The sequence below is a fragment of the Tasmannia lanceolata genome, unplaced genomic scaffold, assembly GCF_043159265.1.
Source record: "Tasmannia lanceolata isolate RefF3 unplaced genomic scaffold, GAP_Taslan_0.1 ptg000002l, whole genome shotgun sequence".
In the NCBI taxonomy this organism is placed as follows: Eukaryota; Viridiplantae; Streptophyta; class Magnoliopsida; order Canellales; family Winteraceae; genus Tasmannia; species Tasmannia lanceolata.
This window is the reverse complement of record NW_027518679.1, coordinates 42,112,522-42,392,734: the sequence shown is the minus strand read 5'-3', so window position 1 is coordinate 42,392,734 and position 280,213 is coordinate 42,112,522. Positions and strand designations below refer to the sequence as shown.

Below are 280,213 nucleotides of genomic sequence, written 5' to 3'. Positions count from 1 at the left end.
ACTTCATCGTGTAATAGTAAATAACTCAATTCTAGGGTGATATTATCAAGAGACAATCAAAAAGGTGTTTAATAGAGTAAGGAGTGATATTATCAAAACAAGGGAATGAATATATGTGCTCCATCATTTTAATAACGACATTCCTTTCCTTGTCTCTCATATTACTAATAATTAGCTCAGGCTAAAAGATGTATACCTTGCTTTTAGGGCATTTCTTACTCTATAAGTATGACTTTTTGGATGTTTAGCAATGTTTTTGCAAAGCGAGCACATATATAAAGAACGAAAGTTGGCTTAGGTCGGGTCTCAGGAACCTCAGATCCGTTGCTAATAGTCTAATAGCAAGGGATGTGGAAATATCAGTTACTTCTGAAAATAAAAAGTAAGCATGGAATTCACACCTCTGCTATTACAGGGGTCTGAGTAACTTTACTCATACCCCGACCTGACCAAAGTTTTGTTCGGGCAAAAAACCCTTATTGGAATGCGAAATAAGCTTTATTAGAAGTAGAACTAAAACCCTAATACAGTAAAGATATCCTTGCAATACTATTTCAAAAATGTTCACTATTACAAGCTTTATTCAAAGTACAACTAAAACCCATATATGAAAGTTCTGGTAATGGGATTTGCTAAGATCCATCGCAAAAGGGTTTTCGCGGCTGGTCTGACGTGTGACCAACCACGAAAACCCTTTTGCGATGGACGCTAGCAATTCCCTCAAAATATTACAAGAAGCCATAGAAGTAAATAAACAACAAACCATTGAGCTTAATTTCCTCATACATAAATAGGGCTGTCAATGGATCCAGACGGTCCAATGGACCATCCGAATCCGAACTTTAATGAATGGGATATAATCATACCAAGAGGGTCCATGGGCATATTTCGGATTCCCAATCATATAATCCGAAAAATTTTGGATCAGATCCAGGCATGCTACGAAAGTCCTTAGGGACAATCACGATCCGAAATCATCTTACAGAAATACCCTCAAAATAATTACAACATCAATGTTAAGTGGGGATATTCTCGTCAAAATAGCCATATTCTTTTAGTAGTTATCAGCTTCCATCTTTATTGAACGAAATCTCCTTTTTCCTTTTCGAAATAAATCTCCTCTTCCTTCCCGTGTAAGTAACCCTTCCCCATTTGTAGAACGAACATCTCATCATCCTATCGGTAACCCTAACCCATCTACTCCACTGACATTAATGTTCTGTACCTAGTCATTGCTCTCACCCTCGCCATCGCCACAACTTTGCCTTCCCAGCATCCGAGCAGTAAGCACGGAAAACTCTTGCTAAGTTTTTGGTTTCTATTATCTTCTTAGAATACTAGATAGTGGATACATATTATTTTCCCTGTTTTTAGTCATTTCTTTGAAGTCGATCACTGCTTTTCATTATGGTGGACTGACATTCTAACTCTTTTTAAAAAACTTTAATTGTGTACTAAGCTTAGTAGGACATAATAGGACACCCGATGGACGGTCCTATTTAAAATGGATTTTGATCGTGACGTGGAAACTAGGATCCGAAGAACAATCCGAATCCGATCCGACCGAGAAGGAATTTGAATGGATCGGTAGATCCGAACCGAAGTGGATCCGTTGTCACCCCTATACAGAAACCTTAATTTCATCCAATGGCTTGCCACAACCTCCTTCCACTTGGGTTTTCTCGGCATCAAAATCCTCCAATATTTCAGACACACGCTCTGCCAAGCTCCACTTTGCCGCCGGCGAAACACCATCTCAGCCGATAATTGATTCCAAAACTGCCTCTGACAATGCTTTGTTCTCAATAATTGCATTGCCCCCTTCTGGTATGAAACTATCTTTGGAGAATGCAATCTAAAGGAGAAGAAAATTATAAGATTAGTGATATCTATGTTGGGGGTTCCACGTGAAAGCAAATATCCCACATCAGAAAGGTAATAAAAGAGATTTAGATGGGCTTATAAGGACTTGGGCACCCTCCCCTTAACGTCTAGCTCTCAGGAGTGAGTTCTACCCAAGTCCCAACAATCTACTTTTTTTATTTTTATTTTATAAAGATGGTATTAGCAGGGGCAACCTCATTGTAATACAATGAGGCACACCCAATATAATAGAGTGGGTATGATATTTCCGGTGCATCTCAGGCCGGGCTGAGGCGAACCATAGTCCAACCCAAAGACCCCAAAATCTAGGGGTGCAACTTGGGTCGGGCTCAACCCGAACCCGACGGCTTCAACAAGATTTTTGCTCGGGTTGGATTGGCATTTCCTTGGGTTGGGTAAGGGTTAGAGTTGGGAAAAGCCAACCCGATTTAATTTTTGGGTTGGGTTAGGGTTGAGGCCTTGGCGTTCCGAATCCGACCTCTGTCTAGTTTTATCTTGATTTTCTTTGGGTTGTGTTTTGTTCTTGAATTTTTCTGTTTGGTCCTAGGTGAACCCGGTCCTAGGTGAACCCGAACCAACCTGACCCCATTTCGGGTTAGATGGGTGGGGTTAGGGTTGAGAGATTTACAGGCGGCTTGGGTTAGGGTTGAGAGAATGGTAACTTGGGTTGGGTTAGGGTTGTCTCACCCCGATCCAATCCAACCCGAGTTGCATCCCTACCAAAATCTAAATCCTAACTTGACCCAATCCGAGCCTTAGAACACCCAAACCCAATTTGGCTTTAAATATCTCAAACCTAACACAACCCGATTTTCCAAATGGGGTTGGGTTGGAACGGATTGGGTTCAAGTTGGAGCGAGGAAAAAAGAGGGAAAAAATACAGAACAAAAAACCACAACATAAGGGTGTGTTCGGATCTCATCGATCTTTTCGATCGACAAGGGTTTTTTGTGATTCTTTCCCATTTAATTTAATTCTTTTCCATTCAAGAGAAGGGCGTGTTTCGATCTAGTCATTTTCTTTTCTAAGAAAAAACTTTATTAAATTAGTTTTTAATAATTTGGTTACCTCCTTAAACAAAGTTGTTCTTTTCTTGGAAAGAAGAATCTTCAATGAGAAATTATATGATGCCCGAGCGTGAAGTCCAGTGCAAGCGATATGACAAATTAAGGTACTGCTCTTGATATTTAATCGAACCAGTGTTTAAAAGCGCGGATGCAGCATGGAACATGGCATCAGAAAATCCTATTCGACTCAGTACGATGCGGTTGAGTACTTGGTTTACACAGTCATAATTCTGATGAGTCAAACGAGATTATATTGATTCTATAGGGCAAAACGCAGAACACAACGAAAAAAGAGACTGAACGTGACCTAGATAAAAAGGAGTCGACTCTTGGGAAGTCCACAGTGATGAGGGGGAGTTATCAAACAACAACCACCTTTTAAAAAGTGGGCTGTTGTTGGATCAAATATGAAGGGCGGGACGTCTTGCAGTCGGGCACCATATAAAATCCCACCTACTCAAATTTAATAAACAATGAAAGACGGAATACCTACTCATATTTAATATTACTAGACTTCACTCGGGCACCATATAAAATCCTACCGACTCAAATTTAATAAACAAGGAAAGACGAATACCTGCTCATATTTAATATTACTCACCGTCAATGCACCCGCAGGGGACTGTGTGAATAAGATGGATGCACCAGGAGGAAAGCTTTCTTCCTTGAACACTTGCTTGAACTTCTCCACAGCTTCACCTTCTGCTTCAGTGTAAATGCAAATGGCCTTCCAGGCCGCTACACAGTTCTGCCAAAACATCTTAAACCGTTGATTCTTCTAGTGCTTTTTATCTTATGCATGGGATGTCTGTTTGGAATGGAACAAGGGTCATGTGGGTCCCATCACGATGCTCTACTGAGTACTGACTACCGTGTATCTATGGTCTTCTTCTCAAATCCATGGAAAAGTTTTATCGGATGGGAAAAAAATTCTTCCAATCGATAAACTCATTTTCCTTGGAACAGTTTTTCCAAATTCAAAAAAATTCCCTTTTTTCAGGGAAAATTGCAAACCTACCGGACCCTGGAATTTTTTTTTCACATAAAGTTTTATTTTGGAAAAATTATTAAAAAAATGTAAAATTTTTGTTAAATTGTGAATGAAGGGTAGATATTTCAAAACAATGAAAGAGGGGCTGTCAGGTCTTGACAGGGACAGAAAATGACAAGAATACCCTTCTCTTTTAAAAACCTTCTTTTTACCCATCTCTCTCTCACATACTCATCTCTCACATACTCATTTGACCTTTTTGTTTTCTTCTTCCTTAAGCTTTTCTAACGTCAAAACTCCTTTGGCAAGTTACCCAAGCTCTATTGCCATTATAGTTTCAAAAAAAAAAACTCCATTGCTAACGTTTCCAAGCTCCATTGCCATTGTAGTGTTGAAAAAAAACTCCATTTGCAACGTGATAAAGCTCCATTGCCACTGTAGTTTTGAAAAAAAAACTCCATTGCCAACGTGATAAAGCTCCGTTTCTACTAGTTTCATTTGGATTTCCGACGTTTGTTTCGGACTTCTGACTCGGAAGTCCGAACCAACCTTCGGATCTCCGACGGAAACCAGTCGATTTGCCATTTCTACTGGCTTCCATTCGGAAGTCCGACCATTGGTTCGGACTTCCGACTCGGAGTTTAAGGCAGGGTTCCCTAGTGGTTCCAGGGTATAAAATGTGATTTCCTAGTGGTTCAAGGGCAGAAAATGTGTTTCCCTATTGGTTCCGAGGTATAAAATGTGGTTCCATATTGGTTCCAGGGTATAAAATGCGGTTCCCTAGTGGTTCCGGGGTAGAAAATGTCGTTCCCTAGTGGTTCCGGGGTAGAAAATGTCATTCCCTAGTAGTTCTGTGGTATAAGATGTGATTCCCTAGTGGTTCCGGGGTATAAAATGTGGTTCCCTAGTGGTTTCGAGGTATAGAATGTGGTTCCCTAGTGGTTCCGGGGTATAGAATGTGGTTCCTTAGTGGTTCCGAGGTAGAAAATGTGGCTCCCTAGTGGTTCCGTGGTCTAAGATGTGGTTCCCTAGTGATTCCAAGGTATAAAATGTGGTTCCCTAGTGGTTCCGTGGTATAAGATGTGGTTCCCTAGTGGTTTCCGGGTAGAAAATGTGGTTTCCTAGTGGTTCCGGGGTAGAAAATGAGGTTCCCTATTGGTTCCGGGATATAAAATGTGGTTCCCTGGTGGTTCCGGGGTAGAAAATGTTGTTCCCTAGTGGTTGCGGGGTATAAAATGTGGTTTCCTAGTAGTTTCGTGGTATAAAATGTGGTTCTCTAGTGGTTTCGAGGTATAAAATGTGGTTCCCTAGTGATTCCGGATTATAAAATGTGGTTCCCTAGTGGTTCCAGGGTATAAAATGTGGTTCCCTAGTGGTTTAAGGGCAGAAAATGTGGTTCCCTATTGGTTCCGAGGTATAAAATGTGGTTCCCTAGTGGTTCCGGGGTATAAAATGTGGTTCCTTATTGGTTCCGTGGTAGAAAATGTGGTTCCCTAGTGGTTCTGGGGTATAAAATGTGCTTCCCTAGTGGTTTCGGGGTATAAAATGTGCTTCCCTAGTGGTTCTGGGGTATAAAATGTGCTTCCGTAGTGGTTCCGAGGTATAAAATGTGGTTCCCTAGTGGTTCCGGGGTAGAAAATGTGGTTCTCTAGTGGTTCTGGGGTATAAAATGTGGTTCCCTAGTGGTTTATAAAGCCTCCCATTGGTCACTCTTTGTGGACCTGCAAAAGTGGACTCGATATACAAACCAATGGGAGGCTTTATAAGCCACTAATGCGCAAGTAAATCCCTGCGCAGCTGCGCAGGAACACTTTTCTCTTTCACAAATATCTACTTCACCCATTTATTTCATTAATAAGTTAAACCACAAGAAGCCAAGTATATACAACACAGTACAAAGTTTCATATGCATGTTTTCATTTGCTTTCCCCTTCATCTCAATCACATTTTTTTAAGGACTTTGATTCCCTTCCAACGTGATTCCATGTAGTAGGAAGGCGTCCTTTGTGAATAAACACCACATTTGAAGTAATGAGAGGTCCCCCCATGATCATTCGCCGCTTATTTTAGAACACCATTAATGAAAACACTAACTTTTCCGGCACCGACATCATGGATGACATTTAAGTGAAACCATTGATCGTAGATATGAGGAACCAAGACCGAGCTCAGGTAATATGAAAGTGTACCATTATATACCACCATGGCAAGTGTTGTGGCTTGGCCACTTGCACCAAAGTGTTGCATTCTGCACACGCTAGACGTCCCTTTGGGCACGTACCCGTGCCCTTCAAATTGCCACACTCCGGAAGAATAATCATTGCCCTATTACAAACAAATTATCAAAGAATTTTGAAGTAAAAATGATTAAATAACACCGACTCTTGCAGCTTAAGCAATTGTTTGTTTTAGATTGTGACAACCTATTGCAGAGTCCCCAATCGATTCTTGGACTCAAATTTAGTACAATATCGGTCCAATAATCAGTTGGGAGTCCACAATCGGTTGTCATAATCACAAACAGTGAGCTTTTGGAGTAATTGGTTGTTTCACATGGTATCAGAGCACTGCCTCACGGCAGGGCTGGGTTCAAAACCCACCAACTCGTTGTTAGTAAAAGATTCACATGTACGGCAAACCCAAAAAAGAGGAGCCACATATGAGAGGAAGTATTGAAGTATAAATGATTAATTAATACAACTCTATACATCAGCTTAAGCTTTTGGAGTAATTGGTTGTTTCACAAAGATCATGTAGTGCCATAAAATCTTCTCTACAAGATGATCATAACCCTCTGATTTGTCAAGGCTGTTTTTATGGGATCCATTCATTCTAACCCTCTATAATCCTAATGGTTCAGATCATCCTATGGGATCCATTCATTCTAACTACATTTTTTTACCCCGGAACCACTAGGGAACCACATTTTCTACCTCGAAACCACTGGGGAACCACATTTTATACCCCGGAACTACTAGGGAACCACATTTTCTACCTCGGAACCACTAGGGAACCACATTTTATAGCCCGAAACAACTAGGGAACCACATTTTATACCCTGGAACCACTTGGGAACCAAATTTTATACCCCAGAACCACTAGGGAACCACATTTTATACCTCGGAACCACTAAGCAATCACATTTTATACCCCGGAACCACTAGGGAACCACATTTTATACCCCGAACCACTAGCGAACCACATTTTATATGCCAGAATCACTAGCGAACCACGTTTTCTACCTCGGAACCCCTAGGGAACCACCTTTTTCTACCCCGAAACCACTAGGGAACCACATTTTCTACCTCGAAACCACTGGGGAACCACATTTTATACCCTGGAACTACTAGGGAACCACATTTTCTACCTCGGAACCACTAGGGAACCACATTTTATAGCCCGAAACAACTAGGGAACCACATTTTATACCCTGGAACCACTTGGGAACCAAATTTTATACCCCAGAACCACTAGGGAACCACATTTTATACCTCGGAACCACTAAGCAATCACATTTTATACCCCGGAACCACTAGGGAACCACATTTTATACCCCAGAACCACTAGCGAACCACATTTTATACGCCGGAACCACCAGCGAACCACGTTTTCTACCTCGGAACCACTAGGGAACCACCTTTTTCTACCCCGAAACCACTAGGGAACCACATTTTATACCCCAGAACCACTAGGGAACCACATTTTCTACACGGAACCACTTGGGAACCACATTTTCTACCCCGGAACTACTAGGGAACCACATTTTATACCCTTGAACTACTAGGGAACCACATCTTATACCATGGAACCACTAGGGAATAACATTTTATACCTCGGAACCACTAAGGAACCACATTTTTAACCTCGGAACCACTAGGGAACCACATTTTATACCCCGGAACCACTAGGGAACCACATTTTATACCCCGGAACCACTAGGGAACCACATTTTCTACCCCGAAACCACTAGGGAACCACATTTTATACCTCAAAACCACATGGGAACCACATTTTATACCTCGAAACCACTAGGGAACCACATCTTATACAACAGAACTACTAGGGAACCTCATTTTGTACCCCGTAACCACCAGGGAACAACATTTTCTACCCCGGAACCACTAGGGAACCACATTTTATATCTCGGAACCAATAGGGAACCACATTTTCTACCCCGGAACCACTACGGAACCACATTTTCTATCCTAAAACCACTAGCTAACCACATCTTATACCACGGAACCACTAGGAAACCACATTTTATACCCCGGAACTACTAGGGAATGACATTTTCTACCCCGGAACCATTAGGGAACCACATTTTATATCCTGGAACCATTAGGGAACCACATTTTATACCCCGGAACCACTAGGGAACCACATCTTATACCACGGAACTACTAGGGAATCACATTTTATATCCTGGAACCATTAGGAAACGACATTTTTTACCCCATAACCACTAGAGAACCACATTTTATATCCCAGAACCAATAGGGAACCAAATTTTCTACCCCGGAACTACTAGGGAACCACATTTTCTACCCCGGAACTACTAGGGAACCACATCTTATACCACGGAACCACTAGGGAACCACATTTTATACCCCGGAACCACTAGGGAACCACATTTTCTACCCCGGAACCACTAGGGAACCACATTTTATATCCCGGAACCAACAGGGAGCCACATTTTATACCCCAGAATCACTAGGGAACCACATTTTATACCCCGGAACCACTAGGGAAGCACATTATATAGCTTGGAACCACTAGGGAACCACATTTTATACCTCGAAACCACTAGAGAATTACATTTTATACCCCGGAACCACTAGGGAATCACATCTTATATAGCGGAACTACTAGGGAACCACATTTTCTACCCTTGGGACCACTAGGCAACCACATTTTCTACCCTGGAACCACTAGGGAACGATAATTTCTACACCGGAACCATTAGGGAACCACATTTTATACCCCGGAACCAATAGGGAACCACATTTTCTGCCCTTGAACCACTATGGAATCACATTTTATGCCTCGGAACCATAGGGAACCCTGCCTTCAACTCCGAGTCAGAAGTCCGAACCAATGGTCGGACTTCCGAATGGAAGCCAGTAGAAATGGCAAATCGACTGGTTTCCGTCGGAAATCCGAAGGTTGGTCGAAACAAACGTCTGAAATCCGAAGGAAACCAGTAGAAACGGAGCTTTATCACATTGGCATTGGAGTTTTTTTTTTAAAACTACAGTGGCAATGGAGCTTTATCACGTTGCAAATGGAGTTTTTTTCCAACACTACAATGGCAATGGAGCTTGGAAACGTTGGCAATGGAGTTTTTTTTTTTTTTTGAAACTACAATGGCAATGAAGCTTGGATAACTTGCCAAAGGAGTTTTCACGTTGGAAAAGCTTAGGGAAGAAGAAAACAAAAAGGTCAAATGGGTAGGTGAGAGAGATATGGATAAAAAGAAGGTTTTTAAAAAAGAAGGGTGTTCTTGTCATTTTCCGTCCCTGACAAGACCTAAGAGCCCCTCTTTCATTGTTTTGAAATGTCTACTCTTCATTCACAATTTAACAAAAACTTTGCATTTTTTTAATAATTTTTCCTTTTATTTTCCATAATTTTTCCCCAAGATCCAAACACACCCCTAGTCCCTACTCCAATCTTGGAAATCTTTGGCGAGAAAAAAAAAATCAGCATTAAAACCTTCTATGGGCATATTGGTCATTGTGGAGCAATTTGATTAGGATAATTTGATTCGACTGAGTTTTCATGGATTATTACAAGCTTTATTCGAACTAAAACTAAAACCCTTATATGAAAGTTCTGGAAATATTACAAGAAGCCATAGAAGTAAATAAACACCAAACAATTGAGCTTAATTTCCTCATACAGAAACCTTAATTTCATCCAATGGCTTGCCACAACCTCCTTCCACTTGGGTTTTCTCGGCATCAAAATCCTTCAATATTTCAGATACACGCTCTGCCAAGTTCCGCTTTGCCGCCGGCGAGACACCGTGTCGGCCGATAATTGACTCCAAAACTGCCTCTGACAGTGGTTTGTTCTCAATAACTGCATTGCCCACTTCTGGTATGGAACTATCTTTTGAGAATGCAATCTAAAAAGAGAAGTCAATTACAAGATTAGTGATATCTATGTTGGGGTTCCACGTGAAAGCAAAGATCCCACATCGGAAAGGTAAGAGAGATGCGGATGGGCTTATAAGGGCTTGGGCACCCTCCACTTAACGTCTTGCTCTTAGCTGAGTTCTACCCAAGTCCCAACAATCGATCTACACTCCTTTTATTTTATTTTATTATGAAGAAGGCATTAGTAGGGGCGGCCTCATTGTAATACAATGAGGCACACCCAATATTATATAGTGGGTATGATATTTCCACCCCTTTAATATTAAGGGTGCATCTAGGTGCGGGTTGAGACCAACTCTAGTTCAACCCGAGGACCCCAAAATCTAGGCATGCAACTTGGGCCGTGCTCAACCCGAACCCGATGGGTTCAAACCCGATTTTCGCTCGGGTTAGGTTGGCATTTCCTTGGGTTGGGTTAGGGTTAGGGTTGGGAAAAGCCAACCCAATTTAATTTCAGGCTGGGTTAGGGTTAAGGCCTTGGCGACTCGAATCCGACCTCAGTCTAATTTTATCTTGATTCTTTGGGTTGTGTTTTTTTCTTCTATTTTTCCTGTTTGGCCCTAGGTGAACTCAAATCAACACGGCTGAACCTGACCCGATTTCAGGTTAGATGATGGGTTGCGTTAGGTTGAGAGATTTACAGGCGGGTTGGGTTAGGGTTGACACTCCTCAATCCGATTCAACCTGGCCCGAGTTGCACCCCTACCAAAATCTCAACCCTAACGTGACCCAATCTGAACCTTAGGTCAAGAAGAAGGGTTAACCCAAACCCAATCTAGCTTTAAATCTCTCAAACCTAACGCAACCCAATTTTCAAATTGGGTTGGCTTGGAACGGATTGGGTTCAAGTTGGACTGAGGCAAAAAGAGAAAAAACAAAACAAAAACCGCAACATAAGCGTGTGTTTGCTTCTCATTGATCTTCTCGATTGCCAAGAGTTTCCCATGTTTCTTTCCCATTTAATTCTTTGCCACTAAAAAGGGGCTTGTTTAGATCTAGTCATTTTCTCTTCTAAGAAAAAACTTTAGTAAGTTAGTTTTTAATAATTTGGTTACGTCGAGGTTTTTTCTTTTTTGGAAAAGAACAATCTTTAAAGAAAAATGATATGATGGACGATCGTGAAATCCAGTGCAGGCGGTATGACAAAGGTACTGCACTCGATATTTGATCAAACCAGTGTTTAAAATCATGGATGCAATGAGGAATACGACAAAAGAAAAACCTAGTCGACTCGGCACGATGTGGTTGAGTACACGGTTGATGCTGTCATATTCGGAAGAGCGCACCAAACGAGGACGCAGAACACGACCCCAAAACACTGAACGTGGCAAAGGTAAAATGGAGTTGATTTGGGAGAGTTATCGAACAACAACCTTTTAAAAAGTGGGCTGCTGTTGGATCAAATTATCAAGGGCGGGTAAGTCTTGCATTGGACTTCGCACGGGGCACCATATAAAATCATCTCACCTACTAAAATTTAATAAACAAGGAAAGAAGAATACCTACTCATATTTAATATTACTTACTCACCGTCAATGAACCTAAAGGGGACTGTGTGAATAAGATGGAAGCACCAGGAGGAAAGGTTTCTTCCTTGAACACTTGCTTGAACTTCTCCACTGCTTCACCTTCTGCTTCAGTGTAAATGCCGATGGCCTTCCAGGCCGCCACACAGTTCTCGGCCACCTTCTCCGAGTATTGCTCACCGGTTAACGGTAAGATCATCGTCACCCTAGTGAACTTCTCGAAGGGACCTACATGAGTGTCATTATCAAAACAAGGTCAAATTTATTGTGATCACTGGAAAAAGGCCATTGATGGGTCTTACAACTCACAAGGGGCATAGGGTGTGTGTTCGTGAGATCAAGACCGTTGATTTTTTTTCTTGGCCAAGGGCGGGTGCCTAAGATCATGACTCATGATTCTGCCAAGAGATCATAAACCGTTGATTTTTTTAGGCCTTTTTATCCTACGCATGGGATGTCTGTTTGGAATGGAACAAGGGCCATGTGGGTCGTCCCATCATGATGCTCTAACCGCATCAATGGTCTTCATCTCAAATCCATGGAAAAGTTTTATCGGAAAACTTTTTCGTGGAAAAAATTTCTTCCAATCGGTAACCTCATTTTCCATGGAATAGTTTTTCCAAAATAAAAAAATTTCTCTTTTTTCAGGGAAAATTGCAAACCGACTATCTCTGGAATCTTTTTTCCAGAGAAAGTTTTATTTTCCATGGAAAATTGAAATAAAACCTTGGAAAGTCTTACTTGAAATAACTTTTACCTAAAAAATAAGGGGTTGGCAAACCTTGGGAAATTTATTCTTCAGAGGAAAAAATATTGTAGGTTGCCAAACATGGCTTTATGTTCACACACACATGATACTCACTAGATTTTTTTAAAGAGGTTTGCTAGCGTCCACCGCGAAAGGCATTTCCCAGAACATCTGTTACATGACAAATTATGACATTATTCATGACATGGCTGCTCTCTCGTGCAACAGACGTTGTGCGAAATGCCTTTTTTCGATTGACCCTAGCAAATCCCTTGTGTAATATTCTCCAAAGAATGGGTGAAGTTTGTTCATATTGGTAGTTGTGAGGGCAATTTGATTCCAAGGAGGATTTTTCGTTGGGTAATTTGATTGGAATGAGTTTTCATGGATTCACCTGTTACTATATCCCTGAAGAAGTCGACAGAATCCGTCAACTCCTCTGCCGTCTTCCCTTTCCACTTAAGGGCTAGGAATGGAATCGCTTCTCCTGCCATATAAACTCCGATGGCCGTGAATTTTATAAACTTCCCTTGAATTTCCATACCCCTCGCACCTGCGTGCAAAATAAATAAACAGGCGTATCATAACACAAATAATACATGTAATACCTAAAATGAGATTGAGCCTTGCGGACTCGTGGGGCGACCCTACGGGCATGCGGCGGCTGTCGCGCTTGTCCCGGGCCTGCACACCTTGGGCCGGAGCGTGACAATACATACATAAGAGGTATAGGTATAATTTATCTTCAATTTACTGATTCTTTGATTCCAGTTAGTAAGAGGGATCTTGAACTACGAATTGGCCCCTAGAAGCTAAAAGAGGGCATTCTGAGCAATTCCAATAATTGGGTTCATTGATATTCCTAGTATAGTAGATGCTATCACACATACGGTGTGATTTTTTCCTCGGAGGTTGATCCTTACGTATGGGATTTATAAAATTGGATTTAATTTGATCTAGTGGGGCTTTGATTATAAAATTGAATTTAGTATTATTAAACTTGACCAACATTAATCAATCTAAACCCAAATCAAGTGACCTTGGTCTCATCGACTCAACCCCTCCAAAAATCGATTCATACTAAGGAGCTAACAAATCACCATGACTTGATCGGTGAGACCCTTTAATAATAAGTACATGGGGTGCTAAGTTTAAGAGGGAATTATATTAACCTGTGCCCCCGAGGAAAAGCTTGCTGGAAGATCCCGGAGGCTTCACCGTCGAGGAGAAGACAAAGCTTTCAAGCTCGGATTCAGTCACGACCGGCAAAGGAGCCATTGTTTGATTGGCCGGAGAGATGGACGGTCTAGATTTCGTGAAAAAAGAGAAGTAAGAATTTGAAGACTTGGGGAAAGCATCGCTGTATCGGTCTTTTTTATACATGGAGACAGATAGAGAAACTGTTACCGTAAATTAAAATTGCCACATGTTATTGCTATAATTACTATAATGGCACTAGTATTTAGTTCACAGAGGTATGATATGAAGAATGAACAGAAAACAATGGTAGTGTAATCAAGTTTTATGACGGTGGTCGGTTTGGTAATTTAATCTTGAAAGCTTGGCAAAAGGAATGGAAACCATGGTAGGTGGTAGTTGAAACGTGGAAGGACAAGTACAACCTGTTTAGAGGATTGACTTTCAGGTAACCGAGAGAGGAGTTAGGAAGAAGCTTTTTTAACCCTTTATTTAGGTGAAATGATATATTCACCCCCTTTTTTTAACTCGGTTCTAGTGATAGATACGCCGGAGGGGGCTGTACCAGGTAAAAAGGGAAATAATATGTAGAGTTGGTGTTCTAATAATTAAGGCTCCGTAAATGTAGGGAAATGATATCAGCACAACCCTTCTTTAATAATTGCATAAACGCAGTATGTCTTTTTCTTTTTAATTGGTTTGTAAGAGTTTTTGGGGAACTGTTAACCTTTGACAGCTCTTTAAATACTAAAGGAAAAGATCGGTTAGTGCAATTATTAAACCATAATTGTGTTGATATCATTTCCGTAAATTTATTATCTCCTGTATCTTGTTGTTGAGGGTGTTCATTATTCGGTTTTAACCGAACCGAACCGAACCGAACCGAATTGATTCGGTCGGTTTGGTTCGGTTTCGGTTTCGGTTTTTATTTTCGGTTAATTCAGTTAATTTGGTTTGGTTTCAGTTATCCCGGAAAAAAATTCAGTTAACCGAATAACTGAAATTAATAAAAAATAAACATTATTTTTTCAAAAAATGGTGTATAGGCACTCGGTAGGATGATCCAAACCGTCTATTTGATTGATCACAACTTCAATAGGTTGTGCCTTAAAAACCTTTTCGATAGATTGATCATAGCCCTCCGATCAAACCGTCCAAATAGATTTTTTTTTTGTCTTTTTATCACTATTCGGTTATTCGGTTATAACCGAATAACTGAATTTTTAATTCGGTTTGGTTTTCCTAAAATTAAGTTCTGTTTCGGTTTCTGAAATTTGATAACCGAAATTATTTCGGTTATCAAATTTCGGTTATTTCGGTTCGGTTATAACCGATTAAACACCCCTAGCTGAGATAAGGAACCATTGGCCTCTCTCTTTTTTTTTTCCTTGGGACAGCCCACTCTAGTGTATTTATGACTCCTCTTTTACATTAGATGGGGCTGTCCTTACACTAGAGGAGGCTGTCCCAAGTAAAACAAAGATGCGCTATATCAGTATGAAGTATTTTTTCCAGAAAATATACATTATATGATGTCCTCGTACTCGCATAGGTGCATATCTATTTTTTTAAGGGATTTGTTAGTGTCCATCACAAAAGGCATTTCGCAAATGGTCTGCCCATGTCAGAGTAGCCACATACAATAATTAGGGGGGGAAAATCATATTTTGAGTGGATTTTTTTTTGTTTTCTTGTTTTCAAGGCTTTTCTTACCCACTCACTCAATCACTCTTGTGTCCATCCCTCTCCCACCCTTCCTCACCATTGGGTAAGCTATAGGAAAAAAATTTCATGCCAAACATGCCCTAAAATTATGACTTTTTGACAAATATGAAGCTTTTAACGACTGTTTAGCATTAACTAATTGGCAAAAATCCTTTGTTAGAATAAAGCCGAATAAGCTCTATCTATACTATCTATATAAAGCTGGATGTGGTACACTGAGGGTGTGCCACATGGCACCCCCTCTGCAAACCGCATTCAGCCCTTTCTTTTTTTTTAACACAAATCTATTCACAATGCAACCATTTTTTTTTTTTAACGCACCTATTCACTGTCCTTTCTTTTTTTAACACATCTATTCACAATGCAACCCTTTCTTTTTTTAACACATCAATTATTTTTTAACACATCAATTATTTTTTAACACATCTATTCACTGCAACTATTCAACCGGTTACTAATAACCGTTTTATTCTCAATCAGTAAGGGTGTCAATGGATCCAGACGGTCCGATGGATCGTCTGAATCTGAACGTTAATGAACGGGATCTAAACATATGAATGGGATCCATGGGCATATTTCGGATCATCAAATCTGGGATCCGAAAAATTTTGGATTGTGTATGGGCACGCTATAGATACCCATTGGATAGTCACGATCCGAAATGGTTTACAAAAATACCCTCCATATTTTGTTAGTACTAACCATTCTATGAAGGGTATTTTGGTCAAAACCTCTCTTATCACTTAATGATCGGATGGAAATGTGATTTCACTCATTTCAGTCGTTTCATTTCATACTTTTGCAAAGCAAAAGAGAGAGGGGTTTTGTTCTTTATGCATCATATTCTTTTATAATAGTTATACATTATATTTGTGTATGTAATTTTGATTAGTTTTATTGTTTACAAGCATTATTATACACATAGATTAAACATAGATAAATTTTTAATTTATGTGAAGAAAATGCATAGAGACACACTAATAGTGGACTGCCATTCTATCTCTTTTAAAAAAAATTAATTGTTTACTTAGCTTAGCGGGACATAATAGGACACTCCGATGGGCGGTCCGAATTAAAATGGATCGTGATCATGACGTGGAAAGTAGGATCCGAAGAACAATCCGACTCTGACCCGACCGATAAGGAATTTGAATGGATCGTGACTGTGACATAGGTGGATCCGACCCGAAGTGGGTCCGTTGACACCCCTATCAATCAGCCTTTTTTTCTCACGCATCTGTTCATTTCTATTTATTTTATTTTTTTGACGCATCTATTCATTTCTAATAACGCATCTTTCTGTGACTTTCCATTTGTGACTTTTCATAAATACCTCCTCACTTCCACCGAATTAACGCATCTATGCAGGTAGGTTTTGATGGGTTTATACCTAACGATACACCCCTTGGGTTGTATGTGAGTATATTCTGCCTCTAGAATTTTTATTTTTTATTCTTTTTGTTCCATGTTTTTGTATTTTAGAGATGGGTTTGTGTTGTTTTAGGATGGTGAATGCTATGTTCATGACTTTATTTTTTTTATCTCTTTTATTTGGGTAGTTTCTGATCAACTCATTTGCTTTTCAGATGCCTTCGATGGGTTAGCTTAAATTTTAGGGGGGTGAATGCTATGTGAACAGTACATTCTTTTGTCGTATTTTTTGCCATTGTTTTCTTCATTGTTTTTTGTTTCAGATTCTGGTAAGACAGTGAGATAGTTCATTTCCAAAATTTATGGCATTTTTTTTGTTCTTATTTTTCTATTGCAAAAGGCAACCAGATCTAATATCTAATAATATAATATTTTTAGGATTCTGTGCATTGTTTTTTACTCTAACAGATTTCTTTTGTTTGTTTCTCAAGGTGGGTTCAAAAATCTAATTTCTCTTTTCAAAAAATTCAACGGGGCATAGCTAACTAAATCCTAATCTTCTTTACAAAAACATCTTATCTTTAAAAAAAAAAAAAAAAAAAAAAATCTAGAAAAAGTAGATCCTCCTAAAATCTCTCTCAAATTTTTGCTACCGATTTCCTAATAACAACAAATAAAATTTCCAACTTATTCAAAGTTGCAATTTAAAAAGAGAACTTATTAGAAGTTCCCATGCAATCTATACCCCTTATTTCTAGAATAAGGGGTATATCCCATAATATATTCTAGAATCCTCGCCCCTAGAAAATTGGGTGTTTCTTTTTTTTTTTTTGCTATCTATCAGTCTAATCTAATCTAATATATCTAGTCCTTAACGTTTGGTATTCTATACCTATAAAAAAGGAATTCTACAGCATAACGTTTGGTATTCTACACCTACAAAAAATAAATTCTATATTTTAAAGTTAGATTTTAGCTCATCTCTCCTCGAAACTATTCCTTTCTATTTGAAGTCATGTTGTTATTGCTTGCAAAATTATTGGGGTTATCACGATTTTAGCACATCTCCATAACCATCACGATTTCATCAAGATCATAATTTTTTCTTCGCCCGTGCGAACTGCAACTAGTTAATAGTATGACTCGAAGTAGCTATCATGTTTCAAAAACCTTCACAACTACAAGCTTTAAGTAAAACTAAACCCCATATATGAAAGGTCTCAAAAGATTACAAGAAGTCATAGAAGTAAATAAACACCTAACAATTGAGCTTGATTTCTTCAGAAAGCTTAATTTCGTCCAATGGCTTTCCACAACCTCCTTCCACTTGGGGTTTCTCGGCATCAAAATCCTTCAATATTTCTGATACTTGCACTACCAAGCTCCGCTCTGCTGCCGGCGAAACACCATATCGGCCGATAATGGACTCCAAAATTGCCTCTGCCTCTAAAATACGAAACTTTATATTTTTTCAATCTCCATCCTTCATCAACCAAATCAAAGATTCAATACAATCTCATCCTCATTTCAGAACTTGGCTAAAATCTCATCATCTCGTTGAGAATGTAATCTAAAAAAGAGAAGAACAATAAAAGATTAATGATATATCTGCATTCCTTTCTTTTGATGGAGATGGCATTAGTAGGGGCTATTGAAAGTCATCACCAACCATGTGCCAAGCTGTAGAGTAGCATGCTTTACCACGTCATCTAAAGTTCGTTGAATAAAGAATCAGATTTTATCTCTGTTTCTGTTGCTATTTCCATGGAGAATTTATCTTCACTTTATGATTTGTTTGTTTCTATTTGTATGGAGTCAGTTTAGGTTGTTTGTTATTTCCAAGAAAGTGCTGTAAATCGTGGGACTACTATAGTCTATAAATGCAGACCTTTGTATAAAGAGAAGTATGCAAAATGCAATATATTGAATCAGTTCTATTTTTGCATTCAGTAAAATTGTGTCAGTTTCTTCAATTGGTATCAGAGCGTTGAGACTCTAAGAAAAAGGAGTTGCTTCAGAAAGAAGAGGATTTGTGTTGTTTGTATGCTTGAAAAACATGGATCTCGCTAATTCTGTAGGAAGGATCAAGAAGCTGAATAACTCCAACTATGACTACTGGAAGTCCTGTCTAGAGTCGTATCTCCAGGGACAAGATCTGTGGGAGGTCGTCAGTGGGACTGATGTCAACCCTCCAACCAATGCATCCGATGCTCAGGATGCCCTAAGGAAATGGGAGATCAAAGCAGGGAAAGCAATGTTTGTGCTAAAGGCCACGATTCAAAAAGAAATGATAGATCATATCCGTGAGGCCAAGACTCCGAAGGAGGTGTGGGATTCGTTTGTTACTTTGTTTGCCAAATCAAACGATGCGAGATTACAGATGCCCGAGAATGAGATCGGATCAATCTCTCAAGATAACATGACAATTTCCCAATACTTTATGAAAGTGAAGGGAATTTGTAATGAGATCACTCAGCTTGATGCCGAATCCAATATTACTGATGCACGCAAACGGCAAATAATTATTCGTGGCCTGAAACCAAAATACAACGGCTTTATCACAGCTATCCAAGGATGGCATGTTCAGCCGTCATTGCTCGAATTGGAGAGTTTGTTGGCAAATCAAGAAATCCTTGCTATGCAGATAGCAGGAATGTCTCTAAAGGCAAATGAGAAGTTTTGTTTACTGGGAAAGGGTACAAACAGAAATCAAGAACATGGCAAGGGAGTTCTCAAGGAAGGGAAGCTTCCAAGAATGATGAATCAGAGAAACAATCTCAAGGGTGGAATTCAAAGAAGACGTGGGCTTGCTATAATTGTGGCAAGCCTGGACACTTAGCCAGGGACTGTCGTGCACCAAAGAAAAAATCTGAAGAAGGTAACTCTGCTAACTCTTGTGGTGTTCAACAGATTGTGGTCAGTGAGGATGACTGGAGTGCTCTCGTTTCAATTGTTGAGGATCAGACATTGATGCCAGAAGAAGGCAGAGCTAAGATGGCTCTTTCTGCCAAAACGGTGGAAGCAGACCAACCCAACTATGCAAAGGATTGGATAGTAGACTCGGGATGCTCAAACCACATGATGGGAGATGAGGACAAGTTTATCACAAAAGTTGAGTACACGGGAAAAAGAATGGTAGTGACTGCCAATAATGCCAAATTACCGATTGCTCATATAGGAGATGCTACTTACAATCCAAAGTGTAGCAGTGAGAGCATCCTGCTCAAAGATGTTTTCCATGTCCCAAGTATGAAAAAGAACCTAATGTCTGTGTCTCAAATAACAAACTCAGGTAACTTTGTCTTATTTGGTCCAGATAATGTGAAAATATACAAAGAGCTACAGATATCTGGAACGCCTTGCATGGAAGGAAGATGAGTAGACTCAATATATGTGATGTCTGCACAGGAAGCATATGTTAGCAAGACTTGGAAAAATGATACTGTAGATCTGTGGCATTATCATCTTGCCCATGTTGGGTACATGAAGTTGAAAGCCATGATGAAGAAGCAACTGGTCAAAGGGCTTCCTGAACTCGAGGTTCGTCCTGACATAATATGTTCTGGGTGTCAATACGGGAAGGCTCATCAGCTACCATACACCAAGTCCACATTTCAAGCAAAAGAGCCTCTTGAACTAGTGCACTCGGATGTCTTTGGCAAAGTGCAAGTACCATCCATTGGAGAAAAGAGGTACATGCTTACTTTTATAGATGATTTTTCAAGATATGTTTGGATATAATTTTTGAAAGACAAATTTGAAGTATTTAAAAAATTTGTGGAGTTTCATAAGAAGGTAGAAAATGAACTTGGATACAAGCTCAAATGCTTGAGATCCGACAATGGTGGTGAATTTTCATCAAAGGAGTTTACATTATATATGCAATAACATGGGATACGCAGACAGTTCACGTGTCCCCACACACCCCAACAAAATGGGGTAGCAGAACGGAAGAATAGGCACTTAATTGAAGCATGTAGAAGTATGATGCACGCCAAAAATGTTCCAACTAAGTTTTGGGCAAAATGTATGGACACAGCAGCATATGTCATTAATCGTCTTCCTCAAAAAAAGGCTCAACTTTATCTCTCCTATGGAAAAGTTGTTCTGAATTCAACCCAATGTAAGTCATTTACGTGTATTTGGATCAGTTTGTTATGTTTTTGTGCCTGACTATTTACGCAGTAAATTTGAGAAGAAAGCTCTCCGATGTATTTTTACCGGATATGATTCAAAAAGGAAGGGTTGGAGATGTGTAGATCCAATTACAGAACGTGTCCATGTCTCAAGAAATGTAGTATTTGATGAAGGCTCTTCATGGTGGTCAGGAGACCATGCAATTCTTCCTGACACTAAAGAGCTCGAAGCAGAATTGCAAGAAAAGATGAGTTCAAGTGTTATGCTTGGACCAATAAGTGAAGAATCAGTTGAATCATGTCAAGAGGAGACACTAAATGGGGTAAATCAAGAAATTAGTCCTTCTAACCCATGGCATTTCGATTTGCATCAAGAAGGAACTGCAAAAGAAGAGAGACCATCTCAGTTGAATGAACCAGAAATTGATGAAGACAGTGCAAAACCCAGAAGGTCAGATCATGTTCCAAAGCCTAATCCAAGATACGCTAATTCTGTCCTAACCGCAGCTTGGATTGCCACAGCAGTTGATAAAGTTCATATCAGTGAACCAGCCTTATTTGAAGAAGCTCAAGGAATAGAAGAATGGGAAAAGGCTATGGCTGAAGAAATCCAGGCCCTCAAGCAAAATGAAACTTGGGATCTTGTACCTAGACCAAGTGGAATAAAACCCATCTCATGTAAGTGGGTGTACAAAGTCAAGGTGAGAGCAAATGGATCGATTGAGAGGTATAAAGCTCGACTTGTAGCTCGAGGCTTTTCTCAACAATTTGGTCATGACTATGACGAAACCTTCAGTCCTGTTGCCAAGATCACCACTGTCCGAGTCCTCATTTCTCTTGCTGCAAGTCATTCATGAAAAATGTGGCAACTAGATGTGAAGAATGCATTTTTGCACGGAGAGGTGGATCGTGAAATTTTTATGGATCAGCCAAAAGGGTTTGAAGGAGACCCACAATATGTTTGCAAACTTAGGAAAGCCATATATGGGTTGAAACAAGCTCCAAGAGCCAGGTACGGTAAAGTTGTTGAATTTTTACAAGCAAATGGGTATCTTCTAGCTCCATCTGACTCTAGCTTGTTTGTAAAAATCACAAATGGTAGAACTTCAATCATCCTTGTTTATGTTGATGACTTGATAGTCACAGGAAGTGATATTACAGAAATTACCAGAATCAGAACAAATCTTGGAATTCGCTTTCAAATGAAAGAACTGGGGGAGTTCAATCACTTTTTAGGACTCGAGGTAGACCGAACCAAGCAAGGGATATTTTTGGGACAACAGAACTATGCAAGAAGGATGCTTGAACGGTTTGGGATGGCAAACTGCAATGAAATAGCTACACCAGTAGAAGTAAATGCAAACCTTCAACTAGACCAAGGAGAAGAACTTGAAGATCCAGTTATGTACAGGCAACTAGTGGGGAGTTTAATTTATCTACCTCTAACTAGACCTGACATAGCTCAAGGAGTTGGTGTCATAAGTCGATTCATGCAAAAACCAAGGTCACACCTTGATGCAGCCCGTAGAATCTTAAGGTATGTTCAAGGAACCTTGAATCTTGGCATATTCTATGAAGTAGGGAAGAAATGTGAGATAACTGGGTTTTGTGATGCGGATTATGCTGGAGATGTGTCAACTAGAAGATCAACAACAGGCTATGTATTTAGCCTAGGGTCTGGTGCCGTTTCATGGTGTAGCGAAAGGCAACCAACAGTGTCTTTATCTACAACTGAAGCTGAATATCGAGCAGCTGCAATGGCAGCTCAAGAGAGTGTTTGGCTAGTACAGTTGATGAAGGACTTGAATCAAGTCACATGCGGGGTGGTCACTATTCACTGTGATAATGAAAGTGCAATTAAATTAGCAGAAAATCCTGTATTTCATGCTAGGACAAAACATATCGAAGTTCATTATCACCTTATCAGAGAGAAGGTTTTGCGTCAAGAAATCTCTCTCGTATCAGTTCACATAGATGCACAACTAGCTGACATACTAACGAAGGGCCTATGCTGGAAGAAGTTTGCTAAATTTAGGAAGGAGCTTGGAGTCATTGAAAGAGAGTTGGTGCTGAAGGGAAGTGTTGAAAGTCATCACCAACCATGTGCCAAGCTGTAGAGCAGCATGCTTTACTACGTCATCTAAAGTTCGTTGAATAAAGAATAAGATTTTATCTCTCTTTCTGTTGCTATTTCCATGGAGAGTTTATCTTCACTTCATGATTTGTTTGTTTCTATTTTTATGGAGTCAATTTAGGTTGTTTGTTATTTCCAAGAAAGTTCTGTAAATCGTGGGACTACTATAGTATGCAAACCTTTGTATAAAGAGAAGTATGCAAAATGCAATATATTGAATCAGTTCTATTTTTGCATTCAATAAAATTGTGTCAGTTTCTTCAGGGGCGACCTCATTGTAATATAATGAGGCACGCCCAATATTACATTAGGGGGTATGATATTTCCACTCCATTTTTCAGCACTTCCACCCCTTTAATATTAAGGGTGCAGCTCCAGCCGGGTTGGGTTGGGTTGATGGTACCTAGCTCAACCTGAGGACCCATAACTAGGGTTGGAACTTGGGTTGGGCTCAACCGGAACCCGTCCCGATTTTGGCTCAGGTTCGGTTGGCATTTCCTCAGGTTGGGTTGGGTTCGGAAAAGCCAAGCCGATTTAATTTCGGGTTGGGTTAGGGTTGAGGCCTTGGCAACTCGACCCGAACCCAACCTCCATCCTCTAATTATATCTTGATTTTCTTTGGGTTATTGTATTTTTGTGTTTGGCCCAAGGTGTATCTAAACCAACCCGACCCGATTTCGGGTCAGATGGGTTGGGTTAGAATTGAGAGATTTAGAGGCGGGTTGGGTTGGGTTATGGTTGACCATCCTCAACCTGAGGCTTGGGTTGGGTTGGGTTAGGGTTGAGGGAATGCTATCCCAGGTTGTGTTAGGGTTGGCCTCAACCCGACCGAATTGCACCCTGACTCACAACCTCAACCCTAACCCAAGGGTCATCCCATACTCAACATGCCTTTAAATCCCTAACCAACCCGATGTGAGATCTTTGATTTTGAGGGTTGCTAGGAAAACGGGATCCCGTGCTGAAAAAACGCATGGGATCCTTTATCCTGACACGTGCGCCTACACTGAAAAGAGAGAAGCACGCATCTAGAGATATGCAAAGAGAGAAGCACGAAAAGTGCCAATAGCCTTGACGTCTGCTTCTACTCCATTTCCCATCTTAATGGTTCGCTCCCCTTTCTTGAGTCTCCGTCTCTCTTGAAATCCCTGCAAGGAATTCGAAATGTGAATAGTTGAACCTGTATCATCCCACCGGTCAAGCCCTGAGCCGAACCACTTGCTACCTTCTTCTTGCCTTTCCCAAAGCCCTTTCCTTTGGTTTTCTTCTTGAAGTGACCCTTCGATGTTCCCTCTGTGGTGTAACGAGCACTTTCAGGTTGCTCGGTCTTCAACCTCTCTTCTTCTTGAACACACATGGCTATGAGTTCACTCATTTCCCACTTCTCTTTCTGCGTATTGTAATTAATTTTAAACGGAGTAAACTGCGCAGGAAGAGATGTCACCATGAAATGAACAAGGAAACCCTCAGAGATCTCCATGTTCATTTTCTTTAGCTGGGAGGCCATGTCATTCATTCGCATAATGTGCTCTCTCACACCACTACTATCATTGTACTTCATAGTGATCATCTTCATCATCAGTGTACTGGTAAGAGCCTTAGACGATCCCTTAAACTGATCCTCTACTGCCTGTAGGTACTCGCTAGCAGTAAATTCCTCATTTTCTTCTGAGTCGGGAATGCCTCCTCGGATAGAGGTAGAGATCGTGCTTTTCATAATCATAAGGCTCATGCGGTTTGACCGTTCCCATTTTTCATAGGTAGCCAAATCCGCAGCAGTACTCTCATTAGAAGGCACTTCAGGTTTGTCATTCCTAAGTGCATAATCTAGGTCCAAACACCCTAAGACTATGTGAATATGATCCTTCCATTTTCCGAAATTAGTCCCACTCAAAACCTCGATTCTGGACAAATAACTAGAGATAGAACTAGGGTTCAATGCTGTAGACGAAAAAGACAGACAGTTACAATTTTGCTCACTATCTAAGACACCATTTAAATCCACAAAAGGAGTTTATTCATTAAAATCCACGATTTAATGTAATCCAACTTTAAAATAAATGACTAAAGTAAACAGAAACACAAAATACGTAAGTGTGTTCTTGATGGAACACCCGATGTGTCACCGTGGGATGTCCGTTGGGCCATGCCACGATACACATTTGGTTCCATTTTTAAGTCAATTTATCTTTAGGGAAGTCAGTTGGATTGCCTAGAATCACAGAAACATATAAATGTGATTCTAGGGAGACACCAGCGTATCATCATGGGTCGTCCGTTGGGCCGTGCCACGACACACATTTGACTCTCATCCATGAGACTAACTAGGACCAAATAACTCTATACTTAAGGTACACATCACCGTTGGGCAGAAGCGCAACCCCAAACCAAGTTATCCAGGCCTAGCCCTCTCACACCGCATATTTGTGCAAAGCAACAGTCATCCGTTGGGCTAAGTGTTGCTCTTGGACAAATGGACGGAATTTAAAGTGGTTTTGTAGTTCATAATGTATCACTATATGCGACACTGTTCTTTATTTAAACCACTAATCCTAAGCGATTCTGTTTCCCAGTCGGAATCACAATTCTTTGTTCATTCATTTAGTGTTTGAGATTTAAACCAAACACAAAACCCACCTTTTTTATATAAAAAAAAAAAAAAACCAACCCAAAAAAAAAAAAAAAATGTTCAAAAGTTTACATTGTAACGGAAGCCAAAACAGACACCAAATTTGGGTTCAGAGGGGTGGAAATCCCCTAAATCCGGATTTACCTGGCCCAAAAACCAAAAAAAATTGACTCAAAATCAAACAAATAAAACCAAATTTTATTGAATTTACACTGTAACCATATAATACAGTGCTCAAATGTAAAAACTGACTCCAAAAATGGGTTCAGGAGGGTTCCAAACCCCTAGAACTAATATTAGCCAGACCCAAAACCCCAAAAAATGGCAGAAATGGCCCAAAAATGGTCCCTGGGCCGGTTTGGGTTGGGTCTGGTGGGCCCAGACGGGTTCTGTGGGCCTAATCGGTCAACTGGGCCTTTCAAAAAATCACGGATCCTTGATGGATCCTTAACGGGCCTGTGCGGCCCATCGGCCCATCACTATTCATCATCTTCTCCAACAGCAGAATAAATTCCAGAAAAATCCGAAAAAAACAACAATTTTCGATTTCATTTTCTGGGTTCGTTTGACATCGGATTTAGGCACCGTTTGTTGCATTGGACTCGTCTCTCGACGAACTTCACATCCATGCCGGAAAATCACCGGTCGGAGCAACCGTTTTCCGCCGAAGTCAAAAAATCCAAAAAAAATAAAATTTTCTCGCCGTTTTCTCTCTAGAACCGTGGCTCTGATACCACATGTAAGTGCTCATGATCAATATGAACACCGGCAACAGATCTTGGCGATTCAACATTGAGAAAATTACAAAACAATAGGGATTGAATTGAAATGAGAAAAAAATAATACCGGAAGCCATGAATTGGGTTTTTCTTTTTCTCTGAGTTTCTCTTCGCTACACAACCGTCGGTGATGGGGACTGGTTTCTTTCTCTTCAAGCGTGGATTCTCAAAGATTGAAACGAATTTGTTGTGAGCAAATAGGACCTAAGAGTTCCCTTTTATAAGCGTTTGTGGGAAGAGATGCGACTCCTCATCGCGCCGATCCCTCTCCCCAAACGTCTCTTTTTTTCAAACGTTTATACCTTTTCACACTAAATGATCTTGACCGTCGATCTTGCAACAGCCATATCCACCGTTAGGATTATTTCCTAACAAAAATCGCTAAAATGGAGATAAATAAAGGGCATTCTTTCACAAGATGGAAAAATGCTAGGCTATGTTGCATCAGTACGGATATGAGTGTCGGAATCTGACACGGGTATCGAGTGTCGAATTTGGCAAACCTCAAAAAGAATGATTTGTGGAGTCACCAAAATATTTTAATCAATTCGCAAATTATTTTCACTAAATAATATGGCTATAAGAAGTAATAAATTGAATATTTTAATCGGTTAAGTTTCCATTTAAGAAACTTAATATTAGGTTGGGTAAAACTCAAAACATGTGGTAATTGTAATGTTGTGGTAGTAGTATTCAGAAACAACGGATAAAAGAGATCTAGAAGTGTCTTAGGGTCTGTTCAGTTGCGCCTGGAAAACGGAAACGGAAAAGAAAGTAGCCCTAGTTTCCATGGAATCCCAGTAATTTGGTCGTTTTGTTGCCCCGAAACGGAAAGCGCTAAGAAAGCATTAGTCTTACGTGGAATCCCACTAGTCCACCGCGTTGGCTTCATTTCTGTGAGTGAAAATCGGTGACCAACCCTCGGATTTGTGCTATTTTCCTCGAACATCACCTCTGTAGATGGAAGGAAAGATCGATCAACGCCTCATGAGAAAAAAAAATATGCCCTAATTCAGTGCTCTACCATCTTCGACCTCGCGATCTTAGTTGCAGTCTCTCGGTGCTCTCTCTCCCTTGAAATAAATGTGCTATAGTAGGGACTTTCAAAGATAATAGTAATCTAAGAAATGAGTATATATATATATATATATATATTTTTTTTTTTATGGGTCTGACTAGCAATATTTTTCAGAGTTTTCTACTAGGATTTCGATGTCATCAGCGACAAGTGCAAAGCCCTTCCATTGGGTGTTAGTGAACGCAATTTTGTCGAGCCGGTTAATAGTTGTAGACGTCTCTTTTGGGGCCATCACTAGACAAATTAACATGCCCATAAGACTACAACTGTCTAAACGACAAAGAAACCTATAAAATAGATGTATGACGATCAAAACAACAGGATTAAATAATAGGATTATCAATGTATTGAAACTAAGCCTTAGCTTCTTTCTCTTCTAGGAAAAAGTTCTTATATAAACACCATCACCCATGTAGTAATCCATGCGAGGGAGAGAGATGAAGAAGGGCGTTTGTGCATCTCTTTTCCTCTTCTTTCTTCTCCTTGTTGAAGCCCAATCGCAGTCTTGCAAGCCGAGCGGCGTACTAAGGGGCAAGAAACCACCAAAGGGGAGATGCAACACAGAAAATGACTCTGATTGTTGTACACAGGGCAAACTTTATACTACTTACAAGTGTTCTCCCCCAACATCAACCCATACAAAGGCGCTGATGACCCTCAACAGCTTCGAAAAAGGCGGAGACGGTGGTGGCCCGTCGGAATGTGACAAGCAATACCATTCAGACGACACACCTGTGGTTGCACTCTCGAGCGGATGGTACTGTGAAACCAATTAACAATTACTCCAAAAGTTTAAGCTATTAGAGATGTTGTTATTTAATCATTTATAATTCAACACTCTCCCTCACGTGTGGCCCCTCTCTTTTTTTGGGTTGGTTGTACATGTGGATTTTTAATTTCAAGGAGTTTGTTGGCCCATGTTGGGTTTTGAACCCAAGACCTGCCCTTGGGTAATTGCTTTGATACCATGTGAAACAACCAATTACACCAAAAGCTTAAGTTGTTAGAGATGTTGTCATTTAATCATTTATACTTCAACAGGTACAACTGTAACAAACAAAAGAGGTGCCTTAACAACATCACCATTAGTGCTAATGGGAAGAGTGTGTTAGCCATGGTGGTGGATGAGTGTGACTCAAAGAAGGGGTGCGATGAAGACCACGATTACCAGCCACCATGCTCCAATAACATTGTCGATGCGTCCAAGGCCGTTTGGAAAGCCTTGGGTGTGCCCCGTAGTAAACGGGGTGGGTTGGACATCCTATGGTCCGATGCATAATCCCAAGATCCCTTGTGTGCAATATTCAATGACAAGGGAGTTGGTGCATTGGCGATTAAATGCATGCATGTGTGTTTTGTTTGTTTATTTTATTTATTTGTATGTTTGGTCAGCGAAGGGGCAAATATAGGTGATGCTTCCCTATTGTATTCTTGGTTGTAACTTGATAAGGAAAATATTTTCACTAATCTTAGGTGATTACAATTAATTCAAAATACTGCTGAGTCCTTGTTCATTTAAGGTTATGACAACTGCACTGTGAGTCCAAAATCAATTATTGGACTCAATCGATTATCATAATCTTAAACGAACAAGGCCTAATATAGAGCACATAGGGAATAATCAAGGAAAGATGAAGATAAACACGGAAATCTAAGTTGCCGAATCTAACCTTACTACATAATCTACCACCCAAACAATCTAACAGTAAGATCTTATGAGATCTCATTTATTCTAACATGCCCTTCAAATATATGTGAATGAAAATTCATATATAATAAAATGTCCCAGTAAAATATATAATAAGAAGAGATCGATTTGCTAGCGTCCATTGCAAAAGGCATTTCGCGGATGGCCTGTTGCATGTGAGAGCCAGCCACCTCGTGAATGAAGACAAAATCTGCTGAAAAGTGAGCCTCTGTGGCTGCTCTCACATGCAACAGACCATCCGCAAAATGCCTTTTGTGGGCCCTTCGAAATGTTTGATGATGCATACTGTTTGAAGGTTGACGATAAATGTTCGTTAATGAGACTAATGTAATAATTTCATCAGTGTAAGGTCCTTTAAAAAAATGAAGTATCAAAATTAATTCCATCAGTTTGGATACTTTTGTGAGACAACACCTTTAATTATATACCCGTGCTAAATAATTTTCCTAGAATCATACCATGAATTATGCGTAAATTTTAACATGATAATTGACTATATCCTGATATAATTGATATAAATATAAGGGAAATGATAAATGCACCCCTTTTCATTACTTGGGACAACTGCAAAGGGGCTGATATCATTTGAAGGAATGAAGTGACCTGATTATATCATCAAGAATGATGTAATGGAAGAGTGCAATTAAAGAGAGAGAGGTTAACCAGACGGGTTTACCTTTGCCTTCTATATCATCAAGAATGATGTAATAATGTAAAAGTTCGATTAAAGAGAAAAGGTTAGACAAAGATCTAAAGACAACCTTCAAGACCCTTATACCCATGGAGTAAGGGGTAAGGAAGGTGAAAGACTTTTGGCAAACAAGCCTTTGTAGAAGCATGTATAAAACAATTGGTAAGGCCTTAGCTAGGAGTCTCAAGAAGGTGATGGGGATGCTCCTTTTTCGTGGGGCCTTTGCTGAAGGTCTGCAATCCTTATACAGATTGTTTGATTGCCAACGAATGTCTTGACTCGTGGAAGGAGGGCACCCAAGGAGTGGTGTCTATAGTGGATATGGAGAAAGCATACGACAATATGGAGTAGGATTTTGAGGATTACTTGTGGTTTAGAATGGGGATTAGGTAACAAACGGAGGTCTTGTGTCTCAGACCTGATTTTCTCCATTTGAACGGATGCCCAAAAGCTTTCTTTGAGAGCTCTAGGGGCCTCATATAGGGAGACCCCCTCTCTCCCTTCCTTTTCACTTCGAACGGAGAAGGTCTAAATAAGGTGGTAGTCATCGCATGAGAGAACAACCTTTTTGGTTGAAGGTGAATGGTAATGGATCCATAACACATTTGTTATTCACAAATGATGCATTTGTTTTCTATTTCTATCGTGTTCTACCAAAGGAGGTCAGAAACCTGAAAATGTGCCAATGTGGTTTCAGATGATCTTATGGTGACATTGGTGAGGGATTAAAATTCTCAATGGATGGGTGCGATGTGGAAAAAGACGTCATGGGGTAGTTTTTTTTTTTTTTTGAAAATTAACAGTGAATTTTATTAAAATAATAAAAGAGACAAGGTGTCCCAGTACATCAGTAAAAGGGGGAAAAACTGATATAGGCCTATTCATGGGGTAGTTGGTAAGTGTATTTGGATGTGGGACAGTCTCTCCCCATCTCATATCTTGGTCTACCCCTCCAGTTTGGAATCCCAACCATAAGTTATAATCTCCAATTCTTCACGCTGGTTTTTTTTTTGGATGACATAGGGTATCCCCACCCCATTTTAGGGCGGGCTCCCTATGGATGCACGCAGCTCCCTATGTATCCGCGCAATCACCCGTAAACCATATGCTGACTAATGGTTTCTTCTTATTTAAATTTACCAACTCTGAGGCCGGCATTCAAATTCTTGAATCCTCAACGCACAGTTAAGGAGGAAGAATGCTAGTCCTACAAAAATGGTCCTATGATTCCTCTCTCGAGCGCCTAAAACTCACCTCCATCCCAGTATGGGTCAGGTTTCTAAGCCTCCATCTTAAATTTTGGATGAAATAGTGGCTAAGCAAACTTGCCCTATACATGGATTCCTCAACAGCTGATGCCATTAGGCTGAGCTACGAGAGAGTCTGCATCGAGATCCAAATCCAAACACCGATGGGAACTCTTATTCAATCAGTGGAATATGATTGGAAACCTTCAGCATACTGTACGAGGATTTTAGCCATCCCACCGAAAGATGCAAGCTCAAGGTTTCCGCCATGGAAAGTAAAGACAAGGCGGCATGGAGACCGATTAAAAAGAGCCATCCCATCAAATTCATGGGATCCTTAGGCTAACCTTGCTGAGCAGATACCCTCAAGTGACTGTAGGAGCCAGAAAATCACTCTAGAGGTCTGGATTCGAGCAACAGTTCCTCTAACCAACAATTTCAATATTCTCGAAAACTCATATGGTGATGAAGACGATCAAACCACAGAAGAGAGCAGCAGCTCAGAGGATGAAAGCATAATAAATGGAATATCTGCAAAATCAAGAGAACATCTACAATATGGAAGATACAGAGAATAAAGAAAGCGCAGAAAAACAAGTCAAATTATACTTGTAACAATGAAGACAATTTATCTAACGAAGCAGATTCTGACACAAAGGAAAGGCAAGAAACATATTCCGACACAGATCCTGTTGAAGATGAGTAGGGAGGAGACAAAGAGCCTAGGTAAGAAGCTTGAAAGAAGAAAGTATTATTGGTGGATGAACATCATCTAGTCTGAGTTGATCCTTGTTGAGCAAGAGGACAGTGAAGGAGAGGGCCCAGAACTGGCGGAATCAAATATATCATGATTCATGACAAAGGTTCCAAAGAAGAATTGCATGAAACACTCCCAAAGATCCCAACATGCTCCCATGAAACTAGCAGATTATGTAACTCGAGTATTGAGCTGTTTGAAGTCTTAGGTTTAATGTTTTGTTTTGTCTATCCCGAGATTTTGGATCTCCCTCTCTCGTGTGTTTCCAAGTTAGGAATGTTAACTTGTACCTATGACCGATTTGATATCACCCCTCAATTAGAATTAGCAAAAGTAATGTCCCCTTGCATAATATGTATTCCAAACATTCATGATCTGAATGTGAATGAGTCGAATTACTTATCCCTAGGTCTATTAGTGAACTATCTCTCCAGAGATTGTGAAAGATGTTCCACTAGAAATATTCTTGTTATTGCTTCGCCACATATTCCCCAAAAAGTGGATCCATGAATGTAACATATTTCTCTTATCTAACAAACCGAAAGGGTTCCCCGGCTTATCCATCAAAACAAAAACCTACCCAATCCATCCTATTTTGGTAAATCAGGTTGGATTAGGGTTGAGAGATTTAAAGGCAAGTTGGTTAGACTTGATCCTCTTGACTAACTGGAAAGCATCTCTATAGAGTTATCTCAGCATTTTCAAAAATAGAGCACAGGGAGGACTCCCCTCAACGTCCCCCCCATCTTGGCACATGTAGTTGTTTTCCTTGGGCACTGTTTATTTTGGATTTTGAGAATCGATTGCAAGTCCCAAACAGATTATTGGACTCAAAATTTCCAATAATCGGGTTGAAACACAATTGGTTGGCAAATTTCAAAATAAACAGGGCCTTTCCAAACAACAATCCATCATTTACATTAAAATATTGTATTATTTCTTCTTTGTGCTTATCACCAAGGCTCTATTTGGTTGCACAAAAGCCTGGCTTTTGCAGGGGTTTTACTTGGATTTTGGTTGCCATAGAAGGGAATACATGTTGCTCAATGTTGTTAAACCACTAATTAATGCTATCAGGAAATATTTCTAGAAATCTTCATCTCTTTTTGTCATCCTTTATCCTTCAAAGGTGATTTATCTTTCATCTTTTCTGAATCTGTGTTCATAAATTTGTTTTTGACAAGAGAGGCACCTTTCCCTACCGAGGATCAGGCTTCCCCAAGGGCCTGTTTGTATGGCAGGAATTTTCTATTTTTCCATTGATTAAAAGTGAAAAATGAAACTTCAAACTACTGCAGTTGCAAGTTTTATATCTCCGGGGACCTTCAATTTCATAGTTCCCTCTGAATCATACAAATTTAAAAAAGGGAGAAATACACTTAGACCCCCCGTGGTTTCTGACACATTCAACTTAACCCCTATGGAGCTGATTTTTTGGGCACACCCTATCTATGTCATGGCCCATCAAATGAAAGCTTTGGATCATCCAAACAATGTGGGCCCGCTGTGTTTTTGGTAGTGGGCCCAAACACCATACCTGAATCCAAACACTACCAAAAACACAGTGGGCCCACATTGTTTGGATGATCCAAAGCATTCATTTGATGGCCCTGACATAGATATGGTGTGCCCAAAAAATCAGCTCCATATGATCATCCTAACCCTTCAATCTGTGGACGAACTGTCAACTGAGGGGTCTACCTTACATAAATTGAAACCACAGGAGATCTACTTGTAACTTTTTAAACATTAGGGGTGCGTTTGGATACCAAGAATCAAGAATGGGTATGGAAATCAAATTCCATTCTTATTCCATTTCCCAATGTAAAGGGAATTTGGATTCCAATTCTTGTAATTGGTTACCATTATAATGAAGAATCGTTATTAAAGAAGCATTTTCAGAAAAAATAGCATGTTTAGGGTCTCACTTAGCATTTGCCATAGAGAGAGAGAGAGAGATTTTCTCCCTTAAATCATGGAGAGAGAGAGAGAGAGATTTTCTCCATTAAATCATGGAGATTTTTCCTCCCTAATTTTGTCAACCAAATCGAGTTATTTTGTGTTGGGAATGAGAATACCACCTACCTAGGGCGGTATCAAAATCCACCCATTATTCCACCTAAAATTCCGGCCAGGCATTCCCTTTGCACCAAGTAAAATCACCCAAACGCAAGAATTGTAGGGATAGAATCAAACACCGATTCCTTAATTCCGATTCCATCAATCCAAACGCACCCCAAGAGTCAAGTTGAATGTGTCAGAAACCACAGGGGGTCTAAGTGTAATTTTTCCCTAAATAAAAAATCATAGAAAGAAATTTTCAAAAGAAATATTTATCATGAAATCCAAAGACGGCATGGAAAACTTTTTCCAAGGAAATTTTTTGTTTGCATGATTTATAGGATAATGATAAATTATATATTAAAGGACAGTAAATAAAAATAGATAAAACTACATCTGTAGTGCTTCTGGTTACTTTTTGGGAAACATAGAGATACACCGCGCCCTAACTTCCCACCATCCATGAAGTAGAACCCCCTACCTTTTACCCTATAGTTCAACATTTATCAAAGACACCTCTTGACAACATTATTGAAAACTATAAAAATAAACTGATCTAACACCAGATTATTTTCCTTGTTTCTACGATGCAACTGATACGCTCTGCATTTGTGTATTAGGGTCAAAACAAAGCCACCCAAAATAAAGAAACTTGGCGCACAAATGCCACCCCAGTTGTAGAGATGAGTTGGTAAAACTTTCCTTCAGCTTAGTTTCCACAGGGCATAGATAGATACTGAGAAAAGTAGGCACCTAGGACCTTAAGATCTAGCCAACAATGAAGCAGAAATCAACTCTAGGTTCTCTCACATATGGATATGTATCTGCAATCAAGACCGATTAACTAGTAGAGCATTGATATTTTAAATTGTTGCTAGTAAAAAGATACACAACTGCAACTCGTCTACACAAGGGTTGATCTATATACAGAAAAGAGAAGATGTATTATTTATTACATATAATCACCATTGACACAATCCCAGATCTTTTGCTTTTGTTGGGCCTTTCATCGACTTCTGTCTGACTGCTGTGAAGCCAATTGAATACAACAATATAATCAATCAGAACAATAGGACAGCAACCAGATTATAATCAAGATGAACTATTTAGTTGCATGCAAATTACCTCAAAATTCTTGGATAAATCCTTAATTTGCTCTGCTAATTCATTTCTTTTCTGTGTAGCTGCATAAACACCAGTAATCTTGACTATGAGTTTTAGACAGCAATTACCCAAAAAGATAGAGCGGTTACAATAGCAAAAGAATACTAGTACTAACCCTTGGTTGAAATATCTTCAATTCTTTTAGATGTCCTCACTGCAAACCTCTGAAAAGCAGGACTGAAAACACACAAATTCTGCTATTCAAATCTTACAACAAAACCAAATAAAATTTCCCAGTACAATAAATCAATTTTAAAGATGTAGTTCCCCGACGTCCAAATGCAGCATAAATTGAAACATTGGATAGCGAGGGGAACATTTATCTAGCTTCACTCAAGTATAGCCGCTGGAGTTGGAACCACTCAAGCAGCCAAAGAATAAACAATGGAAGCACAATATTCATCAAAATCACTGAAAAGTGACACCCAAAACCCCAATTAAAGAATGAAGGAAACAGACAGGAGGGCGGCAGAACTCCTACTGAAAGTACAATAAAATGCCTCAGCCCCTTAGATGTTCATTATTTGCGATCATATTCGCATTCGGTACAGGTCTATGGAGTCATCATGGGCATATTACAAAATGAAATAAGTATGCATGCATGCAAAGACAGGATTTTCTAAAGAAGTTACAATGTAACCCAAGTGAAAAGTATTAAAATGAAAGAAAAATGACTTGGAATGTATCATTCAAAAAATATGACTTGGGATGAAAGTAGCATCAGTATGACAATTCAGTCCCTTAGATGTTCTTTGATGCGATCACATTCGCAAATCACTACAGGTCTGTAAAATCATCATTGTTGTAAGATAATTCCAAAACATCTCAAAGCCCATTAACAACATTCCAAGTAGAAATAAAACTAGCCACAAAAGATCAATATATAGCTGTAAATTGAATAATTCAAAAATGCATGTCAGCAAGCTACATGATGTAGCCTACACCCTCAACAAAGCAAACAATAAACACTTCCGGGCAGAAATGTAACTGGATCATTGCACATTTCCCCTTTTTTAACTGTTCATTTACAGGAATACAATAAAAATTAAAAATCAAATGCAACTTGTGGAACATGAAAAACTGAATAATAGACCTTCGAATACATCGGATTCAAACAATGTATGTATGTCATATGTGTGGTAATTGAAGGTACAATAGAGAGACTCTCAATCAAAAAAACAAAATAATCATGTACTCAACCTCCCATCTCCACAGGGCCATAAAACTACCACAGAGGAGAGAAGTAGAGGGGAAATGTTGAGAGATAACAAGAATATACTATCGCTTCAAGGGAACGAGTCGATCGGGAATTAGTAAATCCCGTCAACCAGATTAAGAAGCCTCAAACCACTATCATAATCGTTCCAAGACAACATAAAAAATAAACACAGAAAGGCACATAAAAAACCAGAAGAAACAAATACGAATATATAGAAAATCTGCAGAGAGGGCCGAAAGTACCTGTTTGCAAGACCATTGACGACCACTTCATTTACAACGTAATAAATAATCCTATTCAGGAAGCCCCCTCCTCCCGCCATAACCTTTTAGTTTTTTCAAGAGACTGAGAGGTCCAAACATAAATTAAATCAGTGAGTGATAAAATATAAAATTCAACCGCAAAAATTTGCCATTTAAATGTGCTACTGCATATCAAATCCACAGATTAGGTGTACCATTTGAAGGTGTTACCAAATATCAAATCCAAATTCAACCTCAAAAGTTACCAGTTCAATGTATTAAAAAAATCCACAGATTAGATGTGTACTATCCCATGAATTAATAAATATAGTGGATCCATTAAAGCAGCCAAACTGATTCGCAGAACGGAGATCAACAAAAAGGAAAAAGAAAAAAAAAATCGATCTAAAAATCCTAGGGTTACACAAGGGAAAGAAATGAGACCAGGTGATTCAAGAAAAAATAATCGATCGACTTCAAATCATTTAGGATGGAGAAAGAATAGATTTTCAAGAGAAAGAGATGACTAGCCAAACCCTAACCCTAGCTCATGATGGAAAATCAAAAATCGAAAATCGAAAGACACCCTCTTAATAACTCATGATGGAAAGAAAAGCATAAACCCAAACCCTAACTCCTCTGGAGAAAAATAACTAACCCAAATACCCTAGATCTTACACAAATTGCAAAAAATCAAAACTCTAGCTCATGACGGAAAATAGAAACACACCCTCTTACTAACTCATGATGGAAAGAAAAAGCATAAACCCAAACCCTAACCCTAACTCCACCGGAGAAAAATAACTAAGCCAAATACCCTAGATCTTACACAAATTGCAAAAAATCAAAACCCTAGCTCATGACAGAACATCGAGAATTGAAAGACACCCTCTTCATAACTCATGATGTAAACCAGAGCATAAACCCTAAACCTAACCCTAGCTCCACCGGAGAAAAATAACTAAGCCAAATACCCTATATCTTACACAAATTGCAAAAAATCAAAACCCTAACTCATGACGGAAAATCAAAAATCGAAAGACACCCTCTTCATAACTCCTGATGTAAATCAAAGCATAAACCCAAACCCTAACCCTAGCTCCACCGCATAAAGTTAACTAAGCCAAATACCCTAGATCTTACACAAATTGCAAAAAATCAAAACAAGGGATAAGAAGAAATAGAAAGAAAGAATCAGTACCTGGCCTTTGGTTTTTCTCAGATCACACAACGAGATAGAAATGATCAAAGAGAAGAAAAAGAGAGTAAAGCCTTCAAACCCTAAAATAAGGCTCTAGCCGCAAGTAAGAAGAAAATGAGAAAGCTCTTCAGTGGATTTATAGATACTCTCAATTTATGGGAACGGTCAAGATTTAGGGTTTTGTGTCTTTTGTGGTGAGAGATCCGACGGTTGGAATTGCATTGGACGGATTAGATCTGTTGCAAATTGTAATTTAATGATTAAAAAAAGATGGCGTCTGATATTTGCACTACTATGTTTTGATAATGAGACAAACTCACCTTGTCCTTTTCTTCTTAATTTTCTGCTTAGAGCTTTTTGGGAATTGTAATAGCTTTTGAGGCTAAATAATTAAAGCCAAGGGGAGGGTTTGTCTCATTATTAAAGCATAGTAGTGGGAATATAAGTAGGCAAAACCCTTTAGATTTGCTAGGAATTTTGCGGCTGGCTTTTGCAAGAGAAAACAGCCACCTCAGGTAAACTAAATGAATAAGACGAAATCCGGTGAAAAGTGTGCCTTTGTAGCTGTTCTCTCATGCAAAAGAAGTCAGCAGTGAAATGCCTTTCCACAGGATTCCCAAGCAAATCGCTAGTTAATAAAGAAACATTTTCAAAAAATAATAATAATGGAAAAAAAAACAAAATTACAAAACCACGAAAAATTCTCTCCCACTCCACAAAGAAGAATCCCCACCAATGGCGGGTCAGGAAAGAGGACAAACCCACCAGAAACAAAGGACATAACACTAAAGTTAAACCACCAGAAGTTGAGGAAGAGCCAGAGAATGAGGAAGTAGAGTCGTAGGATGATAGATGTCCCGAAACATTAGGAGCATCAACTTCACCTAAGCTATCCATCATTCCCATCGGAATCATTCATGAAGGGTAGCAGGAAATTAATCTCAATGAACTTGATTTCTGTTTCTTCACCATCGGTTTGCTCATAGGTCTCTAGTATCTTTGGATCATTTGAATCATTTGTTTTCCCTATCTAGTATGTCTCAAGGATAGGGATGACGGTTTTCATTCTTAAATGTATCATCTTTCTTTTCATTTAACAAAACAGTAGCAGTCCCCGCCAAACCCCAGCTTACCTACCAAAAAAACAAATTGTAGAATGGATAGCTCACAAATAGAAATTGAATGAAATTTCATTGAAAAAAAAAAGAAATTGGTTGAAATTGTTTCTCTCGGAATAAGGGATAGCAAACAGTCAGGGAAATGAATGAGCTTGTTTGACACATGGCATGTAGAAATTGGTTCTCCAAGCTAGCCGTATCACAATATATAGTTATATTCTAAGTGAGGGTGATGCCTCACTTTCTCATTGCTTTTGATTGAAAGATTAAACTTGTCTTTTGCCCTACTTTTTTTTAGTAGGTAAGCTGGGTTTTGGTGGGGATTCCTACCAGTTTATTAGATAAAGAGAAAGATGTTACATTCATGGAAACAAGACACTATCCCTAACTCGGAACGCATGAGAGAGGAAGATCTAAAAACTCGGATAGACAAAAATAGAACACAAAACCTAAGAGTTCAAATTGCTCGATACTCTTGAGTTGCGTAATCGGCTAGCTTGATGGGAGCATGTTGGAATCTTTGGAAGCGTCATAGGCAATTATTCTTTGGGACCTGCCATGGTTCACCTTCATAGTCGTTCTGGTTTATCAATAATGCATCATCTAAAGCTTCACCCCCTTAGTTTCCCCTTCAAAACCTGCTTGGGAGGGTGACTCACTCCTCCTTTCTTTTGCCCTCCTATCTTCTCTCAAATTATCAATTTTTTAAACAAGAAGTTTATTGCGAATATAAAGATTACACAACTGTTTGCATCTAGCAACTCCTCTAAAATCCTTTGGGAAGCTAGTCCAGTTTTAAGTGATTGAGTTACTGAATGTGTCACAAGCATAATTTGTTAAGGTGTATGCAACAAGGTTACCTTTACTGTATGTGGGGGTTGACAAATTCCATATAAGCTAAATAATATTTTTCTTGTTTATTTTAATATATAATGAATATGTCATAGGAATCCATCTTTTCCTTTAGGAGCCGTTTGGATATGAATATTTTAAAATCTTGGATTTCCTCAAAATCCTGGATGGGAGACGAGAGAAGGAGAATGCCCGTTGTTTTCTAATTTCTCGCCCCTCTTCTCGTCAAGCAAGAGATTAGGAGATCGTTCCGTGTTTTCAAATTTTAGAAATATCAGGCTGGAGGAGAGATTTCTAAAACTTGGATTTCTTACTTAAATCCCAGGATAAAGGATTGTAAAATCCAGAATTTTACGCCGCTTTCAAACAAAAACCTGGAATCTAAAATCCCGTTTCTAACAGCCCCTTAATGATATTTACAAGGACAAGGCTGTCAGATTCAATCAATCGTCTTTTAATACGAAGGATCGCATTATAGAGAAGGCCATCTATCACTCCTCTTTTGATAAATAGTTGTAAACCCATTAAAGGGAGTTTTGATTTTATTATATAGTTGGGAGTGTTAGGATAAATCCTGGCCTTAGGTAGCCTGGGCAAAGATCAACGTCCAGGATCACGCACCCAGGGAGCTAATAACTAATGCTCGATAAACTTATAATTTCTTTTATCTAATTGCTCACACTGGACACCCTTCCTATGCAAACAGTGCATACTATCTTATTTCTAACATTTGGGTTCTATTTGTTTCGAATTTTGAGAACTGATTGTGAGTCCAAGATTGATTATTAGATTCAAAATTATACGTAAATCCGTTCCCAAAATCCAAAACAAACTAAGGCCTTAATATATAAAACAATCCAGTGACAACATACAAGGGAGTTCCTTCTCAGGAAACGTTCTTCAAAGAATCAAAGTACATGTATGGTCTTTTACATGCTCTATGTAGGTGCATATTGTACATAGGAACATAGCAAAGATAGGACGATGATGCTATGTTGTGGTGTATCATCCTCAAATCACTAAGTTATGACTTCTGGGCTCATGAGAAAAGGGCCTAACAGCCACCTGTCTGTTTAGTATTTTCAATGCTAATTTATCAATGACAAAAGTTCCTTATTGTCAAGTAGTTAGGATCATCCATTTGGTGAGGAACAGTTCAATCCCCTAAGACATCATGGTGGCCCACGAGATTAACAGTCCAGATTACCTGCCCACATTCAATGAAAAATGTTAGGAATTAACAACGCAGCAGAATAACGATGCACAGATAAACGAAAGATTCACACACAGAACACACAGATTTACGTGGTTCACCCAACCAGTTTGGTGTAGACTACGTCTACGGCAGAGCGACAGGCCAATGGTTTCACTATTTTGAAGAAAAGATTACAAACCCTCACGCCTCTCCGTAGCGTCTCCTGATATTACATCCCTTTTATATGGCGTTCAGAAACGCATTACAATAAAGAAAAACCCTAATTCATGAAAGTACAAAACTACCCCCAGTATAAAAATACCTTAAAAAATTCAGGTCGGGGGCGGTAGCCCCCCCCCCCCCCCCCCCCCAACCTCCCGTCTCGCTCCCAATCAGGGTCAAGTGTACAGTACTTTTCAAATTAAACTGAGATCAGGCTTCACCAATAACAATCTCCCACTTGAAGACTGATATCTGCACTTCCACTGAATAGCTTCGCTCCTCATGACGTATCGCTCTCGCACCCATCAATCATACATGAAGATCAATCAAAGTTGAGCAAAGGCTCAACTTTTTCCTATCAATCACCTTTGTCAACATATCTGCAAGATTTTTGCTGTCATCAATCTTGCCAAGCTTCAGTTGTCCATCCTCCAAAACTGACCGAATGAAGTGATACATCAACTGAATATGCTTAGTCCTCGAATGAAATGTTGAGTTCCTTGCTAGATGAATAGCACTTTGACTGTCGTTCCACAGTATGCTGTTCTCTTGCTTTCTACCCAACTCTTCCATAAATCTTTGAAGCCAAATCATCTATTTACTAGCCTCAGTAATAGCAACATATTCTGCTTCTGTTGATGAGAGAGCAACCACCTTCTATAAATTTGAAATACAGCTAACTGTTGTTCCACCTACAGTGAAAACATATCCGTGGTGCTTCTTCCTATGCCTCTATCACCTGAATGATCTAAGTCAACATATCCTTACACATCTGTGTCAGCTCCCCCAAAACATAAGCAATAATTGGATGTACCTCTGAGATATCTGAGTATCCACTGAACTGTCTTCCAATGCTCTTTTCCTGGGTTCTGCATATACCTGCTGGCAACTCCCACTGCATGTACGATGTCCGGTCTCGTGCTTACCATTACATACATCAAACTTCCAACTGGTGAAGAATATGGCACTTTTGTCATGTACTCTTTTTCTTCCCTTGTTGACGGACACTGATTCTTTGAAAGTTTAAAGTGACCTGCCAATGGAGTAGCTACTGGCTTCGCCTTATCCATGTTGAACCTCTTCAATACTTTCTCGACATAAGCTTCTTGAGATAACCACAGTTTCTTCTGCTTTCTGTCTCTCCTTATCTGTATGCCAAGAATTTGCTCCGCCTCACCCAAATCTTTCATATCAAAAACTTTGGGCAGATTCTTCTTGAGTTCATTAATTCTTTGCTTATTTAATCCTGCAACAACCATATCATCTACATACAATGCAAGAATTATGAAATCTCAATTTTCAAATCTTTGAAAATAAACACAGTGATCAGACTGACATCTAGTAAAATTTGAAACCTGCAAAAACTTGTCAAAGTTCAAATACCACTGCCTTGGAGCTCGTTTGAGGCCATAGAGGCCATACAAACTTTTATTTAATTTCCAAACCAGATTCTCATTTCCCTTGTCTTCAAACCCTTCAGGTTTATGCATGTAGATCTCTTCTTCCAAATCACCATGGAGAAAAGCAGTTTTAACATTTAACTACTCAAGATGTAAATTTTCTACAGCCACGATACTCAACAAAATACGAATTGAAGTCATTTTAACAACAGGAGAAAATATTTCTTTGAAGTCAATATCTTTCTTTTGTGCAAACCCTTTTACCACAAGCCTTGCTTTGTACCTCTTCATTCCCCTGATTTCATCTTTCACCCTGTATACTCATTTGTTGTACAATGCTTTCTTTCCGGCTGGCAGCTTCACCAAATCCCAAGTTTTATTTTGTTTCAATGAGGCCATCTCCTCATTCATGGCTTGCTCCCACTTTATTCTGGAATCATCTTGCATTGCTTCCTGAAAACATTTTGGCTCACCCGAATCGGTATACAAAACATAATTTAAAGCAGGAGAATACCTTTCAGGAGGTTTAATCTGTCTTGAAGATCTTCTAAGAACAGAAGTTTCTGGTTCCTGCACTTGAAGATTATCACCATAACTGCTTGCAGACTCAACATCTGAATTTCCAAAATCAGCATCTAAGCTTTCTGAAATTTCTTGCACACTAGGTCTGACCCCACTTGCAATCTCATCGAGTTCTAAAAACTCTGATTCATCTTTTTTACTTTCCTGTTGTCTATCTTTGTACATGCAATTTTCATTGAATATAACATCTCTACTCCTGATGATTTTGTTATGTTCATAATCTCATAAACGATAACCAAAAGCATCACCACCATATCCAACAAATGCACATTTAATAGACTTAGGATCAAGTTTCTTTCTATTTTCATTATCAACATGAGCATAAGCAATGCAACCAAAAGTTCTCAAAAAAGGAGTAATTTACCTGGTTTCCTGTCCAAACCTCCTCTGGAATCCCTCCATCTAATGCGTTAGATGGACTCTGATTTATCAGAAAAACAGCAGTGTCAACTGCTGCTGCCCAAAACTGTTGAGGTAACCCCAAATGAATCCTCATGCTCATCGCACGCTCCAGGATGGTTCTTTTCATTCTCTCTGCAACCCCATTCTGTTGTGGTGTCCTTGGAACTGCTTCCAATCTTCTGATTCCATTGAGTGAACAGAAGCTTTTAAAGCTTCCATCATCATACTCTTTGCCATTGTCCGTCTTAAGACATTTGACTTTGTTTCCGGTTTCAGTTTCTACAAGAGCTTTCCAGTTCTTGAAAACATCAAACACATCACATTTATTTTTAATTGCAAAAACCCATGTTTTTCTACTTGCACCATCTATAAACGAAACAAAGTAAGATTTTCCACCGAAAGAATTTACCTGAGCTGGTCCCCAAACATCTGAATGTACCAGTTCTAACCTTTTGTTTTCTTCTTGTTCCCTCCTTTCAGAAAGCTAACTCTCTTCTGCTTTCCATACACACAATCTTCACAGAACTCAAAATCAACCCCCTTCAAACCAGGTAACAGATTTCTTGAGTGTAGATTCTTCATGTTAGTCGCACTCAAATGCCCAAGCCTGTGATGCCAAAGTGTAGTATTCCCATCTGTAGAAGCTACTGAAATAGTATAATCATTAGTGCCAGTAAACATGTACAAAGTACCAAGTAGATTACCCTTGGCCACTACCAGAGACCCTTTTGTAATCTTCCATTGACCATTACAGAAACCAACAAAATACCCATCACTGTCCAATTTGCTTGTTGAGATAAGATTCTTCTTTTAGTCGGGAACAGGCATGCCCCTTCCAACTTCAAGTGGCCACCATTAGACAATTTTAACAAAATTGTACCTATTCTTATAATCTTACATTCTTGTCCGTTTCCCACAGTTAAATATCCATAATTACCATGAACATAATCATGAAAATAATGCTTATGAGAAGTACAATGAAAAGAAGCAGCAGAATCTATAAACCAAACTTCAGATTTAACATCTACTGATGCAGATAAACACAAATCATCGTATACCTCATCATTCGTAGACACCATGTTTGCTTCGTCATCACTATTCCGCTGACCTTTTTCACCTTTGTTCTTCTCGTTCCAGCAATCTTTCCTCATGTGTCCAGTCTTGCCGCAATTCCAACATTTTCCTTTGATTTTTCCTTCAGTTTTCCCTTTTCCACTTGACTTTGATCTGCCTCTGGATTGTGACTTTCTGCCCTTCGAAGTACTTCCTCTATGTTGTTGTCTGCCCCTTGTTTCAACTGACAAAACAGTGCCAGATGAGACCTCTAAACTTTTTCTACGCATCTCATCACTCAGTATACAACTGACAACATCGTTGAATACTAACTTTCCTGTGATTGTATTACTTACAGCCATAATCAAGTTATTCCAACTTTCTAGCAAAGAATACAAGAACAACAGAGCCACAACTTCATCATCAAAAGTCAAATCAACAGATTGTAATTGACCAATAATCATATTAAACTCATTTAAATGATCGGCTACGGAAATGCTATCAGACATCGTCATATTAAATAACTTTTTCATGAGGAGAGACGCAGAGGGTTTTTCGTATAACTTAGCTGGGGTTTTCATGACTCCAGCGGTTGTGGTTTTTTTGGAGATATTGAAGGTCACCTGCGACGTGAGAGAGAACCTCACCGTAGCCAACGCCTTTCTGTCCAAAATCTTCCAATCTCCAACTTTCATCGCTTCCGGCTTCTTGTCCAACAGAAGATATAGATCTTTCTGATAAAGGCAGTCCTCAATCTGCATCTTCCACCATTGAAAGTTCTGCCTGTTAAATTTCTCCACTTTCGATTTTCCATCTTCTGCCATCGCTCCCACTCAAGCGAAAAATCCTGTCAGATTCGCTTTTCAACCTCGACTTTGATACCAGTTGTTAGGAATTAACAACGCAACAGAATAACGATGCAAAGATAAACGAAAGATTCACACACAAATTTACGTGGTTCACCCAACCATTTTGGTATGGGCTACGTCCACGGCAGAGCGACAAGCCAACGATTCCACTATTCTGAAGAAAAGATTACAAACCCTCACGCCTCTCCGTAGCGTCTCCTGATATCACATCTCTTTTATATGGCGTTCAGAAACGCGTTACAATAAAGAAAAATCCTAATTCATGAAAGTAAAAAACTACCCCCAGTATAAAAATACCTTAAAAAATTTAGGTCGGGGGCGGTAGCCCCCAAACCCCTGCCTTCCGCAGTCAGGGTAAAGTGTACAGTACTTTCCTGAGATCAGGCTTCACCAATAACAAAATATATGATGGGCCAAGACTAGAAAAACTAAGACTAGTCCAGCTAATATTCTTCAGGATTTCTTGTATCAACCAATGTGTCAAACCAGTGTTAATTTCAGTTACTGATTTCCATCAAATGATGAATGAATCACCTTGCCCCTTCAACTAAACCCAGAAGGAACATGCGAACTCTCACATCTCTACAGAGCAATTTACAAATAAAACCAAACACAGCTTTAATTTAAAGAGAAGAATTAACATCCACAAAACTGTAGTTTATCACATTCTACAAAAATAAGACAATGTGCAAAAATTTGAGAGCGCAGCTCTTGTTTCTTATAGCTTGCCAAGTTGGCTACAATGCTAGAAAGAAATGCACATATGGTGGCGACAAGGACAACTTTATTAAGAATCGAGGTACAACATTACCACTATGACCAAATTAATTTAAACCTCTCAAAGGTGATCGCAAACTGCGTTCGTAAAATCAGTTGTCGATGAAGAACCGCCAAGGTCAACTGTTCTATACTTCCCTTCAGCGATGGTTTTTAGAATTGCATTGTGGATCTGATCTGCCTTGTCGTGGAGCTCCAAATGCCTCAACATTGTTACCGCACTCAACATTAGAGCGGTTGGATTTGCGAGATTCTAGAAAAATTAGGCAAAGGAATAAAAATAATTAACCAGAGAATCGAAATGGGCTACACTGAGAATAGTGCATTTGTGCATAAATGTACTCATTGAGTAAACATGTAATGACCCTGTGCGCATGAGCATATGTAGTTAATAGATTACATTAGTATAAACCAAGTTTCTAACATGCGGGACCGAGAGGCCTAAAGAAACGGATGGTGGATGAAATGCTGGCCCGTATGTTATAAATTAGAAGACAAAACATAATAAGAATGGATCACCTTGCCCGCAATATCAGGAGCTGAACCATGAACGGCCTCAGCCAGAGCAATGCCACCCTCGCCAATATTACAGCTGGATAAAAAGGGTAATATGATGAAACATAATATTACATATATTTACACACACACGCACGTGTGCGTGTGTGTGTGTGTTAAAAAAGATTCTGAAGCAAAAGATTGATACCTAGGTGTTAATCCCAAACCCCCAATCAAACCAGCACAGAGGTCGCTGATAATGTCTCCATAGAGGTTAGGCATCACCAGTACATCAAAGAGAGTGGGATTTTTTACGAGCTGTTCAGGGAAAGCCACAAAGTGAATATTGACAGTTCCAAATCCTGAATGTTTACTTCAGAACATACTGCATCTCTAATTAGAAGACTGCAATGAAACTCTACTCACAAGAAGAAATTTTCGGTTGTTTGTAGAATTTATAAAAACTCCCTGGGAACTAGTTTTTTCTTTTTAATTCATTTTTATCAGGAGCATGACCTCCAATGGTTAACATACTATCATTAAGGCCTACTTAATAAAAACGTTAGTTGTCAATTCCATTCCAGAGGCCGTTTGGTTTTTCTGTCGGATTGGAACAGTCCAGCATTCCACCCATTGCAGTGTTCCATTCCGGAAAAGATGCTCCCAGTTGTCGAATAGTGTGTTAGAAGAAACTTTGAAAGCAAGTGCAAATAAAATGACCGTAAAAGGTCGTCTCCAACCTCGGTTTAGAATTTTGGGAAATAAAAGAAACCCCTGATGCGACCAAAAGATGGTTTTTTTTTTTTTTTAGATTTTAACCTTCCCACTCTATTGGGAAGGGTGTAACATCTTAAAGGCCCCCCACATCCCTTGAAAAACCTGCCAAAATTGGCCAAAACATAAAGAAAAACAAAAGCCTGCGACTGTAAGTTCCACCACATTTTTGGACAGTTCCCAGTGGAATTTTCGAAAATTCCAACCAAAATGTTCCATGAAAATCTGTTCTGGATTCCAGTCCAGAATGGAATTTTTCAGAACTTGCACCCGAAACGAAATGGAATTGACACCTAAGATGAAAAAACATTAGTGTCAATCATTGACTTGCCCTAGTCTACTCAGTTTTTTACGATGGATTAATCAATAAAGAACTAATACAACTCACCCAAGTCAATGAAAAACTTGCCAGGTCCACCATTTACTCAACCAAACCAAGTTTTTCCTCAGGCCAGTTCTTGATCAAGTACAAGTTTTAAACATTGATGTAAATTATCCAACACTAAAAAATAGTGTTCAAACATACCATCATACAGCAATTATCAATGATGACTTCCTCATATTGTATCTCAGGATACTTCTCTGCAACCTCACGGCAGCACTACAGACAAAGACAATGTCAACTTATTATATCAAAGCTGAAAGAAAAATAGCATTATCAGTTCATAAGCTGGCATCTAAGCTCTTATCTAAGCATACCTTGAGAAAAAGACCGTCAGTTTTCCTCATTATATTGGCCTTGTGAATCGCAGACACCCTTTGCCGACCATGAGCCTTAGCATAGTGAAAAGCATACTCTGCCACCCTTAAGCTCGCTTGGCGGGTAATAATCTTGAGACTTTCAACAACACCTCTAACCACCTAATAAAACACACGAAACTCCTTTAACAATGGGGTATTTAACAGAGGAGAAATAATAGAACGAAGGGCGACCTTGCAAAAAAAATCAGCTTCAAGGGCTCCCCTATTGGTTAATTTCTGCAAAGTGTGGCGCCGAAAAAGTGGATGACTGGATGGCGCCTAAAAAAGTGGAAACCGTGTTGACTTTGCAGAAATCAACCAATAAGGGCGCCCTTGAAGCTGATTTTTGCAAGGGCACCCTTCATTCTATCATTCCTCATAACAGAGAATACACAATTAATTCAGAAAAAAGGAGAAAGATGAACAGGTAGTAGATCACTCACTTGGTGTTCAAGGCCACTATACTCCCCTTCTGTGTTCTCACGAATTGTTACAAGATTGACATCATCATATCTAGTTTTGTAGCCAGGGAGGCTGTAGCAAGGTCTGACGTTGGCATACAAGCCGAGTTCCTTTCTAAGGGTCAGGTTCAAAGACCTATGCCCCTTTCCAATAGGTGTAGCCATAGGCCCTTTCAAGCCCACACCATTTCTTCGCACAGATTCCAGGCTTTCCCATGTGAGAAAGCTCTGAGTCCTGGGGTCTACTTTGTCCCCTACAAAATGTTCTTCCCATTCAATTGGCACTTCAGCTGCATTGAATACCTGCATTGACACAGAAATGGGTTGAAGTCTTGAGGGTGCATTGGACAGCTAGAATTAATTCAAATTGATGAAAATATCATACAAATACAAGAAAATTGAAAAACAAAATAGTTGACCCAACTAAAGATGGAGTGATGAAGGAACCCTAGCACCGGCCATCCTAAGAAAGAATAGAATCTCCCATCAACAAAAGGGCAGGAACATGATGCTGACAAAGGTTGTATCATTTTTTTTTTTTTAATGGCGATAAAAGGCTACAAAGGCTATGTGTCAAGATAACTATACATCCTTACTGCCATAAGGGCATGTCTGATAGTGACACTCAGATTATGTGCAATTGGACTTCTTTGGGTTTTTATACGCAGAATAGGAACACACAGATTCCAACTTGGCATGCATATCGTTGAGGTAGTCTGGGAGACAGTGATTAGGTCTAGCCTAGGGTTTCCAAATCCTAAGGCATTCAACCAAACCGAGGGGTTTGTGGAAGATTCTGCTTAATGTAACAATAGTTGGTCCAAACAACCCAAGCAAAGATGCAACAAATGTGCAGGGAGGAGAGCCTGACCTACTGCTAGTCACACTCTCATTGGGGGCCCTAGGCAGCTCCCATGTTTTTGTGGCTGAATAGATATCCGTTTGGAACCTAATAAGGGGCTAGGAGGCCACAGCATCCCAAACCCCACTATAAAAAGGAATTAGGAAACATTATGTAAGTTGAACAAATCAAATAGGCAGTTGTTTGACCAATGCTTCGGTAAACTATCCTTGGAGGACAATTTTTTTCTTGAATTTTATTGATGCAACCAAAGTCAATGACTACTTGTCAAGGCACTGGAGGTTGGAGAGGAGAGTGTAGGCACTAGGCAGGCATTGGATGTAACTGTAGTACCTATGCGCCAGTCAGACATTTAGGGCACGTTTGGCTACCATGATTTTTTTCATAATAAATCGGTGTTTCCAAGTGGAGATGAGAGTTAAGTGGCTAAAAATCAGGAAACAAAAAACTCTACACTAAATAGGATCGACTTTTTCCTGATTTTTAGCCACTTCTCAGGGTCATCTCAATCGTGCCCTCTCAAATCTCTCTCGCTCAAATCCCTCTCCCTCTCCCACTGCCCTACGCCTCTCTCACCACTTGGACACACTGATTTATAAAAGGGCGGCCCAGTGCACAAGGCTCCCACCATTGCGGGGTCTGGGTTGGACACTTCGAAAAAAAATCCGATTTATGATGAAAAAAAATTCCTGGCTGCCAGACATGGCCTTATTCATGGACAATAGATGTTGCTTTTGGACCCCACTATAGCCAGTTGGTTTGACCTAACATTGGAAGACATCGGGAAGGTGATGCCACAAAGGCTGTGTCGGCTAAGGAAAAGCAGTGACAAGCTTCACTAATAAGCACATTCCTTTACGCAAAATGATGAGAAAGTGTACGAAGGGAAAGGAACTGGTAAAGTCCAAGACTACGGACTTCTTGACATACTGCTGTGCACTCCAAAGCTTATACAACCATAACAATGCTATGAGTAGTGTTCAAATTTCAGACCTAGAATACATCACCTGTAATGCAGTCAAGTAGGGGAGGAATAAAATTCAACAGTAAAATATGCAGGAAAAAAGAAGGAAAACGAAGTGATGAGCAGTGCCTGAACTGGACTGTTCGTGCAGCAACACTAGCATAACTAAAGTAATTAACAGCCGCAGCTAAAAGCAGACTGAAATTTCATTCAATAATAATGCTGAAATTCTTCCTCTAATTATTATTTTTTTAATAATTACATTGTTACATGATTGTTAATTTGATATTTGTATGCTCTGATGACCTGGATATTTGTATTCTTTCTTTTTTGTTTGTGTGTGTGTGTGTGTGTGTGTGTGTGTGTGTGTGTGTGTGAGAGAGAGAGAGAGAGAGAGAGAGAGAGAGAGAGAGAGAGAGGAAATGGTTTGTGAGCAGCTGCTATAACTTAGACTCAAAATCAGACATATTTCCAAGCAAGATTCAACTTGTAAACACAGAAAGCAAATGTAAACATCAAACTACAACTCAAATACTCTAAACTGGAGTCACATCCTACTTAGAAACAAAGATAACTCCAAACTTAACCCTAACAATCCTTTTTCCTAAAGATAGTTCTTAGTGTAAGCTAACTTTCCATAGTTTAGTCCACAATACACATTGTACAAGAGAAGCACCAAAGAGTTTAAAAGCCCAGCGCTTTCGAACTTTCTAACACCCTACTTGATGATGAAGTGAAAGACGTGCAAGATTACATGAACACGAACAGAAAAGGCCAGGTGCTTTCGAACTTTCTAACACCCTACTCAATGATGAAGTGAAAGATGTGCAAGAAAACATGAATACGAACAATAAAGTAATGGAGATGACAAGTTTCACCATCATTTGCGATGGTTGCACCAGCTCAAAAGATTGTTAACAATCTTCTTAGTGTACCAGTACAGAAGCATTGAGTTCCACAAGCTTGTGGATGCATCTGACGAAATTACAGATACATAGTACATGTTTTATCTCATGAATAAAATTGAGTATGAAGTCAGTGAGGCAAATGCAATTCAAGATGTGAAACCCATCCTTCTTTTACCTTCATGTGTCAAGAACTATATTGATGTGAGGCTAGAAGATATTGGGGCCGTAAATTCAATGCAAACATATAAATGAGAATTGAACATACAGCTTATTAATAACCATGTTTACTTAGCACACTGCGCACATGGTGAAGAGGTAAGTGAGTCATACTGTACTACTAAGGCAAGGGATTGCATGTTTCCCGGCTAACTTTGTGGCTTCAAAGAGACTTTCCCAAGAGAAGTGTGCAATGAGGAAACTGTTCATCTCTAAAGTGTTGGCATCCTCCAATTATGGAAGTCTATAAATGGCATAGCGAAAACGAGGAGAATTAGTGTATTTGGATGAGTACTTCAGAAACGCAGCTCAAAATTTTATAAAGTTTCCTACATCAAGGTTCACATGATGTATCCCTACTTTGAAACTTGGTGATTAGGCCACCAATGTTTTCAGGGGTCCTCCGGGCAAAAGTTGCAAGGTGATGTGACTTAATGTAGCAACAACAACTCCAGAATCATCAAAGCCCTTCTTTCTATGTTGACTTAATGTAGTACTGTTGGGATAGGCTGAGCTAATAGCACAACTACAGAGTAGCTATTTTGGGATACACCAAGTAGCTAATTGAGAGGGAGCTGGAAGTATTTAAATCCATGGAATAGTAAGTTCACGAGCTCTACCAAGTAGCTAATCGTTAGTCATTGACATAAATATGATTGACGGAAGGATTTCCTTGCTTGCAAAGGCACAGGCACACCAACACATAAACAGAGTTCTCACAAGAATATCTTCAAACAGTGGGCATGCCATCCCAATTCACATAGCAATCAAGAGTAAAACCGAGAGGCATGAGTTTCAGATTTCTTGAAAGCTTATAACTCCAATAAATTACAATTAACTCGTATAAGGCTAAGAGTGTGAGCTTCTAGCTTCCCAATTCAAGCATTAAACAACCCAAGGCCCCAACCCCTCTAGTTCCGAACAGTATGGGCGATTGATTCAACCAGAACATGATTCCCATTTAATTTTTACTTCAGTAGCTGTTCTTCCTAAAGCCAAATCTGCTATGAGGAGATGATCCCCAATAATCACGCAATTTCAGCACTCACATGAACAGTCTATGACGCAAGCATTCATTTACTACATCAACTTCAAAGGATATTGCAAAGTTAACAGCAGAATTCAAAAGATATCTGAGAATTGGGTTGATCAAATGAGATTTTACATTCAATAAAATAAAAGGATAGAATCGAGACTAGGCAGTTTCTTTCCAGTTGAGAGGTCAATTAGATCTTACCGATCTCATCAAGAACATGCAAAAAATCTACTTGCAACATGGAAGATAAGAGTCCAAGATGCACAAATTTCACTTGGAAATTCGCTCCTAAAATACTCCAAAGAGAGCACAATCTGCTGGAATTCTCTCAAAGAAGAAAGCCTAGTTCTCCAATTCTCCAATTCAATGTTAAGTAGAAGTCCCCTAAAATGAAAAGAAACCCCTATTTAAACTAGCCCTAGCTAACATAAAGGACAAGAATGCCCCTCATATGGGTTATTATGTACACCACAATACAAACTCCTTCAAACAAAAATGAAAGAAAACTCCATCCACCCTAGGCTAATTGAAACCCATATTCTTTGGACGGGACCCGCTCTACGTCACTACCTCAATGGCTGGGTTAAAATAAACATCTTAGCACCAATGAGTTGCTTATCGAACTCTTAACTTGCTTAAGGACTGGTTGTAATACTTATAAATTTGAAGATTAATCCATTGAGCTCCAAAAAGTTGTAGGTTTGCACCACAAGGGTTGCAAAAAAGAATAAAAAAACATCAAGTACTTTCTATGAGTATTAAACTGCCTATGAGAACTAAGCAATAACTAACCGAATCTTGAACCAAAATATTAACTCCCTTCCACTTCACAAATTTCATCATGGTCAAACACCTCTTTCATTTTATTTTCTTTTTTGGGCATGTCAGGAGAGAGGAGATTAATTGCTGTTACTAATCTTAGGGCTTTGGAATACTTTCATATGAATTATTATTGAGTTCACTCTCTTCTACAGATTATGTTGAGAACCAAAATACATATCTTTATGCAAATTTTGAGCAAACATTCATGCTTTCAATAAAATCAAATAACACTCCATATTTTCCCAAGAAAAACCAAACCCTAATCAAAATTCTCTATCATCAACCTCACATTCATCATTTAGATTCCTTTCCGAGCCATATATTATTCGTTCGAATAGGGCCCCGTCTGGATGCCGAGAAGATTTTGATTTGGATTTCTCACATTTACAGCCCTTTTTGTGTTGTGATTTGGATCCGGATCAAATCCTTTGATTTCCAAATCAGCCACTGACAGTGAAAGAAATCAGATTTCCAAATATGCTGTGGAAAAAAGTAATTGGAAATTAACTGGAAGTTTCCTTCCCTCCACTAGGAAGTACCTCCTTCCCTCTCTCTCTCTCTCTCTCGACATGAGCTGGTGGATCTATTCATTTTGTATTTAAAACTCAATTCCAAATCCAAATACAAAATACGAGGTATCCAAAGGGACTCTTACTGATATCATGAGATGAGAGTTGAAGAATTTGAAGAAATAGAGAGATGATAGAGATTGAAGAAACTGACCTGCTTTACGGATTCTGCGATTTCAGGGCCGATTCCGTCACCGGGGAAGAGCGTAGCTGTGATCGGATTACTGGGAGAAGCAGCCACAGTAGAGAGAGATCGATTAGGGATTGAAATCGAAGATAAGTGGTCAATCGAACGGGTTCGAAGGATGCGTCTCAGCATTTGAGACGCCATGAGAGAGAGAGAGAGACGAAGATGTGCGTTTTCTTTCTTTTCGTTAAATTTCTAGTCCGCGACTTTTTCTTGATGCGGAACTTTCGTGGTCTATGCAGCGGCGGGGCCAGATTTATCAACTTTCATGGGCCACTCAATTCTGTAAAAAGAGGAATCGATGAATTTTGTGAATCCTTCGCATCAAAGTTACATGAACACAATTTTAAATTTCAACATAAGAAATACCCGAAATGTCCCCTTTAGTATTATGAAATATTTATTAAAAATTTGAGTCCATGCCCATGTTGGCATGGATTAGACACCCAACCCATACGGGTCCGGGTCGTACGGCCGGGTAAAAAATGACCCCGAATTTTATTGGTGAATCCGTCCCCACCCGTACGGGCTGGGTAAACCCTCGGGTCACCCCTTTTTCTTTTTTTTTGCTGTTTTTATTCCCACACTATAATAGGATGATCCAAACTGTTCATGTGATGGAACATAATGTAAATAGGTTGTGCCCAAAAAATCATTTCCATAAGATGATCCTAGTCCTCTAATCCATGGAGGAATTGCTTATTATTATTTATGGAAACCTCTATGGATCGGAGGACTAAGATCATCCCATGGAAAAGATTTTTGTTGGGTGACCTATTTACGATGTGTTCCATCACATGGACAGTTTAGATCATCCTATGATGTGATTAGTACAGTACTTTACACCATATAAAATCTTGATCATTTGGGTTTTTACGGGCACCCGCGGATCCACCCGGCCTGGCCTAGTTTTGACGTGACCCGTACGGGGCGGGTCAAATTTCTATGGGTTGCTAATTCAATGACCCGGTCCCGGCCCAGACGGCGGGCCGGGTGGACCCACGGGTCCAGGTAATTTTTTGCCTGGTCTAGTATGGATGTTATCAAACACTAGAATCGGATTTTCACAACTGATTTCGTAGATAAATTCAAATGCTTGCACAAAACACTATAATTGGAAGAGGAATAAGATTGTACGCTCGACCGTACCTAAAGTTAGGTACGGTAGAGTGCCAAATCACATGGGTCCCCCATTTTTGGTGGGCATCTAAACCATTCATTTGAAAGGCCCCATCATAGATAGGGTGCATACCAAAAATCAGCACCATTGAATCATCCTAACCCCTCTAAAACTGGAGGCCAAAATGGGCAGATTTGTGGACAAACACTGTCTGTCCATTTTGGCCTCCACAAATGGATGGGTTAGGATGATCCTATGGAGCTAATTTTTGGTATGCACCCTATCTATGATGGGGCCTTGCAAATGAATAGTTTAGATGCCCACCAAAAATGGGGGACCCATGTGATTTGGCACTCTACCGTACCTAACTCTAGGTACGGTCGAGCGTACAATCCTTTTCCTCTAATTGGAATTGTTCTCCTGTTTACTGTAGAAATTAGAAGTGGATTAGAATGTGATACTGATTCCGATTTCCGATTCCGGAGTGTAATAGCAGAGTGTCATATTAGTATGTATTGCATAAGGGGTTTTCTAGGGCCTTTCGTATAAAACCATTTCGCAATGGCTGTTGCATGAGAGAGCAGCCACGCAGGCTCACTTTTTCAGCAGATTGTCTGATTCATTCAATTTGTTCTAAGTGACTTTCTCATGCAACAGCCCTACAAAATGCCTTTTTACGAAAGTTCCTAGCAAATCCCATTACATTCACTATATTCATACAAATCTCATGCCAAATGTGGTGCAAGTATTATGAATATTTATATAAGGGATTTGGTAGGGACTTTCGCAGAAAGGCATTTTGTGGCTGGCTATTGCATGAGATGCCACCTCGGATGAATAAATGAATCGGACAAAATTTGCTGAAATGTGAGCCTATGTGGCTGCTCTCTCATGCAACAGCGAACCACGAAATGCCTTTATGCAAAAGTCCCTGGCAAATCTCTTTATATAAATTACATGTGGAGCTTTTGTCGGTGTATTCTCCGACCTCAAGGTTGAAAAGCAAAGCCTTGACCATTGAGCTAGAGGCTTAATTCCAATTAGCGATAGATTGACCAGGATAGGAGCCTTGGGGATTCCTTGTATGTTGGGCAAGCTTGGCTCACCATTTCAATCTTTTCTCACTTTCAAAAGGGAAATGATATCAGCCCAATATTTTCACAAAAAAATTGTCTTTTAGTATTCAAAGAGCTGCCAAAAGGTTATTACATTAACTTGTACGGGTGTGGCTCTTTGGCTTAAAGTCACAGGTGATTGCCTAGATCCATAGGGAATAGTCCCGCCCTGAAATTTGGATGGGGATACCCTATGTCAAAAAAAAAAAAGAAAAAAAGGTCATTACATTTCCCAAAAAGCTCTCACGAGCCAAGTAAAGAAGTAGAGATAGCTTGTTTGTGCAAATATCAAAATATGGTTGTGGTGGTAGCATTTCCCTTTTTAATATACTAGTAAAAAATGCACGTGCCACTAAGGTATTTTACAATTTGTTTATTTCAATATAAATTTCAATACATTTTGGTAGCCAAGATAATTTATAACTCAATTTCTTCCTAGTAGGCTAGCTTTCATTAATCAACATAGAGCTCCATACAATGAACTTTTTGGAGAGGCATAATATTGTTGTTTTCCATACAAATATTTTTCCTACTATAACCAACAATACCGTATGATTCTCCACAAACAAGGGTTTCCTATAGTAATCAACAATACCGTATGATTTTGCACAAATGAGAGTGCGCTATTTGGAACTCATCCATAACAAAAGGATGATGTGAATGAAGTGGTTGGTGGTCCAATATTTGGTGGGGATGGTTATAATCTATCATCCACTCTCGTTGCCAAGATCACATGCTAGCTGCTGGAGAAGGTGTAGCAAAACACCTTGAGTGAGAGGAAGAGGAACCATAGACAACATGTTTCTTATAAGTATGAAATGAAAAAATAACATAGCAAGGAACATAACCAGGATAAAATGGAGACATCGCTTCTTGGAAGAGCTGGAATAAATGCATCCTCTCAAAGTTTGTAGCTGTTTTGTTGGATCCACAACCTGTTGCACAGAGTACCGCATGGGATCTCAGTTGCATGGGATTTCAGTGCATAAATCCAACCGTAGCTCACACTATCACTAAACTACTCTCTCCGCATAGAGAATACGCTGCAGAAAAGAAAAATTAGCATTGTTAGTTATGTTCAAAAAATCACCCAAGTCACACATGTATTTACAAACAATGCAGGGACTGCCTGTGGCATTTCAATGCTTCAATGGAAGACCCTTTATCGAAAATATTCCTTCCCTTGCTTCTGTTCTACTGACTAATGATCAAGAGGGTGTTTTCTCAAACTACATAGGAAAAAAAACCATAAAACTAATTCTTTCACCATTCCACCATTTGTGGTATCCTTTTTTTTCTGAATGGTAACCATTTGCGGTATCCTAAATCCACATTTGAACCAAAAGCAGACCAATCAAAAGAACCAATCAAAAGCACACAAGATGCAGATTTCTCTAAGGCCACATTTGGATACCCACAAGATTTAGGTTTGGATTTCTCACTTTTGCAGTTGAGATTTGGAATTGGATTAGATCCTTAGATTTCCAAATTAGCTACAACAGTGAAAAAAATCCGATTTTCAAATCTGTTCTGCAAGACATTATTTGGAAATCAATATTTGTGGTAATTACCTTTACAATTACTGCTCCTTGACCTTGCTGCAGCAGCAGCCCACCCTCCCTCCCTCGTACAACATGTGCATGAGGAAGATTGATGTATTTTGTATCCAAAACTGAAATCCAAATCGAAATACAAAACCATGAGGTATCCAAACGTGGCCTAGTAAAACTCCTCAGAACGACTTGTCCATTATAGTTATTTTCTTGGCAGATCCATTTACATTAGTAAGGCATTGATACTTCTATATGTACTTTGACTCAAAACAGTAAGGTATTTTACAACATCTAAATGAACCATCATCTTTTAATTTCCCTCTAAATTGGGGAGAGAAAATTTTCTGCCAACAATGCTTTTCTTGAAATCCAAATGGGGCCTTAAGAAAAAATAGCATGAAGAAATAAGATCATTCTACATCAGATGTTGATCTTACCGCCATTGACACTGAGGAAATCATCATCACAATCAGAGTCCAAGCAGGCTTGGTTATCAAAGAATGCCTCTTCTTTACTGCCTGTGAAGGCATAGACACATATAAATAAATAAAACAACACAGCACGAATTTAGAGAACCGGCCAAAAGTGAAAATGACAGGCATAAGACAGAGAGAATATTTGTGCTAGGACATAGAAACAATTAAGATGAAAATGGTAAGAAACAAAAAAAAAATGGTCAAACCAAGACTATTGCATAACTGGCAAAAGATTGACCATTTTTCACTCATATTTTGATTAGCATAGGAATAGTGAGAGTCTCAAACCAAGTGTATACGATTAATGGAAAAATGGATTATGAATCACACATTACATATGGCCCTGTTGATTTTAGATTGTGACCACCGATTGAAAGAATCATTAGTGCAGTACCTTGGTTCAAAGGAAGATTTAAGATATATTACAGCTGATGATGCAAAATAGAATTTTTTTTTGAAAAGATACACTCTCGATGTATGGTACAAGGAGTGTGTTGATGCATAGTTATTGGAAACTACAGTACCAAATGGGAAACCATTCTCCAGAGAAACCATTACGTGGACCAAATTCCTATATGACCCACAACATGTCCCTCCCTCCCCAAACCCCTATTTTGCCACTGAATTAGACTCCCTATGAACATGATAAAATGAGACCTCAATATTAGAGCAATGATCTAAATCTCCTGAATGAAGACATCAACCCTTCAAGATGACATGTCATCTCTACTACTCCTTTGTTCGAATCCTAGCTCCCCAAGGAAACAGGAAATACCTTGTGAATGGTGTCATTTGCATATGCATTAAAATTTTGTCAATATATCCGAAAAAAACTTGTAAAATATTTCCCAAATACATTCCTCATTTCCCATAATCTGCCTTTTCCAATGTAGGTGTCCCCTATTTTGCTCAACACGATGTCTTCAGCCTTCTCCCAAACAAGCTACAATGGTAGTGCAGACCAGTACATGTATTGGATGTTGTCATTTGGTTAGTAAAATCAGAATTTTGCTGGAAATCTGAAATGGTCGTAGGAATTGAAGACCAAAAAAAAATTCTGAATTGATAAACAAACTCACAAATATACACAAAACTTGCATTTGTATAAATTTCCATACATTTGCTAGCCAAGATAATTTACAACTCGCTTTCTTCCTAGTTGGCTTAGCCTTCATTAATCAATATAGAACTCCAGACAGTGAATACGTGAATAAGTGAAATTATGAAAAAGAAGATGAGGAAAACAAAAGAGAGGAAAAAAGGATGAATAAGTGAAAACCTGAGAAGAAAGAGGAGAGGTCTCTACCAAATGCACATACATAGCTTATCCTTACCCTTGGAAGAGAGCCAAAGGCATCATGGTAACCTGTGGACCCCGATCCGAGATAGGCGGCGAGGGAACTGGTCTCTAACACCCTCTGGATCATCCACGTGTGAAGGAGAGCTCTACCAAGGAACTCTCAAAACGGATGCCACCCTCATAGCATAGCACGAGTGGCGATATAAAAAGAAAGAGATATGTCTCGATCCGGAGCTAAGGCTCGAAACCAAGACATACCTGAAATAAACTCAGAGTCGCCATCCATGGATATGCCATGGAACCCTAAAATCAAATCCTCTGTGCAATGGATAACCAGAAATATATATGGGTTCGTGCTTGGTTACGAATGGGGAAGGTCTGAGAGCACCCCCAATTCGTCCGAGTGCAAGCACTTGGTCTCTTATGCCATTTTTAGTAACTCCAAAGAAGTTTGAATAAAAATCATGTGAAATGGGAACAATCCTCAGGACTCGTCTACCTAAGCATGCATTTTCTGAGGATAAAAATAATAAACACATATAAAATAAAATGAAAGATGTGCCACCTAAGCATAGCTAGGTTATGAGTGACAAGCCTAATGGGTGTCTAAGTTCCGATGTGCAAACACATGCAAGCTATAGCTAAAGGTATGAGATCAGTACAAAAAAAATGAGAAAACATATCAAATCATACAATAACTACACAACAAATCCTAAGACTCTAAATTATTAGCCTGAGTCCTCGGATGATCTGGTATTCATCCAAAGAAGCCTACGTATCCCCGCCTCCACGAGAATCAAGGCAACGTAGTTCTTCGCGCCTATTCTAAGCTATGATGCCTAAGACACCTAGACCTCTATCCTAGACTCGATCTAAAAGACCGGACTAGTTATTAAAGTTTATTATATGATTATTTAAATTCCAGTGAATTGTGGATTTTAGGACACCCTATATGCCCTAACTAAATGCAGATTAGCCCTAGGCTAATGCAGGTGGTTCCTACAACCTATGTGTAACTAGGCTGTATTTCCTAATAAAAACCAAAGGTGGACTAGCGTATCCTACTCTAGTCATCACTCGGCGATGTGTATCGCCGACTGACCGGACGGAGGCGCTCCTATAACTCTAGGATAGACCCCTAACTCTAAAACAAGCACACGGCAAACAAACAATCAAACAACCTATCAAAAGAAAAACCCTAACTCTAAAACTCTCTATCTAGGAGAAACTCCTAACTCTAGAGGAAGATCTTTTGAAAATAAGATTTTAAAGGTTTTTGAAGAAGGTTTAAAACGTTTATTTACAAAAAAGTTTGGCTGGACTTGGGATGTAAATCCCAAGCTGCGCTACGTACCTCGTGTGAGAGGATCAAGCCAACGTAGTTCGAAACGAACTCTCTAACTACTAATTCTAAAACACTCAACACTTTAGGCTTTTTAAGGTTTTTCAGATGTTTTTTCGTATTTTTAAAGTTTTCAAAAGTTTTTGAAGTAAAGAGTTTTCACCCTTTTGGTCAAAGACCTAAGGGAAAATACAAAGCAAAACCTTAGGGCCAAACCCTAGGGCAAATAGGGGAAACCCCTAAACAAGGCAAACTAAGCTATCGATGACAACAAAAAGATCTACGATCTCAAAAGGCAAAGCTATAATGAGACTGGGCTAGTCTCCAAAGAAGAAGGAATGACAACAAGACTAAGAAGAAACTCCTTACTAACAGTATCAAAGAAGACAAATGAGCCACAGACTCTCTAATACTACAACTTAGAGGAGGAATGAGTCAAAGACTCCCAAATAACGCCAACGGAAGAACCAATGAGTCAAAGACTCCCTAGTAATACCACAAAAGAACGAATGAGTCAAAGACTCTCTAATAATACTAACTAAGAAAACGAAGTGAGTCAAAGACTCTCTAAAAGAAATAGAAATATGAGTCAAAGACTCCAATAATACCAACTAAAGGATAAATGAGTCAAAGACTCTCTAAAAGAGAATGAAACACGAGTCAAGGACTCCACTAACACCAACTAAAAGATAGATGAGTCAAAGACTCTCTAAAAGAGAAGGAAACATGAGTCAAAGACTCCACTAACACCAACTAAAGGATAGATGAATCTAAGACTCTCTAAAAGAAAAGGAAACACGAGTCAAAGACTCCACTAACACCAACTAAAGGATAGATGAGTCAAAGACTCTCTAGAAAAAACCAATAAGAGAAAGATTGAGTCAGAACTCTTTAATAACACCACCTGAAAGACAAATGAATCAAAGACTCTTCTATAACACCACCGAAAAGGCAAATGAGTCAAAGACTCTCCTATAACACCACCTAAAAAGCAAATGAGTCAAAGACTCTCCTACAACACCACCTAAAAGGCGAATGAGTCAAAGACTCTCTAATAACACTATCTAAAGGATGAATGAGTCAAAGACTCTCTAATCAAGGCTGACTCCTATGCGAATGGACTATCGACTAAGGAGAAGCTTACAAGCAAAAGGAATAAGAGACCTTGTACATATTTGGCAAAGGTAAAACACCCAGCCGGGCCAGACAGCTACCTAGCCCTAGGGTGCAACAAATGTGCAACCCAATACCCATAAGGGTAGGGGTATGAAGCCAAGCCGAGTAGGGTGTTCTTCCAAAACCAAACGAAGCACAAAGAGGAGAACTAGCGAGAGAATGAGACCGGGCGGGTCTCCCAAACACACACAAAGATGGGCTCTAAGCAACCTTATCATTGCCCTTGCAAGGGGGAAGCAAGGCTAAGACAACTAATTGACCAAATTGGTCTCTAATTAACAGAGGCACTAATTGAGGTGTAACCTCAGAGAGGATTCTACAAATGAGGCCAAGCATGCCTTCTAAAGGTACACCATTTATCAAAATCAAAGCAACCTCCCTGAGGTTAAGCTAAAAAATGAGGCTTGCCTCCAAAGGAGGATTTTCTAATGAGACAGAATATGCCTCCTAGTACAGGTTCTAGTATCTAAAGAAGTCTAGAAGACTGCGCTAGTCTATCCAAAGAGAGAGGAAAAAGGATACCAGATAATCTCAAATTTTCAATCAATTATTATAAAAACAAATCAAATGTCAGCAAAATATGACCTACAACTAAGAGTGCACAACCTGTAGCAATCATAAAATGATAAACAACATTAATTAGTCCAGACCAGCCGTTGGATAGCCTAATAAAGCAAAAACAATATCAAACACTTCTATGCCCAAACACAAACACCACCCCAATATGGGGATGAAATCAGATGATGCTAAAGTAATCATCTGATATCATAATACACATGATAATATTTCTAATCCCGCCTTGAGATCAGACAGTACTTATGTCGATAATATCGAATAGAGCAGTCATCTGATCTCCTTCTTCCCTAAACAATTTAAAATAAAAAGGAAGGAATATAATAAACTTCTAGATAGTCTCACCTGAATAATTCATTTATCACCATCTTCCAACCTAACTCAAATGCTTAATATAAGAAGAATATTAGATTTTCAATATATTCAATGATATTCCCCATTTGTAAAAAAAAAAAAAATTTAGTGCATAAGAAGGGGCATGAAACAGGAACTTATGCGGTGTCAAACAAACACTTGTGTTGTGCCACAATACACTTCTTTAATGTTCTACCTGATTCATTTATTTAACACAATAGCATCCTAAACTAGTGAAAGATCGAACCAGTGAACAATCAAATAGATCAGTGAAAATGAATCAGTGAAGTGTATATCAACCAGTGAAACTGAACCAGTAGAAATGAACTAGTGAAAATGAACTAGATTCTGTGCTAAACAGTGAGGGTGAAATGTGGACAAATCTGTGCAAAAGAGTGGAGCTGAAAATAGACAAATTTTAGTGCATAAAAGGGGCCGCCAACATATGTGCAGGTTTTAATGCCAACAGGGGCTGATACAGGAACATACAATTCAACCATGGTCATTTCATTTCAGCACAATGCTCATATGATTAATCAACTATGGCTATTCTCAGACCTTTATAATTACATCTACTCACTTTGTCCTTAAATTGCTTAGAATTTTCACAAAGTTATTGAAAATACAAGGCAAGCTTATGACTTTGACCCATGCTATGACATTCTGATGAAAAGATACTTGAAGAATATTTACATCAAAACTATATATCATTTACATAAGCCATAAGACTTAAGAAAATCCGATGGATAATATTATCAGTATCAACAACCATGCCACCTAACTAGAATATCCAAGCTTCTGCCTTAACTTAGCTCAAATATGCATATCCAGAATCAAAATGATAAAAGAAATAACACTAAACACTTCATCTGAGGTCTGCAATGTTTGGGTAAACACATCAAAATCATAAAATTAGAACAAGCCGGGGGGGGTGAAGAATCAACCTAGTTGAAGCTTCATATAAACAAATAAGTGAACTACCACCAAAATGAGTATCCATATTCTGACACTGTATGCTCTAAGTACAACTACAAATAAGACCCTGCATACTAAAAAAAATTTAGCTATAAGCCAGATACTCATATTCACATTAGCAAGGTTAATATACCAAGATTAGGACAAAATCTTAAAACGAGTCATCTCTAGGCAGACATCAAGAACCAAAGAAAAATCAAGATGTAATAATAATCAAATGCTATAACCCGATGAGCGAGATGAACAAGGAATTTTAAGAAATTAGAAGCCATGACAACATTTTCAAAACCATAAGAAGCATTAATCAAAAGAAAAGTACCTGCAAAAATGGATCCACTTATCTGAACACCAAGCAGATTCGAGCTTCTTCTTTTCTTACTCTAATCCCATTCTTCACTGCACCTTAGAATCAACAAATCTCAAGTTTCGGTCATATCAGAGCTTGAGAAAGCCAGTGGAAAGAGCTGATCTCTTCAATTCTTGTAAAATATACTAATTCAAATCCTCGGAATTTTCAGGAACTAAATTCCTTCGCCGACGATGGCCGGCGAAGTGGCCGAAAAAAATGGAGTTTGATCGGGAAGATGATCGGAGACTAGTGTGGGACCCGATCCCGCGAGAGGGGTGGTGGCGCGAGAGCCGCCACGCACTATCTCTTGGTCTCTCGTACCCACGCGATTGGCGTGTGCCTTTTATTATTAATTTTAATTCATCTTTTATGTGAACTTGGGATCACTAAGGCAATCCGAATTCCACACAAAAGAGACTGACAGAGTCGCCACCTAGATGTGGGATCTAGGACCCATAATTAACCAGAAATCTAGACTCGCTACCTGGTTACAAGAACGGAAGGTATGGGGATTTATCCACCACATGCACCATTCCTGCCCGATAATCGGTCTTCAATTCCAAAAGTTAACTCTTTTAAATTCATTTTTAATGGCTCATTCAACTCTCTGTTAATGTGCTATCTATGTGACATGCATCCTATGATCTAATTTCAATGTGAATCCTAAATGTGTATCTTGATTTCTTAATTGGTTTGGATTCAATCTAAGTGAAAGTTCTCCTAAAATTCTAATTTCATGGAAAATCCTAAGTGATTTGATTGTTTCAACAGTTTTAAAAGTGATTAGCCCGAGTCCTCAGATGATCTGGTATTCATCCAAAGAAGCCTACGTATCCCCGCCTCCACGAGAATCAAGGCAACGTAGTTCTTCGCGCCTATTCTAAGCTAGGATGCCTAAGACACCTAGACTTCTATCCTAGACTCGATCTAAAAGACCGAACCGGTTATTAAAGTTTCTTGTACGATTATTTAAATTTCAGTGAATTGTGGATTTTATGACACCCTATATGCCCTAACTAAATGCAGATTAGCCCTAAGCTAATGCAGGTGGTTCTTACAACCTATGTGTGACTAGGCTGTATTTCCTAAGGAAAACCAAGGGTGGACTAGCGTATCCTACTCTAGTCATCACTCGGCGATATGGATCGCCGACTGACCGGACGGAGGCGCTCCTATAACTCTAGGACAGACCCCTAACTCTAAAAACAAGCACACAACAAACAAACAATCAAACTACCTATCAAAAGAAAAACCCTAACTCTAAAACTCTCTATCTAGGAGAAACTCCTAACTCTAGAGGAAGATCTTTTGAAAATAAGATTTTAAAGGTTTTTGAAGAAAGTTTAAGATATTATTTACAAAAAAGGTTTGGCTGGACTTGGGATATAAATCCCAAGCTGCACTACGTACCTCGGAAGAGGATCAAGCCAACGTAGTTCGAAAACGAACTCTCAAACTACGCTTCTAAAAGAAACACTCACACTTCAGATTTTTTAAGGTTTTTTTATATTTTCAAATGTTTTTGATATTTTTAAAGTTTTCAAATGTTTTTGAGTTTTAAATTTCTAATGTTTTTGGATTTTAAAGCTTTTCCAATGCTCAGGACCTTTAGATGTTTTCAATCTTAAAGGGAACACGCAAGAACAACCACAAACTAGGGCAAAGCCCTAAATCCAAAAGGGGAAACCCCGAACAAACAACTAACGTCTCAAAGAGACGAACCATAACAAGAAAGATAGCGTCCCAAGAAGAGAGAAAATGATCCAAGATCCCAAGCAAGCAAAGCTCTAATAAGACTGAGTTAGCCTCTAATTAAAGCGAAGTAATCAACAACTCTAAAGGAGAAACTCCTAACTAAAAATATTAAAGAAGGGTACAAATGAGCAAATGAGTCAATGACTCTCTAATAGCGGTGGAAAAACGAGTCAAAGACTCCACTGATAACAACTAAAGGATAGACGAGTCAAAGACTCCCTAAAAGAGATGGAAACACAAGTCAAAGACTCACTGACAACAACATCACACAAACAAATGAGTCAAAGACTTTTATATGAGGCAAAGCATGCCTCCTATGGGTACACCAATTTCGGCCCAGAATGGCATCCAAGGGAGGGAATCGTGCGCTCTTTCCTTGCGCAATTTAATACTTAGGTTATAGCATCTTATTGCCTGGCAGATCTCAGGATTTCCGTGGACAGTAACCTCGGAGCCAATAACATGTTATAGCTTAAATATCTAAATTGTCAAAGATTGGTTGCAATTGGGATACGATTATGGATGCACTGGCCATTTTTCGAGGGAAATCTAAAGACCCTAAGATTTCTGTTTCAATGGATTAATGAGTTAACATGTGACAGAGATTTAAGGTTCTTTAGAAATTTTCAGATGATTTTCAATTAATTTCGGATTTTCAATGGATTTTATCAATTTTAAACATATGAGTGTTTTTACAAGTGAAACTGTAGCAAACGAATTCGAAATGAATCAAAATTTCTACAGCAGTAAGATGGGTATCCATGCAGCTTACGGGATGAATTTTGTGGATTTGTACATTAAGCTCATATTTAATTTTGATTTAACAACAATAAGACCAGATTGCAAAAATAACACAGAAACTACTAGAAATAGAAATCTAAATTCCATGAAATTTCTACATTAGTAAGATATAAGTGAAAATAGCATGCTGTAAGATTTACATGAATTTAGAAAACTATTTACTATCAGTTTCGGATTTTTTAAATTTCAAACCAGATTATGAATTAACACTACAGCTCATATGAAACAAGATCAAAATCACTTGAAAATTTTACAGAAGCAAGAAGTATAGAATTTAAGACTACTGTAAAAATTTGGAGAATTGTATCTGTGATTTGACATCAGTAACAATTCTCCCAAAATCTGATAATTTTCAAAGAATGCATAAAATAATATACCAAACAAAATCCAAAAATTCTCACAAATTCATGGTAGAATGTATCATTATCATATTATTTTCCCACGAAATTTCATTATTTGTGGAATCTGTTTAGTATATCTTTTAGTTTTCTTTGTTAAAAATCATGCAAAAATCCGAAAATATACCAAATAATTCTAAAAAATTCTGAAAACAGTGTACCTACCTGTGATGAGTTCCTCGCCGAATCCAAGAGCCGAAGAAATCCAAAAATCCGGCCGACGTGCGATCCGCTCCGCTTCCTTCTTTGTTTTTATATTTTCCTCTCTCTCTTTCTCTCTTTTTTTTTCTCTTCTTTTTTTTTCCTTCTCCTCTTTTTTTTTCTCTTCTTTTTTTTCTCCCCTCTTCCTTCTCTCCTCCTTTTTTTTCTCCTCATCACCTCTCTTTATATAGTGAAAAACTTAGTGGAGAGGTGGAAATAAATAATGAGAATGGTGGGTGTGGTGGAGAATAATGGAATATATAATGGTAATGGTGGGAATGGTGGTGGGAATAATGGAATATATAATGGTAATGGTGGGAATGGTGGTGGGGATAATGGAATATATAATGGTAATGGTGGGAATGGTGGTGGGGATAATGGAATATATAATGGTAATGGTGGGAATGGTGGTGGGAATAATGGAATATATAATGGTAATGGTGGGAATGGTGGTGGGGATAATGGAATATATAATGGTAATGGAGATAATGATGTTATTTTAAAGGGAAAAATGAAGTTAGTGGAAATGGTAGAGAAAGTTAAGTCATGCTAATGGTGAGTCCCACTTTGTGGGTTCCGCACAAGCGGGTCCCACATCAGCGGGTCCCACACAAGCGGGTCCCACACAAACGGGTCCCACACCAGCGGGTCCCATATCAGCGGGTCCCACACAAACGGGTCCCACACTAGCGGGTCCCACACAAATGGGTCCCACACCAGCGGGTCCCACATTCTCTTTTGCTCGGATTCTCATGAATAACCCTTCTCAATATTCAACAGAAAAATACGAAACATGGCGGAAACGACCAAAAATATTTAGAAATGTAACAAACGGACGCGGAAAGGAAAGACATTGGAAAACCGATGGAAAAACCCTAATTTCTTAAGGCAGAGCAAAATGGGGTGTCTACACGTCCAAGCATAGCGAACTTGGGTCCGGTCAAAATGGGGTGTCTACAGATGCCCCTCTTTGGCAAAGCGTGTGTAACACGCGAATGGCAAAGCTGAACAGACGACACATTTTGACTGACCCGAAAGCAAAGCAAATTTTTGGGTTTTCAGTTTTAAAACGATATTCACAGAGATAAAACTCTACCAACAATAGGGAGATAGCCTCTCACCGACTCTTAACTCGGCAACGACAACTCAAAGAGATAGTCTCTCCCTAATACTCATGACTCAACTGTTTAAATCAATACGCAAAGACTCTATTAAAGCAAACACAAACATACTCTGTTAAAACAAAGCTTTTAAGAAAACGAACCCAATAAAATTACCTCAAAGAAAGCAGACCACTATCGATGCAGACGTAAATCAACCCTTCAAAGAATATCAAATCAAATTACTCAAAGAGTATGTAACACTCATAGAGTCTCAAATCAAACACTCAGAGAGCTTCAAACACATAGAAATCTTTATACTCAAAGAGCCTCAACCACCCGAAGAGTCTGTAACACTCAAAGGGTCTCAACTACTCAAAGAGTCTCAAACACATGCAAAAACCTTTATACTCGAAAGAGTCTCAACTACATAGAGAAACCTTTATACTCAAAGAGCCTCAACTACCCGAAGAGTCTGTAACACTCAAAGGGTCTCAACTACTCAAAGAGTCTCAAACACATCAAAGAAATTATTTATACTCAAAGAGTCTCAACTACCCGAAGAGTCTGTAACACTCAAAGGGTCTCAACTACTCAAAGAGTCTCAAACCAACACAAAACATTTATACTCAAGGAGTCTCAACTACCCGAAGAGTCTATAACACTCAAAGGGTCTCAACTACTCAAAGAGTCTCAAATCAACACAAAAACATTTATACTCAAAGAGTCTCAACTACCCGAAGAGTCTGTAACACTCAAAGGGTCTCAACTACTCAAAGAGTCTCAAATACACACAAAAAACCTTTATACTCAAAAAGTCTCAACTACCCGAAGAGTCTGTAACACTCAAAGGGTCTTAACTACTCAAAGAGTCTCAAACCGACACGAAAATATTTATACTCAAAGAGTCTCAACTACCCGAAGAGTCTGTAACACTCAAAGGGTCTCAACTACTCAAAGAGTCTCAAACCAACACAAAAACATTTATACTCAAAGAGTCTCAACTACCCGAAGAGTCTGTAACACTCAAAGGGTCTCAACTACTCAAAGAGTCTTAAATACACCAAAAAAAACATTTATACTCAAAGAGTCTCAACTTCCCGAAGAGTCTGTAACACTCAAAGGGTCTCAACTTCTCAAAGAGTCTCAAATTACAACATAAAAACATTTATACTCAAAGAGTCTCAACTACCCGAAGAGTCTGTAACACTCAAAGGGTCTCAACTACTCAAAGAGTCTCAAATCAACACAAAACATTTATACTCAAAGAGTCTCAACTACCCGAAGAATCTGTAACACTCGAAGGGTCTCAACTACTCAAAGAGTCTCAAATCAACACCAAACATTTATACTCAAAGAGTCTCAATTACCCGAAGAGTCTGCAACACTCGAAGGGTCTCAACTACTCAAAGAGTCTCAAATCAACACAAAACATTTATACTCAAAGAGTCTCAACGACCCGAAGAATCTGTAACACTCGAAGGGTCTCAACTACTCAAAGAGTCTCAAATCAACACCAAACATTTATACTCAAAGAGTCTCAATTACCCGAAGAGTCTGTAACACTCGAAGGGTCTCAACTACTCAAAGAGTCTCAAATCAACACAAAACATTTAATACTCAAAGAGTCTCAACTACCCGAAGAGTCTGTAACACTCGAAGGGTCTCAACTACTCAAAGAGTCTCAAATCAACACAAAACATTTATACTCAAAGAGTCTCAACTACCCGAAGAGTCTGTAACACTCGAAGGGTCTCAACTACTCAAAGAGTCTCACATCAACAAAGGAATTGCTAAATTATCTCATAAGACCCCAGATTTATATGCCCGTGGTGTAACACGGTTCCATATAAATCCAGATTTGTATGCCCGTCATGCAACACGGATCCATACAAACCCCCTCGCAGGTATGCCTGACTCCCAACTTGTTAGGTAGGGACACGCTGCGGACACTTAAAAAGTCCCAAATGCCACACTCAAAGAGTCATTCTTATTATTATTATTATTTTTTATTATTTTTATTTTATTTTTTATTTTTAGAGATTGAAGCTTTACCAAAGCAACACGAGCCAAATACTCGACAGGAGAGCTTGAACAAAAAGAGCGTGTTCAAACTCTCTAGTCTCTATTTGAGGAGAATGTCCATTTCAAATATCAATGTGTATTTGACATCTTTTATGACGTGAGTCATAAAAGATGCCCCTAGTATGATTACTTCCATAACAAAATTCATTTGGAGAGCAACACAAGAAAAATGGGCCAAAGGCTTTCATTAATGTACACTTGGGGTTACAAACTTTTCTGATGAACACTTGGGCTTATAAGGCTCTTAAAAATACAAGAACATGGTTCTGCTCAAAATCCTGCTTCATCACTACCATCTGCTAATGCTGGAATTGGGCTGAAAGCCTATCAACCTCTGAATTGCTCTGCTTTGCACTTGTTCACAGGGGCCATAAATTCTCTGCTTCTCTGAGAGTTCTGCTTTCCCTCCTCTCTCTTTTTTTTTTTTTTTTTTTTTTGCCACCCCGGCTTGGGGAGGAACAGGACTCTGAAGAATTGAACTCGACTTGACAAAGGAAAGACTTTGACAAACAACGAACGAGGACATTGACGGACACCTGACTCAAATACCAAGATAGACTGAAATCTGCTTCTTAGTCTGATAGGGTTTTTTTTTTTTTTTTTTTTTTTAAACAAAAAAAATGGTAAAAGCCACTCTCTTAGAGTCTTTTGAATACCGTGTTTAAAGGTGTTTCAACCCTCTTTTCAGGATTTCTGCCATGGTTATCCTCCCTTCAGATTGCTCGATTTCAACTTCTCTGGCTCAAAGAGTACCAAAAGAAGTCTTGATGGTGCTTACTTAGACTTTGAGAAGGTGCCAGAGAAAATCGAAAGTTTAGCTGGCTTTTTAAAGCCTTGTCCTCTCTCCATGAAGTCACTGCCATGACCAAATCGCCTTTTCAGGTTTTCGATTCGGCGGACCATATGCCTTAATTTTTGCCTGGACTGTCTGCCCTTGCAGATTTTCCATCCAGCAGGCTCAGCACCCTGATTTTTGCCTAAGCCGCCCTTTCGGGTTTTCAGCTTAGCGGGTGAATGACCCTAACTTTTGCCTAGACCGCCCTTGCGGGTTTTCAGTCTAGCGGGTCTAAGACTCCATCATTTTTCTTTCTTTCTGTTTCTCTACAAACTTGGGCCTGAGTACACCAGAAGGACTTTCGAGTGGGCTTAGGTTCAAACCGGTTAGACTTTGGTATGTTTGCATGTATCTGGACCGAATCTGGATCCTCCAGACTGCCTACGTATCCTTAAAGAAATTGGGAATCAGGTCACGCGTAGTTCGGGTTTAAAATCTTTTATGACGAAAGTCATAAAAGATGCCCCTGGTTTAAGTTTAACAAAGAAATTTTGATTTTGCTTTTGGCTCACAGGTTCTTTTAGCGGAAAGGGGTTTCATTATTCATTTTTTTCTAGGCCCAACGGGTTTGCAAATAGTTTAAAACATTTGGGTATTGGCTTGAAGCTCAAATCGTCCAAGGATGGCCTCCTGGTGTACTTAAGCATAATATTTTTTTAATTGATCCAGGTTTGTAGGTTCATTTAATTTTTCTCCATTTTCATTGAGCAGTCTTACGGCTTTTCCAGGCAGGACTTCATCAACAATGTAAGGACCAGACCAGTTTGGCCTGAACTTTCCTCTTGGGTCAAATACCGGTGCCCTGTAGGACTTCAATACAAGATCTCCAGGCTTCAAATCTCGGACACGAACCTTCTTATTGAAAGCTCTCTCAATCCGTCTCTGATATCCTTGGATATGATATAAGGCTCTCAGCCTCTTCTCATCTATCATCTGTAGCTCATTGTGTCTGGCCTTCGCCCATTCTGACTCTGGCAGATCGGCCTCCACCATCACTCTCAAAGAGGGGATTCTTAACTCAACAGGGAGAACAGCCTCCATTCCGTACACCAAAGAATACGGAGTCACGCCTGTTGAAGACCTGATCGATGTTCTATAAGCCCATAAGGCATAAGGAAGTTTGTTCGACCAGTCCTTATATGTCTCAGTCATCTTACTGATAATGACTTTGATGTTCTTATTTGCTGCTTCAACGGCCCCATTCGTCTGCGGCCTGTAAGGAGACGACTTGTGATGCCTTATCCTGAACTCTTCACACAGGTGTAACACTTCTTTCTTGAAATGTGATCCATTATCTGAAATCAACTCGTGAGGTACTCCGTATCTGCAAATTATATTGGTACGGATGAACTTCGCAACTGTGTTCGAAGTGATGGAAGCATAAGATGCAGCCTCTATCCACTTTGTGAAATAATCAATAGCCACCAGAATGTACTCATGTCCGCTCGAGGATCTCGGATAAATCTTCCCAATGATGTCTATTCCCCATACCGAAAACGGCCACGGCGAAGTCAGGGAGTGCAACTCCGAAGGAGGAACATGAATAAGATTCGCATAGACTTGACACTTATGGCATTTTCTTACAAATGCGAAGCAGTATTCCCCATACCGAAAACGGCCACGGCGAAGTCAGGGAGTGCAACTCCGAAGGAGGAACATGAATAAGATTCGCATAGACTTGACACTTATGGCATTTTCTTACAAATGCGAAGCAGTCTGTTTCCATTGTAGGCCAATAGAATCCAAGTCTAAGGATCTTTCTAGATAGCATCTTCCCGTTCATATGAGGTCCACAAACACCCTCATGAGTCTGCTCAATAAGTTCTGCAGCTTTATCTTCATCAACACAAAGGAGTTGTATGCCATCAAATGACCTTCTATATAGCTCTCCACCGCAAATGATGAAATTCGCAGATAACTTCTGGAGAGTTTTCCTTTCCTTGCTTGAAGCTTCCGGAGGATGACCCTTGCCTGAAATGAGGTTTCTGATATCTGTGTACCAAGGCTTCCCATCTGGACATCTAGCTGAAATCTCTATAGCATTTACGTGCGCAGGGGCCCATTGCAGTCTGATGGCTAACGGTTGAACTTCCATTGTAGCGGAGATATCTAACATCGAGGCCAAAGTGGCCAAAGCATCAGCAAAATGATTTCTGGTCCTTGATAAGTGAGTAAATGTGACGCTCTTGAATTTTTGGACTAGAGATTCCAAATACATATTATAAGGGATCAATCTATCTTCTCGAGTTTTCCATTGCCCATTAATCTGGTAAATGATCAGGATGGAATCCCCGAACACATCAATATCTTGAATCTGCAATGCTAAGGCTGCTTCAAGTCCGGCAATACAGGCTTCGTACTCTGCCATGTTGTTGGTGCACTCGAACTGCAACTTGATGGGGATAGGAATGTATTCTTTCTTCGGAGAGACCAAGACTGCACCTACTCCTTGCCCACGACTGTTTACGGCTCCATCAAAGTACATTAACCACTTGGTACTGAGAACCTCTTCTTCTTCGATATCCATAATTTCTTCATCAGGGAATTCGGCTCTTAGAACAGCATTCTCCTCAACTGGAGCATCGGCCAATTGTTCAGCTATAACCCGCCCCTTAACTGATTTCTGAGTGACATAACTGATGTCGAACTCAGACAATAACAATAACCACCTTGCAGTCCTTCCTGTAAGGGCAGGTTTCTCAAACAAGTACTTTAGAGGGTCCATTCGTGAAAGCAGAAGAACCTTGTTTGAAAGCAAATAATGTCTAAGCCTCTGGGTTGCCCAAACTAATGCGAGACAAGTCTTCTCCAAAACAGTGTATTTTAATTCATACTCTAGCATCTTCTTGCTGATGTAGTAAATGGGTCTTTCTTTCTTAGACTCAAGATCCTGCTGAGCAAGCATGCAACCCATCGCTGTATCCGTGATAGATAAGTACAACAGCAACGGCTGGCCTGGAATAACTGGTGAAAGAACAGGGGGCAAGGATAGGCATTGCTTAACCTTTTCAAAAGCCTCCTGACACTCTTCATTCCACTTCTTCGAGGAATTCTTCTTCAGAAGCTTGAAAATGGGTTCACACGTCATCGTCAGATGTGCTATGAACCGTCTCAGATACTGAACTTTGCCAAGGAAACCTCGGATCTGCCTTTCTGTCGTCGGCGGCTGCATTTCTTGAATCGCCTTGATCTTTTGCGGGTCCACTTCGATCCCTCTTTCGCTGACCATAAACCCCAAGAGTTTCCCTGACGTAACGCCAAATACACATTTACTCGGGTTCAGACGAAGCTGATACTTCCTGATCCGCTCAAAAAACTTTCTCAGGGCAACAGTGTGCTCAGGCCGAGTCTTCCCCTTTACGATCATGTCATCAACGTAAACTTCAACCTCTTTGTGAATCATATCATGAAGAAGAGTCGTGGCGGCTCTCTGATATGTAGCACCAGCATTTTTCAAGCCAAACGGCATCACTCTGTAGCAATATGTACCCCACTGAGTGATGAACGCTGTCTTCAACATGTCTTCAGGTGCCATTTTAATCTGATTGTACCCTGAGAATCCATCCATAAAGGATAAAAGAGCATGCCCAGCAGTGTTATCCACCAGGAGATCAATGCTTGGAAGAGGAAAGTCATCTTTAGGACTTGCTTTATTTAAATCTCTAAAATCAACACACATTCTGACTTTCCCGTCCTTTTTGGGCACCGGTACTATGTTAGCGAGCCATTCAGGATATTCCACCACCTGGATGAATTTTACTTCTAACAATTTCTTCACTTCTTCATAGACTTTCAACTCCCATTCTGTTTTGAGCTTTCGGAGTTTTTGCTTCTTTGGCTTAGCACCAAGGATTAAGGGTAATCTGTGCTGGACGATTTCCTCACTTAATCCTGGCATATCATCGTAAGACCAAGCAAAAACTTCTTTGAACTCTTTAAGCAGGGTGATCAATTCCTCGCGTTCTTCAGGGGATAAAGTTTTGCCAATCTTTATTTCCTTAATTGAGGTTTCATCACCAATATTCACAGTTTCAACTTCCTCATCAAGTGGTTTTGCTCGGCGACTCTCCTCCTGTTGGATCATATGTCTGATTTCAGGGGGAGTTTTGTCGGCATCCTCATCAGAGGGGGAGTCTTGATTGTTATTATTAAGATTATCAGATTTTATAGCAGATTCAGCAGATGAAATAGAGACAGGAATGTACTCAAAAGAAGAATCCTTCATTTCATTGGAATTTGAATCATATACATCAACAGACGAATTACCCTCATCGGGGGGTACAATGAACTTTGGACTCATTTTTACAGACTCGATGGAAATGTTGACACCTGCGTCAACTGACTCAGAACTATAAAAGGAAACAGCAACAGATGCTTTATTATGAACAGACTCCAACTCAATCTCGCTTGAAAAGGAAGAAACGTCGCCGATCTCAGGTGAATGGTCCTCTATGGTACCTGCATCAAAAGACTCATTAGAAGATATAGACTCTGAATCAAACCCGGAGACTGACACGTATTTATGGACGACTGACTCTTCTGAAGGGATTCGTTTGTACTGGAAAATAACCTGGGGTAGGACTTGAGAAGTCCAGTTAGTCAGAGGTTCCTCAGCCGGGGTGATAAGACGAGTTGGGTCAAGTATCAGCGGGCTCCTGCCAATCACGGCCACAGTCTGTGACCCTTCTTGGAAAAGTGAATTCAGAAGACTCGGCTCTATGTGCTCTGTCCAATCAGCCTCAGACTCTGTCTCTACAATCTGCATACCCACTGGCTCATCTTCTAGCTCAAGATCGAAGAAAATCTCAAACCCCGGAAGCATCTGACCTGTGCTCTCATCCAACCAAAACTCTGCAAAGCCACAGAAAGGAAAGGCTGCGCCTTCTTTTCGGAATCGACCGTTCATTTTCAAATCAATGGGTGCCATTGGTAGCCCCAAGCCCCGACGACGGTTTTCTGCCCATTTCAGCATCAACTGCTTCATCTCTACAATTTCCTTCTTTGTAGGCTTGTAACCCAGTCCGAACAAACCATTGAATGTTTTGAACACAGGAAACTCGGTCAAACCTTGATGATATTTGCCTAACCCGGCGCCTGGCATATAGCCCTGTCGGCGAATCATTCTGATGACATTCGAATTCGTACTGGTCAGGAAACAAATTTCCTCATTCAAAGCCTCTTTGAAAGTGATCGTAGTTACCTCTAGTGAAAACCCCGTCAAATTGACATCTTTGGATCTTTCCCCAGTTATGTCCGGAGTGATCTGCCCTATCTCGAGATCAGGATCCCCCTTTACTGTTATCACTCTGTTCCTGCGAATGAACTTCAGTTTTTGGTGGAGAGTAGACGGAACAACCCCGACCTTGTGCATCCAAGGACGGCCAAGCAACAGTAAGAATGAAGCCTTAATATCTAAGACTTGAAATTCTACCTCAAAGTCTTCTCCGCCAATCTGTATCTCAGTGACCAAAGTCCCGATTACATCTCGGCGAGTGCCATCATATGCTAGAATACCCTGCTCGGATGGAATAAAATTCTCAGGACTGAACCCCAGGGTTGCTGCGGTGCTTAATGGGCAAACATTCAGTGCAGAGCCGTTGTCAACCAACACCTCTGGCACCTTCTTCTTGTTACAGAAGACTGTGATTTTAAGAGGCTTAGTATGGTCTCGGCCCTCAGGAGGTAAATCGTCATCAGCGAATGACAATGTTTTCGCAGCTCTGGCCATGGCTACGAGACTGACAAGCTCGTCAGGTGAGGTATTAACAGAAACTTGTGCTGCATTAAGCTCTTGAAGGACTAGCTTTCTGTGCTTCGATGAGGCCATTAGTAAACCCCATACCGAGATATTAGCCTGAGTCTTCTTCAGCTGCTTTAACAGGCTCTCATCTTCTTCGTCTGCGCTCACTTTATTCTGCCTCTGATTTTCTGAGTTTCTTGCAACCCCTGCCGGGTTTTCTACACTCAATTCTGGTGGTTTGAACACTCGCCCACCTCGGGTCATGTGACGCATCTCGTTACACTGATCATCCAGCAATAGCAGTTCGTCTTCGTCCGTTCTGAAAACATAAGGTGCATTACTGACATCCTCTTCAAAGTCCTCCATCCTTAGAACATAGGTGGCTTCCTTTGCTTCTTTCAGACCAACATTCTGAAGCGCATATGACTGGGCTGAAGATGACTCAGCGAGTTCAGCATCGTCAAACGACAGCACATAAGGTTCTTTTTCTCTGAATTCTCTGAGCTCTTCATCGTCAAAGTTCAAAACATATGTTTTATCAGATGTAATAGCGCAAATGAGAGCAGAGGGATCAAGGATGGGCTCATCTACAAAGATAGCGTTTGTAGTGGGAGGAGCAACAGCACGGTGGTTGGGGAGAGGATTCTGAGTGATATTCGGCCTTTCAACTGCAAGCTCATCTTTATCGATCATGTTCTGAATCGCGTGCTTCAAGGCCAAACAGTTCTCAGTCATGTGTCCCGGGCCCCTGTGATATTCACAGTATTGATCCCTTCTCCAGTTTCCGGGCAGCGGATTAGGTACAGGTTTGACATCCGGAAGTCTGATCTTCTTGTCTCTGATCAACTTCTTAAGTATCATGGGCAGTGGAAATGGTAATGGGTCAAACTGCCTGAACTGCTTCGTCACCATTGGTCTAACAACTTCATCAACAGGCTTGGCCACTGGTCTGGTATAACTGACTGCTTGTACTTCCTTCGGTTGGATCATAGGCCTCTTCCCCTCTCGGACATCAGATAGCGTTTTGGCTCGGAGGCCCTTAGCAATAGCATCCTCGATCTGGGTGCCGGTCTTAATCAAATGATCGAAATTCTGATAGTGCTGCGGCGCCATGAAGTGAAAGTACTGCGGGGACAAGCTCTTGAGGACCAACTTTATCTGGTCTTCCTCTGACATTCTATGGCTCAGTTGGGCAGACTTGCGCCTCCAGCGCCTAATGAAAGATGTGAATGTCTCCTGAGGATTCTGCTTCAACAGCTTCAGATCTCTTTTAGTGACCTCGATCCCTTCCTCCATGGAGAATTGTTCTACGAATCGGTTAGAGATTTCTTCTAATGTCCTAATCTCTTCTGGTTTCAACCTCAAAAACCATCTTTTGGCTACCCCTATAAGAGACATAGGAAACAAATGAGCCATCTGCTCTCGACTTAAGCCATGCTGCTGGGAAAGAGTGATGAACCATCTGACGTGGTTTCTCGGACACCCAGTTCCATCATATTTGTCATAGTCTGGTGCCTTGAACTTAGGCGGGAATATGGCATTAGGGGACATCAGAAATTCAGAAATATCGAATCCCTTGGACGCTTGAACCTTCATGCTCTCAATGTCACGAGCCATCTTCTCATACTTATCGAACAACTCATTCTCCTTGTTAACCGGAGGGACAAAGTATTCCCCAGCATATTGCTCATCTTTTAGATCGATCTCTACGGGAGAGATGACTGGTCTGGTGAGGTTAGGAGATGTGGCCGGAGGAGGCTGAATGGCGGGATCTTTAGAAGTAGAGACCTTTTGAGTACTCTGGTCTTTTAGATGAGTCACCTCATCTTTCAACCCTGCTATATCTCGACACATATTTCTCAACATTTCCTGTATAGTTATCATGGGGTCCACTGGATCATTAGCCATTTGGTTGACTTCAAAAGAACCTGACAACTCTGGTGAAGATGGTAAAGGTGCTGTTGGTGACACAGTGGGATCAAAGTGACGAACAAGTCTAGATATTGAGGTAGGTCTAGACCAGGTAGGTTTAGCTTGGGTGCCCTTTTTTGAAGCGATGGTTGCTATCTTTCAGAATCCTGATTGGAAGTTAACATACTAGATCAATAATCATGAGATAAAGATTCTGAACAAATAGAGAAAAGAGTAATCTTGAAATACATCAACGGGTATGTTAATTTGGAAAGAATCCTCAATCTATTCCTTAAGGGTATAACCGTTCTTCTTTTGGGAATGAAAGAGTCAGGAACGATAAACATCCCTAATCAAAATAAGTTTCGATCTCAGCAACGATCATGCACTCAAAGAATACAGGTGAGATCAAACTTTTTCATCAATGATTTCGATATGATCCAGAGGTAAAAGATATATGATAGGTAAACATTGATCAATGAAAAATCAATGGCTCAGATAATAGACCATGGCCATAAGAATGACAAAAGTCGGGTCAAGGACCAGATCTAAAATCTGAATGATGGATATCAACAACAAGATGAGATCAAGATGAGATGAGATAGCATAAGATTGCTTTCAACAGATGGATCATGAATGACTAATCCTATGAGATCTTTGGAAATGAATGGGATTTACATCCTAACCCCAAAGGAAAAGTTTTTTAATTTTCGCACATTTTATCAGTGTTACCTGAAGGCATCAACCCTAACCCTAATCTAGCGGAGTGGAGAGAGGATCTCGACTCATGACTTTGTTTGTGTACCTAGGACCGATCGTAGCCATTGAAAGATGGACTACGGCCTAATCTAGACACAAATGGGTAGGATATCCTAAACTAGGCTCACACACACAATTGGGTAAGATATCCTAAACTAGGCTCACACACGTGATGCACATGTGTTCGTATACTACATGCATGTGTGGGTTAATCTAGGGGTAAGGCCAAGAGTTCCCTTAGCGCGAATCCATGTTCGATATACTGTACCAGTGTCCGGCGTATCAGTACGTGAACAAGAGATCCGTTTACGTACCATAAAGGTACTAGGCTAAGGGTGGAATGCTTCTCTAGCACAGAGGCACCAGGTGATGAAATCCCAGTCAACCATGCTAGATAACACTCCGGGTTCCTAAAATAGGACGTGTGTGCATGTGAGATGCAGGGGTTTAGATGAAAGTGATGTAAGTGTGTGCAATAAGTTCGCGCAATCTATGATGCCTTCAGGTTTTGTTAGATTAAGTTTGAGTAAATGTGATGAGAAAATAAAGCATACAAACTAATCTAACAAGCATAAAAGAGATAGAGTTTTCATGAGCCAGTTGAAATAGATTCAAATGAGTTATCCTTTGGAATTGTAATGAAGTTAGGTGGTCCCCAGCAGAGTCGCCAGTCTGTGGGACCCGATCCCGCGAGAGGGGTGGTGGCGCGAGAGCCGCCACGCACTATCTCTTGGTCTCTCGTACCCACGCGATTGGCGTGTGCCTTTTATTATTAATTTTAATTCATCTTTTATGTGAACTTGGGATCACTAAGGCAATCCGAATTCCACACAAAAGAGACTGACAGAGTCGCCACCTAGATGTGGGATCTAGGACCCATAATTAACCAGAAATCTAGACTCGCTACCTGGTTACAAGAACGGAAGGTATGGGGATTTATCCACCACATGCACCATTCCTGCCCGATAATCGGTCTTCAATTCCAAAAGTTAACTCTTTTAAATTCATTTTTAATGGCTCATTCAACTCTCTGTTAATGTGCTATCTATGTGACATGCATCCTATGATCTAATTTCAATGTGAATCCTAAATGTGTATCTTGATTTCTTAATTGGTTTGGATTCAATCTAAGTGAAAGTTCTCCTAAAATTCTAATTTCATGGAAAATCCTAAGTGATTTGATTGTTTCAACAGTTTTAAAAGTGATTAGCCCGAGTCCTCAGATGATCTGGTATTCATCCAAAGAAGCCTACGTATCCCCGCCTCCACGAGAATCAAGGCAACGTAGTTCTTCGCGCCTATTCTAAGCTAGGATGCCTAAGACACCTAGACTTCTATCCTAGACTCGATCTAAAAGACCGAACCGGTTATTAAAGTTTCTTGTACGATTATTTAAATTTCAGTGAATTGTGGATTTTATGACACCCTATATGCCCTAACTAAATGCAGATTAGCCCTAAGCTAATGCAGGTGGTTCTTACAACCTATGTGTGACTAGGCTGTATTTCCTAAGGAAAACCAAGGGTGGACTAGCGTATCCTACTCTAGTCATCACTCGGCGATATGGATCGCCGACTGACCGGACGGAGGCGCTCCTATAACTCTAGGACAGACCCCTAACTCTAAAAACAAGCACACAACAAACAAACAATCAAACTACCTATCAAAAGAAAAACCCTAACTCTAAAACTCTCTATCTAGGAGAAACTCCTAACTCTAGAGGAAGATCTTTTGAAAATAAGATTTTAAAGGTTTTTGAAGAAAGTTTAAGATATTATTTACAAAAAAGGTTTGGCTGGACTTGGGATATAAATCCCAAGCTGCACTACGTACCTCGGAAGAGGATCAAGCCAACGTAGTTCGAAAACGAACTCTCAAACTACGCTTCTAAAAGAAACACTCACACTTCAGATTTTTTAAGGTTTTTTTATATTTTCAAATGTTTTTGATATTTTTAAAGTTTTCAAATGTTTTTGAGTTTTAAATTTCTAATGTTTTTGGATTTTAAAGCTTTTCCAATGCTCAGGACCTTTAGATGTTTTCAATCTTAAAGGGAACACGCAAGAACAACCACAAACTAGGGCAAAGCCCTAAATCCAAAAGGGGAAACCCCGAACAAACAACTAACGTCTCAAAGAGACGAACCATAACAAGAAAGATAGCGTCCCAAGAAGAGAGAAAATGATCCAAGATCCCAAGCAAGCAAAGCTCTAATAAGACTGAGTTAGCCTCTAATTAAAGCGAAGTAATCAACAACTCTAAAGGAGAAACTCCTAACTAAAAATATTAAAGAAGGGTACAAATGAGCAAATGAGTCAATGACTCTCTAATAGCGGTGGAAAAACGAGTCAAAGACTCCACTGATAACAACTAAAGGATAGACGAGTCAAAGACTCCCTAAAAGAGATGGAAACACAAGTCAAAGACTCACTGACAACAACATCACACAAACAAATGAGTCAAAGACTTTTATATGAGGCAAAGCATGCCTCCTATGGGTACACCAATTTCGGCCCAGAATGGCATCCAAGGGAGGGAATCGTGCGCTCTTTCCTTGCGCAATTTAATACTTAGGTTATAGCATCTTATTGCCTGGCAGATCTCAGGATTTCCGTGGACAGTAACCTCGGAGCCAATAACATGTTATAGCTTAAATATCTAAATTGTCAAAGATTGGTTGCAATTGGGATACGATTATGGATGCACTGGCCATTTTTCGAGGGAAATCTAAAGACCCTAAGATTTCTGTTTCAATGGATTAATGAGTTAACATGTGACAGAGATTTAAGGTTCTTTAGAAATTTTCAGATGATTTTCAATTAATTTCGGATTTTCAATGGATTTTATCAATTTTAAACATATGAGTGTTTTTACAAGTGAAACTGTAGCAAACGAATTCGAAATGAATCAAAATTTCTACAGCAGTAAGATGGGTATCCATGCAGCTTACGGGATGAATTTTGTGGATTTGTACATTAAGCTCATATTTAATTTTGATTTAACAACAATAAGACCAGATTGCAAAAATAACACAGAAACTACTAGAAATAGAAATCTAAATTCCATGAAATTTCTACATTAGTAAGATATAAGTGAAAATAGCATGCTGTAAGATTTACATGAATTTAGAAAACTATTTACTATCAGTTTCGGATTTTTTAAATTTCAAACCAGATTATGAATTAACACTACAGCTCATATGAAACAAGATCAAAATCACTTGAAAATTTTACAGAAGCAAGAAGTATAGAATTTAAGACTACTGTAAAAATTTGGAGAATTGTATCTGTGATTTGACATCAGTAACAATTCTCCCAAAATCTGATAATTTTCAAAGAATGCATAAAATAATATACCAAACAAAATCCAAAAATTCTCACAAATTCATGGTAGAATGTATCATTATCATATTATTTTCCCACGAAATTTCATTATTTGTGGAATCTGTTTAGTATATCTTTTAGTTTTCTTTGTTAAAAATCATGCAAAAATCCGAAAATATACCAAATAATTCTAAAAAATTCTGAAAACAGTGTACCTACCTGTGATGAGTTCCTCGCCGAATCCAAGAGCCGAAGAAATCCAAAAATCCGGCCGACGTGCGATCCGCTCCGCTTCCTTCTTTGTTTTTATATTTTCCTCTCTCTCTTTCTCTCTTTTTTTTTCTCTTCTTTTTTTTTCCTTCTCCTCTTTTTTTTTCTCTTCTTTTTTTTCTCCCCTCTTCCTTCTCTCCTCCTTTTTTTTCTCCTCATCACCTCTCTTTATATAGTGAAAAACTTAGTGGAGAGGTGGAAATAAATAATGAGAATGGTGGGTGTGGTGGAGAATAATGGAATATATAATGGTAATGGTGGGAATGGTGGTGGGAATAATGGAATATATAATGGTAATGGTGGGAATGGTGGTGGGGATAATGGAATATATAATGGTAATGGTGGGAATGGTGGTGGGGATAATGGAATATATAATGGTAATGGTGGGAATGGTGGTGGGAATAATGGAATATATAATGGTAATGGTGGGAATGGTGGTGGGGATAATGGAATATATAATGGTAATGGAGATAATGATGTTATTTTAAAGGGAAAAATGAAGTTAGTGGAAATGGTAGAGAAAGTTAAGTCATGCTAATGGTGAGTCCCACTTTGTGGGTTCCGCACAAGCGGGTCCCACATCAGCGGGTCCCACACAAGCGGGTCCCACACAAACGGGTCCCACACCAGCGGGTCCCATATCAGCGGGTCCCACACAAACGGGTCCCACACTAGCGGGTCCCACACAAATGGGTCCCACACCAGCGGGTCCCACATTCTCTTTTGCTCGGATTCTCATGAATAACCCTTCTCAATATTCAACAGAAAAATACGAAACATGGCGGAAACGACCAAAAATATTTAGAAATGTAACAAACGGACGCGGAAAGGAAAGACATTGGAAAACCGATGGAAAAACCCTAATTTCTTAAGGCAGAGCAAAATGGGGTGTCTACACGTCCAAGCATAGCGAACTTGGGTCCGGTCAAAATGGGGTGTCTACAACTAGTAAGATCCACCGGAGTTGCAACCGGAGAAGATGAATCAACCGAAAAAAGTGAGATCACCGGAGCAGATGGAGGTTGCCGGAGACGAAGGAGTGGAGTTGGAGCACGGCCGGAAGATTAGAGAAGATCGGAGAGGGATCGGAGCAGAAAAAGTTGCCGGAAAAGGATCAAAGAAGGTGGATCGATGATCGGAGAGATTGCCGGAGAAGGATCTTTGCCGGAGAAGAATCGGAGAGATCGCCGGAGGAAGAAAACCCTAATCTTTCTCTCTTTCTCTCTCTCTGCGAATTTTCGTGCCTCCTCTCTACTGTGATTTACAAAATGGAGATGGAAAATGGGTTTGGGTGGTAGTGGTGGTGAGGATCGGAATTAGCAACAGATCTTAGGGAAAAATAAAAGGGGTTTGGGGTTTTGGGGTTTTGGGGTTTTGCAGAGAAGAAAAAGAGGGTGGGGTTGCTGGTGGTCGGAGGTGGTAGTAGGTTTGGGGAAGAAGAAGAAGTGGAGGTGGCGGTGGTCGATCGGAGCTCGGTGGATAAGGATTACTGAGAAATGGAGGTGGTGATGGTGATGTTTGGAGGAGTTGGGTTGTAGAAATTGGATGGAGGTGGAGATGATGCAGTTGAGATGGAGCCGGAGGGGAGAAGATGGTGGGGCCGGAGAAAAGGAGATGGCCGGCGGGCATGGGGTTGATGGCCGGCGGGAAGGATTTTCCCCTTCTTCTTTCCCTCTGCTTTTTTTCCAGCAATCTTGCCTCCTCCCCCCGAAAAATCAAGAAAAACATCTCTTATTTCTGAAAATCTCAGATCCAGATCTGAGATTTTCCCCAAAATCTCCTTCTTCTTCTCCATTTCTCTCTGAAAAAATCGAAGAAAACGAATTCTCACCCTTTTTTACAAAAATTGATATATTTCCCCCCTTTTTCCGTGGACAACCCCCTCAGCAGATAATTCACTCCCCCTTTTGATTTGCATTGCGCACACTGCCCTGGCTCATTCACTGAGCAAACGCACTTGGATCTCGACGAAATTTTACGGAGACCTAAGGGAGACCTCAAGCTACTCCAGGGTTCAATTTGGGACCCCAGCTCACTGATTTGACGAGGTTTTGCACAATCGGCACGAACTTGGGTCCAGTCAAAATGGGGTGTCTACATAACCGCTTGTACCTTCTGATAGTTCCAATATTTCACCTGCATCAAGAAACATCATAAACAAAATTTCCAATTCAGTCATTACCACGGTTTGATATGAAGTCAAAATATTTTAAGATAGTTGTCTATGGCTATGAAATGGAGACCTGAGGATTCTTGAAGGGATGAAAGACTTGTAGGAGAAACCCCGAATCCTCTTTCCCCTTCCAATATTGCTTTATTGGACTGCACCCATTGCTCTACTCCGAAGCAAGAATAACATTCAACTAAGGTCCTTGAACATTCAAATAAATATGTAGATCTAAAACTCCTAAAAGACATGATCGTTTAGTTAGTTTGGTCAGGTAAACCATGTTGGACTCACATTGAAAGGGAGTGTGGCAAGAAACAACAACATTGGATCAACACCTGATCATTATTATGCATTATTCATTGAAGAGATAATTATGATGTAGGTAAAGCATCATAGCCCACTGCTTTATCAGTTAGTACCCGAGGGAAGAAATTTTAACCTTAATGAATTATTACTTTAATGGAGATGAAAGATAAGAAGATACTTGTGCTTACAAGGAGGCAAGTAACGTTATATTTAACAGTAAACGTACATTGATATTAGCACTACTATGTACATAAAAGTAAACGTACATTGATATTAGCACTACTATGTACATAAAACTCCTATATTACATTCACGATAATCATATTTACATATAAACTGAGTTTAAGGTAAGGAAGATGCAAATTAAACCCAAAAGTTCCCTAAAAGATCAGCAAGTCCTTTGTTCGTCTTCCCTTAACTCCATTTTAGATACCCTGAAATAAATCATTTAAAAATATTAAATAAATGAGTATCAACTGAATATAGTTAATATGAATTTAAAATAGAAGTTTTACCTTTTGTCCAAAAAAAAACAGTAAGTTCTTCAGCCACCTATAACTTCATTTGAGTTTTGATATTATGAAATAGATCACTTGAAAATAATAAATGAATAATAAGAATATTTAAAGACAAATAAGAATACAAATTAAAAATAGGAGTTGAAAGAAGGAAAAGAAAAAATATATATGAGTTACAAACAAATACAATTTGCCTATCTAGCAGAATTGCGGCTATTTCTGTTGGCGTCTTTTCCCAATCTTCTCCATCTATTTTTTCTATTCGAATGCATGTGTATTGTTGTGAAGATTCACCCTTAACTTGTCTTTCATAAATCTTTATGGTGAACGTATACGCAGTCCACATGCATTCTTTTATACGACTAATGAACTTGACACTGTTCGGTTCCTGCATTATTAAGAAGATAGAATATGTGGAAATAATAACTTAAATTTTTTTTGACAAGTTACGTTAGGTTTCAAACCTTGAGTTTTTTCATTTCACTTGCTTCACAAGCAAATAACTTTTCAACTTCCTTATCAAACAGTGTGATCCAAAATGAGCCAGTTTTATCTCCAACCTTGATCTTGAATAAATATCTGTTGAATAAAAACATGTAAGTATCATAATTATATTCGTTTTTCATAATAGTGTAAACTAAGCTTACCGATTAACAACCTTAAACTTGTTAGAATGACAGCTCTCATGGATACCACGGATCTTGTTGAATAAAAACATGTAAGTATAATAATTATAATTATTTTCATAATAGTGTAAACTAAGCTTACCGATCAACAACCTCAAACTTGTTGGAATGACACCTCTCACATTTTTTAGCATTAATAGATTTTTCAACTTTTTTCTTACAAAGCGTGCATGATGGATACCATGGATCTTGTTGGTTATTGATTTCTACAATCCATGCTTGTACTTTGCACAATTGAACCTACAATAAAGAGAGATTAATTTATAATGGAGACATTTTTTTTTTTTTAAATAGAGTAATATTGACATTGTCAATTTTATTATATTACTTGTCTGTGAGGTAGCTGTTTATCATTGATAATTGCACTGATGTTGGTAGTTTCAGTGGAAGAAATTATAGATGGGATGGAACTTTGTTGGTTTTTTTTGTGCTCCTCAACTATCATTTGATTAGTGTTGGCCCTGTCAAGGAATATAAAGTTAGTTATAGCATATAAATTAATCTCAAATAATACATAAACAATATTTGCAAATAAATGAGCAATAATACCATTCTCTTAAGACTTGAGCTTCCTCTATGTCTGGATTTATCTTTATCATTGTATTTCCAGTTGTGCAAAATGACATGCCTATATTCAAAATAAATAAAGAGTATTATATTTCAAAACAAAATGAAATATATAACCATGTGACTACAAACGTCAAATATGTATACAAATATTTATATATATGAAATTTACCTTGAAAATCTTGAACTTTGATACATGTTAAAACTATTACTGGATTTTCACCCACTTTTGCTGCTATAATTTCCCCTTCTTCATTTGCAAGTCGCTCCCACAATGTTAATTGCATAGGCGTCGTGCATCTACAATAACTAAAGAAATCAACATATTTGATAATCTTACTATAAATATGACATACGTACTCTGAGTCAATGATTTGAAGCTGCCATTGAGTTAATGTTGTTTGATCGTTTCTTCGAATACTATTTAAAGGTGGGCCAGCACCAACCACAAGTACAACAATATCTGTAAAAATAAAATATTAAGGTAGATATCAAATCTATTCTTTAATAATAATTTGTTAAATATTTATGCATTTGCTTACCTATATAATAATGTGATTGAAGATATGGACGAGTCATCTTCAAAGGAACAAAGTTATACTTTATTGTCCCACCAATTTGTTGCTCATTTATAGCTTCTCGAACGGTAGACTTTTGTTGAAACTGATTTCCTTGCAAGAACGATAGTATTTGATGAAACCATTTGAAATATAATACGTTTTACCTTGAAGTAGCTTGTCATCAAATAACTCTATCAATTCATTGAACAGAGTAGCTGATATTGTTGTACCCTGAAAATACGAATAATGAAATGTAAATATACATATATTATTTATTTACTAATAATGATTTCGTAAAAGAATGTAGATTAATATGGCTTTATTATAATACATACATCTTCATCTACGAAAGTTACATTCTTCCTAGATCCATATCCTTTTATGTTGTTATAAAAAATGGTGTCCCCTTTTTGCAACACGGAACATTTGATTGTCCATTTGTTGTCTCCAGGATTTAAACTCGCAATAGATTGAAGATCGGGAAGAGATAAATCTTTTTCTTTATCCATAGGATTTAAGCTTGCAATAGATTCTTTGTCCATATTGAGCATTTATCTGCATCATATTAGTAGTTTGTTCAACATATATAAATTTGCAATGTAGATAAAATACGGCAAACATATGCAATGAATAGAAAGTCATATCATAATACTTGATATATTTATGACAAAGAAAGGTCTGTGTCTCATATAAGCATATCATTTACAAAATATTTCTTTGTAAACAATATTTTTTGTATACATCAAAGGCGTCGATATGCTTGCTGTTGGCTTTATTAATACCTTTGTTGTATGCCTTCATATGCCTCTAGATAATGCGACATAGAGTTGCCCCTAAGAGAATACTGGCTCTGGTAAATATACCCCAACATGCTGAATTGTTTGTCCTTGAGCTTTGTTGATTGGCATTGCAAATGCAAGGCGTATTGGAAATTATTTCCGCTTAAATTGAAATGGATAAGTTTCATTTTCAGCCGGACATAGAGGTATTCTTGGTAGTAGAACTTTTGTCCCTTTGTGTTGCCCAAAAGAAATTTCAGCAAATATAACATTAGGCTTGAAGCTCAAGCATATTAACTTTGTGCCATTGCATAGTCCATTTCGTGGATCTAAGTTTTGCAGTAACATAATTGGACAATATGTTTTTAACTCCAATTTGTGTGGGGGCAATCCATTTGGAGTAAGCAAATTAAGAAATTCTTTTGGGTAATAGGTATTTGTATCATCTGTGGCAGTGTCATAACTGTAGTATATAACTTCTTCGCCTCTACAATTTTCAATAATACTTTTATTTATATCATCAACATATTCATTCTTTGTAGTTAATATACCTCTTTCTGCAAGGTAATCACTACTCAACATTTGCTTATCCAAATCTGGAAAAATCATATCAATCAATTTTTTCTTATTGTCCTCATTTTCTTTGTACTCGATTAACATGTCAACCGGAATTTGGACAAGATTACCAAGAATTGTATCTTCATCACCATTACCTATCCGTAGTAAGTAATCACTGAATTCAAAATCATTCTTTGCCCGCATATTTTGGGTTAGCATCAAAATTTCCATTTTCTTCCATAAATAAGATCTTACCAAACTTGAATCAATTGTTTTTTCACGTGTGGCTCATGGTACAACTGGAAGAACTTGTCTAAAATCGCCTCCAAGAACGATAATTTTACCACCAAATGGTAGTGACGATTCCATAATATCTTGAAGTGTGCGATCTAATGCCTCTACCGCATATTTCTTGGACATTGGTGCCTCATCCCATATGATTATTGCAGCTTTTACTAATAATTTTGCCGTACCACATTGTTTGGGAATTCCACATACGGTAGTTATTTTTACATCAATTGGTATCTTGAATCGTGAATGTGCGGTACGACCACCTGGAATAATGGATGCTGCAACACCAGATGTAGCTGTGGCAATAGCAATGATATTTGATGCTCTGATTTTAGCAAGCAAGGCTCTGTATAGAAATGTTTTGCATGTTCGACCTGGTCCATCAATAAAAAAAATTCCATGTTTACCTTCATTGATACGTTTCATTATTGTTTCAAAAGCATACTTTTGATTAACATTCAACTGTGAAATAGCCTCTACATCTTCAAGAGGAGTTACAATAGATTGCTCTTCAAGGATTTCTTCAAGTTACTCAGCATCTGCCATACATTCTTTTGATAGTTTAGGCAAATCATATTTTGACAGTTTCTTTCCCATACTTTTAAGGATGCCTTTTAGTTTCTTTAATACATAAGTAGCCCTTATGTTGGTATGATACTCTGAAATGGTTCTCAAATCTTCAGCCATATGTGGAAATATTGCATCCCACAGTAGTCTGACATTGTTTGGTTCACAGAAAACCAAAATTGTAGCAAATAGCCTTCGTAGAGATGATGGCATTGTAAAGGTTGATGCTTCTTGTAAACAAAAGAGAATGTCGTTGTCGTCTTCGAGAAGCCCATTTTTCTGTGCCGCCTCTTTGAATGTTGTACATAAATTCCCATTTACTGTCAATAGACTGGTAAAGGATGTAGCTCCACGAATGTGATTTAATAACAATCTTAAGTATTATGTATCACCTTCAGATGGATTTACAGCCCGTATTCGCCCAATAGCTCTTTGTTTCTTTCTTTTGGTCCAAAAACGACCTGTTCCATCCCAAACATAATGTTCGGGAAATTCACGATAAAGATACTTCTTCGCATCTGCATCCACAACATTCATGTTCAAATATTCCGTCAACATAGTCTGAGTAAGATGGACTTGTTGTAGAAGTTGTGATAGTTTCTGATTGTTCCAATAAGTAACGAATTGTTGATTAGGCAAATGAAGCTGTAAATTTGTGACTGACGGATAGATTTTACATAAATCAAATCCGTAGATTCTCCAAAGAGCTTCAGGTGGAGATACCCATCGAGCATTCTGGAAAGCATGTATTTCGTCAACCGTAATTTCCACTTCATTCTGAATGATTTGCATTGCAACTCTATCATGCCCTTTGTATATGTATTTATACAAATATTTAATTGCTTTGATACTGGAACAAATCTCTACATTTGTATGGCAATTATACCGCCTAAGCAAATAAGGATTATATGGAACAACCCATCGATTATCCAAATAGCTATTTCGTATATATACTTGCCAACCATTGCATCTTCTACGATAAGTAGCGTAACCATCTTTCTCTTGTTTGGTTGTCTCAGAGAATGCTCTTGGATAGTGGAATTTGCAGCCATCATTTACCATACATGGTGAAGAAGTTCTTAAATTTCCACATGGACCATGCATCATGTGTTTGACAACCCTTTCGAACAATAGAGGTTCATTATTTTCATCTGGGAGTTCGGCACACACGATGTTATCATACTCATCAGGATTTAACAGCTTGCTTTCTTTTTGCATTACAAGTAACATATGAGCATGTGGTAATCCTCTTTTTTGGAATTCGATAACATGTACATGAGCTACTATAGGACCGAGAACATGTTTTTCAAATAACTGTTTCTTGAGATCCTCAAGTTTTCCTCTAAATATCTGTGTTGTAAGATCAGGCCTATTGTACGCTTCTTCTCCTGGTTTTAATTGTGATACTATCTCTTCCCATTATGGATTACACGTCATTATCAAAAAAAGATCAGGCTTACCGTACCGTTGTACCAAAGCCATTGAATCTAAATATCTGCGCTCATATCTCGGGGACCTCCAATAAACGATGCTGGTAACACTATTCGTTTGCCAATTTTGCACCCATGCGTCTCCCCAGCAACAACACTGTCCACAATACCTTGATACAAATCCCCACGAATGGTACTTTGATGTGTATAAAAATAATTTAGCCGTCCTGTTTCCACTTTTACATACATATCAACTGAGTACTGCTGAAATAATCGACCACTCTGGATAATATTCCATCTATTGTTATCCCTCATCTGAAACATAAAAGCATAATATTCTCGACAAGTAACATCTTTTGTGTTGGCTCTTTTGCTGGTTGTTACTGCACATTGATTCTTAAAATATGATTACAATATATATAATTTTCTAAAGAATAATATTACAAAGTTAAGAAGGTATTTAAATATATTTTACCATTTTCATGGGATAGCAATGTTTCGAATTCTGCAAAATTGTCACGAGGGACAATTGATATCTCGTTGTTGGTGTTGAATTGATTAGATCTCCTTATGCCTTTATGCCAGCCTGTTTCTCCGTGTGGGAATAGTAATGGATATTGCAATGGATCGTAACAGCCAAAGTAAGATTGGATTTTATAACTAACACTTGAATGTGATTGAACGACGATGTCTCTTGTATGTAAGCTTTCGTTGTTGGTTCCTTCGATCCATATTGCAGCGACCTATGACGCTGTTGGAGCATTATATACCCGTTGGTCCAATCCAGAGTCTTCTCTGATTATAATGGTGCAATCTTCTAGAGACCCATGATGTCTTAAATTCCTTAGGAATTGAGAATAAGGGTTTATTTCTAAAACAGAAATAAGCCTATCAACGATGTCTTGACAAAGATCAGGTATATGACGCAAACGATTACGAGTCTCATGTTCCGTATCATAGAAATACAACTGTAAAAATTTGCACAGTCGTCGATTGGCATTAAGGACGGCATGTAGTGGTGTAATTGTCCGTGAACTTTGAATGTGTATACACCTTTCTTCAAATTTGTAATATGATTATCCACTTGTACGCCCATCGAAGTGAAGGCAAAAAAACTATTATATCCACGAATAAGTTTTTGAAAATCTTTGGAGTCTCTTGTTTGGCCAGTATATAGTTGATACAATTCCTCTGGTATTTCATTAACATGTAAAGAAACCTGTCCATTTTGACAACATAGCGTTGGGGGCTCTCCTTTGAATCGTTTAGCTTTACAATATGCACAATAGACATCCTGCTTTAGTTTATGTAGATTCACCAATTCTGCAAATATACAGATGCGGATTAATCATACTTTTATTACATCATATTATTATATTACTTATAATGTAGAAGCAAAAATATAGGTTTTACATATTTTTATGTGTGTATATATATATATATATATATATATATATATATATATATATATATGTGTGTGTGTGTGTGTGTGTGTGTGTGTGTGTGTGTGTGTGTGTGTGTGTGTGTGTGTGTGTATACGAACCTGTTGGTCCATTTTGATTTTCTTCATTTTGGTTCCTTTTTTTTTTTGCATATGCCTCTCTTCTTCTTCTCCGTAGCTCTTCTTTTTTTTCATTTGACAAGTTTGCATATCTTTGACGTTCTTTATTACAATGATGTAACTTCTCATTATATGTTTCTTCATGAGTAGCATGCTTTTTTCCATAATCCTTTGTCATATTATTTTATGTACATAAATGTAAGCAACAAATTTAATTTAGACTATTTGGGTAAGCTTTTTCTCAATACGTACAATCATAAATACATCAAAACTGATATTCATATCTAAACTATCAAATGAGCAATTCCTTTACTTGTGGAGTCATTATGCAAAGAAATCAATTTAATAAATACTAAGGCTGTATTTATTACTCTTACTTGTTTTGTAGCTTAAATATGTCAATCAAAGAAGGCAAAAGTTCTATTACTTGATCAAAATAAAAAAAGGCAGACAAACATATAAAATTTCACATAATTTGGAATACTCTACTTAGAACTTGTAGATAGTGGAGAAGTTTACCTTCATCTTGGAAATTGTGCTAGACAGTAGTACCACAAGACAAAATCAAAATGCCTTCAAGAAATAACCCCAATGCTATAAGAGGTGGAAGAAACCAACCCTAAAAAGAGCAATAAGAACTTAGAAAATGATAGTGGGATGGAAAATGGAAAAAAATGTGATTGCAAATATTATAGTAGTTCTACACCATTATAAAGCATCTAAGAGGAGCACTCATTTTCATGTTTAGAATAGTTAAAAGAAAAGCTATCTGCTTTTTATTTTTTTGATATTGTCAACTTATAAGAAAGAATTCCTAATTTTATTAGCGATAGAAAAACACTTGCCATTGGCTGCAGTGGAGAGTGGGTCAGACTCGGCACCCATATCAATGCCTCCACGTTGGAGGGTTCCCGAAGGGGAAACCCCAGAGGTCGACCCACCATTGGCAAATGACTAACCGAGGAGAGACGAGACGTTGGACATGTTCCCAAGCAAGTTCATGTTATTATTGTACTGTGAATGTGGGGAGAGGAGTGATGGAAAAGCGGATTTTGAAGGGATAGAAGCACCATTTTGTGCTCCCAAAAATGCCAGAGTTTGTACACAGGAGAGAAGGAGAAACAGACTGGGCACCACCGACGGGTGCCGGAGGCCCCGACGGCACCATCCTCCCAAAGGCTCAAGTTAACAAAAAAATATAAAGTTAGCATTCACTAAAACCACATGGACTATGAATTCAAAACTAGAACATCTGAACGGTGGATTTCTCACTCAACCAAACAGGCACTTTGCTCCCATATCCAAAGCTTGAAACCTCATAGCTTTCACAATACATCAATTCCATCAAAGAAGCCTTCTGCCCAAGGACTGGACTAAGAAAAAGGCAAACTAAAGCCAAGAAAAAAACGCCCAATCTTAGCATTGTAAAACTACCCAACTATTTGTCAAGAAGGAATGGACAATCTTTGCCCAGCGGCTACAAATTTGAAGAATCTCTCTATAGCAAGCAAAAAAAGGTAACTTGATCTCTAGAACCCGAAACCCACAAACCGTCTCAGCAATCAAACATAGTATATCAAATCTATATAAAACAATAATGTGCTTAACTTAGTAAAGATCAAACAATGCAGCATCCGGGAACCAAAAATGAAGAAATTCACAAAGAAATCACAAAAATGAAGAAATTCACAAAGAAAGTAGGAACTAAACATACATACAATATAATATTTATATAAAATGAGGAACAATACCGTATGAAGTAGGCATGCACTCCAGATTAAGAAAGTGTAAATTAAAGAGAAAGATCAGATGATATTAAAATAAGGGAATGAGTTCGTTTTCAACTTCTATCCAAGCATTTCCACCCCCTTTTGTTAGTCTCCTTTTGACAATGAAAAGTTTTCTGAAAATTACAAGAATACCCTTCAGTTTCTCCTATTCTATTTATTTTCAGATTTTTTTCCGAGCACAGTAAATTTCTATAGTAGAATCTAGAATGTAATCTTCAGAATCCTTGAAAGACCAACAAAAAAACTCTTATTTCTCAGGGGAACACTAACACTAAAGGAGGGCAGGGTCACAAAAGAATCAGAGATAGATCATATTGTTTTAACCATTTATTCGAAGATTTTCCTAAATGAAGGCACAGACAGGCATCTTACTCTGTTAGCAAATGCAGAAAAGAAGAACTAAATACAAATGGATTCCATGATTGGGATTTCAAAAATCTATAACCCATCATCTTTCATTCATTTCAAAATAGAAACATTAATTTCTAAGGAGAAAATGGCAACAAAGTGATCTTCACAAATATAGAGGATTAAAATCCACACATCATCCCCATTAGTAGATGAAAAAAGAAAAGCGACAAAGAGATTCAGATAAGTTACAATGACAGAATCAAGTCATTCAGGGTATTGAAAGCATCAGTTGTAGACTCAAGATTCATCCAACTATTGAAATCTTTTTCCTCTTAAATGATTCATTACTTTCAAGGCGGGAATCAACAGACATATGAGGGTTAAATCAATTCGTGATTAGTGTTTTAAACTCCTCAATTAACAGCAAAATCCAACAGAAAGAAGATAAAAAATCAAAAGGGAGGAGATAGAATCGAACAAAGGAGCATACCTTTCTTGAAACCCTTTGTAGATAGTGCAGTTGCTGAAGAAAAGAAAAATCAGATTAGTAACAACAGAGAATAGACCAAGCAGGAAATGAAAATCAAACAAAAGAAGAAACGGTCGTGACCAAAAGAAAAAACCCAGGAAAAAAATATCCCAACCCACCAAAATCCTCTCCCACAAAACCCTGATTTGCAGATATGATGTGAAAAATTACCTTATCCAACAAGAAATTGATTCGAAGGTGGGGAATCCTCTTCTTTAATGGCAGCTCCGTGCGATTTTCGTGAGGAATGAGAGATTTTCGTGAGGAATGAGAGCAGGAAGGGTTTTGGAACTATGGGGACGAACATAAAGTAGACTAAGACGACATAACTCTTGCAGATGGAAACGCATGGCCGGGAAAGGTAAGGTCAAGATCACATGCCGTGGGATTTTTTACACCTGCCTTGAGGGGCGAAATGACAAAAAAGCCCAGGGAAATGGGACCGAACAGAAAGATTTACAAAGCAAGGGTATGTAATTTCGGAAAAAGACGCAGACGAACATTCATGCGTTTTCCCTTTTAGTAGTAAAGGATTTATTTTTTTGCTCAAAAGAGAAAAGTTTGCTCCTGACCTAGTGGTCACAGGTTCGAGTAACGGAAACAGCCTCCAAAGCAAGCGTAACGCTGTGTACATCTAGGCATCTAGCCCTCCCCAGACCCCGCAATGGCCGGGGCCCCCGGGCCACCCCTTTTTTATCTTTTGCTAAAAAAAGTAAAATAAAAGTGATTAGTGTAGGTATCAATATATGCTAGTGCCGGTATCAATATGTGGTGGTGATATATATATATATATATATATATATATAGAGGAAAGTGTCTCTAGTCTCTCCCCTAGATAAGCTTATCTACTCCTCCCTTTAAAAAAACACAGTGGGCCCACGCTGTTTGGATGATCCAAAGCATTCATTTGATAGGTCCTAACATAGATAGGGTGTGCCCAAAAAATCAACACCAAAGGGTCATCCTAGAACTTCGTTTTGTGGTGCCTTGTGGTACCCAGAATGGACACATATAAACGTCCACGTTTATATGCGTCCATTTTAGACACGGTGTGCCCCACAAAACGAAGTTCTAGGATGACCCTTTGGTGCTGATTTTTTGGGCACACCCTATCTATGTTAGGACCTATCAAATGAATGCTTTGGATCATCCACACAGCGTGGGCCCACTATATATATATGAGGAAAGTGTCTCTAGTCTCTCCCCTAGATAAGCTTATCTACTCCTCCCTTTAAAAAAACACAGTGGGCCCACGCTGTTTGGATGATCCAAAGCATTCATTTGATAGGTCCTAACATAGATAGGGTGTGCCCAAAAAATCAGCACCAAAGGGTCATCCTAGAACTTCGTTTTGTGGGGCACACCGTGTCCAAAATGGACGCATATAAACGTGGACGTTTATATGTGTCCATTCTGGGTACCACAAGGCATCACAAAACGAAGTTCTAGGATGACCCTTTGGTGCTGATTTTTTGGGCACACCCTATCTATGTTAGGACCTATCAAATGAATGCTTTGGATTATCCAAATTGCGTGGGCCCACTGTGTTTTTTTAAAGGGAGGAGTAGATAAGCTTATTTAGGGGAGAGACTAGAGACACTTTCCTCATATATATATATATATATGAGGAAAGTGTTTCTAGTCCGGCCGACTAGAGATCTTTCTCTAGTCCGCCGCCCAAAAACACATGGGTCCCACATATTTGGGTGATGCAAAGCATTCATTTGATGGGCCCTGACATAGAGACGGTGTCCACAAGAAATTAGCTTCATAGGATCATCCCAACCCTATGATTTGTGGAGCTTAAAATGGACGGCTATAAACCGCCACAAATCTGTCCATTTTTTAACTCCACAAATCGAAGGGTTAAGAAGATCCTATGAAGCTGAATTTTTGTGAACATCCTATCTATGATGAGGCCTATCAAATGAATGCTTTAGATCACCCAAATATGTGGGACCCATGTGTTTTTGGGTGGCGGACTAGAGAATGATTTCTAGTCGGCCGGACTAGAAACACTTTCCTCTCTCTCTCTCTCTCTCTCTCTATATATATATATATATATATATATATATATATATATATATATATATATATATGAGGAAAATGATTGTGAGCTTGAAGCTCATATAGCTTATATGAGCTTGAGGGCCCAAACACATGGGTCCCACATTTTTGTGGTGATCCAAACCATTCATTTGCAAGGCCCAATCATAGATAGAGTGTGTATCAAAAATTAGCTCCATTGGATCATCCTAACCCCTCCAAAAGCGGAGGGCAAAAATGGGCAGATTTGTGGCAAACAGTGTCTGTCCATTTTGCCCTCCACCTTTGGATGGGTTAGGATGATCCTATGGAGCTGATTTTTTGTACACACCCTATCTATGTAAAGGCCTTTCAAATGAATGCTTTGGATCATCCTAACAATGTGGGCCCACATGTGTTTGGGCCCTCAAGCTCATATAAGCTATATGAGCTTCAAGCTCACAATCATTTTCCTATATATATATATATATATATGAGAGAACATTTCCTACACACTTGTGTAGGTAAGTTTACCTACACACTACCTTAAAATACAGTGGGGGCCCACATTGTTTGGGTGATCCAAACCATTCATTTGAATGGTCCTCACATAGATAGGTATGTCCACAAAAAATCAGATCCATAGGATCATCCTAACCATTCAAACTATGGAGGCAAAAAATGGACTAATATGTGAAGGTTTATACACGTCCATTTTACCTCCACAAATCGTAGGGTTGAGATGATCCTATGGATCTGATTTTTTGTGGACACCCTATCTATGTGAGGACCATTCAAATGAATTGTTTGGATCACCCAAACAATGTGGGCCCCCACTGTATTTTAAGGTAGTGTGTAGGTAACTTACCTACACAAGTGTAGGAAATGTTCTCTCTCTTTCTCTCTCTCTCTCTCTATATATATATATATATATATATATATATATATAGAGGAATAAGATTGTATGCTCGACCGTACCTAAAGTTAGGTACGGTAGAGTGCCAAATCACGTGGGTCCCACATTTTTGGTGAGCATCTAAACCATTCATTTGCAAGGCCCCATCATAGATATGGTGCATACCAAAAATCAGCTCCATAGGATCATCCTAATCCATCCATTTGTGGAGGCCAAAATGGACAGATAGTGTTTGTCCACAAATCTGCCCATTTTGGTCTCCAGTTTTGGAGGGGTTAGGATGATTCAATGGTGCTGATTTTTGGTATGCACCCTATCTATGATGGGGCCTTGCAAATGAATGGTTTAGATGCCCACCAAAAATGGGGGACCCATGTGATTTGGCACTCTACCGTACCTAACTCGAGCTTACAATCCTTTTCCTCACATATATATATATATATATATATATATATATATATATATATATATATATATATATTTTCATGCTCAGATCATTTTTTTCTCCCCGTCCTAATCTTCAAACTTGTTGAAAAAAACGATTAACAACAAAGTTTATAATTAGGGCATCCGAGATATAGGGCAAGACGGAGTGAAACCAACTCAAACCCTCAAAAGATGAGGTTCCGAAGACACGACACGTTGACCTCTTCCCCCCTTCCACCATTACTCACGCACATACAGCAAAACCATTTCCAAACCCACTTTCACACTAATTGAAAAAACAATCCAAACAAGGAGATCCCCTTCTCTCTCTCTCTCTCTCTCTCTGTTCGTTGTTCTTCGTCTGCTCTGAAAATCAATGTCGTGGTTAAGATCTGCGGTGAATAAGGCCGTGGAGGTCGGCGGCAAGAATAATCTCACACGCACAGTCAGGAACTATGCGGATTCCGTCGGCCATGCCGTTGCCGAGGGCGCCAAGATCTTGCAAGATCGCATGGTAATTTAATTTAATTCCATAGCATTCTCGTTCTGATCTGAATGTTGATTGCGTAATTCGCAGTTCGATCTATCATTCGACTTTTCAGTTTTTCGTTTTTTGTGTGTTTTTATAGCTCGATGTTTCTGCATGTTAGATTCCACTGTTATTGTTGTTTTAGACAGTGAAGGAACTTCTTTAATATAGTATGTTCATAGACAACAATACTAAATAGATTGAGAGGGATCATTCAACACTTCGCTTAAACCACTGTTAGGCACCTATAGGCACCTAGATGCATGGTCAATCTCTAATCAGATTGATTGTTGAATACAAATAACTGGAATTAAGGAAATAGCCTTTATTTAGGAAGGGAGACTGGTGGAGAAGGAGGGGATTTATGCTAAGGGTTTGGGGCCAGAGGATCCCCAAACCCTAAAGGTACCCTCAACCTGTTTTTGTGAATGAAAGTGCAAAAAGGTGTAAAAGTATCCGGTTTAGGGTTGGTGCTCCTCAGAATTTCAGTAGAACTTCGACGTCCGGTGGTATATCTAAGGGAATTTCGGCAGAACTTCGATACGCGGTGATACAACATAAGAGATTTTAGCTGAAATTGGTTCTAAAAATACTCAAAGCTTCTCTCACTTTCTCTCACTTACTCTCTCCAGGGGTTTCTAAAACCAAGGGGGAAAGGTAGTGTGAATACCAAAGAGGGAGGGGTGCTAAAAACTAAAAGGGGTGTACTAACCAAAATGGGGGTACTAATGCTAAAAGGGGTGTCTCAACCAAAAGGGGTGTGTGAAAATAAGAGCAAAAGCAAGTGGGGAAGAAAAGGGATGAGAAATGAGAAGGGGGTGCTCCCCTTTTATAGATTTTCTAACCAAAACCGTAGGGGGTCTACCCTTGCGCTTTTGGACGCTCCAAAATCGCAATAGTCCCCCTCCAAAATTGCAAGGTAGGTGGGTCCCACCACCAGTTTTGGTTTTCGGGGCTCCGGTCAGTGGTTTTCTTGGTACAGAAGGGCTGGTACACTTCAAAACAGTTGTTTCGGTGACCCAACTGATCTCCAGTTGCCAGAAAATAGTTCCGAGCAGTGAAAAAGTAACTTTTGGTAGTTAATGGTTTTTGTTGACCGAAACACTGTAATTTGCTATGGTTTGCCGATAAATGATTTCTGGTTTCCAATGAATTGTCTTTGGTAGCCAAATGTGATCTTTGGTTCCTAAGGAGTATTTCTTTGTAACCGATGGTGGTTTTCGGTTCCCAGAAAGTGGTTTCGGGTGACCAAAAGTGGTTTATGGATCCTGAAAATGGGTTCCGGGTTCCCGAATTTTGGCTTAGGCTTGTGGGTGGCTTGATAAGTGGTTTTTGACTCTAGGAGTGTTGTTCCTAGTAGCCAAAGTGGTTTGTGGTTCCCAAAAGGTTGTTTATAGTGACCGAAAGGTGGTTCCGGTCCCCAAAAATGGTTTCCTGTAGAGCTTTTGCTGAGTTTTGGTGTTTGGATCTTTAGGATGTTGTGTTTGCTGTAAAAGCGGGTGCCGACCTATCGGGCTTTATCCTTGGGACCTTTGTTTCACCATTTCAGGGCTCTTTCAGAAGGTTTTGGTTAACTCAGAGGGTTTTAGATGCAAGCTTGGTTGCAGATTGTCTTGGGTATTGGGTGTCTGGGTTGTTTGGGTATCATTATGTTTTGGAAAAGCCTAGAGAAATACTGAGAGGGATATCGAGAGAAAGACCAGAGAAGCTTCAGGACTCATCATAGGATCCGTCATCGCAACAACCTATCATTAGTGCGATCTTGACAAAATGGGGTGTCTACAATTGGACACACATATGTATATGTATGTATACACACATATGTTGCGCATATATATATATATATATATATATATATATATATATATATATATATATAGAGGAAAGTGTTTCTAGTCCGGCCGACTAGAGATCATTCTCTAGTCCGCCACCCAAAAACACATGGGTCCCACATATTTGGGTGATCTAAAGCATTCATTTGATAGGCCTCATCATAGATAGGATGTCCACAAAAATTCAGCTTCATAGGATCTTCTTAACCCTTCGATTTGTGGAGTTAAAAAATGGACAGATTTGGGTGATGCAAAGCCGTCCATTTTAAGCTCCACAAATCATAGGGTTGGGATGATCCTATGAAGCTAATTTCTTGTGGACACCGTCTCTATGCCAGGGCCCATCAAATGAATGCTTTGCATCACCCAAATATGTGGGACCCATGTGTTTTTGGGTGGCGGACTAGAGAATGATCTCTAGTCGGCCGGACTAGAAACACTTTTCTCATATATATATATATATATATATATATATATATATATAGAGAGAGAGAGAGAGAGAGAGAGAGAGAGAGAGAGAGAGAGAGAGAGAAGTGTCTCTAGTCGGTCGACTAGAGAACCTTCTTTAGTCCGCCGACCAAAAACACAGTGGACCCACATTGTTTGGATGATCCAAAGCACTCATTTGATAGGCCCTGACATGGATAGGGTGTGCCCAAAAAAATAGCTTTATAGGATCATCCCAACCCTACGATTTGTGGAGCTAAAAAATGGACTGGCAATAGCCAATCAAGTAGCCAAAGCAGAAGCCAAGCCAGGACACCGGGCAAGGAATCCCTCCCTCACTTGTTCGGCTGGCGGATGCAGATGCAGTATAATACGAGAATGTATAAGCCAAGTTCGGTACACCAAGCCGGTACACAAATCTCTTTGTTTCAAATAGGTTATCCCATATCGGCCGGCCAATCAACAAAGATCTGAAGAATGACCACTTTTGAGCCTACGAAAAGGAGGAAGGAAATTCCGTTAGAACATATACAGAGGCGTGAATGGGGGAATATGATACCATAAGGAGGAATTAATATAACTTCATATTCTACTCCCGAAGGAGGAGGTATATGGCAATAGCAAAGTTTACGATGAAAGAATAGGACAAGCGTAAATACTCGAAGTCTGAAGTCAAGGTAGCAAGATGATATGAAGTTGTTACACGAGCAAGCTAAGTCCATTAGAGCTCATTTAGTTGAGCCTCTTAGCTCCACAAATCGTAGGGTTGGGATGTTACTATGGAGCTATTTTTTTGGGCACACCCTATCCATGCCAGGGCCTATCAGATGAATGCTTTGGATCACCCAAAAAAATGTACCCAAAAAAATGTGGTCCCCCACTGTTTTTTTGGCCGACGGACTAGAAACAATTTCCTCATGTGTGTGTGTGTACACACACACACATATGAGGAAAGTGTTCCTGAGCTTGAGCTCAGATAAGCTTATCTGAGCTCGAGCTCAAAAACACATATGACCCCACATTTTTTGGGGGATCCAAAGCGTTCATTTGGAAGGCCCTTCCATGGATAGGGTGTGTACCAAAAATCAGCCCCATAGGATCATCCTAATCCTGCCATTTGTGGAGGGAAAAAATGGGCAGAAACATGGACACACAGTGTCTGTCCATTTCCCCCTCCACCTTTGATTGGGTTAGGATGATCCTATGGGGCTGATTTTTGGTACACACCCTATCCATGGAAGTGCCTTCCAAATGAATGCTTTGGATCCCCCAAAAAATGTGGGGCCACATATTTTTTGAGCTCTAGCTTAGATAAGCTTATCTGAGCTCGAGCTTAGGAACACTTTCCTCTCTATATATATGGGAAAAGTGTTTGTGAGCTAGAGCTCATATATATGAGCTAGAGCTCACAAACACGGGGGGCCGTCATTGTTTGGATGATGATCCAAAGCATTCATTTGATAGGCCCAACAGTTAGATAGGGTGTGCCCAAAAAATCAGCTTCATAGGACCATCCTAACCCTTCCATTTGTGGAGGTTAAATGGACGGGTATAAACCTCCTTAAATCTGCCCATTTTTAACCTCCACAAATGGAAGGGTTGGATGGTCTTATGAAGCTGATTTTTTGGGCACAACCTATCTTTGTGAGGGCTTATCAAATGAATGCTTTGGATCATCCAAACAATGTGCCCCCCCCCCCCCCCCCCCCCCGTGTTTGTGAGCTCTAGCTCATATAAGCTTATATGAGCTCTAGCTCACGAACACTTTTCCACACACACACACGTTCCTGCGCTCGAGCTCAGATAGTTATCTGCGCTCAAATGCAGGAAACAAGGGTGGGCCCACATTTTTTGGGTGTCCTAAGCATTCATTTGAAAGGCCCCCCATCATGGATGTGGTGTGTACCAAAACTCAGCTCCATTGGATCATCTTAGGGTGTCCATTTGTGGATGAGAAAATGGACAGATAATGTTTGCCCACAAATCTGCCCATTTTTTCACCCCACAAATGGAATGGTTAGGTTGATCCAATGTAGCTGATTTTTGGTACACACCCCATACATGATGGGGCCTATCAAATGAATGCTTAGGATCACCCAAAAAATTATGGGCCCACCATGTTTCCTGCGCTCGAGTGCAGATAAGCTTATCTGCGCTCGAGCGTAGGAACTGTTTCCTCATATATATATATATATATATATACACACACTAGTAAAAAACCTCGCGGTCAAAGAACTGTACGGACCACATCACGGGTTGATCCAAACCGTCCATGTGATGGAACACAACATAAATAGGTTGTGCCCCAAAACTCATTTCCATAGGCTGATCCTGGCCCTCCAATCTATAGAGGTTTCCATAATATGTTGTTCCTCTTAAATCGGATGGTTAAGATCACCCTATAGATTTTTTATTAAAAAAGCATAAAGGAGGGGGGTAGGATTGAAAATATGTGTGTTGAATGGGTGCCTTTGTTAAAAAAAGTCAAAAAGAGTGATGTGTAATTCTACAAAAAATTCCCTTATTTTCTCTTCTACTATATATATATATATAGAGAGAGAGAGAGAGAGAGAGAGAGAGAGAGAGAGATGTTATCAGCACTACTGTATTTTGATGAGGGCACTCCTCACTTTATTAAAAGTACGGTATGGCCCGCACCATAGGATGATCTAAACCGTCCATTAGATGGGCCACAGCCTAAATAGATTGTGCCTCAAAAATCATTTCCGTGGGTTGATCCTAACCCTCCGATCTGAATGTTAGAGGGTTGATCCTAACCCATGGAAATAAGTTTTTGGGCACTACCTATTTAGGCTGTGGCCCATCTAATGGACATCCTATGGTGCGGGCCATACCGTACTTTTAATAAAGGGTGGAGTGCCCTCATCAAAGTACGGTAGTGCTGATAACATTTCCCTATATATATATGGGAAAGGTCAGCGTACTCGGTCGAGTAGATAAGCTTATCTACTCGGTCGGGTTAAAAACAGTGGGGGCCCACATTCTTGGGGTGATCCAAACCATTCATTTGAAAGGCCCTTACCTAGATAGGGTGTCCACAAAAAATCAGCCCCATAGGATCATCCTAACCCATCTAACAGTGGAGGAAAAAATGGGCAGATTTGTGGACAAGCTGTGTTTGTCCATTTTTCCCCATTTTTCCCTCCACTGTTGCATGGGTTAGGATGATCCTATGGGGCTTATTTTTTGTGGACACCCTATCTAGGTAAGGGCCTTTCAAATGAATGGTTTGGATCACCCCAAAAATGTGGGCCCCCACTGTTTTTAACCCGACCGAGTAGATAAGCTTATCTACTCGACCGAGTACTCTCACCTTTCCCACATATATATATATATATATATATATATATATATATATATACACTAGTAAAAAACCACGTGCGATGCACGGGCTGACAAAGAACTGTACGGACACATCATAGGTTGATCCAAACCGTCCATGTGATGGAACACAACAGAAATAAGTTGTGCCCTCCATAGGCTGATCCTAGCCCTCCAATCTATAGAGGTTTCCATAATATGTTGTTCCTCTTAAGGTGCTCGGAATTCGTCAATATTTTGAAAGGCGTCATGAATCCGTAGTATTATGTAATATGTTCACAAAAATTCGTAGTATTATGTAACATATGTACCCAATCTGTAATTTTGCAAAGAAAAAACGTCACTATGTTGACTTTGTCCACTTTTTTTATTATAAAAGCATAAATGAGGGGGCTAGGATTGCAATTATGTGGCTTTAATGGGTGCCTTTGTTAAAAAGCATAAAGGAGGGGGTAGGATTGAAAATATGTGGGTTGAATGGGTGCCTTTGTTAAAAAAAGTCAAAAAAAAGTGATGTGTAATTCTATTAGAAATTTGGGAGAAATTCAAATAATTCTCTCATTTTCTCTTCTGCTATATATATATATATATATATATATATATATATATATATATATATGAGGAATATGTTGGTGCGCTTAAGTGGTTATAACGCCTCCCATTCGTTTAAATGTTTGGGTCCAGCTTAAGCGAACCAATGGGAGGCGTTATAACCACTTAAGCGCACCAAAAAAATGGTGCGCTCACTTCTCTCTCTCTCTCTCTCTCTCTATATATATATATATATATATATATATATATATATATATATATAGGCTTACTGTTCCTGCGCTCGAGTGCAAAAAATAGGAGGGGTCCACATTTTAGGGTGATCCAAAGCATTCATTTGGAGGGCCCTGACCTAGATAGGGTGTCCACAAAAAATCAGATCCATAGGATCATCCTAACCCATTCAAAAGTGGAGGGGAAAATGGGCAGCTCCACTTTTGGATGGGTTAGGATGTTCCTATGGATCTGATTTTTGGTATACACCCTATCTATGGAAGGGCCTTCCAAATGAAAGCTTTGGATCACCCCTAAAATGTGGGCCCACATGTTCACTGGGCTTCTCTGTGAGTGTGTCTATATATATATATATATTTATATGTATACATATATGTGTATATATATAATATGGTTTCCGCATGTAGTTGCGCATATTTTTTTTAAAATACTGTGGGGCCCACCTTGTTCAAAGATCCAAACCTTTAATTTGTTGGGCCCCAATACAAATAGGTCGTGCCCCGAAAATCATCTCCATAGGATGATCCTAACCGTCCAATCTATAATTCTATATAGGTTTCTATAATGTGTTGTTCCTCTACAGATCGGAGGTTATGATCATCTTTTGGTGATGGTATTCAAGGCACAACCTATTTACGTTGGGTGTAACCATGGTTTCAAATTTCGGTTTCAGAATGCGTTTCGGTCGAAATCCGACGAAACCAATTAATTATTATTTTATTCCATACAAAATTTCGGCCAAAATTACCAAAATTTTGGTATTTTTGGTCGAAATTTCGGACAAATATTAAATAATTAATAAAAGGGAATTGCTAGGGTCCATCGCAAAAGGCATTTCTCAGCTGGTCTGTCGCATATCAGATCAACCACACAGTGAATGAAGACAACAGCTTTTGTCTTCATTAACTGTGTGTCTGGTCTAACATGCGACAGACCAGCTGAGAAATGCCTTTAGTGATGGACCCTAGCAAATCCCTTAATAAAAATCTGGATTTTTGGTGAATTTCCTGAAATTTTGAAATTCCGAAAAAGCAAAATTTCGAAATTTTGGTTGAAAAAATGGAACGTTTCGGGTATCACTAATTCCCGAAATTTTGGTCGAAATTTGAAACCATGGGTGTAACGAATGAATGCTTTCGATCTTCGAACAAGGTGGGCCCCACTGTATTTTTTAAAAATACGCGCTAAGTGCGGACAACATATAATAACTTATGCGTGTGACAGTTGTCTCTCTCTCTCTCTCTATCTATCTATATATATATATATATATATATATATATATATATATATATTTAAACCATTTTTTATTGAATTTGAGTGCTTCAAGCTTTTCAAATTTATCTTCTGAATGGATATTTAATATTTTATTTGTTTTATGTAACGGCATAATTTTGCAGGGTGCTCGTAATTTAAAAAGCTTTAAGCTTACCGTGAAAAGATTGGAAGAAGTTGCTGTTTCTTGTAGGGGACTGGAAAGAATTCAATTATTGAGGAGGTGGTTGGTTGCTCTGAAAGAAATTGAAAGAGTAACTGCAAGTTTTTCGGACAATGGGGAAAAAGTTGTAGAACAACCACATGCTATTGATGAATCCAACGTATCTCCAAGGAAAGCTTCAATAGTGAGTAAATCCAATGATTTTTTGTTGTCCATCATTAGTGGATTTTAAATCTAAATGGGAGTCATCCAATCATATTACTATCTGTTATTTTTTTTATTCTTTGCTTTTGTTTGGCCTTTTAAGTGAGAATTTCTCTCCCAGGCTTGATTTGTGTTAATCTGGGTAGAAGTGTTTTTATCTATAATTGGTTGACTCAGATCAAATGCATCTTTGGAGTGTCACATTGCTCCTATGGCTGAAAAATATGGCAAAACAGCTCAATGGCAATTTGCAGAGCCCTTTTCTCTTCATGGTTATCTTGGTTATTTTTGGCGATTAGGACATGCGTAAACACTATCAATAATACAATTTTGTGTTCTTACAGGACGCTCATCGTCGCATGGCTTATGTTATGAACTGTTGTGTTAAATTTTTTTTTGGGACACTAGCTACAGTGCGATTTTGGAAAATAAGCACCTTTTTATATAAATTCTCCATAGTTACCAATGGAATCAACACAAGAAGATACTACATATGATTCTCTGCCTCAAAGAAACTTGATTAAGATCAGAATTCATGCTATGTTTTATATTGTAAAACTGCTGTTTACTATTCAGAAACTCTATCCATCACCAAGTTGGGTGATTGTCTGACTGCATATTATTTGCAACGGTGTGCATGTTTTCTAAACGGTTCTTTGACAAATATGCTTAAGATAAAACAAAAAAAAACCTGAGCACGAGATTCTTCATTTGGAAAAGGTCTCGTATGAAAAGCATTTGGGTGTGAAATTTTAATAATGAGAGAACCATACTGTTTTTGAGGAAAAAGTGTGTATCCTCTGAGTGACATATAGGGGTATTTATACACACAACTGATGTAGGAGGTATGGAGACACAATTTCAGCAGAAACCAACTCAAAAACTTGAAGAATTTTTTTGAACAGTACCTGTTGGTGTTCATTCGAGAAAAATATATCAAAAGAACTATTTTTTTAATGGTTGAACTCATTAAAAGAAACGGAGACCGAGAAGGTCCTAGAATATACAAGAGAGAGGACCAAAGATCCCAGTAAAAAGATAAATACAAAACAGCTAAGGGGGAAGAAAGTCGAAGAACTCGACTCTCTCCCTAAGAATTCCATCTCTAGAAAGTTTGTCAGCCTCTCCGTTTGCTAAACGCCTTATATGGGAGAATGAAACCGAGACGGATCCAATTCTATCCTGAATCTCATCAAATAATGCAGCAAACCTCCAAGGTGCAATGAGAGAGCCTCTAAGCCATCTGATGACATTAAGAGAATCCCCTTCTACCACCACCCGATTCAGATCTTCATTTTGAAGCAACTTGATTCCATGATGAATGGCTCAAGCCTCCGGCTCGTTCGAATCTGCTACTCCTATTGGATCACTGAATGCCCATAACACAACCCCTTCCTCATTCCTCAACAAACCTCCAATACTTGAGGGACCCTGATTCCCCAAACTCGAGCCCTCAAAATTTAATTTGAGAATCCCTTGAGAAGGCGGGGACCAAACTTGAATTACTTTGGGATCATTATTGTATGCGCTACATATCTCCTTCCAACCATTCCACAAATCATAGGTTGAAACAGATCTAAAGCTTTCTAAAGTTTTCACCCAAGAAATAGTTAAAGCAATCACCTTGTCGAGCAAGAATTGGTCTCCTTTAGTGAATCCCTTGAAAATCCTCACATTGCGTTCCTTCCAAGGCACCCGAATAGTAGCTAAAAAGGAAACATGCCATAAAATTTTGCCTTTTTGCTTCCAAGGTGCCAATGCCCAACTTTCAAAGAGTTCCAGGAAAGTTGCCAAGAGTACCCATGCGATCCCAAATCTGCTCAATAATCTGCCCCATACTTCTGATGCCAATTTATAATGAAGTAATAGGTGGTCCACTGACTCCCCCACCTCTATACATAGGACACAATAATCGATAAGCATCATTTTCCTCTGTCGAAGAAAATCGATGGTCAAAATTCTTTCGAGGATTGCTGTCTATCCAAAGAAGCAAACTCTTGGCGAAGCTTGGATGTCCCACGCTTTGGCTACTAAGGAGGTACTGGGGTAAGATAGGAGATGGTGATAGAAGGATTTGACTGAGAATTCTCCATTTGAGTTCCAGACCCAAATTCTTTTATCTTCTCCATCAAGCTTGATGTAACATCTTTCCAATGTCTTCAGAAGCCTACCCACCACTTCCAATTCCCTGTCAAAAAAGTTCCTTCTAAAAACCAGACACCATACCACCCTGCTTTCTACTCTGCTACCAATGTCTGCATAAGCCTTCCCACACTTCCAATTCCTTGTCAAAAAAGTTCCTTTTAAAAGCTGGACACCATACCACCCTGCTCTCTACCTTGCTAAAACAGTCTTTTACCATAGCCGCCTTATCAGATGCTACGACAAACAACTGAGGAAAAGACTCCTTCAACGGTATGTCAATACACCACTTATCCGACCGTATGCCAGAACTAATATCTGACTTAAAAAATAAGCAGAAATACTTCATTTTCTCTCTTTAGGTACATATAGATTTGAAACTCAAACCGTACCCTAAACTGCTAAGTTTAGATACCATTAAAAAAACTGCAAAGGTTGGACTCCTTTTCTAACCCATAAATATGCTGCCCAAACTGTTTAGAAGTTATTAATTCAAATCTAGAAACAATGAAACTAGGAAATAGACCCTTGTAGCAACCCTTCTAGAAACTTCCCTAAAATTAAATTAAGTTTTTCATAAATCTTCATTAATAAATGTGAAACAACCAGTTACTTCAAAAGCTTAAGCTGTTGGAGAAGGCGTTATTTAATCTTTTTTACTTTAACACTCCCCCTCACGTGTGGCCCCTCTTTTTTAGGGTTGGCCTACACGTGGCACATGTGGCCCCTCTTTTGGGTTTTAGCCATTGTATGTGGATTTTGCTATCAAGGATGTTTGAACCCAAGCATTTGCTTTGATACCATGTGAAACAACCAGTTACTCCAAAAGCTCAAGTTGTTGGAGAAGGCGTTATTTAATCTTTTATACTTTTAACAATGCAAATTCCTCTTGGGTTTTCCCTTCTTGGGGCCCCCCTTTTATTCAATATTATTCGCCATTTCAAAAAAAAAAAAAACAATGCAAATTCCAAAGTCCCTAAGTTCGATCTCGAATTTGCTCAACTTCTAATGTATTTTGTTCTTCTTTGATAGAAAACGACCCATAATATTCAAAGGGATCGAAAATATTACATATTGGCTAGGCATTCATGTTTTTTTTGAATGGCAAGACTCTCTGCACTACCCATTCAACATCCTATCGAAGCTTGAGCCGATGGTATTTATTAGAAAAAATCTCATAATAGGTCTTGTCTCATCCAAAATTACATCCCAAGCCACCAACATGCACCTCACAGATGATCCTCTCCATCATCAAATAACTAGGAATGAACAATTGGAATCTGTGACGTATGACCCACCCCACTGTATAAATATTGTCCGGTTCTGGGTCTTCTACCCTCCCCGGCTTTGTTTTCCAGTACAACTAACCGTGCCTGACCCACTCCGCAGGGCCCTCGCCTTGGAGATTGTGAAAACGTGTCTATAGGGAGTGGGAGGGTTCACATATATAGCCCAGGAACTTTCTATCCTTGTCCGATGTGGGATCTTACAATCCACCCTCCTTCGGGCCCAATGTCCTCACTGGAACACCGTACTGCGGGAGGTATAGCTCTAATACCATTTTGTCATGCCTCGACCCCACTGTGTAAATATTGTCTGGTTCTGGGTCTTCTACCCTCCCCATTTTTGTTTTCTAGCAGCACTAACCGTGCCCGACCCACTCCGCGGGCCTGACCCTTGGAGATGCTGAAAACACATCTACCCAGGGAGAGGGATGGTTCACATATATAGCCCATGAACTTTCTCTCCCTTTCCAATGTGGGATCTTACAGTTTCCTTTGAAATGAAAATCATTGTGTAATTTAGTCACCTGCCACCCTTAGAGGATCAGCAGCTAATGCGTTCTCTAAAGCCCATATCAAGAAATGGCTGCAAAGTATTGTGAGCAAGGTGTGTATTAGTGTTATCAATGCCACAACTTGAGGGGACTGTTGGAATGGATTTTATTGTGTTGTATGAGCGCATTTCTTGTAATTGTTGTTTCTGTCGTTATTACATATTAGGATTACTTGGTCATTGTCCAGTTATTCTTGTAAATGTTGTAATTCAAGATATGTACTTCCTTTCATGCATTTGCAGGTTGTTTCAGATCACCAAACTAGTCATATCTGTAAATTTTTCATGTCAAATTTGTTCTATGCTTGTTTATTGATGGCTGCTGGTTAGTTGGATTTTGAAATTGGAAGACTATTGACCCACGTTATTATTCTTTTGATTAACTCACGTCTGTTGCTATGGATAGGTCCTGTTTTATGACCCTGATATGGGAGGTGAACCCATAAACTTTCGCGATTTGTTTCTTTATAGCCAAGCCCTCGAAGGTGTGACATTGTCTATGGTGAGTTATGGAATGCTGATAGTCTATGTCATCTTTCTTTGGTTTGTGAATGTTGATCTGGAATGTCCATGCATTTGTTGACTGAAATAGTAGCTATTATTAATATTCATAGAAAAACCGAATAAACAGTAGTTTACTAGTTTCTTTTGGAATCCATAGGAATTAGGTTTTTGGCAATGGTGACAATACTATTTCTTTCATTCTGGCCATCTCTTATATTTTGATAATTCACTATGCAATCCCTTAGGTGCAGCAAGTAAATTTTGCAGCTCATTTGAAGAACTTTTATTAGTTGATATATGTTTAGTTTAGACATTTATCATATGTTTTATGGATAGCTTAGTCTTTTTGAATGCTTAACCTTTTAATTTATCAAATATCAATATTATTCTTTTGAATGGTTATCAAATATTATTTATATGACCAATTATATGCTAACATGAATCATGTTAGTTCCTTCAACATCACATGTCAGTTCCGCTGTTACTATGTCATCTTTTTAAAGTGCCGATCTTATTGGTCATCCTCCGAATTTCTGTTACTCTTTGTTTCTTGCTTTCATATTTATCTATGATTTTACTGTATGACCTGGTTCCCGTCTGGCACTTGTGCTTTTAACGGTTCTTCTTGCTTTGAGAGTATTAATGAAACCAGTATTGCGTGCTGCTATTTATCTTTTCCTCATTTTATGGTTTTGTTTATAGGTTCCTTGTACAATTTATAATTTCTGTTCACATGTATACATTTTTATGTCATGTTCTACTTATGTTTAATCTTGGTGTAGATATATAATTATTACCATAGTTGTAAATTCCGTTTCGGTCGCCATTTCGTTTTGGCCACCGAAACGAAATTTCGGTGGGATTTCGGTCATTTCGGTCGAAACTTTTCGTTCACACAAAAAATATATTAAAAAATATGAGAAAAATCCAAAAAAATAAAAAATCAATAGAAAAAGATGAAAAACTAATAAATAGTCCAAAATATGTGTCCCAAAAGGCATATTCATTACTTAAACACATAAAGTCTTGCACAAGTCCAACTGATAGTCTGATACATAGAAAAACATAAAAAAAAAGAGATACATGAAAGTGAAACATAGACAATAGCTAGTAGCAACAACTCTCAGTCATCAGAACCCGGATGATCATACTCAATGTCTTCTTTGTCGTCGTCGTCGCCGCCGTCATCACCACCTGGACCACCAGTAGGGACATCTTCTTCAAGAGGCATGAGAAAGTCTTCGTCGTCGTCCCCGGCCCCAACCACAGCAGTAGGTGCTTCAAGATTTTCCCACCCAATGTCTTCCGGCGTGAATTTGACATCTTCCTCTTCTGCAACTCAATCCATCATGACATCCAGATGGTCTATGCTCAAAAGGTCACTAGTGGTAGATGATTTCCTCAACAAGTCCCTGAAAAGGAAAACATTAAGTTTAATGTCAAAGGTTAAACTTAAAAGCTTAAAGTAATGAGGTGAGAGTTGAAAACATTATATTACGTTGTATACCTTTCTCGAAACTTAAGATTGTAATGGACAAACACCAAGTCATCTAATCTCTGGTGCTCCAACCTATTTCTCTTTGCAGAGTGAATGTGTTCGAAGGTGTTCCAATTCCTTTCACACCTAGTCGCACTGCAGGTCTGACTGAGGATTCTGATCGCAAAGGTCTGTAATTCTTCCACGTCACCTCCGAATTGATTCCACCATGCAACTGTAAAGTAACAAATAGTAAAGCATTATTTGTTGAGAAACTGAAAGTTAAAATGAATTATACTTAATTAAACAAACAACTCAAATATACCTGGTCCCAACTTCGTTTGGTTGCGGATTGCAAGCTTCATTCCAAACATACCCTTAGCCTCTCTATAATCCTCAATCTGATTGGTGATGAAGTCTTGTGTAGCTTCATCAGGTACCAGTCGAGTGATGCATGCCAACAAGCCTCTGGTTACTTCACTGTGCCTAGAGAAGGTAGGAGTGAAAAAGAGAGCAGGGTTAAGAAAATATCCTGCTGCATGGAGGGGACTGTGGAGTTGCCTATCCCATCTTTGGTCGATGATCCTCCAGATGGGCATGTAATCTGATTTTCTCTTCAACCTCTCCTTGATGTTCTCTTTGGCCTTATCCATGGCCTCATATAGGTAACCCATCGCCGGTTTGTCCTGCCGATCTACTAAACGCAGCACTCTCACTAAAGGCTCGCTGATGTTTAGAATGTACTTGCATTGGTCCCAAAAAGATTTATCCAACACAGTACTAACTACCCCTTCACTCAGTGGGTGTTGGACAAACCTACTAGTACTATACTCATCAGACACAAACATCTGCTGAAGTGCTTTCCGATTCAACACCAGACTTTGTATGCTAATGAAATTTGTAGCAAATCTGGTTGCAGCAGGGCGGCACAACTCCTTCCCACATTTGAACTTCTTCCTCATCAAATTCAAGAGGCTTCCATGGTTGTAGATGAACTTTGTAATTGTCCAACTTCTTTCATTGTGGTTGCTATGTGAGGAAATACAGTCGGTTTGCACAGATGCTCCAAGATGAGATCTAAGCAATGAGCTGCGCACGGAGTCCAGAAGAATGTACCAAACGCGGCTTCTAGTCTTTTCCCAGCAGCTTTGTAACTTGGCTCACTGTCAGTTACAAATTGCACCACATATTCCGGATTCACCTTTCCGACAATCTTTTCAAAGATATTGTATAATTCCTCGGCATTCTTCACTATGCCAGATGCATCAACGGATTTGAGGAATATGACTCCTTTAGGGCAGTACACCAAAAAGTTGATTAGGGAACGTTGTTTGGTGTCTGTCCATCCATCTGCCATAATGCTACAGCCAGTGTATCTCCATGACATCTTAATCTCCTCCAAGTAGTTGTTTACCTCATCCACTGTATTCTTCAAAATGGAACCCCTTAAAGCATGATAAGTAGGTGCCTTATAACCCGAACCCACGGCATTCACAGCATCAAACATAGGTTGCCAGAAAGGTGAATTGGCAACGTTGAAAGGGAGATTGGCATCGTAGCAAAGCATGCCAACCGCCATGTCTGCTCTATCCATTGTTTCTTTGGTAGCCAAAGCACTTTTAATGCTTGACTGGGCTCCAGGGGTTGTTCGTGGTGCAAAGAAATTCCTGATCCCTCCTGTGATTCCCTTCTTCTTCCTTTTTGTACCACTCGGTTCTGCAAGAACTTCCTTACCTCTTTGTTGAGGCAATTGTGTGCCAATGTCTTCTTCATCCTGCTCTTCTTCTTCTTCGTCTGGTGTGCCATAAAAACCTCCAACCTCTGCTCTGGATAGGCTCATCCTAGCCCTTTCTTTTCTCTTTGCATCTAAAAGTTGCTTCATTCGATATTTTACATCTTCGGTCACTTTTTTGCATGATGCTACTTCACCAGGAACAGCCGCTAAATGTTCTTTCAAGCGGGTTATACCTCCACCCAATATGACTTTGCCACAGAATATGCAAGTTACTTTATTTTTTTTGACCCGAAACCAATGTACTGTAAGCCCATGCCGGGTCATCCGATCTAGCGGGTGCCGAACCAATAGAGGATGCTCCTGCAGAAGGTTCCGAGCCCGACCCACTCATTCTGAAATGAAGTAGAAGAAGGGGAAAAATGAATTAGAAGAAAGAAAATTGAAACAAATTACAAAAAAATGAAGTACAAGGGGACAAATGAAGAAATAAAAGAAAGGAAATGGAAAGAAATAAAGAGAACCTTGAGGTTGAACTTGATTTGAAGAGAATAAGATAATATTAGCCTTCCCTCACTTGAAATTTGTAGTGTAACTTGTAAGCCTTCACTTGAAATTTGTAGTGTAACTTGTAATTTGCAAGCCTTAGGAAATAGTTCTTGTAGTTGTAAGTTGAAGGTAGGCCTTCCCTTTGCTCCAAAATGGACTTGGATTGAGTTGAAGAAGAGTGTAGACTTGTAGGAAATTTATTAGAATAGATAGTGTAAGTGAAAGTAGAAAAGAGAAGGAGAATCACTTATGTGAAGGTGGAGGAGAAGAAGGTAGGGAAAATGCTATTTATAGAGTTTTTTTATTGTTTGTGCAAGTAAAAATGACTAGAATACCCTTCCCAACAGCTATAAACGGTCACATTTGAAGGCTAAAATGGTCAAAAACCCAAAAGAGCCATTACAGGGGCATTGATGTAATTTCTGCAAAACAGTCAAACTAGCCGTTATAGCCAATTTCGGACGAAATTCAAAATTTCGTCCATTTTGGACGAAATCCGAAATTTCGGTCAATTTCAAACGAAATGACCGAAATTTCGGACGAAACGAAATTTTGAAGATTTCGTTTCGTTTTCGGAACGAAAACGAAATGTTTCGTCCATTTCGGACGAAACGAAACGAAATTTATAACCTTGATTATTACACAACTTTACAACCTCTCCGGCTTCTTGGGGCCACTTTGTTTGACACCATATGTATGTGTGTGCAACTTTTCTTGGGATCGAGGTTGCTCAATCTTACACGGACATCTCTATATCCTGAATCAAGCATGTTGTATATCTTCTAGAGTAGAAATGCAAGCTTAGAGGTTAACCAATGTATACATGCTCATGATTCCAACTTGTATTTTATTGTTGGGCGGAGAAAGGCACTTATGGATCTAGTGAAAAATACTTAGAGATATTGGGCAGAGTAGCCTTCAAAAAGTGATGCTTCCCGGGAATGGAAGGTATCTGGCCTTCCATTTCTCTAATATGGCTTCTATTCTTTCCCCTAGAGGGTCACAGTCGTCAGCACCAAGGTTTTAAATTTTGGTTTCGGTTTCGGTCATCAGCGAAATGGAAACATTTTGTTTTTGGTGCAAAATTTCGGCCAAAATCTTGTAAAATCATGGAAACTTTTCGGTTGAAGTCACAGCTGAAATCCATGTAAGATTCTTTGCCATTGGTTTTTCTTTTTGTTTTTGTCTTTTTCTTCGAAATATCTTAAAGGAATCTTGTTGTCCTTCTCTTTTTCGTTAGTGAAGTTGATTTTTGCCAGGGTTTCTATTGAAAATTTATATGAAAACTTGCATGCTTCGTATATTTCGACCGAAACATTAACGAAATTCCGAAATTTAGGGCGAGATTCCGAAACCAAGTGGATTTTGTTTTGGTAGCAGCCAAAATTGAATTATTTCGGCCGAAACAAAATGTTTCGGTTGAAATTTAAAACCATGACAAGGTTTTGGGCACGTTCGGCAAGGCTTCTCATTCTCGTCCGATTAAACGGGCTAGAAACGGAGTGATGAGAATCTTTAGAAACCAATACTTTTCACTTCGTAGAATCCTATTTTTTAGTCGAAAAAGTAGCTAACATTTTGAAAACAGACCCTAGAGGGTCACACAACCGAACAAGATTTTTGAGATTTTTTTGGCTTTTTGCATTCTCGATCCCTAAAAGGGGAGAAATCACGTCAAAGAATAGTTGCCGAACACGCCCTTTAATTTCGATTTTAGTTTCGGTCGGCACACAAATGGAAACATTTCGGTTTCGGTTGGAAATTTCGGAGGAAATCTTGTAAAATCATGGAAACATATGTAAATGATGAAATTTTAAGATAAAACTTTGGGAAATGCTAGAATAAGCCCAAATACATACTTAGAAGCCATCACATAAGCTAGAAAGCTATCCATAATGTCTTAATCACATCAAACACCTAGTGACATGCGTTATCGGACATGTCTGGAACAGTAAAGTTAAAAAAGAAGTACAATGTAATTAAGTATAAGAAAGTACCAAGGACCCCAACTCTATGCCAATACCACATATGAGGTATTATTGGTCCCATGCCAATCTGACGTCCCATGCATAAGATATGGTAACTTTGATGTGCAGTTCAATGATGCTGCCTGCCAATTTTCATTATTGAAATGAAATGCTGTGCTTAGTTAGAGAATCCAGTGACTCATTAGTCTTCACATTGAAATAAAAGTAGGTCCACCTTCGATCCAACCGGGATGGGTCCACAAAACATGTTGACAAATATTCAAAATCTTAACTATTTTTCTACCTTTGCAATTGGTATTGACACCACTATTTACACCATTTACATCTGAATGATAATTTATATATAAATGCAGTCAAAGGTTGAAAAAAGGGCCTTAGTAAAAACTGGAAATGTTCAAAATGGAAAAATAGGGCCTCAGTAAAGGCAAGTCAAGGAAATGCTTTTTTGAGGAAAAAATTCCAGAACTTTTTAGGGTTTTCCAAAATAAGATCTTTCAGACAAAATTCCAATCTTTTTAGGATTTTTCAAAACAGGATTTTTCAGAAAAAAAATCCATTGAAAAGCAGGAAAAACCAGTTCTTTGATTTACATTAGATTAGGGTAGGATTTTTTTGGTTTTGAGAAAAATAGTTTCATATGCTGTAAATCATAACATCTTTCCATTTTATTTGTTGTTTCGACGATTTCGGTCGAATTTCGGGAATTTTGGTTGAAATTTCGACGGAAATAATGAAGTGGATTTTTTGCTTATCATTTGTGGCACATGCAACTTCGTACTCTATGTACTCTTTACCTTGTCACATTCTTGTGCAAGTTCAAAAATTCTGCCTGAAATTCATTTTTGTTGGCTTGCATTTTTTTTGTTAAGGATTTATTGATCTATGCTTTGTTTCTTCATGACTTGGCCATCGTAATTTTTTAACTTTTATAGTATGATTGTTATCTTGAATTTGAATGCTTGGATTTGTTTTTACCATGAAAGGATGAATTTGTTTAGATTATTTTCTTGGTTTCTTTCTTCAATATTGATAGAGAAAACAACATGAGTTTTTGGTGACATATCTTAATAATTCAATATGAAGAATGGAAACTTTGATTCATGGTTTTAAATTTCGACCGAAACCGAAATATGCCGAAATTCATTATTTCGCCATTTACCAAATTTCGGCCGAAATTTCGGTAATTTTGGTCCGAAATTTCGATTATATGGCTTTTTTAATTAAAAAAAAAAGTGTTACAAAATTTCGGCCTAAATTTCGGAATTTTGGAAATTTGGTCCGGAATTTCGAACCAAATTACAAAATTTCGGTTTTCGGTGGGGTCCGAAACGGTTACCGAAACCGAAATTTTAAATCATGCTTTGATTGAGTTTCATATTTCATTTAAGTTTGGCTCTAATTGAATGTTAAGTAACTAGTATTTGCTGATCATGGAGGTTAACCGCAGGTTAACTCTTTTGTATGACTCAGATTCTTGAAGCACCAAACGAGGAAGAAGTTTCTCTACTTCTGGAGATATTTGGGTGAGTTTGCTTGAAATTAAGAATGCTATTTTCTCATCCTGCTGAGTCTTTCATTGATATTTCTTTGCTCCACATCGAATGTGATGTCAAATCCTGTGTTTGTCTAAATTTCGGTATTCCAAGTTACTACTTTATGTGACTACTTTATGTGTTGCTCATTATGGGCTTCATACTCAACTTGTAGAATTGTGTAATGGATGGGAAAGTGGCCTTACCAATCCTTGTTTGAATACTTTGAATTTGTTTTGTCCTTCCCTTGGAGCTAATAGTCTTTTGAAAACAATTTAATCTCCCACTTCTAACCATAGAGGCTAGATCCCTTGGATAATTTTTCTTTTCTATCCAAAATAACCATATCACACTAAATTTGAATTTTTGGAATGATAAGGTACTGAAAATTTTCTCATTCCAGTTCTGAAGCTCTAACATTAAGGCTTTCCCGTGCTGGAGGTCCCTTTGATTCAAGAAAGCAAATACATTTGATCCTTTGGTTTAGGAGTAGAAATCATGAAGAGGAACCTTCTATCTAATTAGGCTTTACCGTGCTTTAATACCATTTAAGCATTCTTGAAAGAGTGAATGGGAGATAAGAAAGAAGTAAGAAAAAGTAGTTCAGAAGAGATTAGAGTTGACTCCACACCTCAATTTTTTGTTAAGCCCACTAATGGGCTTCAAGATAACAAGATATGCTAGGATGATGCACAGCCAGCACATGTGGCAAAAACATGATAGGGCAGTCCAGTGGAGTGTGCTTTATTGGGGACACGTCCTCCTATAATTTTTCTATCATAATTACAAAATACCAAAGTAACCAAACTAGTGCTACTCTGCTACCTGAAAATGCCAACCTCTCCTTGTTCATCGCACTGCACCGGCTGCGATCCTATTTTTGTGCTGTTTTTTATTTTGATTACTTAAAATAGTGATGCAAATATTGAGGCGATCACAGCCCACTACTTAGTTGGACCGGGCCCCACTTTTTTTGGGTCGTGGCCCCACTCTGGTTGGGCTGGAACTGCCATCTTTTATTTTTCTTTGGGCTTTTATGGTTTTTCAAGCATGTAGGTATGAAAGGAAAGATGCCAACTCATAAAGAGAAATTAAGAAATAGTAAAAAGCAACTAGCAAATTCTACATACAACTTGAAAAGCACAAAATTAATAAAAAGAAGTAGAAAAAAAGAGAGCTAAAAATGTCCTAAAGTGTTATATATTAAGTTATATTTCTACTTTAAGTGTTCAGATTGTTATGCACCGTTTAGCTAATGTAAATTAAGTTGTATTGCATGCAAAAGTTTCTGTGCGTGTGAGTGCATGGGTGCATGCGTGTGTTGATAGTTTGTAACAGCTTTTGATTGCTACTTAGAAAAAGTGTAGAACAAATAGAGTAGTGCCATTATTGAAACGAAGGAGTGCAGATATCATTTCCCTATATATTTGTATGTAGGGAAGTGATATTTCCTCCTCTTTTTAATCGATCCACCCTCCTTCATTTGTTTTTTGCATTATTAATTTATTTTCAATAAAAATTAAAGTGACTTTATTACCCTTTGACTTGTGTGCAAAATCTCTTCCATTCTATCTCAGCTAGTCGAAAATCCAATTCCCTTGTTCTCTCTTTCTCTATGTTTTGATACCTCCAATACTTCCCTTTGTGCAGTGGGGATTTTACTTTTAAAAGATGAAAGAAAGGAAGAAAAAGAAACTAGAAATATCTCACAACACCATGTCTTCACTGCCTGCCAAGGTCTCCAGCGATGTTTCAAACAGCGGCTCATGGAACAAGGAGCTGTCATTCTACAACTGGTTTTGTCCAGACCCCAACTTCTTTGAAACCCGAAACTCCAATACCTAGAGACGAGGGGAAATGCAAACAGGATGAAAACAACAATAACATCATCCTTTCATTAGGGGACCTATGTAATACTTGGAGCTCCATCCAATCGCTATGCACCACGAGTCGGATTCCCATTGAACCAAAATAGAGTTTCTACATTTCCCTCTCTCCAGCTGCACTTCCTTGATGCTGAGCAGTAAGATCTTGGAATTGTGCACAGTGAATTTGGGATGCGAGATGGGACCTTGCATTTCCCAAAGAAGCCCTTCTTCTTCTTCTTCTTCTTCTTGTAGTATCAAATCTCTGGTCGTGGGGGACAGGGGAGGAGTAAAATAGAAAGCATACGAAGTTCCAAAGGGATATTAATTTATCATTTCCACTCCCTTGACATCCATTGAATGCCAGGATTGCATCCAAGTGAAGTTCCCATAGGGAAGGTGGGTGATTGGTTCTGTAGCAGTTACCCTTCATAGTTCATACACCTACTTCCATTGCCTGCCACCCTTCGAAGTTTGTACACCTACTTCCACTGCCTGCCACCCTTCGAAGTTCGTACACCTACTTCCACTGCCTGCCACCCTTTGAAGTTCGTACGCCTACTTCAAAGATGAAAGAAGCAGAGTCTTCCTTAGGCTTTGCTTTTCACACCAATATATCTCTCTCTCTCTCTCTCCTCTTCTTCTTCTTCTTCTTCTTCTTCTTCTTCTTCTTCCACCCACCACCATTCGTTTAAAATCCTGCAGGATTTTTGTCTCATGGAAATAAGTCCATTCTCCAAATTCATAGATCCTACCCAAATTTCGGTGCTCCACGATGGTGGGCCACTTGTCCGACACCTGCTTTATCCTGCTTGACGATGATGGCGTTCTCTCGGGCCTTCTAGAAGACAGGTGGTTGTGGATTCCACAAGCAGCGATTGGACTTTCCTTCGAGTTTGTTTTCACGGCGTGGACAGACCTTTCTCTCTCTCTCTCTCTCTCTCTCTCCTGTTTTTATGGTTTGTATATATGGTTTGTATAACCAAACCTTTTGCGTATTTGGTTATTTTAGTTAAAACCTCTGTTGTTAAAATTTGGTTATTCAAATTGATTCGTGGGTTGAACGATTCAAGTTGGACGAAGAATCTTTTCTCGTAATAATCTTACGATTCAAGTATGATTCGACTTTGTATCGTGCGATTTTTACGATTCTGTCTGTTTTGGATTTTGATAACTGATTGTGATTTCAAATGCTTTGTTTATTGCTAACATTTCTTTGTATGATGATTATTATAGATTTGAGTATGTGCCTTATTTACTGTTGTGATAAATTATATAATGATTTATTATATGATGAATATAGTTTGTGTTTTGTTTAGTAATTTATTGTGCGATGAATATGGTTTATGCATCGGATTACTAATCATGGAATTTTATATTTAATTTAATAGTTTCAAATGGTTTATTCTTATTTTTTTTTCGGTGAATAAGAATAGTTAGAGGACTGGTTTTGTGAAAGCTTCAAGGAGAGAATGTCGGTTCGCGACTTCTTTAACCGACGACATTTTGACCCTCAGGTGAGCTATGACAGCATCCCCAACCGATGTTTTTGTTGTTCTAGCCTTGATTGGGTAGTTCCGACGTTTTTGGATTTGCTCGATAGTGGTTACTCTACCCAGGAAGCCTTCTTTTCGTATGGGGTTTTCAATAGCTGTTGTAAGAGATCCTTGATAATACTAAGCCAAAAGGGAAGTAGAGTCGGCAATTCTTGGCACCCTCCTAGATCCTTTCCTCGATCGCTAAGAAGCCAAGAAGATTTGGAATCATTGACAAGTCTTTTGGACTTCAGAAATGGCCAGGCTCGCGGTAATCAGTTTGTCCCACACAAGAATGCGAGCGACTGGAGGTGCTCAAAGTGTAGTTACAATAATTTCGGATCAAGGTGAATTTGTAGAAAATGTCTGGAGCCGAAGCAAAGCGTAAAGGTAGATACTGGAAGAAAGGTAGATTCTGGCAAGGTATGGGTTCAAAAAATGCCTCACAACATCATCCCTGTACCTTCTAGTGAAGGTAACCCTGTGATATCTATACCTATTGAAGTGGTCAATGATAGGAAGAAGGCTCTGAAAAGTTGCTTAATTGGCACTTTGAGGAGCAGAGCTCTAGTGGAGCAGCTTTGGTTTTGGGCTAAAAGACAATGGGATTTGCCACAGCTTAGCAAACCTTTTTGCTTGAGCCCCCTATTTGTGTTATTTACATTTGAATCCCAAAGTCAAGCTACTTCCATTCTTCGAAAAGGGGGAGATGCTCTGGGAGGCTATCTTGTTTCCCTCCAGCCATGGTTTCCAATTTTAAATACTGGTGCAAGAACGATGAGATTGAGTTTCTCTAATATTCCCCTTCATGCCTGGTCCCTCTCCACAGTGTAGTCTCTGGGCTAGCATTTTGGCCAGATATTAGATTCCCAATTGTTAGTAGCCATGACCACTATATGGAATTTGCTTCTGTCAAAGTTTTAACAGCTTTATGGAACTGCTTGCCATCCTTCATAAATATCATGGTAGATTCCATGATTTATCCCATTGGAGTTAGGTTGGTGGAGGAGCCTTTAAAGCCCTTTGAGGATCCTTTGAAAGAAGGCCCCCCATCGGTCTCGGAGGCAGGGGTCCCCGTTGACTTCTCTCCGGTGGGGGAAATGCCTGAGGATGGGTCCACTCCGGTAGCTTCTGGGGGTAACTTGGTCGTTTCCAGTGGAAACAAGACATTGGTCTCACCTACCCCTGATTTTGAATTGTCTGCAACCTCGGGAATGGCCATCCAGGCTGACGCTTTGAAAAGTTTAGACCCATCATTGAAAGGGATCGTGGTCAGACCAAAAGAAAGATCTGGTCAGAAGTCTTTAAAAGCTAAATCAAGTATTCTTATGGGAAAGGGTCGAGGAAAGATATATCTGACGGTAGCTTCCATCCGGTGTCAGTTGAAAAGGCTGTCAAGATAAAAAACCGCTTCTTTAGAAGGAAAAAGAACAACTCAGCCTCGAAATATGCCTCGAAGAATTCTAATAGTCGGTCGAAAGCGCCTGGTGCCTTTATTACTAACTCTTGGCTCCAAAAAGCAAATTCTTGTCATCAGGGGCGGGGGGCGATGTTCGAGAAAAAGTATATAATAGCCACAAAGGGCGGTTGGTCTCTTTTCAAAAGGAACCTGCTGGGTTTTCGTAAGAGAGAGGAACCAAAAAGCCACACCCTAACTTCTAAGTTCAACACTCTTTTGAAGGACTTTGATAAACCATTTAGGCCTCCGCTCCCTTCTATGGCTTCTTCCTCCTCCCTAAAGAAAAGGAAGGCGGTCTCGTTCGAGGTGGGTGATTTGCAGTTCCTCCGAGAATCGGAATACAATGAACAATTGGCGTCCGAAGAGTGTCCGACACCTAAGGAAATCTCAATGAAAATCTTGCAGCAGTAATGGAAGCAGTTTAAGCGGGAAGCTTTGGATAACAAAGAAAGATTTTTTCAGATGTGAGGAAAGTTAGACCCTAAAGAAGTTTTCGTTCAGATTTATAAGATGGATTTTTTTTCAGAAGGCTCTAGAGAGGAGCGCCAAGCGCGTCGCTAGTGATGGGAGGAGATTAAGGCGGCAGAGATAGAACGGTTAGAAAAAATGATAAAACCCTCAGAAGGTGTGTCTCAGGAGTCCAGGGATTCTCTTGACCGGGAAGTTAGTTTAGAGGTCTGGAAGCGGATAGGCATTGTTGAGGATAAGCAGGAGGTGGACTCAAACTTAATGGAATCTTTGGGACCAGAAGAGGATGAAGTTGTTCCTCGCGAGGGAATGGACGAACTATTGGCAATAGGAGATGTTTTTGGAATAGGTTATGATGACGATTTGGAAGCCACAAAAAAATTATTTCGTTCTATGGCTATCAGAAACTTGAAGGAGAGCAAAGAGGTTAGGAAGGAGAAGGACGTTAAAGGGGCTGAGGGTAACAACCCTGTATAAAAGCCTTCCTGTCCAAAAAAGAAAAAAAAAAGAAAAAGAAAAAAGGAGAAAGGTGGGGGAAAGAATATAGATAAGGAAGAAGGAAATGAAGTTGATGATATTGCAGAATTCAGGAAATGGTATTTTGGCTGGAAGTTGACTCCTCCAGGCTTGAGAGGCCTTAGTGCCTTTCGCTCAAGGTTGATTCCTTAGTTTATTTCCTGAACATGGTAGTGTTTTCTTTGAAGTTGGTATGTAGGATGCTAGTAGTCAATTTTTGATATTCGGTTTTCTAGCTTTGATGATGGTGATTTTTGACAATTAGCCAAGCTAGTTTTTACGTTTAAATAGCAAAGGGAAATGCTTGTCTATATCCAGAAGTATACAATCACCAATAGTCATGGCTTGAGAGACTCTGTCTTTTGCTTTGACTTATTCTTGCTGGATACTTTCGCCTTGCTATTTTTTCTTCTTGGAGAATTACGTCTGCTTCAGGGTTTCAGATCTTCAGCTTGAGCTCTGTTATGAGAACAGACTGATGCGCAGTTTTTTGAAGGGCACTAGTGAAGGTGTACGAAGGTTCCTTTTGTATTTGCAAAGAAAGCTTGCTGATGGAAGGAAAAAAGAGGGTGCTGACGGATTTTTCTCTTGTGAATGCTACGCAGTATTTACTAATTGGCTTCGGGTATGCCCGTGCCAGTACTCTTTAATATTTTGTATCGCAGGATGGGACTCTTGGTCCCGAATGCTACCTTAATATTAATGAAATATGTCAATTTTCAAAAAAAATTCTTATTTTTTACCTTTTTATATTTTTAATTTTATTTTCTCATTTTTATATATAAATATGAAAAAATCTTAGGACTTACGATCCGATTTACGGTTCGATACGATTCGAACCCTGTTACGATTTACGATTCGATTCCAATTTTCAGAACCTTGGTTGAAACAACTTTTAATAATAAAAATAAAAGAAAAAGGGGTGGAGAAAGCAACAGGCTAAATCACATTTTTAATAGGACCTATGCAAGCCTTCCATTAAAATAAAAAAATAAAAAAATAAAAAAGGACCTAGGCAAGCCCGATTCAACTGACCATGTGCTGGACACTAAAATCTCTTTCAGCACCCAAACAGTAGCTATATCTATAATGCCACCTTATTTATTTGTCGTCGAAAGTTTCATACAGGCATTAGAATAAGAGTTTTCTTGGAGCAACTCTTTCCTAGGACTAATGAATCAATGTTTGAGAGTGGATTGTGATTAATCTGACTGGAGGAGACTTATTGATATTAGAGTCCACTCCTTTTGAACTCCAAAAGTTTAGGAAGATAATCCTAAAGGCTTACTGAATGGGTCGTAACTCGTATTAAACCAAGTTGAGTTGCCTGAGATCATAGATATGGTGTACAATGATATAAAAAATGAATAAATTGTATCTCATAAATATGGATTTCTATTGTTTATATAAATTAAGAAAATCCTAGGTGTTCGGTCCAGTGCTTAGTGAATCTGAATGTCTTTTTTGGTTATTTGCAGACTTTGTTTGACAGGTGGGAAGGAAGTTCATAACGCTATTGTGAGCAGTATACAGGACTTGGCAAAAGCGTTCTCGAGCTACCAAGAAGAAGTGTTGGTACATATATAATTACTCATTTCTTTTCCTTTCATCAGTGGGTAGAGACGTCATTGGTGGTTGCATACAACCAGTTTAACTGTTTGTATCTTGTTTGTTGCAGTGAAACTGGAATGTTGATATACCTTTCAGCGTATTACCATGAATTTTATGTTTATGCACATGTTTATATACAGATAAAGCATAAAAACCTGCAACTCCCTCCATGGTATTTGGGATGGTGCATTTAGCCGTGGTTTTAAATCTCAGTTTCAGTTTCAGACTCAGCCGAAACCAAAATTTCGGACGAAATTTGGTAAAAAAATATTAATTTTCAGTTCTTTGGGCGGAAATTTCACTAATTTCGGTCGAAATTCGGTAACAAAAATTAAAAAAAGGCATTTTATCGAAATTTCGGCCGAAATTGGTAAATTTGGTAAATTTCGGTTTCAGTTGTTTCGGTCTTGATCGAAATTTCGGATTTCAGATGAAATTTAAAACCATGCATTTAGCTTCTGCTGCTCCAAAAATACCTCTCCCACTAAACTACCAACATACATACTATCACAGTATCACCAATATAAAATGCATCTCGCTTCTCAAACGCGTACTAATAAAATTTTGGATGGACAACTTTCTCTTATCTTAATTATGACCGACTAATGTTATTAGTTATAGCATTGGAGAACTACTTTGGAATCCAGAGGTTTTAGACTGAGCAGGACTAAGACAGAGTATATGGAGTGCAACTTTAGTAATGTAAGGAGGCGAGGCAAGGATGTAGTAAATATGACTGGACAGGAGGTACCTAAGAGGGATATCTTTTGCTATCTTGGTTCAATCCTACGTAAGGAAGGAGAGTTTGAAGAGGATGTTAACCACAGAATAAGAGCAGGTTGGTTGAAGTGGAAGCATGCTTAAGGAGTTCTGTGAGATCGTAAAATACCTACCAAATTGAAGCGAAAGTTTTATAAGACAGCTGTGAGGCCAGCCATGGTGTACGGCTAAGAATGTTTGGCCACCAAGAAGCAGCATGTGCATAAGATGAGTGTAGCAAAGATGCGAATGCTTAGATGGATGTGCGGCCACACAAGGTTAGATCGAATTAAAAATGAAGACATCCGTAAAAAGGTGGGGGTGGCACCAATTGAGGAGAAGATGAGAGAGCACTGCTTAAGCTGGTTTGGGCATATCCATGGTTAGCAAGGCTAGATGATGTAACTACACCCGATTAGACTCTATCTTGTTCTCCTTCTAAGTTTATCATTCTATGTTTATCCTTTTGAGTGTTCTATATAAACTTTCATTAGGTTTCATCGTAAATTAGTAATCAATCAAGCATTAGTAAATCGTTACCTTCTTCAAACTCTATAAAAAAGAAACCCCAAATGTGCATAGATCAAGGGCAATGGACAGAGGTATGAATCAAGGTTTCCCTGGCCAGCCACAAAAGGATCATTCATGGTCAGCACTGATCTTCCTCTTGGATACCTGATTACCGCTCAAAATCTTACCATGTATGTTACACCATAGGAAGGCCATACATCCCTCTAGGTGAAGCTGTAGAATCCCAAATGTTAGGAAATCTAGGCCTACTATTAGAGGGGGAGATTAAGGCATGGATTATTTGACAATGAATTGTCTTAACTGTTCAAGGCACCAAATACTTTTGTTCGAAATGTTATTGGCGGGAAAATAGAGAGATTCGCGTCTTTTATCCAAATCTAAAAAATCATTAACGGACCTTAGAGAGGGTCCTTCTCTAAGAATAGAGGTGATGGTAGTGACATTACTAGTCTTTTTGCATATAGGTGGCAACAATCACCTTAGAATTTATAGATGTAGCAAAAAAATGCTTCTTAATGTTGATATGAACTAGGTGGTGGTGGAAGGGAACTCCCTCAATGTTATTAGATGGCTTAGAGGTACTAAGGTGGTTCCTTGGAGATTCGCCGCCGCCTTTGATGAAATTCACGATAGAATTGGGAGGGCATCGGTCTCTTTTTCACCTATAAGTCGATCAGCCAATGGCGAGGCAAATAGATTAGCTCGAGAAGGGGTCTCCAAAGAAGTATCGAGTTCTTCGACTTTCTTCCTCCATACTGTGTTCACTTTTGTAGTTTGGCTCCATGGTCGTAATTGTTCTTCTGTATCTCTCTTCTGGGACTTCCTCGGTCTCGTTTTTTTTAAATGAAATCTATTTCGCCATTCAAAAAAAAAATGTTGAGTTTCTTCACAATTTGTTAAGCCAGAAGAGGTTGTCAGATCCGTTGCCAACAATAAAAGACAAGTAACCAGAAAATTTAGCAATTTCTTGCTTCCAAGAGCTCCATGTAGGGGGGCCATCTGGTTTCCATTGACCCAATCTTAAGCTTTCATTTGCCTTTTGGGATTTAGAGAGGATCACCCTTGCCCATAGGACATCTTTACTATTTATGCCGTCTTTAGGATGGACCTGCACCATTAGTTATGGCGTAGACAATAGTAATGCATAGTTTAAAACGAACTTGCACCATTTCATGTGGCTTCAAGATTAGTGAAAATCATGTGGGCTTCAAGATTGTGATGAAATATTCTCCTTAGAAAATTCCTATAGTCAGGTGGATATTGCATGAGTCAGAGATGTCCGATATAGAGCCAGAGAGTCCAGTGATTGCTTAGGCCGACGTCGACGAGCATGACGATTCAGAGATTTCCCTAGCACCAGTTGCCGACCATCCAGAGAGACAGCTTCACACTTCCGAGGCAGATATTGTAGCAGGACCATGTGAGGCTGATCCATTGACAGAGTCGACCGAGCACCGTCATGTATCAGAGGCGAGTGACCTGATTGGTGAGTCAGTACCTGAGATGGATGATCGAGAGCATATTGTTGAGGATTGCCCTATATTTGAGCCGATTGAGCATATTGTTGAGCTTTGTGCTGACACAGAGGAGCTTGTTACGCAGATTGATCAGGGGGTCTTAGCATTTGCACAGATTGGTTCAGCTGGGCTAGATAAGACTACAAAGCAGAGTATAATTAAAAAGTTTTGCCGAGGCTTGCTAGATATTGACCTTATAGAGCATGGATTGATGCTACCCATGGCCATCACTCCAGTGTAGGAGGAGTACGTTACTATATTCCTTGCCACATTACTTGTCAGGAGATGTTAGTTTCTTTATGGTTCTCCATGGATGATGTCTTCTATATCACTACGCTCGCGTTCCATACAACTTTCACAGACATCACGAGCGTTGTACAGTATTCCAGATTTCGACAGATTACGACTCATACTGCTTCAGTGGATCGTGTACATATTTGATCTAAGAGGACTAGAACCCGAGGTCGAGTTCTTCTCAAGCTGGGGAGAATGATGCATATAGTAGGCCAATAAGTGGCATATTTGCCCATTAGAATTTATTTCCATGTTATTTAGATTTAGGGCTTTTATTTTCCATGGAATTTTATTTCCATCCCATTGCCTATATATAGGCCTCATTGTATTAAGAATTATTAACTTTTGGATGATTAATTGAATTCAGAGCTTCTCTCCCAGATTTCTTTCTTCCACTATTCTCCCCTCTCTTCTCCTCTATCCTATTCTTCTTCTGCTTCTTCCTAAATTCTTCTCTTCTACTTCTAATCTTCTCTTCTTTCTCTCCTTTCTTCTATTTCTCTTCCCATCCTACATCACAGCCTGAGCCAGATATGGTTCCAGCGGATGCCTTTATTGTTGATTTCATTGAGCCAGATGAGATTTCAGAGAAGAATATTACTGAGAAATATTGCCGAGGTTTGCTAGAGGACGCACTTACAGAGCAGGGATTGATACCACCTATGACCTTCATGCCGGACCAGAAGGAGTATGTTGCTATCTTCCCTGCCGCATTACTTGTCAGGAGAGGTTCATGTCTTTATGATTATATACGGGAGATTTCTTCCTTATCGCTCCGCCGGCATTTCAGACGATTCTCATGGTTGTCATGAGCATTAAACATCAGGAGTGCCTCTGGCGGATTACGACTGCTATTGCTTCAGTTGATCGTATACATATTTGATCCAGGCGGACTACAACTCGAGGGTGAGTTCTTTTCAAGAGGGGGAAAACGATGCAGATTGTAGGCCAAATAAGTGGCATATTTGCCCATTAGGATTTATAGGATTTTTATTTACATGTTATTTAGTTTCTAGGATTTTATTTCCAAGTTTTAGTTTAGGGTTTTTATTTTCCATGGAATTTCATTTCAATTGCCTATAAATAGGCCTCATGTATTAGGGTTTTTTAGTTTTTTTAATGAATAAAGATTGATTGGCTTCTCCCCTCTACAAGTTTCTTGTTCTCTTTCTCCTCTAATTCTTCATCTTCTCTTCTTCCTCAATTCTTCTTCTACTCTTCTCCTCTTCCTAATCTTCTCTTCCCTTCCTCTTCACTCTTTCTTCTATTTCTCTTCCCGGTCTTACATCAGGATGACATTCAACTAATCTCCTTCTACCACCACCTTAATCAATTTTTTTTTGTTGAAAAGTTCTAGTCCTTGATAAGCTGCATGCATCTCTGCCTCCTAGGCATCTGCCGTTCCAATAGGCCCCGCAAAAGCCCAAAGAACCTCGCCATATTCATTCCTTATAACCTTCTCCAACCCCCCGGCAAAACCCCAGCTAGACCTGGGTCCCTAAGCTAGAACCATCACTTTAATAAATCAGGCGGAGGTGGTTCCCAAACTTGAACAATTATTTGATTCCTCTCAACACTAACACAAATATCCCTCCATCTTTCCCATAGGTCGTGTGCGGAAACAAACTTGAATGAAGATAGAGTTTAACCCAAGAAATAGTTAAAGCAATCACTTTAACGAATGAATATGTTGAACTCTTGGATTTACCTTTAAAGACCCCTGCATTTCTCTCCTTCCAAATTACCCATAAAGTTGCAAGGAAAGAAACATTCTAAAGTATTTTACCTCTTTCCTTCCTAGGACCAGATGACCATTCAAATAATAGTTCAAGAAGAGATTCTGGAAAACCTAATAGATGCCGAATCTGCTTATCAGTTTACTCCAGATGTTTCTAACGTACTTACAGTTAATGAATAGGTGATTGACATATTCCCCTCCCTCTAAACATAGTGCGTTATGATCAATAATAAGAATCTTCCTCTTCCTGAGGAAATCAACCATCTGGATTCTTTCTCTTAAGGCCGTCCAACAAAAAATGCATACCCTAGGAGGAGCCTGAATAGTCCACACTCTAGCCACCCTGGAGGACACTGGACTAGTGACTAGATGATGATAGAATGATTTTACTGTGAATTCGCATGATGTATTCCAAATCCAAACTCTTTTTATCTTCTCCATCCTGTTTTATGTAGCCCCCTTCAAGTAACTCCTTAAACCTTGCAACAGACGGAAGTTCACTCTCAAAGAAATTTCTTCTGAACTGCGGATTCCAAACTACTCTGCCATTTCTTCTCTCCATGTTTCCTACCACAAAACTATCCTTCCCTGTGCCTGCTAAGAATAGATCTGAGAACATCTCTTTTAGAGGTCTAGCTGAGCACCATATATCATGCCAAAACCGGATTCTGTCACCAGAATAAACCCTAAACTTAATTTTCTTAATAAATAATTGTTACGGATAAAGGAAAATAAAACTTTTTTTTTTTTTTTTTGAATAGGAAAATAAAACTGATTAGTTTGTGAATCATTTGAGATGGCGATTGTTTTAGTGTTAACAAGTTTAACTGTGGATTTTTAAAAATCATAGTAAATATCATAAACAATTTTGTGGCAAATGAAAATTGTGAGTTTTTTGACATTTGGATTTATTTTCAGGTGAAGCGGGAAGAATTGCTCCAATTTGCACAAGGTGCCATTACAGGGTTGAAATTAAATGCTGATCTCGCAAGGTGGTTAAGTCACCTTTGTTTATAAAATCATTCTTGAAATGCTAACATAGCTTATCTGCATTTTGTTGCGATCTCAAATTTCATATATTCCATTAAGCACATATGGAATAGATTATCTTTTTGAATTTGTTTTGCAGATAGCAATTTCTTAGTTGTACAGGGTATCTTTCTTTTAATTCTCATTTATCTGATTAACTTCAAAAATAAAATAAAAAATCTCATTGATCTGATTGCAGTCGGTGATTAATGAAGTCCGAATCAATTTTCTGCTTGATCCTCTGTTTCTTTGTGCCACTCTGGTGTTAAATTCCTTATCTGAATGGATTATTTCGAGGCATGGCCTATTTAAATCGGGGCCCACTAAATGATTTTCTAGGCGCGACCTATTGCGGTAACTTCTACCTATTGCAATGTTACACTCTACAATAGGGCCTGGATAGGATAGAAACCTAGGAGTTAGAATCGGAGACGGAGAAAGCTCTCCCTTGAACGTAAGTATAAGTAAGACATGGTAAGAATGTAAACAAATCTTATAAATGTAAGGAACCTAGTTGTTAGAATCAGAGAAAATTCTCCAATGAAAGTAAGTATAAGAAAGACATATGGTAAGAATGTAAAACACATTATAAATGTAAATTTTCCTTTAATTATCAAGTATCATAGTAATTGTAAATTTCTTTAGAATTATAAATGTAAATCTCTTTAGATAATAAGTCTTCTTATGTGGGATTGATACTCTGTGGTATTGATGTAGAGTTTGGGGTCCTTGTAGGGATGAGTGGTCATTGTATTTTCTTTAAGTTGTGCTACTTCATCTTCATATGGTACTGCTTTATTATATTGTACCTTCTTTATAATATTAATTAATGAAGTGGTTTCCTACCTTTTGGTTTTTCTACATTTTATGTTGTTTGATACATTTTGAGTTTGAATGAATCTTATTGGTCCCGACATCCAGTCTTCCAGACATGTGCCACATCTCATGTCATTAGGTATTTGATGTCGTTAAACCATTATGAAGGTTGTCTTGATTATGTGCTGGTTTCTAAGTGTGTAATTGTGCTTTTTTCTACCATTTCATGAAGTTCCATCTTAAATTTCTATCATTTGCATAGGTTTCCATATATTTCCATGATTTTACAAGATTTTCAACAAAATTTCCAGCTGAAACTGACACTTTTCCATTTTCATGTTGACCTAAACACATGTCAAAACCGAAACCTGAAACCTTGATTTATAAGACTCAACTACTTAATTAGAACTCGAACTACACAATACTAACATATAAGCAAAGAGCAGGATAGTAATTCGGAGAGAGATATTTTTGGAAGATAATAGTTATTTTGACCAACAAAAGTATCCATATAGTATATGGTGCGAGGATTGGTATTGTATTATGTCGGAGATGGTAGGTTGGGCCTAAACAAGTATCCTACTATCATAGTTGTGGGCCATCTGAAGGGTTCTGGTAGCAGCCTTCTCATATGCCTTCTCATGCATGGTGAACTTTCAATTTTGCAGTTCTGCATATTTTGGAGAAAGTTTAAGGGGCCATCATAATTTATCTCTACATAAATGTTAATATGTTAATACAATTCAATGCCATCTGCTGTTGCTTTTCCGAGACACAAGTTTTACATCATCTTTCCTTTTACACTTTCGTGATTTTTGTAGACACTAATTGTCCTATAGGTTTGCATTGGTAATTTACGAGCAAGTTGGGGCCTTTGTGACAAAAGTAGGCTGTTTGTATAAATCTTCACTTTTCTGTTTTTGTGATCTTTTTGGTGACAGAATAGATGCCGAGGCCTCATCTCTGCAGCAAAAACTTGATGGAATGAAAGCATCAAATATTTCTTCAAGTGAATCTCAAGAAAAAAAATCCGAAATAACAACTCTTGCAACATTAGAGGTGAACCTGGTGTTCATGTTCATATTATTATTTCATGCAATTACGCAGATGCAGATAATTGTTAGATTTTGTAGACTGTCAAAAAGTAAAATTGTTTCGGCCCTGTTCGTTTGAGATTGTGACAACCTATTGTGAGCCCCAAGTCTGTCAACATTACTCTTGTGTCTTTTGCCTCTACTTGATTTTTTTTAATTTGACATAAGGTTAGGGTACCGTAGAAATCTTGATTTGAATCATTTCCTTTTCTTTGACTCTTGCCCTTTCTTTACTTTATCTGGGAAATGTTCCCAAATGCACAGGAGCATTGGTTTATACATTCCTGTTAATCTCGACTCTAGGGACAATTTTTTTCAAGTATTGGTCCGTACAGTTATTGAAGGGAGGCTTATTTTTTTGCAGGGTTTTCTTTTTATTCTCATCAACGGAATATAATTTAACATATGACACACCATTTGACACATAATCTAACTATCTGTCATGTATAATTTGTCAGCTTGCAATACTTCTAGGTGCACAATAATGGTTCTTGCTTTTGTCGCATAAAGCATGTGCCGGTTATCTTATTGTCATCTGGTCATAAAGTCTGCTATATTTCTACAATTTGATGTGGATTATACTTTTAAGTTTTAACCTTTCCTGTTCGAATGATCCATGTGATTTTTAAGACTTCATTATGAAATTGGGGTTAAGATATGGTTATTTGTAAATGAAGTAAAGGTAAATGGCATGTGTAGCTATTTTTTCCAAAACTATAAATTTAGGGAAGTGATATTTACGCCCCTTTTGATCACCAGGGACACCCAGTGTCAGTGTATCAATGACAAAAAGAGGGCTAATGTACTTGATGTTAGAAAAATCCAGGGGCTTTGATTGCAACGTACACTGTCAATGGGTGTCCCTGGTGATCAAAAGGGGCGTAAATATCATTTCCCTAAATTTATGTCATAAAATTTGAACATTTATTCTGAAATCTGATTTTGCAATTCTTGAATCGTGCCGTATCAAACATATAAAGTAGTTTACTCTTCAAAAAGGAAAAAAAAAACATAAGAAGTATAAATTTCCAAGCTTCTTTTTACTGTTGCAAACAATAGTTCGATTTGACTTCACACAATCATGTAAAACCTCTAGTAATTGATATGCTGAAATAGGTTTGGAGATTTTTATGATGCTTTGGTGGATTTTTGGCAAAAAGTTGTGGTAAGTCCATTAGTGTCCATGTAGAGGCAACAAAATGAATCCGCTGATGGAGTTTCTTGACTTGGATTTTTTCCAAAAGATGAGAAAATAAGATGCTGAAATCTCAAAAAATGCCCCGAAAAATAATAAAAATAACCAAGAAAATGCCATTTTGAACCAAAGAATTCCTCACTTGTGCTTTTTTCGTCAGTGGACCTCACTTTAAAATCCACTCTCCTCTATGCATCCCTTCATTTTTTTTAATTCTTTTGAAGACTGGATCAAAGGTTTTCTCAAAATTTATAAAAAAAACATTGAAGATGTTAAGGACAAATAAGCAATTGTCTTTCCCTCACATATTGAGACCAACACCACTTTGCCAGCACTAATAATAGATTAATGTGGAGAATGAAAGATAAGAAAAACGAAAAGAGAAAAATATAATTTATCCACATCATCTTGTTCAGTCCAAGACCTATTTTTGTCATGTTATTGTTTTTCAGGATTCCTTCCCAAATTCCTAGTGTATAGTTTGTTAGATGACATCCCTCCTTTTTTTGCAAGACAATAGTTTGATTCTCCTTGACCCACCAAAGCATTAAATCTTTCCAAATTCAATCCACTTCTTATACTCAAAGCTATTCTGTCTCTCTTCTTTTTCGGTTGGGATGCCATTGTGGTGATATGTAGTGTAAGGAACATATCTGGGCAGCATGGTCTTCATCTTCATCTTTCCTTTTTTCGTCCTTCTAAAATCCCTCTTTCGGGCGCTGAAGCCTTCTTAAGATTTTCTTTTCTTTTTCTGTGTAGAATCAAAAGGAGAGCGGGGGAGGGGCGGGGGGTCATTTCCTTTGTGTATATATTATATGTATACTTATGTGACCATCAATCTTATGTTTAACACTAAATTGTTTATGCATTTTAAATCTATGTTTTAATGTCTAGGCTCTAAAAGCCGCACTTGCAGAAGTTCGGCTTTGTTCCAGAATGGAAGCACTCTTACTAAAGAAAAAATCCCTTAACAGTGGAGACTCACAAGAGATTCATTCTCAAAAGGTATGCTTTACTCTCTTTCTTCTCTATGGATGGGGTTTGAGGACATGCTAAGTATTTTCTTCACATTCTTTTGCTGTTACTGTCTTCTATGCCATATTGAAATCCCAATTTTAAGTGTTGGGGTGGCTTGGGGGTTCATGAGTTCATCTATATCTTATCTGTGTCATATTAATGTCATCTACAAACCATACCTGTTTCAGACCTAGACAACATGCATTGTCTTTAGATTGGGTGCCATCGTGCCTGAGGAGATGCATGGGTCTTGTTATTTAAGTGCAAATTGATTCTCTTTAGTCTATTGTTCGATTATAAAAAGTTATTTAATAATAACAACTTCCCTGGTGATCATTATACTGCTCTCATTTTGACCCTTGTATTACAAGTGGAGGATTTTTCCCTGGTGTAAAAAAAAAACCCAAAAAACACCACAAAACCAATAGATCAAGATTTATCTAAATCTGGTCTTCCCGATTTGACCAGATCTGGTCATCCTTTCCTTGACTTCCGCATATATCCCACAGGTGTGACCGTGTGAGTAGTCCCAATTCCGATTAGCAGGGAAAAAGAAACTAAAAAAGGGAAGAATTTCTAAAGGGATTTACAGCTGACCTTGACTTGAGCTTTTATACCATATAAAGTTTGGTGAAACCATGAATTGTATAAGTCAGAAGAAGACAATTATGTGAAATGGCTTGGGCTAACCATGTCACCAGATTTGATTAATATTGTACTAGAGTCACCCCTAAATATATACAACTGTAGAGTTGTAAAAGAAGAAACATATAATATAATTATATAACAGTAATATAATGTATCCTCCTGGATTTTAGGGGTGGGTTCTCCATTTGTCAGTTATATGTGTTTTCCTCTTCTAACCCTCACTTGTTCACGCTTGTTATGCCTCATATAATCCCTTCAATTAATTGTAATTTAATCTAATTTGGGTTGCTTGATGAAATTTTTGATCGGATTGGTTCATCGTCCATTGCATTTCTGCATGTGAGGCGATCTGCGAACTCGGTGGCGGATAGTTTGGCTAGGGGGAGGGTGTATCTAAAGCATCCTTAGCTCTTTTTGATTCCCTCCCCCCTTGATTTGTTGTTAATGTTTGGAATAATTGTTTCCTTTTCTCTTATTCTGTAAGCTGACCGTCTCGGTCTTTTCTTTTTAAATAAAGTTTTGGCTACTATTCAAAAAAAAAGAGGGAAAAATACACTTAGACCCCCTGTGGTTTCTGACACATTCAACTTAACCCCTAATGTTTAAAAAGTTACAAGTAGACCCCCTGTGGTTTCAATTTGTGTAAGGTAGACCCCCTCAGTTGATGGTTCGTCCACAGATTGAAGGGTTAGGATGATCCGATGGAGCTGATTTTTTAGGCACACCCTATCTATGTCAGCCCATCAAATGAACGCTTTGGATCATCCAAACAATGTGGGCCCACTGTGTTTTTGGTAGTGTTTGGATTTGGATATGGGCCCACATTGTTTGGATGATCCAAAGCTTTCATTTGATGGGCCCTGACATAGATAGGGTGTGCCCAAAAAATCAGCTCCATCGGATCATCCTAACCCTTCAATCTGTGGACTAACCGTCAACTAAGGGGGCCTACCTTATACAAATTGAAACCACAGGGGTTCTACTTGTAACTTTTTAAACATTAGGGGTTAAGTTGAATGTGTCAGAAACCACAGGGGGTCTAAGTGTATTTTTCCCCAAAAAAAAAAACATTAGGCAACGCCCTTTCCTCAACACAGTTATCTTGTAGGGCTAAAACTTACAGCTTAAATCCTTGCAGTGGATCTTCTTTTCAAAATTGTATGGAGATTCAAATATTACTCTCATGGAAAACATTTCCATTTTTGATGGATTTATGGACCCATTAGTTAAATGTCTTCATTGAGTGTCTCCTTGTCGGAATGGGATATAGAAGAAATGGGAGACCTCCAAATGGATCCATTTTTTTGTAGTGGAGATGGATAATGTATTTGGCTCTATTGTCAATACCTTTGTTAAGATTGCTAGGCTTTTCATACCATGTGGAAAAATTAAATGCTTTTTAAATGTATCTCGTGTGAGGCTTTATGGCATTGTAAAAGGGTAGTAAGGCATGTAGTAATATCAAATTCTCTTAATTATTTTCATATAATGTGGGATTTCTTTTACCTTAAGCAATGGTCCCTATTCTTGTCTCTTCTTGTTTGAATGAAATATGGAATGATTGGGTGACCTTAATGCTAAAATTACCAAAGGGGATTCATTTTTGTAGGTTGCTGAATCCATGGTCAACACTTTTCTCTCTGCTCTCTTTTGGCCCAAGTATAAAGTTTATCTTTCCAAATTACAAATGTTACTCGACCTAAGCACCCATGCACTCAACGTGTCAGTGGCTCCTTACAGAAAGATTACCAAGTACCAATTTTTCAGCTGTCCTTTTTCTTGTCCCTTCATTACTAATCTCCTATAGAAGTGAAGTTATAATCATGTATTTAGGTTTCCAGGCAAAGTCTTAGATTATGGGTGATACTGTTTATCTGCCGGACCATGGGTGTATTAATTTCTTACCAGTTACCTAATCAGACAGGGAGATGATATTTCCGCCCCCTATTCCCCCCTCTCGCTCGTTTGACTTACTTTACATGTTAAATTTCGGCCGAAATTACCGAAATTTGGTAAATAATAAAATATTGCTCTCTTTTTTTACCGGATTTCAGCCGAAATTTCGGGAGGTTTTCGGTTTCGGTCAAGGCCGATTTCAGGATTTCACCCGAAATTTCGGTTTCGGCCAAGGCTGAAATTTAAACCCAAACCGAAATTTAAATCCATGCCTACAAGCAATATATGCAAAAGTCTACTGGTCAATTGTCTCTCTCTCTCTCTCTGTCTCTCTCTCTCTCTCTCTCTCTCTCTCTCTATTAAGATATCTATCATGCACTAGATCTGGTTATTTGAGCTCATACACTAGGAAAGCAATTCAGAGGCATCATTTATGATTGAGGATGTTCTTAAGAAATGTTTCGTTGTTGCTGAGGAAATCATAGATGATTGTTCAGGCTCTTTGGCTGAAAGTCAGATTGTCTCTGTGCATGCATGCTTGTAGCGTGGATGTGGGTGGGGGTTTGTTGGGTCATGCAAAAGCCTTACTTCTTTCCGCCCAAGAAAAGAACGCTAAGCATCCCAAATCACCGTGCCCAATGCAAGTGTTGTTGATTTACCATGTGAGAGCTTTGATGACTTGCCAAAGCTCCTATGTAGCGTGGAATGAAATCCATATGAGAAGAATGGTAGAGTTCTTATTTAGAAAGAAAAGGGGCTGTAAATGACGGCAGAATTCTTCATTTGTAGAAGTTGACCAATGAAACACCAGAATGACCATAAGTGGTTGTTGAGGTGAAACTTCTAGCAAAGATTGGTGAGGTCATTAGATGGATTCTTTGCGACTCCGACAACTAGAAGATGGGTAGGATGAAATTTCCAGTGAGAAAAAAAGCAAATGAGAAAGGTGAATTCAGCCTAGAACATTGGTAATTCTAGAATATATATATATATATATATATATATATATATATATATATATATATATACATCTATTTACCAGGAATTAAATTCAATGGATGGATCCTGTTATTGGTTCTCATCTTATGTTTAAGGTCTTGCTGATGATAGGATATAGGAATAGTAGAGCAGTAGAAAGAAGAGGGAAGCTTGAGCAGGAAGGATTGGGGTGTTTTGGTGATGTTGATAAGTGTTTAAAATCAACAAAATGACAAAAGGGCTGGTTGGAGTAGTATCACCATCCAACCTCTCTGTTCTCCTTAGCGACGACATTTGCATTGCTGACGATGATATCTAAGCGTCACATCGCAGTATCAGCATCCACGAATTCAACACCTGGTCTCTTAAAACTTTTCTCCTCGACATCGATATCGTCTGATCCCGTTCGTATGACGACGATATTTAAGCGTCACACCGCAGTATCAGCATCCACGAATTCAACACCTGGTCTCATAAAACTTTTCTCCTCGACATCGATATCGTTTGATCCCGTTCGTAACAACTTAAGAAACATGGGAAAAAATCGATCTCTTTCAAAAATGAAAAACAGGGGAAACGATTGATCACCAAGACATATTTTGAAAATTTGCTTTGAGACAGTGAGAGGAGAGCGGTGGTGTTCTAGTGGTGAGAAGATGAAGAGATAGGTGGTGAGAAGATGCACGTTGATTAAGGAGAGAGGGGACTGTATGTGGTGAGATGAATAGACGGATAAAGAAAGCTTTAACCCAAAAGAGCCACCGAGGAAAGAGAAAGTGAGGAGTCTACCGTCTCAACCGATAAAGGGGCAAATTTATCATTCCCCAATCCGAAATTTTATTTTCAAATTATAAAAGCAGATGCAAGTTAGAAGAATGGCTTTAGGAACGATGTTTCTTCCCACCCCGGTTTTATAAAACTGAACTTTGATGGTTGCAACCTAAGTTTAAAATTCGTTTTGTTTCAGTTCATCCGGAATGGACAAAAAATGTCATTCCATAACGGAATGACCATATATTCCATTTCGTTCTGGATTTCGGTCCATTCTGGACGAAATTCTGAATTTAAGATGAAATGGGCAAAGTGCCCAATTTCGTCTAAAATCTGTCATTGTAGTTGTTTTTCTTCTTGTCTCTTCTTGCTTTTCTTCTCTTCTTCTTTCCTCTTCTTAGTATTTACATGTAAACTCTTTTAATTACTTAAGATTTTCATGTAAATATGGGAATACCCCATTTGAATTCATTTGGATTCATTAAAAATAGTTTCAAGACCCAATTCTAAGAGGATAAAATGTCAATTTTCCAGTTATAGTACAAAATTTGAAAAAATCATGCCGGGTCAAAATCTTAGCTTCCAAACGATGGGGTATTTTTCCAATTTTAAAAATTCATAAATTCTATCATGTCAAAATATTATTAAATCCGGAAAGTCCGGTAAAAAAAATCTCATAATTTGGTCTATAAATATTTTATCTTGTCAGGCATTGGTCAACACAGGCATTTCAACTGATATTGATTTTCCTTTAAGTAAATGTTGGATATTTTACATATTTGGTTCATTTAATTGTTTATTATATTTTTAACAATTTCTGATTTTTTTTGGACTCTTTATATTTTTAACTATTAAAAAAAAAATTCGGTCGTCGTAGTGGAACGAAAAGTTTTGAACAAAATGACCGAAATACCCCGAAACATTATGTCCTAGTCGCCAAAACGAAACGATGAACGAAACGAAATTTACAACTTAGGTTGCAACAAAGGAAGCTAGATGGGAACTAAAGGGATGTCGTGTTTCGAGTGTGTTGTTATTTTTTTTTCAGTGGTTAGTCACTGTATGTTTCCTTGTGGATTTGAGGGTTTCCACCACAACTATGCTCTGCCATTTTTTCCTAGCTTTCGTTCATTTGGGGATCGTGGTGCTTGCATCATTGATCTAAGGGTGTGCCTTGAGCCCTTGACCTTAACTAGATGCATTGGAGATGTAGATTTTCATGAGAAGCTACCATTGAACGTATTTAGAACCTTTTCTACAATGAGGAAATATCACTTTCTAACAATTCCTATAGTTGATCATCGACTCGTCTGAGTTGACATGGTTTTGATCCTGCAGAGTCAATAAAAAACTCATTCGATTTGCCTAAGCCGACTCAGTTTTACATGGGACGAGTTCTTGTCCAGATACAGGTGGAGACTCTTAGCACTGGGAAATATGGTAACCCACAGATGGCATACTGTCAAAACATTTCAGTGCCAAGTAGAAATGTTATTGTTGATTCTGTAAGCTTTCGTTCATTTGGAGATCGTGGTGCTTGCATCATTGATCTAAGGGTGTGCTTTGAGCCCTTGACCTTAACTAGATGCATTGGAGATGTAGATTTTCATGAGAAGCTACCATTGAAGGTATTTAGAACCTTCTCTACAATGAGGAAATATCACCTTCTAACAATTCCTATAAGCTGTTCATCGAGTCATCTGAGTTGACATGGTTTTGATCCTACAGAGTCAATAAAAAACTCATTCGACTGGCCTAAGTCATCATGTCAATCATTGGTTCACACATGCGGACTTGGTTTTACGTGGGACGAGTTCTTGTCCAGATACAAGTATATTAGCACTGGGAAATATGGTAACCCACAGATGGCATACTGTCAAAACATTTCAGTGCCAAGTAGAAATGTTATTGTTGATTCTGTAAGCTTCACTGTTTTTTCTTGAAGAATTGTATGCAGTTATGCACCAGCTTCATGCTTGATTTTTAGGTTAGGAGAACATGGTTTTTTCAGATTTTTATTTGTAAATTTTGGATGGGGTTAGCGTGGCTGGTCATGTAGCCTCTATGGTTTAACATTGCATTGGTAACTACTATAACTGCAGAGTAGTTTGAGCCACATTCAGTTAGCTGCACATGTCTTACTGCTCTTAATTTCATATTGTTAGAGTATAGAAGATTAAGGGAAATGATTTTAGCACTCCAATCTTATGATACGTGGCGAAAGTGTGTTGTTGTTTTGTTTTCAATTGGCCTTGTCAGAGCTCTTTTGGAACTGTAAATAATCTTTTTTTTTTTAAAGTGACTATTTTATTCATACCATGAAATATACATGGGGACCAGTAGTCCCACTAGAAATTACATTGTATGATAATCCAGGAGCCTATGTTTGGAACCCAAAGCAAAAACATAAAAGATTGTATACAAACTCCAACATCTGACAAAACTCCAACATCTGAACTTTCTTGCTTATCAAGTTTTCCTGCAACCTTCAACTATGCGTTCCAAAAACGTCCAGTCAGCAAAAAGAAACAAACTCAGATCTCTTTAGAAGTAACCACCAATTTGATTGACCCTGCTTTCTTTTAGCTACATATTGTATTACAAGAAACCGTTTGAAGAAAAGACCCAGGATTCTCAGGGAATTCGATACCAATCCTATAGGTATGGTTTAAAATTCTGATGACAACAAAGGAGCCTGAGACAATCCTTTGGGAAGCAAGGACTTTGACCGAGACAAAGCTTATACAGTGTTGATGATTACCTTCCAACTTAGTTTCAAGAACTCTGCCAAGCAAACCGCCTATAGCCTCCACCGTTGATATTGCCCAAGCATGTGACGAGATACCGTAAAGATTGACCCACATAGGTTCTTCCCCTTGAACGAATTCCTTTTTCCATAGTGAAAGCGAATTCAGATAGGGTGCTAAAGATTCAAAACTAGAAGAAAAAACCTTGAGAGCTTGCCTTTCAAAGTCGAACATAAGCAGAACTTTGTCTTCCGACAAAATACATGGGCATTGCAACGATGGAATGTTCCAAGAAGTTTTTGCCCAGAGCCAAAGGTCTTCTAAAGCTCCGATAGGGTTCTTCCTTTTCCCAATCAAACAAGACTTTAGGGATTCCATCCGAACCTCCACTTCCTTACCAGTGATGCACAATCTCGGGGATCCTCCAATCTGGTGAGTAATAGTGCTCGTATCGGGCCATGGGTCATCGTCCAACTGGGTTAAAACCAGGCTGGCTGAGGGGCGGGATAAGGGGCGAGGAACCCACTTGGAAGGGGTTCTACTTCGGCGACACCAATGACAATTCTTTCGCCACTCGAAATTAAGGTACCGGCAAGGGGTACAATGCCAGTTCCCCTTTTCATTCTTTCGATGACGAGCTCCCCCTTTCCCTAACGCAGCCAGATGCATCCCAAGGCGATTGCAAATTCTACAGATCTTCCGCCAACTGCAATTATGATACTGACAATGCTGGCATTGCCAATCTTCATACCCAAAACCCATTCTTCCCCTCGTCATCCGTAAATAATCTTTTGACTCCCGTTTAAAAACAAAACGACATGCTACTTTCGCTACCTATCAAAATATTGGATTGCTAAAATCATTTACCAAGATTAAATAACGATTTCTCCAACAGCTTAAGGTTTTGGAGTAATTGGTTGTTTAACATGGTATCAGAGCAAAGGTCATGGTTTCAAAACTCCTTGATATTAAAAATCCACATGTAATGACCAACCCAAAAGAGGGGCCACATGTGCCGCGAGTAGACCAACCCTAAAAAGAGGGGTCACACGTGAAGAAAGAAAGAGGGTGGGGGGGATGTGGGGGTGGTTGTTAAAGTATGAAAAGATTAAATAACGGCTTCGCCTACAGCTTAAGCTTTTGGAGTCCTGGGTTGTTTAACACATATCAAGACAGAAAATGACCTTGTAATAGAGTACAATTAGCAGAAATCTTAACTCACATGCTTTCTTGGTTATGTTTGTTGCTGATATGATATATTTAATTATTGTGCAGGTTGATAAGTTGAAGATCTTGGCAGAATCTCTGGCTAGTTCCACCGTGAAGGCAGAAAAAAGAATTTCAGATCACAGGTCTTATAGAGCATTCCCGATAGCTTATTATTCTACACTTTTCTTGTCTTTTAAGGTTTCCATTTATTGCTTTAAAAAAAAAACTCACCAGATCATTGACTCACTTGATTTGATCTGATTTTAGCCGTACTGAGCCTATCGAAGTCTTGTTCGACTTGGACAATTTAATCAAAGAACTTATTGGTTCAATCACTGACTCTCACATATCAAGTTATCAACCCAGTTTTGCCCATATATGAGTTTCTAAATATTAGTTTCTTCTGTTGTGATGGTATTATGGGCAGAAGATCAGTCCTCTGTCCATCTCATTGGGCGAGTATTGGGACTTTCATGACATGATATGTCACACCTCCCTTGTTTTGTCATTGGTTCCATTGTTTGCTCTGATAGGAAGGATGGAAGTCATTTTGGACCTCTCTCTGTTGGCTGAAGCGGGGCTGTAGTATTATTGTGTTCTCAAGGATCTGATGCATAACTAGGAATGACCTATAAGTTATCTCAAATCATATAAATATTGATGACCTTACTATTAACATATTTCTCCTTCCAAGTTATCTTAAATTTGTCCCAAACAACTTCAGTCTTGAATTTGTTAAGTGTGGATGCAAGCATATGAGGTTGTGTGAGCTAGCTTTGCATAATATTCTCTGTCATTTGTTTAATTCTTTATGCCCGTCTGTGGCATATGAAACCAAATGCAAGTAAATGAGTGAAAGTACTGTTAACTCCTGTTGGAAAGCAGGTTTATTCTCAGGATTCCATTCTTTATCTTCTATCTTCATCCTTTTCTTTTGTCTTTTGAAAATGAGATTCTAAAGGGACTGGAAATAGCCCAGCCTAATACGATATTTTTCTATTTTTTCTTAATTTATATATTTTTAAATAATCTTATTTTATCATTTTTTCCTATATAAACCCGAAAAAATGAAAATATTAATATATCCTTAGATTTTACCTTGCTAAGAAATTCCCGAGAACGATATTTGTGACATAGATATGTACTAGAAGAATGGCTATTGAAGAGACTCATTCAACTAGTAAGACAACTGTTTGTACATATTGGTTTGTGCAATGCTTATCAATAAGATAGAGGAAGGTCATTGCAGCCTAATCCACATTTTGTTTTTTGTATAAAATTTTGTTTGTTGCTTACATGAGTGTTGGATTGTATTGATTCTCATATTTTATTGATTTTTGTAAGCAATGTTGAATCTTAAATGATAGGAAAGTATGTGCTGATGACTTGACTTTGCCACTTTAGAGAAATTGTACCTTGCCTTCTGACTTGTTCAACTTCTCTAATATTTAACTTCCGCCTTAAAATTTTTACTTCTTTCTTCTAATTTTTGGACTTACAATATAAGACTTTTCTAATGCTTCCCTTCATATTTTAAGCAGGCATCAAAAAGAAGAGGCACTTAACTTCCGTGTGGCCAAAGCCAATGAAGTTGGTGAGATTGAGAAGGTATGCTGCTTCGAGCTGTTAACAAAGCCATGATTTTTTGTCTAGTTAACTATCTCTTGAATTGTTTAGAACAGCCGTAAGCATAACACAGAGAAGAAAGAACTTGTGGGAGTAGATCCATTCCCATGTCCATTTTTTCAGTATTTAACAATAGAATAAATTACAACTGAAAAAGGCCCCTACCATAAGGTTATGATAGTGAATAATTAACAATCCAGTAGTTAAACTGCCTTTCGTCTGTACTCCTCCGAGGGTAATTGTAGATACAAGTACTTTGTGACTCTCACCTTGATCAAGTCTGTCACCATTCTTGAGCCAGCCCTCATGAGAGCAGGACTACCTGCTATTGGGACGCACCCCCCAAACCTCAAACAGTTGGCTTCAGTGGGCAAATTGGAACCTTTCCCAGCCAAACGAGCATCCTCCCAAATAGGTGCACCTGACTGCCTGTCGGGTCCTGCTTGCTCGGTTCCTCAAAACTTAGGTCAGCTCCTGGTCTCATGCCTGAGTAGCCTACATCGATTTGGGAGTAGGGTTTGGCGCTTCTCAGACCAAGCACATATCAGGGTACGTGAATGCCCTTTTTTGGTCATCTCTCTGGCCCCACCCTTTACCTGGACCGGTATACCGGTCCTCCCTGTCTTGGGAACTAAAGTATACACCATCACCGCCTTGGGTAGTGTTAAGCTTCTTAACATCAGTTGTTAGTTTGCTCTGTCGAGTCCTGCTCGCTCGGTTCCCCTAAACTTAGGTCAGCTCCTTGTCTCACGCCTGAGTAGCCTCCATCCATTTGGGAGTAGGGTTTGGCGCTTCTCAGACCAAGCACATATGACGGTACGTGAATGCCCTTTTTTGGTCATCTCTCTGGCCCCACCCTTTACCTGGACCAGTATACCGGTCCTCCCTGTCTTGGGAACTAAAGTATACACCATCACCGCCTTGGGGTAGTGTTTTCAAAATAGCATGTAAATGTCTAAAGGGTATTTAAGCTTCTTAACATCAGTTGTTAGTTTACCTCTTATCTTCAGGCTTTTCACTTAATCACAGTTTTTTTTTTTTTTTTTTGAATGGGTTAATTGCAGTTTTATTATAGTTATAAATAAATAGGTATTTCATCCACCATGCTGATTAGCAAATTGAAATCCCTAAAATTCTTCTTGCATGTTTTCAGTTTTGCAGTGCTCTGATAACTAGTTGAAAAGAAAGGAGAGAAATATCGTTTTGGAGAAGAATCAATCTCACGCTCTTTTCTATTTTCAGTTTTTAACAACAAAATAATTTATGAATGAGAAAAAATCCTTGCTTGATAGGGTATCAATAATAAAGAATAGAATGACTGGTGTTTGTCTGTGTCTCTATCTGGGCTCCTATCTGCATGAGACAACTTGTTCATCTTATTGATACACCCTGAAGACATTGCTCTAGTCCCTTCTGTATTTGTATAAAAAATCATGATTTATAATAGGTCCTATTGTTTCATTTCTAAATCCATTTAGTACGGTACTGGGTAAGTATTTTTATTATCACAATTACCCTTTGCTTTATTAACTGACTTGATATTTGGATGTTCCAAGTGAGATGTAGTCTAAAGATGCTATTCTGTAATATTTATTCATTAGTGTGCAAGCTCCTCTCTCTTTTTCAGAATTCCTTTATTTTTTTGGGAATGACGATTAATTTAGAAAGAAAGGGAATTAAAAAATTACAGAAAGGTAACAATTTATTTCTGGTTCAGGATTTCTCTGTAATTCTGCTTCATTTATGTGTGTGAAGAGGCCACGATCTATTTGTTATTCTTGATCCAAAGCAAACTATACTTACGCCATTTTTGCTATGTCATTCTTACAGGAGTTGGCAGCTGAGATTGCAGTACTTGAGAAACAAAGAGATCAACTGGAGGCTGAATTGAAGAAGGTATTTCTACTCACTTTATATCTAGCAATAAAAACCTCCATGCCTCTGTTTGAAACTCCATCTTTAACCTGTGCATATAAATTTATATTTACCCTTTTATTTTCATCAGGTGTACTGTATAATTTTATTCTCAGCTGCTGTTTACTGTTACTGCCATAATAACTGGTATCCTTTAATTTTCGTTGTGGTGTTTGGTTACCGACTCATCGCGACTATACCTACTCAAAGAAACATCTGGGACCTCATTCAGTCACAATTATTGCACATCAGCCATAACTGTTGTTGTACTCTTATTTTGAGTGGTTATGGATCTGGTTGCTGACATGGCATTACAGTCTAATACTCGATAACCAACACTACCACACTTATGCCCCATCAGAAACACTTCACCAAATCTGCACATCAATGGCACCTACTTAAACCCAAGTGAGATTTGTGCTGGTTTAGGCATGAACTTGTATGGATGGGAGGTTGCATCACCTAAGCTCAATGTCTTTTCTAGGGCTGGCTTACTTATGCTTATAAAGATCTACATGTTTTCAATGCAAAATGGTGGGATAACCTTATAAAAGTTCCCACATCAATTTCTCTCACAACACATTTCTATTGTATATATTACTCTCAAACTGATAAATTACATAACCACAAATATTTCTTATATACTATGCAAGATTCGGGCATCTTTTTCCACTATAAGATACAATAATGAATAATTGTTAACATGGTATAGGATGCCATAAAGTTGGTTCAAAGGCATAAAGTTGCTGGATAAAAATAGCCTTGATAATGTGGTGGTTGTAGACTTGTAGGAGATTCCTTGAATGTGATTCGTTGGCTCAAAGGCCTTCATCCTTATCCTTGGAGATTTGCCAGATTCTTTGATGAGATTCAAGATTGGGTGGGGTCCGAATGTATTGTCTTTAAACGTGTGCGTCGTTCCGCTAATGGGGTGGCCGATGGGCTCACTAGGGAAGGGATGGAGAAGGAAGATTTGAAGCTTTTTGATTTTTTGCCGCCTTGATTTTCTCCTTTTTGTTTTTATCGCTGTTGTTTCGCCTCTATTCTTTCTCTGTAATTGACCATCTCAGTCCTTTTTTAATGAAATCAGCTGCCATTCAAAAAAAAGAGAGAGTATAGGATTCCATATGACACAATATGTTAGTCTAAAATGGCTTTCCATAGTTGATGACATGGTTGCACTACATTTATGCCACATGCTGCCTTTGGACAAGGCAGCATGTCTACTTGAAGCTGCTATTTTTCCACAATAAATTTTTAAAATGAAATGACATTACATATCCCTTAATTTTCATCTTATTTGTGTCTAGAAAGTGCCATGGGTATTTATTGGTTCTATTGAAAAATCAAATTTTATTCAAAAGAGAATGAGTATGATGGGGAGCAAAATGGTTGAAATAACAGAACAAATTACAATTTAACAAATTACAATTTAGGAAGATGAATCCAAAATTTACTATAACTTATCAACCACATTGGTGTGGTGGAAGAGCATCATTTCCAACCATTGACCTGCATCCAGTCCCATCAAATCATCGAAGGAGAAGTGTCCATAAGAAGCATAATCCTGTTAAACCATTATAATGTGTTGCCTTGCTTATGTGATGTTTTCAAAGTGTGTATTTGTGCTTATTCTAGCATATCTTTAGTTTTATCTTAAATTTCCATCATTTGCATATGTTTCCATATGCTTTTGTGATTTTACAGTATTTACGGTGAAATATCCAACCAAAAATGACATGTTTCCATTTCCATGGCAATCGACACGCATACTGAAACCGACATTTTTTTTTTTCTTTTCTATATAATGGAAGCAACTTCATGATTGAGCTATATCTTTGGGGGGAGAAGTTTACTCATGAGGGTAGGAAGCTGCGTCCCTCTGTTCCCCGTTTTCCATTTGTCCTAGTTCTACTCTAGAGCTTTGAAAGAATGACTCCTTGGGAAAGCACCTCTGTTTCTCACTTGTGAGCATGGATATATCTATGACAAAAGTTAGGCAAATACATTGAGCCAGCAATGAGAGACCAAGGATCAGTAAGCTGACTTGTTCACCGGAATTCTTGGGCGTGATCACATTTTAGCAAGACGGGCATGATTTTCACTTTTCAGACACACCAGTTTGAGAGGGAGATTTATAGAATGCAAAAGGGCAGCCTTGTTAGCTGTTATGTTCTTAGTGTTTATAATTAGCTGTGTTAGTTAAGGAAAACAATTCATTTTACATTAGATTGTGACTGAGGAGTAATAAAGGATTATCTTGGCTCAATTGGAACTGGTTTTCCCCATTATTTTCTTCTCTTCTCTTCCTCCACACCAATAAACTAAACCGCCCTTGCTTTGAAAAACATAAAAGTCCTGACTGTCTATACAGTATAACTACGGACATTTCCCAGTTGTAGAGGAATGGCAAAATCACCTTCAATACACAATAAAGGTACATATCCTTCATTTTATTTCCAAAAAATCAGTATTCACATAATGTTAAGTGACGTTTAAACAAAGTTTCTTGATGTGCTAGTTCTAGGCTTCTAGCATGGTTTTTAATTTTATGACTTTGAATGTGTGTCTTCAAGTTTGGTTATGTTTTATCTCTGGAAAGATGAATGCTTCACATTTCTTTGCTAAAAAGTTGATCCAAGTGCTGAGTTTCGAATTTATTCCATATGGGATAGTGGATGTTAAGTCTGTATCTCAATCTGAAGACACTTGATGAAGTTCCCATTTCCCTATGCCTTTTAACTGATAAAAAACAATTAGACATTGTCCTTGCATCTAACAATTTTCCATGATGGAAACTAAAGGCTCTGCACTTATATCGTTTAAGGTTATTCTATAATCTTTATGACCGGATCATCCATTGTAGGTCAATGTCTCCTTGACAGCTGCTCTGGCACGCCTTCACAATACCAGGGAGGAGAGAGAACAATTTGATGAAGCAAGCAATCAAATTGTTACCCACTTGAAAGCAAAGGTCTGAATATTGCTCACTGTAGTTTCATTGTTCATAACTAATTACGATATCTGCAAAAAAAAAAAAACACTAATTACGATATCTTAAGATGATTTTACAGCTTAGGGTGTTGCTTTCATCTTTCAAATGTCTGAAACCTGCCTCTCCTTTTTATATCTATTTAAATTATAGGAAGACGAGCTTTCAAGGTCTGTGGCTTCATGTAATGTAGAGGCAGATGTTGTCCATACTTGGATCAATTTCTTGGAAGATACATGGGTTCTCCAATCATCATATACAGAGCATAAGGAGAAACAGATCAAGTATGTATGTCTGTTTTCTTTTTAGGCATATTATGGCTTGCAATCAAGATTTGAAATTTCGGTTTCGGTGGAAATTTTGGCGTAAATCTTGAACTTTAAATTTCGGTATAAATTTCGGTTTCGGTCCCGGCTGAAATCCAAAATTTCGGTGGAAATTTTGGTATTTTGGCCGAAATTTAAAACCATGCTTGATGGCCGAAACTTGATGAATATGTTGCTTCTAATTCCTAAATGGAGATACCTCTCCCTTGATTTATCTCCTGGTTCTAAATTTTGCTTTCTCATGCCAGTGAGTTTTGTATCACCAATTATAGTTGCCTTAGTCCTTTGTAGTTATTAATTGTTTTTTCTGTCTATGTTCAAGTGAGGAATTGGAGAAATATGGAAATTATTTTGCCAAGTTAGTCATTCATCACCTTTCTGCATACAAGGTATTGCTTATTACAATGGTTCATTTGAAATGATCAAAGGCATATGTTTTAGCACAGAAGAATGTGATCTATAATGGCCTCACTATACAATGAATGCAACTCTTATATTGGTGTATTTTGAATTTGTTATTAGGAAGAGTTGGGGCCTTCTCTCAATAATATCAAGAAACTTGTGGATAACTTAAAGAACTTTAGTGAAAGGTAATGAAATTAGGTGGGAGTGTAATCTTTATTATGAAGTAATGCTAATAACTTAGAGATTGACTCTAATTTGTTTCTTCGTGTCATGTACCAGGTCAGAAATGGATTCCAGTATGCAAAGTGAAATTCCAAACCAACAAAAAAATCTTGAAGAGGAATATCTGGAATGCGAAGCAAAGGTATATATTCACTTGCTTCATACCCACTTTTCTACCTTTTGATTTTCACATTGAGGTTTTGAATTTTGCAACAACCAGGTCGCCTGTTTTTAGGCATCGTGATAGTTTTTGTATGCAAAAGGACCCTTTGAAATTGCGTATATTGAAGATCCACACCCCTCCCCCTCCCCCTTCCATTTTCTCATTCCATGCACTAAAAAGCACATCTTCATGGAAGGTTCTCATGAAGAGAAATGATTATTTTTCCCAATGTTAGGCATAACATGTTTTAGCTTTTATGAGCAAAATATATCCAACAAGCATGCAACAAGCAAAAGTATAACCTTGTCACATGTAGTGCTTAGATGATTAATAAAAAAAAGAGACCCATATATGAACGTATTATGGTGCAAACCGATGAGAGTAGCTCCTCCCCAAACCTTTCCAACCATTCAAGTGGAAATGATCTTTAAAATGATAAATTTCTTCCTACCACTCTGTGCTATGATAGATACTTTCGGGGATAGATTGATATGGACATGCATATGCACACGAGTACATGCTTGAGGAACCTTCTAACTTATACCCAATGGCAATATTTGTGCCAAATCTATTTTTTTCAAAATAGCAAGTGTTCCAGATAATATTATTATTTCAGATATATAAATATATCGAGTGTATTACGATTTTTACAAAAAATGGAAGTGTAACACATATGGGGAATACGTGTGGCATGCGTGTATCAATTTGCTTATACTTACCAAACAGCTAATGAGAGCAATCAACTTAAAAGAGGAAAATAAATTTTGTTCTGGATGAAGATTGAAATTTGTATGCAGATTGAAATGCTCAGTAAGAATTGAATTAAGGAGGCAAAAGCCTACAAAAACACACCAAAAAGGCTATGATATCCCAAGATTACTATGCTGGAATTTCATGCTAAACAATCAATTATGTACAAGTAATACCAAGATTTGCTAGGGTGTCAGCTCCGGCATTTCCTTCTCGGTTATATGAGAGAAGAATGCTCCAAAGTTGAAATAAGATCCTTCATCACTCTAAATAGGCATCCGAATCTCCTTGGAGGAAAGGATTACTCCTTAACCATTGGATTGTATTGAGCGAGTCACATTCAATTGAAATTGAGATATTACTTTAATCCTACTCAACATTGCTTTAACCTTTGCTTTTGAGGCATCATCTTCACGATAACCTACATAAGCCAAGCCTTGGCATTAGAGTCAGTAAATATCCCCACAAGGCTCGTAGATCTGACATCAATCCATCCTTGTACAAAGATTTACTACTATCATCAAAATCAAACTTTACACACACAAACGACGCCCTTACTAATAGTAATCCAATCTTTGTTAATATTTTCCACAAACATGTGAGTCTGTTATTTCCTATGGACTTACACAACGAAGACCAAAACAATCTTATGGATGATAGGTTGAAAGAGTCACGAAGGACATTGAATAATCTAAACTAGTAGGTCCAGTAATAAGCAAGGTTTTAAATTTCGGTTTCGGTACCGATTTCGGACCCCACCGAAATCCGAAATTTCGGCCGAATTTTTGTAACATTTCTTTTTAAAAAAATAAATTATATTTTCTCGAAATTTCAGACTGAAATTCTCAACATTCCGAAATTTGGTAAATTCCGGATTTCGCCAAATTTCAGTTTCGGTCTCCACCGAAATTTAAAACCATGGTTATAAGTGACCCTAGGACGATGAATGAAGATGCGGTTAGGAGCCTCGCCTGTTATGCGCCAAGAAACAACAATCCTACAATCACTAATATCCCGTTTAGTAAGTTGGTTCCTAGTGAGGATTTTACCATGCAGAACACACCAAGAGAATGCAATCTCTGTAGGAGATGCCATCGATTTTCAAACATTAGGGAAAGAGAAGCTCTCCCGTTTCTATTGAGTTTTGAATATTGTTTTGAATCGTCTTAATTCATACTACTCTTTGAAAACTGTCGGTTTTATTTTTAAAAACAATCAAATGTTAAAGTTAGTAACTTTTTGAAGTGTGTTCTGCTATTTTCACTTCCCTAAATGATCATAAGGTCGAGAGCCGTTTATCCTTTTGAAGATATTTGAAATTTCTACTTGCCTAAATGATCATAAGGTCGGAGAGCCGTTTATCCTTTTGAAGATATTTGATATTTCTACTTGCTTTCAGATATCACATTCATGGCATGGCTTTTGTTTTCTTCTCAGATTGTCACTACCTTCAGCGTAGTGGACCACATGAAACAGCTGTTTTATGATCAATATGGAACTATTTCCAGGTTTATTTCTTTGGACATGCCATTATTCCCTTTCATTCAATGTTTGTTTTTGTTACTTTTGTATGCATGTATTTTGTTTTTCCTGGAAAAAAAACCAATGGTCCTTTCTGATGCAGGCAAGATGATCCCAAAGTCAAAGAACTATTTGATGCTATTGAACAAACAAAAAAGGAGTTTGAATCTATTGGAAGACCGACATTAGACATTGAGACTCCGTCTCCGAAAGGAGAGACACTATCCGAGGAGATATCAGAGAAGAGTTCATCCATTGCAACACAGATTGTCGAGACACCTCCACTGAAAAGAGAAGGGCCCACAAAACCAACTTCTTCCACAGTAGATCAATCCTTAGATACTGAAGCAGAATTGGCAAAGCTGGAGTCAGAATTTGGGAAGGTGAACCGAGATTACTCAACAGAGGAGATTGGAGGGTGGGAGTTTGATGAACTTGAGCAAGAATTGAGATCAGGTGAGTCTGGCAAATAACTAAATAGCCCTCCTGTGATTTTAATAACCCAGATAGCTTTTGTATACAGTATAAATATCCATTAAACTGAACTGCATTTAATGGAGAGTCATCTTTCAAATGTTGAATCAGACATGTATTCATCTATTGGATGTAAATCTCTTGAATTTACAATGTAATTATATCTATAATGGATACACACTTTTCCACTGTATTCTTTGATACACACCAACTGCATTTTTGATATTTTCTGTTCATTCCATTTCTGGTAGGTTGGTTTTGTGAAGTAGACTCCCAACTTGTGGGGATGCTGCTATATATTTGTCTATTTTGAATTTGGACCACCACATTCACAGTATTAACTTAAATATAAGGGATTTGGTGGGGACCATCGCAGAAGACATTTCGCAGATGGGCTGTTGCATGAGAGAGCAGCCACATGGGCTCAGATTTTGTCATATTCATTTAATTCATCTTAGGTGGCAGCTCTCTCATGCAACACACCTTATGCGATTGTCCCTAGCAAATAGGGGTGCAGCTTGGGTCGGGCTCAACTCGAACCCGACAGATTCAAGCCGATTTTGGCTAGTGTTGGGTTGGGAAAAGCCAACCCCCATTTAATTTTGGGTTCGGTTAGGGTTGAGGCCATGGCAACCCAACCCTGTCCTCCGTCCTCTTGATTTTCTTTGGGTTGTTGTGTTTTCCTGTTTGGCCCAAGGTGAACCCAGACCAACCCGACCCGATTTCGGGTTAGATGAGTTGGGTTAGTGTTGAGTGATCTAGAGGGGGGAGGCTCACGTTGGGTTGGGTTAGGGTTGAGGGAATGCTCTCTCAGTTTGGGTACCCTATCCAACCGGACTCGGGTTGCACCCCTACTAGCAAATCCCTTATATTTAATTACACGTAACTCAAAAACACAAATTCAAATATAGTTTACCACACCCACCACTAACTGTATTCCCTGCATTTTCGGATTCAAACTTGCGTTTTCTGAGAATCCAAATCTGTGGAGTAACAGCGTTTTGATGGTGAAACTTCAGGCACGCACAAAGGTCAGACATAACAGTGTTGCTTGCTGTGCTTCTGTGGCATATGACTATATATGTATTGTATCTTGTTTTCAAAGTGGGTAGGGCTGGGTTACTTGATGCTCAAAGGTACTGGGCTTTTCCTTTGGAATAGTTTCTCATTTTTAAGGGCAACATCATTATACAAGGCCTTCAATGCTTACATGATAAGAAACAATAGCAAGTGGGCTTAATTCCCCAAAACGATAACCCAAATTGACTTCCAAAAGAGCCATGAGTCTCATTTAAAAAAAAACTAAAAAGAAAAAGAAAAACAAGGGCCATGGGTCTGTTGAAAAAAAGGGTTGCAAGATTTACACCGAAGTTCGGTGTATAAATGATCTCTGCCCACAATCAGTGCATAGGACCATTATTCTGAATCAGCCATTGTATGGCCTATACACAAAACTGATCAGATGACCCCGTTCAGCTGTTAAAACAAAATTAGGTTCAATGTTCCCAGTCCACCGAACAGATGGTTGGGTTCATTCTCAGTCTATGGCCCGTCCAAAAGATGGTGTATTGATCCGATGGCTAGGATTGATGGGCATGTACTGGACATTGCTAGAGTCTTTTATGCAACACATTTTGGTGAAACACAAGACCATCTCTCTTCTCTTTCAATTTTATGATTCGTAAGCTGTGAGTGAATCTGCGACATTGAATGTCATGTCCCCAAAACCAATGGCTAAGATTTGACTAGTAAATTTTCATGCATATTTGAGTCTTACAATGTGTCTATGCAATTAGAATGGAAACCTGCACTCTAGTTTTACTCGGCAACTTGTGCTGATAAAAAAGGAAAAAATAGTGATATTACACCAAACACATGGTATGTGCACCCTTAAAAGAACCACATAGTCCCTTATTATAGTGAGATATTCTATGGTGGCAGCATGGAAATACATTTGCATGTCAACAGCCACAGAAAAAAGAAAAGCCCATAATAATAATTCCCAAACACAAAGCAAAGACAACTCCTCCAACAGTTTTCCTCTTTGGACAAGTCAAAGGAAGATGATAAGAGCACCCCAACAGAAGAAGTTAAAAGAAAAGCAAAGCCAGGAATTCAGTAAGAGTGAAAAGAAAATTTCATAGAATTGATGGAGACTCTTTTATTATTATTTTATTGTCTCTGGTAAATATAAATATTTTTATAGTTGCAGACATAAAGAAGACGAAAGGGACTTAGTATCTGAGGTGCTATTCTCCATAGATTTACATAATTTTTTTGTGGGTGCACAGAAAACCAGGTTTTGAGACATGGGCTCCCTTCAAATTCAAATTACTTGCAGAGGAGTTGTGGGTGTTGCAGAAAATATCTACATTTTCTTTTTCTTTTGGTATAGACTGAGTGAGTGAGAGTGAGAGAGAGAGAGAGAGAGAGAGAGAGAGAGAGACCCTTGTTAGTTGGTCCTATCCAATGTGTATAAAACTAAAGACAAATAAATGAAGAGAAGCTGAATGGGGTAAAATGCTTTAAATTGAGGGTGTCAATACCAAATTTCTGTGTGTGTATAGTATTAGAAAAAAAATATTCTCACCCTCTTTCTTACCATTTCCACCCCTTTTATTTGTCTTTAACTTAAAGTAACTTTATTTTCTGAAAACAAAAAGGTGGAGATAGAGTCATGTTTAGGAAAATATAAGCAAGAGGATATATGACATGCTGGGTGGAAATATCAATCCCCATAATGTTATTATATCAAGAAGAAAAATGAGGATAAATGGTACCTGATAAGAGCTGTGGGTGTATCCATTGAGGACTTTCACATAGATACACTGTCTTCGCTAACGAATTTTTTCTTGAATCTTATATGCAAAATCTGTTTTTTTACTGACATTATAAGTTGCAGAATGACAGACTTGTTGTGTAGCATAAAATCGGATATTAAAAGGGAATATTCTAGTTTATAGTGTATACACAATACTTTCAATGTATGCATATTGGTCAACAGTCAATGGTGATGACTGGAGCCCACCATTTGCTGTGGTGGTGGGACCCAGCAAAGTAGAGAGAACGTGTCTCCTTCTGGTGAATAGCTCATAAACTGAGTTTTGGGTCTGTACTCCATTCTTCCATTGTACAAAGCTTTCTTCTATAGGATGCTTAAGTAAGTAATAAGTTCACCACCTTTGGGTACTTTAACAAAAATTGACCAGAGAGTGTTTAGTATAAAATGATTAAATAACACCAACTCTTTGGATTAATTGGTTGTTTCGCATGCAGAATTTCGGTGTAAATTTCGTTGGAAGTTTCGCCAATTTTGGTGGAAATTTTGTAAAAAAAATGCTAAAAAATGTTTCGGTGAAATTTCGCTGAAATTTTGTAAAGAAACGACTTCATGTAAATTTCTTCCATTTTGTTTCATTTTGGCCGAAATTTAAAACCATGATGGGAGCTATTTCCCCAGGCATGACATGGGTAAAAGAGGGGCCTTCGTGAGGGGGAAGTGTTGGAGTGTAAAATGATTAAATAACAAACTCTAACAGCTTAAGCTTTTGGATTAGTTGGTTGTGTGTGTGTGAGAGAGAGAGAGACCCAAAAAAAAATCCCCAGAGAATGCAAAAAGAGTGGCCCATAAAAAAACTCCCCTACAATTGAATTTTCTTTTTGGAGGGATTTCAAAATTCTGACACTAAATATTAGTCTTTTATGATTTGGCTCCATCTCCACTTTAAAGGATGCTCTCCCCTTCTTCTCTTTCTTCAAGCCTTCCTCCAAAGCCCTCTTTCTAACACCATCTGTTCACATGAGATGGCAAGAAACATCCCTTCATATGACCCAACAGAGGAAGATTACATAGACATTGACATTAGCTCCACAACTTTCTTATGCTACTCAATCAACTCTCCCCCACATTCAACAGAGTTCGAGTTCGAATTCCAAATGTCTTCAAACCCACTTGAAAAATGTTCCACTCCCTCCCCTGCTGATGAACTCTTCTACAAAGGAAAGCTCCTTCCACTCCATCTTCCCCCACGTCTACAAATGGTTGAAAACCTCCTCCAAAACCCCAATATCACCCATGACACACTAACAGAGTCCTCTGTAGAAAATTTTGAACTTACAAATTTCACCACCATTACCACTACCCCATTTAAATCTTGCAACATCTCACCTTCTGATTCTTGCCAAATCAGCAGAGAGCTGAACCCAGATGAGTACTTCTACGAATGCCCAAGCAGGGATTCGAGCTTCATCGATAACCCGAAAAAGTCATGGTCTAAGAAGCTCAAATTGATGAAGCAATCCACATTGGGTCTAAAGCTTAAGGCATCTAGAGCTTATCTTAAGTCTCTTTTCAGTAAATCCAGTTCTTCAGACGAATCTGGCACAGACCGCGGAGGCGAATTTGGTGTTTCAAAAGCTAAGGAGTGCTTGAACAAGTACATGAATGTAGTGAAAAAGAACCCATTTGGTCAAATTCATAGGGAAAGATATCAAGTCATGAGTAGAATTGGCAAAGAGGAGAAGATAGAAGAGAGTGGATGTCATAGGAAGTCATTTTCGGGCACGATCAAACCTAAATCTTCACCATCTTTGATGATGGCAAACTCTTCTTGTTCTTCTTTTTTGAGTGCAAATTCAAATGAGTTTTATGGGTTACATTTGTTGAAGAGAAGCAACAGCGCGAGTTCGGAGTTGGAGAGTTCAATTCAGGGAGCCATTGCTCACTGTAAAGAGTCTCAATAGTTGTTTCCAACAAGAAAAAGTGTTAGTGAAGTTGGGTTTTGTTCATTGTCTGCTTCTAGAATTGCTGCTTGTGATAATCAAGAGAGGCCTGGAATGTGTAGGGGATGAAGATGAAGAGGACCCATTAGAAGAAACATAAAATTAAAGAGGAATGATACAAGCATTTGGTTGGATTAAGAGATTCATTTAGTCTATCTGATCTCTCTCTCTCTCTCTCTCTCTCTCTCTCTCTCTCTCTCAGCCACTACATTTTCTAGGAAAATGATACCTACACACCCTTGTTTTGATATTAGCATTTACAATTTCTAGTTGAATCTGTCTATTGTACAGTCATATGTAAGATTTGTCTAGTCAATTTGACTCTTGTATGTAGTGTTGGAAATGGTATCTTGTTTCCACCCAAGTAGAAGAGGGAGAATCTTGGACCACCTAGTTCCTTATTGTAGAGTGTCATTATCAAAATAAGGAGCACTAACGGTGTCAGTACCAATATAGACATATAAGAGTGAGAGAGAGTAGAGTGTTAAGTCCCAAGACTATGCAAGGAAAAAAACCCATCTTTTTCAAGTTTGTGAAGTGATTCAGGATTGATTTGAAATGGCGACGGATGGATAAACCTCAAAATTTGAGATTAATAAATCAAATTATATATAAGTAAAGCTGAATGTTGCACAACGTGGTGCTGCCATGCACCCCTCTATACACGCAATTTCTGTGTATAGCCCCTTTTAAGATAAATATAGTATACACGCAACCAATTAAATAAGGAATTCTACAACTTCCTTATTTCTCTTCATAGCAACCAATAAATCTAATTATATATAAGTAAAGCTGAATACCACGTGGCACCCGTACTATACACGCAACTTCTGTGTATAGCTCCCTTAAGATAAAGATAATATACGCGCATCCAAATAAATAAGGAATTCTACAACTTCCTTATTTCTCTCCATAGCAACCAATTAAATCTTTATTAGTTACGTTTTAAAGAGAAAACAACCCCTCTTTCTAGCGTCTACTTGGAAAGGATTTCTACAACTTCCTTATTTCTCTCCATAGGATTTCTACAACTTCCATAGGGCCCGTTTGGATGCCGAGAAGATTTTGATTTGGAATTCTCACATTTGCAGCCCTTTTTGCGTTGACATTTGGATCCCAATCAAATCCTTGAATTTCCAATTCAGCGACCGACAGTGAAAAAAATCAGATTTCCAAATAAGCTGTGGAAATAAGAAATTGGAAATCCACAGATGTGGCAGTTTCCTTCACCCTCTTGGCTCCTCAACCTCTCCCCCGCAGCAGGAAGTACCCCCTTCCCTCTCTGTCTCCCTCAACATGAGCTGGCAGATCTATTCATTTTGTACTGAAAACTTAATTCCAAATCCAAATACAAAATCTGAGGTATCCAAACGGGCCCTTATTTCTCTCCATAGCAACCAATTAAATCTCCTTTAATCTCTCTCCCTCTTTTTTAGTTAAGTTTTAAAGAGCAATTTTCGGAAGAAATTTCGGAAGATATAGTGTTTCGGGTATTGCCGATTTTGGTTTCCCAAAGTTGAAATTTAAAACCATGGCAGTAAACCTTCTTTTATTATAGCTTTTTTCTTTTAAATTTCTGATTTCCTATTACTTTCCCTAAAAATCAGGGGTTTTCCCCCCTTTTATGCCTTCAGTTTAACCTCTTTCAAATCTTTAATTTTTACTTTATAAGAATTATCATTATTTTTTCCATATTGGATCTTCTTAACAAATGCATTTTCTTTTCTTTAAAATAATTTTGAATCTTACCGTCTTTTTTCGCCCCGTGCATTGCACGGGTCTGCAACTAGTTTAAAGGTAAAAGGCAGTTTCACTCTATGGACAAGGAGAGTGAAAGACATCATAATTCAACATGGTCTTACCAAGATGTTGAAGAGGAGGAAGGGTGGCAAACTAGAAAAGATTGAGTTATTTTTAAGTCATAAAAAGATGTTATGTTTAAGTTACGAAGGAAAATTTTGTATTGTAATTATGAGAGAAGCTAGAGGCTTTATATGTTAAAAAGATTGGTCAACTAATTTGTATTGAGAATAATAGTCGTGTGAGCTGAGAATTTATATGATGTGTGCATATGAAGTCCATTATTGTTTAGAAAGTAAAGTAGGGCCCGCTTCTTACAATGATCCAAACCGTTCATTTGATGGGCCACAACATAAATAGGATATACTCCATAGGATTAGGGCTGGCAATTTCACCCGTGAAAATGGGATCCGCCTACGATGACTGGGCGGGGATGGGTATGGAGCTGGGCCCGGCCTGCCCCGTTTCAATATGCAATCCGTTGTCAGTATCATACTGTTTTAGTGTTTTTTTTGTAAAAGTAAACATTTCTTTTAGGCTAGTGATATTGGCACTACAAGATTTTGATAAGTGCACAAATAGAGCTTGCCTTTTTTCCTTCATGGGCATTAAAAAGTCTTTTCTTGGTGTCGTGCGGGGCGGGGAGGGGGATTCCCCGTCATCCCCGACACGGGGACGGGGAATTTCCCTTCCGGCAGGGACGGGGACGGGGACGGGGAATACAACATCCAGCCCCGCCCTGCCCTACATAGGATGATCCTAGCCCTCCAATATTTAGAGGTTTCTAATGTACAGTCCCCATTACAGGTCGGAGGGTTAAGATCATCCCAGGGAGAAGATTTACGGGGTACAACCGATTTACATTGTGGCTCATCAAATGAACGGTTTGGATCATCATAAGAAGTGGGTCTCATTGTACTTTTCAAATGATAATATGAGCTAAAGATGTAAGAGTAAGAGAATATTTTGAAACACATAAACGTTGTTGAATGGACTTGTGGATCGTTTAATAAAAAATTAGTCACTCTCTTTAAAATATTACAACATAACATACGATGAAGGCCGACACATGAAAACTTTAGCCTTGTTCTCTTTAAAATATTACAATATAACATATGATGAAGGCCCCACACATGAAAACTTTGCCCTTGTTGGTGTTGGGAGGTGGGATCCTCTCATGTTCGGTATGGTCCCACTGCATGCACTAACATAAGCACGACTGAACACTTACCATTTCGAGTACTTCAGAACAGGGGGGTCGTATTTCCACCCATAAATTTAGGCATTTCCACTGTTGAATACTACTTTTACCCTTTTTTCCACAGGATAAAATTGACTTGCGTGGGTGGAAATACTTTGGTGAGTCGGTTAACAAAAAGAAATTTTCTTTCGGGAAATGATACCTGCACTCCGTTCTTTATTAGGTGGATCCATTGACATCCCTACTCTGAATTAGTTGCTGAGAGGAACTTGGAAATTGCAAGAGCCTTTAAAATCTGATTAGGTAAGAAATAAGTCAAGGAGTGGAGTGGAGTGGAGTGGAATTATTGAAACAAAGGAGTGGGGTTTCAATTCCCTTTCTTTTTATGAAAAATCAATCGAGAAATTATATGGTGCCCGACCGTGAATTAGCATCAAGGTGGTACTTCAAAAGGAGAATTTATATGATGGGTGGCCGTGAAAACACGTGAAGTCTAAAAAAGTAGGTGCGGCTCACTCTTTTTGATGATCCAAACCGTTCATCTGTTTGGGCACAGCGTAAATAGGTTGTGCCTTAAAAATCATTTCCATAGGATGATCCTAACCCTCCGATCTGAACTGATCTGAAAATGGAGATTTCCAAAAATCATTTATGGAATCTTCTACATATCGGAGGGTTAGGATCATCGTATGGAAATGATTTTGGAGCATGAACGGTTTGGATCATAAAAAAAAAGTGGGCCGTACCTACTTTTTTTAGACTTCACGTGTTTTCACGGCCACCCATCATATGAATTCTCCTTCAAAAGTACCTGTGGACCCCGATCCCGAGGACGGTGCCGAGGGACGCGAGATCCCTCCTGCAATCCTCTAAGATCTCCACAATGGAAGAGGAGAGCTCTGCCAGGGAACTCTCGAAACGGATGCCACCCTCACAGCATAGCATGAGTGGCGATATAAAAGAAAGAGATACATCCTGATCCGGAGCCACGGCTCGAAACCGAGATGTACCTAAAAATAACTCAGAGTCGCCATCCATGGACAAGCCATGGAACCAAAACAAATGCTCTGTTTGCAATGGATAACCAGAGATACAAAAGGTCCGTGCCTGGTGACGAATGGAGAAGGTCCGAAGAGCGCCCCCAATTCGCCCGAGTGCGAACACTTGGTCTCTTATGCCATTTATTATTAACCTCGAAGAGTTTTGGACGAAAATCATATGAAATGGGAACACACATCTCCGAGAAAACGTCTATCTAATCATGCATGTCTCGGAGAGGAAAATAAGCACACACAAAAGAACCGAAATAAATGTCACCTAATGACAACTAGGTTATGAGTGACATGCCTAGCAGGTGTCTAAGTTCTGGTGGACGAACGCATGCATGCTACAGCTAAAGGTATAGGTCTGCACAAGAAAGTAAGAAAACACAACAAAACACACAACATAACAAAACAACAAATCCTAAGACTCTAAACGATCTAGCCCGAGTCCTCGGATGGTCTGGTATTCATCCAAAGAAGCCTACGTATCCCCGCCTCCACGAGAATCAAGGCAACGTAGTTCTTCGCACCTATTCTAAGCTAGGATGCCTAAGACACCTAGACCTCTATCCTAGACTCGATCTAAAAGACCGGACTATTTATTAAAGTTTATTGCGCGATTATTTAAATTCCAAATGGATTGTATATTTTAGGACACCCTATATGCCCTAACTAAATGCAAGTTAGCCCTAAGCTAATGCAGGTAGTTCCTACAACCTATGAGTAACTAGGCTGTGTGTCCTAAGGAAAACAATGGGATCAACTAACGCATCATAGACCTAGTCATCAGTCGGCGATGTGAATCGCCAACTGACCGGACGGAGGCGCTCCTATAACTCTAGGACAAACCCCTAACTCTAAAACAAACACAAACAAGCACACAACAAATCCAAGACAAACTCCCTAACTATAAAACTCTCTATCTAGGACAAACTCCTAACTCTAGAGGAAGATCTTGTTGAAAACAAGGCTTTGAAGAAAAAAAAAGGGTTAAAGCATTTATTTACAAAGTTTGGCTGGACCTGAGATAAGAATCTCAAGCTGCACTACGTACCTCGTGGAAGAGGATCAAGCCAACGTAGTTCGAAACGAACTCTCAAACTACGCTTCTAAAAGAAACACTCACACTTCAGATTTTTTTAAGGTTTTTATATTTACAAATGTTTTTGATATTTTTAAAGTTTTCAAATGTTTTTGAGTTTTAAATTTCTAATGTTTTTGGATTTTAAAGCTTTTCCAATGCTCAGGACCTTTAGATGAATTCACTCTTACAGAGAACAAACAAGCATAACCATGAACTAGGGCAAAGCCCTAAAGCAAAAAGGGGAAACCCCAAACAAGCAACTAACGCCTCAAAGAGACAAACCACAACAAGAAAGATAGCGTCCCAAGAAGAGAGAAAACGATCCAAGATCCCAAGCAAGCAAAGCTCTAATAAGACTGAGTTAGCCTCTAATCAAAGCGAAGTAATCAACAACTCTAAAGGAGAAACTCCGAACTAACAACACTAAAGAGGGGAACAAATGAGTCGGAGACTCTCTAATAACACTACCGAGTCAAAGACTCACTCTAAAGAGGAGACCACTCTAACATGAGGCTAGGTAAGCCTCCTAAAGGGGAAACTCTCTACATGAGACGAGGCTTGTCTCCGAGACACAAATGACGTAAAAAGGAAATAAGAGACCCTGTGCATATTTGGCAAAGGTAAAACACCCAGCCGAGCCGGACAGCTGCCTAGCCCTAGGGTGCAACAAATGTGCAACCCAATACCCATAAGGGTAGGGGTATGCTGCCAAGCCGAGTAGGGTGTTCTCCCAAAACCAAACGACGAACAAAGAAGAGGTTTAGCAAGAGAATGAGACTGGGCAAGTCTCCTATATACAAATGAGGGGTATGCTACTTGGACTGAGCAAGTCCCCTAAGGATGGGCTTGGGCTAGCGCCTTCATCGCCCTCGCAATGAGAGGGGATTCTAGTATCTAAAGAAATTTAACAGAAATCTATAAGACTGTGTTAGTCTATCAAAAAGAGAAGAAAAGGCTACCAGATAATCGCAAATTCCATTTTATTCCTATAAAAATAAATCAAGTGCTAAGCAAAGAAGAATTTTCAATAGAAGAAATACACAATCTATAGTAATCATAAAATGATAAACAACATTAATTAGTCCAGACCAGCCGCTGGATAGCCTAATAAAGTAAAAGAAAACAACATCAAACACTTCTATGCCCAACCACAAACACCACCCCAATATGGGGATGAAATCAGATGATGCTAAAGTAATCATCTGATATCATAATACACATGATAATATTCCTACAAACCGCCTTGAAATCAAACAGTACTCATGTCGATAACATCGAATAGAGTAGTCATCTGATTTCCTTCTTCAATTAAACAATTTATTTAAATAAAAAATAATTAGCCCAGACCAGCCGCTGGGTAGCCTAATGAAATAATAAAAAAAATGATAAGCTTTCAAGATAGTCTCACCTGAACAAGTCCATTCATCTTCAGAACCTAACTCAAAACTTAACATAAAAGAAGAATGTTAAATTTTCAACAAATTATACAAATGCATGCAATGATATTTCTGATTTTTATAAATTTTGGTGCATAATTCAAGTGCAAAAACGGTGAGCCACAAAACACAAAGACGGGCTCCAAGTAACCTCATCATTGCCCAGAGAAGGGTTCTTTAAAAAAAATGGTTAAAAGAAATCCAAAAGGTTGGGTAGGCCTACTAAACAAAAGAGGGGAGCGCTACTTGGATTGAGCGAGTCCCCTAAAGATGGGCTTGGGCTATCGCCTGGACCCGGTGGAAGTTCTCAACAATCAATGAAAAAATCAGATACTAGCGAAAAGATAAGATACTAGTAAATAACACCGAACTCTAATGAAAATCCCGATGATAAGAGGATTCAAAATCAGGATAGGTTGGTATAGGTACTACTCCTTTTCAACGATCATATCAGGATCATAGGCCAAAGAGACAAGACAACTTCGCGGAAACATCGAATTCCGAATATTGCCAATACCAACAAATAAAGGCTGACGTATACACTCTAATATTCTTATAAAGGCACCACTGTCCTTGCATGTATTCAAAACCAAATGTCAACACCATTCTCAAATTATTCGATTCCAATCCTGAGTCTAAAGAAAGCGGTTACAGAACAAAGTTCACAGAATGACAAGCAAGTGTCCCTGTCATCTAACAAATCTGCATGGGTAATGTATGCTTATCCATTTCCTCCGCTTTGACAAGAATTACTTGAGGGGACAAGCAGTGCGCTACTAACATGGACTCTTTCATTTGACATTCCGAAACCATATAGAGAACCACTAGGATGATATTCACAAGGAAAAGGAAATGGAACAACAGATGCAAATCGACAAGATCTGGCCACTTTATCTGCCCCTCCTTTGGGTCCTCATACATCTTTATTTTGACATTTTAAAATAGGGTAGAGGTTTCCCCGAACCGAATGAAGAGAATAGAGAATAGCTATGGTAGGAGTGCCTTTATTAAAGCGGAAAAATGCAGACATCACCCCCCATAATCACCTTCGGAAATCGACATTAGTATACCCATGATTCAATATTCCTTCAACCCACCTTCAAGCTCACGGAACCGATGAAATGGAGTACACAGGTTCAAATCTTGTATTGAAATAACCATGGAAAACAACTATGCCTAACCTCAAAATTCGACAGACTGAATGAGCATTATGAAAACTTCGATGAAATAGGGACTGAGTTGGGGTAAAAGATATACAGCACTAGCAAATATTGGCAACTATTAAACAGGAAGAAAAAACAGGACAATTAACAGGACAATTAACAATCATAGGAAATGAATAGGAGCAAGATATGCTACCTGATTGCAGATATCAAGAGCCGGCTGGGTCGCTTCTGCACTTCCTTAGATCGCGAAAACGCCGCGAAATTTCGCCCAAAATCTGCGGCGCTTGCAAATGGGGGTCGGATTTTGAGGTTGAGGATGGGGCAAAAGCAGGGGAGAGGGTATTAGATGGGAAATGGGTTTCGGTGGAATGGGGGTTCGGTGGAGAGGAAGGGGATTTGGAGAAGTGGGTTTGATGGTAGAAATTAAAGTGGCGGATGTGAGGGGTGAAATAGGTTTAATGATGGTGGAGAGATGGGGAAGGTGATGTAGAGAGGGTAGCTAGGGCCGGATTCTTGCCGGATTCCGGCTTGGATGGCCGGAGAAGATGATGGGGGTTGGGTCGGTGGTGGTTGAGATCAAGAAGTGATGGAAGTGGTGGCTAGAATGGTGGCGATGGGGCAGCAGAAATGGTGAAGAGGTCTTGGAGGTGGAGGCTGCAAATGGAAAAAGGGTTTGGGAGAAGACGGAGGTCGGTTTTGAAGTGGGTTTCAAAAGAAATGGTGGCTGGAGATGGTGATGGTGGTGGTGGTGGTGGAAAGGATGTTGACCGGCGGCTGGAGGTGGCTCGGCTGGCGGTGGGAAGAAGGAGAAGAAGAAGAAGAAGAAGAGGAAGATGGTGGTGATGATGGTGGGTGACCGGCCGGATGAGATGGCCGGAGAAGACGAGTCCAACACCCTTTTTTCCCTTCTCTCTCTCTCCTTCTCTCTCTCTCTCTCTCTCTCTCTCTCTCTCTCTCTCTCTCTCTCTCTCTCTCTCTCTCTGTTTTGCAGAGAAATGGGTTTTCCCCTCTTTTTTTTTAGAAGGGTTTTGAAAGGGAGGCTGAGGGTGGTGGTTGTTTGGAGAAGATGATGGTGGTGATCGAGGCTTGCTGGCGACGGCGGCGAGGTGCAGCCGTGGGGGAGAAAATGGTGGCCAGCTCCAAAACCCTCATTCCTCTGCCATTCTTGCGGTTGCCCTTTTTCTCAAACCCTAACTCGTTTTTCCCTTTTTAAAGAGGAAACGAGTCATTCGACTCCCCCCCATTTCTTACTCGGACAACCCTCTAGTGTACTTGACCATTCTTTTAACCTCAGAGGGGGGTGCCTGGGTAGAACAGACCCCTGAGAGAAATGATATATTTGACCCATTTATTCCTCGGGCACTCCTATGCATCTGATTCGCCCCACCCTGCATTTCTTTAATTAAGCTCGAATTAAACCCAAGACATGGGTTGGGGTATGACTTGAGTTAATTCACAGGGTTCGGATCCTTCGGTCTCCATGAAGGCTTTAACAATGATATGCAAATGGACACTTTCAGGTTATTTTTCATTTTGGTGCGATTCTTCAGAAATCTGGGCTTCGATTCTCGAATTTTCACAGTCAGGGCTCAGTTTCAGGGTTCAAGGATTGATTTCGGGGCTTCGACTCAACTTTGGGACTATGCTCAATTTCAAAATTTTATTTGATTTTGCGGAAAAGGGTCCGGTCAAAATGGGGTGTCTACAGTACCACCCTTGATATTTAATCCAACAACAGCCTCTTAAAAAGTGGGCAGCTGTTGGATCAAATATCAAGGGCGGTACCTTTTTTACGGTACTCGACGGTCGGGCATCATATAAAAACTCAAATCAATCAATCAATCAACAACAACAAGAAAAAGAACAGAAAGAAAACACTTCCCATAAAGCCTTTGAAGCATTGCTTAAGGCAAGCCTAGTTTGGCAATCAACAGGTGACATCATGCACCTTTCCATCCCAGTCTGGTGACACTTTCTAAGATTAGTGGGTCTCTTTTGGTAAAGATCACTTGTAGAACTATCCTTGTCTTCATATGGGTCTGAAGTTATTAGAGAACAGAAGAATAGAGGATGACAGATAGATACTCTAAAGCATCACACACCTGATTATCTAGTCACATTCATCCATGTCAGTTTGCCTCGTTTAAAGTACTTTTCCATTTTAAACCAAATTGACTTGATTTTTGTGGTAGAAACACTAATTTTAGGGGAAAATGAGAAAATGACCAAAGTTATCTTATAGTTGTTTTGTTCTCAAAACAAGGATCCATGACCTGAGTGATGAATTGATGATTTGTTGTCCTAAATAAGGTTATCGCAGGGTTTGGAGGGGTTCTTAATCCAATAAAACTAGTAAAGGAGCTGATTAAAGAGGGAAATCTTAAAGTGTTACTAGCTAATGCTATTGGCACTTTTTTGTGACATGATCAAACAGGAGGCAAATGGGTCATCGGCCCATCTCAAGACTAATATTTCAGTAAAATGTAGAGAGATAATCAAAGTGATAATGATAGTGGTTAGAAGAAAAAAAAGATGCTTGTCTGCCTCTACTAGAATTTATGCATACATTAAGCATGCTGATAGAAACTGACTTAAAGACTACATTATCCCTTAATTATATAATAAAAAGCAGGTGGAAATCTTGGGAATGCAGGCTAACAGCCATTTAAGTGCCTTTTGGTTTTGGGGGCTTTTGTAAAGCAAACCTTAAACTAATTGAACATGTCAATGAAAAGTTTGACAGGATTAGTGACAAACCGAAAACAAACCTCTTCATGTTGTTTTGATAAGTGGTAAGTATAAAGCAACCTCACCTTTGCTTAGAAGGAGAAACAAGGGGAACCATGCTTCATTTATCTAGTTGATTTTTTGTTAAGCTAACATGAAAAATGCAGAAAAGTAACACCATTCAATGTATTTGAGTCAGACAATCTATATGATTAGGAGAGATTTCTGACATGGAATAATTCCTGTCTTATAAACACTTTATTAATAGAGTAATGGCACAAGGAATTAACTAATGCTTTGGAGAAAAACTGAATTACAACAACAATCCAGTACAGAGAGCAACTAATCATCAACCAGGACAAATCAGAGATTTTGCCCCCCAGAAACTCACCTTTTAAGCTTTTAATTAAACAATATAGTTACGAAATGACAGAGATTACATAAATTGTAAAGTCGTTCTTTTGCAGCATATAACAGATGGGGCTAGCCTGAAAATTGCCTAGATGTCTGTTTGGTTGCCCAATACTACATATTTTGTAGGGGTTTTGGTGGTTTTTTATTTCCATGTTGGCAAAATATTGTGTCTTGTATGTAGAGTTTCAATGTACCAGGAAACTACTTGGCTTGCCTCATTCTTGTCTCCTTGCCTGGTGGCGTGGCATACCAACAAACTACTAGCGAAATACATGCGAAAAGGTGGTTTTTTGCTTGTAACATATTGGGATTGATGCTTCTCTCTCTCTCTCTCTCTCTCTCTCTCTCTCTCTCTCTCTCTCTCTCTCTCTATATATATATATATATATATATATATATATATATATATATATATATATATGAGAACCAAACACGACTACCACTACTTAAATGTTGGCAAAATATAGTGTCTTGATTGTACGCCCTACTACCACTCTACAGAGGTTGACAACCAAACACAACTACCACTACTCAGTGAGGTAATGACAAGGAGACTACTTGGCTTGTCTCCTCCCTGTTGACTACTTAAATTTTAATTCACCACTACTCTACGAGATAACTATCTGCAACCAAACTAAATAGGAGAAAAGCGATCCCTTGTTACCTTAGTAGAACACAATGACAATAGGTGGCAATGAACTGATTGTAACTGATGCCAATTACAACTGGAGAATTAAAGAATATTACAGATAAATAAATCTCCAGACCTTTTATACCTTACACTCCAAATAACCCAAGATATCTATGGTACAGCATAGAGCATGTGGGTGATGTCAGAAGAGAGGCAGTGGAGTTTATTTTTTCTCATGGTCATGGCTACCAAAACTTTTCAGTAGGGACCTTGTCGTGTTCTAAAACTTTATTCTACTGCATGTCCTTTCATAGTGAACATTTGCAAGAAGGGTAAAGGAAGAAGAAAAGGAAGGAAACAGATTTCATTTCCTATTAAAATCTTCCCGTCCTTTCTAACCTTCAGGAGTACTTTAAGTGAGATATCAGAAAGACATGGAGAAAACTTTCATTCCGGGAAATTTTTTTACTGTAATCATGTGAACCAATGGAATACACTTAAGATCTAAGTGTGTCCAAACATATCCATACCATGTATGCTCTAAATATAATCTATGGTAAACATCTTCACAATAACCTCCTTTCTTTTGTGGATTTAATTTTTGAAAGTACACCTGAAAAATCTTAATAAAGTACTGAATTATTGATATTCTCTATAAAAGCAAGGGTTATTCAGGAGATAACTTGTTGCAGATATTAGGAACTCCTTGAAATTGGGATTATAAGAACCTTCATTTCACGCATGACAAACACAAAAGTACATCTTCATTCTACCCTGAGGGTTTGTCTTGTCCTACAAAAAAGAAAACGAAGGTAATAAAATAAATACTAACATGGAATGAATACATATTAATGTTACAAAGGCATGTGCTAATGGGTGCAGAAACCATGTGACAGGATTTTTAGACATTTGATTGGAACAAACCTATTTTGCTTTCAGCTGATTCAACTTGTGGCCGGCTACTTTTAGGTTATGATACCTTGAATAAGAGAAACATGAAAAATGTAATTAATTGCAGGTGGTTACTGTTTCATGGAATCAGAAGGCTTACAAGAACACCAACATGCCAAAAAAATTGCACAGAGTACAAATATCGAGCGTTGTATACTAATTTTGATAGCATGGATAAATCAGGCAATAACTTAACAGTGTTGTGGTGAACCCAACACAGGTGAATGCAACTTTAACTGTAGTCTGTGATTAATTGAAAAGTCCATAATAGAAATAGATGACCACCTAAAAGGATGAAGCACTATGATGACATGAAATAATGCTACTTTTGTTTTCTCATTTTTACCAACATAATCATTTTCTTATTTTTACCGACATAATCACTTTCTCAGTTTTCCAACATAATCACATAATCATTTATCCCTCATGAGTTCTTTCCCCGCTTACAAAAGTTGGGTCACATCTTCATTCAAGAATTCCATGTTGGGGAAACACAAGTGAATGAGCATATTAAGGTATAAGTAAGTGTGAAACTAATATTTCCATCATGATTGAGCATCAAGTGTAAAGAAGTAAACTTTTTTGCACCCCAAACAAAGAAAGCCAAAGAGATGATATATACTACAAGGAAAGATATTGGGGGTGATGGGTGACAACACATGACTTCTTTATAAAGTGAAAAGGTAAAATTGCAAATGGGGGTGAAGTGTGAGAAGTTGATTGCTATTCTTTGGCAAGTCTGGCCCCAGGAGTAGGTGTGTGGAGATGATAAAGGATAGGACATTTCAGGTCCTCTTCGGATTATGGGCTCGAATGAATCTCAGGCCAGTTTTATAGTAAGACATAAAAACAAAGACTACTGATATTGGCACTACCATGTTTTGATAATGAAACGAACTGACCTTGTCTTTCTTTTTTTTAATTTGCTTCTGAGTGCAATTTGGGAATTGTAATAACCTTTGACAGAAGGCTAAATAATTAAGGACAAGGTGAGTTCCACCATTATCAAAACTTGGTAGTGTAAATATTAGTAGCCAAAATGAAAATACCCAAAAACCCTTACCGGGTAAATAGGCCTACAATCACATCAAAACCATGATGTAAATCTAAAACTATATGTACTCCTAAAAAGGACAATGCTTCCCCTTATTATGGATATGATATAGACACAGTAACAGAAGTCTGTGTTGCATGAATTCTTTTGCCCCCCTATGCTGAACCTACGTTGACACGTTTCGACACTCTAATCATGCATGGATTCGCGTGGGACACATTAAGATTCGTTTTACAGCCGTGTCCAACATGATTACTGTTTTTTCAGACGAACCAGAGATACATCGTTGACTCTTTTAAAATGAGAATTCTATATATTTTCCCTTTAAACATGTTTTCTTAACTCTTTTTTTTTAATAAACCCACAACTCTTCCTCTCTTAATAAAAACCCTAGCACCTTGACCCACCACTCTCGAACATTGACCCCCTTCCCTTTTCTTCTTCGATTCTCTTAGTAAAAATCCTAACATCTAGACCCTCCACCCCCAAAATTTTCAAGAATATATATATATATATATGAGAAAAGAGTTCCTGTGCTTGAGCACAGAAACAGGAGTGTGCCACATTTGGCGGGGGAGGGAATTCAAAGCATTCATTTGAAGGGCCCTTTCATGAATAGGGTGTCCACCAAAAATCAGCTCCATTGGATCACCGTAGGGTGTCCATTTGTGGGGTGAAAAATGGGCAGATTTGTGGACAAACAGTATCTGTCCATTTTCTCCCCAAGACCCTAAGATGGTCTAGTGAAGCTGATTTTTGGTAGACCCTCCATCCATGATGGGGCCTGTCAAATGAATGCTTAGGATCACAACCCCCCCCCCCCCCCCCCCAATGTGGCCCCACCCCTGTTTCCAGCACTCGAGTGCAAATAAGCTATCTGACCCTTCTCTCTCTCTCTCTCTCTCTCTCTCTCTCTCTCTCTCTCTCTCTCTCTCTATATATATATATATATATATATATATATATATATATATATATATATATATATATATATATTGAAATTTTAAATTATTTTTATTTTCTTTAGTAAAAATGCCGAATCCACGAATCCTACTTTTTGGGGTCTGAATCCGATACCCCGAATCCGTGTCGCATCCCCTGAAAAGTGAATCTGAATCCATGGAAGACAGATGAAAGGATTTGGATCACTCCATCCACCTTCGCCAAAGATAGGACAAGATTTCTATTCCAATGGGAGCATCCTTGTTAGATTTTCCAAGAAAATGCTCTAGGGAATCTACAATTGCAACTCTCCACAATAATATCATCTGCCCATAGGTCTTAAACCGTTCTTATTCCCATTCTTCCATGCATTTGTATGAATACTCTAATATATATATATATGAGAAAAGTGTAGCTACACATACGTGTAGCTAACTTAGCTACACCGATGCCTTAAAATACAATGGGCCCCACATTGTTTCGGTGATAGAAACCATTCATTTGATGGACCCTCACATAGATAGGGTGTGCCCAAAAAATCAGCTCCATAGGATCATCCCAACCCTACGATTTGTGGAGGCAAAAATGGACGTGTAAAAGCCTTCACAAATCTGTCCATTTTTGCCTCCACAGTTTGAAGGGTTGGGATCATCCGATAGAGCTGATTTTTTGGGCACACCCTATCAATGTGAGGGCCTATCAAATGAATGATTTGGATTATCCAAACAATGTGGGCCCACTGAATTTTAAACCGTCGGTGTAGCTAAGTTAGCTACACGTATGTGTAGCTTCACTTAACTATATATATATATATATATATATATAGGAAAGTGAAGCTACACCGGCTACACTGCCGGTGTAGCTAACTTAGCTACGCCGCCGGCTTAAAATACAATGGGCCCACATTTTTTTTTTTTTTTTTTTTTGAACAATTGTGAATCTATAAAAGAGAGAAAGCACAGCAAGCCAGATGTTTTTTATTGAATGATAAAGGATAGTATTAATAAGAAAAGGAGGGGAGAACCTGTGACCTAGATGCACGGTTTTAAATTTCGACCGAAATCTGGAATTTTGGGTACCAGTCGGGACCGACACCGAAACCGCACATACCCGAAACAGTATTTTATTTCGTCCAAAATTTTGTTTTTTCCAAAATTTCATCCGAAATTACCTAAATCTCAGCCTAAATTTGGTATTGAATAAAATAATGTTTTTATCGTTTCACTAGATTTCAGTCGAAATTTCAAAATTTCAGTTTCGTTGAGGTCCGAAACCTGTACGGAAACTGAAATTCAAAACCGTGCCTAGATGTACAATACAAGAAAATACAAATTTATACAATATAAAATAGACAGCCCCTCAAGGGGGAAGAAAATAAAAATCTCTAAACTTTCCCTAGCAACCCCGTCTATTAGCTGATCTTCTAACAAGTTGAGAAGAGAGAGACGATCCAGCCACCTGGTCCAAAATTTCTTCTATCCAATAAGCGAATCTCCACAGGTGGAATATACTTCCCTTCAGCATCCAATAACGTTTGGGAAGTCACATTCCACTATCAATTGATCCACGATGTTAGAATCCACAATCCTTTTACCTTGGAGAACTGCTCTAACCTTTGCCTCGTCAGTCTGCCACTCCGACTGGGCTGGCTAAGGACCATCTTGTCTATCAACTTTCGTCTCTCAGGTCCCCCAGGAGATGCAACAAAAAACTCTCCTTTATGTGTGGCCCTTCTTTTTAGGGTTGGCTGTGTATGTAGATTTTTAATATCAAAGAGTTGTTGGGTTTTGAAGCCAGGATCTATTGTGAGCAAATGCGCTCTGATGCCATGTGAAACAACCAATTACTAAGTCATTATTTAATCATTTATAACCCCCGACCCCCCAGCTGATTCCTAATGGTCATAGATTCCCTAAGCTAGAACCATCAAAATTGAGCTTTAGCTCACCAGTCTCAGGTGGGATCCATTCTAGGGCAGAAAAAAACAAGTTATGATGCGGCTAAAACAGCAAAAAAAATGGGGAGAAACTACAGTGTAGGCATATCATGCCATAACATCATCCCACTGCAGGACAACCCAAATTTTGCCAAACTATAAATGGGAAGAGCTGCCCTCTCTATGAACCCAACTCCAGAGAAAGTTCGTGGGCAACGTACTCATAAGTTTGAAACTGGTATAAGCAGGTTTCTTCATCAGTTAGAAACTGGTATAAGCAGGTTTCCAAACTCATAACTTCCGTAAGATCAGCCCCATGATTGGTTTGCGCGGTGATAGACGACCATAGGAAGGAAAATGCAAGTAAAGGGAAATACCTACATTTGGCCAGTGACAATGTTTTTAACGGTATTTGGCCACTGATAATTCATGATAATAATTAATAAGCCCCAAAGCTTAAAAATAGGCCTTGTTTGTTAAAATTTTCCAAAGATTTATTAATGATTCATAGACAGACGAGAGACCTACCCATGGGAAGAAAAAAAAAAGGGCGACGACATTTCACCTCCTTGCAGTACGCATTCGCCCCCTTATAACGTGATTTGACGTCAAAAAGCCTTAAAGTTGCCCACTGTTCACGTTATAAGGGTGCGAATGCGTATTTCAGAGGGGGTGAAAATATCATCTCTCAAAAAAAAACATTGTGAACATATTGAAAAGTGTATTAGGAGTAACAACATTTATTAATCACCAAAATGTAAGTAGATGAGGATTCCTCCATTACATTTGTTTTAATTCTGTCGATTCCCTGTCAGCCCACATGGTTACCTCAATTCCTTCATTCAATTTCCTTGTCGCAGCAATAGAAAACTAAGCTCTCTCTCTCTCTCTCTCAATAGCACATTATGTTGTTGGATTTTTACCTTTCTTTTCTTTTTGTCACGTCATTTCCGAGGGCTTGCCAACCGATGGAATGCAACCCAAAAGGGTCACTTTGGTACCTGTTAAGTATACAAATAATGGAGATTATCAGAACAGGGATTACAGTTTATTAAAAAGAGTGACCTATAACTACTTTTTGATAATTATCAATAATAAATAATAAAAAGGGAATTGCTAGCGTCCATCACAAAAGGCATTTCGAGGCTGGTCGGTCGCATGTCAGACCATCCACCTCATGAATGGAGACAAAAGCTGTTGTCGGCTGGTCTGACATGCGAAGACCATCCGCGAAATGCCTTTTGCGATGGACCCTAGCAAATCCCTAAGAAAAAAAATACCATGTAGTAAATACATTCTATAAATTCTCTCATTGAAAGAATTATGACCAGGAGCTTTCGGCTGGCTGTCAGCATTCATCTTTATTAGAAATTCACCTCAAGAGTGGGTGTTGCTCAATACCAATGATTTCAGTTCAGGCATTTGGCTTTCCAAGAACTCCCTCTTACTCTGAATTCTATCTGATGTGCAGTCCTCCTGCAGAAGTACACCATATCTCCATCAAAATAATCACATATTAAAAAATGAAAATTGAATGAGAAACGTCAACAACGCATGCATGACATAATAACAAGCTAAAGTCAATGCAGTGAACTACTATGGTTTAAAAACTACGTCAACCAAATCCGAGGAAGGGACTGGAATTGTGTTGTATGTAGCTATCAGAACTTTAAATGGCGTATAGTGTGTCGACAGTGTAATGGTGGAAGAGGTGGCAGTTTAGATAGGCCATCCATGTCTCAACTCGAGTCTCCTCGATACCAAAACAAAGGAGAGGAGGTGTGGCCTGATTCTGTTAACACTTTTACTACCAAGATGAATGGAACCCCAACTGTCCTGGTTTCCGGGAAAGAAATTGAGAAGAGGCAACAGATCCTAAAATCATGCCTGACTGGCCGATCCTTTAGCGAAGGAGGGAGTGGGATTATCGGTTCCGAATGTTGTATTTAATGCTCCGGGAGCGAATCTCTTGTAATTCACTGTAGTACACAGGGACATCTTGTCCCTTCTTTGTGTAATTTCCTTCCGGGAATAAAATAAACTGTTATCTTTAAAATAAAATAAAAAGGAACCCCGAGGGATGTTTGGAAGATGTATGGGAATGGGTGAAATGTTTTTGGGATCTTCCTAGTTTACCAAAACCATCTGTCTTAGCTCCTCAACAAGTTATTTTTATATTCCTGGAGGAATACATGGTGGCCAACCTAAGGAGCAACGGGGATAAAGCCTTGGGCGACTACTTATCCTCTCTCACAGAATGGACTCCAAACTATCAGCAAGGTGCCGACCCCAAGGCCATCTCAACGGTGAAAGCCTTGGGATCGTTATTTGGAACAGTGCTTGAAACAGATATGAAGGGCCACCATGAAGACTATACGAGTTTTGTATCGGCAAGAATCTTGGCTCCAGCTTGGAAAATCCAAAAGACGATGGTGTATCTTCGGATTAATGGCACTTGCTTCAAGATAAGGTTGATCTGATTGCAGAGGATAAGGCGGAAACTCAGATGGCTAAGGAAACAAATTTAACCCTTGCTCAATCCTCTGAGAGGGGGGTCGATTTGCGGAAGGGAGGGGGGAAGATTTCATCCCGGTGCAAACGATTGCCGGAAGAAAACAGGGAAGGGAGGTGGTGCTGGCCCCGAACTCCGGTGATTGTGCAATCGTTGGCGAGAAGTCCGGTGCATCAATTCCCACGTGGCAGCCTCGCGCGCGTGTTGGCGAGAAATCCGTTGCATCGGTCCCCACGTGTCAGCCTCGTGCACGTGCTTGGGAAGACTATGACGGTAATTCAGAGACCCAAATGAGATTTCAAAATTCAAATTTCAAATGCCTTTGTCAGAACCTTCTGGAAAGGTGACCAGACCGGGCCTTATGGCAACAGTGCGTCCTGGGCCCAGAGAGAAAAATACCTCTTTGCCCTCTGTTCCTCCAAGAACAACAAAGAAAGTAAACTGGGCCTTGGGCATCTTACAACAGTCTCTGATACACTCGGGAAGAATCGCAAAGGTACATCCATCAAAACATGGGATCGCAAAGGGAAGAAACCAAAATAGAGGGGGTTCGCAAAATCAGAACCCAAGTAACAAACCCAATTTTACAGCCCTTAACGTTTCTCATTTGCCACCGGAAAATTTGAAAATTCCGCCGTGCCTTGGAGAGGAGGGTTCTTTGCGGGTCCCAGGCCGGCGAGAGGTTCTTGCCTGAAGAAATTAGAAGCCTTGGGAGTACTCATCCCCGCTCCCGATGAAGATAGGCTTCTGGAATATTAGGGGATTAAGGGAAGATAGAAAACTGCGGGCGGTGAAGAACCTCATCTTCAAGAACCAACTAGATTTGGTGGCAATAATCGAATCGAAACTAATGGGGGTAAGTGAAATTACCATTAACAAGTCATGGGGTAGGAACCAGCGAGAATGGATTGCAAAGGATGCGGTGGGTACAGCAGGAGGAATAATTGCAGTTTGGAAAGAAGGTAGATTTCGTCGAAAGGAGGTCAGAACAGGGAGATTTTTTATGTCTATAATCTTCTCCTCATCTGACTGGAATGAAGATTGGATGCTCACAATCGTGTATGGACCAGTTCGAGCTTCTGAAAGAAGAGAGTTATGGCAGGAATTGAAAATTCTCCGTGGTTCATGGAAGGGCCCTTGGATACTCGGGGGTGATTTCAACACAATCCGCTTCCCATCTGAAAAGAATACACTCACAAGGAGCACCACCAGCATGAGGAATTTCTCCAATTTTATTCAAAATTATGAATTATTAGATATCCCACTAAATGGAGCGAAATTCACCTGGTCCAACAATCAAGCACGCCTAGTAATGTCAAGGATTGATCGTGGCCTCCTATCCAGAGAATGGGAGGAACGTTTCCCACTTATTTCTCAGAAGCCGCTCCCGAGAACTGAATCTGACCATAACCCAATTATTCTGAAATTTTCAAATTTCTCAGGGGGTCCGCTGCCATTTAGATTTGATTTAGATCTTTTGGAAGTACCAGGCTTTGCGGAAAATATCAAACTATGGTGGGATGAGATTGAAATCAGAGGTTGGAAAGGATATATTTTATGTCAAAAACTAAAGGGGCTCAAATTTAAAATCAAGGAATGGCAAAAAGCCTTTGATGAAGAATCCAGTCAGAGGAAAGAGGTCATCCTAAGCAGGCTAGCGTCTTTCGAACTCAGGGAGGACGAAGGACCCCTATCAGACGAAGACCAAGGGGCCCGCCTGAATCTTCTGCACGAAAATGATATGATTCTGCGCAGGGAAGAGGTCAGGTGGCGACAAAAATCACGTGCCCTATGGCTAAAAGCTGGAGACATGAATTCTAAATTCTTCCACCGATCAGCCAACTCCCGAAGAAGGATTAACTTGATTAATTGTCTTAAGCATGGTGAATCAATAGTTGAAGATCCAAACTTCATCAAATCCTTAATTGTGGATATCTATTCGGACCTCTATTCCAGATCTGTGGAATGGCATCCAAAAATGGAGGGCCTTCAGTTTAAACATATTTCTAACAAACAGAGTGATAACTTGGATCGAAACTTTACACAGGAAGGAGTTGAACAAGCTATCTTTTCAATGGCAGGCAACCGGGCCCCAAGGCCGGATGGCTACCTGATGGCCTTTTATCAGCACTTCTGGAAGACTTTGAAAGAAGACATTATGGCCTTCTTCCTGGAATTTGGTGAAAGGGGTATCATCAGTGAAGCAGCGAAATCCACCTCCATCGCTCTAATTCCAAAAAAGGTCTTGGAGTTAGGGATTTCCGTCTGATTAGCCTGATGCACAGTATCCCCAAAATTGTGGCCAAGTTATTAGCCCGAAGAGTGAAAAGCTTTATGGGGGATATCATATCACAGTTTCAGGGGGCTTTTGTTGACTCTAGACAGATCCGTGATGGTGTCTTAATAGATAACGAGCTTATTGATTCGGTGAAGAGAAGTGGACACCTGGGCCTTGTATTCAAAATTGATATAGAAAAAGCCTATGACCATGTTGACTAGGACGTTCTCGATTTCATTCAAGACAAAATGGGTTTCGGGCCATTATGACGGAAGTCGGTCAAAGCACTGATAACATCGGTAATCATCAATGGCTCAGTGGAAGGATTCTTTAAAGCATCGAGGGGGATTCGTCAGGGAGATCCATTGGCAACGTATCTGTTCATTATGGTAGTTGAGGCCCTCTGATGTTGACAAAAGCAAATAGAATGGGGTTGATAAGGGGACTTCAAGTAAGACCCTTAGCTGAAGAGACAACCCACCTCCAATTTTGCAGATGACACATTAGTCTTCCTTCAGTACACTCCTCAGGCTATTCCGAATATAATGAAAATCTTCAAGTGGTTTGAGGTGACATCAGGCCTCAAAATTAACTTTATAAGAGCATGCTCGCGGGCATAAATCTGGACCGCATGGAGGTGCAAAGCTTGGCAGCGTCTATCTGGGTCTGCCCTTAGGATTTGGTATTCCATCAGCGTCCCAGTGGGACCCGGTAATTGAACGAATTGAAAGAAAGCTTGCAACTTGGAAAAAGAAATATATTTCTTTTGGGGGGAGAATTACCCTAATCAAAGCGGCCCTATCTAACTTGCTAGTATATTTCATGTCCTCGTACAAAATCCCAGTCAAGGTAGCTTTGACGATTGAAAGATTGCAAAGATACTTCTTATGGGACGGAGACGAGACTCTAAAGAAGGTAAGGCATTTAATAAGCTAGGACAAAGTCACACGGTCTAAGGCGAACGGAGGTCTGGGTATCGGCAAGATTAGATTGCGCAATAAATCGTTGATTGGCAAGTGGCTATGGCGATATGGCAAGGAGAAACTGCTTTGTAGCATCGGGTTACAGGACTGAAATACGGTACTGAATGGGGGGATTGGAGTTTTAAAAAGCCCGCGGGTGGTAAGGGATCAGGGGCGTGGAAATCTATATGTTCTGTTAAAGATGATTTTGACCAAGCAACCCGGTTACAAAGTTGGCCAGGGTTCTAATGTTAGATTTTGGCTCGACCTCTGGTGTGGTCAATCGAAGTTATGTTTGGAATTTCCGAGTCTCTTCAGAATTTCCTCGTTCCTTGAAGCTACAGTCGCAGATTACCTGGTCAGAGAAGGTCAGGGGGTAGAGGATTCTAGGATATTCGCTTGCATCGAAATCTTAAAGATGAAGAAATTCAAGAATTCGAGAGATTGCTCCGACTTTTAGAACCGACGTATTGTTCGCAGCACAAGGAGGGTGAAAGAATCTGGACACAGTCTTCTGATGGGGATTTTACTACTAAGTCTTTCTTCAATTTGTCAAATGAAGGCACTACTTGTCCGATGAGGTGGATCTGGAAATCACTGCCGCCACCAAGAGTGGTGGCGTTTGGATGGACTTTGATATATCGTAAGACTAATACGTGTGATCGCCTAAAGAAAAGACATTTCAGTATAGCGAGTATGTGCGTTCTATGCCATCAAGATGAAGAAACTTTGGATCATTTAATGCTGCATTGCCCTTTTGCCTACCATTTATGGACAAGAGCAATTGGAACTTTTGGAATTTCTTGGGTCTGGCCGGAATCTATTAGTTCTCTTCTATCTGGCTGGCGAGCAGGGCCGTTTGGAGAAATGGGTAGATATCTCTGGGCAACAACCCCATATGCCATCGTGTGGAATATCTCGAAAGAACGCAATAGACGCATTTTGCAAGAGAAGAGTAGAACTGTCGCTCGAATTGCCTCCGACATCAAGGTGGAACTGGTATCCTGGATAAGGGTAAAGAAACAAACCCCTTATGGGATGGGAGACTTGATTAGGAACTGGTGGTTGGTAATATGGGACAGAACTATCAGATCTAAGCCTAAACCTAAATGGGGAAATCCACCAGCTGGGTGGTTGAAACTGAACTTCGATGGCAGTTCTTTGGGCAATCCTGGAAGGGTAGGGGTTGGAGGAGTAATTAGAAATTCCACTGGATCAGTTGTTATGACGTATTCGGGACCATGTGGGATTTGTGATGCTAACTAGGCTGAGGTTAGATCACTACTTTTTGGTCTACGTTGGGCGTGCAAACATGATCAACGACCTCTTATAGTGGAAGGTGACTCTTCAAATGCAGTGGCCTGGGCTTCTGAATCATCAAAGGGTCCTTGGAGATTGCAGGATATCATTGTGGAAATACTGGATTTAATGCGGATACTCAATCCAAATCTCGAACACCGTAGGCGATCGGCAAATGAGATGGCTGACACTCTAGCTAAGGCGGCAGCTAAACGAGAGGACTTTGAAGTGGTATCTTATTTGTAACTAACGGAGTCCAGTAAGGAAGGATATTGTATTTCTACCTTTTGTAAGGGCATTTAGGCCTTCTCCTCTCTAAAATTATCGGATATGTCCGGTGCTCTATTAATATTTGTAACAACAGGCTGGGACTACTGGTCCCAAATGCTATTTCAATATTAATGAAATTTGTCATCTTTAAAAATAAAATAAAAAACTTGGGCCTAGGAACTTGCTCTAAGTACCCAAACTCCATGTGTAGAAATCTGACGAGAAAAATTCAATTAAAACAACAATGAAATGAAAGATAAAACAACTACAATAATTGCAAAACGACAACACGCAATGAGCAAACACGCAATTTGCTTGGTTCGACACAAAGGCCTACGTCCACGGGCGATATCACAATCTTACACTAATACAAGGATTACAATAGGCAGCTCTCTCTCTCTCTCTCTGTGTGTGTGTGTGTGTGTGTGTGTGTGTATGTGTGTGTGTGTGTTTTGGATTTGGCCTATCAATTTATTTTTCCTTTTTGAAAAAAAAGGAAATAAGCTGAGAGGAGAGAAGAAAAGTTATATGCTTGGTTCTGTTGCTCATGTTCAAGGTGCTTCACATGTTAGATCTCCTTTACTTCTGATACCATGATAAGTCAAGCCGAATCTCTTGAAGAAGAAAGAAGAGAAAGGAAGGAGAGCTCTAGGGTATTCAGAGCAGAAATGAGAGAATGGGAGACATTGTATGCATACACTTGATTAAAAAGAAATTTTTCTTTTAACATACACACCCAATAATGGTGCATATAATGATGGAGGACCATACTTTAACGGAAAAAAAGAAGAAAATGTGTAGAATATGAAAGTGGGACCCACTAGAAGTGCTTTAACGTTTTCCTTGTTTGTAGGGGCATAATGGTCATATTGAGAATTTTAATGTAATTGGGATGAGTTAGTAGTTTGTTCTAGAGTTATAGTTAACTATTCATGCCACCATTCACTCACATTTCGTGTTTGTTATTAGCTTATATTTTCGAGTGATTGAGAAGCTTCTAGACTTAGGGTTTTACTTGTTTACGTTATAGAGGGCCCACCGTTGATTTCATGATGATACGATAAAATAAGGAGTATCTTTAGCCTTCTTACAAAAAAGTGCATGTGATGTTTGCAGATCTTGGTGGGATGCCATGATCATCCCTTGGTGTGATGCCCTAGGAAACCCTTGTTCTGATGCCTTGGCTCTTGTTAAATCACCAATACCTGAAATGATACTGGATTTCAGTTGAAATTTCGTTGTTTTTTAATATTTTGTCCGAAATTTCAAGAAATCAACCCAAAAATCTCAAATTTTTTAACTATATAGCAATTTCCCAAAATTTCGGTTTCGGTGAGGGCTGAAACCCATTCCGAAACCGAAATTTCAAACCATGATTCGAACACAACTATCTTGATTCCTTTTTGGTGTGATGTACTCGAAAAATCATCGATAAGATGCCTTCAGTCTTGTTAGTGAGACTCCAATAAATTTATCTTCTCCTACTCCAAGGTGTGATGCCTTATCCCCCTTAGTGTTATGCCTAGGGTTCCATTGGTGTGACGCCGTCGACTGGTTAGTGTGATGCTAACACATCCATCATCTTTATTCTCCCCTACGGTAATTTCTTTTTTTGAATGGTCGCAAAAATCATTAAATAAAAGGGATGAGATGGCCAAATACAAGGGAGAAAAAGGGGAAATGACAAAATCTTAGTTGTGAATTCCATTCCGGTGGCCATGCTGTTTTGGCCACCGAAATGGAATTTGGGTGGGATTTCAGTCATTCCAGTCAAAACTTTTCGGTCACACAAATCCCCTTTCTCAAAACTTCGGTGGGATTTCTGTCATTCCGGTGCATTCCAATGGTCATAAACGGTCATAAATGAGGGTAAAAGGGTCAAAAAGCAATCCCAACGGCTATAATGGCATTGTCGTATTTTTTTCAAAAAATTTGTGCATTTTCAGTCGATTCTGGGCGAAACAGGGCATTCTGCCGGAATTTCGGTCGGAACGGAAAATATGCCCAAACCGTTCCGGATTCCGAGCCGGAACCAGAATTCCGGTCCATTCCGGCCGGAACGGAACAGAATTGATAACTAAGCATAAAATCAAAAAGTACAACAAAGAAAGGAACCAAGGCTCAAGGAGGCAAGAAATCAAATTGCTCAAGGGTCTCGATTTGAACCCCAACCCTCGCAAGTAGACCTGGCAAAAAGTGACCCGGACCCGCGGGTCCACCCGGCCCGCCCGTAAATTTACGGGTCCGGGTCACCTATTGGTGACCCGTTAGAAATTGACCCGCGGGTCCACCCGGCCCGTCAAAAGTGGGCCGGGTCGGGTGGACCCGCGGGTGCCCGTAGAAAAGTGCAAAAGACAGTTTTTTTCTTATAATTGTCATATTATTTTACTTTTTTCCGTAGTTTTCTCGGTAATTGTCATATTTTATATGTAATTTTTTTACTTTTGACCTTTTTGCGGTAATTTTTCATTTCAAACTTACAAATTCTAAGAATCTTTCAAAAATCCGTAATGATTACTTCTCTTTATTCTCTTTATTGCTAGCCACCTTTGCCCCAGACCGTACTTCACCCAATCTTTGCAGCAAAGGAGGGGCTACAAGCCGAAAAATAGCCCAAGAGAAGGTGGCTAGCAAATCCCTAAATAAATAAAAAACTCTTAAAAAATACGTCAAAAATCCGGGTGACCCGCGGGTCGACCCGGCCCGTACGGGCCGGGTGCGGGTCCAATGCCAATGACCCGTAGAATTTTCCGGGTCACTTTGACCCGGCCCGTTTGACCCGGACCCGTACGGGCCGGGTCAAATCCGGCCCGGCCCGGCCGTTTGCCAGGTCTACTCGCAAGCCTATCCGCTTCTCCATTTGCAGATCTCCGAACATGATGAAAAGTCATCCTTGAATTGCCCACAATATCTTTAATCTCATCAAAAGAACTCTGCAAATCTCAAAGAGAAGACATGAGAGTCTTGCAACCAACGGATGAAATTAAGGGAATCTCCCTTATGGTAATTGTTTACCTCTGTTAGAAAAATCTTCTAGTTCTTTCTCTCATTATTATTCTCCTCTTTCAATTTTTGTCTTTTACATCATCTAGGACTGTCTAGATCTCATTCCAATCCCCATGATCAGTTTTGAAACCTGTGTTTTCTTTTTTATTAGCAAAACCCCCACGTTTTTCATTCATGTTGTTTAAAACCCTTGATCCCTTACTTTTACAACTGAATTGTTCATCTATTCCTTAGAACATCTAAATCTTATAGATGATCGTGTTAATATCAGTCAGTTCAGTTTGGTCAATCTTTTATTTACATTTTCTTTTTGAAAAGGCAACTTCATTAATATCCAAGAAAGGAAAAACTACGAAATTACATCATATAACAACTGTCCATACTATAGATATGCTCTAATACTCCTTTCTTCGCTAACCTATCAGCAATTTCATTGGCACTTCTAAGGATATGCCTACATTCCTCTAGCACCCCTTGATTTATCTTTTATCTCTTTTAAAAGCTGACCAAGCCACCAGACCATCCTCATCATCACTTATCCATGAGGTTACGTTTGATGAATCTCCTTAGATTGACAATTTCCCCTGTGGCTTGGATTTGAAGAGGTGCACACCTATTAAGAGTGCTCTTATCGTTGAATCCGTCATCCAATCGGCCCCAGATATGAATATGATAACAGGATTTCCCCTTTGTCACCTCTAAAGACCCCACCCCCTCTTCTTTTATGACAAAGGGCATCCCCACCCCAATTTTTAGGGCAGGACTATTCCCTGGTTGATGAGCGCAATCACCCGTAAATCATGCTAAGCCTGAGGGGATTCGAACTCGCGTCAATGGGGAGCATACCCATGACTTTAAGTCAAATAGCCACACCCGTACGGGTTTAGGGTGGGACTATTCCCTACGGATGCACCATCAACCAAACCCCTCACCCCCCCGCACCCCCCCAAGCCAGACTGGGTTGTTGCTGTTGAGAGAGCAACCATCAAAATTTTAGTTCGATAACAATTGTTGGGCAATGACAATGATCTTCATAGCAATTGATTTGGCCAATCTTGGCTTCTTGTTGAAGATTCTGTCATTCCTTGCCATTCCATATACCCAACCAAACTGCCATTCGTGTCATATTCCGAATTGTGTGTCCCAAATTGCCAAGATATTTGCAATGCCAGCTTTCCAATACTTGCTTGACTGATTTGGTTGCATCCAACTGATACAAAACCATTCAGAAACCTCAATCAATTTTTTAAATACTTCGCTATTTTTTAATAAAATTTTACTATTTTTAACTACTTTGATAGATCTGAACCAGTCAATTATCTAGCCCAGTGTACATGACCAGATTGATCATAGGTTAAGGATCACTAAAATTTTCTTGAGTTTCTTTCCCTTCCAATATTGGTCCTACACCAGTCTGCTATGTTTCACACAAAACTCAATGCAAGAGAGCACCTTGAGTAGGAAGTTTATTGCAACTAGAAATCAGATAGTTAAAATGCAAATATATTTCTCCACAGAAAGTGCATCCCATATTTCAAGAAACTCAGTATCTCCGTTCTGGATCCTCTCAGATAGTTTTACCGTATCCACTGCAAAGATAGTTTTACCATATCCCACATTTCAAGAAACTCAGTATCTCCGTTCTGGATCTATAATGCAAATAAAAACAAAAATAGTTGAACATAGTTCTTTAATATGCCTGAAATCTTTCCTGTACTCATTAATTTCTAGATATTTATGCTTCATTTTATCAAAAAAATAGAAAAAGGAAAATGAAACTCCACACTTTAAATCACTTGGTTTAACTTAATTGATTGGTTTTGTCACTTTCGGTGATATCTAGTCTAATAAATCTGTAGCCAATCCCTTGGAAGTTTCCATTTTCATTAGATTCTTAGTTCCAGCCCTAGTCGAGTGCTCTCAGTTCACTTATTTAGTAGGTTCTTCTCACTAAGTGTGCCCCAGCACAATTTTGAGTGCTGAATATATTCCACTTACAACGTGAATCAGTCAATAGTCTTTTTGACATGCTCAATAAACTGACAGGATTCACCCACAAATTTTTTGAGTGCCACCTTGGGAACAAGCACAAAAATTGTTACATGTGAAAAAACATGTTCAAGATTTAGAGTGAACAATTGGGTGTTATTCAGGTTTCTAGCAAACAACAAAATAAATGACAAGAAAAAATAAATTATTCACTACAACATTGTGCTAACAGCTTCAAATATTATAGGGAAAAGGGTAAGTAGTATTAACATTTACCAGATGCAAATATTCTTCCTGAACAGAAATAATTAAAATAAGAATAATTATGTAATGTGTTCACTCACGTCTCCAGTTGCAGCTGACAGCAGAGCTAAAAGGGTAACTGTTGCAGTGTGGTAATCCATTAAGACCTTATGCGCTGAATCTTCCAATTTATTCTGTGAAGTTGAAAAGGAGACATTAGAAAAAACAAAAAAAATAAGGACGCCCGTAAAAGGAAAAAGATTATTGAATATATCATCATTCCTTATTTGAGAAAGCATTTTCTTTCATTTGATAATTTCTTGTTTGGGATAAATCATTTAAATCTTTATGCTTCCAGGCAATAAAAAGAAGAAGAAAATATTAAACTGATCTGATGCAATGGATAAAGTACTGGTGCTAAATAAGCTGAAGTCATCTTTTAGCTGATAATTTTGTTAGATTAGTGAAATAATTAATGTAAAATGTGACCAAAAGTCATTCAAAACCAACATATTTAGGGGTTATCCTCTATACTTATATCCAAACGTGGCCTTCCTCTCAATGCTTCCATTAAGAATATCGCCAATGCAGTGTAACGAGAACCCAAAGAATGACTCACATTGAGGCCAACGGCCACTCATTAGGTATAAAAATTGAGTTTTTTTTTCCATCCTTCCATTTCTTTTATTTTTCAGCTTATGATGTTGAAAAAAGAGAATGAAAATTATTCCAAGTTGGTGAGCTGACACCCCATGATCTATACAAATGCTGCTTGTGGGATTCTACGGCACATCGTTTTCCAAAGTGTAGGACACGGATACAGATACAGGAATCTCGTATCACGAGATAAGACATAGCACGTGCATATATAAAAATTTTAATTAGGGGAAAATTAATATATTGATTATAGCAACTATAAGCATGGTTTGAAATTTCAGTTTCGGCATAAATTTTGGACCTAGCCGAAACCAAAATTTCAGCCAAAATCCCGAAATTTGGTAAAAGACGCACGAAATGTCAATTTTTTGGGCCGAAATTTTGGTCATTTTGGCTGAAATTTGGGAAAGGAATAAAAAATTAATATTTTTTTCAAATTTCGCCGAAATTGACGAAATTTACGTTTCGCCAATTTCGGTTTCGGTCTTCACCTAAATCCAAAATTCGGTCGAAATTTAAAACCATGACTATAAGACTACATACCTGGAATTATAATTGCAAATGTGACACAACTAAAAAGCAAAGTTGTTGGCTCAAAGAGAGACACATGTTCGAAACTTTTGATGGGATTGAACCCATAACCAACCAAGCTAGAGGCTCAACCCCAAGATATGTTAGAAAAAGATAATTATTTTGACCAGCAGGAGTATCCATGCAGTGTCCAGTACATGTATCAATATCGTATCGAGTTGGACGCAATATGTTGGACCTACACAAGCATCTGTGTATCGTAAGTGAGCCAGTGTATATGTACACTCTTCTTTGCAATAACAATAAGTGTACAAACTCAAACTTGGAAAGGTAATCGTTTATTGCAATGTTGATTAAAGTTATCCAAGTTAATAATTGGCTAAATAAGAAAAACAAGTTAATAAAAACCCTCAAATAAGAAAAACAAGTAAATCAATTTCGCAGCAAGGAGATTGGAGTTGTCTATCCTGTAACTACCTTAACTTTAGATGGCAGGACATATGTCGGAGATGTCGTTTGGATAAAAAGGAACGGTGATAATGAAGTTGACCGATGGCCCGATTCTGGGACAATATCTTCACCGGCTGAGGGAGGTGCCCCGGCTCTAACTATCACAGGTAAGGAGGTGGAATCGAGATTGGACTCGCTCAAAGGTTGCCTAATAGGAAAAAGAAAGGATAGTTCTGGAACCCTCATGACCTTTGGTCGTGGGCTAAGAGAGCCTGGAACCTTCCTCTTTTACCCTCTTCATGTGCTCTATCAAAGGATGAAGTATTATTCATATTTGAGTCGGAAGAGGAAGCTACAATGATCCTGGATAGAGGTATTGAGGTATGGGACGACCAACTATATTCTCTCTCTATTTGGAGTAAAGATTTTACCCCAGATTTGGAGGAAATATGGGTCAAGTTTTACGGTATCCCTCTTCATGTATGGGCCATATCAACAGTTGAAGCTTTAGGCAATCTATTTGGTCGAGTTTTGGAAGTGAAAATGGAAGGGGGTCACAACCAATGTATGAAATTTGTGTCTGCTAATATTCTCAACCCTTGGTAGAAGTGTCCACCACCTCTTACTCAGATTCAGGTTTCAGGACAGTGTTACACAATCGGCATCGAAACTCAGAGCAATAGGTATCAGATGGTTCCCGACACAGAGTTTCTGAATTTGTCTTCACAATTTGGTAAGAATTCACCTCCACCGGAACTCGGCCCCTCGAATTCTGGCATTCAGACACAGGATATGCTCCCGTTGGCGTCGGAATCGCTGCCACCTCACCCGCCGGAAAATCTAGGCTGGGGATCCGTTGAACCTATGGGGCCCACCCAATTGATTTCAAATTTCAAATATCCCTCCTTGACAAGAAGGTCAAATCTAATCCTGGGAATGGGCCCTCCCTCCTTTCTGTCAATCCCTGGGAAAGGGTCTAGATTGAAGGGGGCCCATCATAAGCATCCCTCTGGGCGTGTCAATTCTTTCCGCTCCTGGTCGCGGAAGGGTAGATTTGAGGAGATAAGGAAAGGCCTATTAACCGCCAGATCAGGAAAAATATCAATGGAAAAAGCAGGGAAGCATGGGCCTAGAGTGGTAGCAGAAGATTCTCATGGGGGGCCCTCTTTGGGAAAAATATCAAAGGGAAAAGCAGGTCTACCCTTGGAGCCCTTATCAGAAAGGTTAGAAGTACCAAAGATGAAAGGTGGTTCCTGTGGTGGGGTCTTTTTACCTCCCAAGGCATGCGTTTCTTGTGGATGAGGGATTTCCCAAATCTTAGGATGAATATAGGATTGAATCGTTTGGAGAAAGGGTTAGACTATATTCTATATTCTATATTCTTTGCCTTGGGATTAAAATCGCAGTGACGTTGAGAGTGGGAGGAATGATTATCCTTATTTAATGAAAGTAGTGTCTGTGCTATCGTTTCTTGGAACAAGCATCCAAGGCACAAAATTTTTTTGATTAAAATATTCATTTTTGGGTCTCAATATATTTAGTGAAGAAGAAAAGATCTACTCGTATCTTGATAATGGGCAATGGCTTTTACGGCGCTATCACTGCTCATATTTGAGGTAAGGAGATATTTTCACATCTCATTAAATGAAAGTCGGAACACCTGGCCTATGGCCAGTGGTCAGCTCGAGGCGGTTTATCACCTAAATAACCATCTCCCTCGTCTCTTCATTTTCCCTCCAAACTATAAGAGTAAAGGAAAAGTAATTACACCTAGAATTATACTTGTATTAAGAATGAAGAACTTAAATGAATCATCTTCCTCTCGACCTTCCTCCTTGAGCCCTCTAGATTTGGGTCGGAAGAGGAAGCGATCAGTGGATCAGTGGATTTCTCTGAGATGGAAAATACCTTAAAAATGATCAAAGTTATGGTATATAATGAGGAACTAACCTCTAAGTCTTCGCCAACACCTAGGGAAACCATTAAGGACTTTTTGAAGCAACAGTGGAGGCTCTTCAAAGAGGCAGCTAATAGAAGGCCAGCGAGTTTCTTTAGTATGACAGGATCACGTAATGTTAAAGACACCCACTCCTCCATGCATAAGCATCCTTTCTTTATCAAGATGCTGGCGGATGAAAGGGCCGCAAGATTCACCCGATGGGTGGAAGAGAAGGAATCAGGAATCAAAAGAGTGGAGGATATGATTAATAGAAAGTAGGCCTTTGGAAAGAAGGACCTAATGGATGAGGAGCCCTTGGCCATTACTATTGATGAGGAGGTGTTCGCTACAGAGATCGATATGCTCCTATCGGAATTACAGAAATGTTCGTCTTAGGGGGGTGACTTTTAGGCTCTGAAGTTTTTTGGCTTTTACAGGTTTCATGGAAGAGGGTTAGAGGTCTTGTGCTTAAAAGTCTTAATTTTGAAGGTGGTATGGTTTTGATGTGGGCGTCACCCACGACTAGAAAATTCCTGAGGCCCCTGTTTCTCTGTAATCTTCGTTTTGGATTATAATATATTTAACTATTGCTTTTCAACAAAAAAAAAAAAAACCCTCAAATGAATCAAAAGTTCAAAGTTCAGACCCAAAAGTTCAAAGTTCAGACCCATACCGAGTTACAAGTGATTCCTCTCCCTTTATATAAAAATTAAGTTTCAGTCTTTTGTTTCCATCTAAAGCAAAAAAAAAAAAAAACACTTCTCGCTCCTTTCGTCTGCCTTACTATAATTCTAGCCAGTGTTTCAAAATGCAGATTCAGGTCATAATGTGGACAAAGCAAACCCTAGTCGACTCGGCACGACACGGTCGAATACTCGGTTGACATGGACATAAATTGGGAGAGTCAAAAGAGTGTTGATTGACTTTGTACGGCAAGATGCGGACTTGGACAAGAACGCAGCCAAGGTAAAAGGGAGTTGACTTCGGGTAGTTCACGATGATGTGAGGGAGTTTTGAAACTATGGTTCTAGTCATGTACGCCAAATGAGTTCTTAAGAACACCCCGAGTTTCAACGTGCCAGGAAGTTGACAGACCAATAACTAAGTCAACTTCAAGTGTTCCGAGTCAAAGAGTTCTTAAACATGGATAAGAAGCATAGTTCTTTAAGTTCTCTTGGTCCTATGCCTAAGCACGGTTCATATATAAATTTAGTTAAAACAATGCAGATGGGCGGCCCAGTGCACGAGGCTCCCGCCATTGCGGGGTTTGGAGAGGGCTAGATGTACGCAGCCTTACCCCTGCTTCGCAGAGAGGCTGTTTCTGTGACTCGAAACCGTGACCACCAGGTCAAAATGGAGCAACCTTACCGTTGCGCCGAGGCTCACCCTCTCTATGATCAATGCAGATAAACCTATTAAATGAAAATAAGAACCAGTGATCACTTTAAACTCCCGACTGTTGGTCATTTTTACTATTAATGAATGGTGGGCTTTTCATATTTATTGTAGCCTCCCACTTCCGTTTTTCTCACGGATCTCTGGTTGTGCTTATGCAAATGTTCAAAGAAATGCTTGCTTACAAAAAAAATGTAGGTGTAATGTTTTTGGAAAGAATATGTAGAAGCATTATCAAGTACATATATTGCCATACCTTCAACCTAGCAACAGCAACAGAAATGGCCCTTCCTGGAGCTTGGAGAGCCTTGTTGTGCACCTATGAGCGTATAAATTCAGAGTGAAAAAGTGTTCCTATTCACATGTACAACATAAAGATAAAAACAAGCAAACATGTAGCAAATAAATAGACTTACCTGCAAATAAAGTAAAGAAACAACCTTTGGTAGTAGTGCAACAGGATCAGTTTCAGAAGAAACTTGAGAAGTCAAATCCTAACATTTGCACATCACAAAGAGAACCATGAGAATCTCAATCACCATGATATTAAAAGACAAAATGGACCTATACAATATTGGAATTCATGTTGATGCATCTTACTAAGATATCAAGCTTTACTACCAAGATAAGCTGAAGAAAGAGGTAGTACATAAATTTAGTTGATTTTTTTATTCTATTTTTATTTTTTGAATGATGAAACTTGAAATTATAATAATGATAAAAGCAGCTATGCAATTAAGTGTGTGTTCCACAACCAGTAATTTCCCCTTGAATTAATTTCAGTTGTTCCAATGAGCAGGGTAAACTAAGGCATAAAAGGTGGAAGGGGTCGGGTAATTTGATTCCTAGTGTTCCATTCACCGCAAATTATTGGGGGTAAATGTAGAACTTTTCTAATCTGTCCATTTTAAAGCAAATAAAACAGGTTGTGTCTCGATCTCCTACGTGTGAAATCTAAGGGAGTAGTTCCCATGGAGATTTCCCTTGGTCTAATTCCACGACAGAGTTGGCATGGTGTAAAGTGAAGATTGAGGGCAGTAGAGCGAAATACCATTCATAGGCATTTTGAAGGTGTAACCTAGGCAACAATAAAGGGGCCCAAGACTTCAACTAGGGAGCGGCCAGTTGGTTCACCAAACCCCGACCTAGAGTCACACGTTCTCGAAGTGTTTGGTTGTCTGCTAAAGGGCTAGTAGAATGCAGGAACATGGTTTTAAATTTCGGCCGAAATCCGAAATTTCGGCCGAAATGTTTCAGTTTCGGTGGACACCGAAACCGAAAGAACATTGAATCGGAAAAATACTTTATGTCGCCGAAATTTCGGCCGAAATTACCGAAATTTCCGAAATTGCCGAAATTTCCGAAATTTTGGTGGGAAATTGGAATTGCATCGAAATTTGGGGAAATTTCCTGCAAATTCCGTGCAGTGCACCCACATGGTTTCTCTGAGAAAGGCAGAAAAAGGGGTCTGAAGCCCATGTGCAAAGCCAAAAAAAGCTCAAAAAATGAGATTGAATGGAATCTTACAGGAATAATCTTCCCTATAAGAAACAAGGTTGTCATCTTCTTTTCCATCATGCAAAATTTCTTCAATTTGTAGCCGCTTGCTTCCTCTCCTCTTCCGATTTCAACTTTCAAGAAAGGTAAGTTTTTAGGGTTTTTTTTCTTCTCTCTGGTTTCAAACCATTGCAAGTTAAAAAAAAGGAAGACAGATTCTCTGTATTGACTTTTGATGAGAAGTTAAAATTTATAAAGTGGCCTCATTTTTACATGGGACAGTCCCCTAACCTGTATTTATCACTTATATTTTACACTAGAGGGGGTTGTGCCAAGTAAAAAAGAGGACCCTAACGTGTATTTTTCACTTATCTTTTACACTAGAGGGGGCTGTGCCAAGTAAAAAAGAGGACCAGGAAATGAAAACCCATTTTTGTTTGGGAAATGTTATCAGCACTACTGTATTTTGATGAGGGGACTCCTCACTTAATTAAAACTTAAAAATACGGTATGGTGATCCAAACCGTTCATTACATGGGTCACAGCCAAAATAGGTTGCGTCCCAAAAATCATTTCCATTGGTTGATCCTGACCCTCCGATCTGAATGTTAGAGGGTTTCCCTAACCCCTGTAGATCGGAGGCTTTCTGTAACCCCTTATTTTTTTAAGATTTTGTTTTTGTTTAGGAATTTGCTAGCCAAAAAGCAGCTGTCAAGGGTTATTAGGGTACCCAAAAAGCATATCATATACTAATTATAAAAGAAAGGACAAGCTGAATTTGTGTAATTAAAGAGAGGGTGCAAAGAAAGTGAAGTGATATTGTCTCCCCTTTTTTACTTGGGACAGCCCCCACTAGTGCATTAGTGGCTACTGTTTTACACTAGCAAGGGTTGTCCCAAGTAAAATGCTAGTAGCCCCACTACTGCATTAATGGCTACTGTTTTAGAATGCTAGTAGCCAACCCGCACTGTGGCATACTCTCATTTAACCGGTCCTGAATGTAATTTTTTTCTTTTTTTTTAAAAAAAAAGGGAATTTTCCGGAATTTTTCCTATATTTTACCAAATTTCGGTTCAAAATTTCAGCCTCATTTAAATGATTTTTCCTAAATTTTACCAAATTTCGGACCGAAATTTCGGATTTCGGTGGGGTCCGAAATCGGTACCGAAACCGAAATTTAAAACCTTGTGCAGGAAAACTGGAAGATTTTGAGTATGGATGCATGTAAAGGACTAGTAGAAAGGCAAATAAAGTCATTTGATCAGTTTTTTTTCTTCAAGGAACATATCTCTGAAAAACAAAAAAGTTTGGTATGCACGACCATGTTCTAAACCGGTAATTCTGCAACACAGAAGATGAAGACAATGATGATGAAAACCCAGGCTTCCAGATCTTGCAAGCTCTCCCAGACAGAGTCGATAGCACGATTTTGCCTCGGCATTATGTGGTTGGGTCTTCCAGTTCTACCTAAAATACAAGAATTTTGCAAGCTCCCTAAAACACAGAAATGGCAAGTCCATAATCTTCAACAAAGGGTGGGGTTTTCAGCAATGTTACCGGGATCGCCCTCCCCCTCCGACCCGGGGTCACCGACCCCAAACGTGGGTCGTTTTTTACCCGGATCGCCAAAAATGGCGATCCACAGGAGAGAGAGAGAGAGAGAGAGAGAGAGAGAACAAAAAACAACTCTCCTTCCCATCTTTAACCTTATTGGAGGCCAAAAAAAAAGAATAAACTGAGAAGAAGTAAAGAGACCAACCCGAAACAGATGTTGTTGCGACAGAAACTTTCATTGAAGATTGCCAATCGAAATAAAATCCATGTACAATATTGTAAAACCTCCCTCCCTGGTTCCTCGCTTTTGCAGGGAGAGAGGGGTTTATAAATGGCATAAGAGCATAGGGAAAAGGGAAACTGTGAAGCATGCAGCCACTTAAAAACCTAAATAAATCTGACCACAAGCCTACTGATATTGGCACTACAAGTTTTAGTGCCTTTCCAAAATATTGATATTGGCACTACAAGTTTTAATCTCTTTTTTAAATAGTTGTTAAATGTGATTACCTTACCCAAAAACTGTCAGCAACCACCAGTTGATATGCTTGACTGTCATATTTAAGATACGGCCTAACAATGATTTAGCATCTCTTGGCATAACATTAAACTAGAGAGAGAGAGAGGGCACCAAAGCGACCAGGATTAGCGCTCCAAACCGACCGCGACACCATATAGCGAACCAACTTAGCCTACACTCATCGTACCATGTACCGGGCTACCATCGTATGCAGTACCCGTTCCCGTACCGCATACCGGGACAAACCACATTCCAGGTAACCTTGGTTTTCAGAGAGATCGGAACCTTCAGTTGCATAGGAGAGGTCATAACTCATAACCTTCCATGGAAGCTTGAGGCAGAGAAACAGTAAAGAGATGAGAAAGAGAGTCTATATCAGTCCACAGCCTCTTGTGTTCACAGGAATCAAGAAGCATTTCTTCATGAAACAGAGAGAAGAAGTGGAACTGTGAGAAATGCTCAGAGAAATGCTGTTCAATCAGATTGGAAAGCTCATTCGAAAACCTGTGGAACTGGAGAATTTCAGATCTCTTCTCCTATTCTGCTTGGAGAAAGAGAAAAGGTTTAGAAGAAAAAGAAAAGAGAAAGAAGAAAATCTATGGCGGTTGTTTCTCCTTGCCAAATACAAGCTCGTTTTCTTAGGCGATCAATCCGGCAGTAAAACCAGCATCATCACACGTTTCATGTACGATAAATTTGACACCACTTATCAAGCTACAATTGGGATTGATTTTCTGTCAAGACAATGTACCTTGAAAATCGGACAGTTTGTTTCAGTTTGTTTACAGCTTTGGGATACTCCTGGACAGGATAAATTTAGGCCCTGTTCGTTGCAGATTGTGACAACCGATGGTGAGGGCCCTAACCGATTATTGGCCCACCATCCCATGATTTTGGTGTCATCTTTATAGAAACCAGTGCCAAAGCAGGATTCGGAGTCAAGCCACAGTTCATAAAGATAACATCAGTGTTGCCAGGGATGAAGACCCTCTCTTCAACAAAACAGGAAGAGATGGACAGTGTGAAATTGAAGTCCGCCGTCAATATGTCACAAACCGAGCAGCAAGCAGAGGCGGGGTCTTGCTAGAAATGAAAGAAACAATAATGCTGGAAAAGGATATTTCGCAGCAGAAAGTCTAGATGCAACTTGAGATTTGGAAGATATGAGGCTTGAAAGAATGATAGGTTGATGTCGACATAGACCATTGCCAACGTTCCGATAGACGAGATGTTCTATCGGGCACAGTTACAGTTAAGTTCACTATTATATTTCAGTTGTATTATGACTATGAGGCATTTTACTCTATGCCGTCCATGTTTAGAGGTTATGTATTTTTTTGAGTTTATTTGTAGACTCTGACTTGAGCCCTCATGTATGCGAAGAAATGACTAGAGCCTCTCTTAAGATCTTTATCAAATTTGTTATGCTCAAAAAAACTGTGGAACAAGAGGGTGCAGGTGTGACTGTGGAACCCTCTTCTCCAAGTACCCTCGTTTTCTTTTTGGATCACTCAACCTGCTCTTGTTCTCTGTCTTAACCTTTGGATTGCAGGCTTGATAGTAGTTGGTCTTTTCAGAGTAGATGTTTCATGCTTTCAGTAGGTACTCAGACACTCGGTTGTTACTTAAATCAGTTTCAACGGATTTCTTCTTTGCCGTTTTATTATAATACTAGTAATTTACATGGAAAATATCTGAAACTTTTGCAATGGCAAATTGCATAAAAATAGGCTCCATTAAGTACGGCATTATGTAGTTACGTCTTTCAATTCTCCCTAAATTACAAGAATCTTCCAAGCTCCCTAAAACATAGAAATGGCAAATCCATTCCATTTCCTACGATTTTCTAAAATGATCAGTAGCTTAAAGCCGAAATCCCTGCAAACCCATTCCAAATTACAGTCGCAGGATGAAAACCCATTTCTCAATTAAAGCTTCAGGTTCAAGAACCACATAACTTTTTCTTCTTTCTTCCTCAAATCCCTTTGAGATTCCAAGAACCAGAGCTTCGATTTCACTCTAAAAAAGACAAATTCGATGTAAATAGAAAACCAACCTAGAAAATTAACAAAAATATAGAAACAAAGCTTGATGAGAAAAGAAGAATAGCAGAGAGAGAGAGAGAGACTGTTTTTTTCGGAAAATCGTGGAAATCAACCCAGAAAACAGACCACAATGAGAGAGTGTGAGAGAACCAAGGGGTTTACTAGAAAAAAAAATCCCTGATTTTAAAGTTGTTTTTTAGTGAAGTTTAGGGAAGCCACGTGGGTCGACCAGCCTCAAACAAATCAAGTAGTCAATAGGTGTTTTGACAGGCATTTGGCAACCAAACATGATGTTTCGCTGATGCAGCACCCCAAACCTGAGTAAAATCCCTAATATAAGGCAACCCAAACAGACGTTTAGGATTCGACCTATGATAAAGTTCAGTTTCAGTTCACTCGACTTGAATTGATTTCATCGACCCCTTTTAGACTGTATCTTTGGTTTTTAAAGACAAAAGCTTTATTCATAAAACACAGTCCTAATGAGACTGATATTAGTTAAAAACTTGAGAAAACCTTGAATAACATTCAATGAGTCCTAAATCTCCGGTCGCTAATCGTTGTTCAATGATAGCTTTCTCAGGGAAAGGGAGAAAGGGAGCTTTCTCGGGGTAGGGGGTAAACGGATGTTTTACCCCCTATATATCCCAACCGGAACAAACCCTAATTCAAAAGAATTTTTGGACACCTAGAGATTCAATATATTAAGTCACTAAGAACAATTGAGGGAATCCTAAGAGATGAGACTGGTCTGACTTAGTGGGACTTCTCCGGCCCGATCAAGGTGATGGATTCCACTGAAGTGGAAGTGACTGATTTTGTATGGTATCCGATTTTCAGATAGCAAAGATTTAGACCGTTTGATAGTGGAAGGAGATTCCCTTAACATAATTAGATGATTGGAAAGCTGAAATCCTACTCCTTGGAGATTTGTGGAGATAATCTAAGAGATTTATAGGCGCTTGGAAGGACATCCAGTTTTGTTTCAGCACGTTAGAAGATCAGCCAATGGCGAAGCTGATCATCTGGCTCGTGAGAGAGTTCTTAGGACCCAAATGGAGCTTTTTGACCATTTTGCTTCTTAATTCCTTGTGTTTGTAATTTTCACTTGCTAGTTTCTAGTTGTTTGTTGTATTCTTGTTCCGGCCATCTCATTTGTTGGGGTTCCCTCCCCTCTTTTTTAACATATTTCTCACCCATTCAAAAAAAAAATTACTAAGAAAAAAATATTGAGCATAGAGCATGCATTTTATTTGGGTGGCTGACTTCGGATTGGGGGGAGGCGGGTGGGAATGAGGGTGTTCAAAATGAAAGTTAAAAGCAATAAAGTGTCCTATCAAATCATTTATTCTAACCATAGAAGCAGCACGCATACCTTACGATAGGAATGCAACAATGTCCTCTCTAATTTCTTGTCTAGCTTCTTTAAAATTAGTCCACTGCAACAAAAGAAAACACAAAATGTTGACATAAAGTGCCAAACGTGATACTTGAAGCCCAACATGAAATTCACAAACAATAAAATACATTATTACCTTTCCTCTGCTATTGTTCTTAATGCCGTCATGAATGTATCAACTCGCTGCCATAACAAATATTTTAAAAGAATATAAAAAAATGTTAATCTATTGAATCATGAGCACGTGCCACACAAATATTCTAAAAGAGCAATAGAAAAATGTTAATCTTTTGAAGATAAAGTAATGGCATTGATTGATTTCTAAACATGTTTCTGAAATTCAAGATAAAGTTCAACTCAACTCGACAAAGACTTTGTCCCAAGCTAGTTGGGGTCGGCAAAATGAATCCTTTAGAAAAATTTCATGAAGAAGGTGAAAGGAATCTACCCGGCTCTAATCCTGGCTCTAGTTGGGTTCTTCTACGTGGATCATTTTCTTCCATTCTAATCTATCCAAGGTCAAGTTCTCTGTTATGTTCCTAGCTATCAAGTCTATCCTCACTATTTCTACCCAAGTTGTTTTCGGTCTGCCCCTACCTCTTTTTACTCCATCAATTTGGCACGAGTCACCTCTTCTCACCAGAGCATCCAAAGGCCTACGTTGGACATGTCCAAACCATCTTAAGCGGTGCTCTCTCATCTTCTCCTCAATTGGTGCCACCCCCACCTTTCTACGAATGTCTTCATTTTTAATTCTATCTAACCTTGTGTGGCCACACATCCATCTAAGCATTCGCATCTCCACTACACTCATCTTATGCACATGTTGTTTTTTGGTGGCCCAACATTCTGAGTTGTACAGCATGGTTGGCCTCATAGCCGTCTTATAAAACTTTCCCTTCAACCTGGTAGGGGTTTTACGGTCGCACAGAACTCCTGAGGAAAGCTTCCACTTCAACCAACCTGCTCTTATTCTATGGTTAACATCCTCTTCAATCTCTCCTTCCTTATGTAGAATTGAACCAAGATAGCGAAAGATATTCCTCTTAGGTACCTCTTGTCCAGTCATATTTACTACATCCTCGTCCCACCTCCTTAGATTACTAAAGTTGCACTCCATATACTATGTCTTAGTCCTACTCAGTCTAAAACCTTTCTATTCCAAAGTAGTTCTCCAGAACTTTAACTTAGCAGTTAATCCAGCTTTGGTTTCGTCGATTGATACTTATGTCATCTGCAAATAACATACACCACGGCACGTCATCCTGGATGCCCTCCGTAAGCTCATCCATAACTAGCGTAAAAAGATAAGGGCTTAGAGCTGATCCTTGGTGCAGTCCTATTGTAATTGGAAACTCACTAGACGTGCCATCCTTGGTTGTGAAACTAGTTACTACGCCATCGTACATATCCTTGATCACATCAACATATTTAGTAGGCACTTTTTTTTCTTTCAAGGGCCCACCACATAATACTCCTGGGAACCCTATTACACGCTTTCTCCAAATCAATGAAAACCATATGAAGGTCCTTTTTATTTTCTCAAAATCTCTCCATTAACCGCCTAATCAAGATAGTTTCTATAGTCGATCGTTCGGGCATGAAGCCAAACTGATTCTCTGACACCTTAGTCTCTTTTATTAGTCTATGCTCAATTACCCTCTCCCAAAGCTTCATGGTGTGACTCATTAGCTTAATTCCCCGGTAATTGGTGCAACTCTGAATATCCCTTTTATTCTTATAAATAGGTACTAATGTACTCTTCCTCCACTTATCAGGCATCTTCTTAGTCTTCAAAATATTGTTAAATAATCTAGTTAACCAAACCAAACTCACATCACCCAAGCATCTCCAAGTCTCAATAGGAATATCGTCAGGCTCCCTAGCCTTACCTAATTTCACATTTTTCATAGCTACTCTTACCTCTGATGTTCGGATTCTACGAACAAACCTCCAGTTTGTATCATCAAAAGCGTTATCAAGTTCTTCCAAATTCGCTACAGGTTCTCCATTAAACAACTTAACGAAGTAACCTCTCCACCTCTCTTTAACCTCGTTTTCTTTTACTAACAATCTTTGATTCTCATCTTTGATACATTTTATATGATTCAAGTCTCTGCTCTTCCTTTCTCTCATCTTAGTAAGCTTGTAGACATCTTTTTCACCCTCTTTCGTCCCTAACCTGTGGTACAAATCCTCATATGCCTTGCCTCTAGCTTCCCTTACAGCCTTCTTAGCTTCTTTTCCAGCAAATTTATACTTCTTAATGTTCTCCTCATTTCTACACTTATGCAAACATTTATAACACTCTCTTTTAGACCTAATCGCCTTTTGGACCTCCTCGTTCCACCACCACGTATCTTTAGACGGTGGCCCACTTCTTCTAGATTCTCCAAGTACATCTCTAGTCACTTTCCTGATATAACTAGACATCCCATTCCACATAATATTAGTCCCCTCATCAAGACTCCAAGGTCCTTCTTTGAGCAGTCTATCATTAACCATCTTTAGTTTTTCCCCTTTGAGATCCCACCACCTAGTCCTCGGATGTCTAACATCTCTATCTTTTCTCCTCCAATTTTTGATGCATATATCCAACACCACCAGCTTATATTGTGTGACTAAACACTCCCCGGGTATGACTTTACAATCTTTACACGCAGCTCTGTCCTCTCTCCTAGTGAGGATAAAATCTACCTGGCTACAGTTAGTGCCATTGCTAAAGTAATCAAGTGTGAATCTCTTTTCTTAAAAAATGTATTCGTTAACATCAAATCATATGCCACTGCAAATCCTAAAATATCTTCTCCTACCTCATTCCTATTGCCAAAACCCAGTCATCCATGAACCCTCTCAAACCTCCACTAGTTCTTCCCACAAGTCCATTTAAATCTCCTCCTATAAATAACTTCTCTCCATGCGGTATTCCTTGGACTACTTCATCCATATCGTCCCAAAATTGTCAAGTATCAAGAAGATGTGGATAAATATCAAAGGATGAAGATCTATCAAGAGGGAGATTAAGTTATGGTCTACCTGCAAAAAGAGAGATTTTTTAAGGGGCCATGCAACAAATTGTAGCACAGTCATGTAATGTCATGTTGAATCATCAAGAAGAGTAATGATAATGCTTACAAGGTGGAAATTGCTTGTGATTGACATATCTCTTCTACTTAAATGTGGTAAAATGACTTTGCTTGTCATGCTGATTGTTTTGATGCATGCACGGATGCCAAGTTTAAAGAAAAAATCCAAAGAGAACCAATGACAAAAATTGAAATTCTTCCTCTCTCCGTCCGCACAAGACAATATATCATACTTAACAGAATCTTCCTAGTTGGATGGGAAGCTCGCTTCGGAAACTAAGTTCTTCTCACTTCCCAAATTTAGGGGAAGCGCACTTCCCATACGCTTCCTACATGTTTCCTCTTAATTAAAAGTAGGCTTCCTGTTTAGGTAATTATTTCTTCCAAGGGGTGTATTTTAAAAAAGAGTGCATTTAAAACTTGAAAACTCATCTTAAGTTTAAAATGAAAATTATGTGGATCATTTCTAAAAAACTCAACATTAAATATGCATGAATAAAACATTAGAAGTGGCAAAGTCTTCTTTTCTAAGATGTAATCCTTACCTATTAACCCTTCCTACCTAACATACTACAATTCTACTCGTTCTATGTACTCATTCTCTTACAATGAGGCTTATTACATGCTTCATGTGACTTTTAATCACACTTCCTAAACATTTACTCTTTACTTCCTTTAGAGTTTTTCTTTTCCTGCATTTTTTAAATTTTCTAAAGCCCTCATTTCCCACTTTTGCTTCTCCCTCGCTTCCCGCTCTGGCAACCATGCGATGCATCATCAACACTTGATCAAATACGCAAATTGACCAATCAAAGACTGCACACGGATTTCCAAAGAAATCAAAAAGATCGATGAGGATTTCTTTTAGCAATAGCAATGCAATTCATTGAAAAGAAAAATACAGCCTACAAAAGAGGTATGAGATTTCCCGGTGAGAAGAAAAAGCTCATACGAAAGAAAAAAGGAAAAGAAGTAAAACATGGCCCCGAGATGGGTACTATATAAGGCAAAGAATGGCCGACACTGTTCACCAATCAATGCCCTCTCGTACAAGTGGGTCCTTTATTTTGTTAGCACTCCATGAAATATGGCTGATGAAGGGCAATAGGACTCTACAGAAGTCTAAGACCTCCAACTTTATGTTAGCCAAGTGTCAAGGACCAGGGCTTGATTTAGACGCTGATTCAATCATGTTTACTGAGTTTCTCTCCACGTATAACAAGCCTAACAAATCCAAATATGAGATATGAAGCCTAGCGTGTAAAGAAAGAACTTTTGCCTCAATTTAGTCTTTTTTTTTCTCAGTGATAACAACATTTGTTTTATTCCATTCTGAATCTAAAATTTACAAGCAAAAAAGAATATGCATGGAAACTAATAGAAATTAAGATAATCTTGCATCCACTCTTGCTGCCACAAGCTACTGACTGTACTTATTTTGCTAACACAATAACATAACTGTAACAGTAGCTAGTTAAATGCCAATTACACCCTAAACTTGCCCTTCCACCTTACCATCGCATGCCATCGACAATGTATCTGTTTCTCCCCTTTACATACAGGATTCCCTACTGAATTGGAGCAATTTTGGCTGTCAAAAGTTGCTCTCTCTACCCCGTCCTATACCAAAACATCCTCCATCTCATTTGCCAATCTATGTCTAAGAAAGAATAATGGCTTGATTCTTCCATATAAGTCTAGATCTCCAAGATTAATCCTCTCCAATCTCCAAGGTCCAGGTGATTCTTTCATCACCCAAGATGCGACATTTGTGGAGCCCCCTCTTATGATTAGAAGCCCACTGAAAGAATAAATGAAACTTTTGAAAACGAGAAAAGATTCCTCGCCTCAACTTCATTTGAATCACATTTAAAAACTTCTCTACTATACATTCGAGAAGCTACTTTGGCAATTCTTCCCTCTATATTTCTGAAAGAACCACCAATTCTAGCTGGACCTGGGTTGCCTTGAAAGCTTCCAACACAATTTCTGCACAAGGTTATGGATTTAACGAAGTTGTTAACATCAAAGAACCCTCATATGTGCATCAGTGAGAATCATCTCCAAAAATGTAGTGGTTGGTTCATGCCCATATATTAATGTGATCAATAAGGATTGAAGCCTACATTCAATCAAAAGATACTAAATTGAAGAAAAGAGATTTACATTAAAAATAACTCAACTCGGCTATAGGATTCATTTACATTAAAAATAAATAGCTCTCAAAAATCATTCAAGTGGCATATTCGAGAGAAAAGCTGCTTGTAGCTGCTTGTAGTTCTAGGATCCAGTAGGATCAAGAGTATCTACAGATTATTAAGGGCATTCTCCAATAAACATACCTAATTAGATATTCATTATAAAATTAAGTTGTATCCAAAATGTCTATAGTAAGGAAAACAGATACCAAGACAGATAAAAATGTACACCACTTTACAGTGTTGTCTTCATGTATAGTCTACAATCTACATTGTAAATTATCGAGTGGCTTGGAATTAGGAAATACCAAAGTAGAGATCATGAAGGCTCCACTTACTAGAAGAGGTTTGGACTATTTGTAAACAAATAACATTTATTAAAATGAAACCCGAATGGGTGTGGCTCTTTGGCTTAAAGTCATGGGTATGCCCCCAGTGACGAGAGTTCGAATCCATGTAGTAGACTCGATGCGTGTGGTTTACAGGTGATTGCGCGCATCCATGGGGATACCCTATATCATAAAAAAAACAATTATTAAAATGAAAACAAAAAAACAGCCAAAAGTCATCGGGCAGAGATTGCCCAATGACAAGATTCCATCCATTTAAATTTGAGTTCAATATCAGTTTCGAGTTCTCAAAATCCAAAACAAACAGGACCTTAGCTAGTCTATCTTGTCATCTCATTTGTACTACGAGGAATACGTGTAAAGCTAGTTTTTTCTTATTTGTCTGTCCTTTCCTTTCGGGTGTGGGATGCTTGTTTAACCGCAGTATTCATCTCATTCCTTATTTACATGGTTGCACTGCATTTTCAAAAGCTTCATGTCGAACCGGCTCCTATTTCAATCTGTGATGGACCGATTGATATACCAATGATGAAGTATCCAGTTAACTGGTGAAATACATCGCATTAACATGGGAGCATTAGCCGATCTGGAGCAACAACACATGTTCCTAAGCCCATTCCAATCTAATCCAACTTCACAATCTTATCCCACTTCGCAAACTCTCCCTTCTCAACCAGTGTCTTGTTCATTCTAGAAACACGTCTTCCTATTTCATCCTTTCCCATTGATAGGTAGCCGGAAGTCGTAAGAGCCCACAGTGTCGTCTTTTGCCCATGAAATGGCGTTAGGGAAGTCATCTTTAACTTCTAACCTTCCATTCATTTGCACCTAAAAGATTCTCAACCCAGTGAGAAGGGGTTTGGATCTCAGCCTCGTTGGAGTCAGATTGTACAATGTACCAGAGAAAGAGTGGGTCCATTGTTTCCGCCAATGGGAGCCCATGTAACACACTATACATCAAAGTGCAGAAAAAGCAAACTACTATTCGTTAAAAAGATAAAATATAAAATAAATTATTATACAAGGTAAAATAAGTTAATACATAAGTGTGGTCACATTCTAAAAAAATTTCTTTCCATGTTTATGTATTAAACATCATTCTGATGGTAGTGACCCTCTACGGCTCTACCTGTTCTCCCAATGTGGCATGCCAATCGGATGGTTCCGGTATGATATTTTTGTTTTGTACAGAATCTTCAAGACGGACACACACGGAATCTCCCAAATATATCTCTTCACTTTTAAGGGCCTGTTTGTTTTAGATTACGACAACCAATTATGGAGTCCCCAACCGACTATTGGACTCAAATTTAGTGCAATTTTCGGTCCAATAATCAGTTGGGGACTCCACAATCGGTTGTCATAATCTAAAACAAACAGGGCCTAAAAGAGGGTTGAACCCACAATTAAATGACAATCAGATAGCCTGATGATGAAAGTTTCTAACGGTATCTTAATCCCATGCAAAAGACAGTAATAACTCAAGAACATTGACCGGGTCCATGTTTCATGATGAAAGATTCTAACGGTGTCTTAATCCCACACAAAAGATAGTAATAACTCAATAACATTGACCGGGTCCATGTTTCATTCAACTATTGTAGTCAATAAAAAGAAATAAATCAGATTTAAAGAAAAGTAGACTGATTCTGTTAAAGTGAATGCATAATAATGAGAAAACTGCAACCATTCACAAAAAACAAAAAAAAAAACCAGCATGGGAACACATCGGATCCTTTTGGAATGAAGCACTGACCTTTCCCTCCAATGCCTCAACTGCTAAAATACCCTTAACAGAAAGAGAGCCAGGCAAACTCTTTGCCTGTGAAATAAGAAACACCTAAATGAAAATTTTAATAGAGAAAAGAATTCCATTCCGAACTGTTGAACATGAAACCGAGCAATTACTACATCCATGACTAGAAACCGAGCAATCACTAGGGAAAAAATGAGAAAATTAAATGCATTAGCAGATGGAAATATTTTACATCAGAGAATGAAAATGCTTCATACAAGAGAAATTCTATCACCAGAACTCAGTGAACTGGGCTCTAGGTATTGGGATTCTTCAACCTGAATTCCATTTTTCAGCTTGTTGTCCATGTCCTACATGGGATGGATACATAATATTAGATTCCAGATTCATCTCATCACAAATAAGATATCACAGATAGGTAGAAAACCAATGAGAACTAAATTTCCAATGGAAAGAGAGAGAAAAAAGGTCCAAATAAAACCTGCTAAAATGCTAGTTTCTTCACAAAGGAAACAACTATTAATTTGATACAGGTTAAACTAGTAACCAGACTCAGGGTGGCGGCTCAGTCAAAGAAGAGAGTCCTAGGCTAGTTTCTAATTCTGCTTATTGTCTTAGGATAGTTTCTACTTATGTTATTTCTACTTTAAAACAAATCAGTCTTAGTTTGGGTTTCTAATTAGGCTCTTAAGTTTAAATTAGAAATGGTAGTAAGGGAGACAAATATAGGGGGTGTGGGATTTTGTTGCATAAATGGGAAGCAAACCTCTTGTGCAAGCTTCAGAAGCTTCTAGGGTTTTACGAGTCTATATATGTAGGCCTTGGGGTCATCTTTTTTATATTTTATGAATGAAGAATAAAGATAATTAAGATTTGCTTGGGATGTGACTTCCAAGTTCCAACTCTAGATCATTGGTGTGATGACCTTGATCAAAGTCAAACCCTTGGGGCCTGTTTGATTCGGGGTTAAGTTTTCCTGGTTAAAACTAAACCCCGAATAAGTAGTTATTCGTTATTTGGTGGTTCCTTATCCCGTATCTTAACAAACCCTGTAACCCATTTATCCCCAAAAGTCAGCGCAACTGAAATTCCAGTCGGAAGACGGAATTTCACTTACGCTGGAATTTCACTTACGCTGGATTGTCGCTATTTAGGAAAACCATCAGAGAGAAGAATGCTCAAATTACTCAGATCATCTTTCATCGAAACCCTCAGAGAAGGGCTCTGCTGCAATGATATTTATATAAGATCGAGAGACTGTTACAGCAAAGGAGGAGAACGAAAGGAAGGAGTTTCGTGGCATTATCTTCTTCCAGGTTAGGGATTCTGCTCTTCTTTGTGTTCTCATCTATTTCCCCCTCTTCTAATCACTTCTAGGTTATGAATTTTATATTGGGAAATGATATTTCCCCCCTCTGACGGATAAAATCCCCCTTTAACGTCGTTATTCGTTAAGTTTTAAAGCCAAAGTAAAATGTTAAAGGGGGTGCATTTATCCTCAAGACTCCCTCTTCATGGATTCCATCTAGTTCACTTTTTAAAACCCCACTCAGTCTTTTTTTTTCAATGATACCAATCAGTACTTTTATTACTTCCTAAAGCCTTCCATCTAGAACTATCCTACACCATGAAATCTGAAAAGAATCTCTATTCTATACAACTTTCTATGTTTTTCAGACAATTAAACCCCAAGATTTAACATTCTATGTTTTGCTTTGCAAACAATTTCAACCAGAGAATACAGTCAATAATAAGAAATACAGAGAAAGGGAACCAGAGATTACAGTCAATAATAAGAAATACAGAGGTAAGGACATCGAAACATAGAAGCACGAACCAAATTTAGTAGAAGCATGTCCATGATATAAGTAGCGGTTGTTCTGAGCAGATGTTTGTGTAAAGTAACCTGGCAGAGAGAAACATCCTTCCCAGAATTAGCAATGTATTAAAAAAAATGGACCATAGAATAGAGAACTTACTGAAGTTGCTGGATCATCTTCAAACAGATCTAATGCTTTCTCATAGAGTTGAATATTTAGGAATGACTGAAAAGACAGGACAAGATGTGTACATGATAGTCAAAATAACATATCCACATAAAAAATTATTGTATTGTATTCATTAATACAATACAAGCAAAATATTGAGGGAAATGATATTGAGAAGCAAATTATAACACTAATGATGAGCAGCTAACCTCATCCAGTTTCCTCTGCAAATTATCAAGCAAACGCCTCCTCCTATCCACATTTTCTGTAAATAATGCATTTCTTTTCTCTTTCCATGAAGTAATAAGCATAGGCCTCAGATGGGTTGCCAAAGCTCTAAGCATTATATGTGGATCATCCTGACCTATGAACCCAACAATTAAATATTTCAAAGTAGGATTTGAACTACATACCTAATAAGTTGTGCAGATTGAAAGGCATAAAAAATAAAAACAATACTAAGCATTTGGACAACAAACCTCCTAGCTCTCCAAAATCGGGAACCACCATCAAAATCTTCTGCATTATCCACTCTTCATTAAGAATACTTGGGTTTTGCTCATTCAACTTATCTGAATCTTTCTTAACACCCGATTTTGAATCAGATACGTGTGAGGAACCTGTATCCTTGAGCTTTCGCTGATTTTTCTTAGCTTTTGCAGGAATATTATCAGGGTTATCAGGACTATTTTCGACTCCCCCAGCATTAGAGGATCCAGTGAGTTTTCCTCTTTTCTTCTTTGATCCCTTCTCCGAAACATGTTTACCACCACTACTATCATCAACTGTCTCATTCAGCTCAGACAACTGTCCCAAATCATGTCCAACTTTAGGTTCATTGACCAAACGTGAACCGACATACAGCCCTTGTCCAGAAGGCTGGGTGTGATTTAAGGCCATTGCTTCTTTGTCTATTCGATCAAACACATCCTAGCCAGAAGAAACCAAAAAGAAGTAACAAATATATCCCAAATATAAAAAAACAAACACATAAATAACATATATAAGAATCTCAGATATAAGAAAGCAAACGCCACTTCAACCTTTCCACCATAATATTAGCTATATAAGCCTGCAAAGGCCATGAGATGCTGCCTAAAAAATATCAGGTATTAACTTGGCAATATATTAGACTGTCCAACACAAATTTAACAATTTAAAATCGTAACAAACGGTAACTTCCATAAAATTTCACCATAGTTAGTAAATTAAAAAGAAGAGACTCAAATTTATTGATAGTCCTAGCATGCTTTCAAAAATAAAATGAGAAACATGAAATACACACCAGACACTCACCTTGATAAAGGCATTACTCAAAATACATGATTCACCCAAGATGATTGCTTTCGTTGACTGAAAACCAATGTCTAAAAGAATCAATAAAGATAGATAAAGTGACAAGGCAAAAAAAAAAAAATTGGAGAATAATGAATCAAAGAGCATTGCAGAAACCTGACCTTCAGCTCCCTCTGAACAGATGGGCAAATGGACAAAAGCTTAGAAGCATCACGAAAACCAGAAATCGATGGCAAAACTGAAAGACAGTCAATCCTGCAATAGTCCAGGTTATTATATTAGAAAGGAAAGAACTCACTGTGATCTAGCAACATCAAAGACATAATAGAGGATTGAATACATTGACCCCTCTAATCAAGTATGCCCATAAGGGTCGGCGCCTAATTGAAAGAAAATCGGAATACAGAAATCAAATTTAAACAGAAATATCCACTAATTAAACACATGACAGATAAAGGAATTACAAGCACCAATCCATAAGCATGACGACCAAAATAATGAAAAATTTATTATTTAAAGCATGTTTGGCTACCATGAATTTTTTTTCATTAAAAATTAGTGCCTCCAAGTGGTGAGAGAGGGGTAGCGCGGGTGGGAGAAGGAGAGTGATGTGAGAGGGCACAGCTGAGATGAGGGTGAGCAGCGGCTAAAAATTAGGAAACAAAAAACTCTACTCAAAATAGGATTGAATTTTCCATGATTTTTAGCCACTTCTCACCCTCATCTCAGCCGTGCCCTCTGAAATCTCCCTCCTTCTCCCGCCCGCCCGCCCTAACCCTCTCTCACCACTTGGAGACCACTAATTTATCATGAAAAAAAAAAATCCTTGGTGCCAGACATGGCCTTAAAGTAAAAGATTTTACTGCAGTCGGGCATCATACATTGAAACAACAAGTTGACAGCAGTTGGTAGGGAACAATTCCAGACTTAAAGCCATATGCAGCCACTTAGGGCGGCAAACCCACTCCAGAACCACGGATGGCCAATCAGCAACAGAACAGATTCATGCAGGGAGAATGTTCCCTAAGAGCCCCCAAGGCTCCAAAAGGGATTGAAATTGTCCCACAATCAGATTTCAATCTGCCCCTCAAAGGCCCCACCTTCAAGGGAAGACAGAGATATTTGTATAACTTATGTTACTGGAGGACAACTCCTTTTGCAATCTGTAATTTTCAGTTGCAATGCAATTACCTGTTCCTGTTTAAAAAAATCTAATCGAACAGGACTGCTCCCACATCCAAGAATCTCAGCTACACTAGTAAATTAGCAATTAATCAATCCCCCACAATTTCTGTTGCTATGTTTGTGATGTTGAATGTCGTGGTAGAAGGAGATTCGTTGAACGTCATCCATTGGCTTAAAGGGTCTCACAAACCACCCTGGAGATTTGATAGGCTTTTTGATGAAATGTTTAACTGGGTGAGGTTCATGGAGGTTGAGTTCAACCATGTTCGGCGATCTGCAAATCAGGCGGCAGATAGTTTAGCCAGAGAAGGGGTTCTCAAAGAATCTCTAGCTCTCTTTGATGCTCTGCCACATGATCATCTTTCTGTTGCAATGTTTGTGATGTTGTATAATTTTCATTTCGTTGTATTCTGACCATCTCGGTCTTATATTTCAATAAATTTCGCTACAATTTTCAAAAAAAAAAATCCCCCACAATTGACTCTTGCCCCTAATACTTTGCTAGCCAAATATTTCCACGATGAATGATACATGAATATTATCCTCGCAGATTGATCTAAAGATTACTCCGACAGAATTACAGAATCATCAACATTTTGCAGGTGAGGAATGACAAGACCATTAACCCTACCTTGACCCCCTGAGAGACTGGAATTTGCATTCAAGGGAAGTGGATAGCCTACAAAATATCCAGTTTGACTACCATAACCAAAATTGAGAAATGGATTGATGAAATGCACTAATGAATCCCCTTTCTCCGATCAAAACCAGATCGCATTTTATGAAGCATCCACATTAACAGAGACCCCTCTATCCTATTGTAAGCCTTTTCTAAATGCAACTTTTCTAACATCACTTCCAATTAAGATTTGTTGACCGAGTTAATCAATTCACTGGCAATTAAAACCAGAATTTACAGGCTCATTCTCAGAATAAGAACTAGGTCAAGGTAAAATCGAGTCGACCCTAGCAGTTAATGATTGTCGCTGTATGTATATTTACTGACTTGGGCAAGTCAGAATAGTTTTTGATTGACTCGGTGAGGCCAAAACCAAGTCGACTCGGGCCAAAATCTGGCAACTATCAAGGAAATCGCTTCATCATTAAAAAAACAATCATTTTGGTTTTGCAGAGCAGCCACCACATTGCCTAAGCGGTGAGGGAGCACATCAGCAATAATAACTACCTCACAAGCTACGGTGGTAGAAGCAATAAGCTCATTAGTGATATTTGAGACCATCTACATGTTTATAATCTAGTTTATGTTCATGTTTTCATAGGGATTTGTTTGGTTTTTACAGGCTTTATCTCTGTAGGCTCCAATTGCATTTTTCTTCTTCTTTATTTTCCCTTCTAATTTGATGCATGTGATGATGAAACTATTAGTGGTGGGTTCCATTTTGTGAGTTTATTATTTGGATTTTATGAGCCCCTTTAACAAAAAGGGGAGGGTGTTTTAAGTAGTTTCACAGAGGTAATTGAATCAAGGAAAGGCGGCCCCTTTTCTCCCCCTTCTTCAAGAAAAGGTGGATGTTTAGGCTTTTATTCAACCTATTTTGCCATCAAGACTTTTGGTTGTCCTCTTCACTGTGTTTGTGGTTTCTTTCACCTACACCTGCACCATGTTCTATCTTGACTGTAAATAGAAAATAGCCACATCATACCATATGTGTCACAATATTAACAAAATAGTGGAACTTGCCAACTCATTGTCTAGGTAAAGTTAATCTGTGATTGGCATTATGGGCTACCGCTTCTTGAGAATTGAGAGTGTACAAAATCAGAAAATGACACATTTTTAAGAAATGATTAACAAGTCGAAATTTTTATCTGATAAAAGACACCAAAAATTATCCATATTTGAACATAAAATGACCAACTTGGAAAGTGATCTAATATATGAAACAGAACCTTACTTGAAACAGAGGTGTTCGGGTCCATGGATTCATTCATTCTATAGACAATGTTGAAGTACCCAGACAACCACTAGTAAACATCTGACTAGCAGAATATTACTTACACATAAAAACTATGATCCCTTGAATCTTGACGACATTTCTAGCACATTCAAATGTCCAGAAATTATTCTTCCAAGTAAAATAGAATAAAAGGTCAAAAAACAAAAATTATAAACAGCGTAAGCTCAAATATGGAACACCAGAATTCAAGAAATATCCTAAACAAGTTGGTCATTCACAAAAGTACCACATCAACCAGAAGGGAAATTGTACTATTGAACCTAACCAATAATGGAAGATCCACGTAAATTAGAACATTGGCTTTTCATCAAGCATGAATATGAAGGGAAACTGTACCATTGAAGCCTAACCAATGATGGAAGATCCATGTTGATTAGAATATTGGCTTCTTCCTATCTTGTCACTACTCAACTCAACTAAGCCTGTGTCCCAAACTACTTGGGGTCGGCTAATAAATCCTTTAGAAAATTTTCATGAAGAAGGTGAAAGGATCTGCCCGGCTCAAATTTACTGTCTAATTCCTGTCTTTTCAATGATGTAATAAAAAACATTTATGTTGTTTTTTATTGAATTTACGGGTTTCAGGGCTGAAAGAAAACAGAAAAACACTTCTTTATATTACATGAGACACAATATCAACTCAAAAGAACACGAGAGCAAACCTAATAATAATATAACTCACAAAACCGAAGAAAAAAGAAGTGAAATTAATATTACATAATCAAACAAAGTAAAATAATTATAGAAGGTCCTTACCAGCTACCTTGCTCAATAGCATCCTCTATAGCAGCATCCAACATCTCAATCACTGAGGGGTGAACAAAAACAGTATCTAGGGGTATGCCTTCGGGATACCTGGACTAAATTGGAGTGTATAAACACAATTTGGTTACATAAAAATCCAAAAAAGTAAATTTTAATATTCGTTAAAATTTTAAGAACAATGATTGCACATTTCAGTAATTTAATCAAACCATAAATATGTATTTAATTACCTGCAGGTACTGTTTAGGCTGGGAAATTGCAAGTTTGTGAAGAATGTCATAGCTCACAAAAGAATTCTGTCATGCAAAAGAAATTATGTTATAAACTTGAAACAAAGAAGAAATTTAGAACTTTGAAAGATATATGCATGAGGTGATAAAAAGCAAACAGTTATTCATGATCATCAATTATTTATGAACCCCTCACATTTCATAAAATCATATTGGACCCCTTATAAGGATGTCAAGCACCAGACGTGAATCCATGTTTATTTAAAAAGAGTTTTGAACTTTGGGCTGCTTTAATATCAACTGTATCTTGGTTGGAAACACTTCAACATGACGTTCATTTGGGTGGAAAAAAACACTTCAACATGATCACTGTCCCAGTCCAATGCAGCATGCAATTTGCCATCACTTCGTAATATTTCATCACCACTTGACATTTATTTAACTTTTAATATCCTTTTCCATCTAATAGCCCCAGTAAGCAGGACTTCATTAAAATTTAGCTCAATCTAGCCTTGACTGTCCATTGCTACAATTCTCAGTTTTTTGGCCTTTATACAAACAACACTAGAATTTTGTACATAACTTTGCAGGACCCATTACCATTCAGTAAAAAAAAAAAAAAAAAAAAAAAACTTTATAGGACCCATTGCCAACAGAAATGTTGTGTTGATGCTGAGCTTCTGGGAACATTCAGATGAGGGTGGTCCCTCTGTCTGTCCCCTATGTAAGAATCTCACCATAATTTCACATATGACAGCATAGCTTTTATGTCAGAAGCAGATTAGATGGTTCCTAAAATGAATGTGGATTCAATTTTCGTACGTTTTTTCATTCCAAATCAACAACCAATCATATGTTCATTGGAATATTGGTGCTGAGCTACTCAGTTAAATTCATACAAATTTTAATCGAACTGTTCATGCTTCGAGGGCATTGGTCAAGTATATGTTTCCTGAAATCAAGTCTAACTTAGACATGCAACACATATGAAGTCGGTGTTTTCGTGCTGGCAAGGTGCAAATTGTACTCTAACAACTTCTCCAGTTTGCCTTGTACTGAAATCAACTCAACTCTGGTGAAAAAGTATGCGTCAGACCCCCAAACTAGTATGTTGACCCCTGAAATCCTTTCACCCAGTTCTGAAATGGCTTCTTCGATAAAGGGACTGGTCCAAACTCAACATATAGCAACTAGATCTGAGATTTTTGCTGATGCTAATTGATGCAGGACAATACCTAATTTAGGGAAAATCCTACACTCCTAGTGGGATTATGACTTTAGGACAATTTAGGGCTTATGCGGAAAACTAAAAGAACATTTAACAACTTACCGAGGGCCGAATTAACACCTAATTAATCTATGGGCAATAGCAATAATGAGACTTAAATAGCAAAAAATAATTGTAAAGATTGTAACTAAGCATGAACTAAAACTTATACAAATCAATCAAAGGGATAAGGATTCGTTAGATGAATTGATAATAGAAAGATTAGTCTGAAACTAGGCCTACGCATGCAACCAATTTTTATTTTTATTTTTTTGAAACGTGACATATTTCATTAATCTTAAGATAGCAATCGGGACCAGTAGTCCCATCCTGCATTACAAAATATTAATGTGGGCTGGACCGACATGCCGGCACCAGTCCAAAGTAAACATAAAATTGACATTGGATTATATACATCCCTGTACTGCACAAAAAGCTGTAATCTTTACATTGTCTTTTGACCACAAAATATGTACCATCTATTCATGATTAAGCAACCACTCACTACTAACCAACACCCTAGAACCTCAAAACATCATCTTGCGAGATTGGGAAATAGATAATATTGGCCCCTTTAAACTCTGCACTTCGAAGCTCCTACTTCCCCAGGAAGGACCTAGCTAAAATGACCAGACAAAGCGAAGCGAAAGAACAAATCTCTCAAGCTACTACAAATAAAAGTGAATTCTGGCTATTTCGCAATCGGCAAACTACTAGTCCATAAATCCTGGGGAAGAACGTTCTTCAAACCCTTAAACCCAACCAATTAACAGAAGGGAAAACTACTAGAAACCCCCGGGATAAAAACGAATCTACAAGAATCCCCCCAAAGTTTTTTTAATTACTAATACCACCTTATCGTGCTTAAAAAAGCTTTTAATCTTTTATTTTACCGATTTTACCCTTGGTTATATTACCTTTAGTTGTAGGTGATGTAGAAATCCTCAAATCCCTAAAATATCTGCTACATTAAATCGTTTAAAAATCTCTCTCGTTCGAAAATCTCTCTCTCTCTCTCTCTCTCTCTCTCTCTCTCTCTCTCTCTCTCTCTCAAATACAGTCCATTTTTTTCAAAAACTGCCCGTGCCACATTGTATGATGATCCTAACCGTCCACTTGATGGGACACAACTTAAATAGGTTATGGCCTCAAAATCATTTCCATAGGATAATCGTACCCAAAAAGTACCATCCAGGCCACACCATAGAATGATCCAAACCATCCATTTGGTAGGCCACGTAAATAGGTTGTGGGCTCAAAATCCTTTCCATAGAATAATCCTACCCCTCTGATATATAGAGGAACGACATATTATCGAAACCTCTGTAGATCGGACAATCGGAGGGTTGTTGGCTCAAAATCCTTTCCATAGAATAATCCTACCATTCTGATCTATAGAGGAACAGCATATTATCGAAACCTTTGTAGATCGGACTATCGAAGGGTTGGGATCCATCCTATGCAAATGATTTTGGGGCCACAACCTATTTATGTTGTGGCCCATCAAATGGATGGTTTTGGATCATCCTAGGGTGTGACCTGGGCCGTACTTTTTGAAAAATAACGGACTAAATGTTATTACACCATATAAAATCTCATTTAAGAGAGAGAAATCTTGCCTTTAATTAAGGGAGAGAGAGAATTTCAAATGATTTAATCTTGCCTTTATAGTTGAAAGGAGAGATATTAGGGATTTCTACATTGTCTATAACTAAAGTTAATGTAACCAAGGGTAAAATGGGTAAAATAAAGAGTAAAAGCTATTTAAGGCACAAGAACGTAGAATTGGTAATTAAGAAAATTTTGAGGGGAATCTTGTAAATACATTTTCATCTAGGGGTTTTTTAGAAGTTTTCCCTTAAAAGAACTAAAAGCTAATGTAAGTACCAATGAAATAGATGTCACACAGGCATGAGAATAATAATATCCAATGACGAAAAACAAAAAAAATGTTCAGCAGCAGTAAAAGGCTCAAAATGGTCCATTTTTGGGTTGTAGGGATATTTTTGTAATTTGGCAGATCTGGGATTTTGGGTTAATACTGTTGTCCAAATCTTAGGTTAAGGTATAGAAGGCAATGAAGCACGGGTGCTTCAAAATGGCCCGCGTACCCCGGGTGCGTATCCGACAAGGGTGCGTCCCGGGTGCGTGTCGGGTGCGCACATGATTAAAAAGCTTTTTCTTCTAATTTTTACGGTCGGGTGCGATTGGGGTGCGCACCCCGACACACCCGACACGTTTTTAAGTGTTTAAAAAAAAAAAAAAAAAAGAGGCTGCCAATAGCAATTTGGGGGGGTGGGGGTGTTTAAATTATATAAAAGGGTTTTAAAACCCAAACCCCCTCACTCATGCAACTCTCTCTCTCTCTCTCTCTCTCTCTCTCTCTCTCTCTCTCTCGGGCTTCTCTCATTTTCTCCTCTCCCTCTCGGTTTCCCCTCTCTCTCCCTGCAACTACTACCGCCACCTCCGCCACCGTCGGAGCCCTAACCTAACCCTACTTAAAGGTACTCTCTCTCTCTCTCTAGTTCTCTCTTTCTCTTTGTATCTCTCTCTACTCTCTCTTTTTTTTTATTATCTCTACTCTCTTTCTCTCTCTCCTTTATTTTTATTTGTGATTTGCATTATTTTATTTGTGATTTGCCCTAAAAAATAGCCTAAAGCCCTAACCGATTGTGAGTCACATAAAAATCAATTTGGAGCTCACAATCGGTTGGCATAATCTTAAAATGGATTGTGATTTTGAAGCCCTAAACTGATTTTCAGTTTGGAGGTCACAATTGGGAATTTGGGTCCCAAATTCCCAATTGTGAGCTTTCAGGCCATGTTAATTTGAGATTGTGACATTCAATTGGGAGCCCTTTAGGGCTCAATTAGAGGGGTTGGGTTATTAGGGCTTTAGCCTTTAGCCCTTTACCCTTTAGGGCCATGTTAATTTAAGATTGTGACAATCGATTGGGAGCCCAAAACTGATTTTAGGAGTAAAAAATTATGTTTAATTTTGACCCCCAAAATCCGTTTTGGGCTCAATTAGAGGGGTTAGGTCGTTAGGGCTTTAGCCTTTACCCTTTAAGGCCATGTTAATTTAAGATTGTGACAATCGATTGGGAACCCAAAACTGATTTTATGAGTCAAAAATTATGTTTAATTTTGACCCCCAAAATCCGTTTTGGGCTCAATTAGAGGAGTTAGGTCATTAGGGCTTTAGCCTTTACCCTTTAGGGCCATGTTAATTTAAGATTGTGACAATCGATTGGGAGCCCAAAACTGATTTTAGGAGTCAAAAATTATGTTTAATTTTGACCCCCTAAATCCGTTTTGGGCTCAATTAGAGGGGTTAGGTCGTTAGGGCTTTAGCCTTTACCCTTTAGAGCCATGTTAATTTAAGATTGTGACAATCGATTGGGAGCCCAAAACTGATTTTAGGAGTCAAAATTATGTTTAATTTTGACTCCAATAACTTGATTTGGGCTCACAATTAGGGGCTTAGGATTTAGACTTTAGACCATCAAGATATAAGATTATGAGTCTTGTGAACTGATTGGGAGTCCAATAATCTTATTTGCTTACTAAATTTGTGTTTGTTCTTTTAATCGAATGTCTTCATCCGGGGCTAATAGCGCCGCCCAAGCCACAAATGCACCACCTTCTACTTCTACTGATGAAAACCTCTCGAAGCCCTTATGGAGGTATGCCACTAGATTTGATAAAGATCATAAGGGTGGAGGGAATGTGAGATGGGAATGTAATTTTTGTCATAAGAGTTGGAATAGCTCCTACACAAGGGTTAGAGCGCACTTGTTGAAGGTATCAGGACAAGGAATCGGAGCGTGTCCTAAGGTGAAAGCAAATGACCTACTTGGAATGCAAAGGTTGGAGGAAGAATGCAAGGAGGCTATGAAGCAAAATGCTCCCAAGACAGTGTCATTGCCGCCATCATCAAGTAGTGGATCATTGAGTTGCCCAAGTAGTATGTTTGTCCCTCCAAGTTTTGATCTAAAGAGGAGGAAGACAAGTGGTCCAAGTGGAAGTGTGAGTGCTATTGAAAAGGCATTTAACATGGCAGCCCGCGATCACCTACATGGCGAGATTGCTCGGATGTTTTACTCTGGTGGCTTGCCATTTCACCTAGCAAGGAACCCACACTATGCAAGTTCATACTCTTATGCGGCCAACAATCCAATTTCCGGTTATTTGCCTCCGGGGTACAACTTGCTAAGAACGACTCTACTACAAAAAGAGAGGGCAAATGTTGATAGGTTGTTGCAACCCTTTAGAGAGACATGGAAGGATAAAGGGGTGAGCATTGTTAGTGATGGATGGAGTGACTCACAAAGGCGGCCTCTCATTAACTTTATGGCGGTAACCGAGGGTAGGCCTATGTTTCTCAAGGCGGTAATTGTTCGGGGGAGACAAAGGACAAACATTTCATTGCCAACTTGTTGAAGGAGGTAATTATGGAAGGTGGGCATGAAAATGTTGTCCAAGTAATTACCGACAACGCCGCAAATTGCAAGGCGGCCGGGCTACTTATTGAGGCACAATTTCCTTCCATCTTTTGGACCCCATGTGTGGTGCACACCCTCAACCTTGCTTTGAAGAACATATGTGCGGCGAAGAATGTGGAAGCAAATCAAGTTACATATGACGAATGCAGTTGGATAACGGATGTTTCGGGAGATGCTAGCATCATTAAGAATTTCATAATGAATCATTCCATGAGACTAGCCATATTCAACGAGTTCAACACTTTGAAGTTGCTTGCCGTGGCGGAGACTCGATTTGTGAGTGTTATTGTTATGCTTAAGAGATTGAAACTCTTAAAGCAAGGTCTTCAAGCAATGGTTATTAGCGACAAATGGACTTGTTATAAGGAGGATGACATGGGAAAATCGAGGTTTGTAAAAGAGAAGGTGTTAGATGACGTATGGTGGGATTCTATCGACTACATACTCGCATTTACATCCCCCATCTATAACATGCTTAGAGAGTGTATCACGGATACGCCTTGCCTTCACTTGGTTTATGATTTGTGGGATACCATGATAGAGAAAGTAAGGGTGGCAATATATAGGAAGGAAGGAAAGAGGAAAAAAGAGGAGTCCAAATTTTTTGACGTGGTACACGAGATTCTTGTTGCTCGTTGGAACAAGAGCAACAATCCACTTCATTGCTTGGCTCATTCATTGAATCCAAGGTTAGGTGACTTTAAATTTATTTGGATTATTAGTTATTTATGTTTATTTCTAAGTTCTAACTTTTGACTTGAAATTTGAAGCTAAATTAATTTTTTCTTTCTTAAAGGTATTATAGTGAGCAATGGCTTAGTGAAGATTCAAGTCGGGTGCCTCCACATAAGGATGCAGAAATTTATACCAAGAGGATGAAGTGCTTCAAGAGGTACTTCACCAATTCCTCGGACCGCACAAGAGCTAATGTGGAGTTCGTGCAATTCTCCATGAAGTCCGGATTATTCAATGATGTTGATTCCATCAATGAACGGTTCACTATCAAGCCTCATGAGTAGTGGGCCATCCATGGTACATGTGCCCCTATGCTTCAAAGCATAGCTTTGAAGATTCTTATGCAACCTTCATCGTCATCTTGTGCCGAGAGGAATTGGAGCACTTACTCTTTTGTGCATTCTTTCAAGATGAACAAGATGACTCCACAACGAGCTGAAGATTTGGTTTTTGTTCATAGCAATCTTCGGCTTCTCTCAAGACAAACTCCACAATATAAGCAAGGAGAGACAAAGATGTGGGACATAGGTGGAGATACATTTGATTCATTCGAGGATGTAGGGGTACTTGAAGTTGCTAGTCTTTCTTTGGATGAGCCGGAGTTGGAATCCATTGTTTTTATCGACGACATAGAGGACGATGTTGTCGATATTGGAGATGAAGCGACTGACTTCTAGAATTGATGATGCATTGATGCTTTATGTTATTTTGGTGCTTTAATGATGAACTTAATCACGTATGAAATGAAGAATAATATTAGAATTTTCCATTTTGGTGAATGGTGATGTTATTGTTATTTGATTGCTTTCCTATTTTTTAAATTTTTTTTTAATAAAAAATATTATTATATTCAACGCACCCGCACCCAAGTTTTTTGGAAAATCACGTACCCGCGTACCCTTGTCGTGTCGCACCCGCACCCGTGCTTCATTGTTAGAAGGTAAAAGAAAGGTAATTCTAGGTTTTAGGTTCTGATTTGATGGTAAGTTTAGGCTATGGATCTTTTAAAAGGGGTTTCCGGGCTTGAAAAGAGGTGAAAATTGCAATAACGCTAAAAAGGGGTTTAAAGTTAAGGTTCTTGGGTGTTTAGGCTGAGGTTTAATCATAAAAACAATCCCTCAAAATCTCATGACAAGATCTTGGAGAACAAGGGAGATCTATGGATTTTGAATTTTCTAGTTTTATGGTTCAAGAACAAAGAAAATAGAAAATCTGATTTACTAACTTTTTTGTGTTGATTTGATTGAAGAAATAAGAAGATAATAGATGAGAGAAGACCAAGAGGAGAAAAGAAGAAGAAGTCCAAGCCACAATTGCTCTTACAAAAAATTCTCAATTCTATTCAATATTCTAAAGTCTTACATTGCTTTCATAAGATGTATTTATAACCCATAAAAAAAAGATGTATTTATAAGAAAAGAAACCCTAGAAGATAACCTAAAGTTAAAAATTAATCTCAACCATTCATCTAATCTAAAGCAAAGCTAAATAAAGATAAAAACTTACCTAAAATAGTAATCCCGTAATAGAGCTATACCACTTCCTAAAAACACTCATAACTTGCTCAAAACACATCCAAATCATGTGATCTTGGGCCCGTTAGATAGGTAATTGAAAATCCTTTCTAATAATAACAAAAACACGCAAACGGATGAAATTCGATGCCTAAAAAGTAGGCTACAAATAAAATGACGAAAATAGAAAGTAAATAATAAAAAAATGACGCCAATGTCTGTGGCCCATGGTAGAGTCTCCACCATCAGTCTCGTCTACATCCACGCCTGTAAACCTTGAATCCACGCCTAAGTTGTATATTTCATTTCGTTTCGGCCAAAACGGACTGAAATTTTGATTTCGGACCGGAAACCGGAACGAAATTCGGTCAGAATTCGTTTCGGCCATTTTGGTCCATTTCTGCCGAAATTAAAAAAATTACGGGAATGCCATTTGTTGGAATATGTAACTTGCCTAAGGGCATTTAGGACTTTGTACATCCCTTTATGTTTTAGTATAAAGATATGAGTCAGGGGGAGATAACCCTAACTCATTCTATTTTCTCTGTCTAAACTTTCGTCTAACATGGTATCAGAGCCTTAGGGTTTTCTGATCCCTAGGGTTCCGTATCAGCTTCCATCTTCTCCGCCTCCCCCCCCTGCGAAACCCAACTCCGGGCTAAGTTTCATCCGAGGCATACCGACACGCTGTCTTTTTCCTCCTGAGAAGGAGTCATTCCCTCCGAGCCGAAGGCACCAGGCCCTCACGAGTCACGCCTCTCGTCCCCCGCGCAGCAACCCCTAAAACATTTTCCACACAGGGTGGAAATTATTTTCCAAGAACGAGGATTTGCACCCCCCCAAATTTTTCCATGAAAAATATTTTCCCACCAACCCGGAAATCTTTTTCAAGGACCGAGGATTTGCACCCCCCCAAATTTTCCAGGAAAATATTTTCTGACCCCCCCCCCCTTTTTTTTCCAGCCCTCAATTCGTAGGTCTGCTGGTAAGCCTCACACCCCAAGTTTTTCAACCCCCATCATTTTTCCTCCTCTCCCTTTCAGCCCTTGGTAAACCCTACCACTATTTTCTCCTTGTTATTATGTGTTAGATCTTCATCTCTTACTCTTACCCTACTTTGATTCTAGTTTGTCTTTGCAGCTCCCCTCTGTGCCTCATGGCTTCCCTCTTGTCAAGCTTCGTTGATGCCTGTCATTCTTGGAGCCGCGTCTAGCTTTCTTGGCGTATCCTAGTTTGCCCACCTATTTTGTTATCTCCTGTTATTCGTCTTGGTTTGGATTATCTGTTTCTTTCTTGCTTGTTGTTATGGAGGAGGTGCTTGACAATCCTTCCACAGGAGTGGCTCCTGGTGTTCGCCCGACACCCTCTTTGGCGTCTTCTTCGTCATCATCTCTCTCTGTGGATGGATCATTCCCACATATCACTACTGTTAAGTTGGATGGGGCAAACTACGTTACTTGGAAAGCAGCCGTCGAGAAGTATCTTATTGCCCGTGGGAAAGCCCACGTCATTCGTCGTGATCCTCCTCCTACGACGGATCCCACCTTTGATCGCTGGGAACAGGAGGATGCTCTTGTTTGTACCCTTCTGTGGCAGAGTATGGCCCCTCACGTCTCTGGGCCCTTGATGCTTCTGCCTACTGCAAAACGGATCTGGGATCAGGTTACTCTTCTTTACTCTGGCGTGGCAAACATTAGTTGGATCTGCTCTACCTATTCCGAGAGGATGCGTTTCCGCCGTGGTGATCTTCCTCTTGCCACCCATTACAGCCAATTCGTTGGCCTCTGTCAGCAGCTTGATGTTTACATGTCGCTTACCACGGATCTCACAGAGGCTGCCCGTCAGAGGGATCAGATCCATGTTGTGCAGTACCTTAAGAGTTTGGGTCCAGAGTACATGCATCTTCGTCAGCAGATTATCGGTTCTGGCGCTATTCCTTCCCTTACTGAGGTTTACTCCCGCGTCCAGCAGTGCTCTCCTGGTGATCCCATGATATCTATTCCTATTGATGGTTCTGCTCTCGCGACCTATGATGGCAGTACTCGCCTGCCTCGTGGTGGAGCCTCCTCTGGTCGTGGTTGTGGCCGTGGTCGTTATGGTGGTGGACGTGGCCGTTCTTTTTGCACTCACTGTCAGCGCGAGGGACATTATATTGACCATTGCTATACCCTGCATCCCGAGCTTCGTCAGGCACGCTCGGCTCACATGGGTGCTACTACTGCTTCGGCTTCAGATTGCGCTCCCTCTGCTTCTGTTCCTGCACCAGCTGATTCCACCTATACATTATCCCGTGCCGATTATGAGGAGTTCCAGCGTCTGCAGCTCAGTTATCGTCCTCCCTCTGCAGGTTTCGCCCAGCCAGATAGTTCACCCACTACCCTTCTATCTAGCTCAGGGTCATGGATCATTGACTCTGGCGCATCCAATCACCTGACTGGTAACTCTTCTCAGCTTCATTCTTTTCGCTCTTTCTCGTCTCCCTCTCAGTCTATCACCCTTGCTGATGGGTCCACTACACCTATCACTGCTGTTGGTCATATCTCCCCTCATCCAGCTCTTACCTTATCTTCTGTTTTATGTGTACCAAAATCACCATTTAGTTTACTTTCAGTTAGCCAAATTCCTAAATCTCTTCACTGTTCTGTCTCATTTTTCCCATCTTACTGTTTATTTCAGGATCTCTCGACTGGGAAGACGATTGGAACGGGTCGTGAGATAGATGGACTCTATCGTCTTGACTGCCGGCCGCCTACTGTCTTACATAGCTCTGTGGATACATTTCAGTGGCATTGTCGCCTGGGGTATCCTTCACTTCAGCGGCTGCAGCAGACTTCTCTGGTTCCTGGACCTTTTTCTAGTTTTCAGTGCGAGTCTTGTGAACTCGGGAAGCACCGTCGTGTGTCGTTTCTGTCCCGGATCATTAGTCGAGTGTCCAGTCCTTTTGAATTAGTCCATTCTGATGTATGAGGACCCTCTAGGGTCGCGTCTACTACTGGCCTTCGGTATTTTATTATGTTTATTGATGACTTCTCACGCATGACCTGGTTATATTTACTGAAGAGTCGATCCGACGTGTTCTTTGCTTTTCGCACATTTCATTCTGAAATTAAGAATCAATATAATTGCAATATTAAATGTCTTCGTACTGACAATGCTAGAGAATATTTTTCTGATACTAATGGCTTTCAATCCTATCTCTCCCAACATGGGATTTTACATCAGTCTTCATGTGCGTACACCTCTCAACAGAATGGTGTTGCTTAGAGGAAACTTCGTTATTTGCTTGAAGTAGGTCGCACTCTTCTTTTTCAGATGAGTGTTCCTAAGGCATACTGGAGTGATGCCCTTCTCACGGCGTGTTTCTTAGCAAATCGCCTTCCTTCCTCTGTCTTAGAGGGTGCCTCTTCTTTCGAGATTTTATCTCCTAGTAAGGAACAGTTTCATCTCACACCTCGTGTATTTGGATGCGTTTGTTTTGTTCATCACCTTGGACCTGGCCGTGACAAACTCGATCCCCGGTCTGAGCATTGTGTCTTTCTGGGGTATTCCCGTACGCAGAAAGGCTATCGTTGCTATAGCCCTCGTCTGCGTCGCTGGTTTGTCTCAGCCGATGTTACGTTCTTTGAGTCTGAGACATTCTTCCAACACGACGCGGCATCTTTCACCCCTTCTCTCGAGTCCGAGGTCTCGCTTCCCTTACCAGATCTACCTGCTTCTCTTCCGTCATCTCCTATTTCCGTGCGACCAGCTTCTGCAGCTTCTACTTCTTCTGCCACGTTGGAGAAGCCAGCTCCACCTAAAATTACACAGCAGTATCAGCGGCGCCAAGTTACAAATAGGTCTCTTCTACCTCCTCTCGCACAATCATATTCTGAGCCGATGATCCCTCCCTCCCGCTCTCAGGTATCTTCTCTTTCGCCTTCCTCTGTTGTTTCTGATTCTCCTATTGCATCTCGTACGAGATCCTGTTCCACTGCACATCCTATTTCGAGTTTTGTTTCTTATGATAAGCTCACCAGTACCTTCCAGAGCTTTGTTTTCTCCTTGTCTTCTATGTCTTTACCACAGTAATTGGCTGAGGCTCTTGACCATCCTGGCTGGCGTGATGCTATGAACCTAGAAATGGACGCTCTTCATAGTAATGATACATGGGATCTGGTTTCTCTACCCCTTGATGCCCGTCCTATTGGTTGTCGATGGGTTTTCTCCATCAAATACCTCCCTGATGGTACTGTCGAGCGCTTAAAAGCACGGTTAGTCGCGAAAGGATACACTCAGACTTTTGGTGTTGACTACACTGAGACCTTCAGTCCCGTTGCGAAAATTCCCTCTGTCCGTGTGCTCCTGTCTCTTGCTGTTAATCATAGCTGGCCCCTTCATCAGCTGGATGTGAAGAATGCTTTCCTCCATGGCGACCTGACTGAGGAGGTGTATATGGAGCAACCACCAGGGTTTGTTGCTCAGGGGGAGACTTCCTCTTACGTGTGTCGCCTACGCAAGTCACTCTATGGCCTCAAACAATCTCCGCGTGCATGGTTTGGGAGATTCAGTGAGGCAGTCATGCGCTTTGGCATGAAACAATGCGCAGTGGATCACTCAGTCTTCAGTTATCACTCTTCAGCTGGGTGTATTTTGTTGATAGTTTATGTGGATGACATAATCATCACAGGGAGCAATTCACAAGGTATACAACGTTTGAAAACCTTCTTGGAAAATGAATTCTCTACTAAGGATTTGGGTCAGCTCAGGTATTTCTTGGGGATAGAGGTTGCTCGTTCTTCTAGAGGCTAGTTCCTATCACAGAGAAAGTATGTCTTGGACTTGCTAAAAGAAACAGGCAATCTTGGAGTTAAACCAGCTTCTGCACCCATGGATCCTAATATGAAACTCGTTCCAGAAGAAGGACAGTTGTTGGAGGATCCTGGCAGGTATCGAAAGCTTGTCGGAAAACTTATATATCTCACAGTTACTAGGCCAGATATTTCATATGTTGTTGGAGTTGTCAGTCAGTATATGAGCTCTCCACGTACTTCTCACTGGGCTGCGGTGACACAGATTCTCAAGTATTTGAAAGGGGCTCCAGGGAAGGGATTGATGTTCAAAAGACATGGCCATATGAAAGTTGAAGGCTTCTCTGATGCAGATTGGGCTGGATCCCCAGCAGATAGACGGTTCACCACTGGGTATTGTACATTTGTAGGTGGCAATCTTGTTTCATGGAAGAGTAAGAAGCAGGATGTTATAGCTAAGTCCAGTGCAGAGGCTGAATACAGGGCAATGGCACAGACAAGCATGGAACTTATTTGGCTACGTTCACTTCTTTCTGAAATTGGCTTCATTTCATCTTCTCCTTCGCAACTTTATTGCGACAACAAAGCTGCAATATACATTGCCAACAATCCAGTCTTCCATGAGCGCACCAAGCATATTGAAGTGGATTGTCATTTTATCCATCAAAGAATCCAGAAAAGAGAGATTTGCACTGTGTTTACTCGGTCAGGGGACCAATTAGCTGATATGTTTACAAAGTCCTTAAACAAGTCAAAATTGAGTGATATATGTAACAAGCTAGGAATGTATGATATCTACATTCCAGCTTGAGGGGGAGTGTTGGAATATGTAACTTGCCTAAGGGCATTTAGGACTCTGTACATCCCTTTATGTTTTAGTATAAAGATATGAGTCAGGGGAAGATAACCCTAACTCATTCTATTTTCTCTGTCTAAACTTTCGTCTAACATATAGCTGTTGGGACTGTTTTTGGATCATTCTACCCTCATTTTATGACTGTTTATGACCGTTTTATAGTCGTTGGAATGGTATTTTCCGTCTTTTCACATCCACAAGCATTCACACCGCTATATATACCACATTAACCATTGTTTTCCCACACTCTTCTCTTTCACCCTTCTCTTACAAACTTCATTTACACGTCTTTTCGCATCCACGAGCATTAACACCTGCAACCGTCTAAAACAGCGTTGCTTTCATCTTGCGAGCAGGTGTGTGCTATGCGGCATGGAGGAGGAATCTATTGATCACGTTTTCATCCATTGCTCGTTTTCACACAGAATATGGACCTCTCTGTTGAGATCCTTTGGAGTTCAATGGGTGATGCAAGGGGAAATCTCAGAAGTTATTCTAAATTGGAGAGGGGCTTTTTATCACTCCTTAGGGGAGGATTTATGGAAACCTCTCCCTTATGATATCACATGGTCCATCTGGAAGGAGCGGAACTCTTGCATTTTTTCAGATTAGTCGCAGAATTGGAGGCACATCGTTTTGGAAATAAGGCTAGCACTTATTTCCTGGGCTAAGGCGAATGGCAAAATCACATATTCAACGGATCTGGCTCTCAAAAATTGGAGAGTTGTAGTGCACGAACAGCTGCCTCGGAATGAAATCAATCCAATATGGGAGCCGCCAGGGGAGGGATGGCTGAAACTTAATTTTGATGGAAGCTCTTTAGGTAACTCTAACCCCTTAGGTTTTGGGGGACTGATACGAGACTCCGCAAGCGGATAATTATGTCCTATTCTAGACCGGCGGGCGACTCGAATGAGGCGGAGGCAAGGGGTTTCTATTCGGACTCAGATGGTATGCCTCTCACAACTTGGGACCTCTTATCGTAGAGGGGGACTCCTCCAACGTAATTGCCTGGGCAGTTAATCAAGGTGGAGGGCCATGGAGAATGCACAATATCTTAGACAAAATTTGAGACTTGGTGAGGAGTGTTCGCCCTCGTCTAATGCATTGGAGAGCAAATTCCTCTGCTGACTCCTTGGCAAAAGAGGGCGTCCATGTTCCCTCTACCAATGTAATTTTTTCATATTCTATGGCATCTACGCAGGCATAGTCCCGCTGTACAGCCATTTTCGCTATTGTACTGGGACATCTTGTCTCCACCCATTTTTTCTAATAAATTTACTGTTAATTTTCAAAAAAAAAAACTAAGATCTATTGAACTCTAATCTTCTTCTAAGCTCTTCAAGCTTCTTTAATTTTCTAATAATTTCTGATTTTTTTGCATATTTTTCATATTTTTAACTATTTAAAAAAAATTCCCTCTGGAAATCAGAACGAAAAGCTTCGACCGAAACGCAGAACGAAACGGCTGAAACACGGAAGCGCTCCGTTCCGGTAGCCAAAACGAAGCAGCGAACGAAACGGATTTTACAACTTAGATCCACGCCCATTGTTGATGTCCCTATCACTAACTATGATCCTATGGGGAGTACGAAGGTTAGCTTTGATGCTAACTCTGACCCTCACCTGAAGGATAAAGGAAAGGAGACTCAAACCTCAAAAGGGTTGGAAGCTATGATTTGTGGACACGGAAACGGGTGTCGCGTGTGGACACGGACACGGAGTGTCGGACACGGCAACCTCCCAAAATGTAGAAACGGGGACACGACTAGAAATGGAAAAAATTTCCAAGAAAAAATTTTGACAGAATTTAGAGGGAAATGATATTATTGTGGTTAATTTACAAGGATATTATAATAAATTGAAGGTTCCTCAAAGGAAAAATTAAATAGGGTTGGTTCAAATTATCTTTTTTTGTGTGTATAAAACTTTTCCAGTAAATTCCTTCAATCCAAACAAGTTCGTAAATGCTTATAAGCCTCATTAGAGAAAGTTATAAAACAGTGAAGATTGTCATTAACTTCGAATCAAAATGATGTTATGAAAATATCAAAATGTTTTCATCAAAATATTTAAACTTCTGACAATGCTATTTTCATATCAAAATGATAATTGGCTGCAGGGTTTAACCTTCTAACAATGGCTGCAGGTTTCAAAAATTTTAGCAACAAAAAAATTTATGCAGCAAAAGGGCAAATCAGTTTCTGCACTTTTAAAACTAAGTACTATAGAGTTGTCAACGTCAGAAGCCTTAATTAATTCTAGTCACAGCTACCTATGTCTATACTGTTCTTGCCGGAAACTCCTTGGACGGGTGGGAAACCCATTTCCCCTAAAACGCGTTTCTCGCGGTTGGGAAACTCGTTTCCCCTAAAATGAGGGAAACCCGTTTCGGAAACGTTTCCAAAATATGATACAAAATTGGAGAAATGTTCCTGAAACACATGGGAAACATATGGAAAACTTATGTCAATAATGTGTAAACGCGTGATAAACGTATACAACACTAGTAGAAAACGCATATGAAACGTGTAGGAAACATGTGTGAAACTTACGAAAATCATTTTGGAAAAAACACATGATTTCCTAAGACGTTTCTCGTACGATTTCCTATTTGTTTCTCGTTTCTCGTTTCCCCTGTATTTTTTTCACGCGTTTCCCGTTTCTGTTTCACGTTTCGCTTCCCGAATTCGTTTCCCACCCTGGTAACTGTGGTTCAGCCTAAGACACTAGAAAGTTTATGCAGCAAAAGGACAAGTCAGTTTCTGCATGTATTAATACCTGGTACTGTTAGATGCTTATTCACATCCACTTCATGTCTTTTCTGTCAGTCTAGGATAAGCTAGAAAGTCCCAAATATTTTTATATCCCACATCAAAAGAGGAAAGAAAAAGTTACAATTTCTTTTGTCGTTTGCCTTTCACCGTGAGAACTCAACAAAACCCTAGACGTGTCGAAACACGTGTCCAAAGCAGTGTTCGTGTCGACACGTGTCGACATGGGTCTGGGCTGAAAAAGTGTCGTGTCCACTAATCATAGGTTGGGAGACAGAACGGCTCTAGTGCATCAGGATCCGGTGGTGCAAAAGCCCATATCCAGTGAGGAAAATTGTTTGTACTGAACCAAATCAGCGCCCATCTGACTTCAGTGGGGCAGGTTTCAGATATCAAATGTATATGGGCTTTCCCAATCATCTTATTGAAAAGGAGGCAGGAAAAGAAACAAAAGAGAGCAACCAGAACAGTTTTGGAAAGTGGTGCGGATTATTCTCTAAAGGTGAAATGAAGATTCAGACCACAAAGCTTGAATACCATGAACCAAAGGAACCTGAAGAGGAGGAACCAGCAGCTATGATCGAAGATGAAGAGCTGCAAGGATGGCTACACTGCCTAGTAGGCTATCTTATGGGGAAAAAACCCTACTTCCTAGCGTTGAGGGACCACTTGCATAGGAAATGGAATCTCAAAGGTGAGTTCAGAATGTTTGCACTTGCAAATGGATTTTTCCTCTTCAAGTTCCTCAACGAAGAGGACTGTCTTCAAGTTCTTGAGTCAACAGGCAACTCGTATGAAGGGAGGCCCCCTCTTGCTCCAAAAACGGACACCAAAATGCGCTTTGGAAAGACTGAAATTAATCTCCATTCTGATATGGGTGAAATGTCCTGGCCTCCACCTGAAGTTCTAGAACGCCAAATGCCTAAGTAAGATCGCAAGTATGCTCAAACGACCTCTATACATGGATTCCCCTATGGCTAAAGCGTCTAAACTGAGTTATGCAAGGGTGTGTGTGGAAGTCGCTGCAAATAAGAACCTTTCAGATACTGTCCGCATCCAAACTTCAACTGGAATTGTCCATCAGAGTGTTGAATACGATTGGAAACCCATCCCATTCGAAAGATGCAATGACTTCAGCCACTCCCCAGATAGATGTCCAACCAACCAAACTGAGCAAGCAAATTCCATAAATCAAGTCAGGCAAAAATGGGTTCAGAAAAAAGAAGATTGAAGAAACAAAGGAAGAAATTCCTCAGCAAGGGACTTCGACTAGTACAACTCAAGAGTTAGTGAGGTCGGCAAGAATATCTAAAGGAGAAAACTTTATAGAAAGCAGTTCCGATGAAGGACTCCTCGGCAAAAACAGTTTCAGTCTCCTAGATAACCAAGAGGTAGAATAAGCTCCCCAAAATGAAGAAAACGGAGTAATAGAAGCTCCCCATTCCGAAGAACAAAGACAGATGGAGGTTGTGGAAAGCTATGGTCGACCACTTCAAATGACTTCCTATAATCAAAATGAAGCGTGGCATGAGGTAAGTAGAAAGAGCCACCAGAATTTGAGCCAGAGAGCTAGGAAGTTGAGTAAGAGCATGATAGACGCTCTTGATCATTATTGGTTCTTGAGTTACTTTGTGCTTCCACTTGATTAGATAGTGCTTCTAAGGATAGGTCGTGTCTTTGTTCTTTTGGTCTGATTCCCTGTTCTTGTAATAGGGCTAGTCTATTGTATGCCGATTGTAATATCTTTATCTTTCTAATAAACTGGTAGGGGTCCCCGCCAAACCCCAGCTTACCTATAAAAAAAAAACTTTTTTCCATTTTGACACAAATCCACTCTCTTCGCGCAACAGTTAAGAGCCAAACAGCAAGCCAAAGAGCTTATAACCCAGTATTTAAGAAAATGTGAGTGATTCAACAAGTCTTGCAGTCACTATGCTACTCATATTTAATTTCAGATTACTCAATCAGGTACAAGGATTGAGAAATAAAGAGATTTCTTTCAGTGGAGCTAAAAGATTAAGGATGAACAAGCACCCATTGACTGACCAACTGTTAGCTACCCCAAAATCAACATTTGCAAACAAATAAAAGTTTGAACCTGTGAGAAGAAAGAATCCACACTTTCCCTTTGAGCATGGGCGAAAACCTGGAGCAAACAGATAAAAGTTGATGACTACAAAAGTTCAAGAAAGTAGATAACTGAGTAAAACAGAAGATAGTATTAGGTCTCGTACAGCTGGCGTCCAATGAACTCCCGCACGAAGTGATCCAAGGATCCCCCCCTCCTTGACCAACCCATTAAATAGGGACTGAAAAAAAGCACCTTCAACGGACACACCATTAGCTCCATCCATGTCTAGTAACATTTGCTGTAAGGAGCTCCAAACTGTTGACAAATTTGTTGGAACAGTGATACCCCTTGCGGCTCCACAGACCATGGTACTAAGGCGTGCAACATAGGCTGGAGTGTACAACTGTCCACCTTCCAGTCTCCCTTTTACCTGGACGGAATAGAAGGTCAAATGGGTAAACATTAGATGAAACAATAAAAACCACTGAAAAAGAAAGAATGAAGCAATGCCGTATTAAATAAATTAGAAATTACTAAAGGAAGCCAAATAGAATAAAATGTACACCGCAAACAAGATCCTTATTTTGTCACCTGTATTACAACTGCATCTGCAAGATATGCAATATATGAGATTTTATATGGCGTAAGCCTGTATAGTCCAGTATTTTTCAAAAAGGTACTGTACGGGCACACCATAGTATGATCCAAACAGTCCATTTGATGGGCCAAACCATAAATAAGTTGTGGGCCAAAAATCATTTCCATAGGATGATCCCAACCCTCCGATCTATAGAGGTTTCCATAATATGCAGTTTCTCTATAGATTAGAGGGCTAGGACCATCCTATGGAAATGATTTTTTAGCACAACCTATTTATGGTTTGGCCTGTCAAATGGACGGTTTGGATCATCCTATGGTGTGGCCGTACAATACTTTTTTGAAAAAAATACTGAACTATACACCATATAAAAACATTGCAATATATACCAAACTCTTCAACCCAGGTTTGACATGAGAGAATTCAAATGAATAATGAGTTTCATTTGTATTGTCAAATATAAATAATTAAAAAAAATACATTGAAGACAGAAGGCTCGTATCATGTTAATTGTGATAAAACTAACTAAGCTACTGCCAAGAATTCTGTTCAAATATATTATCTGATACATGCCCAGAATCTCTTTAGGCAAAAAATGGACTTACAATAGTTCCAAGGCGGGGCTCTAAAATAGAGGCCACCAACTCCGAGCTGACATGCAACTGAGCAGCAAGCTCTGCCAACGCAATCTGACTGCATTCCTGAAGCCGTTCATTTATTTCTTCCGCTATTGTATCCCAATAAGACTGAGATATTATTTCTCCCTGTATTAGCATAAGCCCTACATCGTCTGTCACTATCTGTTGAGCTTGTTTCTCGACATGGTACAAATCCACCCCAACAATGTCAGAGAGATCGATCAAAGAAACACGCCCTGACTTCTTAATCTCTGTGTCAATTTCATGTCTCAGCTGACTCTGCGATACCACATCAACATTTTAACATCATAATGACTATTAATTGCAGTCTTAATTCAACCTAGTTATGCATAAATAAAAAATGTGATAGCAAGAATTTAACACGGAGTTTTCAACTATATATATATATATATATATATATATATATATATATATATATATATATATATATATATATATATAGAGAGAGAGAGAGAGAGAGAGAGAGGAACCAGTTCCTGAGCTCGAGTGCAGATCCGCTTATCTGCGCTCAAGTGCAGGAAACATGGTGGGCCCAAATTTTTTGGGTGATCATAAGCATTCATTTGAAAGGCCCCATCATGTATGGGATGTCTTCCAAAAATCAGCTTCATTGGATCAACCGAACCCTTGCATTTGCGGGGTGAAAAAATGGCAGATTTGTGAACAAACAGTATCTGTCCATTTTCTCACGCACAAATGGACACCCTAAGATGATCCAATGGTGTTGAGTTTTTGTACACACCCCATCCATGATGGGGGCCTTTCAAATGAATGCTTAGGATCACCCAAAAAATGTGGGCCAACCCTTGTTTCCTGTACTCGAGCGCAGATAAGCTATCTGAGCTCGAGCACAGGAACTGTTTACTCACACACACACACACACACATATATATATATATATATAAGGTAAGAAGAATATCTGTGATGTGAGATAACTGGCAAAAGCATAATTAGGAAAATCTGCCTTAACCCCATTCAATTAACATAAACAGGAAAAAGAAACATGAAAAGAAAAAGAATACTGAAAACCCTACTGCCGTGTTTGGCATCAATGAAGTGTTTTAATGGAATATCAGTTTATTAAGTGATGAGAAAGTGGTAGGAAGAGAATTGAGAAAGCACGAGTAAGGATATGGTCGAAACTGGTCGAAAAATTGGGGGAAAACTCTATTTTGAGTAGGGTTTTTTCTTCCTTGTTTTTCAGTTTCTTCTCACCCATTCCCTCTCAATTCTCTCCCTCTCCAACCCCTCCTTGCCCCTCTCCCCAATACAGGATAAATTAATATTCCATGAATTACCCTGTTTGGATTGCAAGAAAAGCATTTCTGATGGAAAATATTATTAGAAAAATATTTCCTTTCAATAATTTAGAGGTAAATGACAAGACTGGGGTTAATTTGGAATGACATCATCATAAAATTGAGGGTTGCTTTAAATAAATATTGAATAGAATTGATTGGAGTTATCTTTTTTAATGTCTATAAGGCATAAATAATTTCCTTTCCAAACTTTTCCAGAAAATTCCTGCAATCCAAATAGGGCATAAACAACAACGAAAATCATCGGATTCAAATCATATAAACTACAATACAAAAAACAAATTTAAGGATTACAATAGGATAACCTAATATCAGCAACACAGATGCCCTAAGAGGAAATAAAGCAAATGAAATTTAAAACCCTAAGTCTTTAGGTTTACTCTTCTTTTTAATATAACCTGACCATTTCAAAAAAAACCAATATGAAATTTAAAACCCTAGCAATAAGACAAGGAGGGAAAAAAAAGAATGAGAGAGAATTACGGGAGTAATGTATTCCTTTCCGGATACGGTGTGGAGAAGCTCGAAATCGATTATTTGGAGTTGTTGAAGCTTGTGGATTAATTCTACCACGTTTCTATCTGATAATCGGATGCTCGATTTCGCTTGTTGAGCGAACTCGAATTGTCTTTGTAATTCGAGCAATTCGGCGTCCATTGTTCTCGATCTGGTTAGGGTTTTGAGAGTGGAAGAGAAAAATAATCAGAGCGAATGAGAAAAGAAAGAACCAAAACCGATTCTCTCTGGTACTTCGACTTTGATGCAAAATTTTAACCCTAGTAAGGGTTAAATAAAGGGAATTGTGTGGATGACTCTAGCTCTTTTTTACGTCAAATTACGTTAAAAGGAGTGTGAATTATTCTATAGAGGGTGTGAATTTATCGTAACCCTTAATAAAAGATCGGGTTTTAACTTTTTATTGGAAAAATATAAAAAGAAAAAGAACGTCCTAGTGTTATTTGGCTGTGGACAAATCGGGGAGTTTTTATATTGTGTAACCTATTTTTCACGTAGTACTGTACGGCCGACACGGTAGGATGATCCAAACCGTCCATTTGATGGGCCGAAACATAAATACTAGGGAAAAATACAGATACACTACCTCAACCATGGCCAAATTCCATTTCTAACCCCATGGTATCGAAGGTACCAAAGACACCCAATCAACTTTATGACATTTTTAAGTAGACCCTCTCCGGATCCGCTAGTTTAACCTTACGAAATGACTAAAACTAACTATGGTTAATATTTTGAGGACAAAAATACCATCGTCACTAGTTTTAAGTCATTTGCAGAGGGATTAGGATTACGCCATTTCCCACCTCCGGACACCGCTGCCGTTGCCTCCACCACAGACAATGAAACCCCACTCCATGGCTACATCAAACCCCACATTTCAAGAAAAAAACACTTATAAAAAGAAAAAAAATCTAAATATTAGGGTTTCTGTGCAAAATGATGTGAATGAAGACAAATAAAACCCCTACATCGAGGATTTGTGCTGATAAATAAACAAGGGTTTGAATCAAACCCTAATTTTCATTTTTCATGTATGAAAACCCTAATTTTTAGTTGGGGAAGATGAGGGCACTATAGTAAGTTCCTCCTCTCCGTCCACGCTTTCACGTTAAAAGAACCCACAAATAGTATAGGGGGTGTCTTTGGTAACTTCGAAACAACAGGGTTAGAAGTGGAATTTGGCCATAGTTGAGGTGGTGTATCTGTATTTTTTCCCTAAATACTAAATAGGTTGTGCCAAAAAAAAGAAGAAGCATTTCCATAGAATGATCAAGGCTTGGATCATTGTGAACAAACATGAACGTGTTATCAAACCAGTCTGTCGGTGGCCCTCCTTCCACTAGGCTTTGATCCAACTGCCTACCCAAACATGCCCCAGTCAGCCACACTACTTATGACCATAGGTAGCACACTAGACTAGCAAAATAGTACATCTTGACATAGTCAATGACTATGGTCACTGGAGGGTTAGTTGAGAGGGATTTCGGTGATCTTTGGCGGATTTGAAGAATCCGCCGTTAGTCGTAGGTGACTTTTTTAGCGGACTCTCAAATGCGCCCTCAGTGGAAAGTTCAGCAAAACACGTACTTTCACCGCTGTGCAAACTTGAAGTCACGCGCTATATGTAAAAACCCCGCTTACAATGTTTTCCTCATCGAGGTGGGGATGAAAATTGTTTATTTAGACTGATATCTTTTTGTGGTATTGTGGGGATGAAAATTGTTTATTTAGACTGATATCTTTTATGGTTTTGTAATATTGTGGGGATGAAATTAATTTTTTAAGACTGACATCTTTTTGTGGTTTTGCGGGGATGAAAGTTACTTATTTAGACTGATATTTTTTGCAGTTTTGTGGAGATGAAAGTTACTTATTAGATATTTTGGATTTATAAGATAATTTATTTGCCTCTTATTTTTTTAATATTATGTGGTAAAAGGTGCTTTGGATTTTATGGATTGATATCGTGATTTTTCTTAATTTTATTATAATGTTAAACGTGGTAAAAGATACTTATTTTTTTGTTTGTCGGATATTGTTCGTCAATTTATTCATGCATATGCATAATAGGGTTGTTAAGATCCTACCCTGTAATGATCGGGCTATCCATTTGATAAGTCTTGCTTTGGATCTCCTGTGGCCTCCATTGGAGATCCAAAGCAAGCACTATTAAGTGGGCGGTTCAGATCAATCTAACAAATAACTTATTGCTGGCTTAGACAAGTGAGCCCTATGACCCTATCCAAAGTGAAATGACTACTTTGGCCTTGCACTTAGTAGGACCCCACTGATGCATAATATTACTTAGATATTTTAGTAGGGCCCACAAATCCATGGGATCATAGTAAAAATAGATTATTAAAACTCAAGGACTTCAAATTCATGTATTTGTTGATGACTAATGGGTGATTTCAATATATGCATGACTCTAAAAAGTCCCAGTTGGAGTCCCAGAGTCCAAAGTATCCGCACATTAAAGCCCAAGTCCCCAAATAGTCACGGACAATATGGAAAAGTTCGCACATTAATGTCCGCAAGAATTGCTCGCTTGCACTGCACAACAAGGGTGTTGATATTAGCATGTGTGGTGTGAATTGCACGCTACAATAGAACATTTCTCACAAGGATATATTTGTCAACCTCTCCAAATTGCAAGTGTCTTAGTCCAATCGCTCTCCAAACACTTAACCCGAGCTTATCGATACATTTGCTACTTGTAGCACCTGTGTGAGCAGTCGACCAATGAATTGTGACAAAAAAAGATGATCTATGTGTAGAACACAGAATGAGTCATGTGAAATAGCGTGTGCCCACACCACATAATTACAACATTAGATGAGCATAGAAAACAAATGCACCAAATAATCCTAACCATTCGATCAAAGAAATTGTCAGTTGGACGTGAACATTGGCCATTTTAATTTTACTCAACTATATGCAAGCTACCAATCAGATCGTCAGGATCACTTGATTAATGCAATTTTCGAACTATGGCCCATCCATTGTGGACCCAACTCTTGAATGGTTTGGTTGTCTATCAGCATAAGGGAGATTGGGGCACGTCAAAGTTACAATAGGTCTCACCAGCCACCAAATTGGTCTTCTTCTATCATTAGGTAGGCTTGTGGCAGTCAACCTGAAATTTTAAAAGCCCAAATATCCAAAAAAATGAAAATGATAATAACATCTTGTCCAAGAGCAAGCTATTGCTTCTATTGGATGTTGGTGCAAGGGAAGTGGCTTTCTTCTCTTAAAAACAGAAGGAAAACAAGGAAAAAAAAAGCACTATAATACATGGCAAATATACATCATTAAGGATAGAAAAGAAGAGAGGTAGAGATAGCAATAACACCTTGGACAAAAAAAACTGTGGTCGTAACCTCAGATTGCGTACATTTTCTTATACTCAGTGTTCAGTAGCTCAGAATCCGAGACATTCGACATTGACCATGACCGTGACCTGCTCATCGTCGACTTTCTGATGCTTCTAAGGTTCGAAGCCTCAATTCGATGCATCACCACCCAATAACACATTGTCCCCAAAGTTGTAGCCATTATAGTAGTCCCTATAACTGTCACCCAAACTGCCAACCACCTTTCGTGATTCCCAACAACAATAAATGCTAGCGCTAAAAATGCCACTGATATAAGTACACAAGCAAACCACATTAGCTTGTTTATAATTGCCATCATTTGTTTCTTTGCCTTGCTCTCTATAACCACGACCGACGTTTGCACCACCACGACAGCCAAAGATATGAAGAGAGCCACAGAGTCAAAGACAAAGAAGATCATAAATGGGGCCTTAGGGGCAATGTTGGCTTCTCCGAGAGACAGCCCAGGTGAAAGGTTATTTGGGTCATCGGCATATTGGCCCGGGACAGTGAAAATGGCAGCAAAGGCAACAGTGGCAATAAGGACAGCAACAACTGTGGTAGAGTTTATGGCATTGTTGAGACCTTCGATGTGAAGCTTGTTGAGACGCTTGGCAATCCCTTGTACCCCTCTCCTTGTTTGGCGTGTGTGTTCGAGCTGGGAGTGGACTTCATGCTTTATGTCGCTCACTGTTTGCTTCAATTCTCGGGCGGCGTTGGGGGGCTTAAGAGCCCTTGCACTTAGGACGCCATGCTCACTAAGAATGGCTGAAATGCCTGTATTACCGGTTTTCTCGGCAGTGTCGATAGCAGTTTCTCCTGCCTTGTTGATGGCTTTGGTGTCGATATCCTTGCATTCTAGTAGTCTTTTCACAATCTGCACAAACAAGTTGATGGAAGAGAAGTCTGAGTAATTTCCTACTTCATAAAATCACCTTCATGATGATATCAAGCTACTGTTAAGGAAACTAATATATGAAACCTTGCTAAAAAATCTAATTCCATGATAAATCTATTCAGCACCATGAATTTTACTGTACATTGTCAACAACGTAACTGGTAAATCAAATAAATTTGTAATAGAAAAACTCATTATCTTCACTGTAGGGATAAAACATTGGCTTCGAGGTGGAATATTAAACCATGTCATAAGTTACCTTCGGATCTGGAGCATCAAAGAGGCTGGTCCATTGAGTGAAGGGTCGTTAACTATTGTAGATACCCAATTTTGTCAAGGCGGTACTAATGATAGGTGTCGTTAGGAAGAACCTTATGACGAGTCCTAGAGCACCAGTTAGGTTTCTCTCAATCTCTATTTAGAGTGTTTTCAGAAGGAAATGATTTCCGAAAGCCTTTTAACCAACCAGAAAGCATGTTTTTACACAGCACCTGCCTTTTTCGGCAAACCAAAAGCCTGTTTTACACAGCAACCGCCTTTTACGGCATAAACCGATAAGCCCGTTTGCACACAACATTTTAATCAGTAAGTTAACTTTGGGTCGGAAACTTCTGTTTTCACCCAAAGGACACTTCATTTCCCGAAAAACATACGATATTAGGTTTATTGGAAAGCCCCCAGAACGAGGAATCCAACGGACCTGACCACGCGTGAATCGGAATTCAAACAGAGGAGTTACGAACGATCGAAACTCATCGATAAAAGATGAAAAATCACATTTTACGAGATGGAGATAAGACGAATTATCGCGCCTATCGAGATGTGATGTCATCTGGATGATGTTATCCAGATGACATCACAATTTCTCCATGGGCGAAATTTGGCCGAAATTTTCAAATTTTACTCCCCCCCAAACCTATAAATGTGGTGTGGGGGGGGGGGGGGGGGTTGTTTAAGAGTAAGGAGTGAGAAGTTTTGAGATTAAAATCTCTCTCTCTCCTTCTCTTTGTGGTTATTTTCACCTCCTTTTTTTCTCATATACACTGAACCCCTCCAGAAATTTCAGAAAAAACCCTAGTTTACTTTATTTCTAGAAGAGAGAAAGTAGAGAAACTCTAGGCTGCTCACACAGGGCGTTGGCATTCTGCTGAAATTCCGAAGGTTCGGAGCGACATCCTTCCTTTTACGCCGTTGTTCTGCCGAATTTCGCAGAACTACGAGCTACTTTTCAATAGTAACGCTGTTGTTCTGCAGAAATTTCGACAACTTCGGAGTTCTTTCTGCCGTATAGCGCCGTTATGCCGCTGATTTTGCTGCAACTTCGGAGCCCCTTCGCCAACACAGCGCCGTTGCGATGTCGAATTTCGGAGAACCCATAGCCCTATTATCTAAATAACGTCGTTGTTCTGCCGAAATCTCGGCAAACCAGAAGTCTCCTCGTCAACACAACACCGTTATGCGGCCAAAATCGCGGCAACTTCGGAACTCTTCTCTCCCAAACAACACGGTTACTCTGCCCAATTCTCTACTGGTATAATTACATTTATTTAAACAGTTTTATGTAATTTCCTTTACAAAGTAAGGTGTGAGCTGGTGACATATAAGATCTCCGGCTCACATTGCCCTCAGAACTTATGGTATAAATCCTTCCGCCTTTCTTTTCCTTTCTGCAATTTCCTTTACAAAGTAAGGTACGAGATGGTGACATAAGATTTCCAGCTCACATTGCCCTCAGAACTAATGTTATAAACCCCTCTACCTTTTTTTTACTTTCTTCACTGTATTTTTCCGTTAAATTTGTTAATCTGATTGGGATCAGTTGCGAGATCTTTCGGGATTTATTCTACAACATACGGTCCCAATCAGGATAATTACTGCTTATTTTCGATCTTTTTGTAAATTCACCTTTATTTACATCTTTGAATTAAGCATAACCTAAATAAAAAAATAAAAAGATAAGTTATCCTGGTTCTAATTCTTCGAAAAATGCCAATCTAAGTTAAGAGACTGGATTCGTTCGGGCAAGAGGGGTGCCTATTGTAACCATAACCCTTACCCAGATATCTGTAAGGACCATGCCTTAAGCAAACAGAGCAAAAAATAAGGTTCTAGGCCCAGAGCAAAAGAACCCCTTTGGTTACTGTTCCTCCAACGAAATTCGAGTGTCGTTACTCATTTCCTTGGAAGAACAGGCACGGGTCCTAGGCCCTGATCTAGGTGGCGACTCTGAGTTTCTCATTCTTGCGAAGTTAGGATTTCAGTCCCGAGTCCGCAAGAAACGCAGATCAAATAAACAATCCCTTGAGAACCCGATGTGGTGATCCCCTGCCGTCCTACGCGCGCGGGAAAAAATCGGCTCCCACAACTATCTATTCAAAGATTAAGATCAGATGCACAAATTTGTCAGAAAATCATGTTATTAGGGATATTATGATTTTTGTATAACAAGAGGTCATACAATGGATATGAGTTTTGTATAACAAGAGGTCATGCAGTTTTCTTTACATGACAACCCGCCATAGTGAAAAATGTCTAACAATTTCCTATGTTTTAGTCGTTTACCCGTCAACATCTTGTGTAAGTACTGTTTCTAGATTACTTACACAAGATGTACCTAACAATTTCCTATGTTTTAGTTATGTAACCATCAATTTCCTGCATTTTAGTCATGTACCCATCAATTTCTTATGGTTTAGTCATGTACCCATTAATTTCCTATGTTTTAGTGGTGTACCCATCAACATCTTGTGTAAGTATTGGTTCTAGATTAGTGAATAGTGATGATATATATTTTCTAAGATGGGAATGAAATATGTTTTGAGTAGAAGAATCTCAAGACGGTTCAAGCTGAAGAAAGATAAAACTGAAGTTTAGTCAATGAATAAATTCAGAGATGGACTTAAATGTGTTCTGTTCTCCTATGGTACCAGACCACGGCTTAAGTAAAAAAAACCATAGACCCTTAAAAAATGAAGAATAATGTACAACTGAAGTTTACCAAAATTGATGTCATTTTTGGAGTTGAGAAACCATAACTACTTGTTTTATTTGTCAGGATCCAAGTACAGAAAGGAAAATAAATGAACCCTTACACTTACTCAAATCTGGATCCAGATCTAAGTCCATATTATAAGATATGATCTCAACCCTTTTCCAAAATCCAAGTTATATCAGATCCCATTTTCCTTTACCTCTCCCATTGAATCTTAATTTCTCGTTTCTCGTGTTTGTCACGATTTATTCTCGGACACTCCACTGCTATCTAAGAACACATTTCTAACTTCATTTTCACCAAAACTGCACCTGACCCACAAATTTTATAATATTGCCCAACACAAATCGTGGAAAATCTAAACAAGAGCTAGCTCCGTATCTTCTATATAACATCTGCTTAGTGAAGAAGATAAAGTCGGTCATGTCGTCAACGAAATTGGAAATGATTAAAAATTATTTTCACATTCGAGAACAAACTGGACATTTATTTGCTTCAAGATAAACCTGAATTGCTCATAATTGCATGAATGAAAAATATCTAGATAAGATTGATCAATCAAAGTATTGGCTGGCCATACCCACACTACAACAACTTTTTGGAAAGTTCGACTGGCAATTAGATTGAAAAATGTTACAAGTTGATGCAAGTGATCTAAGAGGAACCGCGAAAACTAGAATAACTTGCCAGCTTCTCACAACCAATCCAATCATTGTTCAGAAATTATGCTAAAGAGATAAAATGACAATAAATTTGACCAATCTAGAACAATGCCTAAGAAAGCTTAAAGAACTTCAAAGATAATTCCTACTCTTCATTAATCAGTCCAATAATACACCAAAATACATACACATTAGTCCATAACCCCTCAAAGCCCAACTGTAACCTTAACCTTGGTTTAGGATCAATTAGAGTCCTCGGATCCATCTAAAGTAAACTCTAATTTATATATTGAGACCAAAATAAACAAAAATGAATTACATGTTGCTGCACAAATCACAATACACAAACTACCATCTTGAAAGTGGAAATTTTACAAAAAATTGTCCCGAATTTTCTAGAATCTTTCCTATGTTTGGTTGCAGGTACTTACCTCATAGAGAAGTGGTGTAAGTAGTCAGCAGGGAGGAGACAAGCCTAGTAAACCTTAGTACTTACCTCGTAGAACAGTGGTAAGTAGTGTTCTGTTGTCAATGGAGTAGAGTAGTGGCAGAAGGTGTCGATGTCATTACCATTATATATATATATATATATATATATATAATGGTACTTAGCCTTAGTACTTAGTACTTAGCCGACCCCAACTAGTTTGGGACAAAGGCTTAGTTGAGGTTGAGTTGAGTTGAGTTTATATATATAGCTCAGAGAGAGAGAGAGAGAGAGAGAGAGAGAGAGAGAGAGAGAGAGAGAGAGAGAGAGAGCATCATTTATATATATAGAGAGAGATAGAAAAAGCATCATTCCCAAGAAATCCAAGCCAAAAAAAAAAACCCACCTTTTATGGTTTTCTTCTTAGATTTTGTTGAGAGGAGGCAAGCATGACACATGAGCAGACACACGGGAGACAGCCAAGAGACATCCCTGGTAGTATCCTGAGATTACAATACTATATTGGCAACCAAACAAGGGGTTTTGCTGACGTGGCACCCAATGCAAAGCAAAATCCCCAATCCATCGTGGATTGTGTGCAACCAAACACAAACCTAAAAGGGTCTGTTTGGTTGCGCCAAAAATTTGGAAAATCAAAGTAAAAGGACATGTTTTCCTTTTCCTAGTATAGTTTGGTTCCCATTTACTATACAAGTATCTAGACTCATTTCAATAAACTTGTATTCTTCCCAAGTGGTACGTACCTCATTTGAATCAACTTGTATCCTTCCCAAGTGGTACCTCATTTCAATCAACTTGTATCATTCCCAAGTGGTACCATTTACTATTCAAGCACACGATTGCAGCATTATTTGTAAATTGACCTTCAAATATTTTCATAGCTTCTATAGGATCATCTAGTTCAACTTCTCTACCACCAGTGTATTTTCAGACTCTTTCAAAGGAATCCATGGAGCAAATTCCATATGAGTGTAATTCTTCCATGTAACTTTTTTTTTTGGAATGGTAAGCATGTGCATCCATTCAAAAAGAAAAGGCAAAAAAAAATCATGTCTAATTATTTCATAGAATACACAATTCAGACTGCCAACAAATTGAGGGACCAGATCAGAAAGCAACAACATATAATCTTGACCAGATAATAAATGTTCAAGATGTTCTTGCAGCAGAGAAATCAAACACGAAGCATATTGCAATCTTTTCGACATGATAACAGAACATGCAACATAGAAAGTCATCGCAGCCCTGCAATAGATAAGAGTCCTGTAGACAATTCTTGGATTATATCCAAACCCAAATCTCAACTAGATTAAGTTGCCATTCCTAAAAGTCGTACTATCTTGGAAATTATAACCACAACAAAGTCATCCTTTGATTTTCAAGCTCGAATGCATGACACCAATGACATTTTGATAACTCACCTAAGAAAGTTTTTGGCATTAACTGTTGATTCTCTTGATCAGCTTAAAAATAAACTAAGAGATGTCGATTCTCTTGGTCAACTTAAAAATAATCTAAGAGAGCATAATCCTTTCTCATAAGTAATAAATGTTACAGTCCTAAAGGTTAGTATTTTAATAAGCTTAATAACATACAACCCACCCCCCTTGATGAGGCAAAAAGCCATGAAAAATCCTGTCAAAAAAAAAAAACAAAAAAAACCTGGCCTAGCCAGCATCTGAGTAAAACTTAATAGCTAAAGACATTACAGAGGCCACATCCAAGTGCTTCTTGAGATGAAGGATACGATAAACAGCTATAAGATGAAGTTTCCTTTGGGGAAGACACAACTGACCAATGACATGTATTGCAAAATGACATTAGAATGGACATTTCCGAAAAATAAGATCAACCATAAGAATTTTATATCAGATTGACTCACTTCATACCTGAAGCTTGAAGCGGCTTAACCTGCTCTTTGGGCTCTAATCTTAGATTAGTTAAAGCAATTCTCTGATACAATCTAAATAAAAGTACAAATTGTTAATTCAAATCTCTCGACCGATAAAGACTTGCAGAGCTTCACTTTACATCAATATAGATTATATAAAGCTAATACAACCTCTACAAAATGTTAAAGTTTCATCAATATAAATAAAAGACCAGGTGTTCTCTCACTGGCTTAATGATGAGAGTTAGGCCTTATCCAATGCAACCTCACAATTATCCATCATTCAATTATGATGTAAGTATATAAGAAGTTGGAAGACAATCATGAAAAAGGTTAACTGTGAAGATGTGCAATCAAGGACACTTGACTGAGTTCTACAAAATTAATGAGGACTGTGATAGAAACAATCGCACAGGCAGTACATCTCAGGCCTAAAGAAAGCTATAACAGTGATGATTGAAAGGTGTCAACACTCTTACATAGCTCTGTGATAGTTTAATGATCTACAAAAGCAATCAGAAAAGCCAAGCCTTGCAGTGGCCACTCACTACACCTCATAAATGCTAGGCTCAATTTCTTAAAATTTTATGCAACAACCCATTTCCAGTGAACACAAAGCAATCTAGCATCTTATCGTACGCAAATCACTATAAACTTTCCATGCAACATACTGCCATATACTAAACAAACCAACAAAATGACAAAAAGAAAAAGAAAAAAAGAATAGCCTTTGATCTTATGGAAAAAAATAACAAGATAGAGGGCATGAGCTATCCACCTGACTGCGACCCTTCCTAGTTGCAATGTGCAACGGAGTGTTGCCCTTGGTGTCTACCATGTTAAGCACCGAAGGTTCGCACTTGAGCAACTCCTTAACCAGCTCAAGGTTTTGTCCCTTCACTGCCATATGAAATGCTGTCTGCCCCTTCTTGTCAGTTCTGGTTGATATTCCAGGATCCTTTAGAAGGGCTTTGATAACCTCAATGTGCCCATTCCTTGCAGCAGAATGCAAGGCAGTTTTACCATTGCTTCTCGCTATCTTTGCAAGACTGCCATCTTCTTCCAATAGAAGATTCACCACTTCTATATGACCTTGTGTCGCAGCTGTGTGTAATGCTGTGGTATTCGATAAATCTACGGTCATGGAAAGTTCCGGAAGGGCATTCAGGAGTTCCTTCAAAATCTCTGCAAAACCATTACCTCCAATCAGAAAATTGTGATCATCATGTGGATATTACCTCTACGATGACAGGGTAACAGTATATCTAGTGCAAGCAGATTTCAATTCAAAGCAATCTGAACAAATTACCAAAAACTAGAATAGGAAAGCTACAAATTCCTACACTATTAAGTGCTTCAAAACATGAAGTGGGTCAAAACGCAGCCCAAGAAAATCCTAGTCGATTCTGCATGACACGGTCATAATTGGGGAGAGTAGAAGGAGTTTTGATGGACTTTGTAGGGCAAAACACGGACTCGGACAAGAACACGGCCAGGTAAAAGGGAGTCGACTCGGGGGAATCCAGAATGATGCAGAGGAGTTTTGAAACTATGATTATAACATAATAAGCACTATTTGGTACCAAGAAACAGATGAGAGTGTTCTGAATTTTACAATAATTGAAGCACCAATGTAATTTTAAGCCAAAACCCATCAAAGGAAGTGGTTCTATTCAATCCAGATGCCAATAAAACTTTGATGAATTACTGATGTGATCTAGGAATGATAGCTTGGCATATTTTGGGATATTTTATTTCCAGTTTCCATTTCTCTTTGCTAGACACTTCTATTTGGTATTTTTGCATTTTTATGAGTCTAGATGTGGGGGATGTCCACATTGTGAAGTTTTTTGTCCATTGAGCTCCTAAAATCTCCGGAGTTATCCGCGAACTCTCGTGTTTGCACCAATTACTACCAACAGGCAACAGCATAAGAACCCAAGAAATTTCATACCAGAAAAAAGCCTGGAAGTAGTCCATCAAAACAGAACCAGAACTATACAATACCAAGAAATGGATGAAACCGCTTAGTGAGTTTCTATGAACAATATGAGTACCCATGAATTGAAATACTAGAAAAGAACATACAATTCTTCATAAAAATATTCAATCTGTCACATACCAAGAAATGGATGAAACCGCGTGGTGAATTTCTACGAACAATATGAGCACCCATGAATTGAAATACCAGAAAAGAACATACAATTGTTCATAGCAATATTCAATTTTACTGTTAAAAAAATATTCAATTTGGCAGATACCAAGAAACGGATGAAAATGAGTAGTGAATTTCTATGAACAATATGAGTACCCATGAATTGATATACCAGAAAAAAACATACAATTCTTCATAAAAATATTCAATTTAACAGATACCAAGAAATGGATGAAAACGCGTAGTGAATTTCTACGAACAATATGAGTACCCATGAATTGAGATACAAGAAAAGAAAATGCAATTCTTCATAAAAATATTCAATTCAACACATACCTATATCCCCTTGCCTGGCTGCAATGTGGAATGCATCATAACCGTTTTTCGCCTTTATGCCCGCCGACACAATATCATGATACTTTATCATCTCTCTCACTAAATCAATATAACCATATTCAGCAGCTACATAGAGGCCAGTTTCTCCTGATTGATTCTGTTTTGACAACAAATTGTTCAACTCTTTCTCATCAATTCCTGCGAGAATTTCCTTAACATCGCCTAAATTTCCCGCCCTCGCAGCCGAATGCAGAGGAGTATCATCGCGTTTCCCCGTCAATTGCTTCGTCATCTTTTTTCGATTCGAATTCGGCTGCCTTGGTGGCACCTCCATTAGGCCTAGTTGCAGAATAATCACCTTTAACTAGTTTTTTTTCTTCTGTTCCACCAAAAACCAATACCCAAAGCAGTATTTAAAAAAAACCCAATTCAACATTCAATCCATCTCCACCATGATCAATATTTCCATAGCAAGATAAACAATACTCCCAATAAAAACTTAAGGTTTAACCCAAAAATCCTGCATATGCCTGATCTGATTTCCCCACCAACATCTCTATCAGCCAAAATCAATATGGGTGTACAAAAAGAGTTCAAGTTTTCAATCCCCCATTTGTTTTTTTCTGCCTAAATTTCTTCCTAAGCTCACATCCATCTACCTTTCCCCCATCAGAAAAATCAAAAACAGAAAAGGAAAAAGTAGGATTGAACAATATAGTCCTAACAACCAACTTGAAGCAGGCAAAAATGAGGAAATGGGCATGTGGGTTCTGGGCACCAGATGAAAATTCAAAAAGGTAAATAAAAAGAAGAGGCATAAATAGGCCATGATCATTCACCAGGGCCTTAAATTCAGGGCTGTCCCTCCCAATCTAGAATTCTAACCCCATCTCAATTACAAAGACATGGGTCCTTACAAGGGAAAAAATTTTAAAATAATTTTCTACAACCAATGAAAGGATGACATTAAAGAGAAAAAGAAGAATCCCAAGAACATTCAAGTAGCACTGAACCAATAGCTGCCTATCTTTTTCAGAGGCTAAACCAGTAAAAGGGTGTGTTTAAAAGCAATGGTGGGGACATGGAGAAATCCAAAACCAGGGTTAATGGAGGGAGCAATTCCTTTTTCAATTCCATTGTACGACAAAAAAAAAAACGTTATAAATGAAGGCCACTAAATTTCAGGTCTACCAATAAAATGATTGTATTGTTTCTGAAATCTAAGAGAGATTTAGGTGGGGCCCGCGTTGACTGGGCAAACGTGAGTCTGCTTTCCCAATCCGGCCCCACATGCGTGGACGTAACGCGGGAACTGCTTTTCCAATCCGGCCCCACATGAGTGGACGTGCACGCATTTTAGTCACAAGTTGGAGAGGCATGTTTTTCTTACGACAAGCATAGAGTATGAGTTTGGAATGATATCTGCACTCCCATATTTGATAGCATTTGAGTAAAAATCTCAAAACAATGTGTAAAATGATTGGGAAATTTCTTTTCCAAAGCACCTTAACTTAGGGCCCTCGTTAGCAAAAGCCCTATTTGATAATAACACACTCTCTCTATCTCTCTCAAATAAACAATTCTTATCCCTCTCTCTTTGATTAGATGCTGACATTTTTGTAGGGGCTACACGCAAAAGCAAAGAACCCACGTCTGAAAAAGTGAAAGGGATGTGGAGGGCTTGGGCACCGTCTGCTTAACGGCTAGCTTTCAAGGGTGAGTTCTACAGTTACATTATTATGGCCCTGTTCGTTTTGGATATTAAGACCAAAATTGAGTATTGGACTCAATAGTGCAACCAGGCCATCTTCATTTTGAATTTTGAGATTTGATTTTGAGTTAAAAATTAATTATTGGACTAAAAATTGCATTTTATGCCCAATTGGTGTTGGATTTTGAAAATTGACTCGTTGCGGCCCAGGTGACAACCCAACAAGAGGTTAATTGGGTTTGTAAATTTTTTTTTTTGTCCCTGTTAAAGGTTTAACGCAAATTAAAATCGAATAATAAGGTTAACAATAAAACTAAGGAAGATAAAATTCAAGGCACAAGTAAAATAAGAAAAAGAAGGGAAAGAGTGCATTGAGATTTTATAATGGTTCGGTCCAAAACCCTGAACCTACATGCACTCTACCAAAACCCTTTATGGCTTTACTAAACCAGGTCTTCTTCACGGGTGAAGACGAAACTGCTACAATACGAGGTAGTTTTGCGCCTCAACACTTGCCAATCAACTGAGGTAGCTCTGTGCCTCAACACTCACTAACTGAGGTGGCTCCATGCCTCAACAAAATGAATAAATGACAAGAAAGAAGGAAAGCCTTCTTCAAAGGCTAATAAAACAATGTGAAATAAGAACAAAGTGAAATAATTTACAAGTGATGCCGAGATCCAATCCCTCACAAATTTCCCCAACAGAGGCACAAAGGGGTATAATCACTCAAATAGATGTTCCTAATGAGTTTAAGAGTGGGTTAATCCAGTTCAAGGGGGTAGAGCCCCATTTTATACTCAAACAAAGCCAAATCAGTAATCCAGCACTCCCCCAACAGCTCTCTAACTCCTACTTTTTACTAGCCTTTGTCCCCAACTAGTTTGGGGCAAAGGCTTTGTTGAGTTGAATTGAGTTGAGTTGACTTGAGTATGCCTAGGGGAGCAACTCGGGTTGGGTTGGGTCGGGTCGGGTTGAGGCCAACCCAAACCCAACCCGACCCGACCTGAGTTCCAACCCGATGAGGTTCAACCCGACCCAATCCAAGGAACCCTTTTTCCAACCTGAACCCGCCCGACCCGAGTTCAACTCAACCCAACCCAACCCGACTTTTTAAGCTTACTAAACTAAAAAATGATAAATAATGTCGGGTTTCACTGTAATACCTGGATAAAAATTAGCAGTAGAAGGTAAAATGATAGTGGCCTCATAAGTGGGTAATCATCGACCATTACTCATTTTTCCCCGAGTAAATCAGGACATGGGGATATCTGGCATAATGGGGCTTACGTGATTCGAACCTTAGACACTAATCGTAGGTTAAACGGATTCCAACCATTAAGCCACCGCCCTAGATGTCGACGAAAATGAGTAAATATATTATATATTGGATATTGTTAACGGACACCATTAAAATTTACTATTTAACACTATTTCATAGATACTATTCAAAAAGTACTATTTATAAAACACTATGCAAAGTACTATGCAACGTAATATTAATAATTACAATTTATAGAAAGACCCATCAAGTACTATTCACAAGCGGGTCCCACCACCAGCAGTCCCACAACCAACGGGTCCCACCACAAGAGGGTCTCACTACCAGCGGGTCCCATCGCCAGCATGACCCACCTCTCAACTACTTTAATAAAACCTTTAACATGAGAGAGAGAGAGAGAGAGAGAGAGAGAGAGAGAGAGAGAGAGAGGGGAGGCTAGGGAGAATCACTTCTCTCATCAGGTAAGATTTTTATTTATTTATTTTTCTAATTAAATAAGGCAGAAATTAGGATTTCACTATGCATGACTTTATTTGGGACAGACATAATACGAGAATTATTAGGTCAAAAAATGGACGAAAATAATGACTGTATGTATGTGTACTATATGTTTAAAAATTTGAACAAATATAATGTTAACTAAATGAGTAATTTCTGAGTCTAAAACCAGACAGAAAAGATACTGTCTGTGGGACATTATGAATACTATTTTGGATACAAATGATACTATCTTAGAACATAAGTTGGACAGAAAGGACACGGTCTTGGAACATAAAGGACATTATTTAGACTGAAATGAACATTATTTGATGAACATAAATTGGACATATTATGGGATTAAATGAATCTAAAAATAAATATTTTAGAACATAAGTTGGACAGAAAGGACACGGTCTTGGAACACGAAGGACATTATCTGGACTGAGGACTGAAATGAACATTATTTGATGAAAACAAATTGAACATATTATTGGATTAAAAGGAATCTAAAAATAAATAAATAAATAAAGTATTTGTAAATTAAAAAAAATTATTAGAATATATGTGTGACTCTTTATTTTCAGGGTGATTGCAGTTCAAGTCATTTCAGATAAACACTCTTCAAGTTTGATAAGCCAGGTGATAGCTGACCTAAACGTTATATGGTTTTCAATAAGGGTGTTGCAATATTATCGTTTATTGAATGATAATATGATATATGTTTAGATCTGATAAGGTGTTATGCCATTATATGAACATTGTTAGTGGGTGGGAGATGGGAGGCCAACGAGCTATCCCCGGATATTTAGACGTCAAGGGTGATAAGCGCTAACCCTTGTCGATGCGGAATCCTCTAGAGACTATAAGTCCTGAGGCGGTAGGATCTGCCGTAACAAGTCCTCACGGAACCGATTGTGCAGGCAAATGTAACAGGCTATGGGGAGCTGGAGTACTTTGGGTAGCCATTCCATATTTCATGCATATTGCACTATCTAGTTATTCTCCTTATTACTCATATTTCTATTATTCCAAATAACCTCTTAAGTTTTATTCCTGCTTATCTTAGATTGTAATTCTATTCAGTATACTATATTACTGCTTACTCTTTTATTGATCTCCATACTTAGTTGGGTCACTGAATGACCCTGCTAGATCGTTGTATCTAATGTTGCTTAAGCATTTCAAGATTTCCAACAGTGGATGACTTGGAAGAGTGAATAGTGAAATGCGAGTCTTTGGTGTGGCAAGTTAGCCTTAGCAAAATGCCTCCATAGTTTATTGTATTTATGAAATATGTTCTATTAATCAATGTAATAAACTTTTATTAAGAATAAGATCACTTAATTTTCAGTTATATTTTGTCTCTGATCTTATGATAGCGATTCAGACTTTTGGCTGTCTCTTAAAAAAAATAAAAATAGAGAGTCAAAAAAATCTGGGTTGTTACATTCACTTAAGGCGGGTTGCCCAAGCCCTCAACTTGAACCTGACCAGAACTCAACTCGAACCCAAACTAATTTTTTTTGGGTTGAACCCGACCTGAGTTGCACCCCTAGTTATGCCATATAAAAAAACCTGAATATTGGGTGTAGTTGACCGCGAGTAGCTGGCTATTGGATTTTTTATTTTGTTCTCTAAATTGCAACGGCTGATCAGCCTATGTGTGATCGACCGCCATGTTTTGTTTTTCACCTTTTTTATTTAAATCCTTCACTTTGTCTTATGGGACTTGGTCCGCTTGATTGCCTTCGTTAGTTTAACTTAATTAGGGTCTCTTTAAACCCCTTTTGATGCCTCTAATGAATTCAAGTGATTGGATTGGACTTTACCTTCTAACTTGACATTTGTTCTTCAAAAAGCTTAATCTTGATTCTTTACTTCATAGGTTTTCTCCTTTGGGCTTCACTTGATTCTTTAAGGTTGCATCAATGTCTTGATCCATTACTCCTTGACTTTTAAATTCTTCAACTACACATCAAATACAATTAGTACTCATAATCACTTGTGATTGGAATCATCAAAACAAGATAGAAGATTGCCAAGGGTTGAACCATTGGGCTTACACCTGGTTGATGCCTTTTTACAAATACAATTAGTACTCATAATCACTTGTGATTGGAATCATCAAAACAAGATAGAAGATTGCCAAGGGTTGAACCATTGGGCTTACACCTGGTTGATGCCTTTTTACTGGGTCACACCGAGCATGCCAATCGATGTCCTGTGATAGATGCTACTCCCAAGCATCTTGGCTAGGGGTGCAACTCGGGTCGGGTTGGGTCGGGTTCAGGCCAATCCGAACCCAACTCGAGCAACCATTTGGTCAACCTGAACCCGACCCTACCCGAGGTCCAACCCGACAAGGTTCAACCCGACCCGACCCGAGGAACCCTTTTTGCCAACCCGAACCTGACCCAACCCAACTTCAACCCGACCCAACCCGAGATTTTTAGCTTAAAACTTTTAAAAAATTATTAAAAAAGTCGGGTTCACTCGGGTCGGGTTGCCCAAGCCCTCAATCCGAACCCGACCAGAACTCAAACCCGAACGCGACTAGAACTCAAACCCGAACTCAACCCAACCCGACTTTTTCCCGGGTTGAACCCGTCGGGTTCGGGTTGAGCCGCCCAACTTGCACCCCTAATCTTGGCCGATGTTTTTCATAGGCAGACATACTAGAACCATCACGGTTCAACAATTTCGGACAATTTTGCCCTGAAGCACCAAACCAACGATGTGATCTATCACAACCGAGTTTTGCTAATCGCTAGTTTGGTCATTAGTCCAAATTAGGCGATTACAAAGTTCTAGCTTCCTTTCCTATAGGCCCCCTCTGGTGTATAGTCGTTAGAACAACCATTTTAACAATGCGGGTGAATAGGTAGGTTACAACGGTAGTGATCAACTGGTGACTAAAACGCATGTCCACTACGCGAAAATGTAAACCGCAACGAAGAAAGAGAGAAAGCAACAAAATATTCTTTCATTAATAATTAAGAGAGCACAAGATATCCGGATATCCTACATACCAGTGGAAGTTACGCCAACACTAAGCTAAGCTGAAATACATGGTTACCATAGGTTACGAAGATAAAGTAAAGACTATGTATGCGGCAAGAACCCCAGACCAATTGAAGGCTCGAATGTTTATAGCGTCTGCTAGGGAGTCGTAACATCTTTCAATGGGTCTTTCAGAATATCTTCCCACATGTCCTCTGTACCATTGCTTTGTCCTTCGTGAGTCGACTTAGGTGATGGCTTGTGTGGTGCTACCCACTCACACCTGATGAGCTCCTATTCAGAGAACTTTTTCGCTACTCGCCCATGTCTCTTCACACTATTTATTCCTTGATCTCTAGATCATCCCTACACATAGCATGATATTGTCCTTGTAAATCGCTGCTGATTTTCCCGCCGAACACTAGGAAATTGTTGTCTTTGTAAATCATTCCGATTCCGTTTTGTTCTTCGCGTAGTTTTTGTCAGTGGAGCGGAACGTTTCGGTGTTTTGTTCAAGAAAAGACCCTACTATCGAAGATTTTTTTAGAAAAAAATATAAGAAACTATTATATGAACCAAATTTAACAAAAAAATTTTTAAAATTAAAGCGGTAAAAACTGCTAAAAATTAAGGTAAAATATCAAAAAATAAAAAATAGTCTGTAATTTTGTCAAAAAATTATGTACCAACTGAAGCAGATCGATTAGAACCAGAATGGACCGAAACAGGACGGAATTCTAGTCTCATGGCTACATAAATGAATGGTTTAGATTCTATTGGGATCCAAAATTTACCATGTAATCGGATTGGAACTTGATTCGGGTTATCAATTTTCCTAGCAAACTTGTGTTTGAGTCGGACACATGTAGCCTCGACAGGCCGAAGAATCAGATTTTCTAAATGTTTCTAGACTTAACTTTGATCCAAAGTTTTTGTTTAGTTTAAACATTGAATTTTTGAAGTCCTTTACTTGATAAATTGGATATCCCTTTTTAACTTCAGCCATAAACTATAAATTTTTGGTAGTTTTTGAATTTTTTGTTTCATGGAAAACAATTTTTTTTCACTGTTTGGTTCACTCATTTTCCATGATTTGTTCCAAAATAAAAAAATTTCCTTGTTTATCGAGGAAAACTGCAAATCTATTAGGCCTGGACTTCTTATTTTCCATGAAAAATATTACTCTCCGTAATTTTCTTTTCTCTAGATCTAAACATGAAATAATATTTCATAGAATATTCATGGGCCCAATCGTGAAATAGGAGCACAGAAGGAGGAGAGGTTTGAGGAGGCTTGAATGGACACAGCAAGAGAAATCCCTAAAAACAGTAAAAAAAAAAAGGGAAATAATTAGAAAATTATTTCTTTTCTAATTGCCTACTTAGGGTGTGTTTGGCGTACCGTTTGAAATAGCGTTTAAAACGCCGTTTTGCAAAACGGTGTTTTGCCAAACGACGTTTTCATGTTTGGTTGGCCAGATCAAAATGGCATATTAAACGGCAAACGGAGGTATTGTGTGTTTGGTTGCAAATGCCCCAGAACAGAGTTTTAGTGGTAAAATGACCAAAAAGGGTATTGTTTGGTTGGCCTCAATGTAACTCAACTACTCTCTCATTAGGCCCAATATTAAAAGGTCATTAGGATTTCATTCAAACACTACTAAAATTAAACATCATTGCCAAAAAAAAAAAAAGATATACCTTTGGGGTTCTTCTCCTTCTTCTTCTTAACGGCTGGATTTGCCGGATTTGCCGGACGAGTGGAGGCGCTGAGGCAGTGAGGCGTGAGAGGGTTTGCAACTTTGCAAAGTAGATGAAGAAAGTAAGAAACTAGGGTTTCTTTTAATTCTTTTGTCTTTAAAAAATCAAAATTAAGTGATCATATAATGATATCAGCAGCCCCTTGTTTTGAATTAAATATTAACAATTTAACAAATTTGTGTCCTCAAGAATGATATTAACACTCCCACTTTTTTGGTATTTGACGTAACGCATAAAATCGCAAGCATATACGTAAAAATGGGTTTTGGTGAAGACAAACACGTAAAAACCCATAGCCCAAAAACTCCGTTCAAAACAGCGTTTTGTAAACGGACCTCCCCCCCTCCGTTTGCAAAACACCGTTTTGAGGGTTCAAAACGGTGTTTCAAACGACGTTTCAAACGGTGGCTGCGCACCCAAACACTCCCAAACGGCCATTTGGCTCCAAAATGGTGTTTCAAACGCCAAACGGTGTTTTAAACGGTACGCCAAACACGCACTTAGTGTTTTTTAGGAAGGGAAGTGATAAATTCGCCCCTTTTTTTTTTTTATACTCGGGACACCCCTCTCTAGTGTATTGATAACTACTCTTTTACACCAGAGAAGGATGTCCCAAGTTAAAAAAAGGGCGAATAATATATCAGGGAAATGATATCAGCACAACCATGTTTTAATAATTGCACAAACCTAGCCTGTAGTTTCTTTTTTAATTGCCTTTTGAGAGCTTTGGAGAACTGTAAGAACATTTTGACAACTCTTTAAATACTAAGAGACAAGATCTGTGAGTGAAAATATCAAAACATGGTTGTGCTGATATCATTAAGATATCAAAACAAAACTGGAGAGAGGTAGATGTGCTTCACGTGGGAGGGATTCAATCTAAAACCTCTTGTGCTTCCATACCCTATTGTATAAAAGTCTAGGCTTCGATGACAAACGGACAAACAAAGCCTGGACCTTAGTTTAAAAGTCTTTTATTTTTGTTCTTAGCAGGTGGTATGTTTGAACCTTAAAGTCCTTGACGTTGAAATGGGATTTAAATAAACTAATAAACTTGTTCTACATGTGCTTTTTGCTACCTTCCTTCACCAACCCAAAATAAAACTTAAAAAATTGTGGATCATATCATAGTAGATTTTCTTACTTGATAGAACCTTCAATTAGTGGAAAATAGAGTGATTCCGCGAATTGATAACTAGGTGAGAAGGTTCAAATGGTGCATATAATCAAAATGGTCGTTCACACACCTCTACAATGATTTTTTTTCGGATAAGATAGTTTTCATTAAAAAAATATAAACGAAGAACAACCGTTACAAGGAGGGCTAAGATTACCCCCACATACAAATAGGTGTGTCAATGGAGCCAGACAGTCTAGTGGATTCAAAGGATCCCAATGTTAATGGACAAGATTTGGGCGCAACGTTTGGATCCGATCTTGTCCATTGGATTCATATCCTAAGGTCTGAAATTATTTTGAATCATGACCCAGATATAGCCACAAAATTCGAGTCCTGTTTCCGAACGGAGGGCGCCAATGTACGAAAATATCCTTCATAATTTTGTTCATTTATGTATATTCATGATTTTGTTTGCTTTTTTGCTTCAACGGTGATTCTCCTCTCGCCCTCAAGCTTCTTCACTCCTTGCTTTCCTAACCCTAAGATGGAGAGGTTATTGACATCACAGCTTGAGATTTTAGTATCCCATGCCTTCCCTTCCCACTTCATAAAATGGTAGTGATATCATAAAGACCATGTCCTTCAAGTGAATGGTTCTTCAGGAAAAATGGGTGGATGTGAATGGGTTATAAGGGAATGAGCACCCTCCCTCTAATGGCTAGCGTTTACGGATGAGTTCTACCCGGTTAAATTTCCTACAAATGGTATCAAAGCTCAGGACGTGGTAACCCGGTTTGCCTACGAGTGAGGAAATGTACCTCAGGGAAGATCTTGGAAATCTCGGTGTAGTATCTCGTGGTTCCCACGTTGCCCCCGCATGGAGAGGCGAGATTGTCTACGTTGCTTCTGCATAGAGGGGGAGTACGTTGCTTCTGCATAGAGGGGGAGATTGTTGGGGTTCCAAGCAAAAACAAATCATCCCACATCGGAAAAAACGGGTGATTGTGGATGGGATATAAGAGAATGGGCACCCCCACTATTTAAAAAAAAGAAAAAAAAAACTTTGCTGCCATTACTTTTGGAAGTGATTACTTTACCCTTTTTCTCAAACTTGGGACAGCCTCCTCTATGTGTATTTATGACTACACTTTTTACACTCCAAGATGGTGGCCAGGGGAAGAAGAGTGGGCAAACATATAATTTCTCAAAGGGATTTGCTAGAGTCCATCGCAAAAGGCATTTCACGGAATGTACTTTCGCACTCAAAGGCCATGTTTGGCAACCATGAAATTCTTTTGCATGGAATATTGAGGAGAGGCTGTGGGAGAAGGAGAGATTTGAGAGGGATAAGCATAAGGAGAGGGTGACTATAAAATAGAGGGAAAAAAGTAAATCTTATTTTATTTTTCCACCAAACATATACATAACGTTCTAGAAACTATCCCTAGTAAAAAATCAGAAGCAAAGGTTGACCTTGGGTCAACAGCCGACGGGTTGCTATTAACATATTCAGATCGTTGATTGAAATCTGATTCTTTTTTATAAAAGAGTAGCACACAGAGAGACTGATATTTTGGATCCATTATGATTGTGATGTGGATGTGTGAAGAATTATCTGCTATTGTTTTTCACGAGTTTCTGCTCTTTTTTAGTTATTTAATTAGACTTTCCCTGTTTGAAAACAAAAAGCTCTTGCCATAGCTTTTTTTTGGTATGTAAGCTGGGGTTTGTGCGTGTGTGTGTGTGGGGGGTGGGGGGGGGGGGGGAGGGACCCTACGCCAACGTAAACACGCTTTCCCCTCTTGCCACAGCTTGCTTTTCATGTGGTCCTTCTCTCTCTCTCTCTCAGTCCAGTATTTTTCAAAAAGTATGGTGGATGATTTACGAGGTGCAACCTATTTACATTGTGGCCCAATAAATGAGGCATACAGGATTAATATTGAAGATCCTTAGGGGCCGTTTGGATACGAGGATTTTAGAATCCTTGATTTCTTCAAAATTGTAGGTAAGAGAAAAGAGAAGAAGAAGACAAGCCGTCGTTTTCTGACTTCTCGCCCTTCTTTCTATCAGCAAGAGAGTAGCAGATTATCCCATCTTTCCAAGTTTTAGAAATCTCAGGATGCGGGAGAGATTTCTCAAACTTGGATTTCTCACTTAAAATTCAAGAAACGCTATCAAGACGCAGCTTGATCATGAACCCTCTTTTACATTATTTTCAAACTAAAGATCAGGATTCTAAAATCCGCGTATCCAAACGGCCATTTGGATACACGGATTTTAGAATCCAGGTTTTAGCTTGAAAACAGTGTACAAGAGGTTCATAATCAAGCTGTTATGTGCTGCCCTAACAGTGTTTCTTGGATTTTAAGTAAGAAATCAAGGTTTTAGAAATCTCTCATGCGTTCTGCGATTTCTAAAACCTGGAAAAATGAGATGATCTGCTTCTCTCTCACTGACGGAAAGCAGGGCAAGAAATAAAAAACGATGGCTGGTCGCTTCTTCTATTGTCTCTCATCTAAAGAAATCCTGGATACTAAAATCCGCGTATCCAAACGGCCCCTTAGTCTCTTGAATCTCCTAGTTTCCTTGATCTTTGGCTCCCACTAAGTCAGCCTCAAGAATATCCCTTTTTATGGGATTTGCTAGGGTTCATCACAAAAGGCATTTCGTGGGTGGTCTGTTGCATGTCAGGCCACCCACCTCGTGAATGGAGACACTAGCAATTCCCTTTTTTATAGGTAGGTTGGGGTTTGGCAGGGACACCTGTCGGTTTATTAAAGTGAGTAAGATATTACAATCAAACATACAAAACACTAACCCTACCACGAGAATAGGAATACAAACCAAGAGAACAAAGACAAGACCTATCTCTAGATACAATATCTAAGGAAAAGTCAAAAGCACAAAAGATCTCAAGAACTACAATAACACCTAATGTTCCAGGAGGTCTATCATCCTCTAACTCAACTTTCTGGTTCTCTGGCTCCTCTTCAACTTTTGGTGGCTTGTTCTCAATAATATCCTTAGTCCGTATCTACCTTTCTAAGGCAACAGATCGAATTCCTCTAAAAAGCCCAAGAATACCTTTTGAAAAATATTGAACTTCACGCGCACCCAAAGTATAATCTCTCTCTCTCTCTCTCGATTTGCTAGGGACCATCGTAGAGGGCATTTTGCGGGTAGGCTGTTGCATGAGAGTGCAACCACCACGACAAATGAATTAAATTAGTAAGACAAAATCCTTCACAAAGTGAGCTATGTGGCTACAACCTCAAGCAATAGTCGGCCGCAAAATGCCTTCTGCAATGATCCCTAAAAAATTCCATATATATATATATATATATATATATATATATATATATATATATATATATATATATATATATATATATATATATGAGGAAAGTGTTTCTACTCGGCCGAGTAGAAAAGCTTATCTACTCCTCCCTTTAAAAAGTACAGTGGGCCCACACATTGTGGATGATCCAAAGCATTCATTTGATAGGTCTTAACATAGATAGGGTGTGCCCAAAAAATCAGCACCAAAGGGTCATCCTAGCCCTTCGTTTTGTTGGGCCTTGTAGAAACAGAATGGACGCACTGTGTAAGATGCGTAAGATGCGTCCATTCTGTTTCTACAAGGCCCAACAAAACGAAGGGCTAGGATGACCCTTTGGTGCTGATTTTTTGGGCACACCCTATCTATGATAAGACCTATCAAATGAATGCTTTGGATCATCCACAATGTGTGGGCCCACTGTACTTTTTAAAGGGAGGAGTAGATAAGCTTTTCTACTCGGCCGAGTAGAAACACTTTCCTCTCTATATATATATATATATATATATATATATATATACATAGAGAGAGAGAGAGAGAGAGAGAGAGAGAGGAGAGTGTTACTGAGCTCGAGATCAGATAAGCTTATCTGAGCTCGAGCTCAAAAACATATGTAGTCTCACATTTTTTGGGGCATCCAAAGCATTCATTTGGAAGGCCCTTCAATGGATAGGGTGTGTACAAAAAATCAGATCAATCGGATCATCCTAACCTTTCGAATTGTGGAGTTAAAAATGGAGAGATTTGTGGAGGTTTATACCCGTCCATTTTAACCTCCACAAATCGAATGGTTGGGATGATCCTATGGAGCTGTTTTTTTTTGGCACACCTTATCTATGTGAGGGCCCATCAAATGAATGACTTGTATCACCCAAACAATATGGGCCCCCACTTTTTTTGGTCGACTTAGCAGATAAGTTATCTGCTCGACGAGGAAAATCACTTTTCTGATATATATATATATATATGAGAAAACGGTTCCTACACATATGTGTAGAGAGTTCTCTACACACTAGCTTAAAATACAGTGGAGGCCCACATTGTTTGGGTGATCCAAGCCATCCATTTTAAAGGCCCTCACATAGATAGGGTGTCTACAAAAAATCAGATCCATAGGATCATCCCAACCCTACGATTTGTGGAGGCAAAATGGATGTCTTTAAACCTTCACAAATTAGTCCATTTTTTGCCTCCACAGTTCGAATGGTTAGGATGTTCCTATGGATCTGATTTTTTATGGACACCCTATCTATGTGAGGGCATTAAAAATGAATGGTTTGGATCACCCAAATAATGTGGCCCCCACTGTATTTTAAGCTAGTGTTTAGATAACTTATCTACACATATGTGTAGGAACCGTTTTCTCTCTCTCTCTCTCTCTCTCTCTCTATATATATATATATATATATATATATATATATATATATATATAGAGGAAACGGTTCCTACACATATGTGTAGAGAGTTCTCTACACACTAGCTTAAAATACAGTGGGGGCACACATTGTTTGGGTGATCCAAGCCATCCATTTTAAAGGCTCTCACATAGATAGGGTGTCTACAAAAAATCAGATCCATAGGATCATCCTAACCCTACGATTTGTGGAGGTAAAATGGATGTCTTTAAACCTTCACAAATTAGTCCATTTTTTGCCTCCAAAGTTCGAATGGTTAGGATGATCCTATGGATCTGATTTTTTGTGGACACCCTATTTATGACAGGGCCTTAAAAATGAATGGTTTGGATCACCCAAATAATGTGGGCCCCCACTGTATTTTAAGATAGTGTGTAGATAACTTATCTACACATGTGTGTAGGAACCGTTTTCTCTTCTTCAAAGAGGAATAGTCTCTTTCTACTTTGGATAAGTCATCTGCAGCCTTGGTAGGAATTCAAACGAAGCAACAGCTGACAAGTGAATGTGGCAATCAATCTTGCCAAACAAAATCAGTGATGGAATGCAAGGTACAATTTTTCAAGAGGTGAAAAGAAAGTAACGCACTCATGAAAAGTAATATCATTAGACATGTTCAGTCCATTGTCTTTGGGTGAATAGTATTTGTATCCCTTTTTTAAATTGGAATAGCCAGGAAATATGCATCTAATCGATCGAGCTCTTAACTTGTCTTTAGTTGGACCAGAATTTGAACAAAAAGACACCAGCAAACAGTGTAAAATATGGACGAAGAACTTGAATTGGGGATTGACAGAAATCAAAACCTGAGAGGACGTTCAATTGATTAATAACGAAGGGCCCGTTTGGATGCCGAGAAGATTTTGATTTGGATTTCTCACATTTGCAGCCCTTTTTGTGTTGTGATTTGAATCCGGATCAAATCCTTGGATTTCCAAATCAGCTACTGATAGTGAAAAAAAAATCAGATTTCTAAATATTCCATGGAAATAAGTAATTGGAAATCCACATATCTGGCAGTTTGCTTCACCCTCTTCGCTCCTCAACCTGTACCCCCTTCCCTCTCTGTCTCCCTCAGCATGAGCTGGCAGATCTATTCATTTTGTATTCAAAACTCAATTCCAAATCCAAATACAAAATATGAGGTATCCAAACGGGCCAGAAGTGTACGTAAGTGTACAAATGACATCATACTAATATTTTATTCAACATTCATTATCAAGAGAAGGGATCTCATGACTTCAAGGAGATAATAATTTTTCCTTTCAACCACTCCATTTTGTTGAAGAACCTACGAACTTGTATTTTGAGAATCATTACCATTTTTCAATAGATCCCATAATAGGCCATGAGAGATGTACTTACCACCCTTATTATTTTGATATTTGTGTCAAATTGATTTTAAAAGATCTTAAATATGCTGGAGACCTCATTTTAATTGATTTTAAATCATATTATAAATGATCTTAAGGATGACGAAGACTTCATTTTTTATTCTTTATAATAAGGGATTTGTTAGGGACCATCGTATAAGGCATTTCGCGAAATGGCTGTTGCATGAGAGAGCAGCCAGGTAGGCTCAATTTTCATCAGATTTTGTTCTTATTCATCTGAGGTGGCCGCGTTCTCATGCAACAGCTGCCTTCTGCGATGGTCCCTAGCAAATCCCTTATAATAATCAAATAAAGGACAAAAATACCTACATCTAAAACAGATTTGATGACCCCTCTTTTCCAGTAGAAAAGAGGTGGCATACAAGATTTCTTGGTAAGTTGCAAAACCCTAGGTTTTTGTTTTCCATGTTTTCTATGAAAAATATTATTTTCCATAATTTTTTTCCTTGATCCAAACACCCCCTAACTCCATTTTTGGTAACCATACAAAAAATATTCCAAGAAGAGTGCTGCTATGGAGACAAGAGTGGAGCCAAACAAATCCCCGCATGCAACATGGGATGGGAAGGGTAGCTTTGCCACTTTAAGCATGAGAACAGGAACAAGATTGTTAACGTGTGAAGAGGCTATTTGTTCTGTTCCACCCTGGTCCCCAGCTAGGTTAGCATATCACTATTCTTCCAATAAACATCTGTAGGGCCAGTTGTTCAGGAGGGACATGAAAGGGAGATACATGAGAAGAGGGAGTGAGAAGAGCTTGAGAAGTGCTTCGATGAAGAATTTATTTTTTTCAATTTTTTAGCAAATGCCATGCCTGCCTTACTCACATTTCGAACAAATATTTCAGGGAATGTTTGTGGGACAACATATGCGACAGGAGCGAGAGGGAGAGACTTAAGAGAAGGGAGTGTTGGGAGCGTTAGAAGTCCCTAAAAACAGGGGGAAAATGTAGCTTTGGGCACGTTTGGCAACCATGAAAAATCATTCTATGGAATATTCGTGAACCCCACTGTGAAAGAGGTTCAGATGAGCTGAGGAGGGAGAGGGTGAGAGGCTTGAGAGGGCACGAGTGCAGACAGCCTCGAGAGAGTATAAGAAATCGCTAAAAACCAGTGGAAAAAATATACCACTTCAAATTATGTTCTTTGTTTTTTTGAATTTTTTTATACATAGATGTTTTAAAAGAAGATGTACAATTTCAAATTATGTTGTTTTATCCCCTGTTTTTTGGGGGCTTTCATACTCACAACCATGGTTTTAAATTTTGGCCGAATCTGAAATTTAAAAATTATGGGCCGAATTTATAAGATTTTCACTGAAATTTCCACCGAAACTGAAATTGCCACCAAAATTTCGGAAGAAATTTCGTTTTTGGCTGAGGCCGAAACCGAAACCGAAACCGAAATTTTAATCCTTAGTCACTAGTAGCCCCACTAGTATTCCATAGAATATTCTTACCATTAAAAAAAAAGAAGTATTCCATAGAATATTTTTTCATGGTTTCCATTTTCGAAAATGTCATCAGCTTCTCCAATTTTTCAGCCCACTCTGCACCTTACTCCACTTCAACTCCCTCCTATCCCGTCCTTCCTCTACCTATGTCAAGACTAGAAAGATGAAAATCCCATGAATTTTTTTCTTCATGGTTGACAAACGATGACCTAGATGCATACATATAAAAAAGCACACGTGTGTTCTTTCCAGGATCTATATACACAATGCAAAACCATACAACAAAAAAATGTATATTTTGGAGAACCCATAAACAGCTCTGCCACAAACTGTCAAATGCAAATACAAAAAACAGCAAAAAAGGATCAGGCACGTACCCGTCAAATGGCGTAAATTGGATCGAGTTCTGAATCAGAAAACTCCGAGTGATTATATGAGATCGAACCGCTCCTCCTTGATGATTTCTCCCTTTTCCTTATCTTCCTGCTCCGCTTAAATTTCAAAACAAAGTAAGTCATGGTTCCAAGAACTCCAGCCATTATAACTCCGCCAATGACTGTAACCAAAATCGCTGCCCACTCAGAACCATGACGACCCACAACAATATAAGACGAAGCAATGAAGGCAACAGACGTGCACACCGATGCCAACCACATCAATTTGTTGATCACCACCACGACCCGTCTCTCCGATTTTGTTTCCCCTCTAACTAAAGTGATCTGAACAACCACAACTGCCAAAGAAGTGAACAATGCAATGGCATTGAAGAGAAAGAAGACCTTGAATGAATTAGTGTTCACCACCACTGCTGCTCCATTGTCATCGGTCCCACCAGGTACGGTAAAAATGGCTGCGAATGCCACAGTGGCAAAGAGCACAGCGACCACAGTGACAGAGTTGGTAGCATTGTTGATACCTTCCCTGTGCAATTTCCTGAGCTCCTTGGCAATTCCATTGACATTCTTGTTGGTTCTCCTGGTTTGTTCGAGTTGGGTATGGACATCTTTCTTGATCTCTGTTACAGTCTTTCTCAGCTCATCTCTTGGCTGGTTTAGTTCATTTGCCCTGACAGCGCCGTAGCGAGACAGGTACTCTTTTATCTCGGCTGATTCTTCTGAGAGAGGGAGTCCTTCGGCAATGTCGTACGCTGTCTTGTGATCTCTGGTTAGTACATTGACATTGGTGTCGGGGAGAAGTAAAAGTTCATTAACAATCTGCAAAAGACAAGTGAGGAATTCAAAATATCAAGGCATATTCATTTATCAAATTCTTGCAAGCAATGAAAAGAAATTTAACAGTGAATTACATGAGATGAGGACGAATCAGAAAGTCCAAATGTAGATTGTGCACAATGAAAACATGGGATGCTGTAGAATTGTGGGTTCTGCAGAGTAATCGATTTCTTAACTTTTAGATGCATTCACTTCAGTAATTTTTTTTTTGAAAGATGACGAAGATATATTCAGATCATACGAAGAATACATGCATGGGGGACCAGTAGTCCCCCAAGTATTACAATGTAAGAAGACCTGGATCAATCCAGGTCGAAGAAAACAAAAAAGGACAACTATAAAACCAACGATTGGCCCTCCCAACAGTCTTCCAGATCCACCAAAAAACAGCTCTGAAATCATCAAGACCCAACCATCTTCCAAAGTATTCTTCCCTTCCCCATTCATTGGACATCTAGTCACCCCTGAAAAATTCCAAATTTTTTTTGTTAAAAACATTGCAATCTTCCACCGAAGATCTTGATAACCATTGAAGCCAGTATTCATTCAGGGAACCTCTTCTTCACCTATCCTCATAATGCCCCCCCCCCCCCCCCCTCTAAACTGTACACTTGCCTAGTGCCTTTAGCAAAATACCTCCAATCCAAGGCTCCTAAAAATAAACCTTCCAGCATCCTGATGTGTACTTTCCTAAGCTTGGACATCCTACTATCGAACTTCATGATGCTCTCTTTAAGGTGAGCATTTTTGTAAGTCCGACATAAGTCTTTCAATCTCAGATGCAAAAACCTCCTCATCGAGATTAATAGCCGGGGCTTCCTCGACATTTGGGTCCATTACTTCAGGTGCTCTTTTTTGTTTAATCATAGCCTCCAGTTTCTTAATTCCTGATTCCTTATCTTCTTCCCATCGTAACCGCCTCAAGGTCTTTTCATCCTCCAAGACCTTGGTGAAGAAGGGATGCTTATGGATCGGTGAGTGGGTTTCCTTAACATCATGCGACTCAATTACACTAAAAAATATTTCCGGCCTCCTGTTAGCCGCCTCTTTGAAGAGCTTCCACTGTCTCTTCAAGAAGTCTCTAATGACTTCTCTCGGTGTTGGCACTAATTTAGAAGCCAACTCTTTATTGTAAACCATCGCCTTTACCCTGCTCAATGTTTCCTCTATATCAATTAACTCCATAGTACGCTTCCTCTTTCGTCCCGCCACCATAGTACTCGAGGAAGAGGACCGGGATAAGGCGGTATCGTTCAAGTTTTCCATCTGATTTTCTCGAGTGTTTTCTTTTCCTCTACTCTTACTGTTTACAAGGAGCTCGAAGAGACGAGAATTCCTTGTTGTGTATATCACCGCCACAAAGGGACCTCTGACCAAGGGACAGGTGTCCATCCCAAGGAAGCAGGATTCTTCCCTAGGAGCCTTTGATTCCTGCTCTGGCAACCTTGAGCAGGATTCTTCCCTGGGAGCCTTCGATTCCCGCTTTCGATTCTCGCTTTCGATTCCTGTTTCGATTCCCGCTCTGGCAACCTTGGTCCATACACATACTCCTCTTTGAGTACAAAAAACTCTTCCATACACATTCACTTCAGTAATAACACTGACTCATAAAGATAGAGCTTGAATGGTGTAATGTTCCTTCATTATCGAAAGAAGCTACTTCTAAAACAAACTAGAAAGAAGACCTGAAGTCACAAGGCCTGAACTTCTAAAGGTTGCCCCATTCCTTGCTTTAATGCTGGTTCTTAGGATCTTAGTCGTGAGTCGGTGAGGCTTCATATGATTTCGAATCTTATAAGCGGGCTGCGATTATGCACCCTCAAGGCCATTGGAGATGGTGTTATTTGATCTTTTATACTTTAACACTCCCCCTCATGTGTCGTCCCTCATTTTAGGGTTGGCCCGCACGTGGCACATGTAGCCCCTCTTTTGGGTTGGCAATTACATGTGGATTTTTAATATCAAGGAGTTTTGAACCCAAGACCTTTGCTCTGATACCGTGTCAAACAACCAATTGCTCAAAGCTTAAGCCGTTGGAGATGGTGTTATTTAATCTTTTATACTTCAACAGGATTTTCAGCCCTACGAATGTAGTCAATATGGAGGATCCATCATTGGCTTTCCAACCAGAGTTGGCTGTGGTTAAGGTGGATGCCGAGCCAGACCAAGTTTGCATGTCTTTGGCAATTGTCCCTGTGACTGAAGACTTTGTGAGGCCTTTGGATTGGGATGTTCTGGATTCTAATACATCCGAGACCTGGTGGAGAATCATTTTCTGATGAGAGTAAAGTTTTATGGCTTTCTTTTGCCGGTAGCTCAACCACCCACTGATGTTTAATTATCATGTTATGAGGTGCATTTGTGGTTTGAAAGTGAATAACATCAGAATTCAAACTAGTAGCCCATGCCCCTACATTGTCCATGAGAAATTTCCAACACTTCCTTGGGTAGTCATAATGAAAAAAGTTTAAATCAACTAAAATGATGAAAGGAAATGCGTTAAGAATTTTTAAGCAAATTTACATGCAAAATAAGAACTTCAAGCACTAATATCAATAATTCACGAAGGTGGATTTAATGTAATACATGTGTGCCTATATCATGGTACACCCAAAGAAAATTTCTAATATCAATAATTCATGAAGGTGAAGTTAATGTAATACATGTGTGTACATGGTTTTAAATTTCGTCCGAATTTCGCATTTCAGCCGGGATCGAAATTATACCAACCAAAATTTTAAAAATTTACACCAAAACCGAAACCGAAATTTCAAACCTTGTGTGTGCATATCATGGAAAACCAAAAGAAAATCACACAATATTTTACCAATCTTAGGACAAAAAGTTAGAAAGCAGTACCTCTGCCCGCTTTTTCCTTGTGGCTACATGCAAGGCCGTGTTGCCAAACTTGTCAGGCAGCATAACTATCGCAGGGTCTGCATCAAGAAGCAACTTTACCACTTCACAGTTAGTTCCTTTTACGGCCATATGTAGTGAAGTCTGTCCTTTCTTGTCAGTCCTTCGTGCCAACTGTGGATCCTTGTCGAGTAATGCTTTTACGATGTCAACATGCCCTTGTCGGGCAGCAAGATGCAATGCATTCTTCCCATTGTTTTTAGGGATCTCTAGCAAGCTAGAATCTTTTGAAAGTAACACATTGACGACCTCTGTGTGCCCCTTTTGAGCCGCAGATACAAGAGGGGTTGCATTTGACGGGCCACGTGTTTTGCTTAATTCTGGGGAGTGGGTTAAAAGTACCTGGACAATGGCTGTATAAAATTGTTATTATAAGCACATGAAAGCCATCATAAGAAGTTAAGAACTGAAACAGTAACTTAAGGAACAATAAGCAAGTCATAGTGAATTAGTTTGGTTGCTATTCATCAGGAAAAAAAAACTTTTCATTTTTGCCTTCAGATTTTATACAAGCCACTTCAAACAATATTAGCCTTTCCATTAGGAAAAAAAATATTACACAATGTATAAAATTTGTGAATTTCTATGGCATTGTTGTTTTATCAAAGGGAAAATTACACTTACCACCGCCCCCCCCCACCCACCCAAACCTTCTGACAATTTAAAGTTTGACCCTATAGTTTCAAAGTCATCAACGACACCCCCTGACTTTTCTATGTGTATAAGGTAGACTCCCTCCCATAGTTAGCAAAACGCCATACGGCAAAAAAACAGGACGGGAAAAATTCGGGTTTAATACCGTTCAAAAAAATGTAGTAAAAAAAACGGGAAACGGCAAAAATACGTTGAATGAAAAAAATGAGTTTAATATGTTTCGGTTTAAAAAAAAACGGATTAAAAAAAACGGGTATATCCGTGACTTCGTATCCCTTTTTATATAAATGTAACACAAAAATAAACTAAGATTATCATTAAATTCAATCCCAAAAAGTAAGTTCAACATATCCATAGGGCCATATAAGTGCCAGTTTTACAGTTATGTAGAACATCCTGAGCGTCAATGGGTCTACATACAGAAAGGGAATGACGGTCAATGGGTCTGATATTGTTTGAGAGATTGAGAAACTGAAACTGGAAAAGGAGATAGAGAATCGTATATCAGTTCTTGAGGCCCAATTGAGTGAGATGGTTGCAAATAAGAGAAACCCTAATTCCCCAGGAGAAAACCTTAACCCTAGGCAGAGTTTATTGGGTTTTGTTTATGTATTGTATCAATAGATTCAATACTGATTTCAGTTTCAATTCTAAGTTAATTAATGTATTTGACCCAGTTTATCTATTTATGATTTAGAACTCATCTTTTGTGTTTCACTGTTCTAGGAAAACACAAAAGGAGTTGGCCGGACTTATGGTTGTGCACAAAAGATGCCTCAGGATGTTCTACACAAAAGATTTTTCACAGAGAGAGAGAGCTTACCAGTTAGGGCTTAGGTTTGGGATGGGGACGACAAGAAGCAGAGAAGGGTTTCACGGAGAAAGGAACAAAATGTACACGATTTAGGGCTTTAGGTTTTTTTGTAATTTTTAAAAGGAAAGTGGTAGTTTTGGAAAGAAAATTAAAAAACGCGTTTAATTCGTTTTGGCTAGAAATCCACCGTTTAAAACGGGAAGGACGTTTTGAAAGCCGAATTATACGGCTGATATGCTCCCTCCATTGACGGTCCGTGACTTTAACATGACGGAGAATGACTCAAACTAACCTGGGTAAATATTCTGAGGACAAAATTACCCTCCTCACTGGCTTTAAGACGTGCAGGAGGGATTAGGGTTACGTCATTTCCTTCCAAGCTTGTTTCTTCCTCGTTGACACTTCCTGTAGATGGCTTCAAGTGGCTCTTCTTTGAGTCAACCCCAGGGCTTAACTACAAAAAACCCAAAGACTCCCTGTTTTGGAACTCAAAAAGGAAAATGGAAGTTAAGGAAAATGAAACTAAAAAATCCACCCACAGAAAACCCAAATTACTAACTCAAAAATCAAAAACCCATGTGGCGAAAGCCCAAAAAACATCTCAACAAACCCTATAAAAAAGAAAAAAGAAAAGCCCTCTGATCCTGTACAGTAGCTAAAAAATGTTCCAACGAGTTCGAGTGGACTTTTCAAATAATAAAAAATTGTGCAACAAAACCTAGTCGAACAACTCCAAAATGAAAGATAAAAAATTTCTTTCACTGTTTATTACGTACCTTTTTGTTTTGGTTTTTAGAGTTAATAGGACACTATGATAAGAATTGAGAATAAGGGTTAGTTGGTCCTAGTCTTTAGGAGTTTTATTTAATTGGGTCTCTTGGTTGTCAAGTGTTTTTATTTAGTATAAATAACTTGTAATCAACGATCTTTAGCCATCTTTCAAATCAATGAAGAATTTGAAACCCAAAACCTTGTCTTTGCACGCATAGGAGGGCTGACCTTTCACTCGAAGTGGGTCAAAAGGCTCATCTTCCCTCTAAGAAAGAAGATCAATCCTATTGCGAACTGATTTGGGGTCGCATTACAAAATTAGAACAGGAACAAAGGTATATGTTGAGGTATAAATTATTAAATAACACCAACTCTAACTGCTTAAGCTTTTGGAGTAATTGGTCGTTTAACATAATATCACAGCTATTGCCTCACGGCAGGTCATGGGTTCAAAACCCAACAAGTCCTTGATATTAAAAATCCACATCTACGGCCAGCCCAAAAACTAGAAGCCGCACGTGAGGGGGAACGTTGAAGCAGAAATGATTAAACAACACCAACTCTAACAGCTTAAGCTTTTGAAGTAACTGGTTGTTTCACAGTATAGATTCAATTCAAAGACCTCAGAGTATAGATTCAATTCAAAGACCTCACCTTGGTGCCCTTCACTCGCAGCTTTATGCAATGCATCGAAACCCGACCGATTCTTCCTCGCCACATTCTCCTTATTCGAATACTTCAGTAACTCCACCACAACATCTATAAACCCACTCCCCGCAGCCACAAACAACGCTGTCTCTTCCAATTCATTGACCTCGTTCACTACCGCAGAACGGATCTCGGCGACCTCCAAATCAAATTCCACACTTCCAATCTCTCCCACCATCTGCGCATCAATCTCCCCAAGGATCTGTTTCACCGCCGCTAAATCCCCTTTCTTCGCAGCCAAATGGAGCTCTGTATCATTGTGCCTGCCTGTCACTTGCTTCACATACTTCTTCTTCCCAGCTGGATCAATCCTCTTGCCAGAATTCGATAAAACGAGAGCCTTGCCGGAATTTGAGAGTACTAGAGCCGGTGATGATGTGGCAGACGACGGTGACGGATTCTGATCAATCCGTTTACCTGAATTCGAGAGTGCTAGAGCCTTCCCTGAATTTGAGAGAACAAGAGCCGGAGCTGATGTGGCCGTAGCCAGATTCTGATCAATGCGTTTGCCGGAATCCGGCGTCGAGGCGATCGAGGATGGAGATGGAGATGGAGACGGAGACAGAGGCGGTAACGAAGATGGCCGCCGCAACCGTAACGGTTCGATGTTAGGGTTAGGGTTAGGGTTTGGTCCCTTCTCCAAATCCCTCTCTACTCCTACATAATCAAAATTGAGAACTCAGCAAAAAATGCAAATTTGGAAACCTTTACAGATAGGAAAAAAAAAGGATCGGGAAAAGAAGCGTACCTTGATCGATTCCAGCTTTAGGGTTAGGGTTAGGGTTTGGTCCTGTCTCCAAATCCATGTTTCTTCCTACACAATCAAACATGAGAACTCAACAGAAAATGAGGATTTGGAAAGTCTTTAAAGAGAAAAAGGGATCGGGAAGAGAAGCGTACCTTGATGGATTTGGATTTGGATTTCCATGTTTGTTAAGATGATTCAAACCCTAAAATCTCTTTTTTGAGAGAAAAGCTTTTGGGGGAGAGAGGAAAGAGGAGGGAGGGGAAACTGGGTGAGTAAAGATTAGAGAGTAGGGGAAAGGAGTTTGGTTTCTTGTCTTTTTCTTAGTTTTGTTTTCCTGTTTTCCGTTTTTTATTGGGAAATGATATATTCGCCCTCCTTTTTTCTCTGGTCCAGCCCCATCTAGTGTATAAGATTACCTATTTACACTATAAGGGGTGGCCTGGACAAGAAAATTAGGCGAATTTATCATTTATTTTTTTATGTTGTCACTTCTCAGTGAGAAGACCACGCTGCTGCGAGTCTTTCTATTTTATGGTGCGCGGTCGTAGGGTCCAGTATTTGTAATAAAGGACTGTGCTGCCTATTATACCGGACTATCGGCCACACACCATATAAAAACTCAAAGGGCAGTGATAAATCGATAGGGGTGGCCAACCGGTTCGGTTCTCGGTTCTTTTTTTTTCGGTTCTTGGTTCTCGGTTCCATGAACCGTAAGAACCGAACCGAACCGTAGTACACAGTAGGACCGAACCGAACCGGACCGAACATAATCGGTTCGGTCCGGTCCGGTTCCTCGGTTCTAATGGCTAATTATTAATTATTAAGTTATAATATAAGTGACTCTGCCCCAAAAATCTATTCTTCGTCTATTTTAGGAGGCCATCTATTAATTTTGAAGCTCTCACAAGTCATAAGATTTGAGTAACTACGCATTTGTAGCCCAAAAACTTGTAGAGGCTGAGGAATACCGGAAATTTTTTTTTGGACTTAACAGCAAAGGAAGGATAGGTTTATAAACTGATAAGCGTCCAGTTGGGATTTGCCGATTTGCTGTCGGATTCACCCTGCCAGACCCCACCGGGTGGGCTTAGTCCGGATTGCCCCGGAAGATAGAAGCCTTCGTTTGATTTTTGAATCAAGATACCAATGGTCACACTCAGGTTATTGGATAGGAAAATGAGCATACAGAGACCATTCGTGAAGGTGCAGTGAACACTCCTCTTGCTCCCATCATATTTGCAGAGACCATTCGTGAAGGGCACGGTTCTAGGCAGTTTAAAGTTGCAGAAATACTCTTGCAATTACGCCTCCTTGATGTTTGATGAAATGCCTCAAAGAGACTTGCCAACTATTGTTTGCAGGGACATTCCAACAGTGATGCCCACCAGGTGTTTGAAGAAACGTCTATGCGAACCATATTGCGAAGGGGCATAGCGTAAACCCATATAATCTCTTCCATTTTCCGTCTTTATATAGCCCATTCATCATCACCAATCTCAGCCGATTGCACCACGGATTGCCGACGGTTATTCAGGAATCACTCAATACAAGTTACTCTCGGAGAGATACTATAAGTAGGAGCCGTGAGGGCTATACCCGCCTTCTAGTGCCACCGCACCATTAGTATCTCAACACCTGGACACCTTGTGTGTAAAACGGACATAGTTCGTATGCTGGGCGATAGTCACAGCATACAAGTAACTATGCACCCGGCCAGGTGGACCTCACGACATTAAATCTGGTCGCCATCTACAGAAAGATTCTCGTACAAGGATAATTTTGCAGGGAGAGGGATCTTCTTCTCATCTGTATCCTCTACCTCTTCTTCTTCAGCTCCTTCAGATTCGGTGTCTTCCTCCATCTCGGTCTCCGCGTGGGTTTCCGATCCAGAATCCGGTGGATTCTCACGGCTCGGTGGTCGGCACATTTTGCAGAGTGGAGGAGGATTCCGTGACAATTATGACCTCCGTCGGGGTGAGAGGTGTTGGGGGAGATCGCCCTAGATGGGCCAGTGGGGCGAATTTGATCCCTCTTGGGGTCCGGCGGATCAACCCCGAAGCAGGCCTTTTGGGCGATTCTGTAGGAGGTTGGAAGAAGTTTGGCTCTGAGCCGGCAGTTGGGCAGAGAAATTGGCCTCACCGATCTGAAGAGGAGGAGTGGCTACCCGTCCGAAGCAAGAAGGGAAGACGAATGGATAGTGCCTTCCACAAAAGAAAGAATAGAGAACTGGGAGATTGGAGATGTTGCAGATGTGCTTTCAGGAATTTTCGAAGGAGGGTTAGATGTTGGAAGTGTCATAATGTCTGGTCCAGTTCGGACTTCAATTTTCCAGGGCACCAAGAACAGTCAGCGGATCCGATGGCGAGGAGGCGGCTTGTTCCTAAACCAACAGTGCCTCAAGCAGAGAATGTTAGAATGGAGCCGTTGCTTCCTGCAACTTCGGAAGGTGTAGCTTTCAACCTTGAAGTAGTCCCCCTTAAGTCTATTAGTAATGCAGACTTAGGCTTATGGGGGAAGATGAAGGAAGGGTGGGATGGTGATCTGGATGCGCTGGAAGACTGGCTCTCTCGCAATAGCAGGACTGAAGCTGTGGTGTATAAAATTGCTCCTTTAGAAATCCAAATTTCCATCCCAGCGGGCGCTAATCGATCTCACTTAATCAGAGATTGGTGCTCTCCATCCCATTCTCCTCTGGATGATCTACAGAAGTGGGATACAAAATTTCCTAAGGTGGGGAAGCCTTCCTGGTGGAAAATAGAAGGAGTTCCGCCTGAAGCATGGTGCGCCGATAATTTTCAGCGTATAGGGAGGAAAATAGGCCAGGTGGTGGAGGTAGATTTGTCGTGTTATGCGGGTTTCGGATATGAAGTGGGTAGGATGCTGATCATGTCTGAAGGACGCCCCGGAAGTGAACTATCTTTCCAAAGCTCTATCGATGGCACAATTCGTTGGATTCTAGCCTCCCGGGAAAGAGTTGACGACGACCCGAACTTTGCAAAAATCTCCTCTCCTTCTCCGGCTGGGCAGATGGTTTTCGAAGAAGAGTTGGGTCTTCCTTTAAATACTCCTACTGAAGGGGTAAGTGAAGCTGAAGTAGTTCACCATCCCATAACTGCAATCCATGATGTCTTCAATGCCATCAATGAAGCCTCAGCATTGCTGTCGGTGCCGGAGATAAATGCTGGGGTCGTCGGGTTGGTGGAGTCGGAGATTCCTTCACATTCAGCGCAGAAAGCGGCACCGGTTAGCAGCATCTCACCTGGCAAAAATGTTGAATTTCAAAAAGGGGGTCCCCCACATGCATACAGGTGGTCCAGTGTAGCTGGTCCTATTCAAGACTCATCAGCAACAGCTACTCCTTACTCTAAGGTCAACAGCTTTGAAGATATTATCTCAGCCTTATCCCCTCCGCACCACAGCGACTCTCCTCGAGTAGATGTAATCTACGTGCCCGATTCGGGTTCAATGGAATTTTCTGAAAGAGAAGTTGCTTCAGAGGACCTTTGGGCTTCTCCACTGGTGAGTCCTGGGAACCAGGAGGAGAGCCTCATCCACGACTCAAGCACAATGGGCGCTACTCGCACGTATTCTGAGACTGAGGAGGAGCTCGGTGACAACCGGGTGTGGGGGTATAGTCTGCAACGTCACAAGAGTATGTGTATCCTTATCTCTCGTGATGACCGTTTCTTCATTCAGTGCCGGGTGGGGCAAAGGAAGGTGATCATTGATTATAGTGGTTTGGGAGGTATGAAGCATTTATTCTCTGGTGAAGTTAGGGAGTGGTCTTTTCGCTCGCTCGTCAGGGTATCGCTTGGAAGTTTCTCCCATCTTTGTCCACTGAGATGGTGTAGCAAGGCGGATTTTCAGCTCCTGCCTTGTGACTCAGAACTCTCTTATGTCCCTCCACGGAATGACTCGGGCTTGGTTTCTTCCCAACAGGTGCTTGAATTGATGGTGGATCATACCATGCACATTAGTTCTCATCTGGGTCTAATATTTCCGGGTCCCGTTGAGGAATATAGGTCTAGCATAAAGGCGGCAGAACTACGGGTCGCTGGAGTGTCATCTCCAGTTTCCATATCCGAAGTAAACCTGAAACGCACGGAGCGCGAATTGGTGAGACTTCAGTCGGATATCAATTATGATTCTGGATCGCATAGCAAAGGTCTCACATCCCAGAAAAAAGGAAGAAAGTCTGGTATCAGGGCGGGGAGGAATTCATCGGAATACAGTTGTTAATGAAGATTTTATCCTGGAATATAAACGGCTTGGGCTCTCGGGAGAAAAGAATTCAAATCAAAGCATTAGTTAAACATCGGCGCCCTGAGGTTGT

At 39.2% G+C, this 280,213-nt stretch overlaps 9 protein-coding genes, 3 long non-coding RNA genes, 3 other non-coding genes and 2 pseudogenes across 21 annotated transcripts; 3 read left to right on the top strand and 14 right to left on the bottom strand.

Annotated features, from left to right (window-relative positions):
- Nucleotides 1–1,756: 1,756 nt before the first annotated feature.
- LOC143891939 (chalcone--flavanone isomerase pseudogene) lies at nucleotides 1,757–4,527 on the bottom strand (annotated as a pseudogene).
- A 5,148-nt stretch (nucleotides 4,528–9,675) lies between these two features.
- LOC143873443 (chalcone--flavanone isomerase-like) lies at nucleotides 9,676–13,738 on the bottom strand. The gene is made up of 4 exons (XM_077376812.1): nucleotides 13,547–13,738; nucleotides 12,769–12,927; nucleotides 11,631–11,854; nucleotides 9,676–10,069 (listed from the first exon to the last, which is right to left on the bottom strand). The coding sequence occupies exons 1-4, from the start codon at nucleotides 13,650–13,652 to the stop codon at nucleotides 9,836–9,838; spliced, it is 723 nt and encodes a 240-aa protein (XP_077232927.1). The 5' UTR covers nucleotides 13,653–13,738; the 3' UTR covers nucleotides 9,676–9,835.
- A 14,107-nt stretch (nucleotides 13,739–27,845) lies between these two features.
- LOC143891916 (putative ripening-related protein 1) lies at nucleotides 27,846–28,829 on the top strand. The gene is made up of 2 exons (XM_077396412.1): nucleotides 27,846–28,180; nucleotides 28,465–28,829. Exons 1-2 carry the CDS (start codon nucleotides 27,846–27,848, stop codon nucleotides 28,700–28,702), a joined length of 573 nt encoding a protein of 190 aa, XP_077252527.1. The 3' UTR covers nucleotides 28,703–28,829.
- A 5,883-nt stretch (nucleotides 28,830–34,712) lies between these two features.
- LOC143873427 (uncharacterized) lies at nucleotides 34,713–37,871 on the bottom strand. Of its 2 annotated transcripts, none has more exons than XR_013248147.1 (5): nucleotides 37,714–37,871; nucleotides 36,513–36,615; nucleotides 35,167–35,228; nucleotides 35,013–35,071; nucleotides 34,713–34,914 (listed from the first exon to the last, which is right to left on the bottom strand). It is a non-coding gene; the product is annotated as an uncharacterized LOC143873427 (long non-coding RNA). The 2 variants fall into 2 exon arrangements; XR_013248141.1 differs by having other exon boundaries at nucleotides 34,713–34,911.
- On the bottom strand, nucleotides 35,308–35,445 carry LOC143845950 (small nucleolar RNA snoR136). The gene has a single exon (XR_013234603.1). It is a non-coding gene; the product is annotated as a small nucleolar RNA snoR136 (small nucleolar RNA).
- LOC143846255 (small nucleolar RNA SNORD25) lies at nucleotides 35,547–35,626 on the bottom strand. Its single transcript, XR_013234719.1, has one exon. It is a non-coding gene; the product is annotated as a small nucleolar RNA SNORD25 (small nucleolar RNA).
- LOC143846249 (small nucleolar RNA SNORD25) lies at nucleotides 35,779–35,858 on the bottom strand. The gene has a single exon (XR_013234716.1). It is a non-coding gene; the product is annotated as a small nucleolar RNA SNORD25 (small nucleolar RNA).
- An 8,128-nt stretch (nucleotides 37,872–45,999) lies between the features above and the next one.
- LOC143873411 (isocitrate dehydrogenase [NAD] catalytic subunit 5, mitochondrial-like) lies at nucleotides 46,000–54,457 on the bottom strand. Its single transcript, XM_077376810.1, has 7 exons — nucleotides 54,186–54,457; nucleotides 48,637–48,957; nucleotides 48,152–48,313; nucleotides 47,979–48,053; nucleotides 46,887–46,996; nucleotides 46,703–46,775; nucleotides 46,000–46,436 (listed from the first exon to the last, which is right to left on the bottom strand). Exons 1-7 carry the CDS (start codon nucleotides 54,360–54,362, stop codon nucleotides 46,245–46,247), a joined length of 1,110 nt encoding a protein of 369 aa, XP_077232925.1. The 5' UTR covers nucleotides 54,363–54,457; the 3' UTR covers nucleotides 46,000–46,244.
- Nucleotides 54,458–58,043: 3,586 nt separating this feature from the next.
- On the bottom strand, nucleotides 58,044–59,849 carry LOC143892591 (uncharacterized). Its single transcript, XR_013255554.1, has 3 exons — nucleotides 59,817–59,849; nucleotides 58,444–58,524; nucleotides 58,044–58,125 (listed from the first exon to the last, which is right to left on the bottom strand). It is a non-coding gene; the product is annotated as an uncharacterized LOC143892591 (long non-coding RNA).
- A 3,042-nt stretch (nucleotides 59,850–62,891) lies between these two features.
- On the bottom strand, nucleotides 62,892–83,794 carry LOC143891899 (uncharacterized). Its single transcript, XM_077396399.1, has 6 exons — nucleotides 83,679–83,794; nucleotides 77,606–79,544; nucleotides 76,794–77,038; nucleotides 76,393–76,577; nucleotides 75,922–76,296; nucleotides 62,892–62,906 (listed from the first exon to the last, which is right to left on the bottom strand). The coding sequence occupies exons 2-6, from the start codon at nucleotides 79,372–79,374 to the stop codon at nucleotides 62,892–62,894; spliced, it is 2,589 nt and encodes an 862-aa protein (XP_077252514.1). The 5' UTR covers nucleotides 79,375–79,544; nucleotides 83,679–83,794.
- Nucleotides 83,795–86,389: 2,595 nt separating this feature from the next.
- On the bottom strand, nucleotides 86,390–89,062 carry LOC143885082 (replication protein A 70 kDa DNA-binding subunit B-like). 4 transcript variants are annotated; one of them, XM_077389077.1, is made up of 10 exons: nucleotides 88,872–89,062; nucleotides 88,519–88,767; nucleotides 88,337–88,439; nucleotides 88,149–88,276; nucleotides 87,959–88,037; nucleotides 87,738–87,870; nucleotides 87,492–87,649; nucleotides 86,911–87,302; nucleotides 86,721–86,797; nucleotides 86,390–86,639 (listed from the first exon to the last, which is right to left on the bottom strand). In XM_077389077.1, exons 2-8 carry the CDS (start codon nucleotides 88,553–88,555, stop codon nucleotides 87,182–87,184), a joined length of 759 nt encoding a protein of 252 aa, XP_077245192.1. In that variant the 5' UTR covers nucleotides 88,556–88,767; nucleotides 88,872–89,062; the 3' UTR covers nucleotides 86,390–86,639; nucleotides 86,721–86,797; nucleotides 86,911–87,181. The 4 variants fall into 4 exon arrangements, with proteins under 4 accessions (XP_077245192.1, XP_077245169.1, XP_077245183.1 ...); XM_077389054.1 differs by having other exon boundaries at nucleotides 88,149–88,439; XM_077389068.1 differs by having other exon boundaries at nucleotides 87,188–87,302; nucleotides 88,149–88,439.
- Nucleotides 89,063–89,066: 4 nt separating this feature from the next.
- Nucleotides 89,067–96,668, bottom strand: LOC143885098 (uncharacterized). Of its 2 annotated transcripts, none has more exons than XR_013253141.1 (4): nucleotides 96,564–96,668; nucleotides 96,354–96,366; nucleotides 94,242–94,341; nucleotides 89,067–89,091 (listed from the first exon to the last, which is right to left on the bottom strand). It is a non-coding gene; the product is annotated as an uncharacterized LOC143885098 (long non-coding RNA). The 2 variants fall into 2 exon arrangements; XR_013253143.1 differs by lacking the exon at nucleotides 89,067–89,091 and adding an exon at nucleotides 93,109–93,484.
- Nucleotides 96,669–99,844: 3,176 nt separating this feature from the next.
- On the top strand, nucleotides 99,845–156,413 carry LOC143873395 (uncharacterized). The gene is made up of 18 exons (XM_077376809.1): nucleotides 99,845–100,273; nucleotides 108,090–108,311; nucleotides 112,716–112,811; nucleotides 120,030–120,082; nucleotides 127,413–127,509; nucleotides 133,303–133,376; nucleotides 135,171–135,288; nucleotides 137,413–137,523; nucleotides 145,851–145,927; nucleotides 147,326–147,392; nucleotides 149,241–149,306; nucleotides 152,191–152,298; nucleotides 152,470–152,600; nucleotides 152,965–153,031; nucleotides 153,165–153,232; nucleotides 153,327–153,411; nucleotides 155,620–155,690; nucleotides 155,807–156,413. Exons 1-18 carry the CDS (start codon nucleotides 100,136–100,138, stop codon nucleotides 156,174–156,176), a joined length of 2,019 nt encoding a protein of 672 aa, XP_077232924.1. The 5' UTR covers nucleotides 99,845–100,135; the 3' UTR covers nucleotides 156,177–156,413.
- Nucleotides 156,414–159,796: 3,383 nt separating this feature from the next.
- Nucleotides 159,797–161,494, top strand: LOC143885074 (putative membrane-associated kinase regulator 4 pseudogene; annotated as a pseudogene).
- Nucleotides 161,495–178,068: 16,574 nt separating this feature from the next.
- LOC143873369 (E3 UFM1-protein ligase-like protein) lies at nucleotides 178,069–238,591 on the bottom strand. Of its 2 annotated transcripts, none has more exons than XM_077376807.1 (21): nucleotides 238,295–238,591; nucleotides 236,439–236,750; nucleotides 235,399–235,665; nucleotides 235,263–235,310; nucleotides 216,724–216,789; nucleotides 216,485–216,588; nucleotides 212,726–212,819; nucleotides 212,565–212,621; nucleotides 211,748–212,198; nucleotides 211,478–211,632; nucleotides 211,260–211,325; nucleotides 211,118–211,186; nucleotides 209,538–209,630; nucleotides 209,281–209,346; nucleotides 202,027–202,073; nucleotides 201,867–201,930; nucleotides 195,292–195,369; nucleotides 195,132–195,194; nucleotides 190,005–190,097; nucleotides 178,721–178,820; nucleotides 178,069–178,345 (listed from the first exon to the last, which is right to left on the bottom strand). In XM_077376807.1, the coding sequence occupies exons 1-20, from the start codon at nucleotides 238,466–238,468 to the stop codon at nucleotides 178,722–178,724; spliced, it is 2,466 nt and encodes an 821-aa protein (XP_077232922.1). In that variant the 5' UTR covers nucleotides 238,469–238,591; the 3' UTR covers nucleotides 178,069–178,345; nucleotide 178,721. The 2 variants fall into 2 exon arrangements, with proteins under 2 accessions (XP_077232922.1, XP_077232923.1); XM_077376808.1 differs by having other exon boundaries at nucleotides 178,746–178,820.
- A 2,583-nt stretch (nucleotides 238,592–241,174) lies between these two features.
- On the bottom strand, nucleotides 241,175–252,249 carry LOC143873353 (ankyrin repeat-containing protein At5g02620-like). Its single transcript, XM_077376806.1, has 4 exons — nucleotides 251,087–252,249; nucleotides 249,374–249,780; nucleotides 241,683–242,581; nucleotides 241,175–241,466 (listed from the first exon to the last, which is right to left on the bottom strand). Exons 1-3 carry the CDS (start codon nucleotides 251,418–251,420, stop codon nucleotides 241,712–241,714), a joined length of 1,611 nt encoding a protein of 536 aa, XP_077232921.1. The 5' UTR covers nucleotides 251,421–252,249; the 3' UTR covers nucleotides 241,175–241,466; nucleotides 241,683–241,711.
- A 16,010-nt stretch (nucleotides 252,250–268,259) lies between these two features.
- On the bottom strand, nucleotides 268,260–276,198 carry LOC143873337 (ankyrin repeat-containing protein ITN1-like). The gene is made up of 5 exons (XM_077376805.1): nucleotides 276,033–276,198; nucleotides 275,881–275,946; nucleotides 275,079–275,789; nucleotides 272,129–272,538; nucleotides 268,260–269,251 (listed from the first exon to the last, which is right to left on the bottom strand). The coding sequence occupies exons 1-5, from the start codon at nucleotides 276,058–276,060 to the stop codon at nucleotides 268,418–268,420; spliced, it is 2,049 nt and encodes a 682-aa protein (XP_077232920.1). The 5' UTR covers nucleotides 276,061–276,198; the 3' UTR covers nucleotides 268,260–268,417.
- Between the last annotated feature and the right edge of the window lie 4,015 nt (nucleotides 276,199–280,213).

Bases quoted from the DNA above. Each gene is read 5' to 3' on its own strand.
- LOC143873443 (XM_077376812.1), bottom strand. From the start codon at position 13,652: ATGGCTCCTTTGCCGGTCGTGACTGAATCCGAGCTTGAAAGCTTTGTC. The intron at 12,928-13,546 runs GTTAATATAATT...TTTTGCACGCAG, and splicing joins GCTTTTCCTCGGGGGCACAG to GTGCGAGGGGTATGGAAATT. The intron at 11,855-12,768 runs GTGAATCCATGA...ACACTCATGTAG, and splicing joins CTTCAGGGATATAGTAACAG to GTCCCTTCGAGAAGTTCACT.
- LOC143891916 (XM_077396412.1), top strand. From the start codon at position 27,846: ATGCGAGGGAGAGAGATGAAGAAGGGCGTTTGTGCATCTCTTTTCCTC. The intron at 28,181-28,464 runs GTACTGTGAAAC...ATACTTCAACAG, and splicing joins GTTGCACTCTCGAGCGGATG to GTACAACTGTAACAAACAAA.
- LOC143873411 (XM_077376810.1), bottom strand. From the start codon at position 54,362: ATGGCGTCTCAAATGCTGAGACGCATCCTTCGAACCCGTTCGATTGAC. The intron at 48,314-48,636 runs GTGAGTGATCTA...GTGTTTTATTAG, and splicing joins ATAGTGGCCTTGAACACCAA to GTGGTTAGAGGTGTTGTTGA. The intron at 46,776-46,886 runs GTATCAATCTTT...CTTTTTATCCAG, and splicing joins GGTTTGGGATTAACACCTAG to CTGTAATATTGGCGAGGGTG.
- LOC143891899 (XM_077396399.1), bottom strand. From the start codon at position 79,374: ATGGCTAATGATCCAGTGGACCCCATGATAACTATACAGGAAATGTTG. The intron at 77,039-77,605 runs GTTAAAGCAGCT...GTTCATTCGCAG, and splicing joins GACGAAGAAGATGAGAGCCT to GAACAGAGTGATAACAGTAA. The intron at 76,297-76,392 runs GTGATTGGCAGG...GTCCTACCCCAG, and splicing joins AAGGGTCACAGACTGTGGCC to GTTATTTTCCAGTACAAACG.
- LOC143885082 (XM_077389054.1), bottom strand. From the start codon at position 88,555: ATGACTCGTCCATATCTTCAATCACATTATTATATAG. The intron at 88,440-88,518 runs GTAAGCAAATGC...TTATTTTTACAG, and splicing joins TCAATCACATTATTATATAG to ATATTGTTGTACTTGTGGTT. The intron at 87,650-87,737 runs GTAATATAATAA...TCTTTATTGTAG, and splicing joins AACAGCTACCTCACAGACAA to GTTCAATTGTGCAAAGTACA.
- LOC143873395 (XM_077376809.1), top strand. From the start codon at position 100,136: ATGTCGTGGTTAAGATCTGCGGTGAATAAGGCCGTGGAGGTCGGCGGC. The intron at 147,393-149,240 runs GTATGCTGCTTC...TCATTCTTACAG, and splicing joins AAGTTGGTGAGATTGAGAAG to GAGTTGGCAGCTGAGATTGC. The intron at 155,691-155,806 runs GTTTATTTCTTT...TTTCTGATGCAG, and splicing joins CAATATGGAACTATTTCCAG to GCAAGATGATCCCAAAGTCA.
- LOC143873369 (XM_077376807.1), bottom strand. From the start codon at position 238,468: ATGGACGCCGAATTGCTCGAATTACAAAGACAATTCGAGTTCGCTCAA. The intron at 216,790-235,262 runs GTTCAAACTTTT...TTTGCATGACAG, and splicing joins TGGATTCTTTCTTCTCACAG to AATTCTTTTGTGAGCTATGA. The intron at 209,347-209,537 runs GTATGAAGCATT...CTTATTTCACAG, and splicing joins CTGGTGATAGAATTTCTCTT to GCAAAGAGTTTGCCTGGCTC.
- LOC143873353 (XM_077376806.1), bottom strand. From the start codon at position 251,420: ATGGAGGTGCCACCAAGGCAGCCGAATTCGAATCGAAAAAAGATGACG. The intron at 249,781-251,086 runs GTATGTGTTGAA...ATGGTTTTGCAG, and splicing joins AGCCAGGCAAGGGGATATAG to AGATTTTGAAGGAACTCCTG. The intron at 242,582-249,373 runs GTGGATAGCTCA...TTGTTTGTGCAG, and splicing joins CTAGGAAGGGTCGCAGTCAG to ATTGTGAAAAGACTACTAGA.
- LOC143873337 (XM_077376805.1), bottom strand. From the start codon at position 276,060: ATGGAAATCCAAATCCAAATCCATCAAG. The intron at 275,947-276,032 runs GTACGCTTCTCT...TTGATTGTGTAG, and splicing joins CCAAATCCAAATCCATCAAG to GAAGAAACATGGATTTGGAG. The intron at 275,790-275,880 runs GTACGCTTCTTT...TTGATTATGTAG, and splicing joins TAAAGCTGGAATCGATCAAG to GAGTAGAGAGGGATTTGGAG.